The following is a 288,358-nucleotide window of genomic DNA, read 5'->3' on the forward strand; positions in this document are numbered from 1 at the left end:
GGCCATTGGGCCTCTAAGCACTTACAGGACTTTCTGAGTCCCAATTAAACTTGATAAGAAATCTGAGGCTGTGTAGGGGGAGGCCATTAACCCGATTTGGGAGTTAGGACTCCTCAGCTTGATTGAATCCTGACTCCTGCACAACAGCTGGCTGACCTCGGGCTTCTGAGATTCAGTTTCCTCACCCACAACTCGGTAATAATACTTTTCAGGAGCTGTTTTACAGCATCAAGAGAAAGGTGCTTTGGAATTTAAACATCTGTTTGGAGAGTTAATGTTTCTGGATTTGTCAGGGGCAGTGAGGTACAGTGGCAGGTCCCGCCAGGTGTGGACAGGAATCCTGGACGGTCTCTAAAATCTCTTTATTAGGACAGATGACACTTATGCACAGGAGGGACACAACAGATATGTACCAAATACAAGGAGTGATGGGAATTAAAGGAAGGCTTCCTGAAGGATCTCCTGCTTGAGCTGAGTCTGCAGGGAATCTTTGGAGAAGAGGATGCCAGACCTCCCGTCTCTCCTCTCTGGCAGTTTCCTGCCTTGGAAGGCTCTTCCTCCTCTGCTCAAACAACTGGCTTCCTTTAAGTCCCAACTATAATCCCACCTTCTAGAGAAAGCCTCTCCGTTCCTCTTCATTCTAGATCCTTCTCTCTTCGCTATTTTCCACTTATTCTGCAAACAGCTTGTTTGCTTGTTGTCTCCCCCATTAGATTGCAAGCTCCTTGAGGGCAGGGGCTGTCTTTTGCCTCTTTTTGTATCCCCAGCACTTAGCACAGGGCCTGGCATATGGTTGGCGCTTAATAAATGTTGACTGATCAGTTGATCCTAGCCCTTTGCAAAGGTGCGGAGGCTGGAGATGAAGTGTGCACGCTGTCTTCTCGCCGGATATTTCTAGAACACTTGGAGGTTTGCAAACTGCTTTGCGTGATTTGAGCTTCATCAAATTACCCAACAATTGAAACAACCTCCAAGGTTCCGATCAGGTGGCGAGCTCCCGGTCCGGGTGATGTTCTGGGAAAACTTCCCGGGACGGTTTGTCCCCGCCCACGCCAGCTCAGCAGGGGGGCGGGCTCCGGGCCCACAGCTCCCAGGTGTCCTCGGGGCTGCGGGGCAAAGCTCGCCGGCCCGGGCCGGGCTCCGGCGTCTCCATGGTGATTGGCCCCGCCTCCTGGGCCCCGGCTTGGGGCGGGGGTGTGTGTGCGTGGAGAGGTAGCGGCGGTGGCGGCTCTCCGGTGACCCGGATGTGAGCCGGAAACGCTTCCGGGGTCAGAGCCGGCAGGATGGCGGCGGACACGCAGGTGAGGCTGGCGGCCGCGGGGCCGAGCGAGGCGCGGGGTGGGGGGTTGAGGGGGGCTCGGCTCCGGCTCCGGGCCCCTGAGGGCCGGGCCCCGGGCACCTCGGGGCTCGCCCTTCCGTCTGCCCGGCCCGGGAGGCTGCGGGGGGGGAGGAGGAGGAGCTTCGGCGGGGGCGAGGCTCCCAGAGACCGGCAGAGACACCGAGATCCCGAGAGACAGAGACCCCTAGAGGACGAGACCGAGAGACACAGGCCGAGAGACCGGGGCGGGTGTGTCCGAGCGCAACCTTTGACGGCGTCCGGCCGGACCGTCCGGCGCTGTGTCGGTCTCTGCCGCGCGCGCTCTGTCTCTGTACGTCTCTGCCTCTTCTCTGTCTCTCTGACACTTGTATTCTCTTCGTCTCTCCTTTATCTCTCTGCCTCTTTTCTCTCCTTGTCTCTCTCTCTCTTCCGTCTCTATCACTTTCCTTCCTCTTTCTGATTCTCTGACTCTCCTCTACCTCTGCTACTTTCTCTTCCTCTGTTTCTCCTCTCTGCCTCTTCTCTCTCTTCCTCTCCCTCCCTCCTCTGTCTCTCCACCTCTCTCTCTCTCTGTCTCCCCCCCCCCATCATCCCCGGACCCTCCCCTCCTGCCTCAGTCTCCCCTCCCTCTCTTTGCCCTCCGTGCTCCTCCTGCCCTCCCCTCCCCATCGGTGCCCGCTCCTTGGCTCGCAGCTAGCCCAGCCCCTCGCCCCCGTTTCTGAGCTCCTTTCTGGGGCACGGCCGTCCCTCCTCTCCCTGGCGGGTTCCGCTCTCGGCTGTGCCCGTAATTCTCTTCCCGTTGCCACCTTCCCGCCTCCCGGCCCCTCCGAGGAGCCCCGGTCACCAGACTAGTATAGCCGTTATCTGGGCTGCTGTGGGGTCATTGGGCCGCAGCCTCCTCATTTTCCTAGAGGGGAAACTGAGGCCGGAGTACGAAATCTCTCCTCGTGGCCGGGATCCGCACTCACGCCCCTGGTTGTACGTGGAGCGCTCTGGGCACTGCTCTGTGCCTCTGAGATGGCCCCGGTCTAGCCGGATTCACCCCAGTTGTTGTCAGCTTTGCTTATCTGAAGAGCGGGCCGAATGACATTTCTGTCCACTCACCTGATAGGCTGTGAGGTTGTGGGCCACGTGACTTTGAGACTTTGCGACCAGGGGGATGAAATAAATCTCCAAGGACCTTTTTTCCCAGTAGCTGAACCTACAGCTTGGTAGCCGCCGGCCTGAAGTAACCTAAGAGCAAGGGGGATGAAATTCAAGTGAAAAGAGGGGTTCCGATGTTGAGTTTTTCTCCCTGGGAAGCCCTCGTAGACGCCCCCCCTCCCCCCCAGACCTGGCCCAGGTCCCTGTGTGGTCCGGCTTTGTTGGGGCTCGGAGGGAAACGGGAGAAAAGCATGAGAAGTTTTAATTTTATGTTTAAAAAAAGGAGATTGAACTAAGGGGAACAAAGCCTGAAGGAAAGGACCCCTTGGCCTTTAGGCGCCTCCAGCATCTTTGGACAGTGGGAAAGACCATGGGGTTTGGTGGGGGTTTGAGGTCTGCCCCTGCTGCTTTCTATCTGTAAAACCTGGGCCAGTTACCTTACTTCTTTGTGCCTCAGTGGTCTTATCTGTAAAAGGGGGGGGGCCTGGATGAGGTCATCTCTAAGGGTCCTTCTGGCTCCAATTCTTGGATTGGATCTTGGGGTTTTTTGCAGGTAGTTCCTGAGGCTGGCTGGCCATCTCACAGTGGGCTTTATGGACAGTTTTTATTAATGCTATTTTATTGGAGACCATCCTGAAATGCCATTTTAAAGGGTCTTTGAGGGGTTTGCAAAGTACAAAAGTGCCTATCGAATTGTAGTATCAGCTCCTGTGGACAGTTTGGGTCTCCCAGGGAGTGTTGAAACCCCTGACTTATGATCCGGTTGTAGTAAGACTCCTCACAAGCGACCTCCGGCGCCGCTTTAGTTTCAGTCTGAATTGGGGAGACATCTTAATAGGAGGTAATCCCCTTTTCCTTGGGGAGGGGGAGTGCATTACACTATAAAGATCACTTTTATTTTGGTAAGAGAGAAAAAGATGAGTGGAAAGGATAAGTAAAAATTGAATTGTATGTGTGCATATATGTGTACATGTATACACATGTATATAGGCATATATGTGTATATACACACACACACACACATACACACGTATATATAGGGTCATGGGTGAGCAAGAGAAGCCGGTGGTTTCCATGATGTCAGCCCCTGCCTGTCTAAGTCCCCAGTCTTGAGTCTTACTGACTGCTGCTTAGGCATAGGCTTCCTGAAATGTCTCCTCTGCGTTTCTTGCTTGTGGCTCCCTGCTTAGTGAACGTTGGCTGAAACAGGCTGAACTTAAGGGGTGATCGACGTCAGTTCAGAGGCGGGTTTGGTTTCATGAGTGCAGGTGCTGAGGTTATAGACCCTTGATGCAGAAAGGGCGTCACTTTCTGTCCTGAGGTCACTGATGTTTGCCGTCTTATGGCTTTTTTCTCTAGGCCGACTGACCAGTTGGCTGAGAGATTCTGTAACTTCTTTCTGTTCCCCTACAACGTGTCCTGCTTTCTTGTGTGTGTATATATGTACGTATATCTATGTAGGTATATATATATATATGTGTGTGTGTGTATATATCCACATATTCACAGGTGATCTCTTTTTTTTTCCGTGTGTGTGTCTCTGTGTCTGTGTATGTGGATTTTACAGGTTTCTGAGACGCTGAAGCGTTTTGCCGTAAAGGTGACTACAGCCAGTGTGAAGGAGAGGAGGGAGATACTTAACGATCTTGGGAAATGTGTTTCTGGAAAAGGTAAATGAATGTTCATTTGCGTAGGCAGGGATATGCACGATTTAAATTGTATTTTCATTAGCTCATGACTTTTTTTTCCCCCTGGTAACCCTGATTCAAGAGTGTAAAGATGTCTATTAAGCCAGAACATTTATTTTTTATGTAATTAATGGTGTAGTAAAAGCTTTGCCTATTGGGTTGTGTTTAAAAAAAATGAAATTTAATAGGTTTTCCTTCAAAGTAACCATTCTTTTATAAATTATATTTAAACAATACTAAGAGTCCTTAAACTCTTAGTTTTCATAATTTAACAGATTAAACTGGTAAACATGCTTTGGGGAATCAGGAAGGGAAGGGTTCAACAGATGGTTCTATGAGTTTTCACTGAGAGAGCCTCTTTTGTTTGGAAAGAGGCTTCTGGTTTCAAACAGTGAGGGAGCATGTCATTTCCTTCTTTGTTTTGGGACCATTTTCAATAACCTAGAGGGTCAACAAAATGTTGTGTCCTCCTGTCCTGGGCGGGGAGGAGGGAAATGGACATTCAAACACTTCTCAAAGGTGTGATTCTGGGATTCTGTCCAGAAAAATCTTCCTCTTTCTTTGGAGCAGCATTTTATTTCTATGCCTTTCTTCTCTGTGGACCATTTGCAGTTTAGAGTACACGGCAAAACCTCTGCTGTCCTGAACTCTTGAGAATTAACATCCTGGATGGTTGGAGGCTTGCCCCTTTAAGGGTGGATGAATGAATGAGCACCTATTAAGTGATTTCTGTGGGTCACAAATACCAAAGTGAAGAGTCGCTGCCCTCAGGGAGCCTAATTTTAATAAGGAGAGATGCCCAGAAAGGGGGGGGTGGCCCAGGAGGGGGATTTTGATTTGGAAAGTTTCCAGGGTGGTTAGTTCTAGGGAGCCATAGGGAGCTGCCACAATGCACCCTTTCCAGGAGCATTGGCGGCAGGAGTGGGGGAGCTGGGGGAGTGGCAAGGCTGCTGTGAGGGGATGGTCAGGAAGACGACCAGGCCCCAGAAATGGGTTTGGGGCTAGCCATTGTGAAGAGCCGGCTTTCTGAAATGTGTCACGTGCTTCCCCACCATGTTAAATAGAACCAAGATGGGATTTAACCTCTCCTTCCTGACCGAGTCTAGATGTTAGGAGCCTCAGGAGTAATAACTTCAGTGTCGTCCTCTGAGCATCAACTCTTTTGCTCTGTTGGAACAGGGATGGCCCAGAGCCTCTTAGAAGGTAGCCCTCTATGGAAGTCTTTTAAGCTTAATACAGAAAGAATCAAACATACAGAAGAAGGAGTAAAATGTTATTTAAGACCCTCAGAAGCTAATAGAAACAAGTGAACAAATAAAGAAAAAAAAATAGCTTGTGTTCCATCCCATACCAGGTCTGTCTGAAGTTTTATACCTTTGGCCTTCTTCCCTCTCTTGCTCCATCCTGCCCTCTCTTCCTGCCTCATTCCCCACCTTCCTGAGTTCAGATCTGGCCTCCGACTTGTTAGCTGTGTGACCCTGGGAAAGTCACTTCACCCTGTTTGCCTCAGTTTCCTTAACTGTAACATGGGGATAATAGTACTGACATCTGGCTGGAGAGAATCAAAGGTGCTAACATTTGTAAAGTGCTTAGCATAGTGTGTGGCATATAAATGCATGATGATGATGATGATGACAATGACCACCACCATCGCCAGGAAGAAGCAGGGTCACAAAAACCCGGTGAGGAGACAGGATCCAGTGTTCAGTGCTGTAGAGAAGTCAAGAAAGCTGAGGACTGAGGAAAGGTCACTAGACCCAGCAGTTTCTAGGTCCTTGGTAGCCTTAGCAGGGATAATGTCAGTGGGAAGTTTACAAGGGGTTGAAAAGCTAAGTAAAGGAGGGGAATAGAGACCCAATAGAGCCGGCTTTTGTAGGAGTTTGGCTGTGAGAGGGCGGAGAGCTGGAGGTACCGAGACAGGGAGAGGGGACACCTGGGTGGGCTTGGCAGGGAGGGAGTGGAGAGGAGTTCCAGGAGTTCCCAGGGTGGTACAGTGGGTGGAGTCCTGGACCTTCTGGAAGACTCAGATTCTGCCATAGACACCAGGAGCCCAGGGCATGTCATTTAGTCTCTCTGGGCCTCATTGTCCTTAGTTATAAATTAGAATGGAAAGAGGCTTGAGATAGGGAGATCCACATCAGGCTGTTGTAATGGACCAGGGAGAAGGGCATGGGTGAGGTCCATGGGCTGAATGCCGAATGCGGTAGCGTAGAGGGAGAAAAGAGCCAGGGTGGTGCTTTGGGTCATGTCCCCTGGAGGTGTGATGTGGGGGATCATCCAGCTGAATATGCAGCGAAGGGCATCTGGGTGGAGCAGGTGAGCAGGCAGAGACGTTATGAAAGGGCAGTGGAGAAGGGCTCTTGATTTGGCAGCTATGGGATCATTGGCAGCTGTGGAGAGGGCGATTTTGGGGGAGTGATACGCTTGGGAGCCAGATTCTAAGGGATGGAGAAGAGAATGGGAGCAGAGGACGTGGAGGCCAGGAGCGAATGCAGCTTTCTAGGAGCTTGTCTGAGAGAGGGACCAGAGACAGAGGACAAAGAATACTGGCTGGAGGGGACAGTGGGCAAGGCTTAAGCATGGGAGAGACTTGGATGGAGAAATGGGGAGAAACTGAAAGAGAGAAGGGCCGGGGGGGGGAGAGGATAATAGTGGGAGTAGTCTGCTAGAGGATAGGGCACTGATCCATGGAGAAGCGTTGCCTGGGTCTAGAAGGGCCACCTCTTCATCACAGACTGGGGTCAAAGAGGAGAGAGACGGTGGAGTTAGCAGATGCAAAGATGGGGAGACCCAGGAAGTCCTGGCAGATGATCTCAATTTTTTTAGTAAAGTATGAGGCAAGGTCCTACGTATTTGAAATTTGTAAAATACAGACCTCCACTTAAAGCAATTTGTATGTAAAATGCAAATTTGCACACAGACTTGGGGAAGGGAGGGAGGCAAGAAGGGAGTCCTATGCCCATGGAGAGAAGAAGCTGCCACTTGGTTCAAAGACACTTGGGGGCTGGGGACAGACACGCAGTACCTGAGTGTGGATGGGTGGGTGAAGCAGTGCAAAGGTCTCCTCTTTGGAGGTCTGAATCCAAGCCCCCGACCCACTGTTCTATGTGTCTGTTCTTTTGCTTTCACTTAGAGGGTTGTTGTTGGTTTTTTTTTTTTTGGTTGGTGGTGGTTGTGGGGTAGGAGGCTATGCCCGGCAGGAGTGGAGAGAGAGAACACAGTGCTGTACAATAAAGTTAACAGAGGTGTTTTTTTGGAGTGCGATTTCTTTCAGAATTTTTTACATAAAGTTTAATTTGTGTAATGCAAATTTACAAAAAGCAACAAATGTCTGTGTTTAGAATTTCAAATGTGCTCAGTTAAATATATTCTTGGAAAATATGCTCGGTTAAAAAAGTCATGAAGAAACCATTGGATGCAATCCTTGCTTGATTGTGAAGCATTGAGCAGTGAGTTAGTAACGGCCTCTTCCCTTCTCAGTCTTGCACTTCTCCTGCCTCTTGTGTCTCCCAGGAGAATATTTGCTCCTGGAGGGCAGGGCATGTTTCTTTTTTGTGTCTGTCTCCTTTGCACTTGACAAAGTGGCCCCCAGGTAGATGTTGTGTCCCATGGTCTGCATGACTCTGCATGACCCAGTGGTCAGAGTGTCCTTTGCTTCTCATCTTTTGGACAACGTTTTTCATATTTAAAAAAAAAATTGCAATTGTGATTATGGTTCTGGGGCTTTTCCTTTGTAAAAAGCACCTGTCCCAACAGGTTAGAAGGGTGATGTGGGATTGTCCTCAGAGGCGAGGTGAGGGTTTTCTTAGGGGCCATGAGATCCTTCAATGTGGTCGGTCATCGGAATTGGTCCAGGTCTCTTTTGCCCTGCCCACATGGGCTGGCGTCATCTTGGCCACCTTGCCCCAACTTCCCATGGCCAACCAGTCGCCAAGGCTTATTGATTCTTCCTTTCTTTGGTGTTCCTTCCATCGTCTTTCTTTTCATCCCTGTTGCTGCTGATGAGTTCAGCCCATTTTTGTCCCTTTTCTCCTGGATTCGTGCTTTTGCCTGAGGGCCTGCTCTGTTCCAGTATGTGTGAGGCTCTGTGGTAGGCCAGGCCTCTGGCCTCTCCCTGACCAGATCTCATGCATGCCACTATTTTAGCTGCTTCCATCATAGCCTTCTCCCTGTCAGAAATCAATATGAATTGTTTTCTAAGAGTTATCCCATAACTGTTCTTTCTCTCTGCTCTAGTTCATTGTGTATCTTGCCAGCAGGTTTATTTAATTCAGTCCAGCAACCATTGCTCAAGGGTGCAGGATCCTATGCTATGTTTTCAAGAGGAAATCCACACTCTGAAACATGGCCTTCTAGAACTTGGCCCCAGCCTATGTGGCTGGCCATATCCACCATGGCTTCTCAATTTGAGCCCTGCTTGAAGTCAGGGCACTTTGCTCATGGTCCTGTGAACCCTCCCACCACTGCACTTTGGCTTGGGTGGTGTGTACTGTCTGGGACTCTGTCTTTCTCAGCTTAAGTTCTAAGTTCCTTCTCAAGATCACCTCCTCTGAAACCCTCCCTGATTGCCCTTGTTGGAGGTGATATGGCTCTTCTCTGAAGTCCTGCATTCACATCTCTACCGCTCATTCAATCAGCAGACATCCACAGACTGCCTACTGTGTGCCAGGCTCTGCCTCCTGCTTTTAGTTAAAAAAGAGCCATGTGAAAAGTTGCCTCCTTAACTGGATTCCAGCCCTGAGGTCAAGGGCCACGTCTCATGTCATTAGATGTTATCCCCCAGCGCCAGCCTGGTGCTTTGTCCAGTGTGAACGCTCACTCCATGTTTGCTGATGGATGAGTTCTTGGGAATGCTTTGATTTCAGACCTGCCCGAGGGAGCGGTGAAAGGCCTCTGTAAACTCTTCTGCCTGACTCTGCATCGGTACAGGTGAGTCCCTGGGTGGGGAGGGCAGAGCAGTGAGGATCATGCTGATAGTGGGGCCTGCCTGGGGTTGGGCTTTGGCACCAGCCCTGATGTTGCCATCCTCGGTTAGCCTGTGACCTTGGCTTGCTCCTTGATTGACATTGAGCAGGAGTATCTCGATAGCTGCATTTTGAAGGAATTGGCTTCCTTTATAGCCCTCTGTATTTTATTTTAAGCGTTTAAGAGCCCTATTCTGAGAGGGAGTCTGCAGGCTTCACCACATTGGAAAAGGGGCCCATGCTACAAAAAAGGCTGAGAGCCGAGTTCTGAGGCCACTTCCTTGCAGTTCTGACATTCTGTATCTTCTGTAGTTGAAACTTTTGGGCTGGGTGAAAGTACCTGGGAGACTCCTAGGAGGGGTTTTAGTCTCATTAACTGATTTCCTGGATTTTCTTTATTATTTCATATTTTTGGGAATCTGGGACTAGTACCAAACCTCGCTCTTTGGGCGAGCTACTCACCTTCTCTCTCCTGGAGCTGTCCTGTCTGCTTAGATGTGCTGATGGGGATGCTTGTCATCCTGGGGTGTGGCTGGCTTTCTCTGTGGCCGCTGAATCAGGAATGGCGTAGCTGACAGTCAAATGGATGTCTGTCTTTTTTGGGAACTCCAATCTATATTCCAGTATTAATTACTCATCCAAGTCCTGTTCGGTCCCTGGATGTTGGGACTTCTTGGGGCAGCTCCTAATGCTCTGGGGTTTTGCCCCTTGGTCCTGTGGTGGTTCTCGCTTTTGAGTCAGTTTTCCCGGAAGTTAACTTGGAAATGCTAGTGGTTCTTCATCCCTGCTAAACATATGACACCCTGGTTCTCTACTCATTAAATCATGTTTGGAGTGGCAGAGAAAGAAGGGCTCTATCCTAGGGAGAAATTGCCTGAACTGATTCCACCCCCCCAAAAAAAAGGCATATAGAGCCCCCAGGTCTGCTGGCCCACTGAGAGCCTCCTACGTGCTTTGTCTGGGGCAGCCAAGTCAGAGAGTTTGGCTCCTGAGAGAGAGATGGGCCAGCCGAGCCCATGGAGTGGGAAGCTGCAGCCTGGCTGGGGAGGGGAGCAGGCTGGCCAGCAGGGCTCATTACACTGCACTCGCTTTCCATTCTTCCTGTAGAGATGCGGCGTCTCGAAGAGCCCTGCAGTCCACAATCCAGCAGCTGGCAGAAGCCCAGCCCGAGGCCACCGCCAAGAACCTGTTGCAATCTTTGCAGTCTTCAGGGATTGGCAGCAAAGCAGGTGTGCCCAGGTGAGATCTGAGGGCAAGGCCTACTCTGCATGGGCCACCGAGGAGTCCAAGTTGGGGGTGGTGGAATGGGTCTGCCCACGGGGCAGGGAGCTCTATAGGCTTGTCCTGTCCCATCACAGGAGGAAACCTGAAGGTGCTCTTGGCCTGAGTTGGAGCCTTGGGTAGCTGAGGATCCTGGAAAACAGAAGTTCTAGGGCTGAACTTTTATTTGTTTATCTGTATATTTGCGTAGACATACCACCCATTTTATAAGGAAGTTATGTATACAATCATTTTTATTTTTATTCACATATTTATTATTATAATATGTAATGTGTACCACACACACATACGTATATACATACACCTTGCCAACAGATCAATTTAATTCAGTCCAGCAAGCATTGATCAAGGGTGCAGGAGGATCCTATGCTAGACACTGGCATGCAGAGATAGAAGTGAAGGCAGTTGTTGGCCCTAAAAGACTAAACGCTTTTATTGTATTGCTCCCTGATTCAGACCCTATTGTTTTCAAGAGAAAGTCTTTCCTCTAGAGTGTGTGTGTGTGTGTGTGTGTGTGTGTGTGTGTGTGTGTGTGTGATTAAAAATGATTCAATTTTCTCTTGTGGTTTTTTTGCATTTTCTTTTACTCTTGTTCATAATCTGAAGGCTGATATAGATTATTGGGCATTACACCAAAAAGCCACATATGTGTATATGCCTGTATAGGTGTAAGTAGATACATACTTAAAGAAATCCTACATGTGCACGTATATAACACGCAGAGCACAGGCATGTGTGCACATACATGTGTGCTTTAGAGAGACACACAGGGATTTTTGTAGTTAGCTTCTAGCTACCTGTGTCAGCCTTCAAATATAGGATCGAGAATGGAAGAAAATGCAAACACAGACAAGGAAAAAGGAAAACCACGCAAATTAGTCAAGTTACAAATGGCTGTAGATGCTCTCGATAGCTGCCTCGTGGTGTGGATGGGTTATTTGTGAGTCAGGAGCCTCTGAGCCGGAGGCATGTGGGGAGGCCTCATAGTGGGCCTGGCTGGGGGGGTCTGGGAGGAGGCCTGCTTGTCACAGGGATGACAGTGCCTGCTCTGGCTCCTTCCTGGGCGGCTGTGGAGGGAGGAGAGAGTGTCGGCAAGGCCCTTTGGAAAATTGAAAGCACCAGAGCAGCATGGTGAAAATCAAACATGTATGATGCCATGAGGCCCTTTTACTCAGTATTAATTTTGTCGCCGTTTAATGCTGCTGTCTTTATTTGGGAAGTTCTATTCTCTAGGCAGCTTGGGGGTGCAGCAGAAAGTGCAGGCCTTGGACTTAGGAGGACCTGGGTTCTGATTCTGACCTAGACTAGTGTGTGATTCTCTGCAAGCTCCTTCCCCTCTCTGGGCTGCAGTTTGCTTGACTACAGAATGATGATGATAATATCACTTATGCGAACAAGTTGTGAGGCTCAGATGAGAGAACATCTATGGAAGCGTTTGTAAATAAATGTTTTTATAAATGACAACTGCTGTTATTTTTTGGTATGATTTGTTCTTCTTCACCCTGTTGTTTCATCTAAATCTTTTCATGTCTCTTTGAATTCGTGATTTGTTGTTGTGTGTAACATCCACTACGTGAATATGCCAGGATTGATTCCCCATTCCCTAGGTGATTTTATTATGCTGTAGTGAGGCTAGACTTAGGGCCGTCTGCTCCCATCAGAAGTCATCCACAGAGAATGTATGTGCCTCCTTTATTACTGCATGTCAGCATTCTCAGATGCGCATTGAGTTACTGAAGCCCACCTTGGCTTCCTGGCCTGTCGTGGGTCATCAAGGGGGGCGTTCCTGTTAGCTCTATTTCCTGGCTTCAATAGCAGGTGGCCCTGTGGCCAGCTGCTGGTGCTCTGTCCTCACCTTCTCTCTTTTGTCCCAGCAAGAGCAGCGGATCCGCAGCTTTGCTGGCACTGTCCTGGACCTGCCTCCTCGTCCGTGTTGTCTTTCCTACTCGGGCCAAGAGACAAGGAGAGACCTGGAGGAAGCTGGTGGGTAGCTCTGGGCCCTGGGAAGGGAGGCCCTCCTCCTTCAGCCTGGGTTAGCACCCTGGGGTGAGCTGGGGAGAGAACCCCCATGGGAGCTGGAGGTTTGGGTGCTGGCCTTGTTCCAGGTGGATCTGCAGTGAACTTGTCCATGTGTTTAGCCTTTTGCTTCTTGTTTAGTACCTCTTCTGTGGGTCCAGACCTGTGAGGAAGCCCATTCTGCCAGTGTGAATTGGCCATTGTCTCTGCAACTTATTTGTAGTGAGTTGTGTGGGGGCTCTGAGGGGTTTGGTGACTGCCCCGGGGTCACCCAGCCTCAGTCAGTTAGACTTGAACTTGGGTCTTCCTGGCTTTGAGATCAGCTCCTGGTCTTTTCACTTCCACCCCAAAAAGTCTTTGGGCTCTCCTGTAATCTCTGTGTGTATGCTGAGCCCAGAAACCCAAATGAGCTGATTAGAAATGGATGTTTCTAGGCTGTCCTCCATGTCTGTGACTTCCTCCTTCCTTATCTCCACTGCCTGGATTCCTCAGGGGCCAGGCCAAGCCTTGTACCTCCTTAATCTGAGTGTCTCCCCTGTGATTAGCCTCAATTTATTTATTTTTGTTTGTTTTTTGCAGGGCGGAGGGCAGGGCAATTGGGGTTAAATGACTTGCCCAAGGTCACACAGCTAGTAAGAGTGTCAAGTGTCTGAGGCCAGATTTGAACTCAGGTCCTCCTGACTCCAGGGCCAGTGCTCTACTCACTGCGCCAGCCAGCTGCCCCAGATTAGCTCCAGTTTACCATGTATATTTGTAATATGTATGTATCTGCATGTATATATGTACTCATGCAAAGATACAAATATATAGCTGTTCATTAGGGTATGAACCTCAGGAGGGCAGGGGCTTTTTTTCCTTCTTTCCAGCATTTGGCACACTGCCTGGCACGTAGTAGGCACTTTCCAAATGATTGTTGTTTTGACTTGATTGTTTAAATGCAGAAACCTCTCAGCATAATTCTTACTTTTAATCATGTAGAGTGCCCTTTTAAGTGCAGTCCTTGGGGTCTCTGACTGAGCTTATTGTCTGACAGGAAGGTCACCAATTGGGATGGCCATGTTAGTGGGCATGCTGGCCATTAAAGTGTTGAATCAGTACCTAGGTTGGAGTATCAACACTGAAACCTTGCTTATAGCATGCTTCATTATAAAGTAGGCAGTGTAGGGTTCTTTGTAGCGTAATGGAAAGGGTCCCCATGCTGGAGCCAGGAGATCTGTGTTTGAATCCTGCCTCTGACACATCTGCATGGGCAGGGCACCTAAGCCTCTGAGCCTCAGCGTCCTCTTCCTCCTCACAGAGTTGTTGGGGGAGGAGCTTTGTAGACCTCACAGCACCCCAGAGGTAGGAGGAGTCTGTTGGGGTCATGCTGGGAAGGTCTGTGATACAATGGGGAAAGCCCTGGCCTTGCCACATACGCTTTGTGGGGCCTCAGACCAGTGCCTTCACCTCCCCAGCCTTTGGCTTTGTCGTGTACGAGGGGGACACTGGTGATCCTTCTCTTAGTATCCCTGTAAGTGGCAGACAGAGTGGCTGCAGGTGTAGCCCAGTCTGGTGCTGCCTTCACTCCCTGCACTGTGGCTGTGCCCATCCAAGCCCATCCAGTGAGCTTTCATTCGGGGCCTGCTAGGTGCCAGGCATTCCCCAGCAGATAGTCGGAGAGTCGGAGAAGCTGCTATACAGTTATTGCCAAAGCATGTGAAAGGGGCCACAGGTCTTATAGAGTCTCAGACTGAGTTGAGAGGCCTCCAAGGGTGCCTGGTCCCGGCACCATAGACTGGAGGAAGAGTTGGAGGTGGTGGCCCTAGGAGGGTAGAGGTGGGAAGGGCGTTCGGCGCAATGAGGACAGCGTAGGGGAGGGGGGGTGGCAGGATGAGCACAGGGAGGAGACCAGCCTTTCTGTCCATGTGTGTCTGTCTGGTGGTTGGGGAGGGCGCTTCCCCAAGGGAGGCACAGGGGTTCCCTTGTCCAGTCGCCGTGCCTGCTCTGATTGGGGCCGTGGTTGGTCTTGGCAGGTGGAGGTTCAGTGCCTGCTTCTGTTGGAAGTCCTGGGTGGCTCTCACAAGCATGCGGTGGACAGTGCCGTGAAGAAGCTGAACACGCTGTGGAAAGAGGTGACTCAGGGTGCTGAGAGGGGCTGACCTTAGCGCAAGCTCTGGTGTCTGCTCTTCTGACCCCCTTGGTGATTCTTCCTTTAGAACTCGGGCCTGGTGGACCAGTACCTGTCTGTTATTCTCAGCCTGGAGCCGAGCCAGAACTATGCTGGCATGCTCGGACTCCTGGTGCAGTTCTGCACGAGCCATAAAGAGATGGATGTGGTCAACAGACACAAGGCAAGTCAGAGGCCTGAGGGTGGGGTGGGAGGTTCTAGGCCTTGCTCTGTCCTGTGGGATTGCTGGGGGAAGGGCTGATGGTGCCCCATCAGGGCCTAGCTGCTGCCAGTAGCAGAGGCTAGTCCAAGATGGGTCAGGAGGCTGGAGGGTCCTGAGGAGTTCAGTGAAGATTCTAGCTTTTCACTAGAGTATTTGCACTCGAGACATAAGGACAAGGTTTCTCTCCCTTGTCCCTTGAGCTGCAGCCTCGTCGGATGATGTGGACTCTAGTGGGGGACAGTCGGACACAAGATTGCTGCTCCAGTGCCTCACCATGGCCTGGAGGTGACCGTGAGGGTGCCAGCAGAGGCCAGGCCAGCTTAAGTTCAAAGCTTGGCCACAGGGGATGGATTTTTTGGCCTTAACCTCCCTGAGACCTGCCGATTCCTAGTGAGGGAATTACTGCCCATACTTGGAAAGTCACAGCTCCTTGGAGTCTTGATTCTTGCCTTACGGAGGAGACCACCTAGCAGAGGGAGGTTGGACCAGTGACCAGAGGAGAGGCGCTCTAACTGGGCCGTTGTTTCTGCAGAGTGCTGTCCTGGATTTCTACATGAAGAACATCCTGATGAGCAAAGTCAAACCTCAGAGGTACCTGCTGGTGAGTGAGGGAGAGCCCTGGCTGCCCTGCCTTGGTTCCCTAAGCCCCTTGGGTCCTCCTGAGCCGGTAGGTCGTGGTAGCTCGTCTGACTGTCTTCTCTCTGTAGGACAACTGTTCCCCAATTCTCCGCTATATCTCACATTCTGAATTCAAGGACCTGGTGCTGCCCTCCCTGCAGAAATCCTTACTTCGGAGCCCTGAGAATGTCATTGAAAGTGAGTTGTAGACACCTCCACTGGGAAGGTGACAGTGAAGGGTCACAGGCCATGAGGAAAGCTGATCCCTGGAGACAGAGTTAGTCTCAGGTTTCTGCTGAATTCATTTGGGATCCATCGAGAGAGGGGATCCCTTAATTTAGGGAATGGAAAGCATTGGGGAGGAGGAGAAGAGCAGAGTTATTTTGGATCTGCAGCTTTTCCTCTCCTTTTAGGTACATGGGGGACAGTTAGGACCAGGTGGTAGTGTCGTCACCAGAACCTTTGGACAGCCTGGCATGGCAGCTGGTGTGGATCTGTAGAAATGACTGTTCATGTCGGGGCCTAGGGCAGCTCCATGAGTCTTGCTTGGCCTGAATGGAGAGATTGAACAAATAGACTCTTTGGAAGTGATTTTCTGAACTTCAGTTGGAATCATCTTTGAATTAAAACTAGTGGATTCATTAAATACACTTAAAACTCACTGTTTTCTCCCCACCTTTAGCCGTCTCCTGTTTGTTGGCATCGGTGACCCTTGACCTCAGCCAGTATGCCCTGGACATCGTGAAAGGCCTAGCTAGTAAGTGTCTTTTATCGGGAAGGCAGCTATTGCTGCTGCAGATGGGGTGAGGCTAAGGTCACAAAGGAGGCAGCATGTTTGTTTGGCTCTGTGGGGTGGCCTGGAGCCTTCGTAGGCTTTCGTTCCTGTGACCCGGTGCTGTGCCAGGCTTGGAGGCTTGTTTGCTCTCACCTGTTTTCTCTGTTGTAAGATGAGATGTCTGGACTTAATAACCTTCAAGGTCCTTCCCCTTAGACTCTCATTCGTAGACATAACCAAGTCCAAAGTAAGGTAGTGTGCTTTTCTGATTAATCATGTTTCTTGTACAAAAAAGAGCTCAATTAAAATAGCTAAGTGTACCATTTACATTCATTCCTACTCTGTTTAAATAGTTCCAGCACTTTGTGAAGCAATATAGATGCCTAAGTACAACTGAGTGCCTTTCTCACTAATCTTCACTATTGTCAATCTGTTTATTCTCATTCTGTCTTGAGTAGCTCTAATTTGTCCTGAATCTGCTCATTTAGAAATGTATTCTGCCCCTCTGCCATTCTGGTCGGGTGAGGAGGAGCAGCTTTATTTGAAGCCCGTAAAGGCAGCTGGCTCTGGCTTTTGGGTTTTTTTTGGGAGCAGGAGAGACTTTTAACTGGCTATGGATCGGTGATTGGGGAACGACAGGCCCTTTTGGCCCTTCTGAATTTGCTGCCCCTCTGCTCGTCCCTCTTGCTTCATGGCCCAGCAGAAGTCTAGAGGACCGTGACTTTGGAGCAGGGAGGGACTGGAGAGGTTTTCCTATCTTAGCTCTTTTATTTATGGATGAGGAAACTGAGGCACAGAGAAAGTACCCAGGGTCAGCCAGGCAGTGAAGCCCAGGTCTGGGTTCTTCAGCCATTAAGTAGGATGCTCCTAGGCTGGGCAGCTTCTGAGTCCTAACTGGCCTTGTGATTAGAGTCCAGCTTCCCTCCTTTTCCTTTGCCATGTGACTTGATCTCGAAATAATCGGTTTCCATGCTGACAGCTGCAGATTCCCTCTGGTTTTGCAGCCTGGCTTCGGACAGGCCTCTTTGGAGATGGCGTGCTGTGCTTTGAGTGGCCCATGCACTTTTTTAACTTAGAATGAAAGTTTTTAGCAGGTGGGAAGGGGTGAGACTGGATCATGTCCAGAGTTCTGCCCAGCTCTCAGTCTGTGACCCTGGGAAGGGAAGGGGGTGGGTGGGGGTTGACATTTGGACACATGTTAGCTGTAGCACTTTTGGGTTCTGTAAAACAGTTTATAGGATTATATTCAGGATTCTGAAATGAAGATTCCTTCACATTGCTTTATATCTAACTGAGGGATAACCCTGCCCTTCAGCTGAGGATGTATGACTTTGTGTGTCCCCATTAGGTCAGCTGAAATCCAACACTCCTCAGCTGATGGATGAGGCCGTGGTGGCGCTGAGGAATCTGGCCCGTCAGTGCAGCGATCCGTCAGCTATGGAGTCCCTGACGAGACACCTCTTTGCTATCCTGGGGGGTGAGTAGCCTAGTGGGCTCCATCAGATGGTGGGGAAGGCTGGCATGGCGAGTTGTAGTTCAGGAAATTCCCAGATGTGAGGTAAGACTGAGACTACCATTTATGTGGTTGCTGAGTCGTTTGTCTTCCCGACCCCATTTGGGGTTTTCTTGGCGAAGAGACTGGGGTGGTTTGCCATTACCTTTTCCAGTTCATTTTACAGATGAGGAAACTGAGGCAGATAGGGTTGAGTGACTTGCCCAGGGTCACACAAGCTAGTGTTTGAAGCCAGATAGGAACTCAAGAAGGTGAGTCTTCCTGACTCCAGGTTTGGTTTTCTGTGCACTGTGGCGCCACCTAGCTGCCCAGACTACCGTATAGTTACCCTATAATTGGGAAAAGCCTTTGTGGCTGTTACTGGGTAACTTTTTTTTTTTAAACAACTTTTTATTGATGTCTTTTGTTTTTTACATCTCCATACTTTCCTCCAGGATGCCTCCCCTTCTGCCCCCACTACCACCACCCTGGAAATCATATAACATAACATAGCATAACATAACCATATAACAAACAGTATTTTTAAAAGATAAATAAAAGAAAAACAAGAGTAAAAAAACCAGCCTAACTGACCAGCATGTTGAAAAAGTCTGAAAATCCATGCACCATGCCATAGTTGTGGGCCTCCCGCCTTTCTGAGAGGCAGCATGGGGAGGTCTTTCTCATAGCTCTTCCTTTGAGCCTCTTTCGTTGTTTAGTTTTGCAACATTCCCTTTTGATGTTTTATCATGTGGCTGTTCTTTCCATTTCACTGTTGTAGTTTGTAATACCATGTACGTTGTTTTCTTGGCTCCTGCTTCATTCTGCATCAGCTCATTTAGATCTTTCCATGCTTCTCTATAATCATCACATTCAGCATTTCTTACAGCACAGTGATACTCCATTATATTCATGTACTGCAGTCTGTTTTGCCATTCCTCAACCGTGGGCATCTACTCTGTTTCCCATTCTCTGCTCTAACAAACAGTGCTGCTATAAATATTCTCGCGTCTATGGGAACTTTTTTTTTAATCAGGGACCTCCTTTGGACATAAACTGTGTAATGGACTCTCTGGATGGAAGGATATGGACATTTTAATAACTTTATTTATGTAATTCCAAATTGCGTTTTTGTACTGATTCACAGCTTCACTAACAATGCACCAGTGTGCCTGTCTTCCCACAATCCCTCTGACATTGACTGTTGCTGTCTTTTGTTATCTTTGCCAAATTTCATGGAGCCTCAGAGTTGCTTTGATTTGTATTTCTTTTATTGTTATAATTTGGAGCTTTCGTTCATGTGGTTGTTGATACTTTGTAGGTTTTTTGAGAATTATTTATTCATTTCTTTGGCCACTTATCTATTGGAGAGTGGCTTAGTCTTATACATGTTAATTGTTCACATATTTCGGACACAAATCTTTATCAGAGAAAACCCTTACAAAGATTTTTTTTCCCATTTGACCACTTCCCTTCTTATCCTAGATGCATCAGTGTTGTGTGTGCAGAAGCTTTTCAATTTTGTATAATCAGTTATGTGTTTCGTCTTTTGTAATGACTTCTATCTCTTGTTTAAGAATACATTTCCTCCTCATAGCTGTGAAAGGTGTATGACCTGTTTCTCTTCGGACTTTTTTATAGCATGATCTTTAATATTAAGATTATGTATCCATTAAGAATATATTGTGGAATATGGTGCAAGGTTGGCCTAAATGCTAATTTCTGCCATACTGCTTTTCAGTTTTTATCATAGTGCTTTCCTAAGTAATTTGTGATTTCTGGTTTATCAAACACTGGGTTGTTGAGTTCCATTGTTTCTGCTTCTCTCTGGTCTAGTCTGTTCCATTGTCCTTTCTCTCTGTTTTTTAGCCATTATCAGATGGTTTTGATGCCTGTTGCTGTATGATATAGTTTGACCTCTGGAGGCACTATTCTGTCTTTGTCCTGGGTGACTTTTTAAAAGAAATGTCTCAGCCTTTGGGTCTTATCTTTTTGGAATGTCTGGATGATGTAGGTCTCATGTTTTTGATATCTTTTTGACAGGTTCTGAGGGGAAGCTGACCATTGTTTCTCAGAAGATGAGTGTCCTCTCAGGTACAGGGTAGTCGGAGAGAGAATTGGGGTCAGTAGTAGGTCAGGCTTTGTGATGAGATGCAGTAGAAAGAATTCCTTCCTTGAGCTTTGGGTTAGCCAAGGGCTCCTCTGGAAGAGGAGTGGTTCCTAAGTATTTATCTCATGCCACCTCTGTGCTAGGCCCTGGGGAGATGAGGGCAAAGACTGAAACAATCCCTTCTCCCCAAGAACTGACCCTCTTATGGGAGACAGTAAGGACAGCAAGAAGCACACACAGTATCAGTAAATAGAAATGGAACATATGTGAAGTGGTGAAATTCCAAGAAGTGGGAGAGGGAGAGCAGGCTCCTGTGCTTGGTCTTTCTGGAGAAGCCTCATTTCTAAAGCACAGAGTAGAACTGGTGGGAGGACAGGCCTTGGGGGCCCAGATGGGCAGGTGACTGGGGGCCCTGGCAGGGAGAATGCTGTGCCCCCAGGGCGACACCACCCTGAACTGAACTGGCCAGCAGGAGGGAGCAGAATGGCAGCTAGTCATCAGTCTGACTTGTTGGAGTCCTGGCCCCAAAGCAGTTACTAACATCGCTGTCTGCTGCTCCTCTAGGGATTGGGAGTTTCAGTCACCACGTGGTTTCTGGGCTCTCCAGCCAAGCCCTGAGTGGGACAGTGGCCGAGCTCTTCATTCCTTTCTTCCAACAAGAAGGTGAGAGCTCACAGGCCTTATGGCCCTGAATGAGCTGGGGCCGGAGCGGGGCTGAGCCTGGGAGCCCTGAAGGCTTCTTTTTCACTGGTGGCATGAGAGTCCATGTGGACTGCTTCCTTTCCTGTGTGCCTTGTCTCTGGAGGGAGCTAATGTCCCCGTTTCCCTTTGTTCACACTTAGCACTCCTCCTTGCCTAGCTTGCTATGACCCAGTCAGTTTGGGTTCATATTTACACTGACTGGCTCCTCCCTCCTTTGCCAGTTCATGAAGGCACGTTGGTCCATGCTGTCTCCACCCTTGCTCTCTGGTGTAACCGCTTCACCACCGAAGTGCCCAAGAAAGTCATTGAGTGGTTGAAGAAGGCTTTCAGCCTGAAGACGTCCACCTCTGCTGTTAGACATGCTTACCTGCAGTGCATGCTCATCTCCTTCCGAGGTGAGTGGGTTCATCCAGTGGGGGATCTGGAGCTCTGCAGCCAAAGGGGCACGCGCAAGAGAGCTGGGAGCTGTTTGTCCTCCTGCGGTCAGCTTCAGAGGCTTATTACTATTTCACTTCCGCCCAGATTTGGAAAACTCAGAGATTGGCCACGCTGAAGGGCAGATGTCTACACATCCTCTTTAGAAGTCTGGTGCAGAAAGCCACCTGCAGAAATCTGAATGTTAGCTAGAGGAGCTAGAGAGAGAGACCACAAACTTCACTTTCTGAATTTGTGGAAGCATGTTCCTGATTCCTAAAGATCAAGTCTGACGATTCTCGGTTCACAGATGCCTTAGTTTGGGGAGTCATCCTTCATTTTGGACTTGTTTAAAAAAAAAAGTCTGTGCTGGGATGACTAGCTATCCTGGTACGGATGTGCCAGCAGGAATTAAATCGATGGGTACAACCTTGGTCATTACAGGCAGAGGAGTGCAGTTTCGTGTGATCAGAGAGGGTTTTATCTTTTTTAACTTTTGAATGAACATTTCACCAATGTAAAGAGAATTCTTAGATCTTGTTTCCATACCCATCCAATGCCTCAGGGTAGGATTTCCCTTTTTGGTAGTTTGAGACTTTGAATGATTATTGATGAGAAAAACGCTTAGCCCATTTTTAAATGCATTTTATTATCATTTTTTGTTTTAACATCACTCTTCTGTGTATATTACTTCCCCACTGTATCTAGTGAGCCATCCCTTGTAACAAAAAAGAACGAAAAAGCAACTCAGCAGAACCAGCCAGCACCTCAGCAGGGTCTGCCAGACTGTGTAATGTAAGGATTCCCAAATCCTTAGCAGATGTCAGAGGATGCTGACAAAGAGGACTGGTGCTTTTGTAGGAAATATGTCTTTGTGCCCCAGGTATTCCATCTGTAACTTGGGGAGAAAAACTGTCTTAGTGGAGAATAAGGAAAGAGCCTTCATCCATTTTTTTTTTTTCCCTAAAGAAAAAGAAGGTAGGAAGGCTTAGTGGGAAACACTTTTGACTTGGAGTTAGACCTGGGTGAGAATCTGCTCAGTCATTATGTTTCTGTGGGCAGATCCCTACACCACCCTGGATAGAGTGCGAATAATGGAATTTTCCTTGCCCATCTCCTCTGGGCGCTATGAGGACAGTGGAGTCATGATTCTGAGCGTAAACCAATACCGCCCAATTGTCCTGAATGTCTTCTTGGAGAAGTCAGCAGGCCTCCCTGTCAAGTGTGTTGGCCAGTTTGTATTTTTGTTTCTGCCCATTAGCCTCTGCTCTGAGTCAAGGGCACAGACAACAGAGGGGCTTTATTTGATCCTTGCAGCACTAGGCTCTCGGAAGTGAGCACTTCACCCTGTTCTGTGATGATGTGAAATAGGCCACCTCCACTTCTCTCCTTAGATTAATGGCTCAGATTGAATGAAAACCACTTTGTTGGTGTGTTTCAGTGGTTTAAGGACAAAAGAAGGGAAACAGGTATTTGTTAATGACTCACTGTTCCCGCCAGGCATTATGTTAAGTGCTGGGGCTACAAATACCAACAAAAAGAAAGATAGCCCCTGCCCTCAAGGAGCTTACAGTTTATTGGGGGAAACACCCAAAAGGGGCTAAACAGCTGGGTTTGGAGGAGAGATGAAGGTATAAGGTCAGGAGGTCAGATCAGGCACTGCTGTTAGAGGGGAATGAAGGCCCCAGCAGGAGCTCCCCAGTGGGTGGAGGCTTGGGGGTAGATAATCAGAAGGAGTAGGTCAGAGGGGTAGAAGGGGATGAGGGTGAAGGGGGAAGCAGCAGCATCAGCATCAGCATCAGCATCAGCTCCAGTTTGAAATAGCCTTCAGCTTTTTCTGCTGTGGCTTAGTTCAGTAAAACGTTTTTGCTCAGGGTTCCACAAGGGAGAGTCCAGCTTTGGTTTTGGTGTCTGAGATTGAAATCTGGTTGTCCAGTGCACGTTTTCCTTTGTTGTGTGGACGATTTTTTAAAAAGTAGTTTAGGGTTAGTAATGCCTTCTTCAAGTAAGGCCCTTCTGGCCCCTTGGGGTCGTAGCTCCTGAGGATCTTGTCATGTTCTACAGGTGACACACTCCTGCAAGGAATGGACTTTCTTCCCCTGCTGATCCAGACTGTAGAAAAGGCAGCATCCCAGAGCACTCAGGTCTCCATAGTAACAGAAGGGGTTGCTGCAGCTTTGCTGATCTGTAGACTGTCTGTGATTGACACACAAGCTGGTAAGGGGGCCAGCATCATTGGGCTCGTTGGAGCGGGGAGTCAGGGTGGGGTCACATCTGAGTCCTGGCATCTCAACACGTGGGAGCAGAGTAAAATTAGGATCCCTTCCCCTCTCACCGCCCACTGTCATGTTGGGCTGGTCAGAAGAGAAGTTGCTCAGTCTAAGGGAGGAAGAGCCCTAGAGGTAGTGCTGGGCAGTAGAAATGTCTCTGGGGAGCTTTGTGTTCCTCCTTTTCTAGATTAGCTTTCTGTTTAGCCCCCAAGCCCTTCATCAGTCACATAGAAGTGACTTTTGGGATTTTTCAATTCACGTTGTGGACACCTGTATCCTGAACTGTGTATAAAGAAATAGTGTTTTCTTCTTGATAAAACAGGGCTCCTTTGTGAGGCCAGATGTGGATGAGCTCCAGTGTTCGGGGAAGAAAGGGTCACATGGGTAGCATGTCCAGGACAGACTTCCTCATACCTTTAGTGGCAGCAGTGTCCAACCTTTCCTTCTCCTGCCTTTCTACTCCACCATTCCTCTGTGCTGCTCAGCTCTTACCTCCCCTCCTCTCCTCAGTTCCACTCTGCCCTGCACAATGGGACCCATCCCCACTGATTTCTGAAGGAGCCTGTTAGTTATTGAGATTGGGGGGAGTTGGGCATAGAGGGTTGTCTATGTTAGAGTTTTCCTGAATAAGCACCAGGAAGAAAAGTTGGGCACCTGTGGGCTGGGCCAGGGGCTGCTTTGGGTAAGGAGGGCCCCGTGGGCAGCCCCATCACGTGCCGGCTCCTCTTCCTTGCAGAGGCCAAGTTGAACAATTTCTGGCAGCTGATTGTAGATGAGAAGAAGCAGCTTTTCACCTCAGAGAAATTCCTGTTGTTGGCCTCCGAGGATGGTGAGCTTGTGAAGGCATTGGCTGGACTCAGGGCAGTGGAGCAGCTGAATGGGTCCTCTCCCATCCTGAGCTTTCAGCTGGCCTGGGGGCACTTTGTGTTTTCTGTGTCCTTGACCACCAAGGGCCCCCTGCTCAGAATCATGCTTCAAAGGCATAGAATTACTAAGGAAGCCAATTATATTGAATTTCACTTATCAGATCATTTAAAAAAACCCACATTTGCAGCCCTCCTGCTCTCAGCTCAGCTCAACAAGCAGATCTTCACAGATTCCTACAAGTGGGATCCTGGGGTCACAAGTTCAGGACAGGAGGGGACCTCAGAGGGCATCTAGTCCTTGTTATACAGATAAGGAAGCATAGGCCCTGCAATGAGACTGGTGTCCAGAGTCACAGAGCCACTGACTCCTCATCTTGTGGCCATGTCCCAAGATGCAGGTTGGCATGCTTGGCCTAAGTAGGCAAGGGCAGGTGTACAGGGAGCATGCCTGGCTCGTGCGGAGCCCAGGAAGTGTGTGGGAGAAGCTGGGAGATTTGTAGAGACAAGAAAATAAAGGAGCTGTTAGATTGTCTGTAATTATAGCTGATTGGTTAATTGGTGCTGTCGAGAGGGTTTTCTTGTGTTTTAACAGGGAACTGAAAAGCTTTGGCTGATTGGTGGCAGACTCACTTCCCAGCGGGAAACAAACTGTTGGTTTAGTTCTGTGCAGAAAAGAAAGGACTGCACTTTAAATATTGTTATTTGTGAAAAATCGAGGTTTCCTGAACTGTTTTGGCTAATAATTAGTAATTGGGGAAATCATTCTTCAGAATAACTTCCGATGGCTGGGCCAGACCTGCTTGTTGCTGACTGGTCTCTGTGCCTGTCTGTTACAGCCTTGTGCACTGTGCTACAGTTGACGGAGAGGCTGCTGCTTGACCATGCTCACCGACTGCCTGGCAGCAAAGTCCAGTATGTATGGCTTGGCTTCCTCGGGCTCCTTGGGAGGGTCCCTTGTGGGCTTTCCTCAGCCACTGTCTCTGTGCTTGCAGGCAGTATCACCGGGCCCTCGTGGCTGTGCTCCTGAGCCGAACCTGGCACGTGAGGAGGCAGGCCCAGCAGACGGTCCGGAAGCTCCTGTCCTCTCTGGGTGGCTACACGCTGGCCCACGGGCTGCTTGATGAGCTGAAAGCTGTCCTCAGCTCCCACAGGGTGAGAGGGTCTGGGCTTTGGGCTCCTCCTAAGTTGTTGCCCTTCCCTTGGAGCTGGTTCGCATGATAGTAGTATTAATGACCAGTTTGGATGTGGTGTTCTTAAGCATCACAAAATGCTTTCCTCACAATACCCTTGGGAGGCAGACAGGGAATATGTCGTTATCTCCATTTTGCAGATGAAGAAACTGAGGCTTCGTGAGCCCTAGCCAGGCAGCCTTGAACGGAGGTTTGAACTCAGGTTTTGGGACTCTGAGGCTAGTGTTTTGTGGAGTCTGAAATAGTTTTTTCTCCAGTGGCTTTAGATTCTTTATTCTCTCCTCTCCCCAGTTTCCCTTCTCCCTCCTTCCCAACATTCTCTTTGAGTAACTTATTTACTTTTGGGCTGCACTGTATCCTAGTGAGGAGAGCATCTAGAGAGTAGCCCTCTGAATTGGAAAGTGCAAGGGGCCGGTAACAGAGCTGGTCTTGGGCCTACCTGCAGGCCCCTGGAGGACCCTCACAGGGCTTGCTACAGACCTCGAGTCAGCTCGCTTTCCTGGTCTGACCCTTGGCTTTGCTCCTTTCCCTTTAGCCTGGAAGGTTTATAGACACAGAGTCACAGGTGCTTCCTCCCTGCAGCCCCCCTCCTAGCTAGGGGATCCAGGGCAGGAAGTCTGAAGGCAGTAGGAACCCCTGCCAGGGCACCAGAGAAGACGCTCAGCAGAGCTGGATCCATTCAGAGAGTGGACATGGTTTACTTTGTTATGTACCTTCCTGGTGATACGGGCTGTCTTCCCAGGTGTTGCCGGCGGAGTCTTTGGTGACTGAGTCAGGCGAGTTGTCTGAGCAGGGAAAGGCCTATGTACCGCCTCGTGTCCTTCAGGAGACCCTGTGTGTGATCTCGGGGGTGCCAGGGCTTGAGGCTGACGTTGCAGAGACAGAGAGACTGGCCCAAGAGATGCTGATTGTCAGCCATCATCCTTCCATAGGTCTGTAGCTGGTGGGAGGAGGACTGGTGCAGGGGCAGGGCAGGGCTGGGTCTCCTTGGCTGTATTGGGAAGGTGAGGTTTAGCTGGCCTTTCCAAGAGGACGCATCAGGTTGCCTTCCTTCTACCCCTCAGTTGCGGTGCAGTCTGGGCTCTGGCCAGCCCTCCTAGTGAAGATGAAGATTGACCCCATGGATTTTATCACCAAACACCTGGATCAGATTCTTCCCAGAATCACCACTCAGACACACTTGAGCCAGGTAATCGGCTCATATTTTGTCTGAGCAGTCGAACCTCTTTGATCCCTTAGGATAATGACAGGGAGACGAGTCTGTCCCTGCATGTCTCTGTCTGGCCCTTGTCTCTCTCCTGAACTCTCATGTCTTTCCCATGATGTCTCCCCCTTAACAAGTCCGAAAGAGAGTTTGCGACCTTTTCCTCTGAACCAGATTTCCCTGTTTCCACTGAGGGCGCCACCATCCTTGGAGCTCAAAGTCCCACTTGGCATCTCCCTTCCTCTTGTCCTCACTTCTGATTCTCTTGCCTAGCAGACATCTGAGCTGTGTTTGGAGGACTCTGCCATCCTCTTCCTCCTTACTCTCCAACCCCGTCTGTCCCCTTACACAGTCATCTCCTGAGTGAGGCCTCTAGGCTCTTCTGGCTTCCATCCCCTTCTGGCCATCCGTCTTCCACACAGGCATCCAAATTAGCTTACTGAGGTGGAAGTCTCACCATGTCTCTGCCCTGCCCAAAAACCGGCAAGGGGCTCTGTGTATATCTAGGAGAACAATGTGTTCGTCAGCCGACATGTTGTCCATCCTTCGCCTTCACACCCCCAAGCTCGAGCTTCCTCCACGGCACTGCTCAGGAGCCATCTATGTGCACTTCTTAGGGCATGTGCTCTGTCTCTGTCTCTCTTTCCTTCTTCTGTCTCTTTGTCTTTTTGTCTCTGTCTCCCTCTCCTCTTCCTTTCTCTTTTGTCTCTGTCTTTCTCTAGCTCTCTGTCTCCCTCTCTTTTCTCTTTTTCTACCTCTCCCCATTCTCTCTCTCTTGTCTCTGTTCTTCTCCCTCTTCCTCTCCACCTCTTTTTATCTGTCTCTGTCTCCCTCTCTCCGTCTCCTCCCCCCATTCTCTCTTTCTCTGTCTTTGTGTCTGTCTCTGTGTTCATCTTCTCCCTCCCTGCCTTTTTTATCTCTTGGTCTGGCTCTCTCTCTCCATCCTTGCCTTTCTGCCCCACTCCCCCATCCCGTCTTACTTCTCTGTACGCTTCAGTAGAATGTCAGCTTCTTGAGGGCAGGAACCATTTTGTTTTGTCTTTGTATCTCCACACTTTGTCCATGGTGGGTGTGTGATCAATACTGGAGTTGGAGTAAGAGGCCTGAGGAGAGGACGTTGCCCTGAGGCAGGACGTGGGGATTCTGTGAATTGCAGAAGAAGCCACTTTCGGGGAGCAGGAAGACAGTGTGGCGTGTGGGAGCTCACAGAATCCAGCTCCCCGCGAGCCCTGACTCTTTCTGTGTCTTGCCAGTCATCCATGAACGCGATGGGTGCCCTCTCCGTCCTGTCCCCTCAGCGTGTCCTCCCGCAGCTGATCAACACCATCACAGCCACAGTGCAGAACCCCGCCCTGAGCCAGGTGACCAGGGAGGAGTTTGCCATCATGAAAACACCAGCCGGAGAGCTCTATGATAAGTCCGTGATTCCGAGGTGAGGCGCTGTAGACTGCCCGTGTCCTCTTTACCCACCGATGGCGAGCCAGGCACTTCCATATCTTTGCAGAGTCCAGCACCCTCCTTCCCCCTCCCCTGCCTTGGGGCATCCCTACCTTTTCTTCAGTGCTCCATCCTGTCTTTGAATGACTTTGTGTACACGGGCATTTCCTTCCTTGTGCAGCAGCGTGTAAGCTCCTTTAGGGCAGGGACACCTCACACTGTGCCCGGCACATGGTTCTGGCTTGTCAGACTGGCTGACCCCCTTCTCCCTCTCTGTGGTGTTTCTAGTGCCCAGCAGGACAGCACGAAAAAGGCCAACATGAAGCGAGAGAACAAGGCCTACTCCTTCAAGGAGCAGATCATCGAGCTGGAGCTGAAGGAGGTCAGCGGGGTAGCCTTGGCCCGACAGGGAGGCGGCCATAGCTCAGGGGTCTTGGCACGTCTCCAGGACCTTCCCTTTAAGAGTGTCCTGGCTGTGCTTTAGGGAAGAGGACGAAAGGGCCCAGGAGAGCTTCCCTCGGTGTCGGAGGGGCTGGGATCTAATCCTGCCGAGACGGAGGGGAGCAGCTGTGGGGTCAGGGCCCAGCTGGGGCGGGGCTGTCGTCTCGTTGGTTGGGCTCTAGGTCAGCTTCCTCTTCTTGATTTCAGAGTGAGGGTCCTTGGGTGGTTTTTCTAGGAGATAAAGAAGAAGAAAGGCATCAAGGATGAGGTGCAGCTGACCAGCAAACAGAAGGAGATGGTGCGGGCCCAGCTGGACAAGGAGGCGCAGATCCGGAGGTGGCTTCAGGAGGTGAGTGACTGTGTAGTACAGAAGACTCAGTGCGGGTAGCCCGCTGGCCAGGTTGCCTTCCCAGAGCAGGGGCCCGGGCACTGACCTTGGGGGCTTTCCTTGCAGCTGGACTGCTCGCTGGAGGCAGCCCTTGGGCTCCTGGACACCATTCTGAGCAGGAACCCGCTGGGGCTGACCCACTACATCCCCATCCTGGTGCGCTCTTTCCTGCCGTTGCTGAAGTCCCCGTTGGCTGCTCCGAGGGTCAGGGACCCTTTCCTGTCCTTGGCCAGCTGTGTCATGCCCCCGAGGCTGAAGACTTTGGGTCAGTGCCTGCCTGTGGGGTGCTCGCTTGAGGGTCTCCAGGGCTCTCAGCTTGGGGTGGGGGCAGCTGCTTGGTCACGTGATAGCAGGTGTGAGCTAGGGGGTCGTTAGAGGAAGGTTCCTCCTCCTGTAGGATCTGAGTCATTTAGAGCAGTCCCCTCGTTGTATAGGTGACAGGGGAGGGGGCATGTCATAGTAAGTCTCCAGAGCCTGGGTTGATTAGTTCTTGGGTCCCAAATCTGGGGCTTTTTCCACAACACTGGGTGGCTTCACATTTAAAATGAAAAATTAGCATATGTTTATTAAGCATTGGTTTCTGGATGTAAGGAGTTTATATTGTATTGTATAGCGTGTCACTATAATGCAAGCCAGATTGAGGCTTGAAAATCCACAGGAAAGCCAGGAGGTTAAGACTGCTTAGAAGAGCCATAGAGGAAGACAAAAGAGGAGGGGAAGAAGGGGCAAGGGAGGGCACTCTAGGCATGGGGACTGGCATGTGCAAGCATCTGGAGGTGGGAGATGTGGAATGTCTGGTTCAGAGGCCAGCTAGTAACCTACTTGGGCCAGAATAGGAGGCTCATGAAAGAGGAGATTCAAAAGAAGGCTGGGAAAATGGGGAGGAACCAATTTGTGAAGGGCCTTAAGTGCCAGGCAGGGGAAGCAGTGCTGAAGGGAGGTCTGTGAGGCCGGCTCTGAAGGGCCAGGGCCAGCGTTCGGGGCTTGGTCTTTTCCAGATGAGCCGGGCAGTACTGTAGGGTTAGAGAGGGTGGTCCAGTGCACCATGGGAGCCGTATCAGGCCAGCTGCTGTTTGATTGAGGGGTGTTGGATCTCTACTAACTGGAGAGTAGGTTGACCCTCTTTGGGGATCGGGTTTGTAGATGCTGTAAAACTGGGAGGAATGGCCTGGACATGGAGTTAGGAGTCAGAAGGGTCTTTCCAGACTAGAGCATTGGGTTGATTCTCATAAGGTCTTACTCTTGATGGCTTGGTTCACAAGGGAAAGGGTCTGGGGGGCCATGCTTAGACAGCAGGTATTCTGAGAAAGATGGGAGGATTTGGGGGACTGCAGACTTGGGCTCCACAAGGTGAGTGCTCTGGGGACCAAGTAAAGGAATGTGACCTTGGGCCGCATTCGGGCGTCCTGGAGTTCAGGAAGAGGAATCAGTAGGCCCTGGTCAGACTTCAGCCAGAGCAGATTTGGGAGCAGCAGTTAGAGAAGGACAGTGGTGAGGTGGAGAGTGTCCGGAGCAGGGCGGTCAGCATGGTGAAGGGTCTCGAGGGTTGGTAGAAGGGAACAGGGATGTTGAGCTTGAACAGGAGGAAATTGGAGGGCAGAGGAATGTTACCTGTTAGCTGCCTTCCAGTGGTGAAGGACATCCTGCCAAGGAGGGGCTGCGCTGGTTTGTTTGGCTCCAGAGCGTGGAACCGGGGCAAAGCGCTAACCAGTGGTCTGGGCTGCTTTGATAGGGTACAGGCTCCCCCACTTCGGAGGTTGTCAAGGCCAAACTGGACAACCACTGGAGTATGTTAGAATGAGGATTCTTTTTGGGAGTGGCTCGCACTAAGTGGTCTCTGGGCTGTTTCTGTGATTCTGATTCTGGGCTGTAGGTTTATTTTAAATCTACTCAGTGAGCTGTCCAGCCTGCCCCCGGCTGAGCATGCAGAATGGATGCCCATTCTGGCGCAAGCTACACGTATACCTGTCAGCCAGCAGCTCCAGGGGCTGGCCTGGCCGTGTGGAAGGGGGAAGGAGTGGTCTTGGAGCTGGGAGACCTGACCACTAATTAGCTGGGGGGACTGTGGGGCCTCTGTTCCCTCATCTTTGAAATGGGGAGCATGACATGTGCTCCCCAGGGAGGCTGAGGGGATTATGGTTGGACCTTTTAGTGGGGGTGAGGAGGCTGGTTCTTCCCTGCTGGGCCCACTCTGCCCATTTGCCTGTTGATGCGTTTCCAGACCTGTTGACCCTGGCTCTCTTCCATCCTCTCCAGGTATGTTGGTGAGCCACGTGACTCTGCGTTTGTTGAGACCAGAGTGTGTCCTGGATAAGTCATGGTGCCAGGAGGATCTTTTGGCCGCCACCCAGCGGGCTGTGAACCTCTTACACATCCACACCATCCCTGCCAAGACAGGCAAGGGAGAGCCAGGTAGGAGGAGCAGCCCTGCCCCATGCCAGGTCTGGCTGACTGACTGTTGCCTGGAAGGCCAGGGTCAGAGCATGAAGGAAGGATGCACATGGCATCCCAATTTCCTTCTTAGGCTATTGGGGAAAACTTTGCTTGTGTCTGGCTAGTTATCTAGGCTTCTTCTAGTCCCTTTACCACCCCAGCCTCCATCTTGAAGAGAGCAGGGTCACCCACTGTGGGTGCTGCTGTCACTCATTTCATTGAGTCCAAAAGCTGGGAAGAGTAGGGGCTTCTCAGACAGGTCTCCCTCTGGTGCTGCTTTCCCTGGGTCCTGTGGGGCGGTGGGCATGCTCAGGGCATGTTCTGGTCACTGGTTGGCCCAACATGGCTTTCTCTTGCTTCTTTGCAGGTGCTGCCCCCTTATCCGCCCCAGCCTTTTCCTTGGTCTTCCCTTTCCTGAAGATGGTACTGACTGAGACCCCCAACCGTAGCGAAGACGACGAGCAGCTCATGGTGCAGATCTTGCAGATCCTTACTGTCCATGCTCAGCTGAGGTCGTCCCCCTCTTCAAGTAATCAGGCCCTGTGGGTGGATGAGGTGAGGATGGCAGGAGAGAGCAGCCCAGTGAACCTCTCCTAGGAAAGAGTCAGGAGGAGGAGGTGCCAGTTGGAGGCAGCTGGGCAGAGCTGGGAGTTGCCTCAGCGTGGCTGCCTCTGGCAGTGGCACCTTGCTGACCCCAGCAGGCCCCCTTTCCTTCTCAGTGTGGCCAGGACCTCCAGTGTCCTGCCCCAAATGGGTTTTTGACTAACTAATGAACTTTGGATTCAAGTCCAGAGTCTTATGCAGTCGATCAGGCATCCAGGGGTCTGAGAGTCAAGCTGGTCATGAGTGTCTCCCTTGGTGTCCTTCAGCAGACCTGTGACTTTATTCCTTAAAAGCCACCTGGAAGGCGAGGTTTTTAGGAGAAAACTCCGGTTTTGTGTGGATGGGCCTGTTGTCCATCAGGGTTGATGTTCTCGATGTGTATGGGTGGTGTCTGTAACAGCAACAGTGGGGTAGGGCCAATGGGCCGCAGGGCACTGTCGGTGGATGGGGGATACTCTTCTCATCCCACCCAGCTTGGCCACCAGTTTCTTCCAAAACCTAAGTACCCAAGTCATGGCATGGTGTTCCTTCCTAGAACGGACCTGAGTTGCTACCTCGAACGGACATGCTGCGGCTACTGACGGCAGTGATTGGGACCGGTTCTCCTCGCTTACAGGTGTGTGAGCTTTCCCTGCCCTGGCCACCTTTGGGACTCAGCTCTCTGAGCTGCCATTTTCCAACTTGGTTGGTTTTGCTGGTTTGGTCTGTGAGCCCTTTGTGGTGTGACCTGGGAGGCCTTTTGGCTCACAGCCTGGAGGCAGAAGGGGCTCTTCTGCTGTGTTGCTCCTCTTCACTGGGGGGTGGAGGGGTAGGGCTTTAGCCTCACTGGGTCCTGGTACATGCAGTGGCCCTGTGAATCCCTGCTCTTCTTAGGGTCTGGCTGCAGACACGCTGAAGGCCTTGTGCGCCAGCAGCAGTGGAGACAACGGCTGTGCTTTTGCGGAACAGGAAGAGGTGGATGTGCTGCTCCAGGCCCTGCGGTCCCCATGCTCCAGTGTGCGGGACACAGCCCTCCAGGTGTGTAGATGCTAGCTGCCCCTTCATTTAGTGCAGGGTGGCCTCCTCTACCTGGGACCTTGAGGATCTTGGGGGGAGCTCAGGTACCCCAGGGCCTCGTGGCAGCTCCCTCCACTTACTTGTGGTTGTGCATGGAAAAGGTGTGACTTTCAAGTGGGAACCAGACAGTTTCATCCTGGGCTCCCGTCACATTGGATCATGTACAGGGCTTTAAAAATGCCTACAGAGCCCTTATGCATGTGACCTCTGGGATTTTCTCAATAACCCTGGGAGTTAAGTGCCTTCTTACCCCCGCTTTATAGATGGGGAGATTGAGCCCTGGAGAAGGGAAGTGACCCCTCCAAGGAGTCATAGAAAATACCTGGCAGAGTTGAGATTTGTCCTGGGCCCCCTCTCCCCATGCCCAGCACTTTCCGCCACAACATGCCATCCTTCCCTCTGGTTCAAAATAAACCTCAGGGGCCTGCTTGGCTACTGTGGTGAGGTCATTCTCCTCTGACTGAAGGAGCAGCTGTTGCCGCTTTGTGAGATCCTTGGACTAAAAGATAAACAGACTTGGTGATTTGGGGTCACTCAAGACTCTATCTCCAGCCCCGGGCTCTGGTTGGTACCTCATCTCGCTTCTGGGGAAGGGCTGATTTTTTGGTGCTTGTTCTAGGGCTTGGGGGAGCTCCAGATGGTGCTGCCAACCCCTGACAGTGATGAGAAGAATGGCCTGAATCTTTTGCGCAGACTCTGGGTGGTCAAGTTTGACAGTGAGGAGGAGATACGAAAGCTGGCCGAGAGGTGAGAGGTGGCACTGACCAGCCAGGTGGGCAAGCCTCCCGTCTCTTTAAAACCAAGATCAGGAAGTGCTTCCATGCCACCTTCCGAACCTCTTGACTTTATTTACCCTTGGATGTTCGCAGGGCCTAGGCAGGGGGAAGGGGGAGTGGGGTGTGAGGGAGGGAGGTTGTGTTTAACTCCCTGTGTGCTAATTTCTTGGAGGCTTTGGGAGGCCATGAACTTGGAGCTTCAGCCTGACCTCTGCTCTCTGCTGATCGATGACGTGATTTATCATGAGGCTGCGGTTCGGCAGGCTGGGGCCGAGGCCCTTTCCCAAGCTGTGGCCCGATATCCACGGCAGGCTGCCGAAGTCATGGGGAGGCTCATGGAGATATACCAGGAAAAGCTCTATGTGAGTTAACTGGACAGAAGGTTGTCACAGGCCGCAGGGAGGGTGTGTACTCGCCTTCCCCTTCTTAACACAAATGCCCACGAATGATCTAGGGCACATCTCTCAGTGACTCTCAGTCGCTGTGAATGGTGGTGCCAGTGGGATGGATTTCTGGTGAGGGGCTGGGGGAATTTGCTGACTTGATTTGGCAATTCCTGTGATCGGATGATCTCTTACAGAGGCCACCCCCAATTCTGGATGCCCTGGGACGAGTGATCTCAGAATCTCCTCCAGATCAGTGGGAAGCCAGGTATTTGGTGACTTTACTGCTCCCCAGATAGAGTTTTTGGAACTGATGAGGAATGGCCCAGGCCCCGGCGGGGGCATGGGGAGGGGGGTGGTGCTTTTAAATGACCTCGAGCCGGTGTACTCTGCAGTTTCCTCTTGGGGCATTAGTTCGAAGTTTGGAAAGGGGCTTATTCCGCTGAGGAACTGACATAGCCCCACTTTGCTGCAGTGGCCACATGAGCAGCATCCTCACTTCTAAAGGACCTTGTCGCCTGTCTTCTATCCTTTTATTTGTATGACATATTTCTGAAGTGGGGGGAGGGGAGAAGTAGTACTATTTCCATTTTACATGTGGAGAAACTGAGGCCCAGTAGTGGCCTCACCTGCTTACAGTAGTAAACTAGGACAGGAGAAGTGGAGCAGACGCTGGTGCCCTCGCCCGGTCCCTTTTCTCTTGTTTCAGTACATGGCTGAGGCTCCTCAGAGCAGAGCCCCTCCAGGTGCTGTGGGGGTGGGGCAGTTTCCTTTGCCTTTATCTAGAACCTGTCGTCGTTGGTCCTGGCACTTCCCCTCCTTCCCTTCCTTGACCCAGGTGCGGCCTGGCCTTAGCCCTGAACAAGCTCTCGCAGTATTTGGACAGCTCCCAGGTGAAGCCGCTTTTCCAGTTCTTTGTCCCTGATGCCCTCAATGACCGCAGCCCTGATGTCCGCAAATGCATGCTGGATGCTGCTCTTGCGACGCTCAATACTCATGGCAAGGTGAGGAGGGTGGTGTTGGCAGGAGTGGACCTGATGGGGGCCGTGGTGGACATGGACACTGTCCTTGGAGGGCGGAGGGAGGGATGGGCAGCTGTTCCTCCCTCGCCATCTAGGTGAGGAGAAGGAAGGGTGGAAAGATAGATCTGGCATAATGTTTGCCTAAAGGTTGGCGCTGTTGTGCCAGGGAAACCCCATGTCCCAGACAGGGAATCTGTTCTCCCAAAACTCGGAGTGAGGCTGTTGTCTGGTGCCACCTCCTTGTTCTTCTGAAGAATTTTACCAGGCAGTAGAGCTTTTGTCTTGTTCCTAGTAGCATTGTGGCCTGGCTGCTGTCCTCAAGCTCGATCCCCATAGCACAGGCTGCCATTGTCCTGGGCTCTTGGAGGGCTTAGCCCAAGGCGGACAAATATGCAGTGACCTCTGGGGTTCTTGGCTCTGCAGGACAACGTCAACTCCCTTTTGCCTGTGTTCGAGGAGTTTCTGAAGGATGCCCCTAATGATGCTAGCTATGATGCTGTCCGGCAGAGTGTGGTGATCCTGATGGGCTCCCTTGCCAAGCATCTGGATAAGAGCGATCCCAAAGTGAAGCCAATTGTGGCCAAGCTGGTGGCTGCTCTCTCCACCCCCTCACAGCAGGTACTGGCGAGTCACACCTGGCACCTGATGGCCCGGGGCATGTCCAGTCACACCTGGCACCTGATGACCTTAGGTGCAGGTTAGGGAGGGAACTTGGCAGGAAGGGGCCGTGAGTGGCTTGGGAGGAGATGGAGGGTGCTCCGAGCATGACTCGGATCTCCCCTAGATGTGGACAGGAGACCCAGGTGCCACATGTGCAGTGGTGAGTCCAAGGGCACAGTGATAGGTGGCCCTGCTGCTGTGCCCTATGCCCTCGGATGAGGCATGTGAGGGGCATAGTGGGCAGAGGGCTTGGCACTTGGCCCAGCATCAGGAAGACTTGGGTTTGAGGACTGCCCGTGTGGCACATGCTGGCTGTGTGGTCCTGGCGAGTCATCAGTGGACAGAACACCAGGCCTGGTGTCAGGAAAGACCTGAGTTCAAATCTGGATTTGGGTGCCTCTAGCCATGCCACCCTCGTGAGGTCATTTCACCTCTGCCTGCCTCAGTTTTCTCAACCGTAAAATGGGGGTCCCTCCCCCTCCTAGGGTTGTTGTGAGGATCCAGCTTAACACAGAAAGCATTTGGCAAACTTTAAATCTCTATATATGTGTGAGCTATAATTCCTTTACTCCTTCAGACTCATCTTTAAGAATGAACTGTAGAGCAGGTGCTGGTTGGCATTGGTAGAGGGAGCTACCTCACTGGGAGTTCCCTGTCTGTCTAAGAAACCTCACATTCAGGTGCTACCCCCCCCCAAAAAAAAATGTACATCTGGGGATTAATTTTCCCTAAGATCAGCAGTCCCTGAAGCAGCCATAGGATGATGATGCCTAGGAAGTGGAGGAGGGCCAGCAGCCTTTCTTCCCCCCTCCCACACCACCCCCATTGACCAGGCAGTAATTATCTGGTTTTTCATGTTGAATCCACCCTCTCCTAGATGAAATAGTGCTCTCTCTAAAGTGGAAAAAAAGCCCGTGGCTGCACCGCCTGATCCCCTACTTGTGTACAGCGTTCTGAAGGCACAGCGCCTGCCCTCTGATGTGCTGTCAAATCCCGAATGGTCTAGTTTCCATACGGAAAAATGAAGTGCCTTGGCAGGGGTTTGGGGACCATTAGAGAAAGGAAAGGGATGAGGAGCTTCTGGGTTTGTATGATTCAGTGTCTTTTTTTCCAAGTTGAATTTAGCAGACATTAGTTGACCTACTATGTGCCAGGGACAGAAAGATGAAATAAGACATGGGTCCTGCCCTCAAGGAGCTTCCGGTCTTTTTGAGTTGATACATTTTGTGTGGACCCTGCAGACAAAACAATCTTAGATTCCTCTAAGAGTAGCATTAAACAAATTTAACAGACATTGATTAAGCAAATGCTTACTTTTCTCCTCCATGAGCTTATAGTTTGCTGGGACAAATAGCGAATATACAAGTAAGGGACTGTTTGGCAGTTTGAGGAGGGAGGGGTCTCTCTGGGAAGACTTCCCAGGGCAGGGCTCTAGACTGAAGCCTGGAGGGGAGGTAGGCATTCTGGGAGGCAGTGGGAGGGGCAGCGCTTAGGCAGAGGCCTCTGCTCAAGTGTCAAGGCAGCCCTGAAATGCTGCAGATGGCCCATGGTCCACTTGGGCTGAATCCTCAAGGATGTGAGGGGAGGAATTAGAAATGAGGCTGGAAGGTCCAGGGCCAATTATTATGGATGGGTGGTGAGGGCTTCTAGTACCCAGACGAGGAGTTTGTATTTTCCCTTAGAGCCCCTGATGCTTCCTCCGTGGGAGTGGACTGGTCCTACCTGTTCCCTGGGATGGAGGCTGAGCCTGCAACTGAGGAATAGGCTGAAGGCCAGCCTGACCGAAGGCGTCTTTCCCCAGGTTCAGGAGTCTGTAGCCGGTTGTCTGCCTCCTCTGGTGCCTGCCATCAAGGAGGATGCTGGGGGCATGATCCAGAAGTTGATGCAACTTTTGCTGGAGTCAGACAAGTATGCCGAGCGCAAAGGGGCAGCCTATGGGCTAGCAGGCCTGGTAAAGGGCCTAGGCATTCTGTCCCTGAAGCAGCAGGAGATGATGACCACACTGACCGATGCCATCCAGGACAAAAAGAACTTCCGCCGGAGAGAGGGTGAGTGGGCGCATTCCTCTGGCTCTAGCATTGACTTGGGGCTGCCTAGGCTGGGCAGGCCTCACAGTGTCTGCTCTGTGCTCAAAGCCAAAGCTGTGGCCTCCTCCAGGGAAGGGCTCCATGTGGGGCCTCCACCCACTCTCCTGGACTAGTACTTGGACCCTGATTCTTGAACTTGTAGTGAAGGGAAGGCTGTTGCTGAGAGAGGACATCCCTTTGTGTCTCTTGGGATTCTAGCGTAAGCGGATTTGACGGGGAGGGCACCTAACAGAGCAGCAGCCCTGCTTTCTCTTGTTCCCCAAGCTCTGTGTCTGCTCCAAGACTCTGTGCCCCAGCAGCACCCTGCCTGGCTCCTGAGGCTCGGTGAGAGGGGCAGGTGAGGATGTGCCTGAGTCTTCCCATCATGCTACCTGCCCCAGAAGCCTCACCTTCCTCCATGCACCGTCTTTGATGGTCACACCTGCTCTTTCCCCCAGGGGCCCTCTTTGCCTTTGAGATGCTCTGCACCATGCTGGGGAAGCTCTTTGAGCCATATGTGGTTCATGTGTTGCCACACTTACTGCTCTGCTTTGGAGATGGCAACCAGTATGTGCGTGAGGTAAGTCTTGAGGCCCTCCTACCTCCCTCTGGGCACATCTATACAGTGTGGTCTAGTGCACGGAGCATGGCATTTGGAACGAGAAGTCCTGGAATCAAATCCCGTTCCTGTGGTATATTATCTGTGAAATTTTTTGCAAGTGTTTCTTCTATCTGGATCTCAGTTTCTTTATCCATAAAGTGGGAGACTAGCTTAGGTGAGCTGGAGTTCATGCTGTGAGGAGGGGTCATTGGAGCTGGGGTTGGGGGTGTCTAGCTACTTTGGGATTCGTGATAAGTGGCTTCTTCATGTAGTTGATGGACGGTCATGTACAGGACCAGGCAGAAGTGGCAGCTCTTGTAGGAAGCTGCTATTGAAAACAACTTGGCTTTGCTCCTGACGGTCATCAGGCAGAGGTGGATGCCTGTTTGTCCGTGATGCTGAGGTCTGGGTGGGTCCCACAGCTCTGACGTTCGCAGCCTTGTGGCAAGGCCAGACTTTGGGCTGCAGGAGCCCAGAGCCTGAGGTGGAGGAAGCACTCTATAAATGCTTGTTGATGATTGTTGTGGATTCTCAGGGCTGGGCTGCAGGATGGGGGCTGCTTCTGAATTTCTTTTCTCCTTTGAGGCTGCAGATGACTGTGCCAAAGCTGTGATGAGTAACCTGAGTGCTCATGGGGTGAAGCTGGTTCTCCCCTCCTTATTGGCTGCCCTTGAGGAGGAGTCCTGGAGGACCAAAGCTGGTAAGAATGCTGTCCTGAGCCTTGCTCTCACTTATTTGTCCCATAAAAAAGGCACCTGAAACCCCTTTTCCTTCTTAAAGCCCTGGATCCAGGAAGAGATATGAGACTCCTCTTGGTTCCCATCTTCTCTCTACCTCCTGAACTCTGTTTGTTTTTTTTAAGAATACATATTTATTGATACCGTCTGTATTTACATCATTAAAACTTCCCCCTGTATCCCTTCTGCAATCCCTCCCTGAGAGCCATTTCTTATAATAAAGAATTTTTCTTTTAAAAAAAAAGAAGGAAGAGAAAAAAATCACCAAACTAAACAATTTGTTTTAAAAAAAATCTGACACTATTTGCAGTATTCCACCAGCCATGGCTCTTCCTTACTGATTGGGCTAGGAGTTTCTAAAGGGACCCATATCCTCACTCTGAAGTCTGATTAGGTAAATGCTGAGCATTCTGTGGGTCGGTGGTGCTTGTCCCAGAAGCCTCCACCAGTCCCTCCCTTCCCTGCAAGCTTTGGGGGTTTTTACCTGCCATGATGTGAGTTTTAGAGTCTGGGTGTGAAGCAACTGGTCATTAAATTTTTTTTTAAGTTAAATTTTATTTTACTTTTCTCAAAGAATGGTTCTCTTTCTTTCATTCCCACTCTGTCCCCCCCTTGCTCAGTTGAGAAAATTGAAAAAACCCCCAAAACATAACAACAAAAACCCTATTACAAACACATATAGTTAAGCAAACAAATTTGTACATTGGCCATGTCTAAAAAACATTTCGTCTCTGCACTGTGAATCTCTCTCTGGAGGTGCATTGTTTTTACAGTATTTTTGATATTGTGTAAACAGTTTTCCTGATTCTGTTCATTTCCCTCTGCATCATACAAGGCTTCCCAGGTTTCTGTGAACACCCCCTTCCTCATTTCATCCAGTACCGTTGCCTCCCATCCCTTTCCTGTACCCTGATCTGTCAGCTGTTCCTCAGTCGGTGGGCATCCCCGCCATTGCACAAAAAGAGCTGCTGTGAATGTCGTCATCGTTCCCTTGTTCCGTGTGTTGGGCTTTTTGCGACCTTGTGGACCATAGAACACCAGTACTATCCAGGGGGTTTTCTTGGCAAGAAAACTGGCATGGTTTGCTTTTCCTTCTTCAATGGATTAGGGCAGAGCTAAGTGACTTGCCCAGGGTCACATAGCAAATAAGTGTCTAGGCCAAATTTGAACTCAGGTCTTCCTGACTCCAGGCCCAGTGCTCTGTGCACTATGGTGTCATCTAACTGCCTTATAAATATTTTTGTATATATAGGTCATTTTCCTCTTTGATCTCTTTGGGGCATAGATCTGGTAGATCTGTACTGAGTCAAAGGGTGTACACAGTTGAATAGTTTGGTTTGTTTTTTTTTTTTAGCATAGTTGCACATTGCTTCCCAGAATGATTGAACCAATTCACCTCCAGCTTTTGTCACCTTTGCCAGTCTGATGGGTATGAGGTTGAACCTTTTTTAATTTGCTTTTCTCTATCAGTGATTTAGAGCATTTTTATAAGACTATTGATAGCTTGGATTTCTTCTTCAAATGCACTAGACTGTTCCTAGTTTTTGCCAGACCATTCATTTTCCAGTTTTCCCAACAGTATTTGTCAGTGAATTCTTGCCGCAGTCACTGGGATCCTTGAGTTTTTCAGACACTCGGCTACTGTGCTCATTTGTTTCTGTGTATTGTGTACCTTGTCTGTGTGGTTGTTTATTTTTCGTCAACATCACAAAGCGGCCTGAGTTCATTTAAGGCTGGTGTTCTTCAGTGTTTCTACTGCCTCACTGTGAATTGCACCAGCATCTCAGGAGTTCATGGGACCTGGGTTGGATTCTTTGCCCCTTTCTGCCCACTGACAGTCTGTGTTTGTCCCTAGGGTCTGTTGAATTGCTTGGGGCAATGGCCTACTGTGCCCCAAAGCAGCTGTCTTCTTGTCTGCCCAATATTGTGCCCAAGCTCACTGAGGTCCTGACTGATTCCCACGTGAAAGTTCAGAAGGCTGGACAGCAGGCGCTAAGGCAGATCGGCTCCGTCATCCGGAATCCAGAGATTCTGGGTAAGTTCTCCCTGCCCAGCTCACCTTTTCTCCTGTTCCTCTCCGTTATGTGTGCATGTGGAGGATGCTACAATTTACCAGAACAAATGTCCTTTATTGAAACATCCTAGGTCACATTTTGCTTGCTGTCCTTGAGATAATGACTGGGATGTCTATTTTCTCCATTGGTATCAGACTCTAGTAAGAGCCCTCCCTGGTCTTTGATTTAGTACTGGTGGCTCCAAAGCATCTGATGAGCCCTTGTGAGCAGCTTGATGCCAGGTTATCCTTCAGTGCCCAGCTGAACCGCAGGGAATCCTGTGGTTGGAAATGTCTCTTTGGGTGGTGAGCATGTTCAACAGATTATTGCAAACATGAGGCTCTCGAGGGCTCATCATTCCATTCTAATAGCCCTGGGGAAAAAAGATGTTTCTAGACCATAAGCCTGGGTATTGTTTTGTCAGCAGACAAGGTTAACAAAGCTCAGGCTACTCCCTTGATCAATGAGAGGCCTGTTAAATAGGATGCTTTTTAAATGAAACAGCAAGTGGCTCTTGCCTCAATCTGGTTGCTTCAGAAGTACCTGGTTTGTCTCTTGTAGAAGGGATATTGCTCTTTTATGGGGCACATAGAGAGACTTGTGCCAACAGCTGTGGAATGGGAAGTCACAAGGAAGGGTTCTTGGGCCATTGTGTGAAAACGGACTTTTGTCAATGGCCGTGTTGGAAGGCATTGTAGGAGTCTTATTTTACTTTGGTTTTGTAGAATCTTTTTTCCCATTTTAATTTGCGGTCATTTATAGAGGGAGTTTGTTGTCTTTAAATCTTTATTGTTTCATGGTTGCTGATGCTTTAGTCTCCTGAGAGAAATTGATTTCTGTCCTCTCCACCAAATACAACACGTGATACTGATTCATAGTTCTTTTTCTTGGTCAAGGGAAGGACATGGGGAATTACTTTGTGTTAGATTAAACTTCAGACAACTAATTTGAAGTCATTCGGTGCATCATTGCTTTATAGACTTGGCTAAATCCTTTCCCGCCTTCCTGTTCCAAGTCATGTCTAAAAGAGCTTAGTGTTTGTTTGGGACAGGATTGGATTAGGAGACTAGGCACATGAATGAAAAATGTTTTGAAAAACTGTCTGTAACCCTGATAGCTTGATTTACACTGGACCTCATAGCTTTTCCCTCACAGCAACCCTGGGAGATTGGTAGTGTGTCATTAGTCCCATTTCACAGATGAGAAAACTGAGGTCTCGAAGTGATTTGTGTTGGATGGTGGCTTTCTGTTTCTGGCCCAGTTCCTCTTACTTCTTATGTCTATAGCTTGTTCCACTACATATATAGAGCCTCATTATGGGGGAAGTGAGGAAGACATCCAAGATCGCTGAGGGCCTGTTGGGACATTCCTGAAAGAGGAAAGTAGGATCAAAAGCACTGAAGACAAACCACTGTTTATTTGAGGCTGGCCATGGTGCTATGTCAGGGGCATTTTTATGTAGGTGTACATCGCATTTTTCCCAGTTGTTACAGGCTTGTGATTCAGTTCAGTTCAAAATATCTATTGAGTGCCTGCCATGTGATGGGGATGGGAGCTAGGTGTGTGGAATAAGACATACATAGAGCAGCATATTATCAAGGTTGAATAGTATTCAGTTCACAAAGTGTTTATCAAGTGCCTCCTGAACAAGGCACTCAGCTGGTGCCTTGGGATGCAATCTGGTTGGGGAACTCAGAAGATACAGGGGGGGACCAGAATGGGGACGGGACAGTAAATGCAACATGAATATAGATGAGTGCGACGTGAAGTAGAATGAGATAGGGAGCAAGGAGAGATCCAGATGAAGAAAACGTTCCAGGAAAATTTGAGGACAAAGAGAAGGGGTGGCGGTGGTAGAATTAGGTTGAAAATTGGGGAAGCCTTCACAGAAGTGGCTGGCACCTGAGCTTAGACTTAGTAGAAGAGAATTTTCACAGGCAGAGATTAGGAAACAATGAATTCTTGGTGTTGGGGACAAAGATTGAACTGTAGAATAGGAAATACTAAGTTTAGGGGACACTGTAGTTTGTTAAGATGGCTGTGGGTCCATTAACAATGGCACTTAGTCTTTGAGTGATTTCTGCTTTGAAAGGTGCTAAAAGTTCCTGTATTTAAGTCAAGTATCAAAAAACAGACCAGTATTTAGGATGTTGAAGGTTTCATGAACTAGATGTTTTCTGAGGTCCCTTCTAAGTACAAGATTCTCTGATTTTATAGTGTCTTGATTCCTCTGCTTACTAATTTATTTTCATTTTAGTTTTTCAGGGACTCAAGTCTAGGTTTTATTTTACTTTTTTCTTCCCCAGCTCCTTTATTTAATTTTTAAAAATTAAATCTTATTTTTTTAATAAGCAAAAATCTGCCCTCTCTCCCTCCTACCTTTTCCCTTCCAAATGAGAAAAAAAGAAAAACAAAACTACTCTTTATAGCCATGTATTGTCAAGCGAAATAAATTTCCATATTGGCCATGTTCAAGAAAATTTGTCCCACTGTGCAATGAGTCCTCCACTTCTGTCAGGAGGTGGGTAGCGCGAGCCATCATTAGTCCTCTGGCACTCCCTTGGTCGTTGTGATGGTCAGAATACTTAAACCTTTAAAAGTTGTTCATCTGGCATATTGTTGTCATTGTGTAAGTTCTTCTCCTGGTGACGTTTCCTTCTCCGTGCGTCACTTCATACAAGTCTTCACCATCCCCATCATCATTTTTTGGAGAGCAACAGTACTCCTATCATATTCATAGAACATAATTTGTTCAACCACTTCCCCTCAGTTCCCAGTTCTTTGCCACTGCAAAAAGAGCTGCTGTAAGTATTTTTGTATGTGCTTAGAATTTTTTGGGGGGGGAAGGTGGGCCTGACTCATCTTCCTGAGTTCAGATCTGGCCCCAGACACTCACTAAAAGTGTGACCCTGAGCAAGTCATTTTACCCTGTCTGCCTCAGTTTTCCTCATCTGTCAGATGAGCTGGAGAAGGCGATGGCAAGCCTCTTCAGTACCTTTGCTAAGAATACTCCAGATGGTGCCATGAAGAGTCAGACGCGACTGAAACAACTGACCAACAGAGTTTGTTTTACTTAGGACTGACATCTCTCTTGTTCTGCTCTCATTTTTGTCCCCTTTCCCTTCTGTTTCCCTCTTGAGTAAAATGAATTTCTGTACCTGACTCTGAGTGTGTATATGTGTTTGTATGTATGTGGGGGGGGGGGGCAGCGTTCTTCTCTCCTTTGGCCAGTTCAGATGAGAACGCTGCAGTCCTTGTCAGCTGCGCCCCTCCCTTTTACCTTGTTTGTATACACCTTGACCATATAATTTTCCCTAACCTTTTTCTTTCTCCCCACTCTCCCTGCCCCATGTATTCCTCTTCTCTTCCCATTCCTTTTTTAAGATCATCAGATTATGACACGCACTCGCAGGCCTTTTGTCTACATAGTCTTCCTCTATGACCCCTGATGGTAATAAGGTTCAGAGGAGATACACGTAGCATTTCCCTTCATTAGAATGTAAACATTTAATCTTTGTTTAGCCCTTTATCATTGTGCTCTTTTGTTTTTCTTGACTCCTGTGTTTGCTCTTCACATTTCCTATGCACTTCTGGTCTTTTCATTAGGAATATTTGGAAATCTTCTCCCCCCCAGGATTGTGCTGGGTAACTTACTGTCGGTTGTTAGTGGATATCTTTTGCTTTCTGGATTATTCTGTTCTGAACTCTCCACTCCTATTAGTGGCATCTAATAAATGGAATGGGATCTGACCAGGGCTCGTTGGTGCTTAGATTCTTTTTGTTTTTGGGTTTTTTTCCCTTTGACCTGGAAATTCTGGGTTTTGACTAAAGTATTCCTTTTTACTTTGGGAGTTTCTTTCAGGAAGTGGGCAGTGGATTCTGTTTCTACTTTGTCCTCTGGTTCTGAGAGATCTGGGCAGTTTTCTTTGATGATTTCTTGAAATAGGATGAAAAGAGCTTTCTTTTCTTGGTTGTGCTTCGGGTAGTCCGGTGATTCCTGAGTTATCTCTTCTCGACCTGTTTTCCCAATCAGGGATACCTTACATCTTCTTTTACATCTTTTGACTTTGTTTTAATATTCCTTCTGGTTTTATGGAGTCATCATTTTCTTTTGGGCCTATTCTAATTTTCAGAGCATTTGTTACCTGGGCAAGGTTTTGTACCTCTTGTGCCAAATTATTAATTCCTTTTCCAATTCTTTCCTCCCCAGTTCTTCTTTAGCCTTTTTTTCTTCTAGTGCTCTCATTTCATTTGTAAAAATATTTTTCTCCTCTTTAAAAAGCTCTTGTTTCATTTCTTCCAGAAGTCCTAGTTGAAATAATGCCAAAACCATGCTTTTCTTTGAGGCGTTGCTTAAAGATGTTTTGGAGTCATTCTCTTCGTCTGAGCGTCCCTATCACCACAATAACTTTTTATGATGGGCTTTTTGTCGTTTGCTCATTTTTCCAAATTCAGACTTTATGTTGGGGTCGGCCTTTTGCATTTGGAGCTGCTTTCGGAGTATTGAGTATTGTGTTAATCCAGGATCTCAAGGAGAGCAAGCCTTTGGTGCCTGAAGTGGTCTGATTTGGAACAGAATCTGATTGCTGCTGTCCTGGTCTGTTCCTCAAGGTGGATCTAAGCAACCTGCCTGTGGGCTTGCCCTCTTTGGAGATCTGTTGGACTGCTGATGAATTCAGCTACTCAGCCAGTTGGAACGTCCTGCTGGTTGAGAATGACAGAACTGTAAGGTTTCCCTTGGGTCCACCCTGGTTATTCTGCAGGCTTCAGGCTGGGCTGGAAGCTGGAACTGAGACTCTGCTCTGCCTCTGGGGCCCAAGCCACCCAGCTGGATTTGCTTTTGAACTTCTAGGGTCTGTGACCACTCCTTGTCCTGTAATGCTGCCTCTAGGCACAGGTCCCCTTCTCAGTCATCCCTGGATCTGTGAACCAGAGTGGGGGCTGGATCTGGGACCTCTTCTTGGTCTGATGGGTGCTGATCTCTGTGGGCTGGAAGGTTCTGGGCATCATGCTCCTGGCTAGACCGCATCCCTAGGCTCCTTAACACCTCACTCTTTATCTATGCTGACCTGGGCTGGAAAAATGACTCAGTCCAATTTTTTTTCTTAGATTTTCTGATCAGATTTCAGCCTGGTATGTTTTCTCAATGTTTGGAGGAGGCGGGGATGGAGTATTCACTGTACTTCTAGCTGCAGCTTCCTCTCTGGTCCTCCTCTGGTTTCATCGAGTTTTTAAGCTAGTAGGGAGATTAGAGATTAGAGCTCCCTGGCCCCTCATTGTACAGACTTGTCACCTTCCCACTGCCACATCTGGAGCCTGTTGGTGAAATTCTATGGAGAGCTCAGAAAGATTAACTAGGGTTGGAATAAACAGACTTTAAACAAATGAAACCTCAGCAAACATCCTAATGTGCAGTAATGAGTCGTAGGAAGGGCACCAGGGAGCAAAAAACCAGAAGCAAGGGAGTGGCACTGACTGGGGAACAGCTTAGTAAACTGTAGCCTGTGATTCTCATAACCATAAGAAACAATGAACAAAAAGAATTCAAAGAAACACGGGAAGCCTCGAGGCAGAGCAGAGGGAAGGAAGTAACTGGAAGAAGAGAGGGACAGTGACAATAACATGAGCCTGGAAGCAGAGCCCACACACTGAAGGACCAATCTCGGCCCTCAGAAGACAAGAAGCATCTCTCTCCTTCTGGTGGAGAGGAAGGAGAACCTGCCAGTGCCTGCCGCCTGCCAGTGCAGGCCTCTTCGGCCAGCTGGTCGCTGCTCCCTGGGCCAAGGGAGCTGTGCTCACCTGTTGTTCTTTGCCATTAGGGATGTGGGACTAGGGGATCTTAGCTAAGAAAGACTAGGATGGAAAACGAGGCATCCTCGTCTGTTTCTAGAAGGCACCCAGCCCATTTCCCTCACCCACAGTTGTCCCAACTCTGCTGTTCAGATGCTTAGAGCTTTTCAGTGTTTTGTCTTAAATCCCAATTTGGGTGTTAGGGGCTGCCCTGCCTCAGCTGCTTGTTCAGAGAATGCTCAGTGCAGTAGACACAGGTCATTCACTGTCCATTGGAATTGACCCCCTGGAGCCAGAGACCAAGAGGTCACAGGGTCACAGGCTCTCAGTATAACAGAGTTACCAGGTGCCACCTCTACCTTGGTCCCTGCCCCATCAACCGAGCTCTGAATGTTGACAGGCCAGTTTCTTTAGCTGGGTGCTTAGTGGAACTTTGGAAAGGGCTCTCTGAAGGTCCCTCGTGTTCTTGTGTCTTGAGCCGTTTCAGAGTCAGAGTCACCCTTGGTGGACACGTACAAACCAAGGGGTCGCTCTCTTGTTTCTGAACTTGTAGCTATTGCTCCAGTCCTTTTGGATGCCTTGACAGACCCCTCTAGGAAGACTCAGCAGTGCCTGCAGACCCTGTTAGATACCAAATTTGTCCATTTCATCGATGCCCCTTCATTGGCTCTCATCATGCCCATTGTCCAAAGGGCCTTTCAGGACCGATCCACTGACACCCGGAAGATGGCTGCCCAGATCATTGGCAACATGTACTCTCTGACAGACCAGAAGGTGAGGACTGGCCATGGTATGGGCAAAGTACTTGAAGTTCTGGGGGGTTGGGCTTTACTACTGAATCCCTCTTGGGATCGAGGGGCACAGGCTTTCTGTTCCTGATGATGTAGGAATCAGATGCCTTTGCTAGGAAGGGGACAGGAGGAGGGGAGGAAATGGAAAAGGGGCAGTGGGGCAGTCAGGAACCTTATAGCATGACCTGGAAGTTATTCCAGCTTAGGAGTGAGAATAAAAGCAGAGTTTTTGCAATGACCTGAGTGGGTTTTTTTTGTTTTTGTTTGTTTATTTTTTAACACTCTCTTGGAATAGACAGATTTGTGCTTATGATCTCCCATTGGGAACCGGTATAACTAGAGCATTTTCCAGTTGTACAGGCTGTGGGTGCTAACTGCCCAGCACAGCCCAGGCTGCCCATGGCTCTGCCCACTCTCCCTCTATCCTGCTGAGGTTCTGCTTCGGTGAAAGCAGCTGCTGAATATTCCGATGCAGAAAAGCACCTGGGAGGCTCAGAGTTCTCCCACTTGGTCCCAGGGAAAAGATCCCAGATAGGCTCCTGATCCGCAGAGGCCACCAGATTCACCTAGTTTTACAGAGGCCCAGAAAGGTTCTGAACTGCCTGGGGTTACAGAGACAGGGAGTGCATAATGGAGGATTTGAACCAGGTTGTCCAGCCTGTCCGTCACACCATGTTACCCTTAGTGTGAGAGGGAGCAGGAAGATAACACTGTAGCTAGCAGTGGCCAGACTTGACTTCTTTTGACTGGCACAAAGGAAAGGCATTTCTGGGCCAGAAGGCCCAGGACCTCCAGAAAGAGGCTTGGCTGGGCAGTGGAAGGGGGGGCCTCAGGCTGCTTTCCTTCCCCCACCCCACTTTTCTGAGAGTCCTGGAGGTTTTCTGGTCAGGTCACCTCTTCTGGGCCTGCCTGTAATGCCTGCCTCAGCCCCTCTCTTTGCCTTGTGTTGTAGGACTTGGCTCCTTACCTGCCTAGTGTGACTCCTGGGCTGAAGGCCTCTCTCTTGGACCCTGTGCCCGAGGTAAGTCCTTGGAATTGTTTGTTTCAGAACAAAGACACTTCTCTAAAATTTGCTGTTCATGATAGAATATAAGTGCCTTGAAGGCAGCCACTGTTTTTGGTATCTTTGTGCCTAGCACAGTGCCTGGCACCCAGGAGGTGCTTAATTAGAACTGAAGGGAACAAGTTTTGTGGTCGAAACCCAAGAGAAACTGCTTTTGTGGCTCCGGTCAGGGGAGCACCACCCTCAGAATCTCAGGCCCTGCCCAACGTGTCTCTCGGTTCTTGAATAGGTTCGGACAGTGTCTGCGAAGGCCTTGGGAGCCATGGTGAAAGGCATGGGTGAGTCGTGCTTTGAGGACTTGTTACCCTGGCTGATGGAGACCCTGACGTACGAGCAGAGCTCAGTGGACCGCTCCGGTGCCGCACAAGGTGAGCACAAAATGAGGATGGCTGCGGTCTGGGGCTGGGAGATGGGAGTTTAGAGGGAGGAACCTACAATGTGTGTGGGGGAGGATTTTTAAAAAAATACATCACCTTTTGCAAACATATCTCTTCACCCCCCCCCCCCCTCCCCATCCAGGGAGTCATCCCTTGTCACAAAGAATTTTTAAAAAGCAGTTGGGGAAAACAAGTCAGGCCACCCAGAAGCCCCCCAGCTCTGCAAAGATGGTAGGGGGCAGCACATTCCCTCATCCCTACCCTTGGCCACATTTGTTCTAAGTACCTGTTGTTCTTCTTCAGTCTCTGCCCATTCTGGTTATTGGAGTGTTGGGGCATAGTGTTTTCCTAGTTCTGCTTGCTTCCCTGCCTCAGTTCCGGTGTTTTCTTGTGCTCCTCATGTGCTCATCATGCGTTACAGTGCAGTAATGTTCCATTTACAGAGATGTACTAAGATTTATGGAGCCTCCGCTTCTCTTTTTGAGACTACAGAGGGCTTATAGGCAGCTTTGTGTCTCCTTGGGAGATGTGCTTAGCAGTGGGAACGATGGGCCAAAGGACGAGGACATTTTAATCACCTTCTTAGCTTGACTGCAGATTTCCTTCCAGAACAGCTGGGCCAGTTCCATGCTCTCCCGTTGGTGCTTTCTGTACTCCCTCCAACATCGACTGTTCCCATCTTTGGCATCTTGGCCAGTTTGCTGGATGTGAAATGAAACCTCAGAATGGTTCTGATCTGCATGTCTCTGATTTTAGTGATTTAGAGCAGTGTTTTGTGCCGCTATTGCTAGTTTTGTCGTTCTTCTTTTGATAACTGTTCATATCCTTTGCTTCTCAGTTGGGGAGTGGTTCCTTGTAGATGGATTCTTACCATGGGGAGAGAGGGCCTTAAATTTGTACTTGCTGTGTAGGCTTGGCAGAGGTCATGGCTGGTCTGGGAGTGGAGAAGCTGGAGAAGCTGATGCCAGAGATTGTGGCTACTGCCAGCAAAGTGGACATTGCACCCCATGTCCGTGACGGCTACATCATGATGTTCAACTACCTGCCGATCACTTTTGGAGACAAGTTCACCCCTTATGTGGGGCCCATCATTCCATGCATCCTCAAGGTAGGGGAAGGGAGCAGGGGTTCTTTTTGAAAGAGGAAGTGGCAAGACATTCAAGACCCAAACAGTCTCAAAGACCCGTGCAGCGTTCCGGAGCATTGGTGCCACTTCCTGGGGAGATCCGGACCTGGCTGACGATAGTCTCTTTGCAGGCTCTTGCTGATGAGAATGAGTTTGTGCGGGACACTGCCCTACGTGCAGGACAGAGGATCATCTCGATGTATGCGGAGACCGCCATTGCGCTGCTGCTGCCTCAGCTGGAGCAAGGCCTCTTTGATGACCTCTGGAGGATAAGGTGACTTCTCTCTGGCCTCTAGCAGGGTTGTGGGTTTGAGCTGGGTGAGCTGGGTTTGGTTTTTGGTCCAGCACAGTCTCGAGCTCTTCAGCCTCCTCACGTCAGATGACCCTGACGCTGGGGCCCAAGTCTTCGGACGTCTCAGGGCTCTCTTGTTTGGTGTCTCACCAAGGTCTGGTCCTTCCCGTTCCTGTGCTCTTACAGCTAGGCCTCACCCTAATCCTTTGATGGTTTGAGCTGCAGCACTTCTCCCATGAGAGGGCAGGGGCTGTTTTGTCTCTTTCTGTCTCATTGCTTAGCACAGTGCCTGGCCTGTGGTAGGCACTGATAAATCTTTGGTTTTTGGCCCGTTACCTGTAAGATGGGGCTAACCCTGGCACTGCCCACATGGCTGTGAGGCTCAAGGGGAGATGGCTAACAGACTTTGCTGGCTAGATGGCAGCTCCTGTTAGTGTTGCTTCCTGGCAGTGCATCATTTTGAATGGAGGTGGCTTGTTGTTGTGTGTGATTCCATTCTCCCTCCTCCATAGGTTCAGCTCTGTGCAGCTCCTTGGAGACCTTCTGTTCCATATCTCAGGGGTCACTGGTAAAATGACCACAGAAACAGCCTCTGAAGATGACAACTTTGGCACTGCCCAATCCAACAAGGTGACATCTTTGATGTCTGTTCTCTTGTGTTGCTAATGGAAGGAGTGTGAGGAACCTTGTTTCCTGATCTCCATCTGTCCATGTAAACCTACCAAATTCCAATTTTTTCTTCTCCTTTCCCTTGCTTGGTCTTAGGCAATCATCAGTGCCCTGGGAGTAGAGCGGCGGAACCGCGTGTTGGCTGGGCTGTACATGGGACGCTCTGACACTCAGCTGGTCGTGCGACAGGCGTCTTTGCATGTCTGGAAGATTGTGGTCTCCAACACCCCCCGCACCCTTCGGGAGATCCTGCCCACTCTCTTTGGCCTTTTGCTGGGCTTCCTGGCTAGCACTTGTGCAGATAAGCGAACAGTAAGAACCTCCCCTGGTCCATCGCCTGGCTCTGTCGTGACCTTGGACCAGGCCCATGGTCTTTCCAGGCTTGAGCTTCCTTGTCTGTAGGATGACAGGGTTGGCCTAGGTGACCTCTGAGGTTTAGGTCTATGTGTGATCCATGCAGTCCCACAGAGGGGAGAAGCTGGGGGCTGGAGGGAGCCACAGGAGAGAAACTCAGCGCTTGGGGGGGTTGCGAAGGGGGCCCTCTCTGAGCTTCAGTGCTGCCTGGCTGGGCTTCTTTCTTGTGTCGGTCACTTGGGATGAGAATGCCCATCTCCTGAGTTCTGATTTCTAATCTCCATCCCTAGGCAATGGAAACTCATGTTTGGGTTTGGAACATGGGCTGTGTGAGTGTGGCTAAGAGGGTTTTTTCCTCTGACACATTCTATCCAGCCTCAGCTTCCCTTAAGTCAAAGCATGATATTGATAGGCCTAGAAAACTTGGTTTTAAAGTCAGAGGGAATTGGCTCATGACTATACAGCATGTGGAAGTTTGTATCCACCCATAGATATTGGCTCTTGCTGTGGTCTGGCTGGGGATGTTTGAATCTTAGAGAGAATTTTATTCCTGATCATCATTTTATGTGTGCCCTGAAGGTTTTGAAGTATGAGAATGTATGAAAAATCAAATGTATGAAATAGATAGCATTTCAAAGGTTGAGTTTTCTCTTAGGTTGACCTCACAGGGCCCTGGGATGTATTAGTAAGGGCTCTGTGCAAAGCTCTACCTGATTTCTACTGACAGATTGCTGCACGGACATTGGGAGATCTTGTCCGGAAGCTGGGGGAGAAAATCCTGCCGGAGATCATCCCTATCCTTGAGGAAGGCCTGAGGTCTGAGAAGAGCGATGAGAGGCAGGGCGTGTGTGTGGGGCTCAGTGAGATCATGAAGTCCACCAGCAGGGATGCGGTGAGTGTGTGCCCTCCCACCCTAGTGTGACTCAGCAGGAGGGTGGCTTCTTTGGGAGATGTCTGGGGGTGTGTGTGCGCGAGATTAGTGCATCATGTATGCACACCGTGTGTGTACGTGATGTACACATGGTAAATGTATGTTATGTGCATGTTGTGTATGTTGTGTGACCTGTTATACTTGTGTTTGTGTATATATTATTTTTGTGTATGTTTTGTGTGTTTATTTATTAGACTTGGCATGAATGATTGTGGGCATAGAGTGTGTGTGAATGGTTTATTTGCTGCACTAGTGATAGCTGGTATTTCTAAAATAGTTCTTTTTGAGGAATTTAGAGAACTTTCTGACATTTCTTCTAAGGTTATTTGATCCTTAGAACATTTCTGGAAGGTTGGGTAGGAATGGATCTCATCTAAAATTGAAACCAGGAGGTCCCGATGAAGTGACATTAGCTCAGAAATAGACCCTGCATCCCTGGCATCCTTCCCACCTGACCAGCTGCAGGCATGCCTAGCCACAGAGCAGTTTGTCTGAAAATGATCTGGGGGCCTTAGTGGACTCGGTATATGTCACCAGTGTGGTCTGGCAGCCAAAGAATGATGGAAGCCTCAGGCTCCCTTCAAAGACACCCATGGTGTGCCCAGAGGCAGCTGGTGGTCCTGCTGTATTCCCTCTTGATTAGTGGGAATTAAAACATGTAGGCTCAGGCCTGGGGTTGCTAAGCTCGGGGAGGGGTGGAAGTAGGGGTGTAGCACAGCAGAAGAAGCAGAGGATAGATCCAGGAAGGCAGCCAGGATGCGGAAAGGCTTTGGAAACGTGCCACAGGAGGTGATCAGTGCAAAGAACTGGAACTGTTGAGCACGGAAAAGAGAGGATGGGCCTCCTCTCACTGCCTTCAGGCCTTTGAAGGGCTGGGGCCCTGGATTCCCTCCAGTGGAGGCTGGTGAAGCCCTTTTGGGAGGTTTGGAGAGGGCCCTCTGGACCAGGCAGCTGCAGGGCCCCTCCGGAGACGCTGGTGATGGGGAGGAGCACACCTGGCAGTTCTCATCTTGGAGATTGGGAGCCACTAGGGGGTGCCGCAGGCACAGAGCACTGGGTGTGGAGTCAGGAAGACCTGGGTTCAAATGTGGCTTCAGACACTTCTAGCTGTGTGATCCTGGGCAGGTTGCTTCACACAGCTTGCCTCACTTTCCTCACATGTGACCTGGGGATCTTAGAAGCACCTGCCTTTCAGGATTGTTGTGAAGATCACTTGAGATAGTGTGTGCCTGGCACACAGTAGGCGCTTAATCAGTGTGTGCTCACCTGAGGTTCTGAGTTCAGTGGCTGGCCTGTGGATAAGCAGCTATAAATGTGGGAGGCTGGATTGGAACCCAGATACCTGATTCCATGTCTTGTGCTTCTCTCAGTATTGCACGCTGCCTCTGGTGCTGAAGATAACTTTCGTTCGTAGGGTTTTAGGGAGACCTTCTGTCCCCTTCGAACCTCCTCCCTCTCGGCCTGGCCCCAGCTCCTGGTTCCTGCTCCGCCCTGGCCTTCAGGGGCTGCTGAGTCTCTACTGACCCAGCTCCTATATGCTTGACCCTGTGGCAGGTGCTGTTCTTCTCGGAGTCCCTGGTGCCCACAGCCAGGAAGGCCCTATGTGACCCCCTGGAAGAGGTCCGGGAGGCGGCTGCTAAGACCTTTGAGCAGCTCCACTCCACCATTGGCCACCAGGCCCTTGAGGACATCTTGCCCTTCTTGCTGAAGCAACTGGTAAGTTCACTTAGTGGGCTCAAGGAGCTGGGCTGGATGAGCTTGTCCTGGGGGTCAGAGAGAGAGAGAGAGAGAGAGAGAGAGTGTGTGTGTGTGCGCGCGTGCATGCACGTGTGCGCGCACATATGAGCTTTCCGGGGAGATGGATGGGATGAAGAGGGAGAGTGGTCAGTGTCCAAGGGGGTGGAGTGGCGCAGCATTGATTGGGCTCTTGCCTTTTTCCTCAGGATGATGAAGAGGTGTCTGAATTTGCCTTGGATGGTCTGAAGCAAGTCATGGCTGTCAAAAGTCGTGTGGTGCTGCCCTACTTGGTGCCCAAAGTATGTCCCCTGGGCAAGTTGTCTGTGAAAGCCCCACCACGCCATTGCACTGTGGGGATGAGGTGGCTCTTGGGGAGGATGGACTCTAGCCCTTCTTCCTAGCAGTTCCTCACAACATGGAGGGCCTGAATGTCCCCAGGGCTCCTGTTAGTGGGCTTGGACGGGCACTGGGAGAGTGACTCACTTGTTCCTTTTCTTCCTTCCCACCAGCTGACATCTCCGCCTATCAACACTCGGGTGTTGGCCTTCCTTTCCTCTGTGGCAGGTGACGCTCTGACCCGTCACCTTGGGGTGATCCTGCCGGCTGTCATGTCAGCCCTGAAAGAGAAGCTGGGCACCAGTGAGGAGGCGCAGGTAAAGGGCCAGGGTGGCTGTGGGTGCAGGATGGCAGCTCCATTTTGGTCTAGAGAATACAGTGTTCACTGCCCTTTGCTCTCTGGCTTCAGGAGATGGCAAACTGTCAGGCGGTCATCTTGTCAGTGGATGATGACGCCGGCCACAGGATCATCATCGAGGACCTGCTGGAAGCCACCCGCAGCCCTGAGGTGGGCATGAGGCAGGCAGCTGCCATCATTCTCAACATCTACTGCTCCAAGTCGAAGGCAGATTACACGTGTCACCTGCGCAGTCTCGTCTCAGGCCTGATTCACCTCTTCAATGACTCCAACACTGTGGTCCTGGATGAGAGCTGGGATGCCTTGAATGCCATCACAAAGGTGGGCTGGCTGCTGAGGCTGTTCTCATTCATTAGCTCATCCATCATTTGAGCCCTTTTGCCATGGAGATAATTAGCATTCTGACATCCATTTCTGCTTTCACCTGGATCTCTTTAGAAATTGGATGCTGGGAACCAGCTGGCACTCATCGAGGACCTGCACAGAGACATCCGGATAGTGGGCAGTGAGGCCGAGGGCGAGCATGTGCCAGGATTCTGCATTCCCAAGAAGGTAAAGGATGGTGTGCCCAGGGCCAGGGTCCCCATCCGGGAGGGCAGCACTGACCACTGGGGCACAGCAGCCCCTGCCCGGCTGGTCAGCCATGAGGTCCCTTTGTTAGCCTGCAGCACCAGGCACCTTGACACACCCCGCCCAGCCTAGGCAGACTGAATGAGGGCCTGGGTTTTGTTAGACACGTGGTTATTTGGCTTTCTCTAGTGATGATTCAAAATAGTAGATTCCCTTGATGAAGCACCTGCTAGTTTGCAAATGCCTTTAGAAATAATCCTTTAAAGTGGCTAGCATTGGTGGTGTTATTGCCATCTGACAGAAGAGGAGACTGAGGGTCAGAATGACCTAAGTGACACAGTGAGGACTTGAACTCAGGTCTTTCTGACTTCAGATCTTTGCTACACTGCAGATACTTTGCTAGAAGCTAGACATACAAAAACAAAAGGAGAGGACCCCTGCCCTCAAGGACCTTACATTCTTCTGGGGTTATAGACCATGTTTACAGATAAATAAATCCACTGTGATCTGGGGGGTGGGGGGATGGTAGTGGGGTGGTGCTACTAAAAACTGAAGGCATCTAGAAGGGGAGAGGGGCATTAGAGCTGAATCTGGCTGGAGGGTGGGGGGTGGAGAAGAGCATGGAGTTCCAAGAGGGAGAGAGAGCAAGCTAAATGCCAGGCATGGAGGGCACAGCCTGTGCAAAGACCTGGAGAAGGGAGGTGAAATGTCCTGACTGGGAATGGCACTGGAATCCAGTGTCCAGGAGACGTAGCAACAAGTAATCAGCCTGGAAAGGGAGGTGAGAGCTGGACAGTGCCAGACAGAGACAATGGGGAGCCCCAGAGCTTCTTGAGGAGAGCTGCCTGGTAGCCTCAGCATTGGAGAGGGCAGGGTTGGGGCAGAGGTGCAGTTAGAAGGGTGTTGGCCCAGTCTCATGGAAGAGGGAAGACTATGTAAAGGGCAGTGTGGTCAGAGTGGAGAGGACGAGGAGGATGCTAGTGGTGCTGAGGAAGCAGAATGCCAAGGGGCAGCTAGCTGGCACAGTGGATAGACTACCAGGCCTGGAGTCAGGAAGACCTGAATTCAGACCCAGCCTCCCTCTGACACTGACCAGCTGTGTGACCCTGGGAACGTCACTTAGCCTCTGACTGCGTCATCTGCAAAATGGGAATCCTAGGCTTGCGTGGATCAGACGAGATAATTGTAAAGTGCTTGGTGTAGTGCTTGGCTCACAGAAGCTGCTGTGTAAACATTAGCTATTAACTGACAAGACTTGGCAGCTGGTGTGATGTTGGGGGTGAGGGTGGTGAGACTTAGGGGTCCAGAGCAGACTGGGATGACCTCCCTAGGCGGAGGGAAGGTGAATTTAGGAGAAAGTGGTGGCTTCTGTTGAGTTGGAGCTGCCAAGTTGGTCATGAGGGTGCAACAGCCGTGGAGAAGTGGGATTGGCGCTCAGGGGAGCTGAAGCTGACAGGTAGGTTTGAGGGTCACCTGCACTGGGGTCATGACCTGTTGAACCCATGGGAGCTGAGGAGCTCACCAGGGCCCTCACCCCACCCCACAAAGGTGGAGGATGGTGGTCCTGCCATCTCTTAGTGGTACCTGTTGCTCTGTCCATGGTAGGCGTCCCTAGGCAGCACTCAGCTGGGGAAGCAGATCGTCTTGTCACAGTACCCTGGGCCCACTGAATACGTTTCCTCTGGGAGCTTTTAGTGGGTGGTTTGGATTCTAAGTCCCTCTGACTCAGGTATCATCCTGTTACTAGGGAGTGACCTCAATACTCCCTGTGCTACGGGAGGGAGTCCTGACTGGCAACCCAGAACAGAAAGAGGAGGCGGCCAGAGCCTTGGGCTTGGTGATCAGATTGACCTCTTCTGACGCCCTGAAGCCCTCTGTGGTCAGCATCACCGGCCCTCTGATTCGCATCCTGGGAGACCGCTTCAGCTGGAACGTGAAGGTTGCCCTGCTGGAGACCCTGAGCCTCCTCCTGGCCAAGGTCAGTGGGGGCCGGATCCTCAGCATGGTATTTCCTCCAGGGCAGCGCTCATCCATGGCCCAGTGAAAATGTTGGGACAAGTGACAAGTCTTTCGCCAACTGAAGGCAGAGGGGTTAAAATATGGTTCAGGGCCATGTAGTTACCAAATGTGTATGATGACTGCAGCAGACTCCATTTGGGCATATTGGCCAGGAAAGAGGAAGATGAGGGAGAAGCCAGCTGCTGGACATTGTGCACACTTAATATTTCTTGATGTGCTCACATTTATGAATACGTGGACTTTTTTATTTTGAAGGGGGTTGGGGGATGCACAACCAAGTGCAGCCTTTTAGGTGAACAAGAACCCTTGCCTTGCGTGCTTCTTTTGGCCTTTCCCCATCTGCTTTTGTAGTCTGTCTCTGGGCTCAGGCAGAGCCCTGTGTTAAGACTTGGGTGTCCTCTCTAGGTTGGGATCGCCCTGAAGCCCTTCCTACCTCAGCTGCAGACCACCTTCACCAAAGCACTCCAAGACTCTAACCGAGCTGTGCGCCTGAAAGCTGCCGATGCCTTGGGCAAGCTCATTGCCATCCACATCAAGGTGGACCCCCTCTTCACAGAGCTTTTGAATGGAATCCGATCCACTGAGGACTCTGGCATCAGGTGAGATGAAAGAAGAGCAGGTGTGGGGCCAGGTCAAAGCTGTCCCCCTTCCCCCGCACAGTTAGGATCAGTGCCTGGCATGATGGCTATGGAGTGAGGGGAGAAGGGGCCAAGAGGCTGTGGAAGTGTCTGCAATGAGAGACCTGAACAGCACAAATATTTTTATATCCTTTCATTTATTTGTACTGAATGTTGTTAGCTTTATCTAAGTGCCAAAGCGAAACCCACTTGGTTGACCAACCCCCATGGTTTGTCAGAGCTTGCCCTTCTCCATGGAAGTCACAGGAGTCATGAGATGAGTGTTTTTAGTGACTCATGCCTTGGCATGGCCACTCCCCTTGAGCAGGAGGCCGTCTCAAAGGCTGTACTGAGCCTCCCTTCTCAGGATCTGTTTTCCTGAAAGGGTTGGTGTCTGGTGTGTCAGTGTTTAAATATGGCAGCCACAAAGTGTGTCCAGACAGAAGTCCCCCAGTGGGGACAGCCAGGGGAAGCCCACGGGTTTGTGAATTAACCTGGGGCTGAGCAGGGAGAATCACAGTTGAGGAAGACCAGGCTTTAAAATGAAATGTGTGATTTTGTAGGGACACCATGCTGCAAGCCCTGAGGTTTGTGACCCAAGGAGCCGGGACCAAAGTGGATACAGCCATTCGGAAGAACATCACCACCGTACTGCTTGGCATGCTGGGACATGACGAGGTACTACTGCCTCCCCAGGGCTCTTGGCCACATAGTGCCTAACATTCGCTTTTTGGAGGGAATCTATTCTCTTCTTTTGTCTTCTTTTCCATTCTTTCAGTGAGTATCATTGGGGAATGGAAGTTATTCCACTTGGGTCAGAGGAATCTGGAGCAGCACTGTGCTGGGCACTTGAAAGGGCTGGCTTCCTTTGTAAGATTATCTCTTCCCACCCTCCGCTCTGCTCATTCTTTCTCTCTCCTTCTCACACATGCACATACACCGTCCATCAGCCGCAGTGTGTGTGAACAGGAGGGGGAGACCGTCCAAAGATGGCACCTTTGCTTGGTGATAATGTTTATGTGTTCCTGCGGATGTCTGGGCACTATTGGGCACATCAGGGGTTGTGATTGCTTAATGAATGTTTATTACAGCTTCAGAAATCCTGTTGTGTTTCCCAGACACTTTTCCCCAAATGAAGTCTCTTAGGGCCACATCCTCTCCTTAAGTGTGGCATGGCACAGCCCCAGGTGTCTGTCTGGTGTGGGCAGAAGGGTTTGGGTCAGAAGGCAGGGGTGGCTCTCGGAGGTGGGGCAAACATCCCTCGCACTGGGAAGATGGACCATGGAAGCTGTTTGGATGAATGGAAGTCAGGAATGGGGGGGGCAGCATTTCTAGACCTGGCCTGGCCCCCAGATGCTGCTTGTTTTCACTTTGGGTTTTTGAGAGATTCAAGAGTCCCCTGCTCACTTGTGACTGCTCTCTGCATCCTCCCATCCCACTTTTGTTTTGTGACTGTCTGATGTTGAGATGCCATGTTATCTGTGTTGGTGCCTTCTTCTGCTAGACTCTAAGCTGCATGAGGGCAGACACTGCGTCTTCTCAGCTGTGTATCTCCCCCAGCAGTGCTCTGGACACTGCAGGTGCTAGTGTTTATTGAAGGAAGGAAGGAAGCTCCACACGCCCTTCTCCCCCCCCGCCCCAGGGCCAGAGATGGTGCCCTGGTGATGGGATGTTGGCTCAAGAGGTGGCTATCTCGGCACTGAGTATCAGTCACGTATCAGTTAATTGTGCTACTGAATGAGTGAGGGGTTAAAGCAAATGACGCCAACCAGTCAGAACATGCAGCTCCACGGAGGGCACATTAGTTGGGCCAGCACTCAGTAAGCACCTGCTACATGCGGGGCAGCCTTGTGCTGGACCTTCTGTAGCCTGGCTTGTCTCTTTGTGCTTCTCCTCACAGTTCAGTGGCCTCATTTTGGCTGTTTGTCAGACTTACTCCACAGCTTCTGCTCAGCTGTATCAGCCTGCTCTCATTCATCCTCACTCCAAATAAAGCCCGTGTCTTAAATAGTCATTCTCTTCATATGATCCGAGCTGACCAGTCAAGGCCCCGCTTTAGGTACCCCAGGCAAGGCAACAAGAAGCCTGTCATTTATGTGACTCATATTGGTGCCAGGCACACTGCAGGGGTGACTGTGTTTATCTTGATCTGCTGTGATTGGTGGGTGCTAAAAGTCTGCCTTTGGGCCCCTTGCCTCCTTTTGGCTGGTGGCAGTTTTGGATTGCCTGGGAGGGAGGACAGGCAGGAAGGGGGATGGGGGTGTCCTGGTGGTCTTGGGCAGGTTACCGGACTTCCCTTATCTGTAAATTGGACATATCTTTCGCCCCCTCGCTGTCCTATAGGCTTGTTAGGTAATGGAGATAATAAATGTCATACTTAGAGAGTCTGGCAAAGAGAGGTGCTCTATAAAGGCGTTCTTTGCTATTATGATGATCACCATTCCACCCCCCCTCCCCAACACACACACTAAAGTTTCTCTAATTAAACTGCAGAGGGTGTAATGTTTTAGCTCCGCTCCTGTCTGGCAGTTAATAGCTTAGCCTCTGATTCTGCCTGGTGTCAGGTACACAGATGTGGAGAGGGAGTGGAGGTCTGGAGCAGTGCCTGACTTAATGCTGTCCTGCCTCCCCTCACTTGGGCTCTCATCCTCTCTCTATCCCCACAGGATGCCACGAGGATGGCCTCTGCTGGCTGTCTGGGGCAGCTGTGCGCCTTTCTAACAGAGGAAGAGCTGAATGCTGTGCTCCAGCAGCACCTGCTGGGTATGTCTGTGCACTGAACAATGGCCCTGGGACTCCCTGGAGCCAGTGGTGTGGCTCCCAATCTGGCCTCTTCCCAGACTCACCCTACTCTTCCTCAGGATTCCTTGGGAGTGGGGCTGAGCTCCCCTTAGGGCTCTGGCTGTACCAAGGAAAGGGAGCATCTCCAGAATGGCAGCATCTTGGGACCCTTCCCCAATAGCTGACTTTGGTTGTCTTGTCCCCTTCAGCGGACGTGTCTGGGATCGACTGGATGGTGCGGCACGGGAGAAGCCTGGCGCTTTCTGTGGCTCTGAATGTGACTCCAGGCCGACTGTGTGCGGCCAAATACAGCCCTGATGTCCAGGAGATGATTCTGAGCAATGCCACAGCAGACAGGGTGAGGAGATCATAAAGCTTGGGGCCTGAAGGTGCTGTGCAGCTGGAGCTCTCCATGGGGTGGGGGGAAGAAGACTGATCCCAGAGTCTCCCAGGGAGACTGGCAGCGTGAGTGCCTGCACAGCTCCCAAATCACTCAGGGACCTTGGACACAAAACCATAGCTGGTGTTTATGTCATGCTTTATGTGGTTTTTGTGACTCTGTGATCCTTATGACAGCCTTTCAAAGTGGGGGCCATAGGTGGTGTTATCCCCATCTTATAGATGAGAAACCTGATGGTTGGGGAAGCGATGTGACTTGTTTGGGCCCTGTGGCTAGTGAGTGTCAGAGGTGGAATGGAACCCAAGGTTTGCCCAACTCCAACATTTTCTTTGTTACTATGCTATCCTGGCCACTTCATGCCACTTCTCTGGGGTTTAGTTTCCCCATCTGTAAAGGGAAAGCTTTCAAACCCCAGCTTTGGGACACTAGGACAGGGTGGCTTCAGCAGCTCTTCGGCACTGTTGACAGCGATGCCCTTCCTGGGCTGGGAGGGCATTTATAGCAAAGGGGAGGTGCTCAGTTGGGACAAGTGGTGGTGGCAGCAAGGAGCGTTGGCCCAGGGAAGCACATTCTCTGCCCTTTGTCCTCCATGTCCCTACAGATTCCCATTGCAGTGAGTGGCATCCGGGGTATGGGCTTTCTGATGAAGTATCACATTGAATCAGAAGGGGGGAACCTGCCCGGCAAACTCACCAGCCTCTTCATTAAGGTGAGTGGGAGTCAGAGCTGAGCTTGTGGACTTCTGAATGACTGGGGCTACTCTCCCCTTTCTTTCCCTCCCCATTCATCATGGCAGTAGTAGAAACCTTGCCATGGCCTGTGGAGGGACCCTGTGAGATTGGAAACATGGCTACGGGACAGTCTCATGAGGACTGCTGTTCCCCGGAGGTGCCAGCTTTGTGAGGAGGCAGCGTAGCAGAATGGGGGGTGGGGTGGGGGTAGGAGCAAACTGGGTCTGAGAAGGGCTTTTGTCCACTTGGCAAGTGTTTTTAAGTTGAGTATGTGGGAAATAGAGCCCAGCCCCCGGCCCCGCCCACCCACGATTAACTGCAGTTCTCTGTGTTCTCCCTCCTCCCCTCTCAACAGTGTTTGCAAAATCCATCCAGTGACATCAAGCTGGTGGCTGAGAAGATGATCTGGTGGGCCAATAAAGACCACCTACCCTCGCTGGATCCTCAGATCATCAAACCTATTCTAAAGGCCCTTTTAGATAACACTAAGGACAAGAACACCAGCGTGAGGGCCTACAGTGACCAGGCCATTGTCAACCTGCTCAAGATGAGAGAGGGCGACGAGGTGCTGCAGGTGAGGAGTAAAGGATTCGTGCGGCCTCTAGGGGCTCCTTTTCCATTTCTCCTTCCCTGTTAGTGACTTCAGGGGTCCTTCCCTCCAACACACACGCACATACACACACACCCCCTTTGCTTGTTGCTGTCGAGGGTTGTTCCATGCAGGGCCTGGGAGGAGGTTCAGGTTACATGTCCTGCACTCCTCACCAAGCCCTGAATCCTCCTATTCCTCCCTATCTTTGCACTTTCTAATGTCATTGTGGGGCTGGTGATAGTGAGCTGACTGGAAAGTGGGGCAGGTCCTTTGATTTCTGTCCACATCCAGACCTGCTGGGTTCTCTCGTTTTGCCTGTTACCCATATCCAGGGGCTTCATTGCTAAGGTGACTGATGAGGCTGTGTTTGATGGCTGGTCTGCACTTGAGCCCAGAATTCCTGCTATATCTCCTCTCTTTTCCATCCTAATAGTCTGTCTCCAAGATCCTGGACGTGGCCAGTTTGGAGCTTCTGAATGAGAGTTGCCGAAGGTCCCTGAAGAAACTGGCCAGCCAGGCCGACTCTGTGGAACAGATTGATGACACCATTCTGACGTGACCCTCAGGGCCCACTGAACTGAGTGTGGCCCCAGCCTTTTGACTCCACACCAATTCTGTGTTTTCATTTTTGAAAATGTTCATTCTGACTGGGGCATAGGAGACAGGGTTCCCAGAGAATATTTTACTATCTAAACAGACCACAGCCAAAGCCTTAATCAGACCCACATGCAACCGAGAACAGCCTCCCCTTCTCGCCCCCTCCTCTAGGACAGGCAGGCAGCGCACACATGCAAGCCTCCCCACCAGCCCTTTGCCCACAGAGCCTGCTTGGGCAGCTGCAGAGCTGAACCATCATTGGTAGCAGCCCTTTGCACAGCCCTGCACACCAGGCCTGGGGAGGTGGGTGTGCTTGGGGCATTGGGTTTGGCTTTTTACTGTTGTGCTGCTTGTGACTGGCTCAGTACAGCAAGCTCCTATCAGACTAAAATGGTATTTAAATAGCCTTAGCAATTAACAAGTGTGAGTTGGGGGGAGGGGGGTTAAATGCAGGCTGTTTAAAGGACAAATGTTTAATAAAGGCTTTGATTTAATCTTGATGCGGACAGATCTGTCCTTTCTCCAGACACTGCCCAACTAGACTACATGGGATCGCCATCATCAGAATGAGGCTTTACAGTTGCTTTCTTTCACCCGGGTCTGTGTCTTATCTTTAGCCCAGCTGTCCTGAACTTGGAAGCAGACACTGACCTCTGGCACTGTCCCCTCCCTCTACCCTGTGCTGTTATCCGAGATCCTATTGAATTGAAGAGAAATTTCTCACCATGTAGATTATCAGAGCTAAGGGCTAGTTTCTTTGCTGAGCTTTCATCAAAACTGAGCAGTGGGGGAAGCTCTTTCCTTCCCTTTTTGTGGGTATTAACAGTCAGATCTGTGTTTGGGGAATGCAGTGTTCTGATTAACCAGTTCCCTGTTCTCCACTCTAAAGCTGATTGGTGAGGTTGGGTCCTTCTGGAAGAAAATCAGCCTTGGAAGAAAACCCTGCTGCTGGTGGTGAAAGAGCCCCATTCTTGGGGCAAGGAGCTTACGAGAGGAAACCAGAGAGGCAGGTCAGCATCTGCCTGGCTTATGAATGACTTCCTTCCTCCTGGTTCTTAGAAGGCTCGTGACGCCCACCCATGTCCTGTCTGCAGGAGCACACCCCGGCTGTGCCTGGTGACATCAGCTTTTCTGGGCCATTTCCCTCAGTGCTCCTGTCAGAACTGCTGACTGAGACTTGTTAAGGGCAGAAAGAAAGAGAAGGCAACAAAATGACTGTGAAGAGGTTTCAGGAAGGCGTAAAGCATGAGAGAAAAATAAGTCATGCTTAGTAGTGGACGGGACTGTGGCCACCTCTGTTTGCTGCCAGCTGTGGAGGAGGACAAAGTGACCTGGAGGGGCTGTGCACTCTGACCTAGGCCCTTCTGTCTCACCGACCCGTCCCAGCTGGCTCCTCGTAATTGTAGAATCCCAGGGCTGAAAGGTACCTCAAGAGGTCAGCTCCGTAGACATCCTGCACAAGGGAATGGTCTCGTGGGAACTGCTTCCCGTTTCCAGGATTTCAGGGCGCTTGGTCCCCTCACAGTTGGTCCAGGGCGTCGGCCTAGCAAACCACCTACCTATGTGTTGTCAGCTGAGTTACTATGAAGAATAAGCTCTGACCCCCATCAGCGGGAGGGAGGAGTCTTCTCTGTGGAGAGCCAAAGGTGATCTCTTTTTTTCCCTTGTGATCCTTAACACTGTTGTAGCTGCCATGAGCCTTCAGTTTCCAGAGCCCTGAGTTACCGGGAGACTTGATGAATTGAAGGTGTAAGATAGACACGCTTAAATTAAAAAAAAAAACCCTCAAAGCTCAAATGCACCTGGTTCCATTCCAGAAACTGGAGAAGGAAGAGTTCTTTCTGTTCAGAGCACAAGAGAGAAGGTTGATTCACAGATGGAAATGACTCAGGGGCTCACCAAGTAGCTTAAATTGAGCAGGAAAGAATGGGGTGAGCCTCAGGGAGGCTGTGTGGTAAAAGGCTGTCACCAAGAGAACAGCTGGGGCCATGGAGAGAAAACTTCAGGGCTGAGCCTCAAAAACAGCAGCCAAGATCAGTGGATGGTGGGCTGGACTCGGGAGTCAAGAAGACCTGGGCTCAAATCCTGCCTCGACACTATTTGTGTGACCCTGGGCAAGTCACTTAACCTGGTACATAGTTTCTTTTTCTCTGAAATGAAGGTGTTAATTAAAGGCCTCCAAGATCCCTGTGCTCCTCTTATGATCCTGTGGTGACTGGGGCCTGGCACTGACATGGGAGGCAGAAGGACCCTCCCTGTGTTGGTTCCAGTCACCCCCAGGGTTCTGCTGCCCATCATGGCCCAACTCCTCTGGTTTCCATCTCTTCCCAGGGTTTGGGGAAGGGGTTAGAGACTAGATATTTTGTGGGTGACAACTAATTTCTCTGAGTATGATTTGTACCCAGAGTAGAAAGTTGAAGCTGTTCACCCTGTAGTTAGTGTAATGTCACTCCTTCCCCAGGGCCTCATTTTCCTTCTCTGTAAAGTGAGGAGATTGGACTGCATGCACTAGTAAACTTACTATTCCCAAGGAGGTAATTTAGATCCCTAAAAGCTGAATCAAAGTGACTTCAGAGGGGAGGGAGAACTTTCTGGTTCATTGGTAAGTTTTGAGTTATCGTTCAAGTATCTAAGATACATTTTAGTTAGTTACTCTCCAAAGAAAGCCAGCCATGGTGGGCTGGATTGGTAACAAGAGGACCTGAGTCGAGTCCCAGGCTTTGCCCCTTTTCATTATGTGCATTTAGATGTAAAAATTTGTTTTTATGTCCTGGGGTAGATGGTGGTAACCTCCCTGTATTACCAGGTTAAGAAAAATGCATCGGCCTTGAAAAATGGAATGGAGCGCATGAGAGGCCCAGACCTCCCAAATACGTGAGGTTCGCATTCTGACTGCCCCTGATTTGGGGAATCACTTTACCTCTATGGGCCTCACTTCCTCATCTGTAAAATGAAAGTTGCTCTCGATTTCTGAGGCCTCAGCTTTGAATCCACAATTCCATGAAGGTCAGTTCTTCAAGCTCCTCACCTCCCATGAGCTCCAGCTACATACCGATGGTCATACCTCTGATCTTCCCGTCACCGACAAATCTACCACCTTCATGTTCAAAAATTCCAAACCATGACCATGATTTACTTACTTTCCAACTCTCCCCCTGCCTCGCCTCACCAAACGCAACTCTCTCCACACCATGACCTCCAATCCCTTGACACCTCAGTTCTCTCCCAGGCCATCATCTTTACACTAGCCATTCTCTTCCTTTCCCCATCTTGACCAACGCTACATTGTCCCCTTCTCTTGAGTCCCTGGACTTTTAATATTCTGCTAATTGTGCCCTACCAAGCCTTAGCCTTGGACTGCTCCCACCATCCACTGCCTTCACTCCTACACAGAACTAAGCAAAAGTGGAGAAAACTGCACAACACTTCTAATTGGGTCCACTGCGAATTTATGTCACACTACCTCAACTGGGCCCTCACTGCTGCTAGGCAATCCTTACCACCTCACTGCCACTCTCTACTGAGGCTCTTCCAGACCTCATTCCTCTTCAGACCTCCCATGTCTTCCTTTCCTCCTCCCTTCTTAGCCGAGAATCTTGCCTTGTTTTACAGAAAAAAAAAATGAGGCCATTTGCTGGGAACTCCCTTTTCTCCCTTCCTCATATTTTGTCACTCAGATGCCTTCTGTCACTCTCCTCTGTCACCCTTATCACACGAAGAGGGGGCCTTACTCCTTGCCAAGGCTAACCTGTCTTCATGCACAAGTGATCTCATTCCACCCCATCTCTCCCAATAGACTGCCCGCTCTGTCATCCTCACTCTATCACATATCTCTAATCTCTTCCTTTCTACTGGCTCCTTCCCTTCTGTCTATAAACATGCCCATTTCTCTGCTATCCTGACTTGATCCTGCCATTCCCATTCAATATCATTCTATTTCTCTTTGGCCTTTTGTAGCTAAAGTTCTCAAAAAGACCGTCTGCAACAGGTACTTCCACTTTCCTTCCTCTCTTAGCCATGTACGACCCAGCTTCTGACCTAGCCACTGCACTGAATCTGCTCTCTCTAAAGCTACAAATGATCTCTTACCTGCCAAATCTAATGGATTTCTCAATCCTCAATTTTCTTGCCCTCTGTAGCCTTTGACATTACTGGTCACTCTTTTCTCTCTAGGTTTTCAGAACATCATTGTCCCCTGGTTCTTCTGTTTATCATTTCTGCTTACTGGCCTCCCTGGCTTCCTTAAGTCACAACTAAAAGCTCATCTTCTACAGGAAGCCTTCCCCAACTCCTCTTAAGTTTAGTGCCTTCCCTCTTAGGTCCTGTTCATTTTATATATAGCTTGTTTATGCATATTTATTTACATGTTGTCTCCCCATTAGACTGTAAGCTCCTTGAGGGCAGGGATTATTTTTTTTTTTTGTATCCCTAGCTCTCTGTACAGTGTCTGGCACATACATAGTAAGTGCTTAATGTTTACTGACTGATGGGCATGATTTACAATTCTCTTTCAAATTGCCAAATCTCAGAGTTGGAAGGGACCTCAGAAATCATCTAATCCAACCTATACCTGAACAAGATCTCCTTTTCTATGTATTTGATAAGTGACCAGTTATTGTCGGGGAAACTAGGAATGGCTAGGTGGCACATTGGATAGAGCACCAGGCCTGGAATTGGGAAGACGAGTTCAAATCCAGCCTCAGACACTAGCTGTGTGACCCTAGGCAAGTCACTTCACCCTGTTTACCTCAGTTTCCTCACCCATAAAATGAGCTGGAGAAGGAAATGGCAAACCACTCCAGTACCTTTGCCAAGAAACCCCCATTGGGGTCACAAAGATTTGGATATAACCGAAACAACAAAGGTGGTACAGTGGATAGTGCCCTGGGCCCAGAGTCAAGAAGACTCGAGTTCAAATTTGGCCTCAGACACTATCTGGGCAAATTAGCCTCTGTTTGCCTCAGTTTCCTTGTCTGTAAAATGGGTATAACCATAGCACCTACCTCTCAGGACTGTTGTGAAGATCAAATGAAAATATAAAGCGTTTAGCACCATGCCTGGCACACAGGTACTATGTAAATGTTGGTTATCTTTGCGAGGCGACTTCCAGGGAGGGGGAACTCATTGCCTTCCAAGGCAGCTCATTTCCTTTTGTAGTAGTGCCAAGTGTCAGGTTCCTCGAGCTACCATGCCTTCTCCCCTTCTGTCCTCTCCAGATTAAGTACCCCCAATTCCCTCACCTCAGTTCCTCACATGGCATCATCGTGAGGTCCTTCACCATTCTTGTAGCCCTTCTCTTGACATGCACCAGCTTGTGAACGCCCAGAACAAACTCAATACTCCAGATATTGCCTGCCTATCGGGACCACTGCTTCTCCAGTTCTAGAAGCTGTGTGTCTTAATGTAGCCTAGGCTGACATTAACTTTCAGGGGTGACCTCACCCGGCCAGCTCCTTGGGGAGCCAGTGTGAAATAGGAGCTGCTGTTTGTGAGACAAAGGCCCTTTCTTCTGCCTGAGTCTGGGGGATCTTTGGAGAAGAGGCAGGGCCATCACTGGCTCGTAAGTGTCAGGACCAGATGACAGAGCTGAGGAGGGCTTTCTGGGCCCCGCAGTCAGAATGATTTCTGAGAGACGGCAGGAGCCAGGCTGTCAGGGACACACCAGTGCACTCGAGTGGGAAACTAGGGGTTCAGGTAAGATCCTGTGAAGGGAGAACTCTGCAGCCCCACTTAGGCAAGGTGTAAAGACAAGACTGGAGTTATTTTGTATGCAATCATCTGGATGAGCAATGTTATGTTTTTATAATAATGACGGTGATGACTGGCATAGTGTGCTTCAAGGTTTGCAAAGTGAAGATGCTGAAATAAGAATGGAAAACAGATTTCTTCCCTTCCCCTTAATTCCTGTGGACCAAATAGCTTTACTGTTTAACCAAAATAAAACCTCTTGTCTCTTTCTACCCTTCTTTGTGGAGGTGGGGGACTATGGGTGTGGAACACTGTGTATGTCAGACTTTTTTGATGTTTTGGTTAGTTTTGCTGGATTCTCCCCCTCCCCCCTTTTATTTTTTGTTTTAAGGGGTGGCTCTCTGGAAGAAGGGAGGATATACTGGAAAATGCAGGTGATAAAAAAAAAGATATTCAATTAAAACTTATTTTTTAAAAAAAGGACAGCTACACATTTTAAGAGTGGGGAAAAGCCTCAATAAAATATAGTGGATAAAGAGACTGACCTTAGGGTCGGCAAGACGTGTCTAGCCTCTGACACATACTGGCTTGGTGACTTGGGCAAGTTACTTGATCTCTTTGTGCTCCCAGATAGCTCTAAGACCACAAGTTCCTGATGAGCTGTCAATCTGCATCTGGTGGAGAGAATTTCCTACCATGGCACAAATGAAATCACAGGTCTAAACTTTGAGGGAAAAAAAACCAAACTATCAGGGCAGGGCTGCTGATGGGACTCTGGGATCAGAGGTTTGGAGCTATAGGGGACCTTCCGAGTCATTTAATCCAACTCTTCATTTCAGATAGGCACACTGAGGCTTAGAGAGGGGAGGTGACTTGACCAAAGTCACACACAGTCCTCTTACTCCAATTCTAGCACTCCTTCCACAGCCAAAGGAATTGGAATAGTTATTGTCTCTTTTAAGTCTATATAGTAAATGGAGCTATAAATGGAGAATAATGAATAAAGGCAAATAAGAAAAGGAAAACAAAATCCACTCGACACAGATGACGTGATGGGAAGAACTGATTGCTGCATTCCTTCCTGCCTCCATTCGAGCCTTCATGCCACCTCGATGACATTGTTCTGGAAGATCTGGCCACGTCACTCCTGTTAAAAACATTCTGTTGTGGCTCCCTATTCAGACTCATTTAGCTGGTATGCAAGTCCTGCCATAGGATGGTGCCAAACTTTTTCCCGGTGCTAATCACTGATGTTTTCTGTATCTTTTTAAAACTGTTTTCCCTAGCACCTAGCATAGCACCCTGTACAGATACATTTAATAAATGGTTTTTAAAATTAATTGTTGGACGCACAAGTTGAAAATTTATTGAAGGAATCCTTAATTTCCCGAGCTGTTTCTCAAATTGGATTTCCCTGAAACTTTTACCCCCTTTATAAAAGTTTGTGGCTGAATTATCACAAGTTCCAAATTAAGGTCATCCAAACCACTGAGGTTTTATGTGACTGATAAGGGTTTAGTTACTGTAGCTAAAGTATTTTAATTACTGGTGAATGAAATGCTTCAGAACCTCCCATGGGAGAGGTCATTGGGACCTTGTCCTCATTTTAGAGATAGCAAAGTTGAGTCATAGAGAAAGCAAGTGACTTGTTCAAGGTCACATAGTCAGATGGTTGGAAGAAATCAGAAAGAATTAGGTTCCTTTATTCTCTAGTCATCAAGCCCCAATGTTCCTAAGTAACCATTTGCACGAGGTATTGAAAAAGAGAAATTAACTGTATTTTCAGCCTGTAATCCTGCAAAGAAGGCACTGTGGGTTTCAGTTTTCAGGGAAGGTGGAGCCCCACTGTTTGACTAACTGGCCTCTGGGCTATTGCTGCTCAGTTCAGCTCTGAAGGATCCTGCCTGCCCTGGATAGAGGATGGGAGTTGCTTATGTCAAGGAAAGCTCATGAACTGGAAAAACTGGTCCCCAGATGAGCTCAGTGGCATTTCTGAATGACTATACTCCTGGGCACACGCGTTGTAACCACTTTGGTCACCGTCATCCACTGCCATTCTTCCTGGGGCATTTTACCTCTTCTTTCCTTACCCTTCATGCCCCACCCCAGGCACATGGGAAACAAAGCCAGAGAGCCCTGCGTGGGTCATGCTTCCATCTTGGCATATTGTGGACTTGGGAGTACTTGATTTTCTTTTAGACCTTCTTTTTCATGGTTTTGATGCCAACCTCAGGCCCTTCTAGAAGAGATGCAGTTAAGAATTTTCTAATCCAGTAGAAGGGCCATCTCCAGCTAGCCTGATCTGTATCTGGCCACTGGACCCAGATGGCTCCAGGGAGAAAGTGAGGCTGGTGACTTGGCATGTCATGGCATCACCTACCTGATGTCATGGTCCTCTTTTAGAATGAAGGACAAAACAATCCAGTAGATGAGGGAGAGGGATCACACAAGTAGTCCTAGCATCTTTAACAAATAAACAAACAAACAAATATCTTGGTTTTCAGTTGTGAACTAAAGTTGTGCCTGGGAGGGGTGGGGAGTGTCTCAACTTTGGCCCATACCATTTGCGAGTAAATAAACCTGAAGGCAGCTTGGAGTAGTGGGTAGGATTCTGAACTTGGAGTCAGGAAGACTTGGTTTCAAATCCCAACTTGGCCATTTACTGGCTGAGTGATCCTGAGCAAGTCACAACCTTTCTTGCTCAGTCCTTACTTGTAAAATGAGGGGGCCTGAACTTGTTGGCCCCTAAGGGTCCCTTTCAACTCTAAATCTATGATCTTTCACCATGTCCAGGCCTTGGTTCCCACACCGTCCATAAAAGGAGTTGAATGAGATGATGTGTAAAGAGTGCTATCTCAGGTCTAAAATGCCATGATTCTGAGATTTCTGTGTTTCTTTTTTATGAGGCACATAAAGTCAAGACTTAATTCTAAATTATTTTACAAAGCACTTGATTATACAAGTATTCCACAGAGAAAATAGTAGTGGCTGTTGATTCATTTAAAAAATTGTTATTAGTTATAGTGGATAGTGTCAGACTTGGAGTTAGGAAACTAGGATGCGAATCTAGTCTCTGACACTCTCTTTGTGGTACTGGGCAAGTCTTTGGCTTCTCTGTGTCCCAGGCAGCTCCATAGGACTTGTGGACTAAGTTAACAACAGGCCAGGGTTTTCCAGTTCCCCTTAGCTGATGAATCACACAGTACTGGGTATGTACTAGGCACTGGGGATAAACCACAAAATATGACAAATCTTGCTCTCAAAAGGCTTCTTTTTGAATCAGGGTGGTACTAAAATAACACAAATAACTGACTCAAATAACTATGATTCAAGGCAGAACATGGTGCATGTAAAAGAACGGTTCAAATTGAAACTTGAGAGGGACTATTTTTACTTGGAGAAAATAGGGAAGGCTCCATAGATGAGATGAGACCTAAGTTGGGCTTGGAGGAAAAGGATGAATTTCAGTAGGTGGAGAATGGTGTGGGGGCAGGGATGGGGTCCATTGCAGGTATGGGGCATATTGAGGAGGGAAACAATAAATTGGAAAGCTTAATGAGTAATCCAGTTTGGCTGAGACATAGGCAAATGACAGGGAAGTAGGGGTTAGGTGACTAATAGGTTGGAGCTGGTTTGTGGAAGGCCCTGAATGAATGTCAGGATAAGGAATTCATGCTATTTAGGAACCAATGAGAAGCCACTGAAGGTAGTATCCATCCAGCCAAAAAATATTTATTGAGCACTTATAGTGTGTACAGCACTCTTTTAGGCATCCCGTGATTCAATCAATGCACCTGTATTCTGGGGGGAGACACAAGACTATGTATGTGGGGAAACAGCATGCTACAGTATAGCCATTCACAACCTCTTTTACAGGTGGTAGAGCCCTTCAGTTTAAAGTTGCTACCAGAATCCAAATGCCTATTTTTAATGTCTATTAATAGACAACTAATTCTGAGATTCCACCTCACACCCATCAGACTGGCAAAGATGACAAAAGAGGAAAATGACAAATGTTGGAAGAGCTATGGGGAGACAGGAACATTAATGCACTGTTGGTGGCCCTGTGTACAACCATTCTGGAAAGGAATATAGAATTATATGCAAAAAGTCAGTCAGTTAACAAACATTTATTAAGTACCTATTGTGTGCCAGGTACTGTGCTAAATGCTGGAGATACAATGAAAGGCAAAAGAAAAGTATCTATTCTGGAACTCACGATCTTATGGGGGAGCCAACATTCAAACCACCATATACAAACACATCCTATACAGGAGAAATAAATTGGAAATAATTAACAGAGGATAGGTATTGGAATTAAGTAGGTTGGGAAAGGCTTTCTGCACCAGGTGGGATTTTTAGCTGGAGCTTGAAGGAAGTCAAGGAATCCAGGAGGCAAGATGACCAAGCATAGCATTGTAGGCATGGGGGACAGCCAGTGAAAACGTCTGGAGCTGTTCTTGCTAAAGGTAGGCCTCAAGTGAGGCCACTGTCACTATATCAAAATGGTGATGGGGAGGATGTAAGGTGTAAAAAGAGTGGAAAAGGGGTGTGTGTGTGTGTGTGTGTGTGTGTGTGTATGTGGAGAAGGGTTATAAAGAACTTTGAAAGATAAGCAGAGGACTTTATATTTGATCCAGGAGGTGAGAGGTAGCCAATGGAGTTTACTGAGTGGGGGTGGAGGGAGGATAAAAGTTACTACACAGTGTGGGTCCTCTGATCCAGCTATACGACTACTGGACATAGGTCAAAAAGTGTAAGAAATGAGGAAATATGTGATTTCAAAAAGATATGAAAAAACTGATGCAGCATGAAGTAAAGAGACCCAGAAGAATAATTCATATAACGTAAATATTGTAAAAATGAACAATTCTGAGGACTTTTATAAACTGATGAAGAATGATGTGAACAGAACCAATGGAATAATTTATACATTAACAATAATACATAAGTACCTATCCTCTATTAATTATTTCCAATTTATTTCTCCTGTATAGAGTGTGTTTGTATATGGTTGTTTGAATGTTGGCTCCCCCATAAGATCAGGAGCTCCAGAGGAGATACTGTCTTTTGCCTTTCATTGTATCCCCAGCATTTAGCACAGTGCCTGGCACACAACAATAATACATAATAATAAAACAGCTTTGAAAGCTGTAAGATGATTACTTACGATTTCAGAGGACCAATAATGAAACATGCTAGTCCTTATAGAGAAATGATTTAGGGTGCAGAATGAGAATATGTATTTTGCATACAGACATTAAGGGAATTAATTTTGTTCAATTAGGCATTCTTGTTACAAGAAAATTTTCTTTTCTTTCTTTTCAATGGCGTGGGGATTTAGAGAGAGGAAAAGAAGTTTCCATTCATTTCAAAAAACAGAGGTGGGGTGCTACAGATGTGGATTGTTGCATACTCTTTTAGATGAAGTCACTGAATTATTAGTTTTATTCAACTGTTTTACTTTGTTATAAGAGATTTCTCATGAAGTGGGAATAATCTGTAAATGTATGTAATACAAAAACAAAACTCAGTAAAACTGGAATAAAAATGTTCACAAATACCTCCACAATCATGAGGTATTGCAAGATTCCTCAAAGCACACATTTGAAAAGCATTGGCATAGCAGAACAGGCCATCTGGTCTACCCCCCTCATTTTACAGATGAGGAAACCAATGCCCAGGGAGGCTGTGTGATTTGAACGTGGTCACACACATAGCAAGTACCAGAGGTAGGATCTGAATTCAGGTCTTGGCTCTTTCCACTTGGAGCGAGGGTTTGAATCCCCCCTTCTACCATTATACCCTTTATGACTGTAGGCATATTGATTTGAGTTTCTGCAACTATAAATTGGGGATGATAACAGCTGTACTCCCCATCTTACAGGGTGGTTGTGAAGATCAAATGAAATCCTACTCACAAAGCACTTCATATACCTTGAAGTGTCATATAAACACCAATGATCACTACCCCAATTGATCTGATAAGCATCTAGAGCAAGATATGGCTCTGTACTAGGCCAGTTGGGGATAAAAACACAAAAGTGAAAGGTTGTACCTGCCCTCAAGAAAGCTTACATCCTACTCTGGGGATGCAGATAAAGAGACAGGCACATTTTTATAGCCCTAGCAATTAGGAGGCTGGGTCAGGAAAGGCTTCTGTTGGAGGGGGCAATGAAAGTGATCCTTGAAGGAAACCAGAGGATTCTAAGATTCAGAGATCAGGAGGAAGAATGTTCTAGGAATGGAATCACAGAGGTGGAGAAAGAATACGGAATTAAGGGACTAGCAAGTAGGCCAGTGAGGCTGGAATGTAGAGGGCATGAAGGGGAGGAATGATATGAAGTACATTTGGAAAGGCAGGATAGAACCAGATTACCAAGAACGTTAAATGTCAAGCTGAGCAGCTTGTATTGTATCCAACAGGCTATAATAGGAAGCCACAGTATATTTTTAAGAAGAGTGATAGGGTCAGACTTGTGCTTTAGGAAAATCACACTGGCATTTTTGTGGAGGATAGACTGGAAAAGGAAAGCAGGGAGTCCAATTAGGAGACTGTGGTGAAAGGAGAACCAATGGCACATGACAACTGATTGACTATGTGGGGGTGAGGGAGAAGGTAGAGCTGGGCAGGACTCCAAGGTTGCAAACCTGGGTGACTGTAAAGATGGTGGCACCTGCAATAGAAAAAGGAAACATTTGAAGGAAGGGCGGGTTGATGGAGAAAGATAATGAGTTCTGTTTTGGACATGTTGAGTTTGAAATGCTTATGGAAGATTTAGGTGGGGGTGTCCAACAAATATGTCTGGGAGTCAGCAGCACAGAAAAAATGAGTTGATGAAATCACTAAGAATTCTAAGAGGTGGAGGTGGGCAGAGAGGGCATCACAGGCATGGAAGAAGGCCATTGCAAAGGCACAAAGATGAGAGATGGAGCAGTGAGTGTGAAGAACAAAGCGAAGGCCAAGGTGGCTGAACCACAGAGCTCAGGAAGAGTAAAAGTAATGTTAGAACCAAGTTAGGCAGGTTTTTTTTTTAAACATCACTGAAAAGAAAAAAAAGAGCTTATATTTGACCCAAGTGTCAGTAGGGAGCCACTGGAGTTTACTGAGTGAAATGGTTGGATTTGTGCTGAAGGAAAAAACTACTTTGGCAGCTTTGTGGAGGATGTACTGGAGTAGGAAGAGATACAGGGCAAGGAGATCAATTAGGAGGCATTTGCAACAATAGAGATGAGAGATGTTGAGGTATGTAAGTAGAGAGAAAGGGTCAAATTTGGGATATGCTGTGGAGGTTAACATATCAAGATCTGGTAATGGAGTGCAGAGTGAAGGGGAGTAAGGAGTCAAAGATAATGCTGAGGTTATAAACCTGTGAGACCAGAAGTATGGTGGTGCTTTTGGCAGAAATAGGCAAATGTAGTAGAGTGGCAGGTTCTGGGGAAAGATGAGGAGTTCTCTTTTGGACATATTGAATTGGAGATGTTCCTCCTACACCCAGTTTGAAGCGTGGTGATGAAAGACTGAATGCTCAGGTGATGGACTGTGGATGGATACCAGATCTGTGTGTTATCTGCAAGGAGATGATAACGAAGCCCATGGGAGCTGATGAAGTTACCAAGAGATATTGCAGAGAGAAAAGATTGTCAGAGACAAAACCTTGGGGAAGATACACATGCAGGAGATGTGATGAGTCAGCAAAAGAGACTGAGATACGATGAGTCAGCAAAGGTGACTGAGATACGATGAGTCAGCAAAGGAGACTAAGAAGTGGTTGGCTAGGTAGGAAGAGAACCAGGAGAGAAAAGTATCACAAAAGCCCAGAGAGGAAAGAGCGGCTTACAGTGTCAAATGCAGCCAATAGATTGAGAAGGATGAGGCCTAAGGAAATAAAAAATAAAAGAGCAAATAAAAGGTCATGGGTTGGCAAAAGGTGATCCACTGGAGAAGTAAATGGCGAACCACTCCAGTGTCTTTGCCGAGAATCCCCACGGACAGCACTAAATTAATAAGAGATGACATGGGGAGATGAGCCCCTCGGGTCAGAAGGTGTCTAATATGCTACTGGGGAGGGCAGAGAATAACTACTTGGAGCTCCAGGATTAAGAAGAGGCTGGGGGAAGCTGAAAGGAAGCTCAGTTGTGTCTGGCGATGAAAGGAAAGTCTGACATGGTAAAGATCAATATTGCACAGGAACTTGGAATGTGAGCTCTAAGAACCAAGGTAAGCTGTATGTGCTCATATGGGAGATGGAAAGATTAAACATTGACATCTTGGGTACCAGTGAACAGATAAGAATGGGTGAATTTAATTCAGATGATAACTACATATAGTATTGTGGGCAAGAGTCCCTTAGAAGAACTGGAGAAGCCCTCACGGTCAATAAGGGTGAGAAAAGCAGTAGCATCTCAAAAACGACAGAATGATATCTGTTTGAATTCAAGGCAAACTATTCAGCATCACAGTAATATAAGTCCATTTACCAACCACTGATGCTGAAGAGGTCACAGCTACTCAGTTCTATGAAGACCTACAACATCTTCTAGAAACAACACACACACACAGATGTCACATTCATCATAGGGGATTGGAAGGCTAAAGAAGAAAATCAAAAGATAAGTAATTTTGGCCTTGAATACAAAATGATGCAGGGCAGAGACTAATAGAGTTTTGTTAAGATAACCCATTGGTTATAACATTCTTTTTCAAACAACCCAAAAGGTGATTTTATACATGGATATTACCTAATGGTCAATACAGAAATCAGACTGATTATATACTTTGTAGCCAAAGCTCGATACAGTCAGTTAAAACAAGACCTGGAGTAAGCTGCTAATTGCAAAATTCAGACTGAAATAGAAGAAAGTAGGGAAAACCATCAGACTACATAGGTATGACTTAAATAACATCCCTTATGAATATGAAGTGGAGATAATGAATAGATTTAAGGAATCAGATCTGGTATATACAATGCCTGAAGTACTATGGACAGCAGTGGTCTATGGGAGGCAGCAACAAAAAACTTTCCAAAGAAAAAGAAGAGCAAGAAAGCAAAATGGCTGTCAGATGAGTCAAATAGCTAAGCAAAGAAGGAAAGCAAAAGGCAAAGAAGAAAGGGAAAGATACACCCGTCTGAATGCAGAATTCCTGAGAACAGCAAGGAAAGATAAGGTTTTCTTAAATGCCCAACACAAAGAAATAGAAGGAAAAATAATAGAATGGGAAAGACAAAAGATTTCTTCCAGAAAATCAGAGATAAAAGGCAAAGTTTCAAGCAAAAATGGGCATGATAAACGACAAAAATGGTGCAGATTTAATAGAAGCAGAAGACATTAAGAAAAGGTGGCAAGAATACACAAAAGAACTAAATAAGAAAGATCTTAATATCACTGATAACCATGATGATGTGGTTACTGATCTAGAACCAGACAACCTGGAGAATGAAGTCAAATGGGCCTTGGGAAGCATTGCTAACAATGAGGCTGGTGGAGGTGATGGAATTCCAGCTGAGCTATTTAAAACCTTAAAAGATGATGCTGTAAAAGTGCTGCACTCAATATGCTAGCAAATTTGGAAAACACAACAGTGGTCACTGGACTGGAAAAGATCAGTTTATGTCTCAATCTTAAAGAAGGGCAATGCCAAAGAATGTTCAAATTATGGAACAATTGTACTCAAGCAAAGTTGCGCTTAAGATTCTGGAAGCTAAGCTTCAGCAATATGTGAACCAAGAATTACCAGAAGAGCAGGCTGGTTTTTGAAGAGGCAGAGGAACTAGAGGTCAAATTACCAACATTCACTGCATTATGGAGAAACAAGAGAGTTTCAGAAAAACATCTACTTCTGCTTCATTGACTACACTAAAGCCTCTAACTGTGGATCACAACAAAATATACTATAAGACCTCAAAGAGATGGGAGTATAAGATGATCTATGTCTCCTGAGGAACCTGTTGTGTTGTAGTTATTTGTCCATCAGGAGGGTGATGCCTTGACTTGCAAGTGAATTAGATTTAAGTGAGGCAGGGCTGTGCAAAGTCCTCATGTTCTCCTCCAAGAGTCATCTGAGTCCTGTGGCAAGACATGCCAGGACAACTGGAGACAGACCCAGATGCAGACAGAGACTTTGACTTTTTTAAGCTAAGGTCTTGTCCAGGTCTCAGTTTGTCTGAGGCAACACCCATTCAGTGATTTAAGGGGAAGATCCTCAGGGTTTCTGGCCATGACAAAAACAATTGCTATTTACACTCAGAGTCATTAAAACCCAAACAATGACCAAATGGGGCCTGTTTGGGTTAATCAATGAGATCCAGAGTGATATGGGTTTAAGGCATAGTCAGGTAGCCCCCATTTGAATCCCAATGGGTTTTTATCAAAGCTGGGTTTTCTAGAGCTCAATTTCAAGAAATCATAAATAAAACTACCAGGGACAGAAGAGTTAAGTACCCCAGTTTTTTTTAAAGGTAGAATAAATAAGGAAGGAAGTGAAAAGAAAAAAAAACTAGCCCCCAAACCCCAAGATATCTTTTGAGGTTTAAGCAACCAAAATTTATATTACTTGGGGCAGAGAATCCACATATAAGGATATGATTCCCCATGGGGACAGAGGGAGAGGAGGGAGGGAGGGAGGGAGAGAGGAAGGAAGGAGGGGAGCAGTACTGCTCAACTGGAACTGGCTACTTGGGTTCCTGTTGGGGCAGCTACTACTACTCACAAGTTGTTGTTTGTCCTTCATTCTCAAAGAGGACCAATGACATCAAGAGGATGATATCTTGTATGCAGGCCAAGAAGCAACAGTTAGAACCAAACATGGAAAAACTGATTGGTTTAAGATTGGAAAAGGAGTAGAACAAGGCTGTGTACTGTCACCTTATTTAACTTACATGTAGAGTACATCATGCAAAATGCCAGGCTGGATAAATCAAAAGCTGGAATTAAGGGTGCTGGGAGGAATATCAACAACCTCAGATATGCAGTCAATACCACTCTTATGGTAGAGAGTGAAGATGAATTAGGCCTCTTAATGAGGGCAAGAGTGTAAAAGCAGGCTTGACGCTTAACATCAAAAAAACTAAGACCTTGACAACCGGCCCCATCACTTCCTGGCAAACAGAGGTTGAAGAAACGAAAGCAGTGTCAGATTTTACATTCTTGTGCTCAAAGATCACTTTGCACTGCGACTGCAGCCATGAAATCAAAAGATGCTTGCTCCTTGGAAGGAAAGCTATGGCAAATGTGGATAGCATAGTATAGATCAGAGGCATAACATTGCTGACAAAGGTCAATGGTTTTTCTAGGAGCAATGCATGGCTGTGAGAGTTGGACTATAAGAAAAGCTGAAGCAGAATTGAATTGTAGCACTGGAGAAAACTCTTGAGAATCTCTTCTCCAACAAAGAGGTCAAATCAGTTAATACTTAAAGAAATTAATTCAGGCTATTTACTGGAAAGTCAAATACTGAAGCTGCAACTTAAATACTCTGGCCACAGAATGAGAAGATAGGACTCACTGGAAAAGACTGACGTTGAGAAAGATTGAGGGCAAATGGGAACAATAGAGGATGAGATGGATAGACAGTATCATGCAAACAATGAACATGAACTTGGACAGACTTTGAGAGAGAGTGCAGGATGGAAGGGCCTGGCATGCTATGGTCCATGGAATCATGAAGAGTTGGACATAACTGAACAATTTTGGAGGGAGCAATTTCAGTGGTGTGTTGCAAAGGGTTAGGGAGTGAGTTCTAGTGCCTTCCTTCTGTTAATTGTTTGTTATTTATTCTGTATATAGCTTGCTTTGTAATTGCAAGCTGTCTCCCTCATTAGATTATAAGCTACTTGCGGGCAGGACTGTGCCTGTTGCATAGTAGGTACTTAACAAATGTTTATTGTAAAGGTGATTAAAGTGGACAATTTTTCTAGGAGTCTGCCTGGGAAAGGGAGGAAAGATATAGGATGATGACGTTTAAGACTCAGATATGGAATTTTTAGGATGGAGACGACAGGCATGTTTGGAGGTAGTAGGGAAGGAACCAACAGATAAAGACTGAAGATTAGGAAAAAGAAAGTGGGATGATTGAAGGGGCAATCTTCTGGAGAGGATGGGAAGGGACCGGATCAAGAGAATAGAGAGGTTAGCCTTGCAAGAAGGGCCAACTATGACTGAAGAGAGGAGAGAATGAGGAATGACATAAAGGGGGATTTCAAGTGAGAATGAGAAGCAGGTAGGCAGAGAAGAAAGCAGTGTCATGAATGCTGATGGCAAAGAGAGTATTCAAGAGAAGATCATCAATGCCAAATGCTGCAGAGATGTCAGGAAGTCCAAGAACTAAAAAAGGAGTCACTGTTTCTACAAGAAAGAGATCACTGGTAACTTTGGAGAAAGCATTTTCAGTTGTGTGGCAGTCAGAAGCCAAATTGCAAAGGGGTTAAAAGCATTTTCAGTTGTGTGGTGGTCAGAAGCCACCACACAGAAGCAAAGAGGTTAAGAACTGAGTGGAAAATGAAGTAGAGGCAAAAACACTTTTTCTAGGAATTTGTTGGTAAAGGGAGGATAATAGCTTAACAGGATGGCAGGATCAGGCAAAGGTTTTTTAAGGATGGGAGATACCTAAGAGGAGACAAGAAATAAGAAGAGTTGAAGAGAGACAGAAAGAGGATCCTTGGGGCAGCTAGGTGGTACAGTGAATAGAGCACCAGCCTTGGAGTCAGGAAGACCTGAGTTCAAATCTGACCTTAGACACTTCACACTTACTAGCTATGTGACCTTGGGCAAGTCACTTAACCCCAATTGCCTTTCCTTCCCTCCTCCAAAAAAAAAAAAAAAGAAAAAAAGAGGATTCTTTAAGGAGCAGGTCTGTGGAAGAGACAAGTGGGGAGGGGATAGGCTCAGGACACAAACAGGAGTAGGCCTTCCCAAGAAGGGCTACATCTTCATCGCACTGGAGCAAAGAAGGAAAAGACAGAGGAGGGTGGGACTGATGTAGAGTGATTTTGAAGTGTAGAATAGGGGAAAAGAGAAACCTTGCATTCTTATGCTCTCTGCTAAAAGGTAAGAGAGAACTGAGTGACAACAGGCTCTTGAGAAGGGATCAGACTTAGTAGTTGAAAGGATTTCTGAGACCAATCTGGGGCTCAAGGAAGTAAGTGACTTCTACAGTGTCACACAAAGACAGTCAATGTCAGAGGCAAAATGTGAATCAAGGGCTCTGACTCTTGAATCAGTCCTTTTCCTACTGCACTGTACCTAAGAGAAGCTTTTGGAACAGCAGAAAATGAACTAGAGAGCTGATCAGAAAACAAAAAGATTACTGTGCAGCACTGAGTGTCCAGTTGAGCTCAGACAATACCCAAGTGGCAGCTGTGTTACTTCATCAAACATCTGGCAGCACATGAGTTGGAGTCATGATCGATAGCGGAAGTAACTTAGGATTAGTGTTTTTCATGGCATGCGTCATGAAGACAAGAGGTTGAGTAGAGAGGACAGTGTACAGTTGGACTGGGACTGGGCCTGGGAAGGGAGGAGAGCAGGAGTCCCTAGAGCAGGGAGGGGTGGAACGCCGTCACTCTTCTCAAGAGGTGGCTCTTGGTGGTAGTGGAATGGAGGATGGGGGCAACTGTTGATTTGTTTTCCTTACTCAGAAGGTAACTGAAGCTGCCCCTATAGCCCACCTTGGATTATTGTGATAAATAACAGCATAAGGACAAACGGTACAAGTGATAAATTTCCAAGGAAGTGTATAACTGTGCTCAGTGTGTGTGTGGTTCAGACAAATGCCAGGCTCAGAAAGAGGGATCCCTCTCAAGTGGAGTGGTCAGAGGCCTCAGGCACAGAGACTGAGACACTCAGGATTCTTGACTTCACGGAATTCCTAATTTCCTTCAAAGCTCAGTTCAAGAGCCGTATCCGATAGGAAGCCTACGCTGCTTCCCCACCCCTGGTCTGGCACATAATCAATGCTTCTTGAATGAGTAAACGATAGGTGAGAGAGGCTGCAGTACCTTTCCCCACCAGCAGGCCAGCTCTTTTTACCACAGGCTTTTTTCATAACTGTATGTGTATGGAAGTGAACTAGAGGGACAGGTGTCAAGTCTTCCAAATGGACAAAGGACCCATTACCACCCTTGTGCTGGATGCTATCTCTTCAGCCAAAGGCTGAATTATTATTTTTGACTCCCATCACACTCCTGACTCATACTGAGGTCTCCACCTCCTTTTCATACAATCACGAAGCCATTAATACTGGAGCAAACATTAGTTTATCTGATTATAGAGGCAACGTCCTAAGGTAGAAACAGCCTTGGATCTGGAGTCAAGATTACCTGAGCATGAATCTGGCTTCCAACCTTCACTAGCTAAGCCCTGGACAAATCCCTTTCCTTTTTAAAGCCTGTTTCCACATTTGTAAAACTGGGATAATGACCCTGGCACTATTTGCTTCAGAGTGGCAAAGCCTTTTATAAACTTTAGAGCATTTAACAGGGGAGGAGAAAGAGGGAGCCCGTCCAACGATGTCTGTGAGGTCCCTGCCCAAGGCCCTGCAGGAAACATGAACTGTCAGGAACTGTTACAGAAAGGATTCCTGAACTAGTATTGTCACCCTATCTTCTAGGCAGGATTTACCATCCTTAGTCTGAAAGAAGGGGCCCTGGTAACCTCATTGCTGGACAGCTGAATGTGAAGCCTAGGATAGAGGCCAGGCAGCTTTTGGGGAGTCCCTGTGCCTCTCTCAGGTTGGGACTGACTTCGCAAAACAGATTAAACCCTCTCTTTGAATATTGACACAGAAGTGGCAGACAACACAGTTATGTATTCCCTTCAGATGTAGTGGAGTCCAGGAAAAATCGGGCAAACGCATGGAGTAATGAGAGTGTGGAATATCAAAGATTTAGATGTAAATTCTGGCTCTGCTCCTTGCTATATGAGCAATCTTGATTTCACCTCTCTGGGCCTCAGTTTTCTCAACTGTGAAATAAGAGGAGTGCCCCAGAACTGTAAGGGATGTATGACACTACTTCTATTTTTACAGGAGCTATTAGTTAGCAGTGACCTCAGGCAGAAAGGGGAGGCAGAGAGGTCTGTTTGGCTCTGGTGAAGCAGAATGAGTCAGGCAAGGTGCTAGGCCAGTGGTACTCCCTTAGGGAAGGAAGGACTGTGACCAGGAAAGCACCAGAGCAGGAAGCACCTCTCAGGTAAGGGGTGGAAAGCAGGGGACAATTCCTGAAAAGGGCAGAGAAGGACGACTTCACAATATTGTCTACAACCATAAGGTCATACTACTTGTAGATGAGGATGAGCCACAGGGTGCACAAAATACAGCTCCTGCCTTATCTCCCCCTTCTACAATCCAGCTTTTACACAATTGCCAAATGATCTCTCTAATGCAGAAGTCTGATCACATCACTCTGTTGCTCAAAAACCTTTGGTGACTCTCTATTCCCTGAGCACCCCCACCCCTCCAGGATCAAATTCAAACTCATTAGCCTGGCATTGCAGGCCCTCTCCTACCTGATTCCAAACTACCTTTCCAGCAGTCTCATTACTCCTCTTTGATGCTTTCAGTTACAAACTCTACACTATGTTTCCTTCCATTGTACATTTGCACAAACTTTTGCCCAAGACCAGAAGGATGCCTTCCCTCCTCAATGCATGTCTTAGAATTTTGGTCCTTCCTTCAAAGTTTAGCCCTCTGAAGTCTTCCCTGGGGATTCCAGCTGAATGTAATTGGCCTTACCAAATTTTCTGGAGCACTTTTTTCTTGATCTCTTCTTTGCTCCTATCACATTCTACTTAGTACATGTGCATACACATCCAGTTAAGTCATCCTCCAACTTCTAATTCCTTATTACCTGTGTAATTAATTTAACCTTTCTGGGTCTGTTTTTCCACGTGTAAAATAAGGAGAGAGAACTCGTTGGCCTGCAGGTTTGAAGGAATCTAGAATACGTAACAATGCGTTCTCTCTTAGCCCCATCTCAGAATTCTGACACTCATCTTGGCATGGAGGTGGCCTTAGGTTGTACATTCTCTGCCAAGAGAGAACAAGCTCCAGCAGGTCTTATCAAGCTAGAGAAGCTTCTTATGTGTACCTGATGGTTGTTGCCTGAAAGTTAGCTCAGCTGACCCTGGGGAGACTCATCAGGTGGAGTCAGGGTCCTGAAAGGTTGGCTACTAAAGTGTAGAGTGATTGCAATCCATATTAGTGGACTGAGTACCCATACTGTTTAAATTCTATATAAAACCTAGATCCTTTAGGTTATCAAAAATCTAGTCACCTGGCATTAAAGAACTAGAGCTAGAAAGGACCTCTGAGGTTATTTTACAGATGAAGAAACTTCCAGGAGGTGAAGGGATTTGCTTTTCATGTTTCTATGGAGTGAGTAGCAAAGCCAAGACTGAGGCCAGGTTCTGATTCCAAATCCACTGTTCTTTATACTGTACACCTTCTCAGATAACAGTGACTCGTGTTTCTATCCCACTTGGAAGATGTAAACTTCCTCATAACCCAGAGAAAGCAGGACAAGTATAATTATTTTAAATAGTCTTTTATTGATATCTTTTGTTTTTACATCATCTAGATTTCCCTATATTTTCTCCTCCTTCCCAGAGAGCCATCCATTAAAGAATTGAAAAAAAAAGTAAAAAAAAACCCACAGCAAACAAATAAATGCATAAAAGCTCATGGTACTCTATTTAATATTCCAAACCTACAGGCACTTCCCCCTCCTACCCCCATCCAGCAAAAGAGCAGGAGGAGGCATCTTGTCATAGCTCCTCTTTTGGGCTGAGCTGCTTCTTTATACTTCAGTAACATTCGTTTCTGTTTTGTGGTTATCATTTTTATTTACATTGTAGTCATTGTAGTCGTTGTATATTGCTTTCCTTGGCTCTGGTTACTTCAGTCTGCATCAGTTTATGTAAATCTTTTCACGCTTTTTATTCATCACGCAATGGATGTCTACTTTGTTTCCAATTCTTTGCTACCCCTAAAAGTGTTACTATTTTGGTGTATATGAAATAGGAAGTCTTTTTTTTTGTTTTAACAGCCTCTGAGGTAAATGTCTAACAGGCAAATATTTCTGTATCAAAACACAGAGTCACTTTATTTGCACAATTTCAAATTCCTCTTCAGAAGGGTTGTGCTAATTCATAGCTCCATCAACAATGGAATATTACTCATCTTTCCATAAATCTTCCAATATTGACAATACCCATCTTTGTAGGCCAAGTATTACTTCCATCTTAGAGATGAGGAAAATACGGCCCAGAGAAGAGGGATGTTAGAGCAATCAAAAAGTCTAATAACCTGCCTTAGGAGGTAGGGGCTTTCAAGCAGATTTTGAAGTTTGAGGCAGCTGGTAACCTAGTAAATAGAGTACTGGGGGTGGAATCAGGAAGACCTGAGTTCAAATTCTGCCTAGACTTACTAGCTGTGTGACCCTGGACAAGTCATTCAACCAGTTTGCCTCAGTTTCCTCATTTGTAAAATGGTATTATTTACTTCAGAGTGGCAAAGTCTTTTATAAACTTTATGGGGCCTCACACATGCATAGTAACTCCCAAGGTTTTGTGAGTATCAAATGAGATATTTGTAAAGCGCTTAGCATTGTGCCATATATAGTAGGCACTATATAAATGCCAGCTTTTATTATTAGGATGAGAATTGTGCCAACTTTTTTTTTTATCAATCAACATTTATTAAGCAGGCAGTGTACTAAATGGTGCTAAGACAAAGACAGAAAATAATCTCTATTCTCAAGGTGCTTCTATGCTATCGGAGGAGACCGTCTCATCTATCTCCGTAGTCACACACACATACATGTAGTCACATGTCGTATATGCATGTCCATGTAAAAAAGAGACTAAATAAAACGTTACTAAGGGAGGGAGGGAGGGCACTAGCAGTGGGGGCTCAGGAAAGGCCTCCTGCAGCAGGCAGGACTGCATGTCCATCTTCTGGCCAGGATCGATGGAAGAGATGCTATGAGAGAGCAGGAGAGGCCAGTGGGGCCAGAGCACAGCACAGGGAGAGGGAGGTTGGATGGTAACAACCCTGAAGCTGGTGGTCTGCCCAGAGTCCCACTGGCAGCACATGGCCGGCCTGGAATTCACTGTTTTAGCCCATTTTCTCCCATTCTGAACTAAAATTCCACCTCCCGAAGGGAGCCTCCCCTCGGATAATGACTTCCTAACGATCTGGTCCATAGCTCCCTTTTTACGTGGTTCGTTAGACTGTAAGCTCCTTGAGGGCAGGGGCCGGCTTTGGCCTCTTTTTCTGGGTAATTAACAATCATTTTATTAATTATATTAATTAAAGCAAATAATAAAAGAAGCCAGTGGCACTCTAATAAGCCAAAGACCTGTCTTTGGCCTTTTTTTCTGGGTAATTAATAATTTTATTCATTATGGCAGCAAATGATAGAAGAAGCCGGTGGCAACAATAAGCCAAAGTTCCCTCTTTGGCCTCTTTTTTTCCTGGGTAATTGATAATTAATAATTATGGTAGCAAATAATTAGTACAAGAAGTTAGTGGCAAGAATAAGCCAAAGGCCCGTCTCCGGCCCCTGCACCAGCGCTTGCCGCCGCCAACCCTAAGTGCTCGGGGTCCTGCGGCACCTGAGGTTGACAAAGCGCTTACCAAAGCACCGCATAGAGGAGAGAGGAAAGGAAGTGGAGCCCGAAGGCCTGGGTTCGAATCCTCCTCGATCCACAGACGAGAGGGTCCTTGGAGGCCCAGGGAAGGAGGCGCCTTGGCCACGGGCACCCGAGTCTGCCTGACTCCAGCTTCAGCGGCCTCTCGGAGCCTCAGTCTCCTCCTCTGCAAAGTGGGGATAACTGCGGCACCTACCTCACGGGGTGGCCGGGACGCTCCAGTGAGAACAGGTGGGTGAGCTGCTACAGAAATGCCCGCTATCAGGACACGAAGAGGCGGAGGTAACAGCGCGGCAGTCGCTTCGGAACCCCCGGCCCTCCCAGCCCTGGGGCGACCAAGTCCCCTCAGCCCGAGGCGGCTACGAGCACTGGGGTAGAAAGGGCAGCGCGCGAAAGCCCGCCTCCTCGGCACGCCTGCGCACTGCGCGAGGTTTCCCCCCCCCCCCCATCACGCGTGCGCAGTAACGGAGCAGTCCGTCCTAGAGGCGGTGGCTGCGGCTGCGGCTGCGCAAAGTCCGACGCAGGGAGTAAGAGGAGAGGTGGAGGCGGGGCGGCGGCGGCCGCGGCCGCGGCGGCGGCGTCCGTTCGCCCAGAGCCGGACGGACCGAGACGGGAGGGTGGGGTGGGGAAGAAAGCAAGCGCGTGCGCAAAAGCGGCTGAGGGCGGGGCTGTGCCTGGGGCGCGTGCGCAGAAGCTGGCGAGGGCGGGGCAGTGGCTGGGGCGCATGCGCAGTGGCAGCGGACGGGGCGGGGCGGGAAGCCGGGAGCCTAGGAGGGAGGGCGTGGGGGCGGGGGGGGGCGAGGGGCGGAGGGAGGCGTTTCTGTCAGTTCCGGCTGTTTGTTCGGGAAGTGGATCCGCCGGGGCCCGGAGCTGCCGCGGATCGCCAGGCCAGCCCGCCCGCCCGCCGCTCGCCGCCCGCCCCCGCCCTGCGGCTCTCCCTCCCTTCCTCCCTCCCTCCTCTCCGGCCCGCCCGGCCTGTCCCGGCCCGGCCCGCCGCCCGCCATGGCCCGGGACTACGACCACCTCTTCAAGCTGCTCATCATCGGCGACAGCGGTGAGCGAGGGGCCCAGGGCGGCGGCCGGGCCCGGACCCCTGGGCGGGAGGGAGGGCGGCGCCGGGGGGAGGGGGCGCTCAAGTGAGGGGCGCGCGGCCGCGCTGGGCAGGGGGCGCCGAGGCCTGTGACCCCGCCCGGAGGGGAGAGCCGAGGCCATGGGAACCCGTGACCCCGGCCCGGGCTGGGAGGCGGGTCGTGATTCTAGCCCGGGGGGGTCCCCAGATGACCCCAGCTTGGGGAGGGGGTCGTGGAGGCCCGTGGTCTTCTTTGGGGATGTGGCTGGGAGGTCCGTGACCTCCTTCCAGAGAGGAGGGTGGAAGAGGGACAGGGGTCGTTGGGGTGGTGACCCCCGACCAGAAAGGGAGGCTGCGGGCAGTGATTCGGTAATGGGGCGCGGTGAGGACCGTGAAGATCGGGCACATTCAGCTTTGCGGGAGGAGGGGGTGTGTGCGTCCATTGGGGGTTAAGTGTGGGCGCCGTGGATGGTCAGGGGAGGGAAGGAGAGCCCTCGGGGGGAGGGGGAGGCCCTTTGGGTTAGGGAAAAGGAAAGCGGGGTGCCTGGCGGGCTGGAGTTCGACTGGGGTTTCTGCCCCGACTTGTGACCTTGCTTAAGTCACTTTTCCTACGCCCTTCCCTCTCGCCCCCTGAGAAGGAAGCAGGTTTAATTCCTTCTTGCTCCCCTTGACCGAGGGGAGGTGGGCTGAGGACCACACACTAAGTATGAAGGATCATAGACTCTCCAAAAGGACGGAACAGGCCATTTAGTCAAATAACCGAGAAAGAAACTGAGGCTGGGAGGAGTGATTTTCCCCAGTTTACGAGTGAGGAGGCCAGGAATTGAACCCAGGCCCTGGATTCCAAATCTAGCCCACTTTCCAGTGCAGTTCTGCAGGAATCGAGCCATGTTAAAAGGTTTACATTTTCACGGTGCAGGTTCCTTCAGTGGCTGCAAAGGGGCCCTCAGTGTGGTTGGGATGGTTAGGATGAGTTGTGTTGGGAGCCCAAGGGTGAAAAGGTTTATGGGGTGACAGGGGTCAGAAAGGCAGAGGCAGAGTAGGTTTATGGTGAGGAGCGAAGTGTAGCAGGTGTTATAGGATTCTAGGATGAACGGGGAGGAGGTTTGGGAGCATGGCAGCTTTGGGCTATGGTCAGGGCTGGGAGTGGAAGAGTCTGTCATGTGATTAGTGGCAGAGGCCAGGTTGAAAGTGGAGCATATTGGGGGATATAAAAAGCTTATGTTGGGGATGGTGCTGGGAGCACGAAAGGATTTAATAAAATTGGTTCTAGACAAAGGCAGTGGGGGGACAAGGCAGTAAGTTTGTTATGGGGAATGAGCCAGGAAAGCAATTGTACTTGGTTGTTGCAACGGATATGGGCTAGTGTGGTTAGGACAGGTCAAACTGTGGTGAGCTTTTCTGGGTTCATTTGGAAGGTGAAAGGCAAGATCTCTCAGAGGTTTAGGGGTTTAGAAAGATAGAGGCTGCTGGGGCTGAGGAATGGATGGATTAGAGTTACTTCTTACCCTTTCCTCAGTTTCTCTTTTTTCCTTCTTGAGTAGAATATACTTTCTTTTGAAAATAAATGACTTTTAGAATTTATTTGTACACTCAGTGCACCATAATGCCTTTTCAGGGGTTATGTTTTAGCTCCAGATGGGGCAAAGGGAAGGGGGGGGCACGGAGGGAGAGCTCTATGACTGAAGGTTATTTCTCTTCCCAAAGAATTAGTGAACTTAGTTATTGTGGTTATGGGCCTTGTTCCTCAGAAAGACATCTGGATTGAGGGTGGGAAGGCTTGTACTTTGAGATCTTAAAATGAAAAGCTGACTCCTAAGTCTGATTTTTTTCCCCCTTTAAAGCCCAGGAGATAGTTTTGGCCTCGTTTCCCATAGTACTTGTTAACGTTGTGTACAGTGTGGGGTAGGCCTCTTAGGTCATGATTTGTGTAGTCCAGTTCATACACTCAGGCTGTGAACATTTTGTTGTCTAAGGTGTGTGGAAATGGAAGTAAGAGAAGGTCTGGTCTGGCTTTGTGTTTGGTGAGTGGCAGCCCATTGGGCTTCTGATGTTCCTAAGTGCTGAGTATGTTTGGGAGGAGAGTGTGACTTCACACATTGTTCTGGTCTGAGACGACCAGAATTGTCTGGAGAGTTGAGGCTGGGGGGCATTATGTGACCAGGGAGCTTATTCCCTCCACAGAGACTTGAGCACTTCGTGCCTAAAGAGCTGTACTTCTCCTTTGAGGCTGTCTTAGTTTAGACTGAATTAAGAATGCTACATTTGGGATTTACCAGGGCATGGTGGCCACTGACCACTCCCATCCTTCAATTTGCAGCGTAGATTAACTGCTCAAACCACAGGGAAGCATCAGCTGCCAAGATGTGTAGTCTCAGAAGCCTGCACTGCTAATGTCAGATGGGAGGGCTATGGCCAGTTGGTTTCACACCGACAGTTGTTGACCTTTTATTTTCTCTGTGGCTAAGGTAAATTGGTACCCTCACTTCCTTCCTTGGGCTGGGAGCTGTTGGATAAATGGTGTTTACGGACACTCTCAGTGAGGCCTTCCTCTGAGGGGTTCAGGAGGAGCTCTTTCTCTCCCGCTGGAGCGCTTTCCTTCCTAATAGGGTCTCCAGTATGGTATCAGGAGTAACAATTAACTCCAGTGGCCTTAGGTTTTGCTCTCCTTGTGGCCTCTGCTCCATCATAGGAAATAAGAGAGCTTGGGATCTGGCCATAGTACTGGGATTTTTTGTCAGACAGACCATCCTGGCTTCTGCTGAATGAGCTAGCTAGAGGCTGTGGGAGAGGGGAGGAAGCTAACAAGACAGCTGGGCCTTCAGCAGAGCCTATTGGGAAGACCCAGCCCAGGAGCCTTGTGCCGACTGCTCACAGCAGGAAGCCTCACAGTGACTGGGAGGATCTGAGATTTCAATGAGGAAGTGACAAAGCTCTAGGGTTCAGGTACTCTGGGCGTAGCATTTGAGAGTCTGTTCTTTTCTTCCCTGATTATGCTGACTAGTGTTTTCCATAAAATAAACCCCTTTGGGATACCAGGTCGGTTTGATATTAGTCAGTTAAAGAAATACCTGGAAGGAATCTTTAAGGTGTCCTGAGAAATGCCCGAATGAATGAATGAAATAGCATTGATTAATCTCTGTGCTGGGCACTAGGGATAGAGGTGCAAAAGCAAAGAGAGGAGCCTCCATCTTAATGGGGAGATGACACACTGTGTGGAGGGGGGCCTAGGAGGGCCACTTTGGTCCTCACATTGCAGGAATGCTGAGTGGGGATGAAGGGCAGGAGACAGACAGATGCCCTCCCTGCCCAGGAGCTCTGGCTCAATTGCTTTGATCTTGGTTCCAGAGCCGGAGGAGTTGAGGACACAGCAGTTAGGGAGATTTCTGGGAAGCAGGGAAGTGATAGCTGGTGTCTGCCTGAAATAGTGGGCCAGGTGGGGCATTTACCACCTGACAAACTGTTTTTGGGTTTCATTTGTTGAGTCTTGGAGAAGTTAATTAATCTTTGAGTTTGATAGCATTGCACATACATATTTGACATGAAGGGCCTAGTGTGACTGCTCTTAAGGGTTTTTGGTGCCCATTTTCTGGTCAGGGTCTAATTCCAGGGATTTGTTGACAGGGTTAGACTTAGAAGAATCCAGGGTACTTTTCTAAGCCTCATGGTAGGGCCATTGCCAAAGATGTTGCCTGTTGGACCAGGGTGGGGAGACTGTGGGCATGTGAACATGCCTGGGGGTACTGAGCTCAGTGAGTGTGTGAATACGCCTTTGTAGGGCTTCTTATTTGTGGTGGATGTATCGACATCATGGGCCAGTAGCTCCCCCACTGAGAATTTCCAGTAACAGTGGCAGGAATAGTAGGCTAATGTGGCATATGCAGAAGGCATGCTGGGGCTGGGAGTTGGGACCCTCAAGTGCCAATGTGACTGCCGTTCATTTGTTGTGTGGCAGTGGGGAAGCCTCGATGGGCCTCAGGTTTTTGTGGTTGTTGTTTTCCAATCAGTAAATTGAGGAGATTGGACTAGATTTGGAGTTCTGGACCTGGAATCAAGGAGACTTGAGTTCAAATCCAGCCTCAGACATTGACTAGCTATGTGACCTTGGGCAAGTCACTTAACCTCTGTCTGCCTCAGTTTCCTCATCTATAAAAATGGGATAATAAGCGCACCTCCCTCCCAGGGTTGTTAGTGCTTAGCAAAACTTGGAGCACGGTATAGGTGCTAGCTATTATTATTAGTGTTGTCTTTCAATAGAATTGATTTTCTTTGTAATTCCGATTTTATTTTATGCATTTAAAAACAGGATTCTGAGAAGGCAAAAAACACACATTTATTAAGTGGCCGCTATGTGCCAGGCACTTTACAAATGTTATCTCATTTGATCCTCACAATAACCCTGGGCTGTTGGTGCTGTTATTATCTCCAGGAAACCGAGGCAAACAGGGTTAAGTGACTTGCCCAGGGTCACAGCCAAGAAGTGTCTGAGGCTAGATTTGAACTCAGGTCTTCCTGACTCAAGGCCCAGCGCTTTAATGCGCCTATCTTCCTTTACAGGATCTGTAGGATTCAGCGGACTCATAAAAGGATCCCTGACACAGGAAGGTTAAGAACCCCCGAGCTAGAGGTTCTCTGAGGTCTCTTCTAGCTCGAGGCCGCAGATTCTCCACCCCTGCATCTAGATTGTGTGGTTTTGAACTTTTGACAGCTCACGGAGGGCTATGAATTCTATCCCCCAAAGTCCTAGGTCTGCAGTGGATAGAGCACCTGCCTCAAATCTCTTCACCTCCCTAAGCCAACAGTTTCTTTATCTGTCAAATGGAGTAATGCTAAGAGCTTCTGCCTCATGGGTTTGTTTTGAGGCCCAAATTAAATAACACGCAAAACATTTTGTAACTGTGAAAGGGAAACATAAATAACACGTGCTAGTCGTTGTCGTAGTAGTAGTAGTACTGCTACTACTACTAAATATTGTTTGATTGCCTTGACCCCCTTCCCTAGAGCCATCTCTGGCTTCTTGCGTCCTTTGGGCTGCTGCAGGAGGCTCCTAAGTGCTGGGACCTGGATCCTACCCCCCTGAGATGATTCTTAGAGTGAAGAGAGAGTTTTCTTTCTCTTCACCTTCTTGACTTCACTCTTAGCTAGTGCTTCGGGAAATTGAATCAGCCAGTGGGTGTTTCAGGGACCGGGGGAAGGCAGGTGATTGAATGGGATTGGGTTACTCTAATGTGCTAGTTGGGTACCTTTATAATCATTGTAAATTAGTACCGATTAATAAAAAGAGGCAGCCTGGCTCATGTGGTGCTGGTCTTTGAGTCAGGAAGAGCTGGCCTTAGGCCTAGCAGTGAAAAGTCATAGGGATGAAGACCCGACTTACATAGCTTTGTGATTGTGGATTAGTCATTGAACCTTGGGCTTCTCCCTAAGATCTCTCTCCTAAGGACATGCTGGATGTTCTGAGGAAATCATGGACCCTTGATCTATTGACATGGAGTTGACATTTCTCTAGTCTGGTATGGTTCACGGTGCCTGCCCTGAGAGGGAGATGGTATGGATTATTATGTCTCTTTTACAGGAGAGATTAAAAGAGACATTTAGGATTCAGGTCCAGGGCCCCTGATTCTGAGTCAGACCCTCACAGCGCTCCCTACTCCCCACCCCCCTTTAAAATAGAATGAACCTTCTGGTCACTCCAGCAGGAAGAGCCTCAGCTTTGGGAGGAAGTCATACCATGACCTGTCCTCTTGGTGGCCTGTGAATCCTTAGTATTTTTTCTTCTTTTGCAGGCGTGGGTAAGAGCAGCTTGCTGTTACGATTTGCAGACAACACTTTCTCAGGTGAGCAATGCCAGGGAGCCTGCCGGGCTCTTTTTCTTCTGAATTTCCTTTTCCTAGAAACCAAGGACATTGGCCTCTCAGTCTGTTCTAGACTTTTACCCGAGGAGGAAAAGGGAAAGGGAGAAGGGGGCAGGAGGAAGGAGTTGGGCGGGGAGGAGCTTGTGATGGTAGCAGAGCATGAACCTTCCCCAGACCAAGGCACCCCCAAGAGTGACCGCTGTAAAAGCCTTCATTGGCAGTGGTGGCTTGGTTTGCATCAATAATTCTACTTGGGTACCTTTATAATCATTATAAATTAGGACTGATTAATAAAAAGAAACAGCCTGGCTAAGATGTGATTGTCCTTGGAAAGATGGGGAAGCCCCGAGGGGGGAAGATGGTTTGACTGGTGTGTCATTGCTTCTGGGCTTGGGAGAGGTTGTTGACCTCTGTCTTCTGGCTCCAGCTGTGTCCTTGACTTCTGCTGGTCCTACAGCTGGATGAGCCAGAGCTTGGTGAACCCTGGGAAAGGAGAGTCCAGCTCAGTCCATGAGAGGTCAACAGCTTCCCTAGGACGCTAGGGCCTGTTCTCAGCTGTAGGAGCCTCCGTAATGTGGTCTTTTCATACAGGCAGCTACATTACCACAATTGGGGTGGATTTCAAAATCCGGACTGTGGAGATCAATGGGGAAAAGGTCAAACTACAGATCTGGGACACAGCTGGGCAAGAACGCTTCCGCACCATCACCTCCACGTAAGTCTGGTGGGCATGGGCTGTGCATGGCTCTCTGGGTTCTGGAGGCCCAGGGCAAGCTGCCACGTCCCCTTCCTCTCCTTGACTACCGGCCATTCACACCCCATCTGGACGGTGTCAAAGTGTGTCTCAGTGTCTGAAGTGGGCAGGGAACAATAGTGAGAGTCTGTCTTGTGGGGAGAAGGTAAGCTTGGCTCGAGGCAGAGTTGTTTGGCAGTTGTTGTCCTCAAGAGTTTTTCCAGTTTCTGAAGCTCCACACCCTGACCATCCACCATTGGAGGAGAAGCTTACTGTAGCACTGTTGGGAGAGGCTAGGAAATGATTCCTGTCTGGCCATCCCACATGCAGTAACCCTGGGGCTCCCCAGCGTCTCTTTCAGCTTTTATTGCTTGTCTGAGTGGCCACGTTCTTAGCTGGGAGTCCCCGTAAATGTTTCTTCATTAGGACGCTGCTCCTTTTCCTGAGGCTTCATGATATTTGTATTGTTTGCTCAGAGCCATTTGTCCAGGGAGCCGAAGCTTCTCCAGGGTTGTCCAGGCCTGACTTCACTCTCATCTGGGAGCCACCTCAGACAGGAAGTGGTTTGGGGCAGCAGGGGCGGAGCGATCTCTCAGAGCTCTTCAGCTGGGCTGTCAGGCGACTTACTGCCACTGAGCTGTCCTCAAATAGCATCTTCCCTGTTCTCAGCTGCAAATAAGGGGGGAAATCCAGCCTGATTCCCACATAGTAGGATGTATGGGGGATTTGTGCTTCTTAGGATGTTTAAGTAGGTTCCAGGACAGTGACTGCTTTTCCCTCACAGCTCCTCGATTGGGAATACTTAGGCTTAGGTCCTCTTTCTCTAAATCTCTTCTAATATCATTGCTCCTCGTGTGGCCACCCAGAAACCAGGCTTCCTGCCCTTCGTATGTGTGCACTCAGAGGCCTGGGGGCTCGGCTGGGGGGTGGTAGATGAAGCGTAATAAGAAGCTAAGCATGGATGTTGACTGGGCTGTCGGCATGGCTTACCTGTGTGTGCGGAGTGCAGCCTACTTGTGACTTGGAGTGGAACTTGTCATTGAAGTCACTGGCATCAAAGGCTGCTGCCATTTGGGCAAAATGCCCTGAAGTTGCTTCCTCTGATCACATTGGGTATGCAGCTGTGTTTGAGGGTTTCTCTTGTTCTTAAGATGTAGCAGCTACAGGCGAGACTGTGAAGCATGCGGAATCAGAAGACCCTGGGAGTGAGCTGCATAGGAAGGGGTGTGAAGGGCAGCTCTAGGGTCTTGGGAGTAGACTGCTCGGAGGTCCAGGGCCGTCCAACGAAATCCAGGACTCCGGGATCTGCTGTCAGAGGAGCCTCAGCCGCCAGCTAGCTTCTTCACCATGTTTATATCTGGACCCCTTTGGCAGCAACCATGGGATGGGTCTTTGCTCAGAATCGTTTTTTTTTTTTTCATTCATATTTGAAGGAAATGGTAAATTTTTAGAGGTTAGTAAAAATAAAGAGATTTTTTTTTCCTCATCCAAGTTTTACTGGTGGACATCTAGGGGTCCTTTGTGGTCCTCATGCACCCCAGGTTAAAAGCTCCTGATCTGGTTTAGCTTCCTCGTTTTACAGATGGGGAGGCTGAGACTCAGAAGCTGTGGTAATCCACTGATAAGTCTAACTGCCCCTTTCATGTTTGCAAAATGCTTTTTGTCAAGAATCTCACTGATCTTCACAATGACCCTGTAAGACAAAGGCTAAAGGCATTGTTCCCTCTATATTACAGATGGGGAAGGTGAGGATCAGAGATATTCCAGAAGTCACACAGAAGGGACATGGGAAGGAACCTGGAAAGCACAGAAGGGAACTGGGGAAAATGGGCTGACATAATGCTTTGTGTGGGGTTGGGACAAACCAAACTGAATTCCGGGAAGCTGGGCCTATGATTCAAAAGAAGGCTTTGGATGAGTGGTGATGTTGGGGACTTCTGTGTCCTCTTGCTAGAGGTGGGATTTAAAGCTCAGAAAAACTCCTTAGCAGGAGGTCTCTCCTGGCTCCCCTCAGCCTTCATGAAATGTGCCTCTTTCCTTTGGTGGTGTTGGCCTGGTCTGGGAGGTGGACCAGAAAGGTACCTCCCCTTGTTCTTCCTCTTTATGTTCTCCTTGTTTTGCTGAGCTGCTGAATGGGTATTCCTGGAGGGAGTTGAGGGTTGTTGGGAAGAAGGGAAGGATGAGGCCAAAGGGAAACCCAACTGCTCACTTTTGGGGAGAAGAGAGCTTTGTGCAAATCAGCCAGCAGCCATACTATTGCCTCAGCCACTGAATTATCTGTGTCTGCTGAGGCAGAGACTGAAACTCTGTCTTTTCTCTACGCCTCTGTTTTCCAGGCCTGTTACGGGAATTCAGGCTGGCCCAGAGATGTTAGGGACTCTGCTCCAATTGCCCAGGAGACATCCCAGGAGTTGAAGTATTTTCAGAGTTCACTTTGAAAGAGAGAGAGAGAGAAAGAGAGAGAGAGAGAGATAGAGAGAGAGAGATAGAGAGAGAGAGGGAGGGAGGGAGGTGTGTGTGTGTGTGCGTTCGCGCGCACACACACAGAATCTCCAAGTGTATGCATGTGTGGGGGTGGTGTCTGGGAGATAAAAGTGGTATTCTAGGTTCTAAGAAAAGAGTCAGTTTCTCTGATTCACAGGAATTAACTAAGAAATGAAATCTTTACTAACCAAGAGGTCAGTGTACCAAGTTCTGGTATCTCATTTTTGGTGACTGGGACTTGCTGCCCCACAAGGTTAAACTCCTCATCGTGAGGTTGGCTGAATAGGCCTTGGGCCTGGTTACGCCAGGAGGTGATAAGAAGCAGGCTTCTGATTGCCCCTGTGCTCTCAGAATGCCCCATGCCTCCCTGAGATAAAAGGCCAAGGTCTTTCTTTGCCTTCATCTCTGCCCAGTTACCTCCACTGGGATTAGGTGAGCAGAAGAGCCGTCTCTCAGAAAGCTGAGCTTCTAAGATGACAGACAGCCAAGTGTCTTGGAAGAAGCTCTGTATTCTAGGAGTCGAGAGCTGGAGTTCTGTCTCTAGCTCAGGTGGGACCTCAGGCAAGTTAGTTTACCTCTCTGTGCCTCATCATCCTCATCTCTGAAATACTTTGGTTAGACTAGCCGATGCCTAAAGCACCTTTCAGATACACTGTTCCGTGATTCCCTGAGGACAGAAGCACCAGAGAGACATAGGAAGGATGAGTCACTGGGGAGAGGATGCAGGGGCCTCATGGCCTCGAGGCTGCAGGTTCCCCACCCCTGGAATAGAGTGTGAGAGTGAGGCAGTGGGGAAGATTTCCTTTTGGAGGCTAGAGACTTGGATCTTGGAGCTGGAGACTCGTCGTGACAAAGACTTTCTTGGCATTCTTCAGCAGAGAATTTTAAAACTTCATTTCTTTGAACGTTTCCTTTTCTGGTACAAGGATAGTTAAATCTGTCACGTTGGCTGAGACTTCCTAGCTCTCTTCCTCTGTTCCCAGCCTCCTGAAAGCATACCTTGCTCTTCTCCAAACTGGGTGTTTGAGTTTTGCCCCAGAAAGGGATGCGTGGGCTGGAAGGGGACAGTGAACAGGGCTGGGAATGGGCTCTGAGAGATGGGGATCCCTTAGGGACCACGTGCAAAGCCAGGTTATGAGTGAACTGATTTTCACACCAGCCCCTCCCCCCCCTTGGTGGCCCTGAGGAGAAAACCAGAGTGGACACCAGCTGAGTGACTGGAGAAAGGTGACAGCGGACCCCAGACGAAGACTACTTAGCCTCAGAGTACCGGCCTTGGCTGGGCCCATGGATGTAGCATTGTCTTGTGTTACGAGCTGATAGACAAGGCTCGAAGGAGCTCATTCATTGAGAGAATAGTTGTAAAGTGTTAGCATAGTGCCTGGCACATAGTAGGCACTTAATAAATGTTTGTTCCCTTTCCCAAGAAAAGCAGCTTCTGGGGAACCTTTTCCATGGTACCGCATCTCCTCTCTCTCTTCCCTAGTAACGAGGCAGTCTGAACTCAGGGAAGAAAAGTGGCTGGTTTGCTCAGGTTCTTGCCTCCACCAAGTGAAAGGTCTGGGGGAGTGGCCCCTTGTCAGCAGGAGGGAGGAGAGCTCTGTTGCCTTCCCAGCCTGGCTGGCTGCTGTCCCTGATAAGCCCTGGGTGCCTTCTGCTGCGGAGGAGGACTGAGGGCTGGGGGAGATGTTCTCACTGCAGCCCCAGAGCCTGGAGCTCTCAGCCTCTTTGATGAGCCTTGGGGCCAGGTTGATTGCCTGTGTGGGTGAGTGAAAACCTAATAATGGGCAGCAAAATAGACCCTTTTGAGGCTGCTAAGGGTCTTATGCCTCATTCCTTTTTTTTTTTCTTTTTTCACTTTTTAATTACATTTTTTTAAATTTAAAAAAAAAAGCTTATTTTCTCTTTTCTACTGAGATACCTCTGTCTTATCCTGCATCTCAAATCTTTCCCCTCTGCAGTCTCAGCTGGTCATTTCACACAGTTCTTAAGTCTTTCGAAGTTGTTTATTTTTACAATGTTGTTGTTATGTAACTTTTTTTAACCCTGGTTCTTCTTAGTTCAGTCTGTATCAGTCCATATAAGTCTTTCCAGATTTCTTGGAAACTGTTCCTTTTGTCATTTCTTGCAGCACAGGAATATTCCATGACATTCATGTGCCTTAATTTGTTTGGCCATTCCCCAAATGACCCTTCTCCTTTTCTTGGGGCTTTGTTGAGGGCGTAGAATTGGCCTGTAGGATTATTAAGGAGGAGGAGCAGCAGCAAGTGCCTGGATTTCTCTAAGCCTTCTGTGTTTTGGGGAATGACTGAGCGTCTCCCCAGGAAAGAGCCATTCCAACTGAGCTCTGAGAGGCATAGCCAGCTCTGGGTTGTGTGAAAACTTCAGGGGAAAGGACAATCTTCAGATCTTCACCGTAGACCTAGGATCCCTGGATTCTTTCTTTCAAACTACAGGCATGCTGTCTGGCCTGGTGGATGGAGTGTTGGACTTGGAGTCAGGAAGACCTAGGTTCAGATATTGCCTCTGAAACTTACTAGCCGTGTGTCTCTGGGCAAGTCACCTTTTTACTCATCTGTAACATGGAGATGATAATACCTGTAAGCCCCTCTTTCCCAGGACTGTTGTGAGGCTTAAGTGAACTAAAGAAGAGAAAGGATTAAATTACTCTGTAGGCTTTGGAGGAAGTATCTCTGGGCTGGGGATATTAAAGCATTTTGTCAAAGAAGGCTTGCCCCCTCCTGTATTCCGCTGGTATCTGAGCGCCTAGGAACTTGATAGCCAGCGGCTGGCAGGCCTGGGCTTCCTTCTTCCATTGTATCCATGGTTGCCCAGGAATGCTCAGCAGGCCCGTACCAGGCCAGGGAACAACAGGGAAGGAAAGCTGTTTTGAAGAGGGTTGTATGTGCTGCCGGGGAGCCCAGCCCTGCTTCTGGGAAGTTCCTGCTGTCTTAAGTCTGACCTGATATAAGATGGTTTGGGATGGAGGTTTGGCTAGAAGCGCACAAGAGCAGGCCCAGGAGGAGAGCCTCCACTGGGCTTTTCTGCAGCTAGGTGTGATGGACTTGGGGGTGACTTGCTGCCCACTCTTCCTTAGACCTTCATCCCTGTTCTCCTCTTTGAGAATGTTTCCTGCTGTCCTCTTCCTTGGTTCTAGATGTCTCAGGCAAACACTGATACAGCTCCTTCTGCCCTCCAGGTATTACCGAGGGACCCACGGGGTCATTGTGGTGTACGATGTCACCAGTGCAGAGTCCTTCGTCAATGTCAAGCGGTGGCTCCATGAAATCAACCAGAACTGTGATGATGTGTGCCGGATATTAGGTGAGGCTGAGCTGGGCGGGGGCGGCAGGGCTGGCTTCTCTCCCTGGGGACTCTTCTCACCCTGATTTGTCCTACAGTGGGGAACAAGAACGATGACCCAGAACGGAAGGTGGTGGAGACGGAAGATGCCTACAAGTTTGCTGGGCAGATGGGGATCCAGCTGTTTGAGACCAGCGCCAAAGAGAACGTTAATGTGGAAGAGGTAAAGTCCCGACTCCTTCTGAAGGGGGAATTCTGAGTCAGCCTTCAGGACTGCGAGGTCTCCCCAGGGTGCCAATTTCTGAAACACTCCCTGGGTGCCTTGATTCTAGCTTAGCACGTGGCAGTGCCCCCCAGATCTCCTTTATCCCAGCTTAGCTATCATTGGGGCTGATGTTGGACAAGGTTGCCCAATTCATTAAAATAAACCTTGCTGGCAGGCAGAGACAAGGTGAGGGGAGGCTGGTGGACCTCTTGAGCATTCCCAGGCCCTCACATGGAGGGCAGTGGTGCATTTTGCTTGGCTGTAGGGTTTGGGGAAGGTGATACAGAAGGTATTGGGTGTTGATGGTGACCCAAAATGCTAACAGTGGAGGGCGAGCCCCTTGGGGGCCTCAGCCTCCTGCAGAAATTGACTTGTAAGCCCTTTCCTCTGAAGTCTAGATGGGCTCCTTGTGGGCTTTGGGGAGATTCTGGGGAGCCATGACCATTCATCCTGTGTTCTCTCCTGGTCTCTTTTCCCAAGAATAGTGAGAAATCCAGGAGTCCACAAGTCCTCTGCTGGCCCTGGAACATTGCTCCTTCCTGTTGGACAGGGGTCCCTTTCCAAAGGGAGAAGCAAGGAGTGGGACCTTGGGGGTAGATGCTGGGGGCCTAATGGAAGAGGTGGCCAAAGAAGGGGGTCTGTGAAGTGGGACCTTGGGGGTAGATGCTGGGGGCCTAATGGAAGAGGTAGCCAAAGAAGGGGTCTGTGGATTCTCACCCACTGCACATGGGTTGGAGCTTTTGGGGCTCTCAGAATTTGGGCCTGGCTGTTACTCTGCTTCCAGCTCACAGACGGCGAGCCATTGGCCGCTGTTGTCTTTGCCTGATTTCCTTTTAAACAATATTTCATATGACCCTCTGGCCGTCCTCTCTGTTGCAGATGTTCAACTGCATCACAGAGCTGGTTCTCCGAGCAAAGAAAGAAAACTTAGCAAAGCAGCAGCAGCAGCAACAGAATGATGTGGTCAAGCTCACGAAGAACAGTAAACGGAAGAAGCGGTGCTGCTGATGTCCTGCCCGCGTTGCTGCAGAGACTGCGCTGTGGCCCCTCTGCCCGCCCGCCTACCGCCCGCCACGGGCCTGGGGGGAACGTTCTCAGTTTCGTGCCGTTATTTAAAGATGTTTTTCTCCACGTTTTCTATTGGGAGGTGCCGTGGGCACTCTTTCCTCCCCTTGGAGTGCCAAGAAGGTGTCGGATGAACCCACCCTCTCCTCCGTGCTTCCCCTCTGTCCCGGGGCCAAGGCGCCCACAGCACGGGTGCGGACGCTGCCAGCCGAGCGGACTGATTAACCCAGAGTTTGTACATAATGTATATTGCTTTAACCAGCTGCGCCATCCTTGTTTCGCTCAGGCTTTAGCCTCCTTAATGCCAATCCACCAGGACTCTCTCCTTTGTCCCTCCTGTCTCTCCTCGTTCGTGGACATAAGCAGCTCCCCGGATGTCAGGATCAGGCCCTAGGCTTCTCTCCTGCCCCCTTGGACTGGCCAGATGGGGCTGGGGACTCCTTGTTCCCTTGCTTAGGCTGCCACATCACACCCTTGTGGCTTTTTGGATTCAGCACCTCCCTATCCTGTGAGCTGGGTCTGGGATGAGATTTTTTTCTGCCAGACCCAGGCTTCTTCCTCCCCTCCCCCACCTCCAGCCCCTTCCTGGCAGCTGGGGAGCCTCGTGGCCCCAGCCAGGGCCTCTCTTTTCACCCCATTCTCTCGCTTCTCTCTGTGAACTTGAGTCCTGTCCTTTGGCCAATGGATATTACTTTTTGCCTCCTGGCCACCTCCTCCTCGGTTCTCAGAACTGCAGGCACAGGAGTGTCTAGGCTCTTAAGTTTGTACCAAAATGTTTAGATTGCAGCAGAAAGCCAGGGGTGAATGTGTGTGTGTTGGTCGGGATTGTGGGGGGGGGGGCAAGGGTTACAGGTTTTTTATAAAGAAAACGAAGCCAAATCAAATCATTTGAAAAAATCCCTTGGCCCTGTCCCTTGGAACCTCAGGGGAGCAACGGCAGCAGTGGAGGCAGTGCCCCACCCCTCTGGTGGCCCCAGGGTTGGAAGGACTGAAACAAGTTAGAAATACTGAGGCCTGGGTTCTTCGTGCTCTAGAACAACCTTCTGGACTGTTTGTCTACAGGGCAGGGATGGAACGGGTTTCAGATCCTCAGTTTCTCCAGTGGTCTGTGGCTATGGGGAGCTTGAGGAGGGGATGTGGGGCTGCTGGCCCTGGGGAGAGGACTCTCTTCAGTTGGGTGACTGGTTCAGATGAGATCATTGACAGCCCAGTTCTTGGTCCAAAGGAGAGTGGGGCCAGGCAGCACTGACAGCTTCTAGGGGATGGGAGGAAGGGGCGCTGGGGCAGAGATGGGGGCTGCTGAGCAGAACTAGCATAGTCCCATGGGCCCCTGGGCCCCTGGCCAAGGTCCTCAGCACTTGAATCCCATACCTCCTTAACACCCCCCTAAAAAGGATCACGTAACATGGGAGTAATTTATGTTTGCTGCAACTTACTTTAATAGATTTTTTTTTCCTAAATGATTTCCATGCAGAGTTTTGATTGGACAATCACGTCACGGATCAGTCACTGCAGATTTTCCATGTAAACACTGTTGGGCGGGTTTTTAATCAATAAAAACTGGGGATGTCGTCTACCAGTCTCCTTGTCCCAGAACTGCCATAAGCTTTTGCTTCTCTCTGGGCCTTTGCTTCGGGGCAGTGGAGGGGGAGGAACTGGGTTGGGACTTGGGTGGGGATGGGAAGTAGGCTAATTAGGGAAAGTGCTCTGGAAGTTGAAGTAGAGGGTGGCGGGAGTACCCCAGTACCAGGCAGCCATCCCACCTTCTCCCTGCTCATCCTCGCCGGGGGGTGACTTTTGGGTGGGAGCTGGTTTGCTGCTGCTTAGGGCTGTGCTGGAGATGGGGCTGTAGGTGCCCCAAGGGATGCCCAGGAGTCCCAGAATCCTGCTCTATCCCAAGTACTGGATTTTATTGATTCCTCTGATGTGAAAGTTAATCAGTATCTGTGATTTGAAACTGAACCAGCTGAGGAGGTGAGGGCCCTGCCCGAGAGAGTAGAGAGCCTTCCCACGCCTCGGTGGTGGGGTGTGTTCTGGTGGAGGGGCCAGCTCTGACTGGGGCAGTTAGGCCACACGGACAGGGAGGGACTGGGTGGGAAGGGGAGGGGGGGTATGGGGAGGGGCTGCAGCCCTAGGAGATGCAATGTGAAATTTCCTGTCAAACAATGGAACGTTTCAGTGGTCTGCTAGGATTATTTCTGTATTGAAAGTTTCTAATTATGCTTTTTAAAAAAAATACTAAAAATAAAGGTTACAAGCTGCCAAATCCTTCCAGGGTCTGTTTCCTCTACTCCAGCTGTGCTCTGGGCCGGACCTGGCCCCTTCCCATCCCATTGTATACATACCCAGCCCTTGTTTGTTCTCTGCGGCAGGGAATGAATGGTCTTGAACTGTTGGCTGGTGCAGGTGCGGAGGCCTCCCACTCTGGGAACTGCTTGCTAGAAGTCAACTCTGTCCATTGAAGGCTGGGGCTGGGCATCACTTCCCCTCAGGTCAGAGGAATCGGCTGGGAGATCTCTGGTGAGATGCAGGGGTGCCATTCACTGAGAAAGACTGGGGAGAGCCAAGAGCCTTTGTGCGAAGTATTTTTGCTGTAGGGACTTGGCTCCAGGGCTGTGGGCCCAGGAGCTGATTTTTCCCATCTTGCTCATTAGGGGATGCTCTAAGCCCGGGTTTAGCCTCCCAGCTGGCCAGGAAGAGTGTGTTCATATTGGCTGTGATCCAGTGATGACTCCCTCTCTCAACTGCACCCCAAGGCAGCAGTCACCGATGGCAGGACACTCTGGGAGGGAGGGCCTGCATACTGGTGTAATTTGTCAGAAGGGGGTCCCCCCTCACATTACACTCGTCTTTCTCTGTTTTCATTGCTGATTTACATAGTAAAAAGAGTTGGAAGACCAGGGTTGAAATATGCTAAACATGCTACTGTGCCTCAGTTTCCTCGTCTGTAAAATGAGAGGGTTGGAGTAGTCGGCTTCAGCAGTTCATTCTCTCTCATGGAGGCCTGTTCTGCGCCGATCTCGGGCCTCCGTCTTCAGCCTTGTGACTCAGTGGATGTGGGATGGAGTATCTGTGCACTCACCAGGTGATTGTGAAGGAGTGATTTGGAGCCCAAAGTCCAGAATAACCACGACCAATGCAGCTTTGTAGAAATTAATTTTATTCTGATTTGGACTATTTACAAAAGTTGTGGATCATTTTTTTTCTAAAAATATGCCTTTATAGATTTATATATATAATATGTATATTATAAAATCCATACATGTATTTACATGATTGCTACATACAAAAATTCCAGCCCTGTGGTATGTACACATCTATAGATACGTTCTTTCTACTAGTCCCTGCTGTGCTTTTCCCCCCCATAGAAGCTCTAGGGAGACCGAATTCTATAGCAGCTTGCAGACCTTTGGCCTAAACCTCTTTGAATGCAGGCTTGGGTCTGCGCACCACAGGGAGCAGAAGCAGCAGGTCAGATGGGGTAGAAGATCAAGGAAGAATTGCTAAGAACCCTTTACCCTCAAACTCTCTTGGGGTCTAGGGGGCCCTAGGATGGAGTGGCCAATGGCCACCTCTCTCTCCATCCCAGCAGCCAGCTGGGCATGATGGGTGGTATCTGCCTGAAGGCCTCACACTGGCATGTTCCTGCCTGGGGAAGCTTGCTTGGTGGTTGGGGAAGGACTCATCTGGCCTTGGCCCTGGGGCCTAGCTTGTGTGGAAGAAAGGGCTAGATGCACTCATGGCCAGGGAAGGCCCAGCATCCTCCAGGAAATAGGAATAAGAAAGCACTGGGGTTGCTTTCTGACCCTAAACCTGACCCCTCTATTCATAGGGGTGAATGCCTTTCCATTGCTGAGGTTATTAGGAGAGGGATACGCCGGTTAATAAGAGGAAGGAGCAGTGTGGTCCCCTAGCACCTGGAACCACAAACACAGTGAGCCTGAGCTGAGGCCTAGGGTAGGGCTTTGAAACAGAATGAGTGCATGTGTGTGCATTGACTGATGAAGGAAGAAAACTGGCCCCTCCCTGCCCAGGTTGGTAGGATAGGGCGCTCTAATCTGAAGCCTGCCTGCCCACCCTTCTCTTTGGAGGACCAGGGGTTTAAGCTTGGGATCCCAGGCCTGGCTGCTGGAGTGCAGGATGAGCTGGCTCCAGCCAGAGAGAGATGCTCAGTATATCTCAATCTCTGTCCCTTGGGCCCAGCTGATTTACACTCAACAGCAGTAGGCAGGCAGGTGGCCTCTTCTCACTACAGCGTTGGAACCTCTGCCCATGGAGGAGGCAGTTTAGGGGGTCGGGCCTCAGGCCCTGGTCCTGGGTGAGATGGAAAGCCAGGACGGGGCTTCTGAATGTGGTCCTGTGCCATACAGAGAAGGTCCTTCTCTCCCCCCCACACACAAGGTTCCCACAGTGGCGTGGGTGGGGGTCGTGTAGGAGGGGAGCTGCAGCCAGGAAGGGGATGGCAGCTCTGAGATCTGTCTGACCCTGCTCTGTGCAACAGGGACCTAGCCACAGGCAACAGCTGAGTAACAGCTCCTGGGGGAGCAGCCCAAGCCACATATCTGACAGCTCCCTCCCTGCCTGAGGATCACAGAGGCCCCCTTCCCTTCCGAGATAGCCACCCTAGGCTTAGGGACTCAGCAGAAGCAAAGAGGCTTCCTGAATTTGGGGTAAACTGAGGCGCAAGAGTAAGGCTCTGCCTACCACTTGGATCTTGCTCCTGCAGATGGGCCTCCAGAGGGCTGTTGCTTTTCCCCCTGGGGTTCAGCAGCATGTGTGTGTGTGTGTGTGTGTGTGTGTGTGTGGAGAAAGTGGGTACAGGGCATGCCTGTCTCAGCAGGCTGCTCACTTACTCTCAGAGGGGAAAAAGAGTCTGGCTCTCTGTGGGGTGGGCAAGTTGGCAGACAGTGGGACCCCTACCGCCCCCCAGGACTGCCCAAGCTGGGTTGCTGGGCTGAGTAGTAGTGTTGTGTGGCCATGCCCAGCTGCCTGCCCCCTCCCTTAGGCTCTGCTTGCCTGCCCATGCTTTCTTCCAATTTAAATTTTCCTGAAAAATGAGAAGAGTCCTTTGCCTTCAGCCCCGCTGGGCTCGTCCCCCCGCCCTGTTCCGTGGCCACTGGAGAAGGATGAAGCAGGCCGGCTCCGCTCCTTCTGGTGTTTATCCATCAGCTGCTGGTCAATGACCCTGTGCATATCATCCTGTGGAAGAGAGCAGAGAAGGCAGTTGTGAGCCAGTGACCTGAATCTGTAGGGGTGAGGGGTGGGTGACTGGGGCGGGGAGGGGTGAAGAGGCTGTGGTTGGGAGGATGAGGACAAAAGATGAGGTGACCTCTCCACTCCTAGTTCAGAGTCATCCTCAGTGGAAAGCGCTGGACTTAGAATCCTGCCTTTCTGGGCCTCAGCTTCCCTAATTGTAAAAGGTGGACGATAGTTACACCTACCTCCCAGGGTGGTGAGATTAAATGAGATAACCTGGTAACGTGCTTCATAAAACCTATAGAACTGCTGGATGTGACTATTACGGTTATCATTCCCTCGGACCCAGGCACAAGCCATTGCTGACGACAGGCCAAGAGCCCGGCTAGTGGTCTCCTCCTTGGAGATAGCCACAAGAAGACCGGCTTGACCTGCAGCTTCCTTGGCCCCCACCAGATCTTGCTGGACCCTTCCCAGCTCTCTTCCTCAGGACCCTGGTCTCTGCCCATTCTCTCCAGACCTCACTCACCCTGCTTCTTCCTGGATGGGTGTTTTCTTCTTCCTCTGGATTTCACAATGCAGTTCTCCCCTTTCTGCCCCAAGCCTCAGATTCCCCAAGGCACCCTTCTCCTCCTTTAACTAAGAGACACTCAGCAATTTCTCTGGTTTTGCCCTTAGCCAAAGAAACAACACCCTGACCCCTGGGGCTCACTCCCTTCCTCATCCCCAAAGCACAGTGACTAAATCAATTTGTGCCTTGTGCCTTGCTAGGGGCCCAGGTCTCTCCTTTCCCAAATTCTTTCCAATTTGGACCATTCACACCTGGTTTCTAGAGCCTAAACTAAGAAGAGACAGGGTTTTTCCCCCACTTTAATTGATCCCAGCTGGCACCTGTTTCCCCAGATCTGGCCTGCTACCTGTGGCTCTCCCTCCTGCCAAGGCTCAGCGAACCTCCTGGTCTTTCCACTAACCCTAAACTTACACTGGGTAGGCTGGTTCTCTAGCCTCACAGCAGCCAAGATGAGCAAAAGATGGATGTGCTTTAGCATGCCAGCCTCTTCTGCCTCCTTCCTTCTTTCCTCTGTGCCCTAAGCCTGTGCCAATGCTGCTGCTGCCAACCCCCACAGGGTTATGAAACACAATGTTCCTGGGCACACTATTGCTCAGGGCTTGGGCAGGTCTGGTGCAGATGGGGCTTGTTTGCCAAGGAGGTGGGGAGATGATACCTTGACCTCCATCATCCTGGCAGTGGTGGACCCCTAATCCCACCCTTCAAAGCAGGTGATCTGTGGATGGCAGGCTTAGTTGTAGAGAGCAGGAACAGAGATCTTTGAGGTCATGCCCCTGCCTCTGGCATAGCTTCATATAACCCAGGCTAAGTCAATTCTTAACCGGGGGCCCAAGGGGTCCTTAAATAGATTTTATGGGGTCCATGAACTTAGATGAGAAAAATTACACTTTTATTTCTATATAAATTAGTAATCATTTATAATTTATATATACTATAAATAATATATGATAATAATATTTTATATATAATCTATAATTTAGGTAGGTGGTACAGTGGATAAAGCACCAGGTCCGGAATCAGGAACACCCAAATTAAAATCCAATCTCAGATATTTACTAGCTGTGTGACCCTGGGCAAGTCACTTTACCCTGTTTGCCTCAGTTTCCTCATCTGTAAAATGAACTAAAGAAGGAAATGGCAAACCACTCCAGTATCTTTGCCAAGAAAAGCCCAAAAGGGGTCATGAAGAGTTGGACATGACTGAAAAACAACTAAACACTAAAAAATAATTTTATGCCTTTCAAAACGTTATTCTGAGAAGGGCTTCATAGACTTCAGCACCTTGCCAAAGAGGCCTGTGACAAACAACAAATCCTAGACTAGAAAACAGAAACAAAGGTTTTTTGGTGGTTGTCTTGCTTTGTTTTGTTTTGGGTCACAGAGTCCCTGGAGAAGATTCATCCATCTCTGTCTATTCTGCTGGCTGTCCAGCTTGTCCTTAGAGCCCTCTAGGGAAGGAGACCCGGTAAGGCCCCCTGCAAACCTGGAGGTACCGTATAAATGTTGGTTATTATGATCCTTCTCACACCACAATCCCAGGCCTGTGCTTCATTCTCATGGTCCCCAATTTCTTCTGAGTCGTCCTCAGTTCCTCTGGCTTTAATTGGGGTCCATCTCCTTGCCAGCATGAACATGACTTTGCCCCAAGGCACTGACATTTGGAGACCTCTGGAAGTACCTGCCAGTCCTCCAAGCATCTTAGAAACAACTAAACCAGTACCTTGTTGGCAGAATAATTAGTTAAAATAGGAAACTTTCAGATGATGTGTATAGCAGGCTCCAGGTGGGTGCCTTTCCATTTGGGTCCAGCCAACTGTTTTTTCCTTGCCTGCTGAACAGAATTTGCCTTTATCGGTTGACTAGAGGGCTGCTTGGCCTGGGTTTGGAAATAGCTAGTTAGAGCTTGGTTCATGGCACCTACATAGCTCTCTTTAAATCTTACTGAAAAAGTTATTGAAGGACTGAGGAAAACATTCAGTATGTCATATACAGCTGGAGGCCAGGACAATGGGTTCTCTAGCTGACAACTCACAGATTTCCAGAGTTGCAAGAGACCTCAAAACCATCTAATCTAGGCCAGCCCATACCTGAGTGAGAATCTTGTTTGACAAAACACCCAAGTGATGTCTTAAAAGGATGCATCTAAATATAGCCCTAACTTCTCTTCTGAGTTCTAGTCTCAAGTCACCAGCTGCCTAGTGGAGATCCAGAAGTAGATGTGTCATAGGCATGTCCTCAGTGGGTCCAAAACAGAACTCACCATCTTTCCCTCTAAACACAACTCCCCTATTATTGGAAAGGACAGCACCATATGCCACTTGCCAGGTTCACAATCTAGGCATCATCCTCAACTCACTCCCCATATTCATTCGTTGATTCATTCAATAAACATTTATTAAGTGCCAGGCACTGTGCTAAACTCTGGGCATACAAAAAGAGGCAAAAGACAGTCCCTGCCCTCAAGGAGCTCACAATCTAATGGGGGAGAGAATGTGCAAAGCAAGCTCTGTACAGGATAAATAGGAAACAATTGAAAGGGGCAAGGCATGGAATTAAGGGGGGTTGGGGAAGGCTTCCTGTAGAAGGTAGAATTTTAGTTGAGACTTAAAGGAAACCAGGGAAGCTGGGAGGCAAAGTTATGAAAGGGGAGCATTCCAGGCATGGGGGATGGCCAGAGATAATGCCCAGATCCGAGAAATGGCTCTTGCCAAGTTCCGTCACTTCTATTTCTTCAAGATCTATCAGATACACCCCCTTCTCTCCTCTGACACTGCCATCACCTCACACCCAGACTATTTTTGCCAGAGCCTGATGGTGGGGCTCCCTGCCTCAAAGTCTCTCTTCTCCAATCTGTTTTCCACTCGGTTGCCAGAGTTATCTTCTTAAATTGCAGATCTGATTATGGCATCTCCTCCCCCCTCCCCCCTCCTCAATAAATCCCTGTGGCCAGAGTTATCTTTTTAAATTGTAGATTTGATCATGTCTCCTCCTTCCCTCTCTCCCTTCGATAAATCCCAGTGGCCCTTTATTACTTTCAAGATCAAAAATAAAATCCCCATTTGGCTTTTAAAGTCCTCCATTATCTGGCATCTTCCTACCTTTCTGGTCTTCTTCCACCTTCCTTCCTTTCATGCACTTCCAGGATTCAGCAACTTTCATGTACTTGCTGTTTCTCGTACGTGACAATCCATCCCCAAAATCCTCACCCTTTCCCTTCCTCGCCCCTTTGCCTGGAATGCTCTCTCTCCCCCAGTGCGTTCCCTGGCTTCCTTCAAGATAGCTCAAACACAACCTTCTGTAAGAAGCCTCCAGGAGAAGCCCTTCAATGCTGTGGTCTCCCCTCTGACTTACATTTACATGATTTTACATTCCATACTTACACATTTATACTGTCTCTACCCACCAAGTTCATAGTTTTTGCATGTTGTCTCCTCATTAGAATGTAACTCCCTGAGGGCAGGACTGCCTTTTGCCTTTCTTTTAGTAGGATCCCCAGCACAGAGTAGACACTTAATAAATGCTTGTAGATTGATTAGTTGAAGACGTCTGATGAGGTGGAAGCCACTACCTACCTCCCCATTGGCGCATTCCACGTTTGCTGGGCTCTAACTGTTCGTGAGTTTTTCCTTCCTTTGAGCTCTCTGCCCACTGTCCTCTACCCTGCTATTGCTCCTAGGTCTGTCCTCTGGGGCTAACCCTTTTAAGATAAGACTACCCTTCAGATACTCAAAGTCTCCTTCCAGGCTTCTCCAGAAAAAAACAAAACCCCAAACCTCAGTTTCTCCAGCTGATCCTCTATGGCAGTGTTTCTCAAACTTTTTGGCCTTAGGACCCCGTTATACTCTTAAAAATAATTGAGGACCCCCACCCCAAGACCTTTTGTTTACATGGGTTATATCTATTGGTATTTACCATATTTGAAATTAAAATGTCTTAGTATTATTATGAAAGTAGTTCTAACCTTGGGGCACCTAGGTGACGCAGTGGATAGAACACTGGGTTTGGAATCAGGAAGACTCATCTTCCTGAGTTCACATCTGGCCTGAGACACTAGCTGTGTGACTCTGGGCGAGTCACTTAACCCTGTTTGCCTCAGTTAGCTCATTTGTCAAATGAGCTGGAGAAGGAAATGGCAAACCACCCCAGTATCTTTGCCAAGGAAACCCCGAAATGGGGTCACGAAGAGTTGGATAGACTGAAACAACTGAATAAGTTCTAACTTCGTGGCAGCTAGGTAGTGCAGTAGAGAGAGAACTGGGCCTGGAGTCAGGAAGACCTGGGTTCAAATCTGCCCTTAGATGCTTACTACCTGTGTGATCCTGGGCAAATTGCTTCATTGCTGTCTGCCTCAGTTTCCTCATCTGTAAAACAGAGACAATAATAGCACCTAATCTCCTGTCCCCCGCACTGGCCAAGATTGTGGTGAAGATCAAATGTAAAGTGCTTAGCACAATGCCTGGCACACAGTAGGTGTTTCGTAAATGTTAGTTATTATTATTATTATCACTAATGAAAGGGGCTTGGGGACCCCTGGGGGGACATTGGTCTATGGCATGGTCCTTTTACCAACCTGGCCACTGTCCTCTGGATCCTCTCCAGCTCGAACATGTCCTTCCCAATATAAGACTCCCAGTACTCTAGATGAGATCTGTTTAGGCCAGAGGACAGAGGGACCATTGCCACCCTTGTTCTGGATACTAGACTTTTCTTATGTTGGCCCAGCTTTATGGGACACTGGTGACTCATATCCGTCTCGATGCCGGCTGGATACACAAGAGGCCCTCAATGTCCACTGAGTGAATGAAACAGGAAATAGACTTTCTCGATGGTGTCAGTGTAGGGAGAGGGAAGTAGGAGCCAAGTGTTGTCCTGGCTGTCTTTCCCTCTTGGATAATACTAAGAATCCATGCCATTCTAAATGGGGATGTTTCATACAAAGTTAACCCTTCCATGGCTTCAAAGCCTGACCTTTCATTTCATTTCTCCGTTTGTTCTTCTGAGTAAATAAGCTAATAAATAGACAGAATAATTACTAGTCAAGGGGCTGTAGAAGACCTGGGTTCTAGTTCAGGCTCTGCCACCAACTAGCTGTGTCACCTTGGGCAAGCCATTTCTCTGAGTCTCAGTATTCTTTTTTTTTTGGAGGGGGGAAGGCAGGACAATTGGAGTTAAGTGACTTGCCCAAGGTCACATGGCTAGTAAGTGTCAAATGTCTGAGGTTGGACTTGAACTCAGGTCCTCCTGACTCCAGGGCTGGTAGTCTATTCACTGTGCCACCTAGTTGCCCCCGAGTCTCAGTATTCTTGACTGAGGAGGCGACCTCTCAGGGCTCTTTGTGGTCTATGATTCCTTGATCCTATGGCACCCCAAACCTCACTGTAATAAGGACAATTATCATCCTACCGTGTTCCCTGGTCTGGGTGGCTCTGCCGCTCTGGTCTGGAGACTGACTGGATGGGTCTAGGGTCAGGGTGACCTAGGGGATAGAATGAGGGAGTGACACCTGGCTTCCAAACCTGAGTCAGACACTCTGTCGCCATGGGGAACTTTCTCTGCATCTCACTTTTTGGGGGTTTAGACTTGGTGAATTCTAGGTTCCCCTCCAGCTTGAGAGCAATGGGCCTATGATTGTCTGCAAAGCCAGGGGTGGGGGGTTCTCATTTGTATTATCTGCCTCAAAGGATTCCTGAGGCTCAGATGAGAATATGTACCTCTCCAACATGTGTAAAGTGCTTTATATACTTTAGAGAGAGTGCTATAAAAATTCTAGCTAAATTGGCTCTCAGGTTACAGAATTACCCCAGGTATTGACAATTAGCTAATGACATTAAGATTACCAGGGCCTGCAAACAGCAACAAGTGTATCCACAGACTGGCACGCCAGCCCTGATTTCAGAGAGCCCCTATGCAAAGGAGACCACGCCACAGGAGGCCTGGCTGAAGGAACCGAGGATGGTCATCCTGGAGAAGAGAAAGGGCACAGGAGACATTTCCAAGGATTTGAAGGACTGGGTTGTGGAAGAGAGATTTGGCCAGTTTGGCTCTAGAGGTCAGGAAGAGGCTGAGAGGTCAAGGTCATGGGGCAGCTTTAGGCTGGACAGACTTTCCTCTGAAGTGGATTTTGTAATCAGACTCTGATCATGGAGAGGAGATTTCTCTAAATTTCTGTGAATGAATTTAGCTTCCCTGGCCTCTCTCCGAAATTCAGAGCTTTCTTAAAAAGTTGTGGGGCAGCTAGGTGGCACGGTGAGTAGAGTACCAGCCCTGGACTCAGAAGGACCCTAGTTCAAATCCAACTTCAGACACTTGACACACTTACTAGCTGTGTGACTTTGGGCAAGTCATTTAACCCCATTGCCCTGCCTTTCCCCCTCCAAAAATAATTAAAAAAAAGTTGTTCACTAACTATGTCTCCAACAGTTTGAAGAGAAAAATAATGTTACCCTCAGATGGAAACCAGTTTGGCGTGTGTGTGTGTGTGTGTGTGTGTGTGTGTGTGTGTGTGTGTATGTGTGTTGAGTAGGATGGAGGGGAGGGAAGTATCCCTAACCTCAATGTCCCTACCATGGAATCTACCCCTGTCTGATTTCTAAGTGCCTGCTGATCAAGTCTACATTTCACAGGGGTGGGGAACCTGTGGCCTCGAGGCCACATGTGGCCCTCTAGGTCCTCAAGTGCATCCCTTTGACAGAATCCAAACTTCACAGACCAAAAGCTGCACTTGAGGACCTAGAGGGCCACATATGACCTCGAGGCCACAGGTTCCCCACCCCTGGACAACCTAGCTTGTGTCTTCCTAGGCGTGATAGCCATCCAGATATAGAATGAGCTGTCTCAGGAGGTAATGAGTTCCCCCTTATTGGAGGTCTCCAAGTAGAGGTCAGATGACCACTTAGATGAAGTATTCTTCACTTGGAGTCTACAGATCTCTGCAAGGTCTGTGGATAAACTGGGGTCCTGTAAGCTTGGACAGGAAAAAAAAACCCATTGCATCTTTACTTTCACCAGCCTCTGACTGAAATACAGTATTTCCTTCCATTTCTTAAAACCATGATTCTGTGAAGTCTGTAGGCTTTACTGGACTGCCAAAGGGGCCCATGGCACACAAATAGTCAAGAACCTTCACTTAGGGGGTCATTTCATACGATCCTAGTTCTAGAGTTAGTATTTGTTCAAGGTCACATAGAAAATAAGTGACAGAGAGCAGATTCAAACCAAAATCCTTTGGCTTCACACCCCATTCTCTTTCCATATCCCCCAGCATTTAGAAGAGTGCCTGGCACATAGTAGGTGCTTAATAAATGCCCGTTGGCATTTAATGATGATGACTGCACCACACTGCATCTCAGGTGATTATTCAATGTCCCTTCTGGGTTTACAATTCTCTGATTTTAAGGTATCTATACAAACTCTGATGAAGAAAAGGGAGTGATAGTATCCATTCATTAATAAACCTGATAGATCTGTCCCCTGCACACATCCTTGCTGTTCCCCATCAATGGTGGCTGCCCTCTTCTGGGCTCCTTTTCCTCCTTCCCATCTCTCTCTGCTGTTGGGGAGGTGCCCCTCTCTGTTCCCCCCATGTTTCCTCTCTGTTTGCTGCAGCCCACCAGCTTGTGAGAACCTCAGAGATCTCCAGTGGCTCCTGAGAAGGTCAGGACATCACCTGTGATGTCATCGGTCCTCTTTGAAAATGAAGGACAAACAACAGCAATTGTTCCTACTATGAAACACCAACTCCTCAGCGAGGCATTTAAGACCTTCCATGATATGGCTCCTACCTCATCGGGCATTCCATATCACTCCCTGTCAGATACGCTATAGTTTTTAGTCAAATAGCATGGCTGGCTGTTCCCGGAATTCCACAATCCACTTCCAACTCTGTATTCAGGAAGGTTATTCCCATTCGTGGACCACACTCTCCCTTCAGCTCTGCCTTTCAGAATCTTCACCTTTCCCTCCCCCTCATAGTAGAAGGTAAGCTCTTGAAAGGCAGGGACTATTTCTTTTTTCTCTTTCTATCCCCAGCACCTAGCACAGTATTCGGCACATGCTTACTTAATAGATGTTTGTTGATTGATTGTCGATCTGCCTTAGAGGAGTAAGCTGAGATGCAGACTCCAGGAAGCCTTTCCTGATTGCTGCTCCAGCTCTTCGGCTCCTTCAATAATCTTGTCTTTTACATAACTGTGTGCATGTAGTTAGTAATCCCTCTGCCCTCTCCAAATAGAATGTATTAAATTGAATGAGGACAGCAGTGGTCTCGGGACCCTGGAGCATGGCAGGGGGTCCCTATGTTCCCCCAGGGTGTCTGTACCCATTGTAGAATTGCTAGCTATTCTGTTTTATGGAGGGGAGTTGGCCTCTGACCAAACCTACTCTCCCCAGCCTGGGGGAATCTAATCACAGAAGCTAAGGCCCATAATAAGGATGAGGCCATGCTTCCTGATCCCTTTATAAAATATGGATTCATTTTCTTTCATTGGATTGGAAGATGACAACAGAGTGGATAAACATTCATTGACCAGGCCCTCGGTGACCTTTGGATCAAACAGTCCAAGAGGACTTAGTTTAAAGTCTTTGAGGACAGGGCCTATGGTATTTTTGCCTTCCTTTGTATCCCCAGCCCTTAGTACAGTGTCTGGCACATAGTAGGTACTTAATAAATGCTTGTTGACTGACTGATGGAGTCTATCCTATACTTTCTGTGACTATATCATTGGAGGGGGGTGATTTTTTTTTGGTTAAAGACTCACTTCCCCATATATTGGCTGTGCTTCTGATCCTACCCCATGGCCCAGGGTCTAGCAAAGGCCTAGATCCATGGCCAGTCCTAAAGGAGACTGGCTGGGAACACACCCTAGAAAAAGAAAGGCTTCTGGCCCACTCACTGGTGCTTACCAAGGTAAAGACAACAGAATTTTAAGATTTTTAAAACTTTCCATTAATTCTAACAACTTTTTGGCTGGTCCTCCATAATCTGTCTTGACTCCAGTCACATCCATACCAAATAAATATAGTGGACTTTAAATCGAGTGAACATTTATTGCATACCTACTATATACCTTGCCCCATGCTAGGCCCTAGAGATACAAAGACAAAAAGGAAATGGTTCTTGTATTCAAGCAGTTTGTAGATTGTAAACTCCTTGAGGGCAGACACTGTCTTACTCTTGCATTTGCCTCTTTGGCACTTAGCACAGTGCCTGGCACATAGTAGGCACTCAATAAATGTTTGTGGATTGACAAATGCTGGAAAGACTGTTGGATTTGGAGTTAGGGGGACTTGAGCTCAAATGCAGCAGGCCCGCTATTTACCACCTGTGGGACCAAGTAATTTTCCACCTCTCTGTGCCTCAGTTTCCTTCTCTGAAAAACATAAGCTCCTCCAGGGCAGGGGCTGTTTTGTTTTTGTCTGTGTTTTCCCAGAGCCTGGCAGAGCCCTGGCTCACAGGAGATGCTTAATAAGTGCTTGGTGATTGAGTATTGCTTTGGTGGTGGTGGTGGTGGTAGATATTACACATACACAGATAAGTAAAATATAAGATAATTTGAGGAGCCAGAGGGGCATGTGTGTGCGCGCGCACATGTGTGCATGTGTGTGTGTGTGTGTGTGTGTGTGTGTGTGTGTAGCCATCAGAGAAGGTTTCTCACAGGAGGCACCTAAATAGGGGTCAGGTAAGATCACACTAGAAGTCCTAGCTACTACTGTGTGATGCCTCCTCTCCAGCAGGTGGTCTTTATCGTTTGATTTCATATTTACGCTCTGTGAAATAAAACATCCATGAACTACATTTATAGAATTGATTGAACACACACTTTCATGCTGCCACCATCATCACGGTCTGAATGCCCATAGTTGAATAATCCATTGACATGAAACTCGAACCAGGGAAACCTGGCACAGACAGGGCCAAGTGCAATGCTGTGTACTCACCAGTCAGGCAAACGTTCTGTATCACCGTTATTAATATTAATTACACTCAATGTCATCACTCCTTGAGAGCAGAGACTGTTTTCTTGTTTTTGTATCACTAGTACCTTGGACAGTACTAGGCATGTAGTTGACACTTAATTTGTAGAATGAATTAATGAATGAATGAACAGGGTTATAAGCAGTATATGATGATGGCAAGTGGCTTGAAGAATGTTCTCAAATGCAGTTGGGGAGGCTGGAGCAGAGCAGTAGGGGTGCACAGGCCAGCTGGCACACTTTGGAGCTCACTTAGTGTTTGATAACCAGAAAACACACCATCAGGTTGCTTCCTATATTAACTAATTATTTTTGATAAGTAGGTGCAAAGCTCCTACACATACCACAAGTACTGAAGGACTGTAAGTATTATTAACATCCTCTAAAGTTTGGCATCCTGGGGCCAAGGCCCAATTGCCCCACCTTAGTTATGGTTCTGTTGACACTGATAATGAAAATGAGGAGGATGTCTAGGGTTGGGGATTGTACTTCACATAGAGATGAGTTCATGACATGGCACACAGAATGGATGGACAAGGTGGAGAGGCAGAAGAGGGTGCAGGGCTGGGCCCTTCCCCAGACGCGGGACCAACACAGGAAGACTGACTATGATGTGATGAGTGGGTAGGTCACTGGGCAGAGATGGAGAGCATGGTCTCACCTCAAAGGCAGGAGGGGTGTACTACTAAAGCTGTCGATACGGGAACTGAGAAAGGCCACTAGATCAGAAACCAAAGGAGCCAGATAGTAAAAAGCCCTGAGGAAGCAAACTGTAAGGAGAAGAGAAAAAGAAAAAGGAAAACACAGCCGAATTGAGACGGGGGGGAGAAGGGCTCTGGCCCTTCTGACCAGAGGTGGGGTTCATGGAGGATGTGCTCTTCTTGCAAACTGCCAACCCTGCCAGCACTTGGAGCAGCTCTTGGAAAGGCAGCATGGTGTACTGAAGATTGCTGCTGGCTTTGGAGTGAGGAAGACCTGAGTTTGAATCCTCTTTGGCTTGTGTGATCCTGGGTAAATCACTTACCTTCTCTGGGTCTCAGTTTCCCCATTTGTAGAATAGGGATAATCATAGCACCTATCTCAGGGTTATTTTCTAGATCAAATGAGATGGTGCCTATAAAACACATTGTAAACCTTCAGTTTCAATAGAAATGCTAATTAATATTGTTTTTATTATTCTTATATTCTTGCCACTACTTTAGCCAAAGCAAAAGGTCCCTGAGTCCCTATACAGTGGCTTTGGACTCAGACTCTGAATCTCAAGTCCAAATTCACTAGAGAACCCATTATTTCAAGCTTCTCCTCCAAGGGTGAGCAGGCTTTTCAGGTTAGCTATTTCTTCCGCCCAGAATGGCTTGGGAAGAAATGTTTATGGTTCCACCCACATCCTGAATTTGTATCTTCCTGATGTTACCAAAATCCAGGGATGGGCTTGGTTCAGTAGGGAGCCACACTGAGTGTGTGAGGGGCTTAGCTTGGCTGGGAAACTGCTGGTCTTTGGATTTCAGATGGGGAAAAGGTGGGTCTGGAAGACAGAGACCTCAAGGAACGACTAACCTGCGTCAGGGACCATCGGATGGTCCCGATGGGCAGGTACTAAAGGTAGTGGGCTCCGCCTCGCTGGGGGCTTTAAGCAAAGGCTGGATGCCCTCTTGTTGGGCATATTGTATAGGGGATTCCTATACTATTCCTACAATAGTAGACCGAATCCTTACTGTCTGTGTGATTCTGGGTAAATCACTTACCCTCTGAGGTTACCCCTGGGGTCCCTTCTTCTCCCATTAGAGAATAGACTCCTTGAGGGTAATCACTATCTTGATTGCTTCTATTTATATCCACAGTGCTTAGCAAAGTGCCTGGCACACAGTAAGTATTTACTAAATGCTCTATCTACCTCCATATCTATCTGTCTATTCATCCATCTATCCATCTATCATCTATCTATCCATCTATCATCTAATTATCTATCTCTATTTCTTGATTTCTCTATCTATCTATCCTTCCATCTATCCATCCATCCATCCATCCATCTATCCATCTATCTATCTATCCATCCATCTATTTATCTATCTATCTATCTATCTATCTATCTATCTATCTATCTATCTATCTATCTATCTATCTATCTGTCTATCTATCCATCCACCCATCCACCCATCCACCCATCTATCTATCCATCTATCCATGCATCCACCCATCCATCTATCTATCTATCTATCTATCCATGCATCTATCTATCTATCTATCTATCTATCTAGCTCTATTTCTCTATCCTGTCCATTCACCCATCTATTTTTCTATCCATCCATGTATCTATTTATCTATCTCCACATCTGTCTCTCTTTCTCCCTATCCCTCTAACCACCCACCCACCCACCCATCCGTCCCACTATTTTTCTGTGTACCTATATGTATCTATCTAACTATCTGACATTCTGTGAATCTGGTGAAGCTAGTCTCCAAACTTAGGAAAGAGGAAGCCAGCCTTTGGAAAACGCTGCTGTCAGCTATATTTAAGTCAAATTTCACTCTGGCTTTTCTGTTCCTCCATGGTAGGTACAGCTTTTTCTTTCTATTTAGCTTGAGTGTGTGGCCGGAGGCTCTTTCAGACACTTAAAATTCTAGGGGCCTCGGTCTCCTTATTTGTACAGTGGGTTCATTGCCACTTGCACTGTCTGCTTCTGGGGGCTCCATGGGGAAAGTCTTAGGCACCGTTGAAGTTAGGCGTGAAATTATTATTTCCATCTTCCTTGTCTTCCTTACCATGACCCTTTCAATGAAGGTTTTTAATCACTTGTCCAGTAGGGGGACCTCTTGTTCAAATATGGATGGGGCTAGACGGCTTCTGAGGTCCCTTCCAACCCTGAGATTCTGTGACCCAGAGGAATAGCCAAGAGATGCTCTAAAACCAGTCTGCAAAGATACCAGACCTATGAACGTCGGGCAGCCTTGGTCTCCTCTCTGGGGCCTTCTTAGGTTTCCTCTAGATTGCCAATGTCACCATTCAATGTCTCATATCCATCTCAGTTTCTGAGGGCTAACGCTACTCTGCAGACCCCACACAAATGGCTAGCCTCATCCCCAGCCCTCCCCCTTTACCTGCCAGGCCTCAAGTTGTTGGGAGAGGTTCAGTTTCTGCTGAATGGCATCCAGGAGCTGGTTGTTCAGGGACATCATGTCCATCTTACACTTGGCCAATTCCATCTCCACTGCGTTCTTCCTGAAACAGACAAGCCAGGGCTGAATTTAAAGGTGTGTGTGTGTGGGGGGTGGGGGTGGGGCAGCAGCATGCGTTGGACTCCAGACCCTCCCTCAGCCTTGAGGCCGGATATCAACTTCACAAATATGAGATGGGAGAGACATGGTTAGAAAAGGATCTGGGGGTTTTAGTGGACTGCAAGGTCCACTTCTGGCCTTAACTACTGAGGCCAGATATCAACTTCGCAAATATGAGATGGGAGAAACATGGTTAGAAAAGGATCTGGGGGTTTTAGTGGACCGCGAGCTCAAAGTTAACCAGCAGTATGCCATGGCAGACAAGAAAGCTAATACAATGAATTTTTTTGATTGGACCTGTGATTTCAGCGGTGAATCAGCACAGGGAGCTCTTGGAAGTGTTCTCTCTGGATATAAATTAGCACCTTCTCCACAACTGACAGGGTTTTTGTTTTTCTTTGTATTCCTAGCACTTAGCATAGCTGATGGCACATAGTAGGTGTTTCATTAATGATTGGTGAGTGACTGGATGACTTTTCGTTAGGCATGTTATTGAGGGCATTCTTATTGGGATATAGGTGCATTAGGTGGCCTCTGAGGTCCCTTCCAGCCAGCCAGATATGTCTGGGAAGTGTCTCCTGGCTGCCTATCCCATCTCCCTGTTTCCTAAGGTCCCTTCTGCACCGCCTCCATCATTGGGTTACTGACAGTCCAGATCTGCCGATGAGAGCTGGGGTGTGAGGGAGCCACCCCTCACTGAGCTGCATCCCGTCCCATAGGCTACCATAGGCTGGCTGCTTCTAGTCTCCTCTTCCCATCCCTGCCAGGAAGGAAGATGAAGGTTGCTGGTTGCCATGGTTACATATCAGCATCAGCATCAGCCCACCAGGTTATTCTGTATGAGAACAAATCTTTTACACCTCCCAGTGGCCTCAGCCAGCGTCTCTGCATCTCCTGACAGATGGAGCTGCCACTGGGGCTCTCTGAGGTCTCCTTAGCTCACCCTCCCTGGCCAGGGAGGAGAATCTGGGGACTAATGATGGGGAAAGAGCCACTGACTGGGCTGGGAGCTGCCCAAGAGAGCCTCCTACATAGAAGCAGGGTCCTGTCCTCAAAGACTGGGGCTGCCACGGAAATGGGCTACCCCTGGAGCTCCTGCAGCCCATCTACCTATGTGGAATCTGGAGAAGAGCCAGAGAAAAGGGATGCCTTCAGGCCTCTGCTCTCTGGCACTTTCTTGGGTAGGGGTTGGAGGTAGGGTAGGGAGAGGCAGAACCAGGGTCCTTAGGGACAGACGGGCAGGTTACAATCTTAGCAACCAGGCATAGATGAGAAGGCAAAACTCAGACACATAGGCAGGGAATAGACAGACAGTCAGGCAGACAGGGTGTAACTTGACTAGTGGAGCAGAGACAGACAGGAAGAAGTCTGACTGATTGGGACCAGGCAGACCAGGCAGCCAGGACAGATGGTACAATCAGGGCAAGTAGAACACGGAGAGGCAGGCAGGGAACAGACAGACAGAACACAGGGCACAGAAAGACAAACAGACAGGCAGGCAGGTAGGGCACAGAGAGATCACAATCAAGCTAGTTTCTATTAAGAATCAACTCGCAATTGGATTATAAGGTCCTTGAGAGCAGGGACAGTCTTTCGTCTCTTTTTGTATTTTTATTGCTTAGCACAGTTCCTGGCACATAGTAGGTCCTTAATAAATGTTTATTTATTGATTGCCAAACCAATGTCCCTAAAACAGAGATCTGACCATGTCATCCCTTCAGAAGCATCACCTTTTATGTGAGGTTTTTCCCAGTTCCTTCAAATAGTTATGCTTCCCCCTCCAAATCACCTTGTATCTTTTTCACATGTCTATTTATGTCCATGTTGTCTGTCTTTACTAAGCTCCTCAGAGATAGGGTCTACTTCAGGATTATCTTTGTTATCTCCAGTGCTTGGCACATAGTAGGTGCTTAAGAAATACTTGTTGCCCGAGCAAGTGATTTTCTAAACTTAAGCATATTCTAAATGACTAGCTTCCTATTTAAAGCCATTTTTCAGGCCACCTCCTGCAGGATGCCTTTCCTGGTGTTCCCCCTCCAAGGTTAATTTCCATTTGTTCTTATTCAGTCATTTTAGTTGGGTCCAGCCCTTCCTGACCCCATTTGGGGTTTTCTTGGCAAAGATAATGCAGTGGTTTGCCATTTCCTTCTCCAGCTCTTTTTACAGATGAGGAAACTGAGGCAAACAGGGTGAAGTGACTTGGCCAGGGTCACACAGCTAGTAAGTGTCCGAAGCCAGATTTTAACTCAGGTCTTCCTGACTCTGGGCCTGGCGCTCTATCCACTGTGCCACCTAGCTTCCCCTACCTGTACGTATCTATGTATATATCTTGTATAGACCTAGTTATGTCCATGCTGTTTGCTCCGTTAGAATTTAAGCTCTGAGGGCAGGGATTGTTTTTTGCCAGTGCCTGGCACAAACTAATCAATGCTTCTTGATGGATTCCTTTTAAAAGAGAAAATAACCTTCCCTCCCATCACTAAGGGACCTTGGGACAATTTTAATGAAGAAGTCATTTAATTAAAACCAATTCATTTCCACACAGCTTCTCCCCAACTCATCTCTTGATTAAAGTGAGGCATGTGTCTAAGGCCCAGCTCCGAATGACAGGAGAGGACACGCATGGTGGAGGGGGATGGGGAAGGGAAGCACTTGCTTACAGTGGGCTTGTTTCCATAAATTTGCCCACAGGATAACAATGATACAATAGCTAGCATTTACATAGTTCTTTTCCCCCTCAAGTTTAACAGACATTGAAAAGACATGGGAAGTACCATGCTGGGCACCACAGGCCCCAAAATGACCAATACCATTATGTCTTTTGTATATAGAACTTTAAGGCTGGCAAAGTGCCACGCATATGTTATCTTGTTTAATTCTCACAACAACCTTGGGAGGTAGGGGATGTTAATATTTCTGTTTCATGGATAGTGCAGCTAGGTGGCACCATGGTGAATTGAGTGCCGGGCCTGGAGTCAGAAAGACATATCTTCCTGAGTTCAAATCTGGCCTCAGACACTTACTAGCTGTGTGACCCTGGGCAAGTCACTTCACCCTGTTTGCCTCAGTTTCCTCATCTGTCAAATGAGCTGGAGAAGGAAATGGCAAACCACTCTGGTGTCTTTGCCAAGAAAACCCTGAATAGGGTCATGGAGAGTTGGACATGACTGAAAAACGACTGGAATTTCATGGATAAGAAAACTGAGTCCAAGAAAGGTTAAGTCACTTGTTTGGGTCATATATCTAGCAAGTGACTCAGGCAGGACTTTCTGAGTTGCGTGGCAGTACAGGTCTAGTTTGATAAAGCAACCAGGCAGGAAGGCCGGGACAAGGGGAGAGAATTGTCAATCAATGCGGTGCCCAACAAAGTGCCTGGCACATAGTAGGTGCTTCATAAATGCCTACAGAGTTATTGAATTGAGAGAGCTCAGAAAGAGCCTGGCATGTGGACTACTATACTAGTCTCTTCCTGAATGAGGAGAAGACATTAAGATGTGTTAAGAGGGGTTACCGATTGTACAGTAGAGCAAGAAATAAAGGGTGGGGGTGGGGTGGGCAGGGAGACAGGCTGACAGCCTACTCAGTGCTCTGGTGCATCTAGGTGGCACAGTGGAGAGAGCACTGGACATGGAATCAGGAAGAGCCGAGTTCAAATCCTGCCTCAGACGCTTACTTAGTTATGTTATTTTCAGCACATACCTCAGGTTCCTCACCTGTAAAATGGGGTTATAAGAGCACCTGCTTTACAAGGTTATTGTGAGGATCAAGTGACATAAAGTGGGCTCCCAGGCCAGCCTTCTCTTCATTTCTCACCACATGCCCCCTTTTGAACCGGACTCCAACATGTTCCCACCCTGTCTACCTTCCCTCCCTCCCTCCTCCCCTTTCAGCTTCCTTTTGAGTATTGTTCCCCCTCCCCCCATTAGATTGTAAGCTCCTTGAGGGCATGGACTGTGCTTCTTTTTTTGTATTTATATTGTCAGCACTTAGCACAAAGCCTGGCACATAGTAGGTGCTTAATGAATGTTTATTGACGACTATTAGTAAAGCACTTTGCAAATCTTAAAGCATATAAATGCTAGCTGTTATTATCCTCAATAGTGTTGTTACTAATAATGATGTCAATAATATTGTTATGAATGATAATGATCATAAGAAGCCTAGAGGAAAGCTGCCAGCACTCGGGGTAGGTTTTTTGTGGAGGATTTCTAGGAGGACACCAGGCTGATGAAGGGCACAGGAACATAATTCAGTGATGGAAAGGGCCTTGGAGATCATTGAGCTCAGCCCTGACATCTTACAGATGGGGGAACTGAGGACCAGAGATGGGAAGGGACTTATCCAAAGTCACGCAGGTGGCAAATTGCAAAGTCACACTGACTCTCCATGCCATCTCCCTTTTAGAAGGGCACCCCCATGCCTCCTGGGTCTCTGCTTGTCTTGTCTCTCCAATGGGATCGTAAATGCTTAGGGAGTTGAACAACATCTCATCTTTCTCTTGTTCCCCGTATCACACAGCAGAGGGCTAGACTTTCAATAAACCCTCTTTGAGATGGAATCACTCAATAACTAGAGTTCCAAAAACAGGTTTACCCTTTGGCTGTAGTCCCAATCCTGGGGTTAGTTCCTGTATGAGATTATTGACAGGAAGAAAGGACCTATCAAAAAAAAAATAGGTGGTGCAGTGGATAGGGTGCTGGCCCTGGAGTCAGGAAGACCTGGGTTCAGATGTGACCTCAGATACATATAGCTGTGTGACCCTGGGCAAGTCGCAATCCTCAGTTTCCTCGTCTGTCAAATGAGCTGGAGAAGGAAATGGCAAACCACTCCAAGTATCTTTGCCAAGAAAACCCTAAATGGGGTCACGAAGAGTTGGGCACTACTGAAACATGACTCGACAACAACATTCCAGCAACAACAAAAGACCATAGGGAAATCACAATCGATCTTCTAGTGGCAAAACTACAACAAAACAAAAAAACCCCACAAACAAAAAACTGGAAATGAGCAAAGAATCTATCATTTGGAGAAGAACTAAACCGACTGTGTGGTGAATGTAATATAATGTCATTCCGCCAACAGATGAATGATGGATGTGAAAGATTTCAAGAAATACGAGCATTCTTGTATGAAACAATTCAGAATGGAGAAAGCAGAGCTCAAAGAAGAACATAAACGTTGATGACAACGCTGTAGTTAGAGTTGACAAGATCAGTTAACACAGGAAGAAAGACTGAAGAGGAGAAACTGAAAAGCAGAATGAGGCTGATGTGAGCATGACTCTGGAAGTGAGAGTAAGCATCTTTTGGGGTGGGGTTAATAACAGGTAGGCAGCTGGGTGGCACCATAGTGCCAGGCTTGGAGTCAGGAAGACTCACCTTTCTGAGTTCAAATCTGACCTCAGACACTTACTAGCTGTGTGACCCTGGGCAAGTCACTTCACCCTATTTGCCTCAGTTTCCTCATCTGTAAAATGAACTGGAGAAGGAAATGGCAAACCACTCCAGTCTCTCTGCCAAGAACACAGCAAACACAAAGAGTCGGACAAAACTGAAACAACTGAACGACAAACAACAACAGATAGTAACCAAAGTTACAGACACATGAATAATTATTTATAATCTTGGGATTTTTTGGGTTGTCAATTGCTTTCAGTTATAAGCATGCTTTTTTCTTTTATGTTCCTATATGATTCAGTGGAGTCAGGAAGAAGACCTGGGTTCAAGATCTACCTCAGACATACATACTGGTTGTGCAGTCTTGGGCCAATTACTTAGTTGTTCAGTCCTCTAGGCCAACGGCATTAAACTCAAATTGAACCACATACTGGACTAGAAAACCACAAATTAACATTATCTATGTTGTGCTGTATTTTTGCTTATTTTGCTAAACATTTCCCAATTATATTTTAATCTCATTCAGATGTGCTTGAGTATTTAGAGGGGGCACATGCACTCTGAGACTATGATATTTCTGCTCCACGTGATTTTCTAAGGCTGTCAAGTTGCAGAGAAGATGCCGACTTGCATCGGTAGGGAGATTGCTCATCTGGGAGTTCTTTATACCAAAAAAACTCAGGTCCCTATGTCAGTGGTTTTGTTCATACTTTTGGCTGCTGGCCCATGCCACAGAATGACATAATTTCAAAGGTAAGGAGACCTCAGAACCCATCTAATTTTAGCCATTCTTAAATAAGAATACACTCTACCACATTCCTGATGGGTGGGAATCCAGGCTTTGCTAAACACTACCAATGAAGAGAAGCCTATGACCACTCGAGGTGGCCCAGCCCACCTTGGACCAGCTCTAATTCTTAGGAAGGATTTCCTCACATCATTTGCAACACTCAGTCATTGATCCTGGTTCTCTCTCTGGAGCCAAAGAGAACTAGTCTAATCCCTTTTCACTGAACACAGTGCCTAGCACATAGTAGGTGCTTAATAGATGCTTGTTTACTTTCTGCACTACAGCCCTTCAAATACTCAAAGGCAGCTCTCATGTGTCTCCCCCTGACTCAGTCTTCTTGGCTAGCACCATCCTCATTTGACACACACTTAAGCCCTTCATCGCCTTCATTGTCCTCGACCCAGTGTGGTGATAATAATAATAATACCCAGAATCTTTATAGCACTTTAAGGTTTGCAAAGTGCTTTACAAATATCATCTCACTTTAACCTCACAACAAGCAGAGGAAATAGGGGCTCCTCTTACCCCTATTTTACAGGCGAGGAAATTGAGGCAAGCAACTTGCCCAGGGACACACATTTAGCAAGGATCTGAGTCTGGATTTGAACTCAGTTCTTCCTGACTCCAGGCCCAGCCCTCTATCCAATGCACCACCTAGCTGGCATTTTGTCTGACTATGGATCTTAGTTAGAAATTCATGTCCTTCATGAGCTGGGAAAGAGGAGGAAGATATATCAGCCATGGGTGTGAAATATACCTTAAAAGCACCAGTTTACTGGTGGTGTCTAAGAATTTCTCATTTTGTTTATGAGAAATAAAATCACTATTTTTAAGAAATAAAGAATTTAGTTCTTTTTAAGAATAGTGCTTGTGTTTTTTTATATAAAAAAATTTCGATTTAACATAATCAAAATTATCCATTTTGTATATTGTAATGCTCTCTATCTCTTGTTGTGTCATGAATTCTTTGCTTTTCCATAAATCTGATAGGTAAACTATTCCTTGCTTTCCCAAATTGCTTATTGTATCAGCCTTTATTCCTAAATCATGAACCCATTTTGACTTTATTTTGGTATATGGTGTAAGATATTGGTCTATGCCCAGTTTCTGCCCTACCATTTTCCAATTTTCCAGTTTTTGTGAAATAGTGAATTCTTAGCCCAGAAGCTGGATTCTTTGGGTTTATCAAAGGGTAGATTGCTATAGTCATTGACTACCGCAAAATATGCTTAAGGGGGTTTCTGTAAAAGATTAGGAGGGAAGCAGAAAATTAGAAGAAAATCTTTACAACTAGTGTCTCTGATAAAGGCCTCAACTCTAAAATATACAGGGAACTGAGCCAAATTTATAGGAATACAAGCCATTTCCCAATTGAGAAATGGTCAAAGGATATGAACAGGCAGTTTTCAGAGAAAGAAATTAAAGATATCTATAGGCATATGAAAAAATGCTCTAAATCACTATCGATTAGAGAAATGCAAATCAAAACAACTCCTAGGTACCACATCTCTCCTGTCAGATGGGCCAAAATGACAAAACAGGAAAATGATAAATGCTGGAGAGGATGTGGGAAAATTGGAACATTGTTACATTGCTGGTGGAGTTGTGAACTGATCCAGCCATCCTGGAGAGCAATTTGGAACTATGCCCAAAGGGCTATAAAAATGTTCATACCCTTGGACCCAGCAATACCACTTCTAAGGTTGTATCCCAAAGAGATCACACAAGTGGGAAAAGGACATGTATGCACAAAAGTATTTATAGTGGTTCTTTTTGTAGTAGCAAAGATTTGGAAATCAAGGGGATGCCCATCAGTTGGGGACTGGCTGAACAAGTTGTGGTATATGAAGGAAATGGAATACTATTGTACTATAAGAAATGGGGAAGATATGGACTTTACAATAACCTGGAAAAACCTACACGATATAATGCTGAGTGAGAGGAGCAGAGCTAGGAGAACATTATACACAACCACAGATATATGGCTTCTGTGATGACTAACCCTGATAGACTTTGCTCTTCTCAGCAATACAAGGTTTAAAGATACCTCCAAAGGACTCATGATGGAGAGAGCTATCTACATCCAGAGAAAGAACTATGGAGTCTGAATGCAGATTGAGGCACACTGTTTGCTCTCCTTTTTTTTTTCCCTTTGTTTTTTTTTGTTTTGTTTTGTTTCTTCTTTCTCATGATTCATTCCATTGGTCATGATTCTTCTTTACAGCTTGACTATTGTGTAAATAAGTTCAATGCGAAGTTATATGTAGAAGATATATCAGATTCCATGCCATCTTGGGGTGGGGTGGGAAGAAAATCTGGAACTCAGAATTATGTGGAACTGAGCATTGTAAACTAAAAATAAAAAATCTTAATTATATAAGAAAAGAATAGTGCTTGTGAAAGACATCTAGTGAGACCATACTCTGATGCTTCCTTGGGACAAGGAGAAGACCCCAAGTTCTCAAAGACTATGCTGACAAGTCCTACTGAGGTGGAAAGGCTTTGAGTAGAGACATAGTGGTTGCAATCCTGGGCTTAGAGGCAGGAAGACTTGGGTTCAGATACCACCTCTGACACTTACTGATGGTGTGACCCTGGTGAGTCATTGAACCACTCTGTGCCTTCATTTCCTCATCTGTCAAATGAAGTGTTGGTCTAGATGACCGCGATGGTCTTTTCAGCTCTAATCTCTGATTCTGTGTGTATAATCTGATGATAGATTCACTATTTATAGTCTAATGTTGCTCACTAGCTATGAGGCTGTGGGGAACTCACAAGCTCTCTGTCTTATTTTTTCTACCTGTAAAATGAAGCTATTGGACTGGATGGCTTTTGAAATCCATGCTAAATCCAGGATCCTGTGTGTACAGTGCCAGGTTACATGTCTAGTCCAATGTCACTGAACTCCTGTGTGACAATAGACAAGCAGGGATTTTTCTTTTGCCTTTCTTTGTAACCCCAGCACTTAGCATAATGCCTGGTACGTAGGAAGTCTTTAAATGTCTCTTGACTCTACTTGGCTTGAAGTCACTTCACCACCATGACTCAGTTTCTCCATTTGTAAAATGAGGATTGGACTAGTCTTCTGAATTCTCTTCCTCAGTCAGTTGATACAAAGAAAGGCAAAAGACTGCACCTGCCCTTAAGGAGTTCTCAATCTAATGGGGAAAGCAACATCTAAATAACCATGTACAAACAGGTTATATACAGGAGAAAGTGGAAATAATGACCAGACAGAAGGCATTAGAATTCAAGGAATCAGAAAAGGCTCCCTCTAGAAGGTAGGATTTTAGCTGGGACTTGTATCATCTGTGCTTAGCACAGTGTCAGGCACATAGTAGGTGCTTAATGAATGTTTATTGATTGGAGTGGAGATGAAGAGGGAGCGTATTCCAGGCATGGGTGACAGCCAGTGAAAATGTCTGGGGGTGCAGCTAGGTGGTACAGCGAGTAGAGCACTGGCCCTGGAGTCAGGAGGACCCGAGTTCAAATGTGATCTCAGACACTTGACACACTTACTGGCTGCGTGACCTTGGGCAAATCACTTAACCCCAATTGCCTTGCCTTCCCCCCTCCAAAAAAAATGCCTGTTACCAGACAGGAGATTTCTTGGAGGGGTGTATAGGGTAAGAAGATTGGAAAGGTGGAGGTAGGGTGGTGCTAGGTTATAAAGGACTTGGAATGACCAACGGAGGAGTTTATCTTTGTTCCTGGAGCCATTAGAGTTTAGTGCATGTGTGTGTGCATGTGCGTGTGTCTGTGTCTGTGTGACATGGGCAGATCTGTATTTCAGGAAGATCATCTTGGCTCTAAATTTGTAGTCTCTCCAGCTTATCATACTTTCAAAAATGCGTTATTTAGAACTAAACACAGTATTTCTGATATGTGGAGTGACTGGGGTGGAGGCGAGCAGAACTCTAAACTCCCTGATCCGGGATCCTATATCCTTTTTAACACAGCCTAGGAATGCATTTGCTTTAGATTGCGATCGATGAAAATCAAAATAGAACTTATGTTCCAAAATATCAGTGTTGATAGGGTGAAGGACCGGAGCAGCATCTTACTTTGCAATGGCCTCATCTCGGTCCCTGATGGCTTTGAGAAGCTGCTCCTTGGCTTCTTTCTCCTCGGACGTCACTCGAAGACGATCCCTCTCTTCCTTGAGTGCTGTCATCTCCACGCTCAGCATCGTCACCTGGTAGAAGCCAGAACAAGAAAGAAGCCAGTGAGAACTCCATCCCACAGCTCTGCCTCAAGATGAAATGATGGTGATGATGACAATGATGATGGGGAGGGAGGGAATAAGCATTTATATAGCACCTACTACGTGCTAGGCACTGTGCTAAACCTCCCCTCCTCTTTTAAAAAAAAAAACCCAAAATTTCATTTGATTCTCACAACAACCCTGAGAGGTAGGTACTGTTAATGAGCTTCATTTTATAGTTGGGGAAACTGAGGCAAACAGAGGGCAAATAACTTGCCCCGAGTCACACAGTCAGTAAATTGTCTGAGGCCAAATTTGAACTCAGGTCTTCCTGACCCCAAGCCCAGTGCACCATCTAGCTGCCCAACAACAATCATTATGCCTAGGTGGCATGGTGGATAGAGTGCTAGGATAAGGAATCGAGAAAGCCTGTGTTCCAATCCAGCTTCAGACATTCATTAGCTGTGTGGCCCTGGGCAAGTCACCTAACCTCCATCAGCCTCATTTTCCTCATTAGTAAAATAAGATAACAATGGCAGCTACCAAAGGAGGTTGTGCAGGACCAAATGTTAACTAACATTTATTTAGTACTTTAAAGTTTACAAAACATTTTAAATACATGATCATCAAATACATTGATCATCAAAATAAAACTGTGAGATAAGGGCTCCATTTTACAGATAAAGAAACTGAAGCACACAAAGGTGAAGTGACTTCCCTAAGGTCACATAGACGATGTTTGGGGCAGACCGTCTTTCTGACTCCACACTCAACAGTCTGTCTGTTTCACACCACCTGTGGCTGCCTCAGCTGAGGCTGGCAGGATTTTGGGACTGTAGATTTATAGCTTTGAGGGGTGTCAGAAGTCATCTAATCTGCCCCCACCCCAATTTTATAGGCAATGGCACTGAGGCTGAGGGACACTAAGTGACTGACTCAATAGCACAACTGGAGTGAGCACGAGAGATGGGATTGTAACCTAGGTCCTCTACCCTAAAGCCGATGTTTTTTCATTACATTGTAGGCCTGGGCACCTTTGGTGAGGGAGGAGGGGGAGAGAAAAGGGAAGGTGGGGAGAAGGGGAGGGGAAGGGAAAAGGGAGGGGAAGGGAGAGAGAGAAGGAAGGGGGAGATAAAGAGATAGAGAGACAAAGAGAGAAAGAGAAGGAAGAGAGAGATACATACACAAAGAGAGGAGAGAGGAAAGAGAGACAGACATACACACATACAAAGAGAGAGAGAGAGAGTGAGGGAGAAAGAGAGAGAGAGAGAGAGAGAGAGAGAGACAGAGAGAGAAAGAGAGAGACGGAGGCGAGAGGGAAAGGGAGAGGGAAGGAAAAAAAAGGAGAGAAGAATCCTACAGTGAGCTTGAGATCAGTGGCTAAAACATCATGTTCCTTCCCTCAGCAGCCTAAAGGGGCCAGGGAAGAGAGATAACTCATGTTTCTCGCAAATCTTCAAGTTTACAATTTCTTTACAGCATCCCAGTGAGTTGCGTATTCAAGTGTATTATCTCCACTTAACAGATAAGGAAGCTGAGGCTCTTAGGGGTTAAAAACTTCCCTGCACCACTCAGCTGGCAAATGTCAGAAGCCGGGTTCCAGCTGACTTACCATCTAATGTCTTTTCACCTAAGCTCTGCATCTTCTCAGACCCTACTGCTTACTGCCAGGGTGATCACTGCTCTGGGCCTTAGTTTTCTTGTCTCTAACAGTGGGGTGAGGTGGGGGTGTGGAGAGGGTTGGACCAGATGTCTTTGACGTCCCTCCAGCTCTAACCCCAGGACCCAACATTTAGTGTAGAGGGAACAGCTGCCTGGTAGATGGAATGCTGGACCTGGACTAAGAAAAACCTGGGATCCTGCTTCAGACACTTACAAGCTGCTTTTTATTTCATCTGTAAAAAGTTGGGGTTTGGGCTTCATGTCCTCCACGATACCTTTCAGCTCTAAATCGATTTTCCTATGCTAGAAGGTCAGCACTGGCCTAGTGGACAGCTCTAAACCTGGGCTCAGAAAGACCTTGGGTTCAAATCTCACCTCTGACACATGCTAGCTGTGTGACCATGGACAGGCCATTTGATCTCCTTGAGCCTCCGTTTTCCCACTCGTAAATTGGGAATAGTAACAGTAGTGGTCTCTGTAGTCCCTCCCTCACAGGGTTGTTGTGTTGTGATGCTCAATGAGATCAGGAGAGGCAGTCGTGCGTAGTGGGTGGAGCGGTGGTCCAGAACTCAGGAAAATCCAAGTTCAAATCCTTCCTCTGCATTTACTAGCTGTGTGCTCCTGCACAAATCACTTAACCTCTCTGAGCCTTAGTTTCCTCATCTGTAAAATGGATATGATACCAGCGCCTCCTTCACAGCGATAAGTACACAAGGTGCTCTGTGTGTCAGTTACTATTATTGTCGCCGAGGAGATTACAGGCCTTTATACTTATCTTTTAATTTCCACATAGCAGTAGTACAATGTATGAATGACAATACGATTTACACGTGCAGTATTACATTGACCACATGACCACAATGTCGTTAACAAATGTTCTTTGGATAACACCTGGCATTTCCATAACTCTTGAGGGTTTACGAAGCACTTTAAAAAGATGCATTTTTCATTCCTAGTTTTTGATGTGTGCTTCCTTATTCCTCTTTCCTAGGGAGTCGTAATTCATAATAAAATCAGGGAGGAAAAAATAAATTCAGCAAAATCATGCGACATAACCAAAAAAGTATGACATGATGTAAATTTTTTGTCATTGACTTCTGTGGGGGGATGTGTCTAGTGGTGGAATCTTTGGGTCAAACTACAAGGACATTTTAGTCACTTTCTTTTAATAATTTAAAATCTCTTTCCAGAATAGATTGATTTGCAGCTCCACCAATGCATTAGTGTACCTGCCTTTTTGCAACTCCTCCAAAACTGATTATTGCCATCTTTACAAACTTACGTATTTTATGTACATACTTAAATACTTTACCTACTGACACTTTACATACATTATCTTATTTGAACCTTACAACAACTCTGCAAGTTTGGTCACTTACAGGTGTTCTCTCCCCTGCCCCATTTTACAGATGAGGCAAGTGAGGCTTAGATAAAGTAGGAGAGATGGAATTTGATCTGCAGACTTCCTAACTCTAAGTTTACTACTCCATCCACCAGACCATGTTGCTTCTTAAGCCCTACAGGTGATATGATCAATGGTGACACCTCATTATTTTTCTTGGATTCAAGAAGAACTAGATTCAAATCTCAACCACAACACTTAGCTGTGTTACTTTGGCAAGTCACTTAACCTCTCTGAGCCTCTGTTTCCTTATCTGTAAAATGGGAAAAAATCATAATACTTATCTTATAAAGTTGTTCTGAGTCTTCAAAGAGGAAGTGTATGTAAAGTGCTTTGAAAACTCTGGAGGGCTATAGAAAAGTCAGTTATGATATTAATCATTCTGTTATTATTATTAGTTGTAGGGAATCAAGATGGTAAAGAAGCAGGGAGAAGTAAAGGCCAGCTCTACTCTATGACTCCTCCAAACAGATGTAGAAAATGTGCTAGACCAAGTCCTAATTAAGAAATTCAAGAAAAAGTCATAGTGACTCAATTTTTTTCCAGTCAAGTTGGCAAAAAGAGAGGTCTATGCACAAGGGGGACAATCCAGACAGAAACAGCCATGAAAAGCATTCTAGCCTAGGGAAAGACTATGTGTGCACCCAGGGCAAGAGGAGATCCCAAATCAAGTACACAGGGGCTTAATCTTGTATGAGGAGCAAGAATAGATGCAAACTGGTAGCTTTGTCAGTCACTCCCCAGATCAAGGGCAGACTGAGAATGGGACCTGGGCCTAGGGATGATGTAATGTTCCAGGGTAAGAAGCAGTGAGGGCCCTAGGCTATGTATTGAGCAAAGAGCAAGTTGAGAAGAAAATAGCTGCAATGTGGTTTGAAGCCCCAGAAACAGAGGGGGCTCTCATTTCCAGCTTCCAGCCCAGTCTGAAGTAGTTAGGTGGTACATTGGACAGAACACCAGGCCTGGAGTCAGGAAGACCTGAGTTCAAGTCCAGCCTCAGACACTTATGTTATATGACCCTGGGCAAGTCACTCGACCTCTTTTTGTCTCAGTTTCCTCAGCTGTAAGATGGAGATAATAATAATAGCACCCACCTCCCAGGGTTGTTGTGAAGATTAAGTGGGATAATATTTGTAAAGTGCTCAGCACATGACAGATGCTTAATAAGTCTTTCCTTCCTTCCTTCCTTCTGCAGTCTACTGTAACTCCAAATGGAGAAAGCCCATAGGCATGTGGCTCAGACCCAAACCCAGATCAAGAGCTTGCAGAACTTGGATGAAGAGGGAAGAAACCAGATTTTGCCCTGGATCAGACCACTTTGAGAGTACTTACAGCTTGCAAGTCTCTAGCCTGAGCACTCCCTGAGAGTCTTAAATAATGCAACAATCAATAACTCAAGAAAGCAGTAGGAGGACTAGCTGGACATTGTCTCCAGAAATGTGCAGAGCCTCACCTTAACATAAATTCTGAAGTCAGGAAATAGACTGGAGGAATGAGAATATTTAAAAAAAGAATACCACCATAAAAGACATTATGGTGACAGGAACATTCAAGAAATAAATTCAGAAGAGAAGAATGACTCTAAAATGTCTATAAGCAAAGCCTCATAGAAAAATACAGTTTAGACACAAATTCAGCTGGAATTCCTAAAAGAGATTTTTAAAAAGGTTAAAAATGTCTTTTACAAATGAAATGAGAACACTAGAGGAAAAATTGTTAAAGAAATTATATCTATGGAAGAAAGAATTGGAAAGGGAATTAACGGCTTCGTATAGAAGGTTCAAATCCTTGCTTAAGGAACAAACTTTGAAAATTTGAATGGACCAAATAGAAGATAATGACTCCATGAGACAATAAGAAATATTAAAACAAAGTCAAAGGGCTGACTAAAAAAATAGACGAAAATATAAGGGGCCTCGTATAAAAAAACTGACCTTGAAAACCAATAAAAAGGGATAATTTATTAAGAATTATTTGAGTACCTGAAATCTATGGCTAAGAAAAGGGACAGATTTCAAGAAACATTTCGTATTTCAAGAAATCATAAATAAAAACTGCCCAGAAGTCTTGGAACCAAAGGACAAAGCGGAAATAAAATCCACCAGTCATCTCCTGAAAATTAAAACTCTCAGGAAGATTATGTTTTTCTTTTTTTGTTTGTTTGTTTGTTTTTGGAGGAAGGAAGGCAGGGCAATTGGGGTTAAGTGACTTGCCCAAGGTCACACAGCTATTAAGTGTATAAGTGTCTGAGGCCAGATTTGAATTCAGGTCCTCCTGACTCCAGGGCTGGTGCTCTACTCACTATGCCACCTAGCTGCCCCTCAGGAAGATTATGGATTAAAATCTAGAGTTCTTAGATTAAAGAAAGAATAAATGCTGCAAGCAGCCAGAAAGAATTCAAGTACTGAGGAACAGATTCATAGAATGAATCACAGATGATTTAGCAGAGGGCTTGAAATACAGCATTCCAGAATACATACACACAGACGTGTATGTATATATAATACACACACAGACATATATAAATATATATATACACACACACACATATATATATATATATACACACAGAGATACATACACATATGTATATGTATGTATATATATATTTCCCCCCCAGGATACACACACACACACACACACACACACACACACACACACACACTTCAATATATCACAGGAGATAGTCTAACAACCAAATCTAGCAAAACTGTTTATAATCTTATGGGGGAAATTTAATGAAATAAAGGAGTTCCAAGCATTTCTGATGAAAAGATCAGAGTTGCAGCGAAACCATTTATAAAGTGCAAACACAGGAGCCAGTCATTCAAATATTGCTGTTGAGTGGTTTTTAGATCATGTCTGAATCTTTGTGACCCCATTTGGTGTTTTCTTGGCCAAGATACTGGAGTGGTGTGCCATTCCTTCTCTAGTTCATTTTACAGATGAGGAAATGGAGGTAAATTGGGTTAAGTGACTTGTCCAGGGTCACACTGCTAGTAAGTGTTAGAACTTGGAATTAAACCCAGGTCTTCTGATTCAAAATCTGGTGGTCTTTCTCTTACTTTGGAGGATCACAGGATTCAGGGCCAGAAGGGGACATTGGGGATCATTCCATTTTATAGAGGAGAAAACTGAGGACTGCTGAGTTTTAGTGACTTGTCTAAGGTCATACAGCTGGTAGGTGCTTGAGAGAGGATTTAGATTTAAATTCAGATTTAGTCTGAAGTAGTTAAGATGATGAGCCTGAAGCTTGCTCACTCTGAGAGCTCAAGTCAGTGCTACCCATTGGTCACTCGTGACACATGTAATGAAGATGCTATAATAAAAATAATGATAATAATAATGACTCACATTTACATAGCACTCTGAGGTTTACAAAGTGATTTGCATGTATTGTCTCATGTGATCCTCACAACAACCCTGGGGGGTAGGTGCTATTATGATCACCTTTTTACACGTGAGAAAACTGAGTCCAAGAGAAATAGAAAGACTCGCTCAAGGTCACATAGTTAGAAAAGCCCTGAGGTAGGATTCAAACTCAAGTCTCTCTGATTCCATGTCTAGTACTTTATCCACTGTGCTACCCAGATGCCTATTAAGATATTAAGTAACTCTAAAGAATTTTAGTAAGATATTAAAAGGGATACTAAATTACCCTTGAGGTGGTACAGGAAGATTGCATGGCCACGACTTTAAGGGGCCTCAATCAATGATTTGTGACCTTAGGCAAACCTCTGTGCCTCAGTTTCCTTCTTCTGTAAAATTTGGATTATACCTGCCCTACTTTCCTCATAGGTTTTTCTAGGAGGATCAATTCAATAGACATCTATTAAACATCTAATATGTTCAGGCAAGAGGCACCTTACATAGCAAAGTAACCTGGAGGGAATGGGTGCAAAGCTCTGCTTCTGAAACACACTAGCTGTGTGATGATGGGGAAGGTCCTTAACCTTTCAGGACCCCAAGGCAACTCTCCATTGTGGGGTATTTGGTCATCTGCATCAGTGGAGGGTGTTTCCACACCCTGGGCGAGTTCCCTACACTCACAAAATCATTGGTTGAACCCCCAAATAAACAAATAGAATGCTGGCACTGGGGATAGGTACTGCAATCTGTGATTTAATTAATACAGGTCACTCTAGGAAAAGAAGAGCCCTCTCTGCAACTTATACAGCCTAAGAGAACTGCCTAGCACATTGAGAGGCTGTAACACGCCTAGGGTCACACAGTCAGCATGTGGCAGAGACAGGTCTTGAACTCAAGACATCTTGACGTGGAGCCAAGATGGCAGAGTAAAGGCAGGGACTCACCTGAGCTCTCCCCCAAACCCTTCCAAATACTTTTAAATAATGACTCTAAACAAATTCTAAAGCAGCAGAACCCACAAAAAGATGGAGTGGAACAAATTTCCAGGTTGCAGGAAAGGTCTGTTGCACCAGGGTGAGAGAGGAATGCAGTTCGGAGCAGGCTGTGCCAGTTCAGATCAGGTCCCAGCAAACCAGGAAAAGGCCTTTGGAGTGACTGAATCAGCTGCTTCCAGAGCTCTCAGCCCACAGACAGTAAGGAAATAAGACAACAAGCCAGAAGGAGATTACAGGGGTCTCTTTGCTGACACTGGGGGCATTGACCCTGTTGCTTTACCTATACTGGGTCACAGTCCTGGGTGGCAGTCCCAGGCCGAGGAGGAACACTAGCACAGCAGAGCTTGCAGCCACAGAGGAATAGGGACGCTGGTCACAATTCCAGGGTTGAAAAGAGTGCTTGTGGCTGCTCACAAACCAGCGCACAGTACAGGGAAACAGTAAACACACCTTTCCCTAGATCATACCACTTTGGAACAGTCAAAAATTTATAGTTTCCCAGAATTACCTCTGAAAACAGCTGCACAAAAAACCAGAAGCTTGGGATAGTGCCCCCTCCACTTGGGAAGCAGGGCCCCACTTTAGCATAGAGTTAAAAGTTGGGAAATAGGCTGGGAAAATGAGGAAACAACAGAAAAAATTCTGACCATAGAAAGTTACTATGGTGACAAGGAAGTTCAAAACATATACTCAGAAGACAACAAAGTCAAAATTCCTGCATCCAATGCCTGAAAGAAAAATGTGAATTGGTCTCAGACCATGGAAGAGCTCAAAAAGGATTTTAAAAATCAAGTAAGAGACGTAGAGGAAAAATTGGGAAGAGAAATGAGAGTGATACGAGAAATATAATACAAAAAATAATGAAGAAAATAACACCCTAAAAAACAGAATAGGCCAAATGGTAAAAATAGGCACAAAAATCCAATGAAGAGAAGAACTACTTAAAAAGTAGAACTGACCAAAGAAAAAAGAGGTGTAAAAGCTCACTGAAGAAAATAATTCCTTAAAAGATAGAATTGGGCAAGTGGAAGCTAATGACTTTATGAGACATCAAAAAGCAATCAAACAAAATTGAAAGAATGAAAAAATAAAAGAAAATGTGAAATATTTCATTGGAAAAACAACTTACATGGAAAATAAATCCGGGAGAGATAATTTAAGAATTATTGGACTGCCTGAAAGTCATGATAAAAAAAGAGCCTAGGCAGCATCTTTTTTTCTTTTTTTTTTTTGGAGGAGGAGGGCAGGGCAATTGGGGTTAAGTGACTTGCCCAAGGTCACACAACTAGTAAGTGTGTCAAGTGTCTGAGGCCAGATTTGAGGTCCTCCTGACTGCAGGGCCATGCTCTACTCACTGCACCACCTAGCTGCCTCTAGACATCATCTTTCAAGAAATTATCAAGAATGTTAAAACTCTTTACACATAATTGGGAAAAAATAAAATATTAAATAATTTTTTAAAAAAGGACCTCCTGTTGCTAAGGTGGGCTCATTATCTTCTATGCTAAGCTAACTCTCTAGAGATTCAAAGACAAAAAATATGATTGGGAAATGTTTAGCAAAACAAATAAAAATATGATACAACATAGATAATGTTAATTTGTGGTTTTCTACATCAATATGCAACCCACAGGGATCTGTTTCTATTGAGTTTGACACCACAGCTATAACACTGTCTTTGCCTTTCACTGGGGTCCCCAGTGCCCAGCTTATTGTGTGCTTAGCACATAGTAAATATTTAAGAAATGCTTGTTGTCTGCCTACCTGATGTCATTCTCTATACAGCTGGCAAAATGATTTTCCTAAAGTGTGACTCTGACTCACTCCTTTGCTCAAGAAGCTCCATTGGCTCCTTATTGCCTCTAGGAGCAAACAGAAATTTCTATTTAGAGCCCTCTATACCCTGGCTCCATGCTGCCTTTCTAGTGTTATCATACATCATGTCCCTTCACATACACTCTTCGAGCTGGTCCTTTTACTGCTGATCAAATGAGGGAATATTGGATCAATCATAGGTCTGGAGATGAAAGGGACCTCAGAGGCCATTTAATCCAACCTCCTCATTTTACAGATGAGGAAACTGAGGCCCAGGGAAGCTGACTTGACCAAGATCATCCAGGAAGTGTCAGAGGTAGAATTTGTACCTGGGCCTTTTACTCTAGAGTCAGTGTTTTTTCTGCTATGCCCCCATTTGTCTCCCATGTAAAGGGCTTGCAAACCTTAAAAGTGCTTTATAAATGTTAGCTATTATTATTAACAACAGCAATCATTATTATCCACACCTACTACTTTCATCTCCCATCTCCATGCTTTTGCCCTGGCTATCCCCTATGCCTAGAATGCCCTCTCTCCTCAAAACTGCCTACTAGAATCCCGTTTCCTTCAAAAGTCAGTTCAAGTGCCAACTCTACATGTGGCATTTCTTAATATTCCAGCTGCTAATGCCTACCCTCCCCCTCAAATTACTAAGTTTTTATTGTGTATATACTTGTATATATGATGCTGTATCCCTCCAATAGAGTGTATATACCATTGCTTATTGGTTTTTGTGTCCCCAGGGCATAGCAGAGTTGGTGCTTAATTTGTTGTGGTTCAGTCTTTCCAGTCATATCTGACTGTGACTCCATTTGGGGTTTTCTTAGCAGAGATATTGGAGTGCTTTGCCATTTCCTTTTCCAGCTCATTTTACAGATAAGGAAACTGAGGCAGACAGGGTGAAGTGACTTTGCCAGGGTCATGCAGCTAGGAAGTATCTGAGGCCTGATTTGAACTCAGGTCCTCCTGACTCCAGACCGGACACTCTATCTGCTGTGCCACCTAACTGCTTAAGGCACATTTGCTAGTGGAGGGTTGATGTCCAGCACAGGATCACAAACGGAGAACTGGAAAGGAACTTAGCGACCATCTTGTTTTAAAAGGTGAGAGATTGGAGGTCCAGGGAGTTAAGGATTTGGTAAACATCACACAGGTTACAAGTGTTGGAAGCAGCATTTGAACCCAGGCCTGCTGATTCCAGAGAGAGCACACCGTACCTCTTTAAAAGATCCAGTCCAAAAAAGACTCAGTCCCACCCAAGTTCTTAGGGTCCCGAAGCACTACAGAGATTCACAAAAAGATTTTCTTTCATATAGAAGGCTAGTTGGCATACTGGAAAGAAAGAGACAGGAAAACCTGAGTTCAAGTCTAGCCTCAGACACTTATTAGCTGTGTGACCCTGGGCAAGACTCTTCACTTCTGTCTGCCTCGGTTTCCCCAGCTGTAAAATGGGTATAATAAAGCACCTACCTCCCAGGGTTGTTGTGAGGATCCAATGACACAATATTTGTGGAATGCTTAGGTAGCACAGTGCCTGGCACACAGTAGGTCTATGTCATCAGGCCTGTTCTGGGTATCACAATCCATATGTTGTAACCCCTCTTCCCTCTCCAAGGAGAATGCCAGTTCCCTGAGGGCAGGTTCTGTTCCCTTTTTGTTGTTGTATCACCAGCCCCCAGCTCAGGGCTTGGCACAGATTGGGTAAGCTAATAAATGCTTGTTGATTGATAACTCATTTTTATTTGATGTTTTAAAGTTTGCAAAATGCTTTCCATAAATCATCTGATTGGAGGCTCACTCTAATGCTATGAGGTGAGTGCCTCAGGTGTTATTACCTTGGGAGGAAGCTCGGTGTGGTAGAAAGTGTGTTGTATTTGGCATCAAAGGATCTGGATTCAAATCCTGTCACTGCCACTTACTACCCTGTGACCTTGGGCAAGTCACTCATCCCTGGCTCTCAGTTTCCCCATCTGAAAAATAAGGAGGTTGGACCAGACGGCTTGTGAGGTCCTTTCTGGCTCTAAATTTGTGATCCTGATGGGGAAACTGAGACCCAGAGAGATAAAGCCAGATACTCCGGCTGCCAGGTTGAGCGGTTCATCTACTATGGCATGCTTATGAACCTACCCAAGCTCCACCTCCCAGGCTTGTCGCTGGAGGACGCAGTGGCTGGCTATTCTAGTTAAAACCAAGTCCACAGTAGTGAGCCCAGCTGATGACTGGCTGGACATGTTCATAATTACCGATTGGTCACAGATCTAGAGCTGAAAGGGAGCTTAAAGGCCATCGAGTTCATTTCCCCTCCCCGTTTTACAGATGAGGAAACTGAGGCACAGAGCGGTCAAGTGACTTGTTCAGGGTCACACAGCTAGTAAGAGCATTGTAGGGGCAGCTAGGTGGCGCAGTGAGTAGTGCACCGGCCCTGGAGTCAGGAGGACCTGAGTTCAAATCCAGCCTCAGACACTTGATACATTTACTAGCTGTGTGACCTTGGGCATGTCACTTAACCCCAATTGCCCTACCTTCCCCCCTGCAAAAAAAAAAAAAAAAAGCTTTGACTCAGAGTCAGGAAGACCTGGTTTCAGATCCCACCTTAACCACTAGGTAAATGACTCTGGGCAAGTCATTAAGCCTCTAAGCTCCCTTCAGTTCTAAATCTGTGAGCCTCTGATCTCCAGTCTCCAGTGGGATTTGAACCCACTTAGATCTCCTGGTTCTAGGTCCAGTGCTCTAACCACTACACCACCCTGCCCTCTAAACCACCTCTGTGGACATGGGTTCTTAAACAGTCTGCCTGTAGCCCTTTCTTCCTGCTCTGTTTCTGCTCTTCGATAAGGAGAGGACCCCCATCAGTGAACCTCCTCTTTTGCTATATCGAGATACTCAAGAGCAAATACATTTTCACGAGCTGACAGGCAGAAAGCAGCAGGCTTCGTTCTTAAGCTGAGCCTCGGAATGCTAATTAGGCTTCTAGATCAGTGACAAATTCTTTCTAATACAGAAAATGGATCCCATCTTCTCCATTTTGTCCTGGTGGGTTGGAAGATTTGGCTGCAAGGGAATGTGGGCGGCCAGAAGTCAGCAGGGAGCAGAGGAGAGGGGCCGGCGTGCTCTGGTCGCCTTCTTTGTCTCTGGGGTTTCAGGCATCACGGGGTCTTAGGTGCAGAGCCAGAAGGTCATCCTTAGAGGTCATCCAGCCCCATCCCCTTATTTTGCTGATGAGGAGGCTCAGGAAGCTTATAAGATCTAGGTCTGGAGCTGAGAGGGACCTCAGAGGTCACCTAGGGCAGCCCCCTCATCTTCCAAACCATAACATATCACAGACAGAGCTAGAAAGGATCCCAGAGGCCTCCCGATCCTTTCATTTTTCTGATGAGGAAACCGAGGCCCGATCACTCGGCTGATGAGCATCTGAGGCACCGCCTGCCATAGCCCATGGAAGCATGGCTCCAATCAAGTGTTTGCCCAGCCTGACCTGCTGACTCAGTCTGTTCTGATGCTGCTACAGCGTGACTTCAAAATAAATTCTGATCAGTAACAATCTAAAAAGAAGAATGAGTGGCTCCGATTCCAGGCCTTTGTCTTGTTCTCCACAGTGTCTCTCCCAATTCCCTCATCTTACAGAGGAGGAAACGGAGGCCCAGAGAGGTTAAGTGACTTGTTCCAGGTCACCCAGATAGTATATGGCTGAGCCAGGATTTGAACCTGAGTCCTTGGACTCCAAATCCAGCATTCTTTTCATGGTCCCACACTTTAGGGTCTGGAAAGAGCTTTCTATACATCATCTCTGCGGAGCCTCAACATTGTGCGCTGATGGGCTATGACAGACTTAGCTCTTCTTAGTAATACAATGATCTGAGACAATCCCAATAGATTCATCATGCCATCCACAACCCGAGAAAGCACGGTGGCATCTGAATGCAGAGCAGGGCAGACTAATTGCTCTTTTTCCCTTTTTCATGGTTTTTCCCTGTGGTTCAGATTCTTCTTTCATGACATGACCAATGTGGAAATATGTTTGATATGACCGCACATGGACAGTCTATATGAGATTGTACACTGCCTTGGGGAGGGTGGGGAGGAGGGAGGGATAGAGAAAAAAACTGGGACTCAAAATCTTATAAAAATGAATGCTGAAAACTATCTTGACATGTAATTGAAAAAAATAAAATACTATTAAGTGGGGAAAAATGAAAACAAAACAAAACAAAAGGCTTGCTATGGGTAATTTACTGGCCCTGGAGTCAAGAGGATCTGAGTTCAAATCTGACCTCAAACACTTACTAGTGGTGAGACCCTGGGCAAGTCACTTAACCCCAATTTCTTCCCCACCCCCAAAAATGTAATTTACCAACTGAATAATCCAGGACAAGCCATGCTTCTCTGGGCCTCAGTTTCCTCCTCAGTTAAATGAAGGGGCTCTGAGGTTCCTTTCAGCCTTTGGGGTGGGTACCGAGGCTGGAGTGGGGCAGTTTACCTGCCAGCGATGAGGACCCCCAAGGTCACTAGCTTGAGGCTGCTCCTGGGCAGGTCACCCTTGGAGCTGGGAGAGCAAGGGAAGAACACTCAGGCCTATAAGTGCGGCCTTCTTCATTTGGTGCCCTGGGACAAAGCCCTGGTCTCCGTGGTGTAGTGATGTCACTTCTCAGTTAGAGTATAATGTTAGGCTTGAGAAGTGGGGTGCCATAACGCCAGCAAGGACATTGTGTACACCAGCTTGGTCTTACTGCAAGGGGCCTACAGTCAGGAGAGCCCTGGGTCAGGCAGAGGTTCTTACTCTGGGGTTTGGGAAGTTGTTTTTTTTTTTTTTAAAGCAATTTGATAACTATTTCAATACAATTGGTATCCTTTGTATTTTATCGTATGTATTTTAAAAGGAGCTTGGTTTGGAGTTAGTCTGCAAAGCCTGTGGACTTTCATTTTCAGTTTTTAGACGTGAAGGGGTCCAAGGGTATCGCTAGGTTGCCAGAGGGGTCCACGTCAGAGAAAGTGAAAATAAAATGTTAAGAAGCCTTGCTCAAGACTTGCTAGTTGTGTGGCTATGGACAAATCAAGTTCCTTTCTCTAAACCTCAGTTTTTCTCGTCTGCCAAGTGGGTATAAAAAAGTGCCCTTTATGGATCTCATATTATTCATTTTAAAACTCCTTTAATGAAGGGAATATAAGTTCCTTGAGGGCAGGGACTATTTGGTTTTTGTCTTTGAACACTTGGCACCCAGTGCTGTATCTGGCACATAGTAACTAGCACATAAAGGCTTGTACCATTGAACTTAAGTAGGACATTAATTTTAGTGGCATCAATATGAATCAACAGCTTGTCTTGGCAGCCAAAAAAAAGAATGAGTATGTAGGTTGTCCAGCGTCCAGGACTGAGGAGGTCATATTTCCTCTCTACGACCCCCTGGCTAGACCACATGGGAAGAAAGGAAACAAGCATTTATTAAACACCTACTATGTGCCAGGCACTATGTTAAGTGCTTTACAGATATTATCTCTTTTGAGCCTCATAACAAGCCTGAGAGGTGGGTGCTTTACTTTACAGACACTAAGGCAAACAGAGGATAAGTGACTTGTGCAGGGTCACACAGTTAAGAAATGCCTGAGGCTGAATTTGAACTCAGGTTTTCTTGACTGCAGGCTTAGCTCTATCCATTGTGTGACTTAGGTATCTCACTGGTATAGGAAAGCACTGGAACCCGGGCCGTTGTTGTTGTGCAGTCATGTCTGACTCTATGTGACCCCGTGTGGGGTTTTCTTGGCAGAGATACTGGAGAGGTTTGCCATTTCCGTCTCCAGCTCATTTTACAGATGAAGAAACTGAGGCAAACAGGGTGAAGTGACTTGTCATACAGCTAGTAAGTGTCTGAGGCCACATTTGAACTCAGGTCTTCCTGACTCCAGGTCTAGCATCCTATCCACTGTGCCACCTTCAAAAGGAAGAGTGGGAGGCAGTGAATTTGGAGTGGGAAAGCCTTACTCACCTCTACCACATATTACCTAGATGGTGTTAGTCAAACATTTTCTCTCTCTGGGCTTCAGCTGTATCAAAAAACAGCGATAATCTAAAATCCTTCCAGCTCTAACTCCTATGACTGATCTCATGGAAGGGAGGAAGGGGTAAGGAGACCATGGCAACGATCTGATCTTGGCTATAATCAGTCAACAAGCATTTATTAAGCACCTACTATGTTCCAGGCATTGTGACTAAGTGCTAGTCACTAAACCTCAATTTCTCCTTGGATCAACTGATAGCAAAAAAACCCCTGCCCATTTCTGAAAGGTATAATGAGGATAAAATGATACGGTAAGAGAAATGTGCTGAAAATTAATAACCTTACAATTCCATAAAGGAATCAGCCTCCCAGTGTTCAGTGGTGTCCAGCTCTTTAAAGTTTTTCTTGGCAAAGATACTGGAGGGGTTTGCCATTTCCTTCTCCAGCTCATTTGACAGATGAGGAAACTGAGGCAAGCAGGGTGAAGTGACTTGTCCAGGGTCACACAGCTAGTAAGTGTCTGAGGCCAGATTTGAACTCAGGTCTTCCTGACTCTAGGCCTGGTGTTCCAGCCACTGAGCCACCCAGCTGCCTGACAAGATCGTATATTTAAAGCTAGAGATGACTTGAGAGAGCCATCTGTTATAATCGATCTCACTTGATCTTCATAACAACTCTGGGAGGAAGAGGCTATCATTACCCCCACTTTACAGATGAAGAAATGGAGGTTAAGCGGCTTGCCCAGGGCCACACACTCAGTAAAGTGTCTGAGGCCAGATGTGAACTCAGGTCTTCTTGACTTCAAGTCTAGGGTTCTAGGTTCAAGGTCTAGATTGTACTACTTTGCTGAATATAGGGGATTAGACTTTGTCTGCTTGGCCCCAGAGATGAAAATTAAGAAGAAAGGGAGGGGCAGCTAGGTGGCACAACGAATAGAGCACCTGAGTTCAAATCCGGCCTCAGATACTTGACACACTTACTAGCTGTGTGACCTTAGGCAAGTCATTTAACCTCAAATGCCCTGCCTGCCCCCCTCTAAAAAAAAAAAGAAGAAGCAGAAGCAAGGGAGTCATTAAGAAGTCACAGGGAGGCAAATTCAGCTGGATGTCAGAAAAAACTTCCTAACAAAGAGAGTTATCCCCAAATAGTATGGGCTGCCTTCAGAGGTCATGGGCTCCCTGACACTGGACGGCTTCATGCGAGGCTCCAGTGGCTCACCACCTGTGCTGGAGAGACGGAGAATAAAGCTTGGACCCTGGGTATGAGGCTGCTGCTTGCTGCCACCAGTTAGGCCAAGGAAGGGGAGAAGCTCACCTGGGATATAGCTACCAGGTAGGACTGGGGAGGGGGAGGGAGAAGAAAGGAAGCACACTATTTGGCAGCATCTTATTTTAACTAATTAGAGGGGCAGCCTGGCATAAGGCATAGATACTTGGCCTCAGAGCCAGGAAGACCTAGTTTTAAGTCCTGCTGCTGAAACATACCAACTGTGGGATCCTCGGCAAGTCCTTCAACCTCTCAGTGCCACCAAGCAGCTCTAAGACCCCAAGTCATAAGGTAGGTACTGATACACTTTGGTAGAGGAAATCCTTACAGGTAGCACCCTATGCCAATGAAATCATGAGACTGGTTTAAAAAAAAAAAGCTCACCTATGTTTACCTGCTGGAGGAGTCTAAGTACGGTCAGTGAAGTCTACATCTCTGCACCCTGTTATAAAGCCCTAGTCGCTCCACCCTAGTTGTAGCTCTGCTTCCATATACATCCCTTCTCTGTTGTCCAAAGGAGAGAGAATAATCATTTTTCAGTCATTTTTCAGTCGTGTCTGATTTTTCATGACCCCATTTGGGATTTTCTTGATAAAGATACTGGAGTGGTTTGTCATTCCCTTCTCCAGTTCATTTTATAAATAAGGAAACTGAGGTAAATTGGGTTAAGTGACTTCCCCAAGGTCACACAGCTAGTGTCTGAGGCCAGATTTGAACTCTTGGCCTGGCTACTGCACCACCTGCCTTGAGAATGATAAAAATAACAAATGTTTATTAAAGTATTATAAAAGTTAAAGTTTGCAAAGTGTTTTATAAATATTATCCCATTTGATCCTTATAACGGCCTTGGAAAATGGGGTGCCTCCATTTATTGCCTCCATTTTATAGATGAAGAAACTGAGACCAAGAGAGGTTAAGTAACTTGCCCAGGGTTACACAGGTAATAAGTATCTGAAGCCAGACTACTCCAGGCCCAGGGTTCTATGCAGTGCGCCACCTAGTTGCCCTAGAGGAAACTACAACCTAGTGCAAAGGGCCCATAGCTAGTGCCAAGGGTGGGGAACCATCGGCCTCAAGGCCACATGTGGCCCTCTAGGTCCTCAAGTGCAGTCTTTTGACTGATACTGCAGCCTTGAGGCCACTGGATCCAATCAAAGGGCTGTACTTGAGGACCTAGAGGGCCACGTGGCCATAGGTTCCTCACCCCTGGTAGCCACTGTAACTTCTGCTAAGGATGAATTGGCTGGCAATTGGTGTTTGTTTGTTTTTATAAGAGGGCTGGTAGAAGGATCCCTGATTTGAAGGAGGAGACCTGTAAAAAATTAATTGTCCCTTTGTGTGCAGACTTTCCTGCTAAATAGCCTTTGGAAAGTCACCAACATTATCCATTTACTCAAGTGTTCCGGGAAAACTGACTCTGCAGACACTGGCATCCAGCAGACTTATTAAGCCACGTAGAAGGCAGCGTGCCATACAGTGGCACATCAGGCATTTTTGCTCCGGCCAATTTCACTCAGTGCTAAGCCCTAGCCCCTCCCCTTCCTCTCCAGCCTGGCAAACAGCAGAGGTCCCCCAAGGATCAGAGACTGAGAAGTAGCAGGGATCTCAGAGGCCATCTACTCATTGGATCCCAGGACCAGAGCTTTAAAGGCTGAAGAGACCCCTCCTGTGGCTTCCAAGAAGCCATATAGTCCAACCCTCTCAGTCACAGAGGAGGAAACTGAGAGGAAGTGACCTTTCAAAGTCACTGGCAGAGGCAGAATTAGAACCCAGGTCCTCTGACTTCAAATTCAGTGGCTTTTCCAAGACACCACTTTGCCTGTGATAAAGACAGCTATTTCTAAGAAGAATAATCACCGAAATTTAGATATGACTTTAAAGTTTAAAAAATGTGATTGACATCCATTCTCTCATTTGAGCCTTCAGACAGCCCTGTAGTGGGTGCTACTGGTCTGATCTCCATTTCCTCCAGATGACGAAACTGGAGGTGTGACATGTGCATGGTCACACAAATTTAAGATTCCACCCCAGGTTTTCCAGATGCCAAATCCAGCCCTCCAGTCAATCTACACACTGCAGCCACCTGGGAGGCTCATGCCCGGGGTACTGAGAGGACCCAGTAAGGCTGGTATCCCCCTTCCTTTTCGGCTGAGGAGGCACTCACCTGGCTGTGAAGTCGTTGTAATTCTTCTAGGCTCTGCCTCAGTTTCCCTCTTTCTCCTTCCATCAGTTCCCTTAGCGCTCTCGAGTCCTCATTGGTTTGTCTTATTTGCTCTTCTAAGGCATCATCATCAATTCTCCGGGAGCTCTGGTAGAAAAAGAGAGACACCAACCAGTCAGACATAAGGAGAGGGAGTGGGGGAAGAGAGGCACAGAGACAGAGAAGCAGGAGAGACAAAGAGAGAGACAGAAAGGGAGGGAGAGAGAAAGAGAGGCAGGGAGAGAAAGAACGAGAGAGAGATAGCAAAAGAGAGAGAGAGAGAGAGGAAGGGAGAAGAAGGAAGAGAAGAAGTGAAAGAAGCAGGGGGAGAGAAAGAGAGACAGAGATGGAGAGAGAGAGAGTGAAAGATGGGAACAGAAAGACGGAGAGAGAGACAGAGAAAGACACAGACAGAAACAAAGAGAGACAGAGATCCTTTGCTTAGTTTTTAATTGCAAATAACCAGTATTCACTACTGCCCTTGTGTTCAGGGAAGGGGGAGGTGTCATTTAATGGGTATAATCCATCATATTCCCCAGTTTGACACCATTCCTTCTTCACCAAATTGACCTGATTCAATTGAATAAACAACAAGCATTTATTAAGCACCTATAAAGACAGAAATGCTTTCAAGGAGCCTACATTTTACTAAGGAATTCTACTGATCTCCAGAGACTCTAGACAGCCACAATAAAACACTACACCAATATAGCCAATACCCAACACAGGTAGGGACAGCTATTCTACCGTTTCATCTCAGCTGACATAGTCAGAAAGATTCTGATACTCAGTGGGAAGAAGAAAACTGAAGATAAATAACAGCTGAAGGAGTGAGAGTCTGAGCAGAGTCAGCAAAGCAAGAATCCACCGTGTTGGGCTGAAGGGACGAGTCAAGGAAATGGCGTATACAAAAAACTCACTTGAACAATACCTCTCCCTCTAATGCACGAGAGCCAAAGTGGGAATATTAGGAGCCCCTCACAACTGACCTTTGCCCCATTTATTCCTTCACAGCTTCTCTGGGCAGTTTTCTCTCTCACACACTCAATTTTCCAGCCAAATAGTCCTAGAGAATCCCAAATAATCCTACTTGCAATTTCCCCACACGGGACATTCCATCTCCCAACGCCATCTCTTTGCACGGGTTTTCCCCCATACCTGGGATGTTCGATTTCCTCAACTTCACAATCTTAGTTCCTTCTAAGCGCAGCTCGGGGGCCACTTCCTACATGATGCCCATCCAGATTTCCCTGGTTCTTAGAGTTGTCTACCACTTGAAATTACTTTGTAAATACTTTGTGTCTTTATCTCTGTGCAGACAGTTTTTCCCTGGCAGAATGTAAGCTTCCTGGGGTAGGGATGCCATTGCTTTTGTCCAACACGGTGCCTAGCACATGATAAGCGCTTGTTGAATTGACGGGCACCATCCTATCATAGGAATAGGGAAGTAAGGGCGCATTCAGTTATGGCGTATAAGACTCTTAGCCTCCACTTACTTCCCTAGCACTTCCAGGATCATAATGGATTTAGCACTAAATAGGCAAATGCTTAGGATCAAAGGATTATAGATTTAGTGTTAGATGGCATCTTAGTGGTCATATAGTCCAACTCTGATTTTTCAGATTAGAAAATTAAGATGCAGAAAGGGAAGGTGATTTATTCAAGGTCACACAGTGGTAGAGCCAAGATTTGAACCCAGATCCAGAGTTCTATCTACGATGCCATCACGCTCTCTCTTAACCCCAATTTGTGTCCCATGTCTTCAGTACTTTTAGGTGAGCTGACTAGAGACGTGGTCCAAACATTATATTTTTTAAAATTTAATTTTACATTTTTCAGTGAACAAAATAATCCATTTTCTTTCCTTTCAATCTCTCCCCCCCTCATTCCCTGACCATTGAGGGGGGAAAAGAAAAAGAAAACTTATACAAATATGCATAGTTAAGCAAAACGAATACTTATATTGGCTGTGCCTGTTTACAAGAGATGTCTTATTCTGCAGCCTGAGCTAGACTAGGTAAATGAAAAGACGCCAAACTCTCTGTTATGATTCCTTCCACTTACTCTGTACCTATGGTCATGTTGGCCTCACCCTCGGCAGGGTCCTAGAGAGTAGGACCATAGCCTTGGCACTGGGAGGGACCTTGGAGGTCATCTATTCCAACCTTCTCATTTCAAGGATGGGTAAACTGAGGCCCAGTGACTTGCCCACCTTCACCCTGTTAATGAAGGGCAGAGTTGGGCCTCAGACTCCTAGCACAGTGTTCCGGCCACTGCCCAAGAAGTCCCCCGGTAGGGCCCTCTTACCGTGGGCTCCATTCCATCCACTATGCTCTGAATAAGCCTCTTGAGCTCACTGAGAGCCGTGCGTAAGCTGCCGGCTGGCACATCCTTGGCTGACGAGGTTTCTGACGACTCGTCCATCGAGGAGTCTGTGGAGACGGCTGAGTCGGTGCTGTCATTTCCCCGGAGGTGGGAGCAGAGATATCGAACCTGGCAATAAGCTTCCCAAAGCTGCAGCCTCAGCTGGCCCGGGGAAGAAATTACAATGGAATGCAGGCCGGAGGAGAGGCTGCCAACCCATCCCACGCCTGCCACCGTGGAGCCTTCCCTGCCCTTTCTCACCCAGGACACCAGGCCGCCCCCTCTTCCTTAACCTCCCTTTCCATGAAATCCTGCCATTGTTCCCCAAGTTGTTTTCAGCATGTCTGAACAGGTCCACTCTTGCTCCTCCTCCCTGTGGTTTTTCGGGACTTTCACGCACGAGTACATAAGCTGGAAAGTCATGTGGAAGGGTGAGGAAAAGGTTAGGGGCACTTGGGAAGGGAGGCAGGGTGTGGGAGAATAGTTGGCAGGGTGAAGGGCAGTGGTTGTCAGGTGCCAGCGCCCAGGGCTACAAAGCCAGGGCAGGTCAGTCCACAGTCAGTTCACAAGAATTTAAATGGAAGAAGTTGGGAGGAGGAAGGAATGGAAATCAGCTATCCCTGACAGAAGCCCAGAAGCCCAGAGGCAGGTGGCCATCTAGCCTAACCTGGGCCTGAGAGAGCATCCTACCCACCACATCCCCAAAGAGACATCATCCACCCTGCACTTGACTATCTCCAGAGATGGGGAACCCACTCTGGTGTCTGGTACACAGTAAGCACTTAATAAATGCTTATTGGCTGATTGTTAACAGACTCCATTCTATTCTGGGACAGTAAAGAAGGATCTTAGGATCAAGACAGGGCTGAAAGGGACCTTTAAGATCCAACCCCCTCATTTTACAGTTGATGAGACCGAGGCCCGGAGAGAAATGAGGTGACCTATGCAAGGTCACCCACACGGGCAGCACGTGGCAGAGCCAGACTTGGAAGTAAGGGGCTCTTTCCACAGCTTAGGTTTGCCTTTTGTAGCTTCTACCCCTGAGCCTAGTTCTGATCACTCCAAGCCAGTAGAGCGAAGCTAATCCTTCTTCCAAATGGCAGCCCTTTAAATACTTAAAAATACTTGGAGACAGCTAGTGTGCCTCCTGCTGAGTCTCACTTTAGGTCAAACAGCCAGCTTCTTCCACACATCCTTATATGATACAAACTCAAGACCCTTTGTTATCCCGGGTGCCCTCCACTTTATGTGCATTGTTCCTAAAACGTGCTGCTCAGGACTGAACCCCAAACTACAGATATTGGGGCTCACCTCTCTGGCATTGAACCCCATCCTGCTCTTAATACAGTCTATGAATAAATGAACATTTTCTTGTCTGTCCTATCTATCTAGTCTGTCTGTTCATCTGTCCATCCGTTCATCCGTCCATCTATCTATCTATCTATCTATCTATCTATCTATCTATCTATCTGTTCTATCTATCTATATTCTATCTATCTACACATTTATGTATGTATTTTTGTATTTACTTTTCTGTGTACATATTGTTATCACCCAATAGAATGTATGCTTCTTTTTCTTCTTTTTGGAGGCAATCAGAGTTAAGTGAATTACCTAGGGTCACATAGCTAGTTAATTGTCTGAGTCTGGACTTAAACTCAGATCCTCCTGACTCTAGGGCCAATGCTCTATCAGTTGCATCCCTAGCTGCCCCAGAATCTATGCTTCTTGAAGGCAGAGACTTTCTTTTTTTTTTTTGGAGGGGGGGAGGCGAAGCGATCAGTGTTAAGTGACTTGCCCAAGGTCACATAGCCAGTAAGTCTCAAGTATCTGAGGTCGCATTTGAACTCAGGTCCTCCTGACTCCAGGGCCGGTACTCTAGTCACTGCACCACCTAGCTGCTTGGGGACTTTCAATTATGATTTTAGATTCCTAGTGCCTGGCATATAGTAGGCACTTCAAAAATACTTGTTGATTGAATGATGATAGAATGTAAGCACTTTGTGGTCAAGGACTGTGTCACTTTTGTCTTTGTGTCCAAACATCTTGCACGCTGCCTGGCACGTAGTAGGTGCTTAATAAATGCTTATTGATTGAGTGATGATAGAATGGAAGCTCCTTGAGGGCAGGAACTGTGTCATTTTTGTCTTTGTGTCCAAACACCTTGCACAGTGCCTGGCACATAGTAGGTGCTCAATAGAGGCTTATTGATTGCGTGATGATAGAATGGAAGCTCCCTGAAGGCAGTTTTGTCTTCGTATCTAAGCACCTTGTACAGTAGCTTGGTTCATTTTTTAAGTAGGGGACCAAACCTGTAACTTTATTGGCCTACAGAACTCCCAGTAAGGAAACTCTATTAGGACTTACTTGACAACGTATGATCTTAGAAAGCTGTCCAGGGCCCTGGGAGTTGAAGTGACTCCCCCAGGGACCCGGCGTATAGGAGGCATTTAATAAATGCTTACTGAAAACCTCCAGGGAAGGGAAACCCATGGCAGCCAATTCTAATTTAGGTCTTAGTCTGAGTTGTCAGGAGGTTTCCAAGGCTGCCTGTTCTGTCCTCCGGGGCCGAGCAGAACAAGACAGGTCTACAGCGTGAGCCTGCTGTTTCTTGTCTCTGGACTGGGTGCACATGCCCACTTCTTTGGCACCTAGTCCAATCTTGACTCTTCCTTCAAGGCTCAGCTCAGGTGCTGCCAGCTCTGCCGGCCTGAGCTCCCCTGACCCTTTGCTCACCTCCCTTCCCAAAGTCATCTCGCCCTTGCCCTTAGACTTCCCTCGAATGCTCTGCTGACTCTCCCTCGTAGTAAAGTAGCCTTGTTTGTTTGAACGTCTCATCCCTCTAGTGGTGTGTGAGCTCACTGGAAGGATGGACCACAATATTTTTCTGTTGAGCTGAAATCTGTCCCCCTGCAACATCCCTCCTTCTGTTTGCTTCTAGCAGGAAAAGTCCATAATAAAATCGTTTTTCCACAAAATTCTTTCCTAGGACCCCAGGCTTAGAGCTTGAAGGAAACTTAGAAGCCCCCAAAGCCAACCCCTTCACTTCAGAGGTGAGAAAACAGGCTCTGAGGAGTGAAGGGGAGTTGTCTAAGGTCACATGGGGAGTGAGAGAGGCAGGACTTGAACTCAGGTCCTCTGACTTCAGAGGCCAGTGTTCTTTGTTGAAAAGCATCATCATGGGGCTGCTAGGTGGCACAGTATATAGAGCACCTGCCCTGGACTCAGGAGGACCTGAGTTCAAATCTGACCTCAGACACTTGACACCAGCTGTGTGACCCTGGGCAAGTCACTTAGACCCCATTGCCTCACCAAAATAAAAAAAAAGCATCATCATGTAAGCAACCCTTTATATCTTTTGTTCTACAGTTCAAACATCTCTGTCTCTTTTAACTGATCCACTTATGACACGGTCAGATGGGTAAACTGAGGTCCAAGAAGATTAAAGGATTTGCCCAAGGTCATCCAGGCAGTAAGTGGACAAGCCAGGATTTGAACCCATGTCCTCTGACTTCAAAACCAGCAATTTTTTCCCAATGCTTAATTTAAAATATGTTTTCCCCTAAGTGCCCAGTCCCTTAACTATCCTGACTTCCTTTTTCTGGATGCTCTCCCGATGGCCAAAGTCATTCCTAAAATGTGCTGTCCAGAATTTGACACAGTATTTTAGATGTTAAATGACCAGGACAGAGTACAGTGTGGTACTGTCACCAAATCTGATAACATGGAAACCATTTAGCAAATCTTAAAATGTTACATAAATGTTTTGTCGTGTAGCCGTGTTCGGTCATGTCCGACCTTTCGTGACTTCATTTGGGATTTTCTTGGCAGAGACGCTGCAGTGGTCTGCCATTTCCTTCTCTAGCTCATTTTACAGATGAGGAAACTGAGGCACACAGGGTTGAGTGACTCGTCCAGGGTCAAACAGCTAGTAAATGTCTGAGGCTAGATTTGAACTCAGATCTTCCTGACTCCAGGCCCAGCACTCTATCCATTGCACCACCTAGCTGCCTTTAGATAAATGTTAGCTATCATCATCGCCATTACTGGCACCTAGTTCTAGATACTTTGTATCTCTTGGAATCCTTTTTTTTTTAGAGCGGGGAAAGCAGGGCAATTGGGGTTAAGTAACTTGCCCAAGGTCACACAGCTAGTAAGTGTGTCAAGTGTCTGAGGTCGCATTTGAACTCAGGTCCTCCTGACTCCAGGGCTGGTACTCTACTCACTGTGCCACCTAGCTGCCCCTACCTTGTATCTCTTAATGCAGCCCCAGATGATTGTTTTTTGGCCGCCAAGTCTTACCATTGATTCATATTGAGCTTGTGGTCCATTAACCCTCCCCCTCCCCAGATCTTTTTTTTTTCTTGGTCCATGATGGCACAAGTCCTGATCCTCCACCTGCCTTCCCTGCCCCAGGAACCAAACCCATGTAATTTTGGTCCATCCTCCCCAGGAGTCACACCTGTTCTCTCTCTTGCTCCAGCTCCTCAGCCTCCATGCTTTGCTCGATTTCAGACAGGAGTGACGTGTTAGTGGCGTTAAAACTCTGCAGACTCCGTTCATCATTGAGCTCTTCCACCTTCACTTGGAGCTGCCGGTAGGAGAGCCGGACATCCTGGAGTTCCAGCTGACTCTGGTGAAGCTTTCAAAAAGACAGGAAGGAAAGAATGGTTGGGCAAGACTAAGACTGGGGAAGGAGGAGCCTGGCAGGGTCCAAAGTGTCTACAACCCACGAGAGGATCAGCCTTCACTTGCTTCCCTCTGGTAATTATTTCCTAGCTAATCTGTCTATACATTCTTTTGTATATATTTGTTTGCATATTGTCTGTGAACTCCTTGAGGGCGGGGACCGTCCTTTGCTTCTCCTTGTATCCTCAGAGCTTAGCATAGTGCCTGGCATATTGTAGCTACATAATAAATGCTTATTTATTGATTGATCTTATGGATGCCATGGCTTTATAACAAATAAGACAGTAGTTATTTTTAGGTTGGCAGCTAGGTGGCACCATAACTGATAGAGTACAGGGTCTGGAGTCGGAAAGACTCATTCATCTTCCTGAGTTCAAATCTGGCTTCAGCTACTTCCTAGCTGCCTGACTCTGGGCAAGTCGCTTCACCCTGTTTGCCTCAGTTTCCTCATCTGTAAAGTGAGCCGGAGAAGGAAATGGCAAACCCCTCCAGTATCTCTGTCAAGAAAACCCCAAATGGGGTCACAGAGAGTCAGACATGACTGGAAATGACTGAACAACTGCTTAGGTCAGGAAAAACATCTTGCTTTTATTTAGCTGTTGGGAAATTTGATTTTCTTGAGTAATACAATTAAACTCGGGGATCATTCATTTCTAGGGTTGCCCCTTCATAATTCTTCAAATTCCCCCATCTAAAAAATTCAGTTGCCATCTTGCCCTTCCTCCATCTCCAGGATGAGTTGACAGTAGCCTTTCCTTGGAGGCCCAAAACTGGAGGGAACCCCAAAGGCTGTCTAGTCCAGCCCATTGCCAGACACACATCCTCTCTGCAATATCTCTTACAGGCCATCATCCAGCTTGGGCTTGGGGACTTTCAGTGACGGGGAGCTCAGTAGCTTACAAGCCAGCCCATTCTATATTTAATAATAATAACTGACATAGACTTAAAACCAGCAGGGGTCTTAGAGATCAGGAAGTCCATTTTACAGATGAAGAGACTGAGGCTGAGAGAGATAAAGCCATAAGCTGGTAAGGTTTAAGGTGGGACTTGAACCCAGACCTTCTTGATTCTAAGCTTCATCTACTATATTGTTTACAGAGCATATAGAAAAACTTTGGAAAATGCCTCACACACATTTTAATACCTGAGCCCTTTAACAACCCAGTGAGAGGTAATACAAAAATATTATCATCATGTCTAAGTTACAGGTGAGGAAATGGGTTCAGAGAGGTCAGGTGACTTGTCCAGGGTCACACAGCTTGTAAGAATCAGGGGTAGGAATCGAACTCAGGTTTTTCTTTCTTTTTTTTTTTGTATTTTTTTTGGAGGGGGGAAGGCAAGGTAACTGGGGTTAAGTGACTTGCCCAAGGTCACACAGCTAGTAAGTGTGTCAAGTGTCTGAGGTCGCATTTGAAGTCAGGTCTTCCTGACCCCAGGGCCGGTGCTCTACTCACTGCACCACCTAGCTGCCCCGAACTCAGGTTTTTCTAACCAAGTCCAGGGCACTATCCACTAAGCTGCACTGCCTCCCACTTTTGTATAAGTGATTGTGAGGAAGTTTTTTCTTATATCAAGTCTAAATAATAATAATAATAACTCCCACTTATGTATCACTTTAAAATTTGCAAAGTGCTTTACAAATATTATCTCCTCACAACAAGCCCTGGGAGGTAGGGGCTATTATTATCCCCATTTTATAGATAAGAAAACTGAGGCAGAACGAGGTCAAGTGACTCATCTAAAGTCACCCCATGAATGTCCAAGGTCAGATTTGAACTTGGGCCTTCCTGACTCTAGGTCTCACATTCTATCTCCCTTAATGCTAGTGCCTTCCTTCCTTCCCAATTTATCAGTCTATAGCTGGGACATAATTATTTGCACGTGGTCTCTCCCATTAAATTGGGAGCTCCTTGAGGGCAGGCATTGTGTTTCCCTTTGTTTCCCCAGTGCTTAGCATGATGCCTGGTACAAAGTAGGTGATTAATAAATACTTATTGACTGGCGGTACCAACTAAATGCTTCTGTCTACATCTGCCCCTCAACAACTGCCCATCATTCTTCTTCATTCTGCCCTCTGAGACCAAGCAGATCAGGGCTTCTCCTTCACGATTCTGACCTTTAAGAGGAAGCTTTCATGTTCCCCCCAATCGTCTCTTTTTCCTGCCAATATCCTCAATTCTTTCAAGTGCTCCTCATATGGTATATATGGGGGGGTGGTGCTTCACCATGCTGGTTGCCCTCCAACTTCTCAATGTCTTTCCTTAAAAGTCACCAAGCTTCTCAGAACAATCCCCACCTCTTCCATCCTCCCGTCATGTTGTCCAAATGGTAGCCGCAGGCTCAGTGGTGGGGCTTTTAGCCAGTTCTCAAAGTAGCTGGATAGCTCTGCTTCCCTCCAAGCCAGAATGAGCAACAGGGGGAGAGTTCCAAGCAGCCAATCACCCTACTGCCCTGGGCGAAGGGGCCCTTGAAGGGTATACCCAGATGATCAAGGGCACCCAGTAGAACCACCACTCAGCACCCTACTGTCTTGGGTGAAGGGGGCCTCGAAGGGTGCATCCACATAACCAAAGGCCCCCACCAGGGACACCACCTCAGAACGGCTCTGTCAGTACCCACTGTGTCAGTGGGGGTTCACCAAGCCCCAATTCTGAGGTGCTTCAGAAGGAATCAAGAAAAATTATGTTCCTGGGAAATATTTCCCAGGCTCAGCTGAACAGCATGGGGCATCAGCACATGGCCTGCTCATTCTTTTTCAGGAGAAATCCACATATTATCTCAGCAGGTGAGATTCAGGGCAGACAAACTCAAGACCTTTGCGCTGGAAGGAATTAATTCAATTATTCATTCATGCCAGAAGGTGCTTAATTAATGTTGACGTGAAGGGGGAAAAGACCATAGTAGCCCCAGGCTTGGGTCAAGAAATGGTTCACCAACTAGACAGCTATAAACCAACCTCCCCCCAACACTCCCTAAGCTGAAAAAAATGAAAAACCAGGACCCAAATTTCTGTGTTGTGAAAAGTAGAGTAATAAAACATTGATAACTTCCTTTTCTAGAGTCCTTTAAGGTTTGCAAATCACCTTTTTATGCTAATGCTTTGAGGCAAATAGTACCTCCATTTTACAGATGAGGAACCTGAACCCCAGAGAAGGGAAGTGGTTTACCCAGCGTCATTCAGCTTATAAACATCCGACATGAGATTTAAACCCAAATTGTCTGACTTCAAGGAGAGAGCTCTTCCCTCTACCCCCCACTTCCTTCCACCAGGTATGGTCTATGTAGCTTAATATGTAATGTGCATTGTCTACATCGGGGGTTAGCAAACCATGGCCCTGAGCCAAATCTGGTCTTGTAGTTTGCTGATCCCTGGTGTGTATGATAGTTTAACATACAATGATATTTTAATATCATGTAGAAACACATCTTTACATACATCATATATATGCGTGGGAATATCAGCTATATCACATATATGATATATGGGTTTAATGTGTGTAAATACATGTACTCCTAGATATGTATATATATAATACGTACGCCCATGCATATATTCTGTGTGTGTATGTATGTGTATAGACAGATAGATAGATATGGGATATATGGGTGAATAATTCATTAAACACCCATCGGGGTGGCTACGAATCAAGGAAAAAGAAACAGAGGGGGTGGGAAGGAGAAGGTGTCCAGGTGAGGGTACAGGGGCAAAGTGAGGGGCTGTATTTACATTACCATTACAGGGCATCAAGAGTGAAGCTTTGCTTGGCCTGGGCACATGCTCAATATGGAAGTTCCTGGAGGGTTTCGCTGGTGGGAGCGGGTGGGAGAGAAGTGGGGGAGTCTTCTACGGTGAGAAGGCAGTTGAAGCATGGAGAAGTGCTCATAGAAATTTAGTTAGAAGTGACCTTAGAGGCCATGAAATCCAACTTCCCCAGTTTACACATGAGGAGACTAAGGCCTGGTGAGCTTCAATGACTTTCTCAGGGTTACAGAGCTAGTAAGTCTTTGAGGGAAGATCGGAACCCAGAATCAAAGTCTTCCCGATTGCAAGTCCAAAACTCTGTCCTCTGCCGTTGACATGGGTAAAGGCCTGAAAACCCAGGGGAGTTTTTGCTCTGCATTGATGGTGGGAGTTTCCACACCTGGAATTCCCCATGCTAATTGAATCTCCTAGGTCTAGAACTAGGCATTTTTAGGTTCCTTGTTCCCTAATCTATGCACTTTGATACTTCAGCCTGCAAGGCGTCGTGGTTTTCTCAGTGTGGATGCCCTCTCCATTGGTGGAGAGTACATCAATTACGTATGCCATAGGAGACAGTCTTCAAGAGATAATGGATTAAAGCATTCATCCTCATGTGGCTAACCCCTGGGGATGAGCCCCTCCAGATTTGGCCAGGGAGGCCCATGGATAGCAGGCATGCAATCTGCCACTGGGCAGCCTTTCTGAGTCCCACACTGACAGGGTGGAAAGGGTCCATAGGTCAAGCAGACTGACGAAAGGCCTCAGGACCATAGCACGTGAATACCAGACGAAGAAAATGGGGAAGAGACATGGGAAGGACGATATACCTTCAAGTATCTGAAGGATCATCATGTGGAAGAATAGACTTGTTCTGCCTGGCCCTTGAGGGGAGATCAAGGATCAAAGATTCAGAGTTGGGAAAAAATTGATTGGCCACCTAGTTCAGCTCCCTCATTTTACAGACAAGGGAACTGAGGTCTAGTGGAGGGTACAGGTCTGAGGGAGAGCGGGTGAAAGTTGCAAAGAGTCTGCCTTGGGTTGGATGTCAGGATGAGCTCCCCATCCTTTGAGGTCTTCAGTCGGGGACTAGATGAACACTACTTGGGCATTATGGTGGGGACTGATATGCTGTTGTCGTTCAGTTGTTTTTAGTCATATCTGACTCTTCGTGACCCCTTTTGGGGTTTTCTTGGCAGAGACACTGGAGGGGTTTTCCATTGCCTTCTCCAGCCCATTTTACAGATGAGGAAACTGAGGCAAACCAGGTTAAATGACTTGCCCAGGATCACACAGCTAGTAAGTGTCTGAGGCCAGATTTGAACTCAGGAAGAGTTTACTACAGGCTTGGGAGTCTATCCACTGCACCACCTAGATGGCCCTGTGTGTGTATCTATAGCTATATATTTCTATCTATCTATCTATCTATCTATCTATCTATCTATCTATCTATCTATCTATCTATCTATCTATCTATCTATGTCTGTCTGTCTGTCTATGTATATCTATCTATCTATGTCTGTCTATCTCTGTCTATCTATCATCTATCTGTCTGTCTATCTATCTATCTATCTATCTATCTATCATCTATCTGTCTGTCTATCTGTCTCTCTAATAGAACATAGGCTCCTTGTAGTGGTTCATGTCTAGGTCTTTAATGAAAGCTTGGTGAGTGGTGTGATAATTACTATGCTTGACCCAAAGGAGAGATGAGAAAATGCATCTCCCTCCCTTCTTTGCAGAGGTGGGGGACTATGGGTGTGGAATGCTACATACACTGTCAGGCTTTGTTGATGAGTAGGTTAGTTCGGCTGACCTGCTTTCTGTACTCTCTTTAAAAATTCTTCGTTCTGGGAGCTATATTTGGAGATGCAGGTGATGGAAAAATGGAAAATATCAATAAAAAGTTTTCTAAATGCTGCTTGATTGATCTCCTGAATATAAGACACTTGGGCATGATTTCACATCTTTCCTGGAAGTCTGGGGATGCAGACAAAAGGTGAATGGATCCTCTGGCCACTGCGGGAGGTGGGCACACTTAGGAGCGCATAATCACAGGGTCCTGGATCTGGGGTCGGGCCCCAGGGATCTCTGATCCCAACCCCCTCCTTTTATTGATGAGGGACCTGAGGCATGTCCGAGGTCACACAGCTGGTGAGTGTAAGAGGCGGGTTTTGAACTTGAGCTGAGTCCCCCGACTCCACAATCAGCCTCTTAATGGGCTCCAAACCGTGCTCTGATTCTGATTTCATTCTGGAAGATGGGCAGGGATCAGAGCATCATGGAGCTAGGTAGGAGAGATAGGAGGTAGGAGAGACCTCACAGGCCATGTAGCCTTTCCCCTTCATTTTGCAGATGGGGAAACTGAGGCCTGCGAGGGTTAAGTGACTTGCCCAAGGTCACACAGAAGATCATTTATCTAGAGTCAGAAAGAGTTTTTACAGGTCAGCTAGTCCAACCTGTTCATTTTACAGATAAGGAAACTGAGGCCCAGAAAGGTTAAGTGACTTGCCCCAGTTCACACAGAAGATCATTTATCTAGAGTCAGAAGGAGTCTTTATGGGTCAGCTAGTCCAACCTGTTCTTTACACATGGGGAAACTGAGGCCCAGAGAGGTATAAAACTTGTTCAAGGTCACAGAGTCTGTATCAGTGGTGGGACTTGAACCCAGGTCCTCTGATTCCATAACCTTTCCACTGTACCATACTTCTTCCTAGATGGGGTAAGGGATGGGGGTAGGATGAGTTTTTTTTAATCACACTTGATAGCTGGTCCCATTCATAACCCAGGCCAATAGCCTGGCAGTCTCTGGAAAGCACCAGCAGAGAGCGTGGTGCCCCCAGAGTGGCCTATGGTCTTCAGGTAAGCTCCATCAGCACAGTGAGGATGGAATCACGTGCATGGTGTTCTGGCCCCATAAGAACGCCGTGTAACCAGTCCATCGGCCCAGGGGCCATGGGGAAGGCAGGGGAGAGCGGATTGGCTACGGAGGTGGAGGATTTGTGGAGGTTGTTGCTGCTCCCCAGTGACTGGCTTGGCAGCAGCAGAGGACCCATCCACACTTCCTTGCATCATCTATGCGCTGGCCTTCCTGTTTTTCTCCTTCCCTTCCTTTTTGACCATTTTTGGGGGGTCTGAACCTACGATTTCATTCGTGTGGGGAATTCCTGTTATGGAAGCTGCCTCTCTTCATACAGACCTATAATTTGGACTTAGGGCTGTGGCCCATAGACTTGATTTTTTTTTTTAAAAATTTGATAACTACATTTCAACATAATAGGTTTTCTTGGCAATGGTTTGTATTTTATTTTGTGCATTTTAAAACACCATTCCAAGAGGGCATCTATAGCTTTCACCAGACTGCCTCAGGGGTCTAGGCCACAAAAAAGATGACCTCCATCCTAGTGAATTAGCTCAGGGACTAAAAGGTCCATGGGTATATATTTAGAACCGTAGGGATCTCAGAGACAATCTAGGTTTAAGATCATTGGTTTAGAGCTAGATGAGACCTGAGAAATCCAACCTACTCCCTCTCCCTTATTTTACACATGAGGAAAACTGAGGCAGAAGGAGATTAAGTGACTTGCCTAAGGTCACACAGCTAGTAATCCTTGGAGGCAGGATTCAAACTCAGGCCTTCCTGACTCCAAGTCTAGCACTCTGGACACTAGAATGCCCCCTCATTTTATAGATGAGGAAATTAAAGCCCAGGGAAGAACAGTGATGTGCCCCCCATGTCTTCCTGACTCACTCCAAGTCCAGCTCTATATGTACTTTGACACCTCCTCTCTTTACAGGTGAGAAAATGGAAGCGCAGGGACAGTATCTGACTTGTCTAAGGGCTCATGGGTCACCTAGCTTGAACATGTCACAGACACGCCTAAACCCAGGATCTTCTAGATGCCACGGCCAGTCCTTTCCATTGCACTGGGTTGCTTAGCTCTCATTTACCTAGAGCAGCTAAGCGTTCCCTTCCCCAGGCGCCAAGGCCCAAATGTTGGCCCCTTCCTGCTCCTCTTACCTGGAGGTCCTTGTCATGGCTCTGCCTCTCCAGTATTAGGACCCGGTCCTGGAGCTCTTCCACCGTCCCCTGGAGTAGGTCATTCTCCTCCATGGTGGCGCTGAGGCGATGTTCCAGCTCTCGCTTCCGATCTGACAGCATCTTGATCTGAAAGGGCAGAGAATCACGTGGCGTGTGTGTTTACGTGTGTGTGAATGTGTGTGTGTGTGTGTCTGCATGTGCATGTGCGTGCACGTGTGGATGGTTTGGGGCAATGCCCAGGCTGATGGGTGGGAAAGAAGAGACTGGCTCCCAAACATGAACCCAACTCCTTGTGCCCGTATCTGCCTGTACCAGGCTGTGTGTGTCTGTACCTGGGAGAGACACGACCAGGCAACTCTGGGCTGGAAAGGAAACCCCTCCCTTGGTGAAACTTGGCGTGGAAGGTGGGAGCTGAGCTCCTAGCAAGCTGGAATGCAGGTTGCCAGGCAAAAGCAAGGCGGGGAAGGCCAGAGTGCTCGGGAATTTCTAGAGATAAGGCCAGGGCTTGGTGGCATCTTCCCTTGCCCTGAAGCTCTGCCCTGGGCCCAAACTGCTCCAAAGACACCCCAAACTGGTCTGACGGGTGCTTTCTTCTTTCTTCAGGTGCCAGGTCAGAGAAACTCCCCGGACACTCTAGAGATACAACTTCCTTTCTACTGGCCAGAGTCCCAAACCCCATCCCCCTCCCTGCCCAAGCCGGTCTAGATGGATTAACCTTTGGTGCTCTGATTTGAGGATGGCGTTGGTGGGGTGTGGAAACAGTGGCTGGACCATTCTGTCCCGTGGACATTCTGGACGGGGACAGGTCAGGGGAGGCAGGTGAAAAAACAGAGCTGCCTCAAAGTTCGGGGTTGAATGTTTAAGTGGGAACTGCTCTCTGCTTACTAGGCTTCTGTCCCTCTGACTCCTCTGCGCCCTCCAGCTTTCTGGTGGACTTTCTGGGGATTGATGAGGCCCTTCCCACAAACTTCGCCCCAGGTGTGGCATTCTCAGTTGGTCACTCTGCTGTGCCCCATAGAGATATCTCTATTGAGATATCCTTTCTGCCAGCTCTCTAGACCCTAACCCAGGGGTGGGGAACCTGTGGACTTAGCTAGCTAGCACACTAACAGTCTCCTGACTGTAGGCCAGATGTTCTCTAGCCTTACATGCCTCTCCTAATTTCTTGTGGCTTCCAGAGCTTTCCTACGTTGGGCAGCATGTAATGTGTTATGATTTGATTGTAGAATTTTATGGGGGAGACTTTAAACTGAAGTTTTAAGGACTTGAGGCCCTCCCAGAAGCATCCTTCCCTTTCCTTTGGGCTCCTTTCCTGCAGCAAACCTCCCTCCCCCCACTGACTTTAGCATTATGATTCTGCTCCCTGTGTACAGATTCCCCCTAGCTGATGTCCTGTGAAAGAGAAGCACGTGGCCTCAGCCCAAGGAGATCAGGTATCTGGCGCCAACAAAGGAATACTGTATACAAAGCCATCATGTCTCTGCAGTGCATGTCCAGGTGAGTGGCCCCAGCCCCTTTCATGAATGAAGCCACCATTCCATGCATGGATGGAGGGCAAAGAGGCCTGTATGAAGAACTTTCTTCCTTGAGTGGGTCATCGTTGAAATCCTTCCTCCCCTTCTGAAATTTTTCTCCCATGGATAATCTTGGTCTTCCAAGTCCCAGCCAGTGCCTCAGGCAGAATGATTCCTAGCCACCCTGAAACCTCTGAAATAGCTTAAAGAGAATCATAACTCGAAAGCCAGAAGAGACTTTATATTGTTTGGCCCTTGCAATTGTATCTGACTCTCCTTGACCCCATTTGGGGTTTTCTTGGCAAAGATACTGGCATGGTTGTCCGTTTCCTTCTCCAGCTCCTTTGACACATGAGGAAACTGAGGTAAACAGGGTTGAGCGACTTGTCCAGTGTCACACCGCCAGTTAGTGTGTGAGATCACATTTGAACTCAGGTCCTCCTGACTCCGGGGCTGGCGCTCTATTCGCCGCGCCACCAACTGCCCTATAAAGTTCCTATAAAGGGACTTTAAGGGACTAGCTCGTCTAACATGCTCATTTTACAGACGAAGAAATTGAGGCCCAAAGAAGCTGACTTGTGACTCGGCCACATATGGAGGATGCTAGGGCTTTCCCTGAGGTTAACTTAGAGCTAGATGAGACCTTAGGCAGCTAGGTGCACAGAGCACCAGGCCTTCAGTCACCAAGACTCATCTTCCTGAGTTCAAATCTGACCTCAGACATGCACTAGCTGTGTGACCTTGGGCAAGTCACTTCACCCTGTCTGCCTCAGTTTCCCCATCAGTAAAATGGGCTGGAGAGGGAAATGGCAAACTGCTCTAGTATCTTTGCTAAGAAAACTCCAAATGGGGTTGTGAAGAGTTGGAGAAACCTTAAAGGCCACTGAGCTGAATCACTTCATTTTATGGACGAGAAAACTGAGGACTAGATTGGGGAAGTGACTTGTCCAGGGTCACTTAGCCAGTAAGCATCTGGTACAGGCTTTGAACTTGGGTCTTCCTGACTCCAAATATAGTACATGGACAGGATTTGGACTTGGGTCTTCCTGACAACAAGTCTAGTACGTGATATGATTGAGGTTCCTATGTTTAGAGTTAGAAGGGACCTTAGAGAAGTTACCTGCCCCAACTGCCTCAGTTTACAGGTGAGGAAATACCTGGGGAATCAGAATAACTTACCCAAGGTCACAGTGGTAGCAAGAAGAAATTTGGCTTTACAAAGACAAAATAATTAGCCCAGCACCATGGCCTAGAGAGCTGAATGTGATGGCAATGAAGGGAAGAGCACGCATGAAGCATTGGGGTCCCTTACCCTGAACCCTAGAAATGGGATCAAACCCAGCCATGAGGCTCCCTGAGAATGGCCTTGCCCAATGAGAGGCCCAAGGAGAGCGGGGGGAGGAGGGGGAGGAGGAAGGAAGGGGGGAGCAGCAGGATGGGGGCTCTGAAGGCGGAAGGACCCAGAAGCAGCTTGAGCACCAGGCATGCACACAGATGATCACAGATGGGTGTGTGGAATTCCGAGAGAACAAACTCTACTTACTTCAAGTACCTGCTGCTTGGGACCAGTGGGAAGAGGGGAAAGGAGGGAGGAAGAGGATGAGAGGAGAAAGAAGAAAAGAGACGAGTTTGACAGATTGCAGGGGAGGAAAAAACCCTACCTTCAAGCCATTCTCCAAAGGGCAGGAGCACCCTGGATCATACCTCTGGAGCTGAGTCCAACTGCCTCCTTTTACAGAGAAGGAGACTGAGACCTTGGGAAGTCATGTGGTCTGCCCAAGGCCATAAGTTGCAGAGCTGGGATTTGAACCCAGGAAAATCCAGTGTTCAATTTCACTGTACATCAAGGGGCTTCTTTGGGGACCAGCTCCAGCGATCCTTTCCTAGCAACCCTCAAGCCCACTGTCACAGGCAGAAGGCCACACCAACCCTCTCCATCTCCTCCTCTCTCCCAATAATGCAGTTATCACCTAGATTGGCATTGATTTTGAGCTAGGAGCTCAGAGGCCATCCAATCCAACCCCTTCATTTTACAGATGGGTAAAAGGAGGCCCAGAGAGATGAAATAACTTATTCAAGGTTATAAAAGTAACAAGTGGCTGACCCAGGATTTGAACCCAGGTCCTTGGGTTCCAAATCTGGCACGCTTTCCCTGGTACCATACTTAGCCCCTTTTTGGTTCCCATTTAGTAAAAGAATCGCTGCCTACTTGAGCAGAAGATAGAGGGGAAAATCTTCAATGAAGAATCTTTTATTGGCTCAGGAGACACTTCCATACAAGATTTCATAATTTCATTGTTCTATAATTATCTATCAATCATGCAAAACAGATATTAAGTGCCTACTATGTGGGAGACAACAGGAACCAATTAGAGTTTATATGACACCTACAAAGCAGATGTAGCATCTGCCTGATGTCTCTCCCCGTTACAATCTATCCTCTGCTCTGCTGCCCAAGTTAGGTTTTCCAAAATGGAGTTCTTGTCCTATAACTCCTGCTCTATGAGCTCCAGTAGCTCCCTATTACCTCCAGGTTAAAAGGGAAACACCTCTGTTTGGGAACTAAAGCTCTCCTAACTTGGCCCTTTCCCAAGCTTCTACGTTTATTTGTTTTTTTAATAGCTCAGTCTTCTCCACATACTACATACCAGCATCACCAGCCTCTTTGCAGTCCCTTGAACGTGCTGCCTCATTTCCTATCTCCACACCTTTGCACTGGCTGTAACCTTTGTCTGGAATGCTGGGTTTCTTCATTTTTCTGACTTCCTTCAAGGCTCAGTTTTAATCCCACCTATTCCAAGAGGTTTTTCTTTTCTAGTCCCCCACCTCCACCCCCCACCCTCACTCCCAGCTGTTGATCCTTCACATTCTCAAATTGCATGGACCTATTATTTTTTTTACAGCTTGTCCCTCCCCTTCCCAAGTTCAGTGAGAAGTTATACGTAGAAGATATGTCGGATTCCATGCCGTCTTGGGGAGGGACCAGGGGAGGGGGGAAGAAAATCTGGAAGTCAAAATTATGTAGAACTGAGTGTTGTAAACTAAAAATAAAAAAAAGGTATAAGACAACAAAAACAACAAAAAAAGAATGTAAGCTTCTTGAGGGCAGAGGCTGTTTTTGCCTTTCTTTGTAGCCCTAGCACTTAGCACAGTGCTTGGCACATAGTAAGCACTTACTTAATGCTTGCTTGTTGACTTGGAGGGACTTGGTATGTTGTGGCCTTTCCTGTACACTTAATTAATGTGAACAGAACTGAATAGAAAAGGGAGAGAGAAAATAATTGTCATCTAGGCCTTATGAGAGTTTTCTGATAGGCAGAACCAGAACTAGGTATGGGCAATTATGTTGTTGCCTAGGGCGTGTGCACCGTACAGGGGCATGCAAGAGTCATTTCAGAATATTCATTTTTTTTAACTAAATAGACAGTTTTGATGCCAGAAAATTCCCCTTTTCATGGCCTATAGATATTTATGGGCACATTGAAAGCCTACATGTAAAACTTTCTCGGTCCTCCTAGCTTACTAGTATTTTTCCCTCTCTCTGATTACTTTGCTTTTATTTTGATTATGCTTACATGCATACATACTCTTTCCAAAAATAGAATGTAAGGTCCTTGAGGGCAGGGATAGTTTCACTTTTTAATCTGTATGCCCAGTACATAGCACAGCATCTGGCACATAGTACGTAAATTAATAAATGCTTTCTCATTGAAGGGAGGGAAAGAAAGGGAGTAAACATTTATATAGTGCTTACTATGTACCGAACACTGTGCTAAGCACTCTTACAAATATTATCTCGTCGATTGATTATATTGATTATTAATTAGGGGCTCAATTCCTCAATTCAGCCCAGGGAGAGGAATGCAATATTCAAATCTTGCCTAGGATACAAAAATACTGTGTCCTGGTTCTGCAGGCAGAATCTCAGGAGGAGAATATTATTAAAGGGAGAAAACCATAGGCTACATTCCTGATTATGAGCCATGAGCGGTAGTTCTGAGCCATATCTCTGGGCATAGCCTGGTCTCTGGATCACTGGCTAGCCAGAAGGATGAAATCCAAGCGTTTCCTTCCCACTCCATTCCCCATTACTTTGGGTACCTTTGGAGTATGGGTTCATTCTGGTTTTACTTCCTTGGTTGAGAAGGATCCCTACCAAAAGACCTGCCATATTGCCTGAGACCGGAGAAACATGTTTAACTAAGCCCTTCCTTTGGGAGACTCACTTCAGCCTGGAGACTCTCCAGTCGGATGATGTGTTGGTTGGATGAGGAATTTTTCTCTCGGAAGTCTTCTCGGAGGGCGTGGACTTGCATGGAGAGCTGGCGTTCCACTTCTGATGCCTGGGAATAGAAGAGACCGCAAGGATTTTAATGGAGAGACAGTGGGGTGGGGCCTTGATTCTCCCTGGACCATTTTGTATTTCCCATAATTCTTTTGCTGAACTTAATCAGACATTGACGTGATGGGAGGCTGTCAGGTCCTAAAACTGTGCAGTACAAGGTTAGCTTGAAGAATTTGTGGCAGGAGTTCTTAGACATTTTTTTGGTGTGTCATGGGCCCCTTTGGCCTAAGGATTTCTTCCCAGAATAAAGTTTTTAAATGCATAAAATAAAACAAAGAGCGTTGCAAAGGAAATCAATTATATTGAAACTTAATTATTAACATATTAAATATTTTTATATTTATTAATCATATGAAAAGCATTAAATAGCCATATATAAAATATTAAAATTTTATATTGATTAATATTGTATTAAAAGCATTAAATAGCAATATATCAAAATATTAAATAGATTTAAATCATTAAATAAATTAAATAATATCAAAATATTAAAAATTAAATACACAGACATCAGGTTAAGACCTGAGTTAAAAGGTTGCAGATCTAGAGCTGAAAGGGCCCTCAGAGATTATCTGGTCCAATCTCCTCATTTTACAGACAAGGAGATGGAGGCCCCCGGGGGAGATAAAGGGTCTTGTCTATTAGTTTTCCTGGCAGCCATATCCTGGTGTTGAATTATATTGAGCTCACAGAGTCCTCTGTGATTTAGCAGATGATTGTAGCTCTCCCTGGCCTCCCTCAGCTAGAAGTGGGTCCCCTGCCGGAATAAATGCCCTGCAGCAAAGTAGGTCAGGGCCACAGAGAAAAGTTGTAAGGCAAATCAGCTTTTGAAAAAGGTCCCTTGGCCGACAACCGGCCCATCAGCCGCTGTCCAATGCCTGTTTCTCTGAAGGCTGCTCTCCCGACATTCTCCAGTTTCTCTATCAGGTCCCAGAAGCCTTTTCTCTTTTCCCCCTGAAGTTCCCTTCACTCCTGGACCTCTCTCGTCAGAATCACCTTCTCCTCCTGTTGCCTCTTCCTCTGATTGGCCAGCTGCTTCCAGAATCTCCATTTGAAGGAGGATGCCTGGGCTAGCTGGGTCTTCATTCCTCCCCAGGCTGCATTCCCCAACTGTCTCCCTAACTGCCCTTTTCAGCTTCCTTTTATGGGTGGTCTTCCCCCACTAGACTGTAAGCTCCCAGGGGGCAGGGACCGTCTTTTCTTTCAGTTAGTATTTGTATAATCCAGGCTGATCTGTGCCTGGCACACAGTAAGCACTTAATAAATGCTTGTTGCCTTGCCCTGACTTGAATGAGGACTCAAGGAGTTACTTGTAACCCTGCAGGTGGAAGGGTAATCTAGGACCGGATATTTACCCTAAGGCTATTGGCCAGCTGGAAAAACGAATTCTAGAGCCAGAAAGAATCTCAGAGGCCACCTAATCTCACCTCTTCAATAGATGGGGAAATTGAGGCAGAGAGGTTAAATAACTCCGAAGGGCACACAGGGAGAAAAGCAGCAGAGGCAGAAGGGACCATGTAGCCTAACCCCCTTGTTTCACCAATGAGAAAACTGGGACCCTGTTGGGGGAAAGTGACTCGCTCCAATCTCAAAGCCTGGAGGAGTTAACATCCCTTTTCAAAGTAGGTCATTTGCTTCCTTCTCATAGAAAGATTCTGGTTCACACCCAGGGCAGAGAAAACTTCTGTTAGCTGGTGTGGAAGCATACTAAGCTTCTCCCCTTTCCTTTTTAGGTATGCACTAGAGAAGGGAAGAGAACAAGCACCTACTATGTGCCAGGCATTGTGCTAATGCCTTACAAATATTATCTCATTTGATTCTCAAAACAATCCTGGGAGGTAGGTGCTACTATTCCTCCCACTTTACAGATGAGGAAACTGAGGCAGACGGAAGCTAAGTGACTCATCCAGGGTCACACAGCCAGGAAGTGTTTGAGTCTGGATTTGATTTCAGGTCTTCCTGACTCCGGGCCCAGGGCTCTATCCACTGTGCCACCTAGCTATTAGGAGAGTAAGTCCTTAGCCTAATCTGAATGAGAAAACTTTATCGGTTTTTTAAAAAATTATCAATTCTCAAACCCATGTCCTGCAATGAATTGTTTCTTATTCAAGGCCTAGGCATTTTCTAAAGGGGAAGCTTGATCAGCCCAAGAAGGATTCCTTTCTGAAATTGATTAAGGTAATGATCAGAGAAAGAAGAGAAGGAAGTCTTCAATTATTTTAATTAACAGTATTTATTGAGTTCACGTGTGACTAGGTTGAAGGGAAATCCCTTAGAGGAGGTGTCTACAGAAGGACTGAATGGTGTTAGGGCAACGATTCTCTTGCTGGGATTCTTCAGTTGTGTCAGCAGTGTCTGACTCTCCGTGACCCCATTTGGGGTTTTCTTGGCAAAGATACTGGAGTGATTTTTCCATTTCCTTCTCCAGCTCAATTTACAGATGAGGAAACTGAGGCAAACAGGTGAAGTGACTTACCTAGGGTTACACAGCAGGTAAGTATCTAAGACAGGATTCGAACTTAGGTCTATCCTGATGGAAAAGTTCAGCGCTCTATTCAATGCAACCCAGCTACCCCATCATATCCCTTTAATAGATTGCAAGACCCTTGAGGGCAGGTGCAGTGTCTTTGCTAGTTTTGTGTCCCTGGTGGGCGTCTAGAAGTAAAGTGCAGAATATCAGAGCTGGAAGGGACCTTGGTGTAGACCAGGGCTGTCCAACCTTAGGTTTTTTTGAAACAATAGACAATATGTTTTGATTTGCCATTTTAGTGAGAGCTCTGCGGTAGCTCGGCTTCATTTACTAAAGCATTTCTGTAAATTTCTATGCTTGCAGGCAGGCCTCATAAATTGCACTGTAGGCCACAGTCACACTTTGGACAGTCCTGATGTAGATCATTAAGTGCATCCCTCTCATTTTACAAATTAAGAAGCTGAGTCTCAGGAAAGTTAAGTGACTTGGGAAGAATCACACAGATAAGAGATTGCAGAGCTAAGATCTGTACTTAGGGCGTCTGATTGCAGATCCATCAGTCTCAGTTTTAGTATGATGTTTCCATCAGTGAAATGCTCACATTCTTCGAAAAATGCCTGAAATGCTTAAGGTCGGCAGAAGGGCCTTATTTTAGTAGATCTCCTGTGGATAAAAAGGCTCTTTTCTCTCCACTGTATAGAGAACATTGATTAGCATTGATAGGAGCTCCATAGGAAAAGAAAGACCCGAGGAATATGAAGTGGGATGCCAGTAGCACGAATAGCAGTGTAACCGACACAGAGCATGCTCCGATTTGCCCTTCCTGATGGGTTCTACAAAGCATGTATGGATAGTCCCCTGCCTGGCCCCGTGTCCACTTCAAACTTGGGGAGGCTCCTTATAGCCAGGCCTGACATGTGGCCCTTGTTACTGGCTGATGAAGAAGATTCCTCTAATTGGCTGCTGAGTCAAAAGACTTGATGACTCCGGGATTTGAAGAGTTCTCTACCTGGCTGCTGAGCTGTTACTTAGTGGATATTCAAAAAGAGCAATGACCTCCCCCTCCCTCCATCCCCTCTCCCTCTCTCTTCTTTTGGCTTGAAAGCATGAGGACTGCTTGAGCTATATCCAGGGAGCTGGGTGGAGGAATGGGGGCTGCCTCATCTCCCACCTGGCTCCTGTGGGTCTATGAATATATGGCGGTCTCTGTGTTTTTGTGTGTGTGTTTTTGTTTTCCTGACTGAGATGGCATTGTCTAGACAGAAACTGTATGATTTTTAAGAGGATGGTGGTAATGGCAATATGTATTAGAGTCTCAGTAGCAGATGGCCGAGGAATTCCCTGTATCAGGAACAGAGGCACACACTAATGGCATGTGACTGTGGAAAGGCAGTCATTGAAGGATGACAGCTTTAGGGGCATGATCCTTCAAGTAATGGCTACCGACTCTAGAAAGTCACAGGCTTTTGGAACCTAGTAGAGAGCTATGCCTAAGGGAAAGTATGGAAGGAGTACACAAAGAGAGAAAATTATGTCTAGGGCCAGGAGTTAGAAGGTTCTCCTTTGCCACATGTGATCTCTATACATGTACCTCACTATCAATGTACTCTAAGTTTGTGCCCACTTCTCTACCCCCACTACGGACTTTGTGTGTTTATTTACGTGAGTGCATCCCAGGCTTTTGGAGACAATGTTTTGTATCAACTGTTCTTATACTGCCTTTCTAAAAGCTAGTTAAGTCAACTGGCTGATTGTTGATGAGAAGCATACCAGTAGGGGCTCAAGAACTTCAGTGCTAGAAGCACAGCTCCTCAGGGTTACCACTAGAATCCCGAGAGGGAGAAGCAGCCAGCCACCATTTGGGGATTCAACCTGTGAGCATGAGTGCAAGCTGGGAAGTGTCCCAGATTAGTTTCATAGATTCAGAGCTAAAAGGGACCTTAGAGGAAATCTGGGGAAAAATTTCACACATATATGATTTAATTTTTGCAACAATTCTATAAGGAAGCAGTATCAGGTATGTTTTACATATATATATATATACATACACACATGCATATACACATATGTATATGTATATGTAAATATACATATTTGTATATCCATATATGTATGTGTATATGTACACACAGTGTATATATATAATCTATTTATATAAGATGAGCAGATTGCAGCTTAGAAAAGGACACTAGTCTTTCTCTTATGCCCTCATTGCTACTTTGTACCTCTCATGGTATTTATTAGACACATAGGAACACAATCTTAAAGCTGGAAAAGACTTTAGAGGCCATTAAGTCCTGCCCCCCTTTATTTTGCAAATGAGGAAACTGAGGAAATGAGAAAGTGATTGGCTCAAAATAATACAACTGGTAAGTGTAGGAGGTGAGATCTCATGTCCTCTGGGATCCTATTCATTCAATCATCCTTCCCTCTCCCCAATTTTTTTTAACCTCTCCTTACCCTCTGGTTCCTTCCCTGCTGACTACCAACATGCCCAAATCTCTTCCTATCCCTTCCTTCCCCAAACCCTTCATTTCCCCTTGTAGCTATCACTCTCTCATTATCTTCCCTTTCACAGCCAGACTTCTAGAAAAAGAGATCTGTACCCTTTTGTTCCACTTACTTAGTCCTCACTGCCCCGCCCCACCCCAATCCCTTTGAAATCTGGCATTGGTCCTCACCACTCAACAGAAAGTGCTCTCCCCAAGGTCGTAAATGATCATTTTGAAAGCTTCTAGCTAGGTCTCTCAATATCATCATCATCATTAATATGGAGGTACAAAAAGGTTCCTCAAATTGAGATCTTGGTGGGAAATCAGTTCATTTCATGCTCTGGAAGGTGCCGTTGCTCCTGCCTGAGGTCTTTTGTTCCTGGCTGAACAAGTCAGCTCCCCTTAGGGTCCTATGACAAGAGACGGGCTGCATTTTTCACCCACCACACTGAGCTCACTGCAAGTCAGAGAACATCTTGTACTAACAGCTGAAAAATACCTCTTGGCCAAATCACCCGTGGAGTTCACATCGAACAAGTGATTTAAGTGAGAATTCCGAGAATTTCTCCAGATGAAGTAGATACATCTCATCCTGTTCCCAGGCTTTTCATTTTGGACCAGCGCTTAATGAGATGCCGCTACCTTGGGAACAGCCCAATGTGCATGGTCTGGGAAGGCCCACGTCTGCCAGACAACATGGGATTAGTGAGTGAGCTCTCTGGCAATTTTGGCCAAGCTGCTTAAAATAAGGAATCAGACTAGATGCTCTGCCTCAAAGGTTCCTTCCAACTCCGACATCCTAGATTCTAAGTTTCCTTCTAGAGCTGGCATTCTACTTTCCAAGGCTCCCCCCAGCCCTGACAATTCTCTCTCCTGAGACCTGTCCCAGCTCTGATATTCCCTGTTCGAAGGCCCCTCCCAGCTCTGATCTTCCTTGTTCTAAGGCCCCTCCAGTTCTGATATTCCTTGTTCTAAGGCCCCTCCAGCTCTGACATTCCTTGTTCTAAGGGCCCTCCCAGCTCTGACATTCTCTGTTCTCCCAGTTCTGACTCTGTGTCCTTCTAGGACTCTCTGCCAGCACTGATTGCTGTCTGCATTTACATAGAGCTCACGGTGTACCAGGCACTGAGCCAAACTCTTTACAATCATTCTCATTTGGTCCTCATAAAACAATCCTGGGAAGTGGGTATTATTATTACCCCTGTTTTACAGATGAGGAAACTGAGGCAAACAGAGGGTAAGTGGCTTGCTCAGGGCCATACAGTTAGTAAATATCTGAGGTTAGATTTGAATTCAGGTCTTCTTGACTCCAAGCCTGGAGCTCTATCCATTTCACCACCTAGTTTCTGTGGTAGCCTTCCTGTCCCAATAAATTAAGAGGGAAAACATGGAGTCAACTGAATTTCTGGAAGACAAATTTTTGAATGATGAAGTAGACCCCAAGTATCAGACAGACACAGACAGGTGAAATCCACTCTGCTGGCTGAATATTTTATTTTATTTTAGTCCTTTTTCAGGTGCCTGATTCTCTGTGGCCCCACTTGGGGTTTTCTCGGCAAAGATCCTGAAGTGGTTTGCCATTTCCTTCTCTAGCTCATTATGCAGAGGAAACCGAGGTAAACACAATGAAGTGACTTGCCCAGGGTCACACAGCTAGTAAGTGTTTGAGGTCAGATTTGAACTCAGGAAGATGAGTCTTCCTGACTCCAGGCCCCACACCCTATCCACAGAGCCACCTAGCTGACTGAGTATTGGAGCTAGTGCATGTGCTTTTCATGGGGAACAGTTCAATCATGGTCCCAAAGGGAGATTAGAAATGACAGGTTCCCCCTTTTCCTTTTTTAACCTTGGGTTTTTCTGACATCATCACCACATACACACATACACACACACGTATATATGTGCATATAAGATGTTTTTATATGTAATATATTTCTAAATACGACATATTTTAAATATTATATATACATACATACACACACATGCAGAGAACAATGACCATGACTCTTTCCCTTCCATTTTGTCCTGGTTCAAATTCATGGGCAAGCTGGAGAAGAGAGGATCTTGGGAATTTCCAACCCCAAGTTAGAGAGTTTCCTGAATAGAGGACTATGATTTCCAAACATCAGTATAGGGAACACTTTGGTATGGAAACTTTTTCTAACTGCAAATTCTCTGCAACAAAAAGTCATAGAGAGTTGACTCAAGGCACTGAAAGCTTAAATGAATTGCTGATGGTCACCCATTTGATAGGTCTACCAAGAAGTAGGCCTTGCACCCGGGTCTTTCAGACTCTAAGGCTGGCCCTATAGCTGTCACACCACAATGTATCCACCAACATCTTTGTCATCATCATGGAGCACTGCACATGGCAGGAACTTAGGAGATGTTTGCTGCAAGAATAAATGAATGAGAACTTGCTAAACTTTAAAGAGTGATTGTTATTTTAGATACTGATACAAATACAGACATCAAAGACTGACCTCCCCAGAATCACTGATTTTAATTGAAAAGGGGGAAAAAGGGACCAACGTTAACTACTCTCATTTCTGAGAGGCAAGGTTACACTGGAATGTCAGATGCCCATGCCGGTCTAATAAAAAACTCTTAGAAAAGGTCCAGAGGGAATAGAGCCTTTCAGTGTTCTCAAGGACTAACATAATAGAATTGGCTCAGTGTCTTCCCAGTCCTTGGCACATAGTCCTACTAAAAAAGTAATGAGATCCGCACCTCAGCAATTTGTGGCTTAACGGAATGGCCGATAAGTTTTCAAAGAAATGTTTATTGAATGAATGGCTGAATGAATGAGATCATTAATCTGTCATTTCAAATAGATTTCACTGGTATGTAGGGCAAGGTTATTGAGACATGTGACTACACCAAGTGTGGGTTATAGTTCACAGACCCACTAAAGTTTAAGGTAACCAGGATCTATCTTTTGTTTTGAGAATGAAAAAAAAAAAAGCTTTTTAGAGAAGCAGGTTGGGTCAGCATTAACACATCATTCAACTAACTGGAACATTATTAAAGCCTTCTCAGGGTTTAAACAAGGTAAATCATAAGATCACAGACTTAGAGCTAAAAGGGACCTTGGAGATTATCTAGTCTAATCCTCTCATTTTACAGCTGAAGAAACTGAGGCCAGAGAGGTTAAGTAATGAGTATACAGAGAAGAGCAACCAGGATGGATGAAGGTCAATCAGTCAACTAGTATTTATTAAGCTCCTACTATGTGCTTAATGCTAAGCACTTACTATGTGCTTAATGCTAATGTACTATACTAAGTGTGGGATATGAACAGCACTTGAAGAAACTAGGTCTGCTTTGCCTGGAGAAGAGAAGAGGCAAGAGGACTTTGGATGCTTTCAAGTGGCTGTAGAGCCGTTGGGGAGAAGAGGAATTAGTTTGTCCTATGTCCCACTGTCCCCTCCCCCCCCTCCCGCTCTTTCCCAGAGGAAAACAAGGAGTGGAAGTTGTGAAAGGGTGGACATTGTAAAGAGTCCAATTTAGGCTTGAAAAAAGGAAAAACCTCCTCGATTACAGCTGCCCCCCAAAGTAGAACAAATTTGTCTTTGCTGTAACTAACTGGAGTTAGTTAGTTCAAATCTAGACTCAGATACTTAATAGCTGTGTGACCCTCGACGGGTCACTTAATCTGTCTGCCTCAGTTTCCTCATCTGTAAAATGAAGCAAATAATAGCACCTACTTCCTGAGGCTATCGTGAGGTTCAGTTGTGTCTGACTCTTCGTGACCCCATTTGGGGTTTTCTTGCAAAGATACTGGAGCGGTTTGCCATTTCCTTTTCCAGCTCATTTTATGGATGAGGGAACTGAGGCAAACAGGGTTTAGTGACTTGTCCAGGGTCACACCGCTAGGAAGTGTCTGAGGCTGGATCTGAACTCATCAAGATGAGCCTTGCTGATTCCAAAGCCCAGCGCTCTATCTACTGCACCAGACCTTGCCATTGTTAGGAAAGTCTTTAACAAACTGTCCAGGATTCAGGGGATGATGAGAGGAAGGTGAAGGGCTTCACCCCTGCCATGCGAGAATCTGTTAGGGGAGCTAGTGATGTTCAGCTTGGCTTAGGGAGGACATGAGAAGTATCCGAAAGTCAGGCACATGGAGGAGGGATTAATTAGCCGAGTTCTGCTTGGCCCTAGAAGGAAGAATGAGGAGCAACGTTGGGATGGGGGTGAAGGAGCTGCAGAGAGGCACCCTTAGGATCTATGGAAAGAAAAAAAAATCCTAAGCATCAAAGGTGCCCCAAAGAGGAATGAGCTAATGGGGAGGCAGCCCGTGCTCCTTCACTGAAAGTCTTCAGACAGAGGCAGCCTGAGTAAACACAATCACAGGGTTTCTGAGTTGAAAGGGACCTAGATTGTCAAATCTATCTCTAACAGAATCTACTCAACAGCATACTCCTCATAGTCGCTTGTCAGGCATACCTGGTCAGGTACAGGTTGGACTGGGCACTGTGTGAGGCCTCTGCCAAGGGGAATTAATAGACACTGGATTCTCTTAGCCTTTAGGGGAAGCATCTTATGTAAATAAGTACCTGTGGATTGAATGGTATCAGATGGAAGATAGGTTTCCCTCTGAGGCTATCCTGTTTTGTATGCATTTTTTGATGATTTATTTGTCCACACTTTAGCTTCCACATTAGAAGGTAAGCTCCTTGAGGGCAGGGCTTGTTTTGGCTTTTTCTTTGTATCTCTAGCACTATATAATGCCTGGAACATCATAAGAGCTTGATACATTTTTGGAGGCAGCTAGATGGCTCAAAGGAGAGAGTGCTGGGCCTGGAATCAGGAAGACTCATTTTCTTGAGTTCAGACACTTCCTAGCTGTGTGACCCTGGGCAAGTCACTTCACCCTGTTTGCCTCAGTTTCCTCACCTGCAAAATGAGCTAGAGAATGGAATAGCAAACCACTCTAGTACCTTTGCCTAAAAAACCCCAAATGGGGTCATGAAAAGTCAGACACAACTGAGCAGCAAAAAATTGTGTTGATTGATAAAATGTAAGCCCCTTTAGGCTTGTTTTGGCTTCTTCTTTGTAACTCTACCACTATGCATTGGGCCTGACACATAGTAAGAGCTTAATGAGTTTTCAGAGACAGCTAGATGGCTCAGTGGCTAGAGTGCTGAGCCTGGAGTTAGGAAGACTCACTTTTGTAAGTTCAAATCTGGCTTCAGACACTTACTAGCTGTGTGATCCTGGGCAAGTCACTGAACTCTGATTGGCTCAGTTTCCTCATCTGTAAACTGAGTTAAAGAGGGAAATAGCAAACTGCTCCAGTATCTTTGCCAAGAAAACCCCAAACGGGGTCACAAAGAGTCAGCCATGATAGAAAAACAGTAACAAAAAATTTGTTGATTGATAGAATGTGTGCTCCTGTTTTGGTTTTTTCTTTGTTTCTTCAGCACTATACATTGGGCCTGACACATTATAACAGCTTAATGCATTTTTGTTGATTGATAGAATGTAAGCTTCTTGAGGGCAGTATCTGTGTACCTAGCACAACATCTGTTAATAGCAGGCATGCAATAAATGCTCACCGAATGAATGCATATGGGAAAATGAATAATTGTAGTGTGTTTTTTTTTAAACAGAACCTGTGATTTCATTGGTACAGGTGCAGGGGTGGAGAATATGCAGCCTCAAGGCCACATGTGGCTCTCTAGATCCTCAAATACAGCCTTTTGACTGCATCCAAACTTTGCAGGGAATTCCCAATCAATCCACCAACACTGCCCAACAATTACTCTGCCACTTACAGTCTTACGGAGCTGCCAAGAGCTCTGAGAGGCTCAGCAACTTGCCTGGTCACACAGCCAGTGTGTGTTAGAGGTAGGACTTGAGCCCAGGTCTCCTCAAGGCTGGAGCTCCTGCTCTCTATTTGCTGTGTTCTAGCTGCCTCTTAGACACATCACACCTTCTTACAAAGCCATTGCTCTAGGCTGATTTCAGAAAAACCTGGGAAGACTTATATGAATTTATGCAAATTGAAATGAGCAGAACCAGGAGAACGCCTTATACAGTAACAGCAACATTGTGTGATGATCAGCTGTGAATGACTTAGCTATTCTCCTCAATACAATGATCTAAGACAATTCTAAAGGACTCATGATGAAAATGCTATCCATGTCCAGGAAAAGATCTGATGGAGGTTGAAGGTTGAAGCATCCTATTTTTCACTTTCTGAATTTTTTTCATGGTTTTCATTTTTATTTTCTTGGTTTTTCCTTTGGATCTGTGTCTTCTCTCACAGCATGACTAACATGGTAATATGTTTTGCATGACTGAACATGTATAACCCATATCAAGTTATTTACCATGTCAGAGAGGGGAGGTGAGAGAGGAAGGGACAAAATTTGGAACTCAAAATATTTTAAAAATGAATGTTTAAAATTGTCTTTACAAGTAATTGGGGAAAAATGAAATATTTTTAAAAAGGCATTGTTCTTTATTTACAAAGGAAGATTCTCTGCAGAGGGATATATAATTGGAGTTCACACAAAAACAAAAGCTAGGAATAAAAAAGTCTTTATTTCCCTTTCTGCAGAAATGCTTCAGTTTCTATTCTTAAACCTTCCTTTCCAGGAGAGAACAAAGTGATTGGAGAAATCACATTGATTCTAATGCCAGACTAACTATAAAGACTGGGAAAAAGAGGCTGGCCACTTGCTGGGGTAGGGAGGCTTTCGGCCCATCTATTGAAGCTTCATCCATGGTTCTCTGGAGAAGTTATAGACAGAGCCAGCTTCCCCACTATCCGAGCAAGGGAATATACCTTGAACCTCACTACCTATTAGGAAAAGAGCTATGAGTAGGTGTGGGCAGCTGGGGCTTTGTCCCAGGGCACTGAAACATAGAAGGCCTCAGCAGAGCAGAAACAACTGAACTCAGCACCAGATTAGGCAGAATAATTAGTTCAAATAGTGAGCTATCAGATAGCTTCCTTCCTACTTGTGGCCGTGAAGTAGGAGAGCCTCTTTCCCACCCTGCCCAAATCTAGGTCGTGGCTTCTTCAGCAATGGCCTTACAGTCAATCAATTAATATGTGCCTACAATGTGCCAGCACTGTGCTAGGCCAAAGGGATACAAATGAAGAAAAGGAACAGTTTCTGGGAGTCATCCGCAGAGAGCTGATAGTTAAATCCATGACAGCAGATGAGGTTAAAAAGGGGGAGGAGGGCCTAGGACAGAATCTTGGGAAATACCCCCAGCTGCATGTGACATGAATCATGAAACGGCAAAGGAAAGTTAGAAGGCGTAGTCAGACAGGTAGGAGAACAAAGAGAGAGTATCCAGAGAGGGTGAAAAACAGTGTCAAATGCAACAGAGGGCTGAGAAGTTTGAAAACTGAGAAAAGGCCATGGGATTTGACGAGTCAGAGAGGATTCCCTAGAGAGAGCGATTGAGTGATGAGATCAGAAGTCAGATTGCAAGGGGTTGGGTACACAAGAGGAGAGGAAGGTGAGGCAGAGAGTATAGACAACCTTTCAAGGATGTTGGTAGGAGAGATATAAGACGATCGCTTGAGGATCCTGCAAGCACCCAGGCCTCACTTTCCTTACCTGTAAAGTGAGGGGGTTAGACAAGATGACCCTGGAGGTCTCTTCCAGAAGATCCGACATTCTCAAGGGACAAGGGTTCTACAGTTTCTTTTTCTTTAAGGGAAAAGCAAGGCAATTGGGGTTAACTGACTTGCCCAAGGTCACACAGTTAGTAAGTGTCAAATGTCTGAGGCTGGATTTAAACTCAGGTCGTCCTGACTACAGGGCCAGTGCTCCATTCACTGCTCTATTCTAGCTGCCCCTAGAGTTTCTTTTTCTACTAGCAAAGAAAGGTAACATCAGACATCCCCAAAATGGGGTCCTACCCCTATCTCTCTGCTGACTTCAAATCTCACATCTTCAACTCCATTTAAAACATCTTGGGGCAGCTAGATGGTGCAGTGAGTAGAGCACAGGCCCTGGAGTCAGGAGGACCTGAGTTCAAATCCAGCTTCAGACACATGACATACTTACTAGCTATGTGACCTTGGGCAAGTCACTTAACCCCAATTGCCCTGCCTTCCCCCCTCCAAAAAAAAAAGGAAAATAGAATTCGTTGTCTTTCCCCTGAACTCTTCCCCCACTTTCTACCTTCCTTCCCTATCAGTATCGAGGGCCCCGCCATCCTCTCAGTCCCTCAGGCTCCCAACCTAGGAGTCAGCCTGGACTCCTCACTATCTCTCACCCCTCATAAACAATCTGATGCCACTGTCTGCTATTTCACCTTTGCCAATCTTGAATATTCCCCCTTCTCTCCTCTGCCACTGCTACCCCCTTGGTGCAGGCCCTCATCACCTCGTACCTGGACTATTGTAATAGCTGCTGGGGGTCTGCCTGCCCACTCCACTCCATTCTCTATTCAGTCACTAAAGTGATTTTTTCCTAAAGGGCAGGTCTTATCAGACCTGTTACCACCCCTACTCAATAAACTCCAGTGGCTCCTTATTGCATCCAGGATGAAACACAAAATGCCCTGTTTGGCATTCAGAGCCCTTCATAGCTTAGTCCCCTCATATCCTTTCCATTCTTCTTACACCTTACTCCTTGACATGTATTCTTCCATCTAATGGCAGCCAGGAGGGCTGTTCTATGAACTAGACCCTCCATCTCTCGGGTATTCTCACTGACTATTACTCCCCCTCTTCCACTCAACCTATGGATCTCTCTGGTTTCCTTTAAATCCCAACTACAACCCCACCTTCTACAGGAAGCCTTTCCCAACCCTCTTAATTCCACTGCCTTCCCTCTGTTAATCATTTCCTATCTATCTTCTATGGGACAACTAGGTGACACAGTGGATAGAACACTGGGTTTGGAATCAGGAAGACTCATATTCCTGAGTTCAAATCTGGCCTCAGATACTTACTAGCTGTGTGATCCTGGGCAACACTTCACCCTGTTTGCCTCAGTTTCCCCATCTATAAAATGAGCTGGAGAAGGAAATGGCAAACCACTCCAGTATATCTGCCAAGGAAACCCCAAATGGGGTCATGACGAAACAAGCCAAAAACAACAACAATTTATCCTGTATATAGCTTGCTTTGTGTGTTTGTTTGCATGTGGTCTCGGAGACAGCATTAGATTATAAGATCCTTGAGGGCAGGGACTGTCCTTTGCCTCATTTTTTGAATCTTCAGTGCTTAGCAGAGTGCCATGGCACAAAGCAGGTGCTTAATAAATTTTGATTGATTTACTGATATTAAGCATTCAAGCTAAAGAATCGTGGTAAAGCTGAATCAAGGCAGTGCCCAGTTTCCTAAGAACATGCCCTCTTAGAGATTTTCAAGGACATTCTCCTTCCCCCACCCAAAGCTTTGGAAATGCTATGCTGAACTCTGGTCTTCCTGGAATTCCAAATATTTCTGTTTTCAAAGCCAGGCAGTACCAAGGTCACTGGAAAAACTACCTTGAGCTGATTTTCCTCCCATGCAAGGAAGTATGAGGACAGGTGGGAATTGGGAGTGAAGTTCTCATGAACTAGTTTAAATTCAGGGCAGACAGAGAAACGCCGAGCACAATCTCCAAGTCTCCTCCTCCCCTATCATGTCCCCTATCAGAATACAGAATGCTTTCACTAGAATCAGGATGCCAGAGAAAATGATTTCCATACAGAACTCTAAGAAGTAGAGGACGATGAGGCAAGTCGACTAGCTCTAGTCAAAATTAATGTCTTGCAGTAGATAGGGAATTGGACCTGATGAAAGAAGATAGAGGTTCAAATCCTGCCTTGGATACTTATTAGCCATGTGACCCTCTGCCTCCTTATGTTTCAGTTTCCTCATCTGTAAAATGGGATAGCATCTACTTCCCAGGGCTATTATGAAGATTCACAAGCCCTTAAGGGCTGTTGGGGTTGTTTGTCCTTAGTTCTCGAAGAGGACCAATGACATCACGGGTGATGTCTTGACTTGCGAGTGAATTGGATTTAACTGACTCAGAGCTGCACAAAGTCGTCAGCCTCGCTCTCTCTTCCAGAGTCATCAAAGTCCAGTGGCAGGACAAAGTCAAGATCGCTGGTGATGGCCCAGGATGCAGTTGGACGGCCTTGGTGTCTTTGAAGTCTAAGTTCTAAGCTCTCCCCAGACCTGGAACAGATTGTTCTTATCCGCCCATTCCACCAGGGGAAGTCTTCAGATGCTTGGGGTAGACACCCTGCTAACTCACTAATGCGTCTGAGGCCTGTTGGTTACCCTCAGCCTGGGTTAGCCCCTTCATTTAACCAGAGTGTGGCTCCAGCTTCCTGGAGGTAGACCCTGGCAACAGTGGGTGAGCAGCCACGTTGCCAGAGATACACAAGTGCTATATAAATGACAGCTATTACTGTGTGACGGTAGACAAGTCATTTTACATGTCTTAGTTTCTTATCCATAAATCAGGAATGAGGAGAGGACCTGTGGTTTCAGAGATATGGGATATTTCCTCTGTCAACGCAGGTTGGAGCCTCCTCTGAAATCTTCAGAACTGCTTAGAGACCTGAGAGGCTGAGTAAATTGCCAAGGTCCTATGGCCAGCATGCTTTAGTGCTGGTCTCAGGGCCAGACTTTTATCTATTCTGCCTTTCCCTGTAGCGTGGGGATAACTGTCGACCTCATCTCATAGGATTTCCATGAGGCTCAAATGAAATGACGCACATACAGCGCTCTGTAAATTTTACAGTACTATCCAGTAATATCATCTCCTTTCAAAGCTTTTCCCTGCCTTCAGCATGACGTGGTGGGTAGAGTCCTGAACATGGAGTCAGGAAGGCTTGAGTCTGGGGTCTGTTTTAATCACATCTGTGTGACCCTGGGCCTCAGATTCCCTATCTGTTAAATGGATATACGAATAGCACCTACCTCATAGGACTACTGTGAAGACCAACCAATCAACAAGCACTCATTGATCACCTATTTGGTGCCAGACACTTAGCTAGGCACCAAGAAGACAGAAATGAAACAGTTCTTGCCTTCAGGGGTGTGGGGGGAAATATTTACCAGCTGGCTCCTTGAAAAGCAGAACACACGTTTAAACTAATTTGCATTATTAACATTTTTCCCATCACTTTCTTAGGCCCAAACAATAAATTAAGTAATAATAATAAAGTTCTAATCTGCAGCATTCACCAATTTCTGAGGCATAAATGATCATATTGAAATTTTAATGATTGGATCTCATGAATTGGTTTGAGCTGACTCCAGCACACTCATGGCTATATTCCAAAGGATCGAATGAAATAATTTTATCAGGTGCTTGCTTGGCAAACCATAAAGAGCTATATAAACTCAGCTATCATCATTGTCACCACACGGTCTATGTTGGCTCTCTGGCCCTCCCTGAAGCATCAGAAGGGATAAGAACTTTAATGTGTGCCTGGATACAGGTTCAGATGAGTTGAGAAAGAAAATCATTTGGACCAAAAATGAAAGAAAATGAACCTTTTGCCTCATGCATGAATTGGAGTTAAGTGAGGCAGAGTGTTGTCAGCTTTACTTTTTCTTCCAGAGTCACTGGCGTCCAATGACAAGACAAAAGTCAAGATGATTGGTGATAGCTCAGAGAGCAGTAGATGACCTTGGTGTTTTTGGTGTCTAACCAAGCTTTATATGTTCCACAGTGCCTGCTTCCTCTATCTTGATGGCCACTGGAACAAATTGTTGTCATCTGCCCATTCCACCCAGGGAAGTCTTCACGGCCCCTAACTTACCAATGGATTTGAGACTCATCAGTTACCCTCAACCTGCTTTAGCTGATCTGCAGAGAAGGTTTTACTAGGGTACATGCTACAGTTTCTTGGAACCACAGGTAAGAGTTGGGTGGCAGGTAGACACCTGAGTCAGGTAGCCCTGAAAAGGGCAAGAAAATGAAACACTATATAGCAAGGTTATGAATATTCGGATTTTAAAAACTGCCCTTTTCGTCCAAACTGGTAAGTCAGAACTTCTTAGGTGAAGACTGTAAGATAGTCAAGACATGTTCCCAGAGGATAGAACTAGAATTAAGAGCTAAATGCTTGACCTGAACTTTCATTAAAGCTCCTCCTGTCTCAGGGGATTAACAAGCTAATTTCCTGTCTTTAAAGCATCATCCCACAGGAGAATGGGGTATTCTAGCCATCAGCGCTACTTAACATGATTGAGGAAGACTTTTATGTAAATTGCTTGTGACAGACCAACTGCTTGGGTGCTCCTCCCAGGACCCCTACCTTACTTTCTAGGGGGGCAAGGGTAGAATCTTTTAATACTCAGAACTCAGAGATTTGTTCATTATACTTTCTGTAATCATGTCATTTGAGGCCTTTTAAAAATGAGGTCATTATATTTGACTGGTCAGTTTGATGGATATAGCCCAATAGTCTTCTTCCTTGCTCTGAATCTATAGGGACAGTCATTAGCCTTCAGATCTATTCAATTCAATTTTTATATTTATATTTATTTATATATATTTAGATTATTTATATATAAATATTTATATATTTATAGATAATTTATATTTATAAATATTCATATATTTTATATATTATATAATATTATATATAAATTATATAAATATATATTTATATTTTTATATAATTTATTTATATAAATGATATTTATAAATATTTATATATTTATTTATATAATATTTATTTATATATATTTATCAGGTGCTGAAAATGTGCCAGGCACATATGCCAATGCTAGGCATTGGGCATACAAAGAGAAAAATATAACAGTCTGAGAGAGTACTAACAATTGGGGGTGGGTGGAATTAAGAAAGGTATTGGGTAGGAGAGGGGCACCAGAGCTGTATGAAGGAAGCAAGGGATTCTGGGAGGCAGAGGTAAGGAGGGAGAGCATTCCAGACATGGGAGAGACTGCACAAAGGTTCAGAGAGGGAATGACATGTAGAAGGAACATTAGTGGGTGGGTCAGTTCAGTTGGAATGGAGGGAGTACATGAAAAGAAATAGACTTGTTTCCCTTGTGGCTTTATCTGGACCTTTCACCAAATCAAGGAAGAACGGGTGAATCTGGGCTTGCTTGTAGTGTAGGAGAGAGAAGAATCAAAGAATTTAGAACCAGAAGGGTCTGTATAGATCAGAGGTGTCAAATTCCCTTCTCCAGTGTAGTCCAAGCCAAATAAAACTATAACTAGAAAATGATTAACAAAATAAATATAAATACAGAACAACATAGATAATGTTAATCTGTGGTTTTCTAATATGTGGGCTACAGGAATTAATTTCTGTTTGAGTTTGACACCATTGATATAGATAAATAGATGACCACCCTTACTCATATTGTATCTTGGATATACCTGACTCTTTCCAACAGAATAGCTAGTTGTACAGTGGCTAGGAGTCAGGATGACTTATCTTCCTGAGTTTAGATCTAGCCTGAGACACTTTCTAGCTGTGTGGCCCTGGACAAGTCACTTAACCCTGTTTGCCTCAGTTTCCGCATCTATAAAATGAGCTGGAGAAGGAAATGGCAAATCACTCCAGTATCTTTACCAAGAAAACCCCAAATGGGATCATGAATAGTTGGACATGACTGAAACAAGTGAACAACACAAACAACTCTTTACATAGCTTCTCTCCCATTATTAGAATGTCAGCTCCCTGAGGGCAGGGACAATTTTTTTTTGCCTTTAGCTGTAGCCCCAGAACTTAGCACCATGACTGACTGATCTGGTCCAAGCTCCTCATTTTGGAGATGAAATTGATGCCCTCCTTTTTTTTCCTTAGAGAACTCAGCATTTGTTTCTTTTGGCATCTCAGCCAAGAGAAGTATTTCTTCCCACTTACTCTCTGAATACTGTCCAATGCCACAAAATTATCTGTCTCCTAAGTGCCTGAAGTTATGCAATATCTACTATCTGGTATTTGAAAGTTTTACAAAGCTTTTTCTAGACAATAACTGTGAGAACAGGATGGTGTAGTGGATAGTGCCAGCCTTGGAGTCAGGAAGGCTGAGGTTAGAAACCTGCCTCAGATTCTGGTTGTTGTTGTGATGACACTGGTTTTTATGACTTGAGGCAAGCCAATTAAAGTCTCAGAGCCCTAGAAAACTCTTTGAGACTGTAATCTTCCGAGTAAGTGCCAACCTTCAGTGGTGGGGGACATTCTGCCATTCTGAGTCCCCCAAACCAAATAGCAGGTTCGGTACACTCCTCCCTCCCCTGGTCTCAGGTAAGGTTTCAAAGAACTTTCCTAGTCAGTGTTGTTTAATTCTTATGCAATCTGGTAAGTTAGAAAGGGCAGGAACTATTAACCCCATTTCACAGATGAAAAAAACTGAGGGCATGTCTAGTAGGCATGAGGTCACACAGCTAATCCAGATGATAGATAAGGAACCTGAGAATCACAGAAACTTCGGTTTCTGAAGAATTGAGGTTAGAAAATTCAACTAAGCTAGTACACCATTTTTTTCTGAAGAAAATGATCAGAAAAGATGTATATTCTTTCTCCCCTACAGAAATGGCATACATAAAAATGACATTAAAACATCATTCAAACCTTCCTATTGATCAATCAATAAGCATGTACTATGTGTCTGCCATGTGCCTGGTATTGTGCTGGGTAGTCCCTGGGGATACAAAGATGGAAATGAAACAGTTTTTTCCTTCAAAGGGTTTATACTCCAATGGAGCACACACACACACACACACACACACACACACGTATGTACGTATGTATGTACACAAAATATATGCAGAGCATTTTAGACCAGACCAGTGATTTCATTGATATAGGACACTCCCAGCTGAGGAAACTGTATTCACTAAGGCAGATCACTACCCCTACTTTGCAACCTATAGTCTTGGAGAGCTGCCAAGGGTGTTTTGGGGTTAAGTGACTTATCCAGGGTCACACAGCTGGTATGTGTCCAAGATGGAGCTTGAACCCAGACAAGTTCTCACTCTCTGCTGTATCATACTGCTTCTTACAAAATAAATAGAAGATAATTCCTCCCCTTCCATTCCTTGGAAGGCACTTCTTTGTGGTTTCAGTAGGATGTAGGAAGTTTCTTGAGAACAGAGCCTACTTTCATTTTTATTTTGGATCTCTGATGCCTAGCACGGTGCCTGGATTATAGCAGGTGCTTTTAAAAAAATGCTTCTTGAAATTGATGGTATGTTGAATTTTGACTTTGTAAAACTGGAATTTCCACTAAACCTGGATTATACAGAAGCTTGGCCCTATTTCACACAGGATTAGAGGCTTAGAGCTGGAAAGGAATTTTGAGGTGGTCTGGTTTGACCTTCTCATTTTACAGGGGACAAAATTGAGGCCTGGAGAGGCCCACTTGTCCAAGGTTATAGAAGGACTAAGTGGGAGAGCCTGGCTTTGAACTCAGGTTCTCCAAGTCCAAACTCTGCCCTCTTTCCCCCATACCACACAGTAATAGTTGGGAAAGGATTCCCCTCCCTCTTGTCTCTGTTTGGCTGAAGTAAGTCAGAGGAATCCAACATGGAAAAGAAGAGCTTAGTTTGTGAGAAAGCAGCTCAGTAGCCTGGTAATCCCCTTGTGGTTCAGTCTACCAGTAATATCAGGCAATTGTACATAAATACCCATCTCACATTTTGCTTCCCTCAGATTAGGTATCGTCTGATGGTTGTCATGGAGATGGAAGCAATACTAACAAAGCTTAGCCCCCAAGGGCTTTACAACAGGGAGCCTGGTTCTGGTGTATTGAAATCACTGGGGAAGCAACATGGCTTCCAGGTGGGGGTGAAACATGGAGAGCAAAGGGATGCTGGGAGGAAACTTCCTATCAACAAGGGGACAGAGAGAACCCAGACTCTGCTGTGGCACACAGGGCTCTAGCCCTGCTTCCTGGCTTTGCCATCTCTTAGCTTACCAATCCAGGTCATGGGATCATAGGATCAGAGATCTAAAGCTGGTCCATGTACAGAAGGGGTGGGGAACCTGTTACCTTGAGGCCTTCTCTAGACCAACCCCTCATTTTACAGATCAATCAATTAATAAACATTTATTAAGCACCTACTATGTGCCAAGCACTGAAACTGAGGCCTCAGGGATGTGATGTGACTTATTTAAGGTCCTAGTGATTCTTCAAAGCTAAGTTCCAAAAAATATGTGTGTGCTAGTGGGAAGGGTGGAAACAGTACTGGATCTGGAGTCAAAGGACATGAATTCAAATCCTGCCCTGATCACTTGTTCCCTGTGTGACCTTGGAAAAGTCCCCTTCACCTTTCTAGGCCCGCAGTTTCTTCATTTATAAAATGAGGGGTTGGACTAGATGTCTGATGGCTCTACGAGCCCTAATTCCATTATCCTGGGATTCTTTCGGTTAGGTTTGATTGGGTTTAATTCTACTGAATTATATCAGATAAATCTATCTAATTTTTCACTTCAGTTTAATTCTATTATTTTGGGATTCTTTGATTTCTGGCCTCCCTCCCTCCCCTTTCCACACACACACACCTTGGGAGGAGGCAATGTGTTACAGTGGAAAGTATTAGCTTTGGGGTCAGAAGACCTGGGGTAGAGATCTATCTTTCTTACTATTACCAGCATGACCTTCAGTAGGGCTTGAGTTCTCTGGGCCTCAGTTTCTTCATCTGTAAAAGGGATATCTCTGAGGTCCCTTCCAGTGATTATCCTACAATTCCCAGAAGACTACAGACAGACGGAAGCATTCTCATCTAGTCCAATCCCTTCATTTTCCAGATGAGAAAATAGGTCCAAAGAGGATTCAGACAATTTGCCAAAAGTCACAGAGGTGGGTAGGGATCCCCCCTGGGTCCAGATACAGCATCCTTTCCAGTTATTAACCATGTTCTTAAGCACTTCTTCAGGACTCAGTTTCCTTCCCACATGTACAAAAATATTTATAACAGCTCTTTTTGTGGTGGCAAAGAATTGGGAACTGAGGGGATGCCCATCATTTGGGGAATGGCTGAAGAAGTTGTGGATATGAATGTAATAGAATATTATTGTTCCATAAGAAATGATGAGGAGGTGGATTTCAGAAAAACCTGGAAAGACTAACATGAACTGGTGCTGAGTGAAGTGAACAGATCCAGGAGAATCCTGTACATAGTAAAGCAACATTGTTCAATGATCGGCAATACAATGATCCAAGACAATTCCAAAAGCCTTATGATGGAAAATGCCATCCACATCCAGAGAAAGAACTATGGAGTCTGAATACAGATCGAAGCAGACTATTTTCTCTTTTTGTTGCTGTTTTTTTTAATTTCTCATGGGTTTTCCCTTTAGTGATTCTTCTTTCACATGATTAATGTGGAAATATGTTTAACATGATTGTACATGTATTGCCTGTATCATATCTCATGCCATCTTGGGGAGGGGAGAGAGGGAGAAAAATTTGAAATCTTAATAAAACTGAATGTTGAAAACTATCTTTACATGTAATTGGAAAAAAATGAAATACTATTAAGTGGGGGGTGGAGGGGGGAGGATTTAGTTTCCTTATCCTGAAAATGAAGTCCCTTCTACGCCTGAAAGTCTATGATCCAAAGTCCCAGCTCTCCCAAGAAGCCTTCCCTCCCTGCTTTCCCCCTCTCCAAATTCCAACAGTACCACACAGTCATTAGCTCCCAATTTAGAACTTCAGCACACACTGCTTATTGTTCTCCAGGTATTTCATCTATGCAGCCCTTACCTCAGCAGCTTTTCCCTAAGCTCCTAATCTCTTCAAGGGAGATTTGCATTCACCCCCCCACTCCACCCCACCCCAACTCCTAGGACAGGAGCAAGGCAGAGTGTAGTAACTAAATAAATATTTGTCTGTTTGAACAGAAAATCTTTATTTTAAAATAAGTTCTAGAGTCTAATTCAACAACCATTCATCAAGCACCTACTATGTGTCAGGCTCTGTGCTAGGCACTGCAGACTGATAAAAGGAAAAAAAGCTCTAATAGCCTTCCCTGTCCTCAAGGAGTGGAAGATTCTACTTTGGGGGAGGAGGACCCAAGCAAATAGATACAAAATAACTTTAAGAGGGAAACATACAAGATGTACACAAATCAGCAACCACAAAGGAGATACAAAGTATTATCAATCAATTTCAAAAGTGAAAGTACCATCTGAGCGGGGAAGGTCATGTGTAGGAAGTAAAATGTGAGCTGTTCTTTGAAGGAAGCTCAGGGTTTTGTAAGGTGGAGGAAAAGAGGGAGTATGTTCCAGGCATGGGGAGTTTTCTATACAAAAGCACCAGGGTCAGGAGATGGAATGCTGTGTAAGGGGAACAGAAAAACCTTTATTTTAAAACCAACTCTATTAAGTTAGAATGTCAGATCATGATATATTTATCTCCTTAGTCATGATCTCAAGTTAACTGGGGTGCTGAGAGAAAATTTCAACTCTCTGTTACAAAGGATTGACAACCTCCTTCCTCCCCGTCTTTTCTATTAGCTCAACAGTTCCCAGGTTCATAGACTTTGAGCTGGAGAGGACCCCGATGGTCATCTTGTTGTGGTTCCATTATAGAACCCGAGGAACAGAGAGAATGACTTACCTAAGTTAACATGGCCAGTAAGAATCAGAACCTTGTCATTACATTCCTGATAAAACTTTTGTTGATTCATTATTAACTAGTATTTCAACTCCAAACTTCCGTTTCCCTTTTAAAGCCCCCCCCCCCACAATTTGGTGCTAACATACTCCCAGTTTTCTATACAAAAGCACCAGGGTCAGGAGATGGAATGCTGTGTAAGGGGAACAGAAAAACCTTTATTTTAAAACCAACTCTATTAAGTTAGAATGTCAGATCATGATATATTTATCTCCTTAGTCATGATCTCAAGTTAACTGGGGTGCTGAGAGAAAATTTCAACTCTCTGTTACAAAGGATTGACAATCTCCTTCCTCCCCATCTTTTCTATTAGCTCAACAATTCCCAGGTTCATAGACTTTGAGCTGGAGAGGACCCCGATGGTCATCTTGTTGTGGTTCCATTATAGAACCCGAGGAACAGAGAGAATGACTTACCTAAGTTAACATGGCCACTAAGAATCAGAACCTTGTCATTACATTCCTGATAAAACTTTTGTTGATTCATTATTGACTAGTATTTCAACTCCAAACTTCCATTTCCCTTTTAAAGCCCCCCCCCCCCCCCCACAATTTGGTGCTAACATACTCCCAGAATCTTAGGGCAGCTAGGTGGTGCCACTGGGCCTGGAGTCAGGAAGACTAATCTTCCTGAGTTCACATCCGGCCTCAGACACTTAACTAGCTTTGTGATCTTGGACAAGTCACTTAACTCTGCCTCAGTTTCATCATCTGGAAGAAGAGCTAGAGAAGGAAATGGCAAACTACTTCAGTATCTTTCCCAAGAAAACTCCAAGTGGCTTATGGAGAGTCAGACATGACTGAGCAACAACAAAACCTATGATTATATTATGTAAAGCACTTTCCACAAACTATATAAATGCTAGCTACTATTATTAATATTCAGTAAAAAAAATATGTACTCCGTATTATGTGTTTTTCTGGGTATACAATATATATGTATGTATGTATGCGTGTATACATACATGCACAACTCATAGTCTTAGAGAGCTGCCTAGGATACAGAAGGTTAAAAGACTTGCCCAGGGCCACACAACTAGTATGTGTTACAGGCAGGATTTGAACCCAAGACCAGTCTTCTTTGGCTAGTCCATGTTGCCTCTTATAGGTCACAAAGTAGGATCTTTTTTTAAAGTTTCATGACTGACTGACCAGTCATCCCTTTGTTCTATGCAGAAGTCATTTTTCTCGCCATCCGGGTAAACACATCTCTATTGTTTATTTCCTTGTCGCAGACGTGATTCAGAGCAAAACTGCAGTAGAGATATTTGCAATCACATTGGTGCTCGCACACACAGCCCACTGGGTGCTGCTCTAGCATGTGTGATGAAGAGAGAGCCTAGAAGAGCAGAATGGGGGCAGCCATAACATTCTAGAAACCAAAGCAAAGCCTTGAAATGTGCTGGGGAACACACATGGGGATGTAGAACAAAGATAGCATGGACTTGAGGAGACAGCATGGCACCGAGGGTCAGGAGCCACAGTTTCCATTCCTAGAATTTTCACTGGCTCTTGGGATGCATTTGTTGTATATGTATATTGTATACTGTGCCAACTGTCTTCTCTAGCTCATTTTACAGACCAGGAAACTGAGGCATACAGGTTAAGTGACTTGACCTGGGTCACACAGCCAGTGTCTGAGGCTAGTTTTGAACTCAGAAAGATGTGTCTGCCTGACTTAATGTGCTTAACGAATGTTTGTTGAACTGAACTGGATTGTGGCAGCATAGAAATGTGAAAGACAAGTGGATTTAGAGTCAGAGGACCCTTACTTACTGTGGGACCTTGGGCAGATCACTGAACCTCTGAGACTCAGTTGTAAAATGAGAGAGTTGAACCAGATGACTTTGAAGGCCCCTTCTAGCTCTCAGGAAGGTCTCTTCCTAGCTCTGAAATTTACTACATTCAGAAAGTCACTTCACTTCTCTGGGCCTCAGTTTCCCCATCTGTAAAATGAAGGGATTCTCTGAGGTCCATTTTAGCTTTATGTCTATGTTCCTGTTAATGAGAACTCTGTTTAAGTTCTCTGGACCTCTATTTCTTCTGACCTTAAAAAACAAATAACAAACCACCTATGTTCCATTGCCCCTTCAGTGGGCGGGGGCGGGGGTGGGGGGCAGGGTGGATCTGCCTGTAGCCTGCACTAATATCTCATTTCCCAATGGTGGCGAGGAACAGCTGAGGCCTGGGGGCTCCTGGCAAGTCTGCCTTATGGCCTGACATCAAGGGAATCTGCCCAGCTGTAGCTGACTTTGTAGTTGACTTTGATGTCCAACCTGCCTATAAAAATGCAAATGGAGAGGGCCAAACTCTAAAAGTCTCAGACCTGTTTGGAGAGAAACACTAAGTAGCCTGAGGGCATATCTCTGTCATTTCCTGGGGGGGAGAAGGGGATGACTGGCTGGGAATTAGACAAATACATTAAAGATAAGCCTGTCACCTCTTCAGAACTTCCAAAATGAAAAATCCCTTCAATCTCTCTGGCAGAGTTAAGAGATTAAACATGTATTTCATTTTCTCAGCAATTAAATGCATAGAATGTCCATTTCCTACTTCTTCATTGGATTGCTCAGCTAATGTCTGTGCTGGGTCGAAGTCTTATAATTTTTAAAGCGGTGCTTCTCCTCCTCCTGAGATGGCTTCCTACCAATACGGGGCTTGCATGGCTAATAAGGATAGCATGAGGCAGGGGTTTTCATCCATTGTACATTTACAAGCCTGAGAAGTCTCTGAATAAGAGAAGTGGAGGAAAAGAGAAATGGAGATTCCCAGTTCTTCTGCCCAGAGCCTAGTGAGATGCCAGAGGAACCATGCCAGGCAGTAAGAAAGCCAGGCTGGAATGCCCAGCCACAACCACTGAAAAAAGACCTCTGGGGAAGGAGCACTATCAGAAATCCAAATGATTATTTGGGAATAAGCTACAGAGCAGTGACTGGTGTTGGAAATTGCCTAGTATTCCTGCCTCTAATGTCCTGTGTCTTCCATGAAGCATTTAACTTGCTCCTTTTTATGGATAGATTTTAGAGGCAGCTATTTCCTATAGTGGACAGTGCTGGATGTGGAATAGAATCCCAGCTGGGTGACCCTGGGCAAGTCACTTGACCTCTCCCAGCATCAGTTCCCTTCTGTGTAAAATAGAGATAATAATAATCACTCCTATCTCACTGAGTTATTGTGATCATGAAGTTAGAAAATAGAATAAATTCTTTTGCAAACCTTAAAGCTATATAAATGTTAGCTCTTATTATTTAGATGTACCAAGGAGAGAACGTGCTCCCCTGGCTGCATTGAGAGATGAAATGTCCAGGACTAGGGAGCTGACCATCATGTTGTCTTCTGCTCTGCTCAGCCCCCATTGGTAGTACTGTGTTCAGTTCTGGGAAGTGACTGATAGACTGGAGTGCAGACTGACCAACATTGTAAATGGCTTAGAATCCATGCCATACAAGGAACTGGGGAAGTTTAGCAAGAGAAGACTCAGGTGGGCATGAGAATTATCTTCCAGTATTTCAGGGCTGTCAGGTGGGAAAGGGTTTAGAATTGCTTTGCTCGGACCCAGAGGGAAGAACTAAATTGTAGAGACCATTTCATTCTTGTCCTTGTATCTCTGGTTTCCTAGCATAGTACTTAGCATACCATCGGCGCTTAATAAGTACTTGCTGAATGAATGAACAAGCTAGGGGTAATGAGTAGAATTAGGTCTGATGTAAAGAAAAAAGTTTTCTGATAACTATTCTTGTTGTTCAGTTGTGTCTGACTCATTATGACCCTATTTGGGATTTTCTTGGTAAAGATACTGGAGTGGTTTGCCATTTCTTTCTGTAGCTCATTTTACAGACAAGGAAACTGAGGCAAACAGGGTTAGATGACCTGCCCAGGGTCACACAACTGGGAAGTGTCTGAGGCCAGATTTGAAGTCAGGTCTATCCTGACTTCAGGGCCAGTATTCTATCCACTGAGCCACCTAGCTGCCCTCCTAATAATTAGACCTATTCAAAAGTGAACAGGCTGCCTTGTCAGGGAGTGAGTCTCCTGTCACTGGAGGGCTTCAGTTAGAGGGCACATGACTGCTTGTTGGATCTGTTGGACAGGAGCTTCTTTGGATATGGATTAAACTAAGGTTCCATCCTCCAAAGCCTCTTCCAGTCCTGAGATTTTGGATTCTAGGAATTAGAAGAGAGAACTAGAAGATGAAAGAGCATAGTGAAAAGGGTGTCCTAGTTAAAGCCCAATTATAGAGGCTGAGGCACCTCCTCTCTAGTCATCATTCCCTGAGATAATAAATGCAAAGGACTCTGCAAACCTGAAAGTGCCATACAAATGGGAGCCAGCTATAAAACAAGGGGGTTGGACCAGATGACCTCGAAAGTTTTTCCCAGCTCCAAATTTATGATTCCATGATTCTTCTAGTTACGAAAAAGCCATCTATAAATTGGCACTGGATCACAGATTTAAAACTGGAAGAGATTTTAGAGATCATTTAACTTCCACAATTTTTCTGACATTTTAAAACAAATTAGCCAGTGCTTCAGACAAGTATTTTGTACAACTAGACACAATGTGGACTGATTTCAAATTCTGTTACAAATGAAAAAATGGCTACCCCAGCCCCTTCATTTCACAGATGAAGAAACAGACCAAGAGGGATTAAGCAACTTGATGAAGGTCATGAAATTAATACAGGGCAGGGTCAGGATTTGAACTTGGGGCAGCTAGGTGGAGTAGTGAGTAGAGCATTGGTCCTGGAGGCAGGAGGACCCGAGTTCAAATCCAGTCTCAGACACTTGACACACTAGCTGTGTGACCTTGGGCAAGTCACTTAACCCCAATTGCCCAGCCTCCCCTCCTCAAAAAAAAAGGATTTGAACCCAGATCTTCTAGACTCCAAATCCTATGTCATTGCTAATGTCATGCTTTCTCCTGTAATCTTGGTTCCTTCCATAATAGTCTAGGAGCTAGATGGGAATTCCTCCATCTATCTGTCCATTCAACAAATATTTCATGATCACTTGCTATGTACATAGACTGTTGAGAACAATTGGATCATAGGATCATAAGATCATAGACCCAGAGCTGGAAGGGACCTCAGAGGCCATCTAGTTCAAACCCCCTCCCCCAATTTTGCAGATGAAGAAAACGAGGCTAGAGGGGAGTGGTGGAGCTGGGATTTGAACTCAGGTCAAATCCTAATTCTGACACATAGACCTTTCTGCCTGATCTTGGGCGATGTACTTCATTCTCTGGATTTCAGTTTCCTCCTCTATAAAATGGGGGGCTTTAGGTGGTCTAAAACCTATGATCCTATGAAATTGAGTGCCTAGTTCACTGCCTTTGGTTATAAGAAAAAGGATAAGTAAACACCACGATTGGGGTGCTCTAGGAGCTCAGAGCATGAAACCTGGGGAGGCAGGAGGAGAGGACAGGGAAGATCATTGTGGTCTAGAATGGACAGAGGAAACTTTCTTAAGGAGATGGGTCTGCAACCAGGCCCTGATGGATGGGCAGGATTCAGAAAGGTGGGAGTGAAGCCATTCACTCTTCACAAAGACCAAGCAGCCCGATTGTGACAACTCTGGGCAGGGGACAGCTTGGCAGGGCCACAAATGAGCTTGGCTGTCAAATACTCTTAAAGGGTTGGTGCCCCTTATCTCTGCCAGCTGTGCCCTGTTGCTCCTAGGACACCTGATCCATCCCTAGCAGCATAGAGAGACTAGATAGACCTTTCCACTACCGTCTCAGGGAAGAGTTTCTCTCAACAAATATTACTTCAGGGAAGAGGGGATTCTGACAAATTGGGGGGGGGTGGTGTTTATGCATGACAAGAAGAAATATAGAAGAAGATGTGCTGGGAGAGTCAACATATCAGACGGTAGCATCCTACTGTTTCACTGCAAATAATAATAGAAATAATAAGGCTTCCATGTTGTATGCATCTGTGAATCCACTGATGTGAGTGTTTGCTGCACAAATGCAGGGTGTGACCCTTCTAGATCTACATGAGTTACTGAGGCCCTCCCCTGAAAAATCCATCATCCTGAAGCTGACCCCAATCATTCTGAATGTAGTAAGGCCCAGAAGTAGAATTAAGAGCTTTGGATTTCAGAGTCAGAGGACTCGGATTGGAATCCTGCCTATCACAAACCACCTGTAGGATCTTGGGTCCGTCACCGCCTCCCTGGGTCTCTGTTGCTTTTTCTGTGAAATGAAGGGTTTGAATTGGTTGGCTTCCTACAACTTGAAGATTTACAAAGCACTCTAATGGGACCCACAACAATTCTGTAATGCAGGGGGCATCAGCATTATGAGCTCCATTTTATAGATGAGGAGACAGGTTTAAGAGAAATGAAATGACCAGACCAAATGGTGACATCAGACTCAAAAAATCACGTTCCTTGACTCCAAGACTGGAGCCCCTGTGATGATCTCCTGGGGACCCTGACGTCTCTGCACCTCCATCCGTGACAAGATTCACCTGCTTTTGCCTGTGGTTAACACCTGTAGGTCCATGGCTGGTGGTATAAGGTTAGGTGGCATACATTGTCTACACAGGGATCAGTGCTTGGCTTTGCTGGGGCTTCCTTCTGGTCTCCCTCGTGCTAATGTTCTCTTGTCTTCTAGATTCTGGATCTCACTGTTCTCAACACAGAGTACCTGTCCCTTTCCCTTTCATCTCAATGAACTTCCCCGGACCCAATTTCTCACCTGCCAATCTCAATCTTTTGCTTGCTAGCCCCATAGACTTGCTACCATTACCACTCCTGGGATTCCTAGGTTTCAACGTAAACTTGGGCTGAGTCCTATCCCTGGGTGATTGCCAGAAAATGAGTCTTCACAAAGCCTTACAGCTTGGCAAGGGAGAGAAGAAGAGTCAGTCTTTTTTTCTTTTTCTTAAATTTTAAAATTTTCTTAATTTTTAACTTCTTCATTAAAACTGTTGGTTATAGGTCCTAAACTATGGGTTCTGCAGAGTAGTGCCATTTTCCATAGTGTAACAAAACTGGTCAAAAGTTTAATGTGTATTTTTTTGCTTTTTGTTTTTTTTTTTAAACGTGTTTCCAATTTTCTCCCTCCAGCCCCTCCCCATTCATCGAGAAGGCAAGAAAATATGATATCAATTATACATGTGAAGTCATGCAAAACATATTTCCATATTATTAGCATGTTGCAAAAACAAATAAAAAAGATGAAAAAGTCTGCTTTAATCTGCACCCAGAATTGATCAGGTCTCTCTCTGGAGGTGGATAGCACTGTTTGTCATGAGTCCTTTGGGATTGTCTTGGGTATCAATGTGCATTTATTAAGTGCCTGTCATAGAGAGGTCTATCTCTGCCTGATGATAAGTACCAATGACAATAATAGCTACTCTCTCTATAGCACTTTAAGGTTTACAAAGTAGTTTAATGGGACCACAGGACCATAGACCCATAACCACTCTGCAATGCAGGGGGAATCTATTTCACAGGTGAAGAGACTGTGGTTTAGAGAGATGATCAGGCATCACGACCGGACCACTTGAAACAAAATTTTTGCTTAGCAATAACAGCTGAAATTGATTGAGAAATTTACAAAGCAAAATGACATATATTATCTCATTTCAGACTCGTAAAAAGCTTGAGCTAGGCACTACAGATACCATCGTCCCCATTTCACAGATGAGAAAACTGAAGCTGAGAAGGGTGATGTGACTTGTTTTGGGTTACGGTGGCTGGATTTGAACCCAGGCTCCCCCAATTCCAATTCCCCACATAGTTGCTATTCTATTACCACTTTAACTACTTCCCCTCCTCTCTAAAATAGAGCCGATTTATTGATGAGTTCTGGTGTCTCTCAGGGCTGAGGCATTTGTGATAGCTGTGGGGAAGGGAGAATTCAAACTCCAAGCCTATTCTCCTGAACAGATTTATAACTTTGTATCATGGAGTTTGGCAGCATCTAGGTGGCGCCATAGGGCACAGAACGCCAGGCCTGGAGTAGGCAAGACTCAAATCTGGCCTCAGACACTTACTCACTAGGTGACCCTGGGCAAGTCACTTTACCCCGTTTGCCTCAGTTTTCTCATCTATAAAATGAGTTGGAAAAGGAAACAGCAAACCACTCCAGTATCTTAGCCAAGAAAACTCTAAATGGGGTCATGAAGGGTCAGACATGACTGAAAACAGCTGAAGGACAACAATTAGGGAGTTGCCTGAAGCTCAGAGGTCAAGTGACTTGTCCATAGTCTCACACCTACTTTGTGTCAGAGGTAGGATTGGAATCATAGTTTTCTTGACTTTGAGCTCAAATTCTGCATTCTCTTCAGTCTACACTGCCTCTCCACGAAAAGGAACAGAAAATTATCTTGTATTCATTCTTCATTCATACCCATCCATGTATATGTTGTGGGTGCCTTAGCATGGAAGCTCCTTGAGGTCAGGGACTGTTTCATTTCAGTATTTGTATCCTCCAGTACCTTGCACAGTGCCTGGCACACAGTAGGTGCTTAATATATGCTTGCTGATTGATGATTGAACGGTGAGACTATTCTTTCCAGGTGTCACCTCCAATGTGAGGTCTTTCCTGATCCTTCCAGTTATCAACATCCTCCCCATCCTGAAATGACTTTGTTTATTTATTATATACTTGGAATTTACTTACTCAAGCACATGTTGTCTCCCCTAGTAGAAAGTAACCCCCCCCCCCGAGGGCAGGGACTCTTCTATTTTGTATCTTTCCCTAGAACAGAGTACAGAGCCTGGCACACAGTGGGATTTAATAACTGTTTAGTAGATTGAATTTAGCTGAACTAAATTCAACCACTACCTCAATCAAGAAACGTATTAGTTGGAGAATACTGCCATTAATATGTGAAGGCCTCAGAGCTAGAACCTTCTGGCTACCTCAACCATGGCATATTCCAACTGCATATTAAGGGTAAACAGATCCATTAATTAGGAATAATGGTGTCATCTTGTGTCTGGGATTAAAATAGCTAAAAGCATCTCCTGATGGGTCCTCTGGGGCCAGAAAGTATTTCAGATACTAGTAGACGGCACTCTAGGGAAGATGTTGGGGAAATCAATTGTTTCATGAGAAAAGACATACTTTTAATAACTAGGGCATGAGGTATAGACTTGGAAGAAAGCAGAGGAGACTAGTGGACTTATTTTCAGGGCCTTCATTGGACCAGGATGCTGGCCAACGCCTTATCTGTAGGACTTGGAACCATCCTATCATTCCATCTGCCTTTTGCTTTGAATAGGGAATTTCCCATGGTCAGGCTCTTTTAGGCAAATCTTGAGGGGCAGCATGTGACAATATTGGAAAATGTGGATAAAAAAGATTCAAATCCCACATCTTGGAGGTGTCAGAGCATCACAGGGGACAACTCAATCCAAGAAACCAAGAAATCCAAGGTATTTATTAAATACCTACTCTGTACCTATTTCTGGGCTAGGAGACAAAAGTGAAAACAGCCCCTGCCCTCAAGAAGCTTACACTCTAATAGGGGGTATGACATCCCAAGACATAATCAACAACCAACCAACCTATCAATCAACAAGCATTTATCACATACTCCTAATGTGCCAGTTACTGGGCCAAGTCTAGCTAAGGCTACAAATGGGACTGTTCCTGCCCTCAAGACTCTTCTATTCTGTTAGGAAAGACAACATCAACATACATAGGTGTATGTAAATACAACACAATTTGAGGAAGGAGAGGACAGTGGTCCTCTGGAAAGGCTCCCAATGCAGCCTAATTCAATGCAATGCTAAGGCAAGGCAATCCAACAAGCAACTATTAAGCACCTACTATGTGCAGGGTACTGTACTAAATGCAAAAAAAAAAAAAGAGAAATAGTCCCAGCCCACTAAGGTGCCTACATCCAATTGGTTAAATGGGAGGGAGGCACCACATGTAAACATAGTAAAAATATGATAATGGAGGAGGGAGAGAACAATGGTAATTAGAAGAATCAGGAAAGGCTTGCCATAGGATGGAAGAAAATAAGCATTTATTAAGTGCCTACTATGTATTGCGTGCCAGGCATTGCGCTAAGCACTTTACACATATTATCTCATGTGATCCTTCCAATAACCTTGTCAGACTGGTGCTGTTATAACTCCCACTTTATAGATGTTGAAACTGAGGCAGACAGAAGTTCAATGACTTGCCCAGAGTCACATGGGTAGTAAGTCGCTGAGGCTGGATTTGAACTCAGGTCTTCCTGATGCTAAGCCTGGTGCTCTATCCACTGAGCCTCCCAGCTGTCTCTAGGCATTAGAAGTAGCCCATGAGCTGATGGACCATGAATACCTGTTTTCTGAGGACCGGCCCAGTTAAGATGGGAGATGCTCATTGCTACAACAGTCTCAGGGAAATCCATTTTTCAGCAACAGCCATTCTCAAAGACCATCTGCTGAAGATCTGAGGCCTGTCTTGGTGTGGGCATGGCATGACAGAGCCTTGGAATATCAAAGACTGAGTTTTGGATACAGACGTTACAATTTCAGGATAGTCAGAGTTCAGAAACAGACAATAGAAGCCTCTTTCTTTAAGGAAGAGAGGGTTGAGTCACAGTATTGTAGATTTAGGGGTATAAATATTAATAATAGCTAATATTTACATAGCACTTTAGGTCCATCATCTCATTTGACCCTCACAAGAACCCTAAGAGGTAGGTGCTATAATCATCCCATTTTACAGATGGAAAAAATGAGGCTTAGTGAAGTGGACTCCCTGGGGTCACAGTATCAGAAGCTGGATTTGAACCCAGGTTTTTCTGTCTCCAAGTCCATCACTCAACCATAATTTCACTGTGGGAACCTTAGAGACTGTCTTATCCAATCCCTTAATTTTTCAGAAGAGGAAACTGAGGCCCAGAGTGATTTGCTGAAGGATACATGGGTAACCTGTGGAGATATTCTCTCCCCACTCCATTGCATCACCCATCAAGGATGTTCCCATATGGTCCCTTGATGTATCTCACCAAGGATAATCCGTAACCCATCAAGCATGTTCCCATTTTAATGTTTATCATAATAAGGAAGGTAGAAAACCCTGTAATTTCTAAGGACTCATAGCTGCATCTTGCCTACACTGAGCCTGACCAGAACATTGTCATGAGTGGAGGGATAGCAACCTGTTTCCATAGCAACATCACCAGACTGGGACAATGTAATATACTGTAGCCTAGCAACGTCTGATGAGAATTCTAGGCTGCTCCATCAATGACAAATGGGCAGCCCAGGCCGAGATTGGTTGTATCTGGGTGATGCCGAGAGGGAGGCGAGAGACTGGGCTTGTTTGCAGAGACTTGGGGAATAATATCGACTGTGTGAAACCTTGCCGCATTCGTGCCTAAATTCTAATGGGGAAAGCATGTAACTCTCCGCTCCCTCCCGCCTGTCCCACTGTGGTTCCTGCCCCCATCAGTCGTGTGCAGAGGAGGAATCCTGTGTGTCATGCTTGAAACAGAAAAACGAATTTTACTCAGGAGGCACCGATTGCCTCAATCTTCCTCTTCAGTGAGCTGTTCAGAGGGAGTGAGAATAGGGATGGGAGGGGAAGATTCTCCAAGCTCCAGGGTAGGGAATAAATATTGATCATAGAAGCAAACACTTTAAGGCTTCCAGTGTCCTCAAAGCAACTCATGCCAGGAGAATTTTCCCTTTGAAAAACTTCTATTCCTCTCAGGACAGATCCCACTCAGCTCTAGAAAGGCCTCATTTCCACCTCCACATCTTTGCATGGATTGTCCCTCGTGCCTTGAATGCCTTCCCTCTTATCAGCTCAAATTTCCACTTCTTTCAGAGACCTGTCTGGAGTCACAGGTTGTCAGTGTGTCCCCCAATTACTTTTTATTTATTTTGTATATAGCACTCAATCAACATAAAGGCAAAAATGAAATGGTCCTACCCTCAAGGACCTTAAATACTTTCTACTTATTTTATAAATATCGGTCAATCACCACAAAGACAAAAATGAAATGGTCCTACCCTCAAGGACCTTAAATACTTTCTACTTATTTTATAAATATCGGTCAATCACCACAAAGACAAAAATGAAATGGTCCTACCCTCAAGGACCATCCTGTTGAAAATACATGCTGCCAATAGCATGTAAACTCCTTGAGGGTAGGACCTGCCTCACTTTTGTATTTCTGGAAATGCTTGTTGATTGACTGACCCTGAGTTGAGTGTCTCTTAACCACTATTCTGGTGACACTATAAACAGCTGGTGTGAAAAGGATCAAGAAGTTCGGAGGCCTGGAAGGTCGATGTAAGTTGATAGGGCACAACTAGAAAGGTGAACTTGATGCTGTTTGTTGTCCAGCCATGTCTGACTCTTTGTGACCCCATTAGGGGTTTCCTTGGTAAAGATGCTGAAGTTGTTTGCCATTTTCTTTTCCAGTTCATTTTACAGATGAGGAAACTGAGACAAACAAGGCTAAGTGAATTACCTAGAGTCACACATCTGGTAAATGTCTGAGCCCGGATTTGAAATTAGGTCTTCCTGACTTCAAACCCAGCACTCTGTTCACTGTGCCACCTAGCTGCCTAAACATGGTGTTCAAGAGGCATAGAATCCAGGACTGGGGTGGAGTGATGGACCCACTGTTCTCTTCCCTGATCAGACCACTTGTGGGTTATTCTGTTCACTTCTGGGGTCTCCATTTTAGGAAGGACTTTGAGAACATGTCAAGTGGTGAAAGGTGGGTGACCAGGTGAAAGGCCTTGAGTCCATGACATATAAGGATCAACTGCAGAAACCAGGAATGTTTAGCCACCCAGAGGGGGGGACCAGAAGCTATGCGTAGAATTTACCAAGAGGCAGGTATAGGTCTGATATCATGAAATGACTCCTAACCAGGAGAGCTGTCCAAGAGTGAACTGGGATGCCTTGGAATGTTTGCCCTCACCAGAGGTCTTCAGGCAAAAGGTGGTGACCACTCATGTTGGGCTGCTCTAGAGGAAAACCTTGTCTGGGGACCAGGTAACCTCAGGGGCCCGTCCAGCTTAGATAGTCTGTAACTCTACTCTTTCAATTAGGGCTCCCTTCAGATTCTTGGTTTCTGGGTTTAATCCATCTGAAAGAGACACCTTTCTTCGTGGTTCTTGATCATGTCTAGACTTCCCAGAAGCCTGACCACACATTTCTATATCCATCACGAAGATTAAGAATATTGCCCTGGAACAAAGGGGGCCCAAGAGCTTCCCTCTGTTCAGGCTAGGAAGGAGGGCAGGGACCCACCTTTCTGTGTCATAGTATATAATGCCACTGTGGTTGGTTATGCCACATGTAAGGTGATACAATGAAGAGAGTATTGGACCTGGAGTCAGGAAAACCTGGGATCAACTCCAGCCTCAGACATTTACTAGCTGTGTGACCCTGGTCGAGTCACTTAACCTCTATTTCAGTTTCTTCATCTGTAAATGAAGATAACCACAGCACAGGGTTATCATAAGGATAAAATGAGATTTTTGTAAAGCAACCCTTGAAATGCTCCATGAATCCTAGCTACAATAAGTTGTAGAGAAGGTGCTCCCCTGCATTAGTAAAGGGACTTTCATCACCTGGAGTTCCCTATACTAGCGAAATCACAGGTTGAGTTCCACTATGACAATGCAGACAAATAAGGGAGGGGTGGGGCAACTAGGTGGCACAGTGGATGGAGCACCTGCCTTGGAGTCAGGAGAGCTTGAGTTCAAATCCAGCCTCAGACACTTACTAGTTTCATGACCCTGGGTAAGTCACACACGCGCATGCACACACACACACACACACACACACACACACACACACACACACAGAGGAAGGGGGAATAGCCAATTCCAGAATTCTAATGGCTGTTTTTCTGCTGAAGATTTTCACTGAAAAATTTCTTTTAAGTAACAATATATAGACTCCAGTTGGAGTCAAATCTGCATTATAAGAAAGGCAAAAATAAACAGCTCAAGAGTCAGTGACTCTTCTGGGGCTGGCATCTTTCAGGTGATGGTAAACGCTCACCACCACCATCTCCTTAATCCCTTATCCCCTCTCCCCTTCTCTCCATTCATCTGGCCCTCATCCTCCCTTCCCCCACTCCCTGGCCTCCCTGCCTCCCTGCCTCCCCTCTCTCGTCTCCAACCTGCCTTCCACACATTTGATGGGGCATATACCTAAAAGACAAATCTGACCATGTCATTCTCTATTCAAATGTGCTCAACAGCTTCCTACTGCTTCTTGGATCAATTACAAACTCCCCAGCCTGCCATTCCAAGCCCTCCATGGTCTGGTTCCCATCTCTCTTTCCAGGTTTATTTCCTATCACTTCCCTTCACATACTGTCTGTTCCATTCAAATGAGCCTACTTTCCATATCGTTCTCTGGACTGGAGATTCCAGCTCCCACTTCTGCCTTTGCATAGGCTGCCTCCCACATCTGATACACACAGCCTCCTCATTGCTGTCTAGTTGTTTTCCAGTCGTGTCTGAGTCTCCGTCATCCTATTTGTTTTTTTGCTTTGTTTTCCTTTTTTGTTTTTTGGCAAAGATGCTGGAGTACGTTGCCATTTCCTTCTCCAGCTCATTTGACAGATAAGGAAACTGAAGCAAATAGGGTTAAGTGACTTGCCCAGGGTCATACAGCTAGTAGGTATCTGAGGGCAGATTTGAACTCAGGATTATAAGTCTGACCATGTCATTCTCTCTTCAAGTATACTCAATGGCTTCCTACTGCTTCTTGGATAAATTACAAATTCCTCAGGCTGACATTCCACAAACCCTCCACAATCTGGCTTCCACCTATCTTTCCAGGTTTATTTCCTCTCAGTCTTCCTGACTCCAGTCCCAGCACTCTATCTACTGTGCCACCTAGCTGCCTACTCCTTCCTCAAGAACACATAATACTATTCCCAGCCTTTTTCTTTTATTTTGGAGGGGGGAAGGCAAGACAATTGGGTTAAGTGACTTGCCCAAGGTCACACAACTAGTAAGTGTCAAGTATCTGAAGCTGGATTTGAACTCAGGTCCTCCCGACTCCAGGGCCAGTGCTCCACTCACTGCACCACCTAGCTGCCCCATCCCCAGTTCTCCTAGGTGTCAAATGGAGAAGTTGAACTAGACCGTGGGCTCTCAATCGAGAGATGCTGAACTTGTGTTTTTTTTAAAGGTTGTTTCCATTGTGTGACAATAACCACGACTGACGTAGCTCTTCTGAGCAATGCAATGATCGAAGACAATTCCAAAAGACTCATGATGGAAAATGCTATCCACATCAGAGAAAGAACTATGGCGTCTGAATGCAGATTGAAGTAAACTATTTTCACTTTCTCTATTTTTTCATAGGTGTTTCCTTTTGTTCTGTTTGTTCTTTTACAACATGACTAATACGGAAATATATTTTACATGATTGCCTATATATAACCTATATCAAATTGCTTACCATTTTAGGAAGAAGGGAAGGGAGAGAGAGAGGGAGAAAAATTTGGACTTCAAAATCTTACAAAAATGAATGTTAAAATTGGCTTTACATATAATTGGGGGACATACTATTTTAAACAATAAAAAGTTATTTAAAAACAATGAATGTTAAAATTGTCATTACATGTAATTTGAGAAAATAAAATACTCTTTAAAATGTTTTAAAAATTAATGTTGGGGCAGCTAGGTGGTGCAGTAATAGAGAACCAGCCCTGGAGTCTGGAGGACATGAGTTCAAATCTGACCTCAGACACTTGACACTTACTAGCTGTGTGACCTTGGGCAAGTCACTTAACCCCAATTGCCCTGCCTTCCCCCCTGCAAAAAAAAAAAAGAAAAAAATGAATATTAAAATTGTCTTTACATGCAATTGGGAAAAATACTATTTTAAACAATAAAAAATGTTGCTTTAAAAATGAATGTTAAAATTGTTACATGTAATTGGAGAAAATAAAGTACTATTTAAAATTTTTTAATGTTTTAAAAATGAATGTTAAAAATTGTCTTTATATATAATTGGGAAAAATAAAATATCATTCTAAAAATTTTGATAACTCAATTTTAATATAATTGGCCTGTGTAATTCTATGTGTCTTTACACTTAAAAACATTATTCTGAGGAGTTCCTAGGTTCTGCCAGATATGCCAAAAGGATGTTTTGACACAAAAAAGACTAGACGATCTATGAGGTTCCTTCTCACTCGACATCTGATGTCAAGCTCTATAAATCAAGAGGACTTAAGCCCCCTGAGGACAGGTGCTGGTTTTTTCTCTCTCTTTGCATCTCCGGTGCCTAGCACAATGCTTGGTGAATAGTAGATATTTAATAAATGGTCGATTGATTGGAAGTAAATACCAGGTAATCTAGGAGGGGAAAACAGAGAAAGGCCTCCAGTAATGTGAGAAGGGAGGAAGGAATTAAGGAGTAGGGGGACTTGGTCACTACAAAGAGGGCGAAGGCAGCCCCACCTTGTACCATGGCTGTGAGGTCAGTATTGGGTTAACAGCACAGGATGGCTTTTGAAAGTCGGTAGCCCACTGATGGTTCTGAGGCCTTGCCACATTAGCGGCAAAGACGTCAGACAGAAGAACGAGAGCCTCAGCAGCATTTCTGAGGAGAGAATAACTCCCCAGGGAAAGCTCCAGAGGCCTCAGGCTCAGAAAAATGGGGCTGGAAGCCCAGAAGACAGGAGACCCTGATTTCAAAGCAGGCTGGGCTCCTTCTCATGGCTGCAGCTGTGAGAACCTGCACAAGCTTGGAGAAAGCAGTTTTCAGACTGATGGCTGGTCATTGCCTGAAACACACCCACGGGAGTAGGAGCCTGGAGCTGGGAGGATGGGGTCATGCCACCTGAAGAAGCCTGTGTTGATGATGTCATGGAGTGCTGAGCTGTTGAGAGCCACCCAGGCCTTCCTGCCTCACACTACCTCCTACTAGGTTCTCCACCTCCCATACCGGGGCCCGGTATTCTTGACAAGTGAAAGGTCACCATCTCTAGCTATGCCCACAAGCCATCTTCTTGCCATGCTCTCTCTGCTCTGATAAGAGTAATCAAGGCCTCATGACCATTCTTGGAAAGGAATCAATCCATCTGCCCTGTGGTTCCACTCCTCATACCTCGTACATCCCTGATCAAAATACCTCTCCTTGTGCTGTTCTCTCATATCAGAATGTGAGCTTCTCAAGGCTGGGACCATGTCTTAGTTTTTATATTTATCTTCTTAGTGCCTCAGAGGCAGTGGGATGTAGTGGAGGCAAAGCTAGCCTTATCATCAGTCAGTCATTGTGCCAAGTGCTAGGGATACAAAGAAAGGCAAAAGACAGTCCTTGCCTCTCAAGGAGCTCAAGGAAACAGCAGGCAAACAACTATGTACAGTCAAGCTATACATAGGAAAAATAGAAAAAAATCAGCAGAGGGAGGGCACTAGAGAGAGGAAGACCTGCATTCATGTTGCCTCTGACGTGTATAATATGTTACATATGACTGTGTGACCCTGGCCAGGCCACTAGGTTACAAAATGGGTGGTGACTTGTGTTGATAAAGGGAGCTCCCTCATTAAGGAGTTTCCTATACTGGTGAAAACCCAGGTCTAATCCGCTCCTCTCCACCCCTGTCCAATCCTCAATCCACAGCACACAGTAAACACTTAATAAATGCTTTTTCGTTCATTCACTTAAGCCACAGAGACCCCTCAGCTTGGGGAGCATTTGGAGTATATGCACAATAAGGGAGTTCACCCCCACTGATGCTCACATCCTCTCTACCTTTACATGTGCAAAGCAAGCATGAACATTAAAGGCTGAGGTGGGAGCCCTCATTCAGGCAGGAAACAAGGGGTCATGGCTAAACCACAGCAGTACAGGACAGCTCCTAAAGCTTTCTCTTCACATTCAGTCCCATAGACCTGAACCCAGAATCCTTTGCTTTCTCCCAGGTTCAGGTCGGGGGCCATCTCCCACTTTTACCCCTCCCCCACTTCCCCATTATTGCTTTCTCCCCTCTGGACTATTTCCAGAGTTAATATCTCCCTTCTGTCTCCTCTCCCTATATACTTATCTACATTCATATTCCTACAGCACAAATCTGACCATTTTATTTCCCTGATAAAGGAGCTTCCTAGTGCCTCTAAGAGAAAATGCAATTTCCTGTTTATTGCTTAAACCTTCATGAGCTTGCAGTTCCCTACCTTTCCAGATAGTTTTCAAATTACTCCCCCTCACCCATTCCATGCACTAGAGAAACTGGCCTGGAATGTACAAGAAGAAAACAGTCCCTGCCCTGAATGTGCTTATATTTTCTTGAGGGAAACAAAGTATACACATGAAGGCAGATCCAAAGGACAAGTTACTGAAGCTAGCTAAGTTCTGATAGCTTAAAACCGCACTAAGACTTCTGGGACACCCAGTTAATAAGAAACAAAGGGAAGGTAATTTGGTGGGGAGGTGGGGGCTCAAGGGATTAGGAAAAGTCTTATAATAATAATACCTAACATTCCCATTGCAAAGCACTTTACATATACGATCTTTTTTGCCCTTTTTAAAAATAATTGATTTTTTTGTTAGATTTTTAAGTTCCAAACTGTCTCCCTCCCTCCCACCCCACACTAGTGCAGCATCTCATTTGCTCTTTACAACGCCCTTGAGAGGGAAGTGCTATTATTATCCCCATTTTACAGACGAGGAAACTAAGGCAGATGGAGGCCAGCTGACTTGCTCAGGGTCACATAGCTAAGTAAGTATCTAAGGCTGGATCTGAACTCAGGTTTTCTTGACTCCAATTCCTGAACCTCATCTACTACACAACCCAGGGGCTCCAAGGTAAGAGGTGGTGCTTGATCTAGCCTTGGAAGGCACCTACTGATTGCCCCCAAAATGGCAGAGGTAAGAAGGGAGGGCATCACAGGCATGGGAGACAGCCTAGGCAAAGGCAAAGAGGTGGGAGATGAGATGAGTGACCAGTACGAGGAACAGCAAATAGCCTAATTTGGATGGATCACAGACCGTGTGAAGGATGGTAATATGTATTAAGCATAAAAGGTAGGCGAGAGTCAGCTTGTGAAAGCATCCAAAGCCCTTAATACACAGCATGGAAATCATTCTGTAAGCCTTAAAGTGCCGTATAAATGTCAGTTATTACTATCATTTCCATTCTAACACACAGTCAGCTTCCCGGCACACGTTTCAGAAGTAAAAGTACCATAGAAATCGTGTATACAGTGTGAGAATAGTAGACAGCCTCTGGCCAACTCTATTGCATGCTACGTTTTCATAGGATTTCAGAGTCGGACAGAGACTTCGGAGGCATCTAATCCAATCCATACCTGAATAAGGTGTGCCCAGGGGTGAAGTGGATAGAGTTCAGGACTTGAAATCCAGAAGATCTGAGTCTGAATCCTGCCTCAGACCCTCCCTAGTTTTGTGCCCCTGGACAAAGATGCTTAACTGCTGTCTGCCTCAGTTTCTTCATTTGTAAAAATGGAGCTTATAATAGCACCTACCTCTTAGGCTTGTTGTGAGGGCTGAATGAGATAACATGTGTAAAGTGTTTTGCAAATCTCAAAGCACTTCATGAAAGCTGCTGTGCCTATTATTTCTTTTGGTTTTATTTTTGAGGGGGAAAGGCAGGGCAATTGGGGTTAAGTGACTTGCCCAAGGTCACACAGCTAGTAAGTGTGTTGAGTGTCTGAGGTCATATTTGAACTCAGGTCCTCCTGACTCCAGGGCTGGTGCTCTACTCACTGCGCCACCTAGCTGCCCCTGTTGTTCCTATTGTTATTATTATAGCATACCAGATAAACGATCTGTCCCAGAGAAGTGAAACCAACTACCCCGGCCCCCCCTACCCCCCCCCCCCAGCAGATGATCGACTTGTAGATCCTGCCCGATGTCAGGAAGTTTAGGCTGACAGCCAACCTAAATCTACCTCTTTGCCGCATTCTCTTCCCCCACCTCCTACACCTGGTTCTCCTCTCTGGGCCCAAGAGAACTGGTCTAATCTTTCTGTCAAGGGCAAGTCCTTCAGATATTTGAAGATGACTGTCGTGTCCACATTGTCTTCTCATTGGACATGATCTCAAAGCCCTTTATCATCACAGGATTGTAGATTTCGAGCTCGAAGGGACCATGGAAAACAATTAAATAAACCCTTTCATTTTATAGAAGAGGAAATTAAGGCTCTGAGGTGAGACTTGCCCAAGGGTTTGGTTTAGTCAAGATTTGAACCCAGCTCTCCAAACCTAGAACTCTGAATCCAATACTTATTCCACTTCTCCTCTGGTTGGTTTCTCAAGCTTATGAATGCCCTTTCTAAAAGGTGGTGCTCAGAACTCCATACAAGACTCCAGATGTAGTCTGGCCAGCACTGACTATGGCCAGATGAAAATACCTCTTTGGTCCTAGACATGATATCTCTCTTAAAGAAGCCTAAGATCACATTAGTTCTTCCGGCTGCTATATCACAGGGACACCCCTTCTTTCCTCCCTTTCCTCTCCCCCCACCTCACTGAACCAGTAGTAGTTAATTGAATTGGTTGTTCAGTCATTTTCAGTTGTGTCCAGCTCTTCACAACCCCATTTGGGTTTTCTTGGAGTGGTTTGCCATTTCCTTTTCCAGCTCATTATACAGATGAAGAAACAGAGACAAACAGGGTCACACAGCTACTAAGTATCTGAGGCCAGATTTGAACTCAGAGCCCCCCGACTCCAGGGCTGGCACTTTATCCACTGCACCACCTAGCTGCCCTTAGTTAATTGAATCCTATCCAGTAAACTTCAGTTCATGGGGTCTTTTATAACCAAAGTGCTCTTAAACTACCCCTTTACCAACCGTTAGAGGAACCCCCCAAGGGGCTCACCTTGTTTAAAAAGAAGGGACACACCATACAATCTACTTGGGTACAACAGGGGTTGTACTGGAGGCAGTCAGCACAGCTAGAGATGACCTACCTCTTTAAAGATTGGGCATCACCCAAGAAATCTGATCTTTGGAAATCTTCTCTGGGAAACTTTCCAGCTCTTTTTTTTTTCTTAAAGAAATTATTTTCCTACCAAATGTTTAGGTAGAAGACTCTCAATGCATAAGACATGCCTTTAGTAGATTTGCTTCCTCTCTCCATCTCAGAGTGCTTCATAATGACCCCCATTTCACCAAGCCAAAAAGCAGGTATGAGTCTGCTATGGCTCCGCATCCATTTGGAGTTTGAGCTCACTCTCTCTGGTGATGTATTTCCCTTGATCTGCTTCCCTTTGGATACATCCACTGTATAGAGAGAGTTCTATGACATTACAACTCTAGATAGAGTCATTCAATAAATATCTGCTGAATCAATGAATTTGATATGTCCACCTACAGACTCAACTGGTCAGTTCAACTTACAAATCACTGTTCGCATTTAAATCGTTGTGGTTGCTCCTCCTTCATTCCCGAAGAGGACCAATGACACCATGATGTTGGGGTGAAATAGTGGGTGATAACTTGACTTTCCCATGAATTGTATATAAGTAGGCAGAGCTGTCCAAAGTCAGCCTCACTCTTTCCTTCAGAGTCATGGGTGTCCAGTGGCAAGAGAAAAGGCAAGATGATAGTTTACAAAAAGCTTCCCTGTCCATCATCCTGCAGGATCCCACTTTAGAGATGAGGAAACAGGCTTAGATGGATAGAGCTTTTGGTAAGAAGCTTACTATTTACCAGGCACTGTGCAAAGTGCCATGGATAGCAATATAAGCAAAAAAGACAGTTCCTACCCTCATGGAGCAAGTTCCATGATTAGTCTGAAGCTTCTAGAATGAAGGGACTGTTGTTGTCAATGTTTTGCCTTTCTTTACATTCCCAGGGCTTAGCACAGTGTCCAGTACTTAATTATGGAGGTTGGCTGACTTATATTCTAATGGGGATGGGGCAGCTAGGTGGTACAGTGAATAGAGCACCCGCTCTGGAGTCAGGAGGACCTGAGCTCAAATCCAGCCTCAGATACTTACTAGCTCTGTAACCCTGAGCAAGTCACAACCCTGATTGTCTCCAGAAAAAAAAGATATTATAATGGGGAACATTAATGAACTGACTGACTTACATTCTAATGAGGAGCTGGAACAAGATATTAAGATCATGGATTCCAAGTTGGAGTATAGACTTCATCTGGTACAACGCCTTCATTTTACACAAAAGGATTATAGATTTACAACTGGAACAGACCTTGAAAATCACCTAGTTCAAATTCTGCAAATGAAGAAACTGAACCCTGGAGGGGTTAAGAGACAGAGATTTGGAGTCGGAGGCCCCTAGGTTGGAATCTTGCCTCTACTCCTTACTACCTATATGACTATGAATAAATTGCTTCACTTCTCTGGGACTCAGTTTCTTATCTGTAACATGGAGGGATTGCCCAGATCAGTGGTATGCTGGAGCCAGCTTGAACTGGCTCTGGAGAGCCAACTGTTAAAATTTTAAGGTGAGCATTTATACCTTAGAAATTGGCAAATGCTATAAATGAAGGCTTGTTTTCTGTTTTGTGGATTGTTTATTCTTCAGAAAGAGGAAAAAATGTTAATGCAGATTAAACTTCAAAGAATGTCATGGGATGTGTACATTTTTATTTTTTTTGAAAGTCGCTTAAATGTTTACTAGCACACTGCTGACCAAGATACTCTCTTACATTTGTCTCAGTTCTAAATCTATGATCTTAAATACAATCTATGAGGTATGACCTGTGCAATAATTACAGCCAGATAATAATACTTAGAGCCAGAGTTAGGACTGGAGAAAGAAATGACGAACCACTCTAGTACCTTTGCCAAGAAAACCCCCAAAGGGGCCATGAAGAGTCAGGCACGACTGAAAACAACTAACCAAGAACAAAAGAATTAGGATTCAGAAAAAAAAATTAGGATTAAAAAAAATAAAAAAAAAAGAATTAGGATTCAAAGCTAGATCCTCTGTCTTCAGATTCAGATTCAGGGAATACACTCTCTCTTCACCTTCACATACAAAGACCCCAACCTGCCTTCAAAAACAGCTCAGGTACCATCTCCTACAAGAAGCCTTCCCTAATCCCTCAAGTTGCAAAGACTCTCTCCTTCTTCAAATCACTTTGTATCACAACCATTTAAAATATATGCTATAGGTTTTCATTATTCCCATTTTACAGACAAGAAAACTGAGACACAAAGAAGTGGTTCAATTTGCCTGAGGTCACAAAGTAAGTCTCTCCTGACTCTAAGACCAGCCATCTTTGTGATACATCATCCTCTGTAGCTTTCCTAGTGTCTCTATGATGAGATACAAAATCTTTAGCAAGGTCATTAAAACCCTCCACGATCTGCTTTTGACCTACCTATCCAGCCATTTTCTATTGCTCCCTTCCACATACTCTCCATTCCTGCCAAACTGGCTGGGTGCCTGTTCCTGGTAGGTGCTCTTTCTCCTACATCTCTGCTTTTGGACAGACTGTTTTCCACGCCTGGAATGCTCTCCATCCCCACCCCTTCCCCTTAGAATTCCTAACTTCTTCTAAGATGCAGGTCAGGGGCTGCCTTTTTTCACAAGGCATTTTTTAATCTTCCTCATTGTTCATGCTTCCTCTCTCTTGATTTGTTTTTGTATAATGCTATATAAACTATACTTCCTTTGCTACTGCTTTCTACATGCTATATATATACTTATATTTACTTATCTGTGTGCTTGTTATCTCTCCTAGTAAGTAGAATGTATGCTCCTTGAGGGCAGGAACTATTTAATTTCTACCTTTGTAATCTTAAAAGCCTTAGCACAATACCTGGCATGTAATAAATGTTTGTGGAATAAATCCCCTGGTAAAGAGCTGGCAGGGCAATTTGGCACAAATTTGTTATTAATGGAGTAAGAAGAGCCAGGAATTGAACTTGTAACTTAGAGTTGTTTTGCATACACATTTTACAAAAAGATCTTAACTCCAAAGCTTCACCTTCCTTGTTGTACAAGTTCCTGTGGTTCTCAAAATAATACCTGAGGCAGCATTCCTCTTGGTCCATTCACCCAATTCACACTCATACTCGCATTGGCAAATTGGCTCTCCTGAGAGATAGCTGCTACCTTGGGTTACGGGGGGTAAAACTGTGATTGGCTATTCTCCTAATGGTCATGAGCCCCCACCAGTGCACTTCCCAATAACAATCAGTAAGTAGATTTCAGTTAATCTTAGAAAAGACATTTTCTCATACAGCATACAAGAAGAGTAAGGCTAAAATATTTCCTATCCAAATTTATGCTACACTTTTTTGCAACTATATACACAGACTGGGAAGTGGGGAAAGTAGACACAAACTTAAAGAACAATAATAGCAAGGCACACATGTAGGGAACGTGCACATGGCTAAGACAACTCATGACTGGTGGTACAACAGGAATTCAATGTCCTCTCTTTCCCCAGAGAATCCTCATGATGTTCACTATTAGGCATGGTGTTGATGAGGGATGAGTGGCTCCACTACTCAGGTGAGCTGGCTCTTCAAAAGGCATGATAGCTCAGCTGACCAGGAGGTTTAGTTTGCTCCTCACAGGGCATGGAGTATTTGCTGGACAGGCCAATCTACTTGGCCTGGGCCAAGCAGATCTTTCAGCTGCCTGACTGGCTCATCACTGGATTGTGCCAAGGAGATTACTTAGTCTCCCGGTTGGCTCATCATCGAGCATGGCAGCTGCTGTGCTTGGCTGGGTAGCTTGCTTGGCTGTGGGACACAATTGCCCACAGGGCTTCCTTTACACGGGGCAGAGCAACGTTAATCTGCTGGATTCTGTGGGCAACTCCAGTCTCTACCTACTGCCTTCATTGAACCTCTGGCTTGGCTGGGTGTTAACATGCTCTTTTTTCTTAAGGTACTACATACTCAGCAGGAGTGTTTTTATCCTTTTTCATAAAAGGAAAAAACCTTTAGCTTGAGGACCTCTCTCAGGGGGCCCTTTGACTCCCTTAGGAAATTAGCTCTGTCACTAGGCAGAAGGTGGGAGAAGGTTCTTATTCAACTATTATTTCTGATTAGGAGCTGGGTTCCCTCAGCGAAAGACCCCATTATTACTTATGGTGACCTGTGAGTTACAATTCACAGATTCCTGTTCAGGTCTTGTGCAAATGGAGTGGGGGAGGGTCAAAAGTATGGCGGCTGATTCTGTTCTAGGGCAAGTTAATTGTCTTCCTGGGCCTTCTCCTATGAAATTCAGTTTAGCTGTTCAACACCGCAGACCCTCCCTCCCACTCCTTCCAACTTCGCTGAAGTCTTAACAGGGCACATCCTTACAAGAATTCTGCTGGTCTAAATGGGGAACACCCTTACAGTGACTTTTATTTAGTGCATGATATTTTACAAGGGGCTTTATTCATATATTGTTTGATTCTCACAGGAGCCCAGAGAGGCAGGCTGGACAGGTGGCATTGTCCTATTTGCTCAAAGTCATGCCATAAGAAAGTGGTTGAACAAGCATTTGAACCAGGTCTTCTGACTCCAGTTCATGAAATCAAAGCATTTCAGAGACCCTAGAGGCCATCTAGCTCAAGCAATTCCTTAACAAGAATGACCCTTCCAACAAATCCAACAAGTGGTCATCTAGTCTTTGCTTGAAGACATACATCCACAGAAGGAGAACCCCTCATCTCTGAGACAGCCCATCATGCTTTGGAGTGGCTTTCATCACTGGGACAAAAATTTCAATTCCTTGTACTTATTCTCTTTCTTCATTCTGTATACATTCATTGTCTCTTCCATTAGAATGTAAATTCTTTGAGGACAGAGATTGTTTTATTCTTTGTCTTTGTTCCCCCAGTGCCTGGCACAGTGCGTGGTGTTCAGTAGGTCCTTACTAATTGTTTGATTGCTTATTGAGTGACTGATTAAATCTGTCTTGCCACTTCCAGGTTCTGCCCTCTGGGGCCAAGCAGAATAAATCTCTGGCATGACAAACTTTCAACATTCTAAAAGCAGCTCTCACATCCTCCCCTATGCCTTGCAAAGCAGCCCAGTTCCCTTACAGCTCACATTAGATTTTCATGGGAACAATAGTGGACAGAGAAAACCAGAGCTGAAATTATATATAAATTATATTATATTGTATATATATTATATATAAAACATATATTATATATAAATTATATTATGTTGTATATATTATATATAAAACATATATTATATATAAATTATATTATATTGCACATATATTATAAATTAAATTATATCATATTAGAACTAATGAGTTAGAATTCAATTTTGTTTTCAACTGGCATTAATTCCAACTCTTGATTGTCAGGAGCAGCGAAGTCTGGGACTGGGGCATCCATCACATACTTGCTTTTGTTTAAAAGGCCTGAACTCTATTTAAATCAGATTTTCTCTTTCTCAACCTTCTCCATCTAAGGACTTTGTAGGCTGAGCCTTAATTAACTAATAAAGTAATATTTCTACAACAGACTGCAAACCATAAAAAATAAAAGACTCTGATTTAATGTGGAAAGGAAGAAAATAAATGGTAAGTATGGATACATATCTCTTCTGATGATTCTCTGATTTCATAGAATACTAGATCGATTGGGGGCAGCTAGGTGGCACAGCCCTGGAGTCAGGAGGATCTGACTTCAAATCTGGCCTCAGACACTTGACACACTTATTATCTGTGTGACTTTGGGCAAGTCACTTAACCCCAATTGCCCTGCCTTCCCCCCTCCCAAGCACCGCCCCCCCCCAAAAGAATACTAGATTGATTGTGATCTAGTGCTGGAAGGCTGCTCAGAGGACATGTAGTCCAGTCTCCTCATTTTACAGGACAGGAAGTTGAGGCCCAAGGATCTTAAGTGACTTGCTGGAGATTATTTAGGTCATAGGATCATAGATCTAGAGTGGGAAGGATCCTTGAAGGACATGAAGTCCAGTCTCTTCATTACACAAAGGAATAAACAGAGGTCCAGAGAGGTTAAGCGGCTTTCCTGAGGTCATAAAGGACACAGGATTGTAGATCTGAAGCTGGAAGGAACCTCAGAGGCCAGCTAGTCTTTTCTCTCATTTTATAATGTTGGAAACTGAGCCCAGGGAAGTTAAATGATTTGCCCAAGGCCACACGAGTAATATGTATGTATACATACATGCACATATATACATACATGCATATATACATACACATATGTACATATACATATATGTATGTGTGTGTGCATTCATGGGGGGGATTTGAATTCAGGTCTCTGACTTGAGTGCCAGCATCCTTCCCACCATATTAAGAGTAGGATCCAGGCTGCCAGATACACAGGGCTATCCTTTGTCCCCTTTTCACTTCCTGCTAATGTGGGGACAGCTTTGGGAGACGGCTAGAGGAAAAGGACTCTATATAGTAACACTTAATTTTATTTTTCATCATTATGTTCAATAAATTATGTGACCACAATAAAAAGGAACTATGGATACATACACACAACCTGCCTTATGTACTTACAGAGTTGTAACTAGGGTGGGCCAAAAGGGACTCCGGCAATTTATATAATTAGATAGGTAATAATAGATAGATAATAGATAGATTATAATTATAATAAATTAGATAATAATTAGAGGGCTATTAATCGCTCAATAAACATTTATTAAGTGCCCACTATGTACCAGGCACTGTACTAAGTGCTAAGACCAAAAAAAAAAAAAAGGCAAAAGACAGCACCCTTTCCTGAAGGAGCTAACAGGGGAGATAATATACAAACAAATACATACAAAGCAAGCTATATAAAGGATAAATTTGCTGTTTTTCAGTTGTGTCCAATTTGTGACCCCATTTTGGGGCTTTCTTAGCAAAGATACTCAAGTGCTTTGCCATTCCCTTCTCCAGCTCATATTACAGATAAGGAAACTGAGGCAAACATGGTAAAGTGACATGCCCAGAGTCATACAGCTAGGAAGTGTCTGAGGCCAGATCTGAACTCAGAAAGATCAGTCTTCTGGATTCCAAGCCCAGCACTCTATACACAGGATAACTAGGAAATGATTAAAAGAGCAAAATCACCAGAATTAAGAAGGGACTTCCTTCAACTGGTAGAAACAATTGAGCTTGGTGCTTATTTAGAAAGAATAATTAGTCCAACTAGGAAGCCACCAGATGGTCTGAGTTAGCTCCTCCTTGGGCGGGTGTCCCGGGGGTCTCTGTCTTTTCCCTACACAGGGCTCTGTGTCCTGAGGTCCAAGGCCTTTCTCCCCAACACATGACTGAATTTGTCTTAAAGTTGATTTGAGTGTATCTTTTGTGCTCTGTGCCCTAGGCTGTGGAATTACTAGCTAGGTCTCTGTATAGTTATAAATCATGAAAGCATGAAATTCACACCTGCAGCCATCAACAGGGGTTATATCTGTTCCAGACGACACTGTCTGTCTTTATTTTACAATAGCATCTTTTAGAACATGAGTGGAATATATTCATTCCTTTTCCTCCAATAGAGTACCTCAATAAACATGCGGGAATCTTAGGATGTTGGATCCAGAAAGGGATTCCAGACCTTGGGATCCAATTCCTTAATTTTAGGCTTCAGTTAGGAAATTGATGAACAGATAAGTTAAGTGGAAACAAATTATAAACAGAGATACTCATAGTGCTTGCCTTGTATACCTAGAAAACCATGACTAGGGTGAGGCAAAAGGTACTTTGCCATAGGGTGATGAAATTTAGAAGGCATCGACACCTGTATTCCCTGAACTCAGAAGCAACTGCATTTAGCAACTAGTTAGCAAGAAGGAATCGGTAAAACAGGAAGCCACCTGATGACCCAAGTGAGGCCTGGTCCTCCTCTTTGGCCTGATGGTCATGCCCAGCTCAGCCAGTGAAGAAGAAATGTGGTACAACTAAGAGCTGGAAGGATATAAAACTTGATAGCTGGGTGACTATGGGGAAGTCATTTGATACAAAGTCACACTGATGTATCAGTTTAAAGTTTACAAGGGCCAGCTAGGTGATGCGGTGGATAGAGCACCTGGTTCGGAATCCAGAAGATCTGAGTTCAAAATAGTCTTCAGATACTAGCTAGCTGTGTGACCCTAAACAAGTCACTTAACCCTGTTTGCCTTAGTTTCCCCATCTGTAAAAATGGGACACCCTGGAGAAAGAGGTGACAAACCACTCAAGTATCCTTGCCAAGAAAGCCCCATCTGCCCATGGGGTCATGAAGAGCTGGACACAACCAAATGACAGCAATGACAAGGAAGAGATTTATAAAGGGCTTTTCTTACACCAAACGGGATATGATCTTAAAGGCCAGGGCCATTCAGTTTCACCTTTGTATCTCCAGAGCTCAGTGGCCATGGACAAATCACTTAATCTCTCAGTGTCTCAGGAAAATTTCTATGACTATAAATTCCAGATCAGTTGCTGAGCTATCTGGATCAGTAGAAGGAATTTCCACACGGGAAATTTCACATGCTGATGAAATCACAGGTGGGCTACACAACCACCCCTACTTAAACAAAAAACAACCAAACAAACCCTCAGCTCCCAGTTAAGTGTCTTGCACGTAGTAGGTGCTCAACAAATGTTAATCGAACTGAAATGAATAGTCTTATAAAGCAGGTAGGGTAGAGAAAGTATTAAAACACCCACTTTAGAGATGAAACTGAGGCACATCTGTCTCTTGGAATCTTCAATTTACTTCAAACCCAGTTCAAGAGACTCATTCTCCATTCCCAATTTCTCCCAGATGCTGGCATCCTCCTTCTCCAAACTACATTATATTCATATTGTGTTTACTCTGTATGTATTTACATGTGTACATGTTTTCTTCCCCAACTAGAATGTAAGTTTCTTAAGGGCGTGGATTGTCTTACTTTTGTATTTATATGCCCAATACCTAGTACAGTGCCTGGCATGTAGTTGTTATTGTTCAGTTGTGTCTGACCCTTCTTGACCCCATTTGGGATTTTCTTGGCAGAGAAATTGGAGTGGTTTGCCATTTCTGGCTTCAGCTCATTTTACAGATGAGGAAACTGAGGCAAACAGAATTAGGGTCACAGAGCCAGTAGGTATCTGAGGTCAGATTGAACCCAGGTCTTCCTGACTCTATCCACTGAGCCATGTAGCTGCCTCTAATAAAGGCTTGTCAATGCATTAATGACTGATGATTGTTGATGACTTGCCCATGGACTTGTCTGGGTCTCAGTTTTTTCTCTAAGATGGTAATGATAATACGTGGATTATCTCCCTCAAGAAACTGTTGAAGGGAAAATGAATTGGCATATATATATATATATACATATATATATATATATATACACACACACACACACACACACACATACACACACATACACACGCACGCACACACACATGCACACACACACACACACACGCGCGCGCGCACACACACGTACCCAGCTAGTACTTGATGGTAGACCTGAAATTAAAATCCAGGCCAGTTTTCTTTAGGCTACACAACTCTGTCTTCATAGAATCACAAAATCTGAGAGCTGGAAGAGAGCTCAAAGCCATTTAGTCAACCAATACAATAAAAAAATCCTTTCTCCTCCGTATTCAGCAAGTGGCCATCCAGCTTTTGCTTGGAGACCACCAAGGGAGCCGCCAACTCCCTTCAATTTTCCCAGGCTGAAAAAAATCAAGAGTCATCTGCAAAAAGCTTCATCATTCAAAGGTGAAATCAGCCAATTTCAGGCACGTGATTTCTCCCACCGTGAACTTTACAAATAGACATTCCAGGGCAGCCCCTTTCCCCAGCATTCAGGCCACTTCCTACCCACTTTATTCCTTAACTGGTAACTCACCCTGCTGAGCTGATCCAAGAGTCTTTGGTTCTGTTCGGAGAGTTCCTGGACTGCCCTGGTCTTCTCTCTGTCGGCTTCTCGGAGGTGAACCTGTTGCTTCTCCAGTTCGACCTGTAGCTGTCTCACGTCGCTCTCCAGTTCTGATACTCTGCCTTCCCACTCGCCTTCTCGGTTCTCAAATCGTCTTCTTAACTCATGTTTCTCTTGCTCCAGGTGCTGGAAAAGGAGAGAGATGGGTCTTTAAAGAGTGGGCAGTTCCCTGATGTTCCCCCTTTCTTCCCAGTTTCAAGGTCTCTTAGCATATTCTTTCCCCATCGAGCCAGTATCGTGCCTCTATATGCCCCAGATGACATTTGGAGCAGCTAGAGAAATATTCCCTTCTTCCTTAAGTTTGCTCTGAAGCCCGGCCAACAAGGAGGATGCTTCACAAACAGAACAGGGACCCTGCTCATATCTCCTTGCAGTGTTGGCCCTGCCCTTGTGAACAAAACCATAGATAGACTTTGGCACACAGATGTGAGTTTTATTGGGACTATACAGGGCAATTAGTAGGAGCATATATTTAGAGAACAAGAGTGACTTTTCCTAGCCTCAATATACCTCTTAATATTATAGAATATTAGAGTAGGGGGAGGGGGAAGGACTAGGGAATCATCACCCTCAGAAGGAAGCCCAGGGTGACCTTCAGGCATAGAACACAGAATGATGGAGCTGAGAATAACCTTAGAGTACAGGATATCAGAGATGGAAGAGTCCTTAGGACAGAGAATGTCAGAGCTAGGAAGATCCTAATAACAAGGTTAGGTCAGACTTGGAAGTGACCCTAGAAGACAACATGTCAGAGCTGGGATGGATCTTTGAACACAAAATGTAGGATGAGAAATCACCACCAATACTCCTTTTTTAAAAAAATTGGAAATTGAGGTCCAGAGAGGAAAAGTAACCAGCCCAAGGTCACACAGCTGGTTTGCAATAAAGTGGGGGCTCAGAGCTAGGTATTATGACTCTTAGACTCCTGCTCCTTCCACTACACTAGCTAAGGCAAGCAGTGGTTAGAGTACTGGGTTTGGAGTCAGGAAGACCAAAGTTCAACTAGCTTCAGACATTTACTAGCTGTGTGATTCTAAGTTACTGTTTGCCTCAGTTTCCTCAACTATAAAATGGGGATAATAATAGCACCCACCTCCCAAAGCTGTTGTGAGGATTAAATGAGAGAATATATATATAATATTATGTGTGTGTGTGTGTGTGTGTGTGTATGGTGCTTAGCCCAGTGTCTGGCACATAGTAAGTGTTTAATAAATGCTTGTTTCCTTCCCTCTCCACCTCGTAGTCCCCCATTCCTTGTTACTTGAAAAAAAATTAAAGGATATTTTCTGCACAAGCAAATTTTATTCCAAGGGTTTTCTATCATATGCACAGGGTCCTTGATTGAGAGTCAGGAGGTTTGGGATCTAATCGTAAGCTTGTTACTGAAGTAATTTCATTCATCTCTGTACCTTGGTTTCTTCACCTCAAATGGGACCTGGAATCCATAATCATGTCTACTACCTGGGACTTGTAAAGGCAAGATAAGAAATAGACATGAGAGGATTCAGGGCCCTTTGGAAATGAATGAATGCCTGGTTTCTCCTCTGTCCCTTATACACACCCTAGTCATTCCCGCCTCTGTGCTTTGGCTCCTGCTAGTTCCATGCCTCCTTTTCCTACCTAGCTAAATCTCATTCATCCTCCAAGCACAGACTCCCAGATGTACTTCCTCTGGGAAGTCCAATTCCAACTGCTGATCTCTGCCCCTCCCTGAAATCACAGAATCATGGGCTCCTAGAATGTCAGTGACAGGAGGGCCCTCAGGGATCATCTAGTTCAAGGGTTAACTGGGGCCATGAATTTATTCTTTCAAAATATTTTGATAATGCTATTTCAGTAAAATTGGTTTCCTCTGGGATCCTATGGATTTTATTTTATGTGTTCAAAAATATTATTCTGATAAGCTGCCAGAGGGGTCTGAGACACACAAGCTAAGAATCCTTGCGTCTTGTCCAAGGGTGGGGAACCTTCAGCCTTGAGGCCACATTTGGCCCTCTAGGTCCTCAATGCTGCCCATTGACTGAATCCAAACTGTTCTGTGATAGAGTCAAAGGGCTACACTTGAGGACCTAGAGGATCTCGAGGCTAAAGGTTCCCCATCCCTGCCTCCTCATTTTATAGAAGGGTAGACGGAGGCCCAGAGAATCCGAGGATCTCAGAAACTGACATTTGGAAGGGAAACCAGTTGGACCTCAGTCCAGCCTATACAGGAAAAAACTCCTCACTATAACATATCTAATATCCAGTCTTAGCTTGAAGACCTTCAAGGCCACCTCCCAAGGCAGCAGGAAACTGAGAGCTATTTAGGTTCCTGTTTTGGCAAAGCTGGAAGCGTAGAAGATTTTTTTACATGACATTAAGACTAAATTTGCCTCCTTTAATGCCACCCGATGTTGCTATTAGGCCCTCTGGGTCCAAGCAGAATGAGGCTAATCCTTTTTCCATGTGACAAGCCTTCAAATCAGTGATCAGGTCCCCATGAAATCACTTCTATAGGCTGAACATTTCCAGCTCTGATGGCCAATCAATCCTTTCCAAGGCAGGAGTCTCCAGTCTCCTCCCAGTTGCTCTCATCTCATCCCTATTTAGCTTAACAATTTCAGTCATTTTTCAGTTGTGCACAACTCTTCATGATCCTGTTTGGAGTCTTCTCAGCAAAGATACTGGAGTAGTTTGCCATTTCCTTCTCCTTACAGATGAGGAAACTGAGGCAAACAGAGTTAAGTGACTTGCCCAGGGTCATACAGCTAGTAAGCATCTGGGGCCAGATTCGAACTCAGGAAGATGAGTCTTCCTGACTTCAGGCCCAACACTCTCTCCACTTCACCACCTAGCTGCCCATTAACTTCCCAAAATGCGGCACCCAGAATGAAACACAATAGTTTGACCAGAGAAGGGCACAGTGGGCATGTCACCTATATGAGTTGCCCAAGATTGCCTACGCAACAAGTATGAGAGCAGCTAGGTGGTTTAGGAATCCTCTCTCTTCCATACTCCAAGCAAATGGTCATCCATCCCATACTTACTGCACTGCCTAGGGGCCTCATCATAGGCCCTAGATAAATGCTTGTTGACTGATTGACCCTCAGCAACACTAAATTCCTTGATGGCTGGGACTGATATCATATCTTTGTTTCTTCAGCTATCTGGCAGGTATTCAATAAGTGTTTACCAATGAGGGTGCCTAATTTGAACTCAGCTCTTCTGGACTCCAAGTGCTTGATTATGCATCCAGCTGCCTCATTTGGAAGTTTTTCCCTGACCTCAATCATTTTCCCCTTCATTGTTCTTAGTTCTGCCCTCTGGGGCCAAACAGAACAGTCTAAAAAACCAAAGCATCAAGCCATCAAGGAAGAGTCTCATTGAAAACCGTGGCCTCCCACCTCATCTAGATTAGCCTGTCTCCAATGGCAGCTTGATAGAAAGAGATTTCTCTGGACTAAAGGGATGGAGAAAACCTTCTGATTTCAATCTATCCCTATTATGAGAACACTGTCTATAGTGAACAGCCTTTTTCTAAGGAAAGCCCATTCTCTTTTTAGTGGTTTAAAAGAAATAATAAAGACAATCTTTTAGATGCGTCTGATTATTACTGGGAGAGGGATATGAGGCAAGGCTAGAAAAGAAAAATAATTTGTGGTTGTTATTTAAGCAACCTGTTTACATCTACTTTCCTACCTCTCCAAAATGTCCAAAAACCTATTTACATCTACTTCCCGACCTCTCCAAAATGTCTATGAAAATAACCTACACATGTACTCAGGGCATCCTTAATGAGGGTATTACAAGAGAATGGGCAGGCTTTCCATAGCGACATTTCATAGCAGGCCACATGTACCCTTCCACAATTGAACAAGAGCTATTGTGAACACAGGCTCCCACTGTGATTATTGTTTGTTGACTATTAAAAGGCATTTGACTCCAGCATGGTGTCATGGCAAAAAGTAGATAAGATTCCTAGGAAAATAGAGCTTTAGGAATAAATTTGTTCAGTAATCCTCTAGTTATCAAACTCAAGATGACTGGAATACAGACCCAATTTGTAATTCATTAGTATAAGGAAGTCTCAGTTGGCAAAAGTCCCTCCACTTCTCTTGGTTAGCATCTGCTCTGAAACTTAGGATGCTAAAAGAGTTTGCTGAGCTCAGCAAACTATAATCTACTGGCCAAATCTAGTACACTCCCACCTCCTTTTTTTGTATGGCTTGAGAGCTAGGAATGGTTCTAAACATATATAGGGGTGTGAGATAATAAATGTTGAACAACCAGGCTCTGGGGTGGGGTAGGGGAGCATATACCCACATTTTAACATTTAATCTCCGTTGTTCACCCTTTCTTAAATCTAGACAATCAACAAAACAATAAATGAAGCCTTGATTTGTAGCCATTGCCGATTTCTTAGGCGTACATGCTTAGGTTGAAATTTTAACCATCAGAGCTGGCTCCAACACACCTGGTAAAGAGGGTCATCAAAGAGGTGTATGATCAGGAAAAAAAAGATGGGCTGGTCATATAGCAAGAGTAAGGGATAATCGTACAACCAGCAAGCATTTATTAGACACCTACTCTATTCTAGGCACTGTGGTAGGCACTAGAAATACAGACAAAAATTTCAGAGAGCTTGTATTCTATTGGAAGAGATATGTATATTAATAAATACAAATCAAATAAATTAAAGAGGATTTGGGGGGCAAAGGAATAAACGTTGGATGGTCTTTCCATTCTAATGGCATCTACACAGTGTCAGAGAAATTGAGGAAGGCTTTGGGCACATTATGTGGGCTCCATGCAGTGAACTGATGAGAAGACAAGGAGAAAAGGTGCCCAGGACATGGGGTCCCTCCATTGAGGAGATCACAGACCTACTAGAGTGCTAGTTACACACCAATCTAGATGCTGCTGCCACCCTTCAAACACTTTTTGAACCCTCTTTTGAAATCCTTTGATGCTGCACTGTGGACTGAGGGCAACCCCATGTTCTTGAAGAGTGTCCCAGACAGTTCTACTAGGTCTTCCCAAGCAGCCCCGTGCCATGAGGGACTAACTGTGCATCTGATGTTCCAGGACCAGTCCAGCCAAGTTCCTGAGAAACTCATCATTAGGTTGGCAGAGGGAGGGGGAGTATGGGAGGAGGTATTTTTTTTTGGTCAGTGAATATTTATTAAGTCAGAGAGGTTGCAATCTGTGGAGTACCTGCATGGATGAAATCAAGGATTCTTGAAGTACAAAGCTCTCTGGGAATTGCCTTCAGAGCCAATTTGAATCACACATGAAAATCATAGAATCATAGAAATATAGGTGTTATGGAAGCCTCCTTAGAAATCATCCAATCCAACCCTACCAAATTGTTTTTTTAAAGACATTTCTCCATCCTAACCAATTGTTCCCTACCTATTTTTGCAGATCAGGAAGGCAAAGCCCAGAGAAGATAAACAGTTTGTCCAGGGTCAGACGGTAGTTTCCATCTGGTACCACTTGAGTGGTTCTTGTGACTGATAGTGGTATTGCTCAGGATAATTATACACCCATATTCTTTTGACACCTTTGAATGGCTCTGGGCTATTTCCAAAATTTAAATCCACCCACAAAGGAGGAAGGCTTCCCATCATTGAGTAAATTCAAAAGAATATACCATCTATGCTGAAGGCAACTGTCAAGAGGGGCTGTCCTAAAATGTTTCTCTGAAATGGATAGAGAAGTGTCTGGCCTCCCAAGGAGACAGCTTTGAAGGAGACAGCAATCACAGATGCAGCAAGTCAGACCTGGAAGGAACCTTAGAACAGTAAATGCTAGAGATGGAAGGGAACCTAGAACAAGAATGTTAGAGCTGAGAGGAGCCTTAGAACAGGGAATGTTAGACATGAAAATGAACCTAGAACAATGATATCAGAGCTGGGAGGGGCTTTAGAACAGTGAATATTAGAGATGGAAGATAGTCTAGAATGGAGAATGTCAGAGCTGGGAGAAGCCTTAGAATGGTGAATGTTAGAGATGGAAGGGAACATAGGACAGAGAATGTCAGAGCTGGGAGGGGCTTTAGAACAGCGAATGTTTGAGATGGAAGAGAAGCTAGAACAGAGAATGTCAGAGCTGGTAGGAGCCTTAGAACAAGGAATGTCAGAGCTGAGAGGAGTTTTAGAACAGTGAATGTTAGAAATGGAAGAGAACCTAGAATAGAGAATGTCACAGCTGGAAGGAGCCTTACAACAGAATGTTAGCACTGGGAAGGCCTTACTTTAAAACATAGAATGAAGAATTGGGAAGGGCCTTAGAAGTCTTTCTGGTTCAAACTCGTGATTTAATGGGTGAGGAAACTGAAGCCCCAAACCAGTTTCCTCACTTTCTGGGCACACCCAGTACTTTTTCCACTTCAGAGTAAGCAATAGGGTGTGGTCTATGTATAAAGGAGATGATTAACTAGTCATCAGCTCTCTGGTCTCTCTCAGCCTTCTAAACCCAATTCAGAATGAAGGGGAGTGGAAAAAGAGAGTGGTGGGATTTGGGACTTTTGTCCTGAGACACTGAGTGCAAGACATTTAAATGCATTGTAAAGGTGCTTATTTTAAAGTAGTGGTTATTCTGGTGAATTGCTTGAAATGGAGACAGCAAAGGCTTAGAAGGCAGTCTCATTTGTTCAGTGAGAAGCCAGAGACACTAAGTCTGTGTCCTCCAGAACAGATTGACGAGTCAGTTTTGAGGAACACCTGTTCCCTAACAAGCAAAGCCCCCAAACCAAAGCAAACCTGCCCCTTTAGGTAAGGGAGCACAAGGGTGGTCATTTCATCATTGTGGGGCTTCTTTTTTTCTGGCTGTGGGACAAGCACCCTTCTTCCCCTCTTCCAGCCCTTTCAGAGAAGCAGGTTTTTCTTATTAATGCATCCTCACTATCTGGCCTCTTACACTAGGAGCCATGTTTGGAAACATTTCCAAAAGAAAGATCTGGCCCAGACTTGCCTGGCCAATTAGATGCTAAATTTGTCGTGAGCTCAGGGCCTTGTAGTCAGCAGATATGGGTGAGGCACTCTGTTTTGCTGTGGGTTTTCACAGATTTGGCAAAGGTTATGTTGATATTAACCTACATTTAGGCACAATTTTCAGAGACACATGAAGCAGAGAAAAGAAAAATGCCATCCAAATTCCTTGAAGGAATAAAATGAGAACCTGAGCTCTTCATTTATTCTGAGTAGGTCAGCCCATTGGCTGCTAGTAAGTGGACCAAACCCAAATCTCAAATATCTGAATGCCTGGGTTCGAGTTTCCCATTTTACCATTGGATAATCATTCCATCCTTTCTCACTGGGGAAGGCAGGAAGTGGTTAAAGGCATAGAGGTAACTCTTTAACCATCATAAACTTCTTCTTAGAAAAGGATATATTTTTGTTTATTTTGTTAAATATTTCTCATTTACATTTAAATTTTTAAACATTTTTCATTTTTTAAATTTATTTTGAACTTAAATTAGCATTGATTTTTAAAAAATTTAGTTTCAAATGCTTTCTGTCCTGCCCTCCGTCACCCCTTGAGAAGGGGAGCAACATGATATCGATTATGCCTGTGAAGTCAAACATCATAAACTTCTGAAGAGTCGCTGTATTTGGTCCTTCCATTTACCACACACTTACATCTCAACCTCTTGCCACTGGCTTTCATCCCAATGACTCTACTGAAGTAACCCTCTCCAAAATCACTATGTGACCTTGGGCAAGTCACTATTTTTTCCCATACTTGAATAGATGACCTCTGAGGGCCCTTCAAGCTCTAGATTTATGATCCTAAGTAAAATCTCTTTATTGTTTAATCCAATAGCCTTCCAAATCCCTCAATTAAATTCAAAAAGCACTTATTAGCTGCCTGTCAAGTAGAGGTCTACCAGGCTCTAGGTCTATAAAAACAAAAACAATACAATTCCTTGCCTTATACTCTTCTTGGAGGGGGTGGGGGTGGGGACAAAATGTACACATATAAATAAATAGAAGGTAATTTTTAAATGGGGAGGAAAGCAGTAACACCTGGGAGTGAGTGGGAATGAAGAAATGCCTTGTGGGGCAGGTAGCTCCTGAGTCAAGCCTTGAAGCTCTAAGGGGTGGGTAGCTAGGTGGTACTGTGGATAGGGTACCAGGCTTGAAGTCAGGAAAACTCATTTTCCTGAGTTCAAATCTGGCCTCAGACACTTAGGAGCTGTGTGACCCTGGGCAAGTCATTTTACCCTGTTTGCCTCAGTTTCCTCATCTGTAAAATGAGCTGGAGAAGGAAATGGCAAACCACTCCAGGATCTTTGCCAAGAAAACCCCAAATGGAGTCACAAAAAATCAGGCAACATAAAAATGACTGAATAACAACAAAAGATGGGACATCTTGATGGGCCTTTGACACTAGATTGGTGTCATAGGTATCTTTATGTTCCCTTCCTGGAAGGTACTGAGAACACAGGCTATCAGAACTGGGTGGGGGGGCTCTTAGAGCTTGTATTAGAGCTGGGAAGGGTCTCAGAACACAGAATGTTAGAACCAGGAGAACCTCAGAACACAGAATATCAGAGCACAAGGAACTGAATATCCCAAGTGCTTATTAATAAATGCCAAGGGAACAGAAGATCACAAGACCATAGTTTGAGAGTTGGAAGGGGCCTCACAAGTTATCTTGTCCAGTCTGTTTATTTTATACTTGAGGAAACTGAGCCCCAGAGAGAAGTGACTTGCCAGAGGTTGGAGAGGTGGGATTCGAACACAGTTCATGCAACTCCAAATCTCTAAGCGTCCTTTCACTAGATACTAGCAACTGAAGAGAGTCTCAAATATTACAGGCCTGCAGAAAAGAAAAGAAGCTCAAGATGTAGCCATTGTTTGAAAAATCTATCTCAGCAACTGCAGTGTACCCCTATGTTAATTTTTAAAGTGACTCCTGGGGAAATATGAAAGCATGCCTCTATGTTTCAAAAATGAGCAGGGAGACTAATTACAGATGCAGAAAGAATGGGGAGAAATGCCTATAGGCCTGTTACCTTCCTAATAACAAAATCTCTGATTCAGACAGTGAGTAATAGCGCTGAGGATTCAGTAAGAGGTGGGGAAATGAGATTATGGACAGCTCCTTTGCAGTGTTGCCAAAGTGAAGGTGGCCTTTGCTTGGAAATCTTGAGAGACACAGAGCTGGAAAGCCCCAGCTGACTCCCTTTGAAGGTGAAGGACTGCCTATGCCTTTGTCTTGTGCCTACAGGCTTCAGGTATTTAGGCTGGTTTTATTTTTCAAAAACCAAGAAGACAACCTTGGGGACTGAACACATTTTGGAATCATAAAATGTCAGAGCTGAGAGGGGCCTTAGAATACAGGTCAGAGCTAGGAGGGACTTTAGATATGACATAGAATATAGACTGTGGGAGTTGGAAGTCATATTAGATTATAGAACGGAATATGAGGAAGGACCTTAAAATAGAGAATATCAGGGTTGGGAAGGATCTTAGAGCATAGAATGTCAGAGCAGGGAGGGACCTTAGAACAGAGAATATCAGATCTTAGTGGAATCTTAAAACATAGGATGTTAGAATTGGGGGGGGCCTTAGAATTTAGAATGTAAAAATAGAAGAGTGGCTTTAGGACAGAGAATGTCAGAGGTGGGAGGGGCCTTAGAACAGGAGATGTCAGGGCTGGGAGAGGCCTTAGAATAGGGGATATGAAGGCTGGGAGGGGGCTGAGAACAGGGAATATCAGGGCTGGGAGGGGCCTTAGAATAGGGGATATCAGGGCTGGGAGGGGCCTTAGAATAGGGGATATCAAGGCTGGGAGGGGGCTGAGAACAGGGAATATCAGGGCTGGGAGGGGCCTTAGAATAGGGGATATCAGGGCTGGGAGGGGCCTTAGAATAGGGGATATCAGGGCTGAGAGGGACCTGAGAGAACATCCCTTATTCAACAGAGGAGGTAAGTGAGGTTCAGAGAGTGGAAAAGCCTCACTTATTCAGCAGCAGAGCCAAAACTGGAACACAAGCATTTTAAGCAAATAGATCAGCCTCCATTTTGAAAGTGCCCAGTCCAGTCATGCTCAGTCCGTCAGTCCTCTCTGGGGTCCCCTCCTGACTTTTCTCCCTCCCTTGCCCCCACTTTTCTCCCCATCCACAACCCCCTTTGGCTCCCTTTTGTGTGCAGTCTTCCCCCCATTAGAATGAAGTCTGTTGGGGGCAGAGAATGTTTTCTTTTTTGCTTGTGTTTGTATTCCCAGCATTTGGCACAATATACCAACAAAATCACCTGTTGAAAAAATTATTGTATCCCTGAAAGAATTCGTGGAGATAGTATCTTTATAGGAAAAGTTGTTTAAAACTCCAGCACATTTATAGATCTTTGTCTATAAATGTCATATGTTGATCCTCAGAAAGATAGAGATTGGTGCTATTTTATGGTGTTTTTAGGTTTAAACATTTCTTTCCCCAAGAACAATGACTAACCCCGGTCCTGATCTCATCTCACTGAGAAAAATGAATGGAGAGGGAGAAAAGTTCCCATGCATATTGACCAAGCTAGACCTCATGGAGAACAGCTACAAAACAGGAACAACAACTCTACAGGAGCTCAGAAGTTCACAGGGGACAGAATCAATGAAAGGAGCCAGCAAAAGACCTATAGCCTTGTATATTTATAATAATCCAAGAAAACTAGAGACTCTCAAGCAAGAAGGCAAATTTGACCTCACAATTATCACTGAGACTTGGTGGTCTAGGACCAATGACTGGAATGTGGCTCTGGGAGCCACAAGGGAAATGAAAAAGATAGGTAAATGGGGGAGGGGCCAAGCAGCACAGTGGATTAAGAAGATACAATCTACTCTTTCCTCTTCCTCATTCTTTGTATCCCATCAGCTGCCAAGTCTTGTCAAATCTACTTCTACAATATGTCTCACATTCCCTTCTCTTAACTCACAAAGCCACTACCCTAAAGTTCTGTAAGTCAGAACCTCATCACCTTTTCCTTGTACTACTACAATGGTTTCCTGGTCTTTCTGCTTCCTGTCTCTCCCCTTCCCAATCCATCCTCCACAAAGCCGCCAAATAAAATTTCCTAAAATGCTGCACCTGACCACACCACCCCCCTGCTCAAAAAGCATTCTTGCTTCTAGGATTAAATACAATATCTTGTTTCTATTTCTTATTTCTCTTTTGTGCAGTCCCCATTCTGGCTCAATTGACCCTCCAGCCATTCCCTGTATGTGACAATCCGTCTCCAGACCCTGTGGCTTCTCTCCATCCCCAATGCCCATTGTCTGGGATGTACCCCCTCCTCCCCTCTACCACTTAGAATCCATTTTCCTTCAGGACACAGCTCTGTGGCACTTCCTGTGGCCTTTCCTGACTCCTCCAGTTATTAACTCTTACTCCCTTCTGAAATGATGTTATTCAGGATTTATTGAGCTGTGCACTCATCCTATCTACTCAGGAGATTGTAAAGTCCATGAAAGGGCCTCTAGGTAGCAAAATGAATAGAACTGGACTTGGACTCAGGAAGGCCTGAGTTCAAATCCAACCTCAGACATTCACTAGCTGGGTGACCCTACAAAAGTCATTTTGCCCTTATCTGCCTCAGTTTCCTCATCTGTAGAATGGAAATAACAATAATAGCACCCACCTTACAGGATCATCAAAGATCAGATGAGATAACAAAGGCAAAGTGCTTTCTAAACTTAAACTGCTAAATACATGTGAGCTATTATTTTTGAGGGCAGAGGCTGCTTTGTTTTTGCTTCTTTTTTTCTATCCCCAGTGCCTAATAGGTTGCTTAGTATATAGTAGGCTCTTAGTAGATTCTTGTTTAAACTTCGACTTAACTCTCATCCATCCTATAACCAACAACGATTCCAGGGAAGAAATGATGAAACATGCTACCCAAAAAGACAGGGAAGATCCAGAATCAGACATACATTTCTGGACACAGCAAATGCAGGAATTGTTTTTTTTTTTACTAGACTGGAGATACTTGTTACAGGGGCTTTATTTTTTCTTTTTTTTCACCTGGAGAAGGTGGGAGAGAGAGAAAACAAATGCTTGTAAATTGAAGAAGTAAAAATTTAAAACATGCATTGAGCTGAGTTGAATTGACTAGCTTCATCCAACTAGATTTGGCCATAAAATTCAAAGGAAATTAAGGGATCAAAATGTAGGGCCTTTCTTGCTTATGGTGGGCCTTTAAAAAGAAAAATCTGTTAAGAGCTAAGGGAATGAATAGACTCTTCAGGGAGCTGCCCACTGAGAGTTGCTATACAACAGTGATTTCACATTCGAATGTGAAATCCGTTACTACTCAAACTGACTTTGACATGATGTTCTTTCCACATTAGCTGTCTGTCTTTTCAACCAGATCCCTCACCGGTGGAGTTAGAAACATCAACTATAAATCTCTGAGCAAAGACCTGGTGTGGCAGTAATTCTTTCCAGAATTGTGTTCCTGAATCACTCAAGAGAGACTACCTGTTATTTCTGTTCCACCATTTTAGATGGAAATCAATACAGAATTCTATCCACTGAGTTCCTTACAAATGGGGTGTTTCTTTGGCAGTGGTTCAGAGGTGCTCTCAATCACTTTTCAGAGACACTATGGCTTCATTTTCTGACCATAGAATATGAAACAATTGGGTCCTGGAGCACTGACTCACTCTTGTTTTTGTCAGGCCATGGGCTCATATATTGGATTCTGGAGCACTGACTCACTCTTGTTTTTGTAAGGCCATGGGCTCATATATTGGGTTCTGGAGCACTGGCTCACTCTTGTTTTTGTCAGGCCATGGGCTCATATATTGGGTTCTGCAGCACTGGCTCACTCTTGTTTTTGTCAGGCCATGGGCTCATATATTGGGTTCTGCAGCACTGGCTCACTCTTGTTTTTGTAAGGCCATGGGCTCATATATTGGGTTCTGCAGCACTGACTCACTCTTGTTTTTGTCAGGCCATGGGCTCATATATTGGGTTCTGGAGCACTGGCTCACTCTTGTTTTTGTCAGGCCATGGGCTCATACATTGGGTTCTGCAGCACTGGCTCACTCTTGTTTTTGTAAGGTCATGGGCTCATATATTGGGTTCTGCAGCACTGGCTCACTCTTGTTTTTGTCAGGCCATGGGATCATATATTAGGTTCTGCAGCACTGGCTCACTCTTGTTTTTGTCAGGCCATGGGCTGATATATTGGGTTCTGGAGCACTGGCTCACTCTTGTTTTTGTCAGGCCATGGGCTCATATATTGGGTTCTGGAGCACTGGCTCACTCTTGTTTTTGTCAGGTCATGACATATTGGGTTCTGGAAAGCAGTGCAGGAAGACCTGGATTCAATTCCTGAAACTTTTTTGGTTGAGCCACTAGGCAAGTTCGTTCACTTGTATAATCTCAGCAATAATGATCCTCAGTTTCTTCATCTGTAAAATGAGGGCAGTGAACTAGATGATCTAGGGTCCCTACCAGCTCTAAACCCCTGAGCCTAGGAACCTTTCCAAGCCTCAGTTTACTCATTGACCCTCATTACCTCCAGAACCTACATGAAGTTTAAAATGAGATGTTTATAAACTGCTTTGGTATCTTCAGAGTCCTATATTAATATTATTGTTAATTTGTTTAATTGCTTTTTAATCTAGATTTTTAAAAACTAACTTATAGAAGTAGATGGTCAGACCTTTATTTCCATGGTTATCTAAAGTTAACTGTGATGTTAAGAGAAAATGTTTATATTTCCATTCTGAGGACAGACACTATATCTGTGATTTCACTGGTAGAAGGAACTCCCAGGTGAGGAAATTCCTTCTCCCAATGCAGGTCAGCACCTACCCCAAAACTTTATACTCTTAAAAGAGTTGCTTTAGGTAACGTTTTGTTCTGAGTTTTAAGTGACTTGCCCAGGGTCACAGGTGCTGTATAAATGTAAGCTATTGTTATTAGCTATGGTTGTCATTATTATTCTTGTCTCTAAGGCTATGATACTTCTTTTTCATTGAAAAGGATAGAAAATGTAGCTTCCTTTCATATTTCAACACTACATAGGATTGTAGATTTAGACCTGAAAGAGATCGTGCAGGTAATATATTGACACATCAATAGATAGCTAAAGCATTTAGTAAGTGTTTAGTATGTGTCTGGCACTGAGCTAAGAAGGACTCTCATTCTGCAGATAAGGCAGCTAAGACCCAGTGAGAGAAAGGTACTTGGTCCATAGTCATACAGGCAGCAACTGGCAGAGCCAGGTTTTGACCCTAAAACCTTAAGACTCCAAATCTACTGGTTTTTTCTTTTTCCTATTGCATACTATTTAACAACTTAAACTCTCATTTTAGGAAAGTTTCTGCTCTCTCTGTGGGAGTGTACAGGCTCTCTCAGTCATGGTGCAGAATGAATTCCCTCATGCCAAGGCCGTGTTTATGCACCATTGGTTAATTTATACTCTCAGTTTCCCCAGATATGCATTTGTTGGTTCTGTCTATACATTTCAAGTCCCAGTATGTTTCATGTCCATATTAGTTGAGGGGATACTACTCCACCATCACCGCAAAGCACTTCAACTAATAATAATAGTTGGCATGCATGTAGCACATTAAAGTTTACAAAGCACTTTACATACCAGAAAACCTGGAATGTGGCACCTATTCACAATATTTATATATCTGGGGAAACTGAGTGTATAAATCAGCCCTAGGTTAAAGGTAGGGTTCAGTTGATTTTGGAGAAAAAGAGAGTGAGCCAATTTTCATTCTGGAAAAGTGCAACACAAATAAGTGTTCTGGGTTATCATTTTAAAAATATTTTAGTGGGGAGAGAAGCATTGGAATTTGCTCATGGAGCCCTTTTCCCCATCATGCAGGATTTGATGGAGCACAAAGATTGTTTTCCAAAAAAGACCAACCAATGGCACACAGGAAACATTACAATCAATATGAGGAATAGATCCAAAGGCAGTCAGGCATGTGGTGCCCACACGTCTCAGCCTGTCACCCAACAGCACGAGTAGCTGCAGAGAACACCTAGAAAAGTGCCCTTCCAAATCTGCTAAATGCTGAGCCCCAAGTGAAATCCACACCTGGAAGTCACGTGGTTGGTCCTGGCATGTAGGCTAGCCCCGGTTCTCTGGAACCTGCTACATTGTGTGACTGTCTGGGCATTGGACATTTTATGTGTCATGCTCCTTCTAGGGTTCTCTTTTCCCATAGCTTTGGGTGACAGCAGGTCAGAGAGCTTTGAATGCCCCAGTTACCTTTTGTCGAGCCTACCTTGGTGGAACACTAATAGCTCCTCAGCAGGCCAGACCACAGATTTTCAATATGGTGTGACTTTCTCCTGCTCTCTCTGTGGGAGTGTACAGGCTCTCTCAGTCATGGTGCAGAATGAATTCCCTCACACCAAGGCCGTGTTTATGCATCCTATCTCAAGGAAGGCATCTATAGAAAAGCCATCAGAATCTCTATCTAAGAGGCAGAACAGGGTACTAAAATGCTAGACTTGGAACCCCACAGAGACCTGGGTTCAAATCTCACCTCTGACATTAGCTGTGTTGCCACAGGCAAATCATTTTACCTTTTTTCTGACTCAGTTTCCTCATCTGAAAAATGAGGCTAAGAATAGCACCTACCTCATAGGGTCAAGGACTCAATATCCCTATCTGTAAAATGAGACTGAGGATGTTATCTACTTCACAGGGTTTTGAGGGTCTCGAATTTGATACTATATGTAAATTCTAAATATCAGTCTAGATTATTAACCGGGCCCTGCCTAGCTTTCTAGGGTGGAGGTGGGAGACTCAGGTAGGTCCCACGTATAGAGAGACCTTTGCCTGCTTGGAGGGCTCCCCCCCCATGTGCACACCCCCTTTGGTGGTCTATGGGCTAGTTCCTTCTGGGTAAAGAAGGAGGAGGAGGGGGAGGAAGGCAACTCCTTGGCTGAGCAGGTGCCCCAGGATTCCCCCCGCCCCCCATCCCCAAGGGGCCCCGCCCTAGGCTAAAGCGTCCTCACCTCCAGCTTGTCCGTCAGCTCCTTATGCATCTGCTCGTACTGCCGGCTCATGTCCTGGTTCCTCTCCAGCAGCGCCTTGCCCAGCCGGGCAGCCAGCACCAGGTCCTTTTCCTTCTGCCGGATCACCGACAGCAGCTCGGGTTCCTGCGGGGGCGAGGCCGGCTGCAGCAACTGCCCGGGGCCCGGGGCCTCGGCGGCGTCGAGAAGCCCCGGCTCGGCCTGGGAAAACTCTCCCGGGTCCGGCGGCCGCTCCCCAGCCGCCAGCAGCACCAGCTCCTCCTCGAGCGCCAGTTCCAGTTCCCCCGGGCCACCCGGGAAGGACACTAAAGCGGCGGCAGCGGCAGCTGAGGCTGGGCTCCGGGCTGCGTCCCCGCCGGGCCCTGGCAGCTCCATGCAGGAGGCGCTGTCCGCCTCGGCGGGTGCTGAAACGCTGCTGGCCAAGCCCAGGCAGTAGGCGGACATGGCCCGGGGGAGAGCCCGCTGCTGTGCGGGCCCTCGGCGCGCGCCAGGCTGCAGGGGTGGGGGGTAGGGGTGGAGGTAGTTTGGGGAGGAGGGGGAGGGAGGAAGGGCCCCCCCTGGTCTCGCGCCGCTGCACGCGCCCCGCTTCCGCTCCTACAGCCCTTTCCCCCCTTCCTCCCCCCCCTGCGCTGCCCCCCTGGTAGCCTTTACACCGGCGAGAGCCGGGCCGGTCCCCGGGAGCTCTCCCCCGCCCGCCTCGCGCCCGGCGGCACGCGCGCCCTGCTTCCCCTCCCTCCCCTCCCCCTCCCCGCCCCCGGGCTTAGCTGCTCGGTGCGCGCAGGGGAGGAGGAGGAGGTGGTGGTGGAGGAGGAGGAGGAGGGAAGAGAGCAAAGGAGGCGGAGAGGAAGGAGAGAGGAACGCGGCGAGGTGGGGGGGGGGCGGAGAGGAAGAGATAGGAGGAGATGGGGAGGAGGAGGAGCCGCAGCCGCGCTAGGTGCAGGGGTGCTCGGGGCTCAGCCGGCTCTCTGCTGCTGCTGTGGCCACAACCCGCCACCCGGCAGGACCTCACGGGCTGGGCTGCGCTCTGCTCCTGGGGCTGGTGCAGCTGCTAGCGGCGGCCCCCGGGTTCTGCAGCCCCTTTCCATGGCCCTCAGTTGGCCAGCCCCGGCGTTGGCGGCGGCTACACTGGCCGCGACTGTGACACATGGTGCGGCGCGGACGCCTGGCACTCGTTCTGCTCTCTCGGCCACCGCCTCCCCTCAGTCTCTGCCTTCGTTTCCTCAGTCCGGCTCTAAGGGAATGTCCCTCCCTCCCTCTCAGACCCGGCTAGGCCCGGTACTGCCCGGTGGCCCCACCCCGGCGCCAGCCGCGCACGCAGCCCTGCCCACCCCGTCCTTCCGGCCGCGCCCCTAGGCGCCTGACACGCGCGGCTCGGCAGGGTTTGGGCCACCTGTTCCCCTGGGACTCTTCCATTTGCCTCAGCAGCCTGGGGTCTCAGCCACTGGGCCTGGGGCTCTGCTCTCGCCCCTGCGTCCCTCAGCTTAACCCTTTCCCGGCCTTTCGTTCTACTAAGCTCCCTTCCTTCCCACGTTCCCCGGGGGCCAAATGATAATTAGGTCCAGAGTCCTTGCCCTGAGATCTAAAGAGGAAAGGGAAGGACGTGCGTGTGTGCACGCGTGTTTCTGTGCGTGTGTTTGCTGAGAGTGGGAGACGGTGGTATTTCCCACTAAATCTCAACCCTAAAATTGACAGGTGGTGGAGGAAGCTGCTCCCGGGCACCTAGCGGGGCTGTAGAGCGAGGCTCAGGACTTCGTGCCATAGATTGGAGGAAGAATGCATCATGTAGAAGGAATCCATTAAGAAGCTCAGTGGTTTTTGTCCTTGGATGACACACGTATGATTATGAGGGTGAGCTTCGAAGGGGAAACAGCCAAGATCGAAAGCTGATATTTGTGGAGGTGGGTGGTTCTCATAATCGCCCCCCCCCCCCGCCCCCGCGCATTTTTTCCGCCCCGCATTTCAAAACAAAACAAACCTTTGGCCTGAGCTTTCTCCACGGCATCCCTTCTGCTTATTATACTCATTTTAAAGGTGAGAAAAATGAAGCTCAGAGAGACCTTTTCCACAGTCACGAAGCTCCTAAAGGTCTGAGCTGGAGGTGGAAACCAAAGTATCCCGAAGTCATGTGGCATAGTGGAGAGAGAGCTAGATGTGAAGTCAGAAGACCTCCGTTTCAGATCCCGCCTCTGATATTTACCACATGGGGTAGGGGAAGGCAGCCTGGGACAGTGGGGAAAGCACTTCTTCAAAAGCTAGAGGAGCTGAGTTTAAATCCCACCTCCGAGGATTACTGCCTGGTTCACCTAGGGCAAGTCACTTAACCAATCTGGGTTTCAGTTTCCTCATCTATAAAATGAGGCGGTTGGACTGGATGGTCTCAGGGATCCTTCCAACTCCCCACCCGTGATCTCATAATACGAGGTGTCCATAGTGTATTGTATAGAGTACTCAGAGTCAGAAAGATATAGGTTCCAGGCATAATCATGGGCAGGTCGGAACTTCTTTGAGCCTCTTTTATCCATCTGTAAAATGGGTACACAACAATAAGTTGGAGACAGTTGGTGGTGCAGTAGATAAAGAGTTCTGGGCCTGGAGTCAGGAATGTCAAATCTTGCCTAGATCCTGGGCAAGTCACTTACCCTCTGCTTGCCTCTGTATCTCCCAGGGTGGTTGTGTTATCTCATTTTGCAAATGAAGCCCTTAGCACAGTACTTGGCACATTGTAGTCGTTGCTGTTGTTCAGTCATCTCTGACTCTTCATGGCCCCATCTGGGGTTTTCTTGGCAGAGATACTGGAGTGATTTGCCATTTCCCTGCTCCAGCTCATTTTACAGATGAGGAAACTGAGGCAAACATGGTGAAGTGCCTTGTCCAGGGTCACACAGCTAGGAAGCACCTGAAGCCAGATTTGAACTCAGAAAGATGAGTCTTCCATCTGATGCCAGGCTGGGCACTCTATAGCCACTTTGCCACCTAGCTGCCCCTTACACAGAGTAAGCACTATATGAATATTCCTGCTCCTCCCTTCCCTACCTGTAGAGTCTGACTCATAGAATTGTTGGGAAGCTCAAGTGACAGAACATACTTAAAGTGCTTTGCAAACCTTGAAGCATGATGTCATTGCTATTATCATTATTTGTGTAACGTATGCAGCAAGTTATTTCACTCTGTGCCTCAGTTTCCTCCCCTATAAGATTAAAAAAAAATCTGAGGAGGTTGGATTGGGTGGTTTCCAAATATCCCTTCCGGCTCTAAATCTCACCATGGTCCAAATCCAAATCCGTTTCCACTCCACCATGTTTGCTTCAATATTTCAAGGATACTTGATAGAAACTCCTTTCACCAATATAGATAGCAACTCCTTTATGATATGGGAGATGGTTTCCAGAGTTGCCACAGCTAAGCAAAATTTCTCACCCAGGGACTAACATTCTGGTTATGAGTCTCTCTGCACTTAGCTTGGCTGGTCTTGGATGACAGATACACTCAATCATGGGCTATATTCTGTCATCATGAGGGAAAAAATTCCCCTGCTCAACCCCCACTATCCTAGCTGAAGAGGAATAATAGGGAAGTGAATAATAATCAGGCTTTGAGTATGAGAGACTGAGACAAAGGTAGCCCAGAAGGTGGCATATAGGAAGCCTCTCCTGCTGGTCTGAGGATGGACTGAATGGCATAGTAGACTCAGGTCAGGTCAGTTCAATGTGACAAGTATTTATTAAGGACCTACTCTGTACCAGCTATATAGAGGTACCAATCGCCTTATGTATTAGATATAAAGAGGTAGGATGGTGTAGTGGTTAGAGCATTGGGGCTGTATTCCAAAAGACAAGTACAAATCTGGCCTCAGACACTAGCTGTACCATCCTAGGCAAGTCACTTCACCTGTTTGCCTCAGTTTCCTCAATTCCTCAAACAGCATCTACCTCAAAGAATTGCTATGAAAATCAAATAAGGTAATATTTATATAAGAGCTTAGCATAGTGTCTGGCACATAGTGAGTGCTATATAAATGTTTATTCTTTTCCCTACCATTGGAATCAGGAGGACCCGAGTTCAACTCCTGTCTGTTATATGTACTGGCTATTTGATCCTGGGCAAGTCATGTCTCTAGGCAACTCTCAAAACTATAAGTTACACGATAATCAGTTGTGGAAGACTTAGCTGCTTTGACCGAGACAATGATCCAAGATAATTCCAAAGGACCCATGATGAAAAATGCTAACCATCTCAGACACAGAATTGATTAACTCTGAATACAGATTGAAGCAGACTTTTTTTTTTTACATTTTTTGTTTCTTGTTATTTATTTATTTGGCAACATGGCTAATATGGAAATATATTTTGCATGGTTTCACATGTATAGTTGACATATTGATGGCCTTCTAAATGGGTGGGAGAGGGGCAGGAAGGAGGGAGACTTTGGAACTCAATTTAAAAAAAATGAATGTTATTACCGAACTAATTTTGAAAAAAACTGGAAGTTACAAAGAAAGTGATGTCCTGTATTGGTAGAAGGAATTTCCTCATCTGGGAGTTTGCTAAAACAATAAAATCACAAGCTGAGTTACTATCCATATCTCATGTACCAAGCACTGTGTTAGACAATGAAGGTACAAAAAACAACTGAAAAACAATTCCTCCCCTTAAGGAGCTTACATTCTATTGAGTTCTGCCCCCTTCTGGCCCTACAAAGGGGCATTTTTCCAACCTGGCCCTGCCAAGTGGAATTCCCAAGGTGGGAAATTTTCCAAGCTTCTTTAATCCCCTTATTACATACCTGAAATATGTGCCTTTTGGGTAGGCCATTAAGTTATTGAGTATCTGAATCACGAACTGCAACCCTTCTCTGACTTAACAGGTGGTACCAAAAATTTCCAAAACTCCAATCGATCTCCAATCTCATCCATCCATGACTCATCATCCCACGTCACTCTGTCCCATGTCTTCCCCTAAATGCAATGTAGGGTATCCACCAAAGTGGAAGGCATGTCCATGGAACATGTGGGCTATCCATCAACTACCTATTGCTCTTGCTTGTTACCCAGACCTCTCCCTCCCTCCCTTCTTCCCTCCCTCCCTCCCTCCCTCCTTCCCTTCCTTCCTGCTGTCCTCCCTCCCTCTCTCCTTCCCTCTCTTCCTTCTTTTCTTCCTTCTTTCCTCCCTCATGTCTTTCTTTTCTTTCTGCCATACATTTCTTCTCCGATATCCTTTACACAGCTTTTCCTACATAAGCTCCAGGCTTAGTTATGAGCTTTTCTCCTTTGCCTTTTGAGTGATCTGCAATTTCAGTACTTGGAAAACTCTAGGGTTCCATGACCCATAGCAGCACAACACTAATGGAGGCCAACTAAATTTTCATTACTCTTTGATCAATCTGGTGGCAAGCATTTCCAAATTAGCCAGACAAATCCTAGCTAAATTTCACAGCCTTGCAGCCTCCAGTCTACAATGAAGCATATATCTTTCTCAGTTAGTCACTGACAAAATTTGTCACTAAGCCATTCTCTCCTACTTTGACCTTGTATATCTGTTATGAACCAAGTTCAGAAATTTGTCTTATTTGCCCATAGATGTCTAGGTTTGAATGACCAGATTGAAAAATCATCTAGAGCCATTCTAAATCACTAGGGGGTTATTAGCTGTGCCTTGAGTTAGGCAGAATAAACAAAGTTTTCATCAAATTGAAGTTTGGAGTTACTTGAGATTTTAATGCCAGGAGGTCAATACATATCACTGAGATTTGGCAGGATGGGATGCATTATTGGAATAAGGTAATGGATAAGCATATGTGTTTCAGAGAGTAGAAACGAATGTCAAGGAGATCTACACATATCTGAAATCCATACGCTTGAAGGATGAGCTTGGTGGAGAGTATTTGGGTGAGGACACAAGCAGAGCAGAACAGAGTGGTGTCATTGTTATAATATACTTTAGGTCACTCAACCAGATGGAGGAAATGGATGAAGAATTCCTGATACAGATTATAAAACTGATACAGAAGGAAGATAATGGCCTTAATTTAGGACCTAACTATCTAAACACCCATCAGGTCTCACTCTGCTAACTACAGAGCACTGGGAAAATTCTTGGCCTTTCTGGTTTCTTGGTCATTTCTCAAAAGGTGGAGAAGACAAGAACTGCTCCTCTGGGCCTAATTGTGACCCACAAGGAAGTACTTTGGGGGATTGGCCATGATATCTATTCAATCACTTGTATTTTGTGTCTTGTATTTTACAGATAGCATAAAGCTAGAGGGGATAATTTATTCATCGGAAGACAGGACCAGGTTCCCCAAAGAGCCTGAGGGGCATCAGGCCAAATCTTGTAAGATAAAATCCAATAGGAATAAATACATTAAATCTATAGTTTGACTAATTAATAGCCCAAGTCCTAGATGGCAGAAGTGTCCTCAGATAAATCATTTTAGGAAGGAAGAAAACAAGCATTTATTAAGCACCTATTATATGCCAGGAACTCTCTTAAGCTCTTTACAAATGTCTCATTTCATTCTCACAACAACCGTGGGAAGTAGGTGCTGTTATTATCCTTATTTTACATTTGAGGAAACTGAGGCAGACAGCAGTTATGTGCCTTGTCCAGGATCACACAGCTATATCCAAGGCTGGATTTGAACTTGTCTTCTTGACTCCAGGCCCAGCCTTCTATCCAATGTGCTATCTACTTTCCTTAGTTTACTCATCTTTAAAATGAGAGGTTTAGGATAGGTGGCCTCTTGGATCTCTTCCAGATCTGAATCTATGATCCTATGAACAAATAGAAATCTTTTTTTATATCACTGCCTCCCCCATTGGTCATCTAACTTGTTTGTTCACCTATGATAATGGGCAGGTTACTACATGACATGGCAACTCATTCATGTTTTCATGTATAGGCTATAAATTGAACAAAGACCAAAAAGAAATTTTTTTCACTGGAATGCTGGTTGGGATTTCTGTCACACAGGAAGTTTCAGATCACAGAATCTCAGAGTATGAAGGGACCTTAGAAGCCTTCTAGTTTAATTCAGATCTGAAAAGGAATCCCTACCATGACATACTCATAAAGGGGGAATCAAGCCTTTGTCATACGATGTGACAGTACTCAACAAATATCCCCAAGTTCTTTATTTTATCAATGTGGAGAGGCATTATGGTATGCTGGAAAGGGGACTTGGGATCAGGAACTAGGCTTCCTAGTTGACTCCAAAATATATTAGCTATAAGACCATGGTCAATTCAATTCACCTGACTTTCCGTTTCTTTATCTGTCAAGTAGTGGTAGTGGTATTGATGCCTTTTACTTCTTGGGGCTGTTGTGAGGAAAGTGTTTTGTAAACCTTGAAATGCTCCACAAATGGGATTTTTTATTTTGCTGAGTTCAGATTCTGTAGAATGTAAATGTCTTTAGGGCAGGCATCATTTCCTATCTGTCCTTGTATCCTCAGGCCTTACCACAATGCCTGACACATAGTGGGCATTTAATAAATGCTTATTGATTAACTGATCAGATTTAAGAAACTGTAACCCTAATCTTATTCAAATGGATCGGGGATCTCATAAGCATTGTGGGAGTGTGGGTGTTCTTGGAGTAAAAGGAAAATTCAAGGAGGGATAGGTTTGGAAGGAAGGATCTCAGTCTGTTTCGGATATGATGAGTTTGATGTGCCTATGAGACATCCAGTTTGAACTGCTCAACAGGTAGTTCATGATGCAAGACTGGCTATTAGGAGAGAGGTTAGGGATGGGTATATAGATCTGGGAATTATCAGCATAGAGGTGATAATGGAACCCATGGGAGCTGATGAGATCACCAAATGAGAGAGTATAGAAAGAAAAGAGAAGAGGGCCTAGGACAGAATATTAAGGGATGCTAAAATTAGTGGGCATGACATAGATGAAGATCCAGCAAAGAGAGTGAGAAAGAAGAGTCAGAAAGGTGGGAGGGAAACTAATCACCAAAATCAGAGTCTCAGAAACTGGGAGCTGGAAGGGACCTCAGCAGCCTTCGACGGGAGACATCCAAGGAAGGGAAACCTACCCCCTTATGAGGCAGCCCTTTCTAGTTGGGGATAGCTGTCCTTAGGAAGCTTTTTCTGATATCAGGTTTGAATTTGCCTCTCCACAATGCCACCCATTGCTCCTGGCACTGCTCTCACAATACTAATCCATCCCTCATAACACAGCCCTTTAAGGACTTGAAGATAACGATCATGTCCCCACCCCACCCCCCAGACTTCTCCAGGTGAAACAAGCCTAGTATTTCCAATCCATACTCATATATCATAGGCTCGAGACCCTTCGACATCCTAATTGCCTTCCTCTGGGACCCTTTCCAGCATATCAATATCTTTCTTCAGCTATGGTGCCAGAACTGAACCCAACACTCCAAAGGAAGTCTGAGTAGGGCAGGCTACAGGGCAACTATGACTCTTTATTCCTGGAAGCCATGGCTTTCTGACTGTAACCTGGAGTTTTCAGTCCACTAAAACCCCTGAATCTTTTCCAGAATAACTTGTTTAACCCTGCTTGTGAAATGGATTCTTGGTGTCCAAGTATTCTTTATATTCATAGATGCTGATCCTGCCATCCAATGTTAGCTTTCCCTCCAAGATTTGTGAATGAATTAAAGAAAAATAATTTATTAAATGATTACTATATGTCCGTAGAACTGTGTTCTGTACTGGGGCCAGTCCCTGCTCTCAAAGAGGTCACATTCTATTCGGGGAGGCAACACATACAAGTGGCTACAGAGAAATGGAAAGTCTCCATGGCCCTTAGGGGGCAACATGATCATTCACATTCCTTCACATAATGTCCACTGATAAGCCATATTCATTTCTGGTGTTGAACCCTTTGCCAAGGACTTTGCTGGTGGACAAGCTCTTTTCCTGTCTTCAGCAACTGTAGCAAGTCACCAGGCTACATCTCGACAAGGGTTCAGTCTCTGGATGATTTGGGGGCTGGGCTAGAAGTAGGGGCTCTTGGGCTCTGGGTCCTTGGATTGAGGTTGAGGTGGTGTTGAGATTTGACTTGCCTGGCACCTCCCAGTGTACTCTCATCACTTCGGATCTCACCGCCATGCTGCTAACTCAAGCCTTGATTGCCACCACCTCCCTTATCCTCCTCTTCCCTCTGATTGGAGGGCTGGGGGGGGGGGCAGTGTACCAAACTCCTCCCAATGCCTTCTTTATAGAGGGCAGAAACTGGACTTGACATATTTCACTTTGTATCTGCTACTCTGCCTGGTTTCGACTCCATGGAACAACGTACTCCCTGGTGTCACTCATCCCTTTTCCTGTCTGCTTCTGTGTGTTGTCTCTCTGCATTAGATTGTAAGTTCCATGAGGGCAGGGACTTGCTTTCTTTTTACTAATTGTATCCCCAGTGCTTAGCACAGTGCCTGGCAACTACTAGGCACTTAATAAACATTTATCGGATTGGATTGGATTGGAACCTGTCAGCTCCTATCTCTCCCTCGTGGCACCTTGCTGCATCAGGCATTGCCTATCCTGTGGTTGGTTGGCAGTTGTCTCTGCTGCAGACTTCCTGACAGGCTGTCATTGAACCACCAACACTTTTTGAACCTTGCTATCGAACTAGGTCTGATTTCATCTAATTGTGTTGTCATCGAATCCATATCTGTCCATCTTCTTCCAAGAAGAATATGAAATACTTTATCAAAAGTTTTCCTAAAATTGGGGTAAATTATGTGTACAGAATTGCCCTCATCTACTAGCTGAGCGATCCTGGTAGAAAAGAAAATGAGGTTAGTCTGGCATGACCCATTCTTGAGGAAGCCACGTTGGCTCTTTGTAATCACTGCTTTCTTTCTAGGTGTCTGTTAATTCTCCCCATAAAGATCTTTTCAAGAATTTCCCCAGGAAACAAAGTCAGCATCACTGGTCTAGAGTTTACAGATTCTGTTGCTTCCTCCTCCTCCCTTTTTTTGGAAAAACAAAACCAAAACAGAATAGAGACAATACACATGTCCTTCTCCTATCTTTTGGCACCTCTGCCACATTCCAAGATTTTTTGACTATCAAACAGTGAGTGGCTCAGCAGCTGCACCTGCTCATTTTTCAGTACTTAAGGATGTAGTTCATTTTTGGTGGTTTCAACTGATCAAGTCAATTTCTCAAATTAGGTGCTTTCTTACGATTATTCCCTTATTTATCATGGGTACCAAATTTCTCCTAGTCACTTTTGTTCTATTGTTTTCAGGGCCAGGGCCATCCAGCCACTCTGCTATCTTTCTGTTGTCAGTGTTCATCACCCAAACATTCCAAGCAAAAGTTACATCTCTTTTTTGATTCTCCTTTGTCTTCAAATACATCTAAAAATAAAAACCTGAACCCATTCAAACCCAGACCCAATGACTCCAAGCTTTCCTTAGCTTCCCTCACCAACCCCACCTCATTCTGAGCTTTAGCATTCCTGACACTATTTTTACAGGACCTTGCTGTTAACTTCTGTTACCTGATATTGCTTCCATTTTTTGTACATTGTTTTTTTCCAATGGGGGTTAAGTGATTTGCCCAGTCACACAACTAGTAAGTGTCTGAGGCTGGATTTGAACTCAGGTCCTCCTGATTCCAGGGCTTGTGCTCTATCCACTACACCACCTAGCTGCCCCTGTACATTACTTTTTATAAACAAAGTAGTTGGTGAATTCCCCCCAAATCTCATTTTCCCCCTCCTCATTGGAATCCTTTCTCTTTCTGTCTTCAGAATTTCATTCTTGAATGTCTTCCATCCTCTCTGGGCTTCCTCTGTATTATTTTAGTCCATGATATACTACCTGCTTTTCCTCTTGACTCTTTGAGATCTGCTTTCCCCAAATCTAGGGTACATGTCAGATTATGCCCGGATTTCCTCTTCTTCTCTATCACAAACTCTAAAATGGTATAATCATTTCTCTTCAGAGTTTTGTTTCCACCCCAGCAAGCAGGTCCTTCCTGTTAGTGAGAATCAAATCTAGAATGGAATTTGCTTTTACTCAGTCCTCCGTCTTTTGAAGGATGATATTTTCTTTAAGGCAAGTCAAGAAATTATTAGCTGCTCTATTTTTGGAGCGGGGAGAGAGAGGAGGAGAGGAGGCATGGAACTGCAGCAGATGTCTGTATAATAGAGGCTCCCCATAACCATTATATCCTACTTCTGTGCCAGCCTGGTGATTTATTTCTCAAACTCATCTCTTTCTTCTTTCTGTCCAGGTGGTCTGTGCTCCAATGGTAAAATCGCTTCTGTTTCTTTTTCCATTCACCTTCACTGAAATACTCTCCATTGCGTTTCCCCCATCCCACATTCTTAGATTTCCTTATATGAGTAAACATTCTTAATACATGGGTCTATCTATCCCTCTCTCCTTTGCCTGTCTTGTTTCTTTTGAATAAGGCATACCTGTCTAGGCTAGCTAGACTAGATGGTTATGCTATATATATAACTGGGTGAATCCCCAGACCCAAAGAATCAAATTGGAGGAAGGACTATCTAGCAAAAGGCCCTAGGGATCTGTGCTTGGTCCATTTTATTAGTCATATAGAAGAAGTCACAGATGGAATACTTATCAAATGTGTAAATGACATTTCTAGTATGACATTCGTTCCAGCTGGTCCCCTCCCACAAGGGGCTCCAGCTCTGGATTCACATGGACTCATTCATCTTGGGGAAGCCATATTCCCTCCTGGGGTAGGGGGTCAGGATTTCTATTCTTTCATTGGCTTGGTATGCCCCCACACTAGGATAACTTTGGAAAATATGTCTAATACAAAGCCCAGAGTCTACGATCGTCTCTAGGACTCCCCCTCAAAGTAGGCAACCTTTATTTTTTGTTCTATTTATATTTTTGTGCTTAATAGTATTTTAATTACATGTAAAGATAGTTTTCAACATTCATCTTTGTAAGATTTTGCATTCCAAATTTTTCTCCCTCCATCCCCTCCTCCCTCCCTAAGACAGCAAACAATCTGATATAGATTATACATGTACAGTCACGTTAAACATATTTCCACATTAGTCATGTTGTGAAAGAAGAAACAGAACAAAAGGGAAAAGCTATGAGAACAAAAAATAAAAATTAAAGTGAAAATAATGTGCTTCCATCTGCATTCAGACTCCATAGTTCTTTCTCTGATGTGGATTGCATTTTCTATCATGAGTCTTGGATCACTATATTGGTGAGAAGAGCTAAGTCTATCATAGTTGATCATTGCACAATGTTGCTGTTACCGTGTACAATGTTCTCCTGGTTCTGCTCATTTTACTCAGCATCAGTTCATATAAGTCTTTCCAGGTTTTTCTGAAATCTGCCTGCCCATCATTTCTTATAGAACAACAGTATTCTGTTACATTCATATCCACAACTTGTTCAGTCGTTCCCTAATTGATGCGTATCCCCTCAATTTCCAGTTCTTGGCCACCACAAAAAGAGCTGCTATAAATCTTTTCATACATGTGGGTCCTTTCCCTTTTCTTTGATCTCTTTGGGATACAGACCTAGAAGTGGTATTATAGTAGTGGTATTGCTGGATCAAAGGGTATGCACAGTTATAGTTAACCTTTCTAGAAAAGAAACTCAATATATAAAATGAACATCAGGGATGGGACAGTTATTTCCTCCACTACTGAAAATGCTTAAAATACAAATGACCTGAAAGCCTGAATTACTAAATATGTAAAACAACTCATTATACTCATTCTATTCATTATACTTTCTGTACCCCAGACAGACAGACACACAGAGACAGAGACAGAGACAGACAGACAGACAGGCAGAGACAAAGAGAGACAGAGGCCGAGACAGACAGACAGACACACACACACACAGACAGACAGAGACAGAGAGAGGAAGGGGAGACAGAGAGAGACAGAGGCAGAGAGGAGGGGGAGACAGAGACAGAGAGAGAGAAGTAAAGATGCTTTGTGCAGTTGCTGAACATCTATTTCACATTCACCTCAGACCCCCACTATACTGCCTGACCACCTTGTGAAGTCCAGCTCTCCTGCACATTTGGGGCATGGCTGTGTCTTTCTCTGATCCTTTTTTCAGGCATGACACAGGATCCTCCTGGTAGTGCTACTCTTCTCCTCCAGGAAGCAGTGCTGTTGCAGAAATTACCTCCTGGTGACTGCTGGAAACTGGCTCCAGAACTCTCAACCCACTAGGTTGCTGACATGGCAGAAACATCCTTTTCTCAGGATTGCTAATCACTGACTTATGCTCAAGAAGAACACAAACAAAAAATGAGAAGCAGAAAAAGATGATGGGGGCCTCAGGCATGCCCACAAATCTTCTTGCTGCCATGCGCTGTGTCATGATTGCTGCTCCATTTATGGGGGGCGCCTAAGATAGCCATTCCATTTCCCACAAGAATGCTTCTTCTGGGGATTTCTCCACTATGCCAGGTATTTTCTCTTTCTCTTCCTCTCCCCAAATTTTTCAGCTTCCTTTGGACGTGAACTTCTCCATTAGAATGTAAGTTCCTTAAAGGCAAGGACTGTACATTTTTGCTAATGTTTGTATTCACAGTACTTAGCACAGACCCTGGCACATAGTAAATGCTTAATAGATGCTTATTGATTGACTGCTGGGGAGGAGGAGACAGTATTACCCATCTTGCTGGAAGTCTAAGGATAGAAAATTGTAGATTTGTCCCAAAAGAGATGGGCCCCCAAAGAGGCAGAACCATAGTCTCCAAAGTTGGCAATTTCTTTAGACTTAATGAGCAATCATCTTTGTTGGTACAACCCTTTAGTCATGGAAGCCAATAAGGAGTTGCTGTATTGTCTTAACAAGGTGTATATCGTTCACTAAAGGACCAGAATACAATTCCCAGTGAGAGGGGTTAGAGAGCATATCGAGCTGCCTGGGAGGTACCCTAGCAAATCAGGGGCTCCCCTGGTTATCCCCACTATACTAGAAAGACTGGTTATCACATGGCATGACAGCATTAGGATTCTAAAAGCTCTTAGAAAAACTTCAATGTTGGGTTGAATCTAATAAGGCGAAATTAAATGAGGGGTCAATGTAAAGTCCAATTCTTGGGTTGAAAAAAATGGCTTCAAAATACAGGGTGGGGGAGGTATGGCTAGACAATACACTTGTCTAAAAAAGATTTGAGGCTTTCGGTAACCCGCAAAATCAACATGAGTCAGGAGCACTGTGGCCCAGCCAAAGAAGCTAAAGAACTCTTGGGATGGATTAGGTGATCCCCAGTGTCTGGAAGGAAGAGATGATAGTCTCCTTGTATTTCACCCTGATTAGACCACACCTTGAGTATTCTGTTCAGTTCTGGGCATGACACTTCGGGAGACATATTGATAAGCGATAGAGGATCCAGAGAAGGGCAAGCAGAATGGAGGAGGGTCTTAAGATCATGCTGTACAATTTTCAGAAGAAGCTTTCAAATGAAAGCTATCAATAGTCACATGAAAAAAATACTCTAAATCACTGTTGATTTTGTTAAGTTGCTTTTCATTTACATCCAGTTCTCCATGACCCCATTTGGGGTTTTCTTGGCAGAGGTACTGAAGTGGTTCGCCATGTCCTTCACCAACTCACTTGACAGATGAAGAAACTGAGGCAAACAGGGTGAAGTGACTTGCCACACAGCTAGTAGGTATCTGAGGCCAGATTTGACTTAGCTATTCTAATCAAGACAATGATCCAAGATAATCCAAAGGACCCATGACAAGAAATACCATCCACCTCCAGAGAGAAATATAATGAACTCTGAGTACAGATTGAAGTATACTTTTTTCACTTTTTTATGTTTCTTGCCTTTTTTTTGCAATGTGGCTAGAATGGAAATGTATTTTGCATGACTTCACATGTATGATTGATATATTCTTTGCCTTCTGAGTGGGCGGGGAAGGGTTTGGAGGGAGGGAGAGAATTTGGAATATCACAGTTTTTAGAAATGAATGTTAATGTATAACCTATATGGGATTGCTTGCCATCTTGGGGAGGGGGAAGGAGAGGGAGGGAGGGAGGGAGAACAATTTGGAACTCAGGAAATAGCTGTCTTCAGGCATTTGAAGGGCTGTCCTATAGAGGAGGGCATTAAACATATTATTCTAAGCCTCAAAGGATAGAACTAGGAGCAATGCATAGAAGTTGCAAAGAGGCAGATTTAGCATTGATGTAAGAGAAATCTTTTTAAAGAGTTCAGTTCCAAAGTGGAATAAGATGTTGCCTCAGGAGGTAGTGAGGTCCCTTTATCAGGTGTCTCCAAGTAAAGTACAGGTGACCACTTGTTTGGTGTGTCTTTGGAAAAATTCCTATTCACCAAGGCTCAAGTAAACCTAGATGGCATCCGTAGTTTCTCCCAAGTCTGAGATTTTGTAAGTCTCTTAGTGAGTTTGTTATTTGTACCTTTTGGTTCTTCAACCTTTGGCTGGACTTTGACTGTTGCTTTCTGTTACCTTTGCGACATATCTCCTCCCCTCTTCCAACATCTCTTCTCTCCTCTGCCACAGCCGCCATTTTAAGTAAAACAATTCGTCTCCCATGCACTGACCATCCCCCATGCCTGGAATTCTCTGCCTCCTCATCTTTGCCTCCTGGCTTCCCATCTTCTGCAAAAAGCCCTTCCTGATCCTCCTTAATGCTAGTGCCTTCCCTCTGTTGATTATCTCTAATTTAGCCCTATAAATCTGGTTTGTACATGACTGCTTATGTGTTGCTTCCCCCATTAGAGCGTGAGCTTCTTGAGAGCAGGGACTGTCTTTTGCCTTTCTTTGTATCGCCAATATTTAGCACAGTGCCTGACACATGTTGCTTATTGAATGGCTGGTGCGGGCCCTCATGGCCTCATGGCTAGACTATTTTAATAGTTGTCTTGTTGGTCTCCAAACTTCAATCTCTTCCCACTGTGGTCTGCCTTCTACCCAGTTGCCAAAGTGATTATCCTAAAATGCAAGTCTGGTCACATCACTCTCCTCCTTAATAAACTCTGGCATCTCCCTATTAGTTCTAGAGTCAAATAGAAAATCCTCTGTTTGGCTTTTAAAGTCCTTCACAGCTTGGCCCCTAGAGGCAGGCGGGTGATTTAGTGCTGGGCCTCGACTCATGAAGTCTTGGGTTCAAATCTGGCCTCAGATACTTATGAGCTATGTGAGCCTTGGCAAGTCTGTTTGTCTCAGTTTCCTCAACTCTAAAATGGGGATAATAATAGTGCTTACCTCACAGGGTCGTTGTGTGGATCAAATGAGATAATATTTGCTTAAAAAAAGAGCTTGGCACAGTGCCTGGTACATAGTAGGTGCTTAATAAATGTTTATTTCCTTCCTACCTACCTACTTTTTCAGTCTTCTTACACCTTACTCCTCACTCATTATGTATTCATCTGGGTACTCATTATGTGCCCAGATCCATTTTTTTTGACTAGGTAAAGAGTCCATTCTCTGCCTCGTTTCTTATTAAGCCTTAATCACTAATTGGGCATTGCCTCAGTCAAAGGCAGACCTGTTAAAGACCTTAGCTTAAAAAAGCCAAGGTCCCCCACTGCATTCTGGGCCATCTCCAGTTATCCTAATTGATATCTGGCCACTGGACCCCGATGGCTCCAGAGGAGAAAGTGAAGCTGGTGACTTTGCACAGTCCTGCCTCACTTAAATCCAATTCACTTACAAGTCATGGCATCACCTCCCTGATACCATCGTCCTCTTTGAGAACGAAGGACACACAACAACAACAACATTATGTACTCTACAACCTAGCAACACTGGATTCCTTGCAGTCACTCACACAAGATGCTCCATCTCCCAACGCTATAAGCATTTACACTGGCTGTGCCCCATGTCTGCAATGCTCTACCCCTCTAACTCTGCCTCCTGGCTTCCCTGGATCCCTTTAAGTCTCAGCTCAAACCCTTCCTTCTGGGAGAGGCCTTTCCCAGACTTCCACAATAGTCATGGCTCCCTCGGAGATTGCCTCCAATTTATCCTGTCTATGTTTTACTTGTGCCGAGGGGTTTCCATGTTGTGTCCACCATTAGACTATGAATTTCTTGAGAGCAAGGACACTTCTTGCCTTCCTCTTTATCCCCAAACACTTAGCACAGTGCCTGGCACATAGTAAGTACTTAATAAATGCTTTAATGACTTGGTGTCTAGCTCTGAATCTATAATCCTAAGATTTGGGGCAAGATCTTATGATTCCTGGGCAACTAGATGTCAAAGTAGATAGAGTGCCAGGCCTGGAGTCAGTCTGATAGGTGTGAAGTGGTGTATAAGAAGTGTTTTAATTTGCATTTCCCTAATCAACAGTGAGGGGCAGCTGGAGGCACAGCAGATAGAGTGCCTGACCTAGAGTGAAGACCTCAGACACTTAACTAGCTGGGTGACCCTGGGCAGTTAACCCTGCCTCAGTTTGCTTCATTTTCCTCATCTGCCAAGTGAGCTGGAGAAGGAAATGGCAAATCACTCCAGTATCTCAGCCAAGAAAACCCCAAATGGGGTCAGGAAGAGTTGGACACAACTGAAAGACCTCAACAACAGTAACAACCCACAGTTCCTGGGCCTCGGCTGACTCATCTATAAAATGAAGGGGTTGCACTAGGTAGCTATTGAGGGCCCTTCCAGCTTTAAATCTATAATCATATAATCCTAATAGCTGGCAAATCTTAGCCAAGTCAAAACAATTCTCCCAGCATCTTCGTTCTCCTCCCCAATAAAGCAGGGATCATTTCACCTGCCCTGCCTACCTGCCTACCCCTTAGGGTGGCTATGAGAACCCAATGAGCTAACGTGCACAAAAGCGTTCATTAAACCATAAAGGACTCCATAAATACAAGAGATTATTATTATCACACTGCTCCACTCCATCAGGTTAAGTGTTCACTAAATCAGTCATAGAAATAGCACATCATCTGGTTGCTGAGGCAACTGAAAACTTTGGAGGATTGAAAATGCGGCTGGTACATGGATAAACTGTCCTGGTTTTATTTTTGGTGGGATTGGGCAGCATCACTGCCAGTACCTGATGCTTCTCAGTAAGAAGCCATATAGGACTCTCTTTAGATTGGTGGTCAGTAGATCTGAGTGCAAATTCTGTCATAACTTTGAGGAAGTAATTTCATTTCTCTGGGCCTCAGTTTCTATATGTGTAAAATGAGGGGATTGGATTGGGTCCTTTAGAGATCACCAAGTCCAATCTCCTCATTTCACGGATGAAGAAAGTGAGGCTCAGAGAGGTCAATCAGTCAGTATTTATTTAGCACCTACTATGTGCCAGGCACTGTGCTAAGTGCTAGGGATACAGAAAGAGGCAAGACAGTCCCTGCGTTCAAGGAGCTTGCAGTTTAATAGGAGAGACAATTTGCAGATGAATTACATCCAAAGTAAGCTAAAAGGATAAATAGGCAATAATTAATAGATGTAAGGCCCTAGAATTAAGAGGGGTTAAGGAAGGCTTCCAGTAAAAGACAGGATTTTAGTTGAGACTTAAAGAAAGCCAGGGAGGTCAGTAGTCAGGGCAGAGGAGGGAGAGCATTCCAGGCCTGAGGGACAGCCAGAGAAAATGCCTGGAACTGAGAGATGCAATGTCTTGTTCACGGAACAACCAGAAGGCCAGTGTCACCAATATCTCTTATGGAATTGCCAGGATTATAGCCATAGTCAGTGTTATTAACTCTGGCTAATCCTATTAATACTAACTACCTTGATCAGAGCAGACCTCCCAGCAATGTTGATTTGTGATCATTTATCTGTCCCAGAACACTAAATTTGCCTCTGTAACCTTCTTTTCCTGTTCCATGATATGCTTCCTCATATGGGAGTAAACTGGAAACTAGGATAATCGATGATGATAAAGTTTCCTCTTCTATAGATCAAAACAAGGTTGAACTTCTGGCAAGGAACTGTTGATCTTGCCTGGTCTGACTCTGTCTCTTGCTTGTACGTCCTGAATTGGATTGCAAGAAATCAGTTCATTACAACCTCGTCACTCACCCCTTCTCTCTCCTAAGTGTAGGACTAAGTGACTTTCCTATCATCACACAGGTAGTGTCAGAGGCAGGATGTGAACCCAAGTTTTCCTGACTCCAAGATGGCAAGCTATCCACTGTGCCAGGCTGCCTACGATCCATGAATCACACTCCCCTCCCCATTCCCATTAATTTCCCAACTTGAGGACAGCTTTCTATTATGACATGATTCCTGGCCAACCACTCCTATCAACTCACTCTTGTAATTACTGTATTTATTTCAATTACATGTTTGTCCTAGATCCCATTTGGGCCAGATGGACATTATTAGAGCCAGGGCAAGGGACTTTATCCTTGGCTAGGTTCCCTCTTTCCAACTTCTCTATTTCTGTCAATGGCCCCACCAACTCTTCTTAACTCCCAGCCTATAATCAAGGAAATCTGTCCCTCTCCCTCTCCCTGTCCCTCTCCCTCTCCCTCTTCCTGTCCCTGTCCCTCTCCCTCTTCCTGTCCCTGTCCCTCTCCCTCTCCCTGTCCCTCTCCCTCTCCTTCTCCCTAGAGCTTAGGAATGACCACCTAGTTTAACATGCTTGTTTTATGGATGAAGAAATGGAGGCCTGTCCTTTATGACACACTTTAGCTAACCTCTCCTTTTTGTTAACCTGGCCTCCACTCTATTTTAGGCAGAGGTGTCCCAGTCTTGAAGTAGTTAGGGGACTTAGAGGTTAATGGAGAAGAAGTGGGCTGACCAATAACAAAAGAACCAATAGTCTTTTATTGCTGGTGCATTTTACCTCCCACATGGGAAAGCAGATGACCCAAAATGTGATATGCAGGGGACAGGGAAGGAGACATTAAGAACAAAAGGACCTTAGAGGTCATCGAGTTCACAGTGTGAAGGGTCTTGTCCAAGGTCACACAAATACTAAGTATCAGAGCTGGGATTTGAACTCCTGTCCTGTGATTTCAGCCTCTGAACTTAGTATCACACTTGTCTCAAGTTCCAGAGACAATGGAGTCACCAGAGATATATCTACAACTCAGTTGGCAAAGAGAACATGGTGCCTCTTGGGTGTGACAGTCTTAAGGCCACAGGAGGAAAACAAAAGATGCTCCTGTGGATGCTTCCAAAAGGGGTTGTCTCTGTACCTGAATCATCTGGGTTGTCCTGGGTTCTTGTTATTTCTCCTAGTTGGGTATGAGACTACCTGGGTTCCATCTCTCACACAGCAGGGCCCCTCGTCTATGCAGACTGAGGGCTGCGGGGTTTAGAGGGAGGCTCTTTACCAAGTGATCAGTTGGGTTCCAGTTGCTGATGCCACAGGCAGGGAAACACCTAGCATTGGCTAAGGGCTACCCTAGCACCCAGAACATCTAAGGCCTGGAGTCTCTAGTATAGAGGCTCCTAGTATGGAGAGTTCTGGGAAAGAGGCAGGGTAGGGATAGAGAAGTAGGGTTAGCCTTTCACACATGAGCCTTATGGCTCTCAAAGAAGCCCCCAAACTCAGAGGTTTTTTTAAACTACCACATTTATTGCCTTCAACTTCTAACCCTCTCCTAATTGTCCTTTACGTGGCCACTTGATTCTTCTTCCTGGTGGACAAGGTAAGATAATAGGAGAGAGATCTAGAGATGGAAGGAACCACCCCCTAATTTTACAGATGAAGAAGTTGAGACCCAGAGAAATGACATCACTTGCCCAAGGTCACCTGGTGGGCAAAGCCAGGTTGGGAACTGGAGTTAAATCAAGGTCCACTGACTCCAAATACAAAGGGAGGTTATTCTCTGTGGATGGCACAGTTTGTACACACTTTGAGGCAAGAGAATGAAATCTGGCTACATGTCCTCATGGCTATGGGGGGATCGAAAAGCTATCCCTTGTCTCTGTGCAGCCAGCTTGTTTCCTGCCAGTCATGGTCTCCCTTTCTCCATCCCATCCCAACAGATTCAAAGTATCCTGTTTTCCCTTTAGGGCAGCTCCCCAGTGCTAATGGGCAGGGTGTCTGGGGATTGGGGGAGGGGTGGGAGAGAACTGGGCTTTGGGATGGATATGTTTGGCGGTTAGTTGAAGAGACCATCAGCATCTATTTCCATTTCCCTTAATGGGTAAGAAATGCAAAAAGAACTAATGAAAATCACCCAGTTAAAAGAAAAGGGAGGAAAAAAAAACTAAAGAGAGAAGAATAGGCAAAAGATGCTCTTCCCCCGGGGTCTCAAGAGGGAGTGAATTGAGTGATTCAGCTTTTTTTAGTAAATGGGTCAGAAAACTGCTAATCCTGTAATGATCTTATTAGACTTCTCTCAGCTGGCAGACACTGTTCATGCAGAGCTCGAAAACAACGGAGATGCAAGTTAGAAGACCTCAAAGTTGAGACTGAACAAACCAAACTGCTTTGTTTTTCTCATACGGAAGCCATTGTTGTGCAGTCATTTCAGTCATGCCCGACTCTTTGTGGCACCTTTTGGGGTTTTCTTGGCGGAGATCCTGGAGTGGTTTACCATTTCCTTCTCCATCTCATTTTACAGATGAGGAAACTAAGGCAAACAGGGTTAAGTGACTTGCCCAGGGTCACATAGCGATTAAATGTCTGAGGTCAGATTTGAAGTCAGGAAGCTGAGTGTTCCTGACTCCAGGCCTGGCACTGTATCTACTGTACTACCTGGCTACTCCTGCAAACCATACTTGGGTTCTTCTTATCTCTCTCCCTCCCTTCTACTTCCTTTTCTCCCCCTCTCCCTCCTTCCCTTTACTTCATCTCTTCATTCCTTTACTTCCCATTGTAAATACAATGGATAGAATGATTGCCTGACTGGGAGTCAGGAAGACCTGAATTTCAAATGCTTTATTGACTTTCAAGTCAATTCAATTCGATAAAGAAAACACCTACTGTGTGCCAGGTGCTGTGCAAAGGAGCTGGGAATATAGAAAGAGGCAAAAGACAGCCCCTGCCTTCAATGAGCCTACGATCTTATGAGTCCCTTCACCTCTCAGCTTCTGGAACATGAGGGAGGTTAGCCTCAACCGCCTCCAATGCAAACTCTAAATCTATGATCCTATAGGTTTTTCTATACGATCAAGTAACCACATCTCTCCTTTCTGTATTTGTGAAATTAATTTTTATGACTTTTATTTATGTATTTTTAATATCACAGTCATTACCTGATTGACCTTCTCATCAAGTGAACCCTCTGTTTTGACAAAGAAAAATAGCTCGCCAAAACTGACAAATAAGATAACTGTGTCTCACAGAGTATCTAACATTCTTCACCCATAGTCCCCCACCTCTCTGTTGAGAGGAGAGAAATGTTTTCTGGGGTTGATATTTGTCACTGAGATCAGTTGGAGTTTGACTGCCTTTTGTGTAACTTTCATTTACATCATTGTTGTCATCAAGTACGTTGTTCTCCTGTTTTCTACTTTACTCTGCATGACTTCATAAAGCCTTCCCATGTTTCTGTGAAATCTTTCTATTCATTGTTTCTTATGGTATAATTATAATCATTGCATTTATATACTAGAATTAACTAGCCCAGCCACCATCACCAACCCAATCAATGGGCACTTACTCTGTTCCTAGTTCTTTTCGCCACCATGAATTGAATTCTTGAACCCAAGTGTAGGACTTTACATTTGCCCATGTTGAATGTTGTCTTATTCATTTCATCCCAAAAGCTTGTTGAAAGCTTCCGTACATGTTAGGAAGGAAATTTGGTCAGTACAATGCCTTAACCCGGAAAGATGACTTTCAAATGGTGACATTTCAAACGCTGACATTGATTGACCAACAAGGAGATCCTTAAGTAGAGGCCCTTTCATGTTATGGTAGTCTTGGCCACCTAGAATGTCACCTACTCTTTGGGCCATTGGTCTCATCTATCCTACTTTTAAACAGTGTGAAAATAATGCTGCAGCCTAAATAAAACATGCCAGACTACAATACCTTTCATACTCTGGCATTTAACTCAAATCTCCAATGTCTCCATGTGGATGCTAATGGTGAGTGTTTCCATAAGTCAATAGATTGACATAAAGTAAGCTCTTTGAGGGGAGAGATCATTTCAGTTTTTGGCTTGTATCCCTAGTGCTTGGAACAAAGCCTGGCACATAGTAGGAACTGAAATAAATGCATTTTGATTGATTATCTTGTCCTTTACAGTAGCTGTGTATTTTTTCACAGAGCAAGAGTAAAAGGAGGAAAGTGGGTAAAATAGGGAGCTATACTATGGCATTATATGTGGGCTGTGGGGTCTTGGCGGATGGACTTGGTGGGTTGAGAGGTATGTGAGAGCCAAACTTCCTGTGTCTGGGATTGACCTATTGGAGAGGCTCAGGGTAAGGGGGTGGCTAGAATCTTTTTCACAGCCTTTGTTGTACGGCATTTCATTTTCCTCCAGTTCTTTGCACCATGAGTCAAAATGGACATAACAACTCAGAATGGGTTCAGAGGAGAGCCATAAAAGATGACTAAGTAATTAGAAAGCATGACCTATTCTTCATCCTCATCTTCAAAGGAATGGGGTGATGGAACATGGAGAAGGATTATAAGATCATAGGATCATAGACCGAAAGCTTGAAGTGATCTTGTTGTGGAGTCTTTTTTCAGTCACGTCAGACTCTCTGTGACCCTATTTGGGGTTTTCTTGGCAAAGATACTGGGGTGGGAGATAGAATTTGGAATTCAAAACTTAAAAAAAGTAGTGAATGTTAAAAATTGTTTTTATATGTAATTGGGGAAAAAATAAAATGTTATTTAAAACAAAGATACGGGGGTGGTTTGCTATTTTCTTCTCCTGCCCATTTTGTAGATGAAGAAACTGAGACCAACAGGGTTAAGTGCCTTTTCCAGGGTCACACAGCTAGGAAGTATCTGAGGCCAGATTTGAACTCAGGAAAATGAGTGTTCCTGACTCCAGGTCAGGCACCCTATGTACTATGGCTCCCCCTAGCTGCTCTGTTTAAATGATCTTAGAGCTCTGCTATTCTGGTCCCCTCACTTCACAGATAAAGAAACTGAGTCCTAAAGAGTTAACCTTACCAAGGTTATGATTTAGAGATGGAAGGGAGCTCAGCAATCAGTCTAAACTAGTAATTTTAGTATCTAGGACAAACAGCATAAAAGGCTTCTTCACTTCAAGTACAGAATTCATTATGTGAAAATAATATGTAACAAACACCCTTTGGGGACCACCACTCATTACGCTGCATTAAAACCTCCTTTTCAAGGAGGGCACGCAGGCCGCCATGTCTTCACTCCAATCCAGGTTGATCTCTTGACTCTCTGGACTTTCTCCACCATGAAGCACAGAAACTTCTTCACCAAGGAAATTCACTTCATCCGTATACGTCTCACACTGGAACTACCCTCTGCCCCTGAGGCCTCTCCCTCTGATTGGCTCCTTCCAGAACCCCTATTCTAAGGAGGATACGTAGACCAGCCATGTCTTCATCCCACTCCAGTTATACTACTGACCTTCCCAGACCTTCTTTACCAGGCTTTGCCCTGGGTATGCCCCCCTCCGCACCTCCCCTCTTCCCTCCTCATCCTTTCCAGTTCCCTTTTGTCTGTTGTCTTCCCCCGTTAGAATGTAAGCTCTTTGAGGGCAGTTACTGTCTTTCTTTTTGCTTCTATTTCTGCTGTATATTCCTACTGATTAGTGTAGTAGCTGGCACATAGTAGACACTTTAAAAATGCTTGTTGATTTGAATCCACTGCTAGTGAGCAGGATGGAGAATCAATTCCAACTACACTTCATGCCTTTTAAATTTCAATTCATTTTCACAGAGCAAGAGTAAGGGGAGGAAAGTGGGTGAACTAGGGAGCTATACTATGGCATTATGTGTGTCATGGCTGGGCATATGGAGCTATACCTTGGCTGGATGGGCTCTGGTGTCCTGGTGGACGGACTTGGTGGATTGTGAGGTATGTGAGAGCCTCAGTACCCCACCCTAGGTAAAGCTCTCCTCAGCAGAATGTAAGCTGTCAATGTGGAACAGCAGACAGGGCACTGGGCTTGGAATCACAACGACCTGGATTTAAAGCCCATTTCAGATACTTACTAGCTGTCTGACCCTGGGCAAGTCACTTAGCCTTTCCTGCCTCAGTTTCTTCACCTGTAAAATGAGCAGATTGGGCACGATGGTCTCTAAGTCCCTTCAAACTATGAGTACTTTGAGGTCAGGGACCATTTCATTTTTGTCTTTGCACCCCAAGTGCCTGGCACATAGTTGATGTTTATTGATTGGTGGGTTGGTTATTTGCTAGAGATTGTAAAGTCCAACCCCCTCATTTTATAGATGGAGGCAGATGAAAATGATCTGCCCAAAGTCGCCCAAATTGCCAATGCTTGATGGCATTTGAAGCCAGGTCTTTGGAAACCAAATCCAAGGCTCTTTCCAAAGAGTCTTCAGATTACTCTGCAGAAGGTGCCCACCAGCTAGTCTCCAACTGCACCAAGTACGGGCATGAGGGACTTAAGTTAAATCCCCAGAATGACAGGTGCCAGTGTCTGAAATAGTTTGCTAAAGTTATGGAATTTCCTTTTCCACTGTATAAAAATAGGGCAGACTGCCACCTGCCATGGATGCAGGGGTGGGGCCAGGGAGGGAGGCAGGGGTGGGGGTGGGGGGATGAGAAGTCTTCATCTTTAAGGTTACTTCCAGATCTTAGGTTCTATGACCTTGATTTTTTAAAAAAATGTGTTGGATCAACTTTAACAGAAAAAATAAACTTACATGTACTATCATCCTTGGCTACTTATATCACTGGCCAGTCAACAAGCATTATTAAGTGGATAAGTGCTAGATGTGAAGTCAGGAAGAACTGAGTTCATATCTGACCACAGATATTTACTAGCTGTGTGACACTAAGCAAGCCACTTAACCTCTCTCTGCCTCAGTTTACCCAAATGTAAAATGGGGATAATAATAGCACCTACCTCCCAAGGTTGTTGTGGGGATCAAATTAGTAATATTTGTAAATCGATTAGCACAGTGCTTGGCACATAGTAGGCACTTAAATGCTTTTTGCCTTCCTTCCCGAGTGCTGGGAGGATACAAAGAAAGGCAAAATAAAAACAAGAACACACACAAAAAAACCCACATAATCCCTGCTCTCAAGAAGCTCACACTATTACCTTTTCTCATCCTTGTGATTATGTATGTCCCAGAATTACAAGATATTAGAGTTGGGAAGGACATCCAAGACCATCTTGGAGTAGTCCCACCTCTACCTATAGGAGAATTCCGTTGATAACACTTGACCGAGGGTCCCAGCCCTTGTTCGAAGACCTGCATTGAGGGAGAACCTGCTACCCTCGGTGAAATCTGTTCCACTTTGGAATGGTTTGAAGTCTTAGGGAAATTTTTCCTTCTATTAAGATGAAATCTAATGTCTATCCCTTGCTCTTAGTTTTAGCCTTCTAGGGTCCAGCAGAACAAGACAGATTTCCATTCTTATCCCACCTTCTCTTACCTCTGTGCCTGGAACAGACTTCCACCTTATCATTCCAAAATCCTCTTCCTTCAAGCCTCACTTCCATCTACTCTGTAACCTTGGCTCTTCCTAAATATCTTCCATCCCCAGGCTAAATCTGAAAGTGATCTTCTTAGGACCATAAATTTAGAGCTAGGAGGGACCTTGGAGGTCATCAAACCCTTTCATTTTAGAGATGAGGAAACTGAGGCACAGACTGGTCAAGTGACTTGCCCAGGGACACAACAATAGTAAATATCTGACTGTGATTTGGATCTAGGTCTTCCCGACTCCTAGTCCAGTGTCCTCTCCATTACATTAAGCTGCCACTCAAATTTCCTTAGACTACTTGATCTACACTTATCTTGCATGTTTACTTCTGTATATATGTAAGGGAGAGGGCTCCACCCCCTCAATTAATATAATCATGGAAAACCAAGAAATATCAGAAGGTATTAAATGTAAGGACAGGGGAAGAAAGGGGAAGAAAAAGAGGAGAGAGGTTACAGTGTTATAAGTAGCTAAAACTAAGGCAACTGAGAGATGTAGTAGATGGAGCACTATGCTTGGAGTTCAAATCCAACCTTAGAAACTTACTAGCTATGTGACCTTGGACAAGTCATTTAATCTTGTTTGCCTCAGTTTTCTCATTTATAAAATGAGCTGGAGAAGGAAAAGGCCAACTGCCTCTGTATCTTTTTTTAAATTTTTTTTGGAGGGAAGAAGGCAGGGCAATTGGGGTTCAGTGACTTGCCCAAGGTCACATAGGTAGTAAGTGTGTTAAGTGTCTGAGGCCAGATTTGAACTCAGGTCCTCCTGACTCTAGGGCCGGTGCTCTACTTACTGCATTATTGATTAGAGAAATGCAAATCAAAACAACTCTTAGGTACCACAGCTCTCCTGTCAGATTGGCTAACATGACAAAACAGAAAAATGATAAATGCTGGAGAGGATGTGGAAAAATTGAAACACTGTTACATTGTTGGTGGAGTTGTGAACTCATCTAGCCATCCTGGAGAGCAATTTGGCACTATGCCCAAAGGGCTATAAAAATGTGCATACCCTTTGACCTAGTAATATCACTTCTAGTACTGTATCCCAAACAGATCACACAAGTGGGAAAGGGACCCGTACGTACAAAAATATTTATAGCAGCTCTTTTTGTGGTAGCAAAGAATTGGAAATCGAGGGGATGCCCATCAATTGGGGAATGGCTTAACAAGTTGCGGTATATGAATGTAATGGAATACTATTATGCTATAAGAAATGGGGGAGATATGGACTTCATAATAACCTGGAAAGACCTACATGATATGATGCTGAGTGAGGGGAGCAGAACCAGGGAACATTGTACACAACCACAGGCATATTGATTCTGTGATGACTAACTTTGATAGATTTGGCTCTCCTCAGCAACACAAGGCTCAAAGACAGTTCCAAAGGACTCACAATGGAGAAAGCTAGCTACATCCAGAGAAAGAATTGTGGAGTCTGAATGCAGACTGAGGCAAACTATTTGCTTTCTTTTTTTCCTCTTTTTTGGGGGTTTTCTTCTTTCTCATGATTCATTCCATTGGTCATAATTCTTCTTTACAACTTGACTATTGTGTAAATAAATTTAATGCGAAGGTTTATGTAGAAGATATATCGGATTCCATGCCGTCTTGGGAGGCAGGGAGGAGGGGAGGGAGGGGGAGAAAATTTGGAACTCGAAAACATGCAGAACTGAATGTTGTAAACTAAAAATAAAAATCTTAATTTAAAAGAAAAAACCCAAATGGGGTCACAAAGAGTCAGACATGACTGGAAAAAAATAGTGAAACTGATTAAGGGTTTATTCACATAAAAAAATCCCTAACACTTACTTTGCACTTTGAGATTATATTGATTGGTTGGTTGGTTGATTTTGTGACTCCATCAATTGAAGAGAGTGTTTGGGGAAATACATTCCCTTTCACTTGAAACCTACCACCTCTCATCTCACCTCCCCTTGCTTAGTCACAAGTGGTTAAACTGCTTGAGAAAGTCAACTATACCAGTTACCTCCACTTCTCCTTTTATTCTCTCTTAATCCCTGTGTAATCTAGCTACAGATCTCATAATCTAACTAAAACTGCTCTCTTTAAAGGCATTAAAAACCTCTTTAAAAAAACAACCTTTATAATAAAAACTAATTAGGTGTTTGTTTCAAAATTACAAAATTTTGCACATGCATTCTATTTCCACCACAATTCCCTCTCCCCCTCTGTGAAGAAAGAAGAAAGGAACATTTTCTGATTTCTTTCGGGGGGCCAAGCTTTCTCTTCCTATTCACATTGCTGTGGTCATTGAGGATATAATTTTCCTGCTTCTGCTCACTTTATTTTGTAACATAGGACCATAGACATAAAACTGGAAGGCGCCTTAGAGGCCACCAAGTTCAATCCCTTCATTTTACGTATGAGGAAACTGAGACACAGAAAAGATTAAATGACTTGCCCAGGACCACAGAGCTAGTAAGTGTCCAAGGCATGATTCCAGCTCATGTTGTTCTGACTCCATGCCCAGGATTCTATTCCGTGTCCCACCTAGCTGCCATATTGATTCATGTGTCTTCCTATGCTTCTCTATAGTCCTTATGGTCTTTGCTCAATCTTCAACCTTCTTGACCTCTCTGAATCTTTGGACACTGTTGATGACTTCCTCCTCCTTCGAACTCTCTCCTACTAAGCTTTTGTGAAACTGATTTCTCCTGGTTCTCTTCCTACCTATCTGACTGTTCCTTCTCAACTTCCTTTTCTGGATCTTTTTCAATGTCAGGTTTACTCACTATAGGTGACAGAGTGGACAGAGCACCAGGCCTAGAGTCAAATATGACTGAAAATATCGAACATGTCCCCGAGCCTCTATCCTGCACCTTCTTCCCCTTTCACTCTATACTATGTCACTTAAACGTAGCATTTTATTCTTTCCAATTTCATGTTAAGACAATTTTTAACATTCATTTTAAATTTTTTTTGAATTCCAAATTTTTCTCCCCACTGCCTAAAATGGTAAGCAATTTGATACAGGTTACATATGTGCAATCATGTAAAACATTTCCATATTAGTCATACGTGAAAGAAGAAACAGACCAAAAGGAAAAAAAAACAGTTAAAAAAATAAAGTGAAAATAATATGCTTCGATCTGCATTCAGACTCCATCAGTTCTTTCTCTGGAGGTGGATAGCATTTTCTATCATGAATCCTTTGAAATTGTCTTGGATCATTGTTATTGATGAGAATAGCTAAGTCATTCACAGCTGATCATTGTTACAATGTTGCTGTTGCCATGTTTAATGTTCTCTTGGTTCTGCTTACCTGACTTTGCATCAGTTCTATCATCTCATTTGTTAATCTCATCAGCTCTCATGGGTTTAATTGTCATCTCTATAGGAATGATAGTACCAGATCTGTGTATCTAGCCCTAGTCTCTTTCCTGGGCTCTAGTCATATATCACTAACTGCCAGCTCAACATGTCCAAAACAGAATTTATTATACCTTCCCCTTGCCAATCTTCCATTCTTCCTAATTTCCCAGTTACTGTGGAAGGCACCAACATCTTCTCAGCTGCCCAAACTCAAAACCCTCATGTCATTCCTCAACTCCTTACTCCCACACATCCCATATATCCAATCTATTATCAAATCTTGTCTTTTCTGCTTCACAACGTTTCTCATATACACCCCCTTCTCTCTACTCATGCAACTTCCTCCTTAGTTCAGGCCATCTCTCCCTACTCCAATACATTCTTCACTCACCTGCCATGGTGATTTTTCTAAAGCACAGGTCTGATTGTGTCAATTTCCCCCTGCCCTTCCAACAAACTCCACTGGGGCTTTATTGTCTCCAGGAACAAATATAAACTCTTTGGTTTGGCGTCTAAAGCTTTTCATAACCTAGCCCTATCCTACATTTCCGATCTTCTTATATTTTACTTCCCTACACACACTCCATGATCCAGCTACATTAGTGTACTGGGAGCTCCTTACACAGGACACTATCTCCTGTCTCTGTGTTTGTACTACCTGTCTCCCATGCCCCTTGACTCTGCTGTTCCCAAATCTTCTCAAGTCCCACTTTCTTCAAGAGGTCTTTTCCCTGTCATCCCAGCTCCTCACACCTTTCCCTCTGACGTTGCTGTTATTGTTGTTCAATTGTTTTCTGTCACATCTGATTCTTTGTGCCCCCATCTGGGTTTTTTGGGGGGCAGAGATACCGTAGTGGCTTGCTATTTCCTTCACTGGCTCATTTTACATATGAAAAAACTGAAGCAAATAGGGTGAAGTGACCTGCCCAGGGTCACACAGCTAACAAGTGTCTGAAGCTGGATTTGAACTCAGGACGATGAGTCTTCCTGACTCCACACCTGATGCTCTATCCATCTAGCTACCTCAATCTGACATTACCTTCCATTCAGAATATATATATATATACATACATATATATATATATATTTCCTCATAACTTACATGTCTTCTTCCCCTCCTCCCTTTAGAATATAAATTCGTTAAGGGTGGGAACTGTTTATGTCTTTCTTCACATGCCTAATTCTGAGCAATTCTTATTAATTGACTGAACGAAATGGTCCCTACTTGTGAGGACCTTATACTCTAATAGAGGAAGACAATTTTCACATGACTAAGTTCATGCAAAACACATACAAAGCAGACATATGACCGGCCTAGAGGAGAAGGAGCTAACAACTTGGGCAGGGTAGGGTGGGGGACAGGGATGACCAGGAAGACTCCAATGGAAAGTAGTGCTTAAGTTGAGTCTTGGATCAAGCCAGACAAATCCAATTTTTTTTACATGGTAATCCTTCAAGAACTTGAAGATTCTCTTGGTTTCCCACATGAGTCTTCTCTTCTCCAGGCTAAATGTACTCAGTTCCTTCAGATGACCCTTGTATGACATGGACTCCAATCTCCTTCTCCATCCTGATTGCCCTCCTTGGACTCTGTAGCTTGTAGATGTAGTACTTCTAGGTGAATGCAATGCTGTGGATGTGGTCTGACTAGGGCAGAGGTCAGGAGGACTACAGCCTCCCTGGCCCTGGATCTTCTTTCTCCTTGACAGCAATCTAAGATCACATTCAGCCACTAAAATGGTTTTCCTGAAGCACAGGTCTGATCATGTCAACACCCCTATCCTCCCACTCCACTCAATAAATTCCAGTCTCCTCCTCTCAGGAGGGGTGGGCAAGATTCCAGGGTTATCTATCTATGCCTCCCTGTGAACCACCTGTATATATTTAGATATCCTCTATAGGTATATCCATCTTACATGGGTAGTATACAACCGACCTATTATTATCTAATTATTTGATAGTTCAAGGATTTGTAATTTAATCGGTATAGAGATTTGCTTCATTGACACAGATTCCAAGTCCTCTCTGATTTGGGAGACTGTTTGAAGAGTTTTCATGGCTGAAAAAAATTCAGCTCCCTACGGCCATCCTGGTAATGAGCCTCTCACTTTAGCTATATTAGTCCTCAGGCAACAGACACACTGTCCACTGCCAAGCCCTTACAGAAAGCCTTCTCAGCTGACTAAGACCTGCCAGAACTTTTATTCCATTGCTATGGCCTTTAAGAGCCCAGGATCGCCTCCATACCACATGGAGGCATCAGAGGATAATGGCTATAATGGAAGATACAGCTGTACGATAATCATACAGTAACAACGTTGAAGATGAGAATATAGAGTGTAAGGGAGATACAAAGTGCTCTCTAAATGTGGTCACACAATTTCAGAGCTGGAAGGAACCTCCGAAATCATCTAGTCTAACCCTTACCTAAACAAGAATCTGTTTTATAATATACCTGACAAGTAAACATCCAAGCCTTTGCCTGGAGATCTCCAGTCATTACCTCCCAAGGTTGCCATTCCACTTTTGGACAGCTCTCATTGTTCAGCCCCTGGAGTGGTAAACTCCTTAAGGGTAGGTATTCTTCCATATTTTTATTTGAATCCCCAGTGGGCAGCCCACAGGAGAAACTTAATAAATGCTTGTTGAATGTCTGACTGACAAATGGATTAGGAATTCTTTCCTTTACATCAAGCCTAAATCCTTCCTCTTTGCAATTTACATGGTTCCTAGTTCCACACTGTGGGGCCCAGCAGAAGTCCTTCTTCCCTGAGATAGTCCTTTAGATACTAGAAGATGACTGTTATGTCAAAGATTCATAGGATCATGGATTTGCCCAAAGGACCTTAGAGGCTATCTGTAGATAAGAAAACTGAAACCAAGAGGAATTCCATCTTAACTCTTCTCTTTCCCAGGCTAAACATTCCAAGTTCTTTCTCCCACATCCCCACATGGTATGAATCATTTTGTTTGTTCCACTGGGGATACCCTCTGGCTTATCAATGCCCTTCCTAAAATGTGGCCCTGTGGAAGCCCTCTAATCTCCCTATCACAGAGACTTTCCAGCTTCATATCCTTTTTGAGTGTTACTTTTTGAGGGTTACTATCCAGAAAGGATGGCCAAGTTTTCTTTGCCACCAGCATTCAATGACTTTATGAATGAAAGAACGGAGGTCCCTTTTATAGTCCCTTCCAGTTTCCACTTCTACCCAGTGGATAAAAAGCAAGGCCCGTGTTGACACAGTCTCATTCACTCTTTGAAGGTTGTTTATGCTGTCTCCCAGTCGTGAGCAGTTCTGGGTCCCAGCCATTGAACAATTGAGTTGTTATGGGAACAGAGCTTCTATAAAGTAGCTAAAAACAGATCTGGCTCTCTTGTGTTGCAATGTGAAGTTTTGAAAGTGAAAGAAGTGAAGGATACAGTTGCATAACAAAGGCAAATTAAACCTGGAGAGAAAAAATAAAATCATGTCAGTGACTTTCATTCGCATAGGAAAGGAATTTATCTATCTTCAAGGGAAAGAGGAAAACAGAGGGCTCTCTAGGCTCAGAGCTAGTATTAGCAGACAGAGCTCATTAGTCTAACATTGTAGATGAAATTGGGTCAGGAAGGTTTATTCGTTCAACAAGCATTTATTTTTGAGTGACCATGAGATGAAGCCAGGTGCTGTCCTAGGTGCTGGGCATACAGAAAACAAAATAGAATCGTCCTTGACCTCAAGGAGCTTACGTTCAAGCAGTCAACCAATCAATCAATAATTTCTTAAGTACTTATTATGTGGCAGGAACATAAAGACATTAATGAAAGAGTTTAGAGTATGTTATATGGGAGTAGGGGAGATTAACATCTACACAAAAAAAACAGAACATTCATAGCATCATAAATTTAGAACCGGAAGGGACCTCAGAAAGCATTAGTATAAGCCCCTCAGTTGACAAGTGAGGAAACTGAGGCTCTGAGAAGCTAAGGGACTTGCTTGCCCAAGGTCACATAAGTAGTAGCAGTGTCAGAATTGGAATCCAGGTCCTCTGACTCCTCTGTATCTTGGTTCATTGTTCAGACATTTCAGTCGTGTCCAATTCGTTGTGACCCCATTTGGGGTTTTCTTGGCAAAGATACTGGAGTGGTTGCCATTTTCTTCTCCAGCTCATTTTATAGATGAGGAAACTGAGGCAAAGAGGGTTAAGTGACTTGCCCAAAGCCACAAAGACTGTAAATGTCAGAGGTGGGATCTGAACTCAGAGATTTGAAATCAGTTCCCTTGCTTTTACCACTGCATCATGCTACCTCCTCTTTATGAATTATTTTCCTCAAATTGTGTAAGGGCACCCACCCCACCTCCACTGAGGGTGCAACCACAGAAACCTTCCACCCAATGGTGCTGACTTCTCCCTGCTCTCTCCTTCCCCACCCAGCCCCAAGAAGCACAGACCCCAGGAGAAGGGTCCCAAGGCACACAACCCCACCCCCCCATCCCCAAAGGACTGGCTCACACTGTGAGAAGGGCCTGCCCAACCAGACAGCTCCAAATACACACACACACATCACAAAAAAGCAACAAGATTGAACCCTCCTGTCCCACCCATCTCTCCCAGTCATTCCCCCACCCTGGGCCAGGGACACTCCAGCAGAAGAGACACAAATAAAACAAAACAAACAAAAAGGCTTTAAAACAGGCAAAAAAAATTGTATAAGGGCCTAGTCTGTTTTGCCCCATTTCTTTCAGATCCTAATCTCTAACTTTCCCTTCTCACTGTGTTGCCACTCAAAGAGCCACTCATTCACATAGAGATTAAAGTACATTTACTGAAGTGAAATTGAAAGTTATTGGTCGATAAACCAGTAGATTGTTAAAATTTCGTGGGAGCAGGACCATTCCTGGCAGTTTCTGGAGTCTTCACTCTTTCAAATTTCTCTTCTACACAAGTACCAGAGGAGCACATTGGCTGTCCATTTGTTATCCCTTGGTTTCCCAACATCAGTCAATAGCATTTATTAAGCACCTACTATATGCTAGGCACTGTGCTGAGTGCTGGGGATATACAAAATGCAGAAGACAGCCCCTGCCCTCAAGGAGCTCACAATCTAATGAGGGAGAGAACACGGGACAAACAAGATAGAGACAGGAGAAACCAGGGAGAGTCAAGACTTACCTCTTCTTCTGGTCACTCATTTCCTGAATAATGTCCCTTACTTGCTTTCTTATGCCTAGATCATGTGGCAGGTAAAAGATGAAATGACTGAGGAAACAAAGGTTTATGCTTCCAAGTATATCAATTTATTAACCATGCCCACCAATTGCATAACAAATTGAGACCAGTAATCTTTCTCAGTTTAGAGCTGGACCCTGAACACAGGGGGAGGCAGATTTTTATACATGAAAAACAATCAAATAAGACTAAATGAATAAAAGAAAACAATTATCCAGGATACAAAATTAGGTAATCTGATGTCTAATTGGAGGAAAGATGAGCATTTTCCCAAGTTGGGCAGGGGAGAGCAAACAGGTCCAATTCGCTGAAATCAGAAAAAGAAGTGTCCTACTCCCTGCCCCCACCAGGGTCATTATTCAATCAAAAGAACTTGAAAACAATAACTGATTGACCAATACTCGGCCAGTTTTCAGATAAGGCACATAAGGTTGCTTGAGATGTACAATTTTGAGAAAATTCCTTGTATAAATCTTTGGATATGACTGAGTTTCTAAAGTGGTCCAGCTTCCCAGTCATGTAGGACTAGGTTCAAACAATGCAACCAAGTGCTCTCACAATTCCCACAATTGAATAAAGTTTTCTCATAAGACAGAAATTGGACTAGATGCATAATTGAATAGAACGGAAAGTGAGCTAGATCCAGAGTTGAGTCACAAGATGGAGTCAGCATTATTCACTCAATCTGCACTACTATTTGCTGTTCTAATTCCCTCAATTCCCTCAGTTATCATTGGAATATGCCACACCCACACCCTCCGTGTGGTCTTGGGTCATCTTGCAACTTTGATTCTTTGGAGGTCATGATGTTCTAAGCATTGTAACCCTACAGCACCAGGGGGACATTTATCTTAACAAGATAGGGTTGTGCAATGGAGGCGTGTTGGAGGCCAGACCTAACTCAGGCATGTCTGGTGGTTCAGGTTTGGGAATGGAATAAATCGAGACACACAGATGATTTCATGTTGTTTATCCTTCATTTTGAAGAAGACCAATAACATCACGGGATTATGTCTTAACTTATGTGTGAATTGGATTAAGTGAGGCAGAGCTGCACAAGGTCTTCAGCCTCACTCTCTCTTCCAGAGTCAGTGGCAAGTCCACTGGCAAGACAAAAGTTAGGACAACTGGTGATGGCCCAAAATGCATTGGGGAAGACCTTGCTGCCTTCAATGTCTCACCAAGTTCTAAGCACTCCATAGCACCTACTTCAGCTTTGGAACAAATTGTCTTCATCCACCCATTTTGCTAGGGGAAGTCTTGACATGCTTGGGGTAGACATCCCCCTAACTCGCTGATGGGTTTGAAGCCTATGGGTTAATCTTAACCTGGTTTAGCCCTTGTGTAGCTGCTTCGCATGCTACAGCTTCTCAGAGCCACAGGTGAGAGCAGAGTGAGAGGTGGACACCAAAGATGCATGAGTAGCCCTGAAAGCAAGCCCTTACACTAGAGGTGCTAGTCCATCCTGAACACCTCATATAGACCATCTAACAATTAACAAAAGGAAGTTTATTTAGCATGGAAAGGACATCCAGCAAGGATACAGTATTGATACACTTCAGCACAGATTTCCTGCCTCTTTGCTGGCCATGCTGGTCTGCCGGCCTTCAGAAGCCTGAAGGAGGGACCCTAACTCCTCATGTCTTAGCTTTTCAATTTAGGCTGTCAGGAAGTTAGTGTTGAACCCTACTCTTATAGACCAAGTCTGGAGAATAGTTTCAATGCTTATGATATGATGGTCTTAATAGAAGCTGCACCCAGAACTTGGTAACATGGCTAAACCAACCTCGTGCTTGGACTCTTTTTTTAACATTTTTTTTATTTTTATTTTTAGTTTACAACACACGGTTCTACATAATTTTGAGTTCCAGATTTTCTCCCCTTCCTCCCCGCCCCCTCCCCAAGACAGCATGGAATCTCATATAACTACCATGTATAACTTCGAATTGAATTAATTTATACACTAGTCAAGTTGTGGAGAAGAATTATGACCAATGGAATGAATCATGAGAAAGAAGAAACAGAATAAAAAAAAAAACCCAAAAACAAAAACAAAAGAGAAGGAAAAAAAGGCGAGCATGAAGTATGCCTCAATCTGCATTCAAACTTCACAGTTCTTTCCCTGGATGAAGATAGCATTCTCCATCGTGAGTCCCCTGGAGTTGTCCTTGCACCTTGTGTTGCTGAGAAGAGCGAAGTCTGTCAGGGTTGGTCCTCAGGGAATCCATATATCTGTGGTTGTGTACAATGTTCTCCTGGCTCTGCTCCGCTCACTCAGCATTATGTCGTGTAGGTTTTTCCAGGTTGTTATGAAGTCCATATCATCCCCATTTCTTATGGCACAATAGTATTCCATTACCTTCATACACCACAGCTTGTTCAGCCATTCCCCAATTGATGGGCATCCCTTTGATTTCCAATTCTTGGCTACCACAAAAAGAACCGCTATAAATATTTTTGTACATATGGGTCCTTTTCCCACTTGTGGGATTTCTTTGGGATACAACCCTAGAAGTGGTATTGCTGGGTCAAAGGGTATGAACTTTCCTGTGGCCCTTTGGGCGTAGTTCCAAATACTCTCCAAAATGGCTGGATCATCTCACAACTCCACCAGCAACGTAACAATGTTCCAATTTTCCCACATCCTCTCCAGCATTTATCATTTTCCTGTTTTGTTATTTTAGCCAATCTGACAGGAGAGATGTGGTATCTAAGAGTTGTTTTGATTTGCATTTCTCTAATCAATAGTGATCCAGAGCATTTTTTCATATGCCTGTAGTTGTGCTTGGACTCTTGGGTCCACGCTTCGGGGCAACTCAGTCAGCTCTGGGTCTGGGGTTGAGAACTGAGAGCTTGAGGGTTAAGAACGCCCCAGGATCAGAGCTGTTCAGGTGATTTACAGAAAGGAGAGGGGACATGCTCTTATAAATCTGATTGTTTTCTACTCCTGAGGCTACAGGAAGGAGAGGACAATCGTCTAGGAAGCTGGAAGTTTCTAGCCAAAATAGATACTCCAAATAATGAAGGAAGAGAGTGACTGAAGAGAAGAGACAGGCCAGGCCAAAGAAAGGAGTATTGGTGGAAGGAAGTCCCACTGCATCCAATGAGCCTTCCTTTCCAACAATAATTAACGGTTAAGGAAAACCAACTGATAGATACCCTCTCTGACATATGTATGAGTGTATGCAATATTCCACACATATAGTCCCCCACTTCTCCAAGGAAAATCTTTTTATTCTTGTTATTACCATTACACTCAACTGCCTCTATCCTTTGCCATTCGGTGCTCTCTCGATGTCTGGTCCCCCGCTCACCTCCCTGCGTGTGGCTTAGCACATAGACAACTCATTAGACCAAGATTTTCCCAGATTACCACATTGTTCCTGATACATGGACTCATGTACACCCATAGACTGACCTTCCTGCTGCATGTCATTGTCTTGTTAAGCAGCATTTTTCATCCATTCAGATTTTTCTATGTGGATTGTTAGGTTGATCTCCTTAGAACAATCTTTGGCTGTGACCAGGAAATCTCATTAAGGGCTGAAAGACTGTGGGTCATGATGACCAAGAGTAAAGCCTTAGCACTTGATTGGCCTTTGTAATTTTCCCCCGGCAGCATCTCTGCCCCTCCCAAACTGGACTTCTCTTGCTGTTTTTAGGAAGCAGGCTTCCTATTAATGTATTCAGTATCAATTATCCGCTTGTACACAGCTCTGCGTGGGTGAATTTCAGAGGCTAAAGTTTCTTTAGGAAAACAGATTTTTGTCCTTGAAATTTACCTTCATCTTCTGCAGTCTTTGCCTGGCAATCTGGGATGAAATGAGGCTCCTGAGACACCTGGTGCTCTCTAACTCCCTGGTTAGCATCATTCAGTTGGTGGTTTAATTAGAACCAAGTATTGGAAATAAGTGTGGCATAATAGATAGAGTGCTGGGCTCAGCATCATTAAGACCTGGGTTCAAGTACTGCCTTCTGCTGCTTATTAGCTATGTGACCCTGGGCAAGTCAGGCAGCCAGCTCCCTGAAACTTAATTACTGAGTCATAGGCAGAGGAACAATCTGCATTGGTGGAGGATGTTCCCACAGCAAGAACTCCTCAGTCAATAGAGTTAATAAGTGTTCATTAAAGCCTGCTATGTGCCAGGCACTCTGATAAGCATTGGGGATGCAAAGAAAGGCATAAGCCAGTCCCCACCCTCAAGGGCTCACAATCTAATGGAGGAGACAACAAACAAAAAGCTGAAAAACTGGGTGAGTTACCCAGGTGAAGGGGTTTACACAGCAAAGGGAGGAAGGGAGACACGATGAAATCGTGTGGGTAATGATCTGAGGAGGTGTGAGTTTCCAGGTTGATTTCATCTTGCAGCATGATGAGTTTCTGGAGATGATGAACCCCAGGAATTCCCCAGGCAGAATGAAATCGCAGATCCTCCCAATATTTGCATAAATATCCATTAAAGGGGAATGGCTCCATAGCAATATTTACATACTGGTCCTGAAAAGCTTTGATCTGCTTTAATGAATTAAAAGAACATGTCCTCCTATCATCCTTTAAAAAAAGAAGTCCTATTGATACCTTTGGTTTTTGTTTCACAGACATTTCTAGATATATGCCCCTCCAACCCAGTCACCCACCTACCAACCCAGTGAGCCTTCCTTGGCAACAACAAAAACCACAGCAAATACAGGCAAGAGCTTCTACCTCTCAGAACGTATGCAAAATCCTTACTGTAACCTTAATTCTGTTTCTAACTCAGCTGTTAGTGATGTGGTGGATAGAGCACTGAGCCTGCAGTCAGGAAGAACTGAGTTCAAATGGAACCTTAGACACTTACTAGTTGTGTGACCCTGGGCAAGTCACTTAACTTCTATCTCAGTTTCCTCAACTGTAAAATGAGGAAAACATCACCTACCTCACAGGGTTGGGGTGAGCAGCAAATGAAATATTTGTAATGGACTTAGCACAGTGCCTGGCACATAGTAGGCACTTAATAAACATGTGATTCCTTCCTTAGGAGTTTGACTTTATAGAAGAAACAGACCTATACAAAGATAGGAGTTATTCTTCTCCCTGCTTAGCTATGCCCTGAGCAAATAATAAGGATAGCTAGTATTTCCATTAATGCTTTAAGGTTTGCTAAACACTTTACCTATATTATCTCAGCGGGTGCTCACAATAGCCCTGTGAGGTAGGTGCTATTCTTATCCTCACTTTACAGATAAGGAAACTGAGGCTGAAACAAGTGAAGTGACTTGTCCAAGGTCACACAGGAAGATCTGAGCTGCAGTCCTGTTTTAGACCCCTGTTTTCTATACGATTCTGGGTTTTGCCTCTCTGGTCCTCAGTTTCCTCATATGTAAAAGAAGGAAACTGTCTCAGTTTCTTGGCTTCCATGATTTGATCGTCCAGTCCCAGCACTCGACCCATTATGCTACCTGACTCTCCAAAGGTCAGCTGGCAAAACTAGAGGGCTGTTGTACAGGGAACATGAAGTTGACTGGTTCAGCTGGGATACAGCTGGAAATTAAGCCTGATGGTGAAGGGTTTTAAAGGCCAAAAAATGTTTTTTCCTAGGGTGCAGCAGAGTCATTTTATTTTTGCTATTGTATTCAACTTTCTAGTCTACCAATATTCATTTGTTCAACTGTCCTCTGCTCTATCATAGCAAATCAAATAATTTGGAATGGAATAGAACAAGCATTTATTAAGCACCCACTGTATGCCAGGCACTGTGCTATATGCTTTACAAATATTATCTTATTTACACTCTTTCTATTGGAAAGGGTGTCCTATGGCTCTACCCTCCCCCATCCCTGTAACTCTATAGAGCAAAACTCTCTTCCCTGGCCACCATTCACTGTCTATATTATCTCCCTTATTAGAATGTAAGCTGCTTGAAGGCAGTGACCATCTCACCTTTATAGTGACATCCCTAGTATCTAGTATAGCACCTGCCACATAACATGTACTTAATCAGGTTCATTCATTCATGTCATAAAAAGAATCCATATCCTTGTATGAGACAGAAAGTTAGGAGATCTGAGTCAGAGCTTGGAAGGACCTCCGAGATTCTGATCTGAACCCTTCATTTGACAGATGAAGAAACATAAGAAGCTAAAAAATAATAGCTAATATTTATGTAACGTTTTGAAGTTTGCAGATCACTTCATACTATGATATTTAAATCAATCAACCGTTCAATGGATATTTATTAAGGGCTTGTAGCCAGAATGGACTTTGTTTTCTTTGAATGACTCAACTTGCTTTGAGCTTCCCTGGACGCTGGGGCTTGCTCTTCTGGGGCAGGACCAGAGCTTCCTGTGTGATGAGTCGTGGCGCTGGCTGAGGGGAGGTATGTTAACGTGGTCTACACTAGGGGGAAGGACCAAGTCAAGAACCAATCGGCCCTGGTCATTCAGGCAGCGCTTGATGATGTCAAAAACTCTACAAGAGGGGAGAGGACAGCTTGAAGATCCTCCTTTCCTTTTCCGGTTGGAGCCAGAGACGCCTACAGCCGAAGCTGAGCTGCCGGTAGCAGAGCTGACTAGAGGCTAGTGGGTAATCTTCTTACCGTAGAGGGGAAGCATGTATACGACTTTGCCTTATACCATCTCGCTTCTCTGTGGCCTCCTAGTTACTCTTGTGAGGCAGACTTATTGGGCCTGGAAGCTTTTGATGAAAATATCAAAATGGGGATGCTGGTTTGTGGGATTGTTACTGTGGAGTGTAAATACATGCTTTAGTTCTCCTGCCTTCTGCCTAGAGAATTCCTTATATCCTGCGGTTCCGGACCTTTTAGGCACATATGAGATTCTCTTTGAAATCATAAATTCTGCCTTCCTAATATATTTGGCGACGAGGTGGATGGGATCGCTGGATATAAGATCTCTGTTCAGAAGCAGAAGAACTTCAGAGGAAGAGATGAATATCCCAGGGTGGGAGGATCCATTTTATTCCTCCTTAGCAAAGGAATTGGCTAAAAAAGCCGGACCCTGTGAAAACTGGGAACCAAGGCTACAGAGAGGAGATCCTAAGGATTTGGAAAGGTGTTTACAAGAGGTTGGGATTCAGTCAGGGGCATCACTATCTAGGCAAAGCTGGATAGTGTTATCAGCCTACCGGCTAGTATATGAAAGATTGAGATTAAGTGAAAGAGATGGGGGCACTCCTACCCCACAGCAAGAACGGGAATCTCAGATAGCAGGAGAACAAATTGCTGCTCAAGAACCCACTGACTCAGATGAGAACTTTTCTATTAATGTGGCTAGGAGCAACAGGAGGCCAAATAAGCCAAGAGTGCATCCCAACTCAGCCCAGACCAAGCCTGACTGCCTGCTTTGTCCTTGCCATGGTGGCAGGGGAAGCGAGTGGGGGGAAAATGAGACAGTGTTAGGGGCTGAGATAGAAAACGCTACTAGGGTTCAGGACATCCCTCGCACAGAGAATGGGAGATGGTTAAATACTCAGACAAGCGTTCGTCCCGTAGAGAGGAGGAGGACAGAAACCAGAGGTGGCAATTTAGTTACGAGGGAATTTCAGGAAGATTTCTCACCACAAGAGGTCACAGATATTTTGAGTAGATTCAGCCAAAGAGTAGGAGAACCATTAATATCTTGGATGGTAAGGCTCAGTGATCAAGGGGCCGGTGGAATATTAGTAGATAAGAGGGACTGTATGAGATTCATAGGTATCAGCCACGATCCTCTAGTTCAGCAAGCTTTTAGGGAACATCATCAGCAAGGAGATGATGCTAGCAGGACTACTCTGTTGGCATTAGCTGCTGCGGGATGCAACAAGAGATATAATAATGATTCTATGTGGCCCACTGAGCACAGACCCTGGTATTCACTTAAAGATTGTATCATGAGACTAAAGGAGGAGGTAATGAAGACTGCTATTATGACAGGAACTGCAGACAAATATTACAATGATCCCATAGGAATCCCTCATAGGAATTTAATAATTAGGACAGCTCCCCCTGCTTATAAACAACTAATTTTGAATCTGTTACTTGGGGAAGTAGGGAGCCATCTTACAGAAGTGATAAATAAGATTTTACAGTTACATGACTTAGGAGACTGGGGAAGGGACAGATCTCCTCGAGAGAGAAGGGTGAACAGCCAGCAAACTTGGCGCCAAAATGGAGTGACAAGAAAAGAAATGTTCACTGCTCTATTGAGAGCAGGGGTAGGTTTTGAAATGATAGATGGCATTCCAACCAATGAATTGTACAGGATGTACCGAGATAAAGGACTCGATAACAGGAGAGATAGGGAAATAAGAACTGCTCCTGCAAATGCTACAGATGGTGAACCTTTATACCCAAGTGAATCACATGCCAGGGAATACTAGGAAACAGGCCAGGCCCCAGCCCAAATTAAGGAAATACGTTAGCTGGATTGCAGACCTCACATTAACTTGACCATATATTGGAAAAATGGGTCAAGTACAGTAACTAGGGCATTAATAGACACTGGGACCGAGGCCACCCTTATCTATGGGAATCCAGACAAATTCAGCCATGGAACTCCTATTACCATCACAGGACTAGGAGGGACTGAAATATCAGCCAGACAAGTTAAATTGATGATGAAAATTGGACAGTTGCCCAAGAAAGAATATAGTGTGGTTATTGTGCCTATTCCTGAATACATCATTGGAATAGACATTTTGAAGGGTATGACCTTAAATTTACCTGAAGGGAAATACCAATTTGCTGTGAGGAAAATAGGCATTAATGCAGTCTTAGTGGGGAAAATCAAGATGGATCCAATCACTTTGCCCGAACCTTCTGAAGTAATTACTTTGAGGCAATATCGTGTGCCAGGTGGGCAAGATGAAATTGCCAACACTATAAGAGAATGTGTTGAGGCAGGAGTGTTAGTCCCTACAACTACTCAATGGAACCACCCTGTCTGGCCAGTCTGAAAGTCAGATGGGACATGGAGGATGACAGTAGATTATAGACAGCTGAACAAAGTGACTCCTCCCTTGTATGCTGCTGTTCCAGACACGGTTACTTTAATAGAGAGAATACAAAAACATGAAGGGACTTGGTATGCAGTTATTGATTTGGCCAATGCCTTCTTTACGATCCCAATAGACCCCAAGCAATGGAACCAGTTTGCTTTTACTTGGCAAGGCCGACAGTATACATTTACACGCCTGCCACAAGGATATATTCATAGCCCAACTATTTGCCACAGGATTGTAGCTGAGCATTTGGATGAATTAAAGCTACCTGGTGTACAGCTTACACATTACATAGATGACATCATGATACAGGGAAAGAATATAAAAGAAGTGGAGGAGAGTTTAGCATTATTAACTGACCACATGAAAAGCAAAGGATGGGAAATCAACCCCGCAAAGGTTCAGGGGCCAGCTCAAACTGTAAAATTCTTGGGGATACAGTGGAATAGAGGACTGCGAGAAATTCTCCCACAAGCTCGACAAAAAATTCAGGATTTTCCCACCCCTACTAATAAGAAAGAGGCCCAAAAGTTCATAGGGCTATTTGGTTATTGGAGACACCACATCCCACATTTGGGACAGATTTTAAAACCCTTGTACAAAGTCACCAGAAAGAAATATGAATTCGATTGGGGCCTTGAACAAAGTAGAGCTTTTGAGGAAGCAAAGGCTGCTATACAATTAGCTCTGGACTTATGGCCTATGCAAAATGGGCCAGTGGAGTTACAAGTGACTGTACAAGATGACTATGCAAATTGGAGTCTGTGGCAAAAACAACAGAGCCGAAGTGTACCTTTAGGCTTTTGGTCAAGGAAACTGCCCTCATCTGGAGTGCAGTATACACCTTTTGAGAAGCAGCTGTTAGCTGCATATTGGGCTTTAGTAGAAACTGAGCAACTAACCCTGGGTCATGAAGTGATATTAAGGCCTGGAATTCCAATTATGACTTGGGTAATGAGTACCCCAGCTTCTCACAGAATTGGACATGCACAAGAGGCGAGCATAATCAAATGGAAGTGGTATATTCAGAATAGGTCCAGAGCAGGCAAAAGTAGAGTTTCTGCTTTACATGAATCGGTGGCGAACATTGGCACTGAGAGAAATGAAAAACCCCTTGAATCTAAGCAACAGATGGTGCCATCCTTAGTGAAATGGAATAATGGGTATGATGGACTAAGTGTAGAACAGAAGAAACACGCTTGGTTTACTGACGGGACAGCAAAATATTTAGGACAGAAGAGACATTGGAAAGCAGTAGCCTATAACCCCTGTACTAGGCGAACTCTGGAAAGTTCTGGGATAGGGGGAAGTAGCCAATATGCTGAACTGATGGCAGTACATCAGGCCATCAGAATGGAGAAGGGAGGACAGTGTCATATATTTACTGATTCATGGGCGGTAGCTAATGGATTAGCTACTTGGATGCCTATATGGAGGAATCAGAATTGGGAGATTCATGGCAAACAAGTTTGGGGTAAAGAGTTATGGGAAAATATATGGGACATGTCTTTGGTTACGGATTTGTCAGTTTTTCATGTTGATGCTCACGCGACCCTGACCACACCAGAGCGTGAGTACAATGCACACGCGGATCGACTAGCAAAGATTGCCACTGAATGTATTGTCCCTACTCCAACTCCAACTGATGACTCAGCCTTAGCAAGATGGGTCCACCAGACCGCCGGCCATTTAGGGGTCCAGGCCACCCACCGATGGGCACAGGATCGGGGTATCAGTATCTCTCATGCGTTGTTAAAACAAATAACAGAGGGGTGTTGTATATGTCAATTAGAAAAAGAACGAACTCTTCCTAGGATAGTAACTGGAGAAATAGCAAGGGGAAAAGTTCCAGCCCAAATTTGGCAGATAGATTATATTGGCCCACTACCCCAGGATAAAGGATGTAAATATGTATGTACGTGTGTTGACACCTATTCAGGTGTACTAGTGGCTTGTCCTTATAAGGACGCAACTCAGAAAAACACCTGTAAAACCCTAGATATTGTAAGTTTATACTATGGAACCCCAATGCAGATTCAAAGTGACAATGGGTCACATTTCAAGGGCAAAGAAGTGAAAAGATATTGTGTGTTGAACAATATAGAATTGATATATCATATTCCATATTACCCACAAGCATCTGGGCTGATTGAAAGAATGAATGGATTGTTGAAAGAACAGCTGAGAAAATTAAGCTCTAATAATTCATATCGACATTGGAAGGATAATTTGTCTATTGCCTTACGTAATTTGAATAATAGGCCCTTAGGGGGGAATACACCTCTAGCCAGAATGATGACCCCAAATTTGCAGATTAGAGAACAGCAAACACGTGAGATCCAAAATATTGAATTTTGGACTGTGAGGGAAGATGTCCCCCTACCATGTCCAGGAACACCTGGTTCGGCAGGATATGATTTACATTGTATAGAGAATTTTAGGTTGAATAGGAAAGAGATAAGAAAAACCCCTACTGGAGTATGTATGAGAATCCCCAAGAATCATTTTGGACAGATATTACCTAAACCAGGATTAGCAGCTCAAGGAGTACATGTATTGGCTGGAGTGATAGATTCGAATTATAAAAAGAAATTGTTGTGACACTCCAGAATTTGGGTGAAAAATCTGTACAATTTGGTAGGAATGATAGGATAGTTCAAGTGATTATTATCCCCTGTGAAAAAATACCCTTTGTGAAAACTGACCCTCCTCCCAAAATAACTACTAGAGGGGCAAAAGGGGCCTGCTCCATTGATAGAATAAAGTTGGGAGCTAAGGTATGGGTAAAACGGAAGCCAGATGATATTCCAAAGGCTGCGGAAGTCATAGCCCATGGGAAGAACAACACTGTAACAGTTGTCTATTCAGGGGAAGATAATTACCAAATCGTGCCCCTGAACCATATATTTTACCGTGAATAGGGCTATAATATTAGAT

At 45.8% G+C, this 288,358-nt stretch overlaps 3 protein-coding genes across 4 annotated transcripts; 2 read left to right on the plus strand and 1 right to left on the minus strand.

Moving 5' to 3' along the window:
* Positions 1 to 1,237: 1,237 nt before the first annotated feature.
* Positions 1,238 to 63,708, plus strand: GCN1 (GCN1 activator of EIF2AK4). The gene is made up of 58 exons (XM_036757967.1): positions 1,238 to 1,301; positions 4,029 to 4,131; positions 9,015 to 9,078; positions 10,221 to 10,352; positions 12,269 to 12,377; positions 14,423 to 14,521; positions 14,606 to 14,740; positions 15,312 to 15,380; positions 15,487 to 15,595; positions 16,080 to 16,154; positions 17,521 to 17,649; positions 19,708 to 19,758; positions 20,339 to 20,437; positions 20,698 to 20,871; positions 22,955 to 23,107; positions 23,897 to 23,989; positions 24,863 to 24,938; positions 25,019 to 25,178; positions 25,959 to 26,148; positions 26,281 to 26,405; positions 27,674 to 27,852; positions 28,146 to 28,239; positions 28,534 to 28,647; positions 28,753 to 28,951; positions 30,943 to 31,098; positions 31,487 to 31,674; positions 32,258 to 32,338; positions 32,596 to 32,739; positions 33,398 to 33,525; positions 33,727 to 33,916; positions 34,135 to 34,205; positions 34,776 to 34,941; positions 35,383 to 35,577; positions 37,421 to 37,667; positions 38,144 to 38,265; positions 38,872 to 38,986; positions 40,879 to 41,058; positions 47,421 to 47,641; positions 48,611 to 48,679; positions 48,951 to 49,089; positions 50,010 to 50,206; positions 50,356 to 50,498; positions 51,029 to 51,146; positions 51,282 to 51,497; positions 52,267 to 52,431; positions 54,025 to 54,186; positions 54,414 to 54,506; positions 54,717 to 54,860; positions 54,953 to 55,222; positions 55,340 to 55,453; positions 57,219 to 57,449; positions 57,896 to 58,089; positions 58,671 to 58,785; positions 60,774 to 60,870; positions 61,098 to 61,246; positions 61,890 to 61,997; positions 62,375 to 62,593; positions 63,045 to 63,708. The coding sequence occupies exons 1-58, from the start codon at positions 1,284 to 1,286 to the stop codon at positions 63,168 to 63,170; spliced, it is 8,022 nt and encodes a 2,673-aa protein (XP_036613862.1). The 5' UTR covers positions 1,238 to 1,283; the 3' UTR covers positions 63,171 to 63,708.
* A 24,625-nt stretch (positions 63,709 to 88,333) lies between these two features.
* Positions 88,334 to 104,586, plus strand: RAB35 (RAB35, member RAS oncogene family). The gene is made up of 6 exons (XM_036742224.1): positions 88,334 to 88,598; positions 94,400 to 94,450; positions 95,060 to 95,183; positions 100,885 to 101,009; positions 101,087 to 101,211; positions 102,133 to 104,586. The coding sequence occupies exons 1-6, from the start codon at positions 88,547 to 88,549 to the stop codon at positions 102,259 to 102,261; spliced, it is 606 nt and encodes a 201-aa protein (XP_036598119.1). The 5' UTR covers positions 88,334 to 88,546; the 3' UTR covers positions 102,262 to 104,586.
* A 2,585-nt stretch (positions 104,587 to 107,171) lies between these two features.
* BICDL1 (BICD family like cargo adaptor 1) lies at positions 107,172 to 241,885 on the minus strand. Of its 2 annotated transcripts, XM_036740825.1 has the most exons (10): positions 241,424 to 241,885; positions 225,364 to 225,579; positions 171,000 to 171,116; positions 165,239 to 165,385; positions 157,252 to 157,431; positions 152,733 to 152,951; positions 150,390 to 150,533; positions 131,584 to 131,714; positions 121,157 to 121,277; positions 107,172 to 107,517 (listed from the first exon to the last, which is right to left on the minus strand). In XM_036740825.1, the coding sequence occupies exons 1-10, from the start codon at positions 241,883 to 241,885 to the stop codon at positions 107,356 to 107,358; spliced, it is 1,899 nt and encodes a 632-aa protein (XP_036596720.1). In that variant the 3' UTR covers positions 107,172 to 107,355. The 2 variants fall into 2 exon arrangements, with proteins under 2 accessions (XP_036596720.1, XP_036596721.1); XM_036740826.1 differs by lacking the exon at positions 150,390 to 150,533.
* Positions 241,886 to 288,358: the final 46,473 nt, after the last annotated feature.

The sequence above is a fragment of the Trichosurus vulpecula genome, chromosome 1 (assembly GCF_011100635.1).
Source record: "Trichosurus vulpecula isolate mTriVul1 chromosome 1, mTriVul1.pri, whole genome shotgun sequence".
Lineage (NCBI taxonomy): Eukaryota > Metazoa > Chordata > Mammalia > Diprotodontia > Phalangeridae > Trichosurus > Trichosurus vulpecula.

Bases quoted from the DNA above. Each gene is read 5' to 3' on its own strand.
- GCN1 (XM_036757967.1), top strand. The intron at 51,147-51,281 runs GTGACATCTTTG...GCTTGGTCTTAG, and splicing joins GCACTGCCCAATCCAACAAG to GCAATCATCAGTGCCCTGGG. The intron at 61,247-61,889 runs GTGAGGAGATCA...ATGTCCCTACAG, and splicing joins GCAATGCCACAGCAGACAGG to ATTCCCATTGCAGTGAGTGG.
- RAB35 (XM_036742224.1), top strand. From the start codon at position 88,547: ATGGCCCGGGACTACGACCACCTCTTCAAGCTGCTCATCATCGGCGAC. The intron at 88,599-94,399 runs GTGAGCGAGGGG...CTTCTTTTGCAG, and splicing joins GCTCATCATCGGCGACAGCG to GCGTGGGTAAGAGCAGCTTG. The intron at 94,451-95,059 runs GTGAGCAATGCC...CTTTTCATACAG, and splicing joins TGCAGACAACACTTTCTCAG to GCAGCTACATTACCACAATT.
- BICDL1 (XM_036740825.1), bottom strand. From the start codon at position 241,885: ATGTCCGCCTACTGCCTGGGCTTGGCCAGCAGCGTTTCAGCACCCGCC. The intron at 171,117-225,363 runs GTGAGTTACCAG...TTCTATTCCCAG, and splicing joins TCTTGGATCAGCTCAGCAGG to GCATCAGAAGTGGAACGCCA. The intron at 152,952-157,251 runs GTGTGACTCCTG...TCCCCGGGCCAG, and splicing joins TGGAGCAAGAGAGAGAACAG to CTGAGGCTGCAGCTTTGGGA.